General features: G+C 44.2%; 3 protein-coding genes across 4 annotated transcripts; 2 read left to right on the top strand and 1 right to left on the bottom strand.

Moving 5' to 3' along the window:
- Window positions 1-209: 209 nt before the first annotated feature.
- Window positions 210-48156, top strand: KCNK18 (potassium two pore domain channel subfamily K member 18). Of its 2 annotated transcripts, XM_025994122.2 has the most exons (6): window positions 210-336; window positions 21825-22054; window positions 30410-30579; window positions 33989-35264; window positions 37906-38034; window positions 46192-48156. In XM_025994122.2, the coding sequence occupies exons 4-6, from the start codon at window positions 35045-35047 to the stop codon at window positions 46986-46988; spliced, it is 1146 nt and encodes a 381-aa protein (XP_025849907.1). In that variant the 5' UTR covers window positions 210-336; window positions 21825-22054; window positions 30410-30579; window positions 33989-35044; the 3' UTR covers window positions 46989-48156. The 2 variants fall into 2 exon arrangements, with proteins under 2 accessions (XP_025849907.1, XP_072596301.1); XM_072740200.1 differs by lacking the exon at window positions 21825-22054 and having other exon boundaries at window positions 30410-35264.
- Window positions 48157-72312: 24156 nt separating this feature from the next.
- Window positions 72313-110653, top strand: SLC18A2 (solute carrier family 18 member A2). The gene is made up of 16 exons (XM_072740201.1): window positions 72313-72426; window positions 72729-72863; window positions 74388-74784; window positions 84381-84439; window positions 84711-84794; window positions 85135-85227; window positions 86014-86103; window positions 86230-86273; window positions 86345-86405; window positions 88848-88943; window positions 98888-98966; window positions 99182-99233; window positions 99888-99951; window positions 101717-101836; window positions 101973-102106; window positions 108419-110653. The coding sequence occupies exons 2-16, from the start codon at window positions 72743-72745 to the stop codon at window positions 108521-108523; spliced, it is 1599 nt and encodes a 532-aa protein (XP_072596302.1). The 5' UTR covers window positions 72313-72426; window positions 72729-72742; the 3' UTR covers window positions 108524-110653.
- A 470-nt stretch (window positions 110654-111123) lies between these two features.
- PDZD8 (PDZ domain containing 8) lies at window positions 111124-197301 on the bottom strand. The gene is made up of 5 exons (XM_025994144.2): window positions 196248-197301; window positions 171604-171729; window positions 152719-152821; window positions 120173-120335; window positions 111124-116293 (listed from the first exon to the last, which is right to left on the bottom strand). Exons 1-5 carry the CDS (start codon window positions 197150-197152, stop codon window positions 114090-114092), a joined length of 3501 nt encoding a protein of 1166 aa, XP_025849929.2. The 5' UTR covers window positions 197153-197301; the 3' UTR covers window positions 111124-114089.
- Between the last annotated feature and the right edge of the window lie 91057 nt (window positions 197302-288358).

A 288358-nucleotide genomic window follows, 5' to 3' on the forward strand; every position in this document is an offset into this window, starting at 1 on the left:
GTCTGCGCACTGCGGCTGCCGATTTTAAAGCCGGATACAACCTCCTCTAGGTCAGAAGGAAAGGCGTTTCCCTAACACATCACCGATTCCAGGGGCTGGGCCTGGGGCTGGGTGCAGGCGCGAAAGGTCAAACCTCCCACCCCGCCTCTCTGGGACACTCCAATCCGGCGGAGGGTGGGCCTGCGCCTTACAGCCCACCCTCCCCGGGACCGGTTTCCACGTAAATCCCAAAGGCTGTCGAATGCAGACGACCCAACCCGCGCGCTTTCTTTCGCTTTCAAAGGCGCGTCTGCATTTTCGCGGGCTGAGCAAGTCCCCTCCAACCCGCTTTTCCAGGTAACCCCACCCTCGCGCCACTGCCTGCAAAACCCGACGGTGCACCCCGCCGCCCCAGCTGGCACTTCCGGAGGGCCGAGGCTGGGGGGTGGGGGCAAGGGGGTGTCAAAAGCCCACCGGTGGCTGCTGTGAGGCCGGAGCACAGACGTCCGGGCTGGCCGCGCTGACTGCGGCGCGCGGAGCCAGAGGAGTGCGCCCCCTTTAGCGCGTTATGGGGCGAGAGGATTGCTGGGGTCAGGAGCGCCCCGGGAGCAACTCTGCGCGGTGGGAGAGGGGAGGGTGCCAGTGCCCGCCGGTCCCGGCTGCAAGCTGCGGCTCGGCCGCATTCGCTGCGCAGCACTGCCCCCTGGTATCCGCTGTTGAAACTGACCGGCTCCGCGGCGCCGGCTCTTTCTCCAGCGCGCCTGGGACAGATCTGTTCTCCCCTCCAGGCCACAACCACCCCGCACCCCTAGTCTGTCCCCAGGAGGCCTCGAAAGAGCCCTCCGGCCAGCTCAAAGCCCTCCAACTCCCTCCTCAAGCACGCAACCACCCCCAAAGAGACCCAGGGAGCCGCTGCCTGAACCAGGCCACCTGCATGGCCCACACCCCTTGTTGACTCTGGCTGATGTCTATTGGGGGCTAGAGATGTGCCATACCTCCCCCCACCACCACCACCACTACAGGCCTGGGAGAGGAGATGCCTGGGAGGCTTGTCCACATAGAGACTCATATGAGGCTGGGAATGTTCATTCTTTAATAAACACCAGCTCCTCCAGCATCTTTGGTTGGCACCTGGGCTTTCCAGCGGAGCAAGGAAGGCTGGCAGGGCCTGGGCTCCTCCTCACACCCTGATCTGGGAGAGGTGGGCAAAGCACCTGGTGACAGGTGTGTGATTTGGAGGGTGCTACCGGGAGGGGCCCAGAGCCTCTGGCCCAGCCCACTCCTTCCCTTCCCACCGGTGCAGTCTGGTCTTCCCTTCCTGAAGGCTCCAGGAGGAAGACTGCCCCCCTTTCCACCCTCTCTGGGCACCAGATGCCAGGGTGGTCAGAGGGGCCCAGGCCTCAGGACTCATCATACTCTTCACTCCCAATTGGCTGGTTGGCCCCAGGCTTTGGGGCTGAGCCGAAGGGGAGGTAGGTGTTTAGACCACTAAATTTCAAGAAGGAGCTCAGGCTCTGGAATTGGAGTTGGGGTTCCGACTTGGTCATATACTTGGCTGTGTGACCTTGTGTGAGTTACTTGGCCTCTCGGTGCCTCAGTTCCCTTGTTTGTTTTCCAGAGATGTTGTGAGGATTGATTGAGACGATGTCTTTGGGCGCCAGCATGTGCTCAGTTACTGCCTATTACTGCAGGTGATCCACAGCAGGAAACATTTTCCAGCAAGCATCCCGGAGGGTGGGCTCCAGCAGCAGTGTGCTGGGGTATCTCCATCTCTGGCTCCAGGAGGGATGGATACAGAGCAGTGTTGTGCCGGACGCTTCCCCTTCCTGGCCTCAGAGTGTACCCGCGGGAGCACTTGCATACTTCTCTCGGCTCTAGGAAGCCACCCATCCTCCCTTGTGATTACATCTGGCCATGAAGGTCGGGGATGAGAACTCTGGGCCTAACAGCTGCCACATATCCAGCCGGAGGACAGAAGTTGTTTGTTTTTGACTCTCCACTTTACAGAGCAGGAAACCCAGGCTCAGAGAGATTAAGCAATTTGCCCAAGATCACACAGCTGATAAGGGGTAGAGTCTGGGTTGGAAGTGAGGTCAAGCTCTGAACCCCTGCCTGGTGTGACATTAGAAAGAAGGAGTTTTTGCTCTTGGGTTTCCACCCACTCTCTAAGCTGCACTCTCCCCTGCGTTGGCGCTGGCAGAGGGGGAGAAACCCTCCCAGGAATCCAGGGCCGCAGGGCGCATTTCCACTCGCCCAGTTAGTGCCAGGGGCGTCCCTAGACTTTCTGACTCTCTGGCGCTGGGACAAAGGTCCTGGGGAAGGGGGAGGGGGGGGAGGGGGGAATCTTTCCTCTCCCCTCCTTGGAGGCTCAGCGCAGGGGTCGGGTAGGAACCGTTTAAGATCTAAGATCGCAGTTGAGGCCACCTGTGCAGAGTCCTGGGGAGGCGGGAAGGGACGTGGAGCCCGGATACTTCGGGCCCCCTCCAGGTGGTGCTCAGGCCGCGCAGGGGCCCCACGCTCCGCTCCCCTAAACGGAAGCTCACAGGCACTGGAATCAGGGTCCTGTACCGGGTTCGAGCTCGCGGTGAGGGCACATCACCAGGGGCCTGGCAGCTGCCCAGACCCCAGGGAGGCACTTGCACTCACTAGGGCTGTCCCGGAGATGCCCAGGCAGCAGATTCTTAACCCGCGCCTCCTGGGCGCCAGTCCGTGCCTCCAGCCTTCTCCCGCAGTCACTGTCGGTTTCCAGGCCAACCCCAGGGGCCCCACTCTGTGCCCCTGCCCCGGCCCTCCCCTGGGACCCCCCAGTGCTGGCGGGACTGAGCCTTGGGGAGGGATCGCCCCTCCCTTCGCCCTGCGCAGCCTACCCCGCCCGCGGGCCTCTGGGCTGGGCGCCCCCTGGCGGCGGGAAGCAGAGTGTACCCCGGGTCGAGGGGGTCCCTGCCCAGCTCCAGGCGCCAGCGCACACCCGGGCGTCCTCCCTCCCACGGGGTGGCCAGCTGGTCCCCAGAGACGGGCCGAGGGTCGCGCAAGGCTTTCCAGGACTGGGGGGGGGCCGCGCGGCTGCTCCAGGCCTGCTGTTTTCCAGCAGCGGCCTGGCCTGGGCCTCCCGGTTAGAGACCACAGATGTCAGACTGGTTCTGGTTTAGAGGTGAAGAACTAACTATATACACCCGGATTTTTATTTTTATTTATTTTATTTTTAAAAAGATTTTATTTATTTATTCATGAGATACACACACACAGAGAGAGAGAGGCAGAGACACAGGCAGAGGGAGAAGCAGGCTCCATGCACCAGGAGCCCGACGTGGGACTCGATCCCGGGACTCCAGGATCAGGCCCTGGGCTAAAGGCAGGCACTAAACTGCTGAGCCACCAGGGCTGTCCTACACCCGGATTTTAAAAGAAACCCCTGTAACACACATGCACACTGCCCCTGCCCCTTGCCCTTATCTTTTTTTTTTACATTTGTTTTTATTTAAATTCTATTTGCCAACATATAGTATCCCATCAAGTGCCCTCAGTGCCCATCACCCAGTTACCCCATCCCTCCTCCCCTTCCACGACGCTTTGTTTCCCAGAGTTAGGAGTCTCTTGTGGTTTGTCTCCCTCTCTATTTTTTCCCACTTGGATCCCCTCCTTTCCCCTATAATCCCTTTCACTATTTCTTATATTCCCAGTATGAGTGAAACCATATAATGTTTCACTATAATGAAGAATAGTCCTTCTCCAATTGACTTATTTCACTCAGCATAATACCCTCCAGTTCCATCCACATCAAAGTAAATGGTAGATATTCTTCCTTCCTTCCTTCCTTCCTTTCTTTCTTTCTTTCTTTCTTTCTTTCTTTCTTTCTTTCTTTCTTTCTTTCTTTCTTTTCTCTTTCTTTTTTCTTTTTTTTTTTTAAAGATTTTACTTATTTATTCATGAGAGACGCAGAGAGAAAGAGAGGCCTCTGAGACACAAGCAGAGGGAGAAGCAGGCTTCTCACCGGGAGCCCGATCTGGGACTCGATCCCTAGTCTCCAGGGTCATGCCCTGGGCTGAAGGTGGCGCTAAACCGCTGAGCCACCCGGGCTGCCCTATTCATCCTTTCTGAGTAATATTCCTTTGTATACATAGACCACATCTTCTTTATCCCTTCATCTGTTGATGGACACCGAGGCTCCTTCCACAGTTTGGCTATTGTGGACATTGCTGCTAGAAACATCGGGGTGCAGGTGTCCTGCCATTTCACTGCATCTGTATCTTTGGGGTAAATCCCCAGTAGTGCAATTGCTGGGTCTAGGGTAGCTCTTTTTTTAACTCTTTGAGGAACCTCCATACAGTTTTCCAAAGTGGCTGTACCAGTTCAGATTCCCACCAACAGTGCAAGAGGGTTCCCCTCTCTCCACATCCTCTCCAACATTTGTTGTTTCCTGTCTTGTTAATTTTCCCCATTCTCACCGGTGTGAGGTGGTATCTCATTGTGGTTTTTATTTATATTTCCCTGATGGCAAGGGATGTGGAGCATTTTTTCATGTGCTTGTTGGTCATGTGTAGGTCTTCTTTAGAGAAATATCTGTTCATGTCTTCTGCCCATTTCATGACCAGATTGTTTGTCTCATGACAGTTGAGTTCAATAAGTCCTTTATAGATCTTGGATACTAGCCCTTTATCTGAAACGTCATTTGCAAATATCTTCTCTCATTCTGTGGGTTGTCTTTTAGTTTTGTTGATTGTTTCCTTTGCTGTGCAGAAGCTTTTTATCTTGATGAAGTCCCAATAGTTCATTTTTGCTTTTGTTTCCCTTGCCTTCATAGATGTGTCTTGCAAGAAGTTGCTGTGGCCAAGTTTGAAAAGGTTGTTGCCTGTGTTCTCCTCTAGGATTTTGATGAATTCTTGTCTTAGGTTCTTTTTAAAAAGAGTTTGTTTGTTTGTTTATTTATTTATTTATTTATTTATGACAGAGGGTGTGTGTCTGTGGGGAGGGGTAGAGGGAGGAAGTCTCAAGCAGACCTCCCCATGAGTGGGGTAGGAGGAGGGGTTGGATCTCAAGACCCTGAGATTGTGACTTCCATGGAAACCAAGAGTTGGTCGCTTAACCCACTGGGCCACCCAGGGGCCCCTTCCTGGTGATTCAGATTCTTGAACCAGCTCCATACTATCTCTGATTCCCAAGGAAAATAAAATTGTGAAATTCTGTGGGGTGGGATATGGAGATGAGGATTGGGCATTGGAACATACCCCTGAACTTGTTTTGTAAAAAAGTTTTATGGAAAATTTCAAAAGCACACAAAAGAAGAGACAGTTTTATAATGACCTCTCCACCATGTACCCATCCCCAATCTACAAGTAATCAACTCTTGGCCAATCTGTTTCCTTCTCCTTTCTAGCCAACTCTACCCTGCCCCTCACCCACATTCAGAGACATTATTTGGAAGCAAAACCTAGACATCACAGTATTTAGTCTGCAAACATTTTAGCATGTGCTGCGAGAAGACCGTCACATTTCCCAAACCACAGTACCATCAACACAACAATACCAAAATACTCCCAGCAAATGCACATTCCTTTTTTTTTTTAAAAATATTTTATTTATTTATTTGTTCATGAGAGAGAGAGAGGCAGAGAAGCAGGCTCCATGCAGGGAGCCTGACGTGGGACTCAATCCTGGGTCTCCAGGCTCAAGGTGGCGGCGCTAAGCCCCTGAGCCACCCAGGCTGCCCAGCAAATGCACATTCCTAGACATGGCACATCCAGTCATTTGGAACTTCATTCCTGGAGAGAGTTTCCACATGTTCATATTGGTTTCATCTTGAAGGTCAGAATAACCTGGATTTGAATCTCGATTTTGTCACTTAATAGCTGAATGGTTTGGGCTTCGTTTCTCTCTGAGCATCAGTTTTCTCTGCTAGTGCAATGATGTTACCTGAGATGCTGCTGTAAAGATAAAATGTAATGCATGTAAGGTTAGCATAGCAGGGAATGGTAGCTTGATTATTTCTCCTAGAGCTGGAGGTCAGTGATGTTTTAGTGAATGAAGATTTGACAACTGGGTTTGATTTGGAGCATCAAAAGTTTTCAAATAGCTGGAGGATGCCACTGTAGCCAGATATGTTATTTTGAGGACAGGTTTTATTTAGTCCTGGGAGGGCTGAACCTACAAGGAGTCTTAGGTGTGGCGGAAACCAGTGTCACTGAGAGGAAGTACTTACATAAAAGTGCTGGGAGTTAGGACACCAAGGCCCTCCAAGGACCCTTCCAGGCCTAACATTTTTCTTGAACTCATCTTGGTTCAAGTTCTATGGTCTATCATCCCCTCCTTATTCTCAAACCCAACATGGGGCCAGGCCCTGGGGTCAGTGCAGCCTGCTGAATAAAGTATTGATTTGATTATCCCATCATGTGACCTTACACAGGTTGTTCCCTCTCCTGGGACATTTCTACTTTTCCCTTTGCTTCATGAACTCCCAGCCTCTCTGAATGGGTCAAATTTCCCTGTCATATGTTCTCAGAGGACCATGCAGCTTCTCTTCACAGGACTTACCACTGTTAAAACTGCATTTATTCACTTGATCATCAAATGGCATTTCTCTGCTTTAAGCTCCAAAAAGGTAGGGACCCTGGCTGTTTTCTTATCAGTGTATCCTCAGAACTTACACAGTGGGTACTTGTTGAATGGCTATGAAACGGTGGGGTTTTTTTTTTTTTTTTAAGATTTTACTTATTTATTTGAGAGAGTGAGAGATTGAGAGATTGAGAGAGAGAGCACAGAGGGAGAGGGAGAAGCAGACTCCCTGCTGAGCAGAGAGGCCTATGCAGGATTCAATCCCAGAACCCCGAGATCATGACCTGAGCCGAAGGCAGACACTTAAGTGACTGAGCCACCCAGACACCCCTGAAGTGGTTTTTTTGTAGATAGACTTAAAAACTAGTTTAACTCTACCCATTGCCCTAATTAGCAGTCTTAGTAGGTAATTCACAGTGTACTATTTCAGTACATTGTAAAGGAAATTTAGCCTCCCCAAATCACTGCCATGCAAGCTATTCTAGAGGTGACAGATGGGAAAGGCTCCTAGACCAAGTGAAGATGCATGAATCTCACAGATTACTGAATGCACTGAGGGCACACAGCAAGAAGAAAGAGGAAGGACTCAGGGAAGGTTAGCACAAATACGATGGGGTGGAAGCAGGTGGGAGGACCACTCCTGAATCCTGGCTTATGTAATATGCATTGTTCACAGCTCTCTCTCTCTCTCTCTCTCTCTCTCTCTTTCTGTCTCCATATTAACCTTCCCTCTCACTGATGTGGTTACAAGGACCAGAAATGAGAGTGAGTAACAGGACCCAGTAGACAGAAGGTGCCCGAGGCCATGACCTGCACTTTCACTACTGGGAGGCTGCCTTGGCAAGTCTATCTGGCCCCAGCAGGAGCTCATCCATTAGCCTGCTGAACAGCTCTGGTTTTAGCGATGCTTCTTAGGCAGAACACAACTAGGATCATAATGGATGTCACCAGTGGGTGTCTGATTTAAGGGATAACATCGCTGCCAGCCCTGAGGTGGCAGGATTGTCCCTTATTAACTTGGTCCCCTTTATCTATTTCTATCCATACTTAGCACTCCGGTTTGTTCTATCCTATGTTCCATTCATTCTAACCATCTTTAACATATCATGCAGGTTACTGATTTACTCACAATTCGTGTGAATTCTGTCTCTGTCCCACAAGCTACCAGTGACTCATCCTCTGTACTGAACACATCCTATGGATTCTGCTTCTTTTTTTTTTTTTAATTTTTATTTATTTATGATAGTCACACACAGAGAGAGAGAGGCAGAGACACAGGCAGAGGGAGAAGCAGGCTCCATGCACCAGGAGCCCGACGTGGGACCCGATCCCGGGTCTCCAGGATCACGCCCTGGGCCAAAGGCAGGCGCTAAACCGCTGCGCCACCCAGGGATCCCCCGTGGATTCTGCTTCTATTTCATAATCTACTGACTTGCTTACTGTCTATACCTCATACTCCTCATGAGTTTAATCCATCTTGTTTGTTTTTCTTGTCTTCTGTAGCACGATTGAATATTCTCGAATAATGCTGCACACACACATTACGCAACACATTTACGGAATGCCCACTATGTGCACAGCATCATGCTAGGCAGCCTTCCATCTTGTGGAAAGACACGATCAAATACTCCTCACAGTCATGTGAAATGTGATAAATGCCAGAAAGTGGGGGCAGGGGAAACTGCTCTCCCAAGAATGCGGGGTGGGCATTCAGGGAGGGCTTCCCAGAGGAAGGGGGCACTTGAGAGGAGATCTGAAAGGAGAGCTCCCTGGTCTTGGGGTTTCAGAAATTCCTAATGAATAAACATCAAGGTCTCTTGCTCCCGCCCCTTCCGTTTTTGAATCATTTAGCCTAATTTCCATCTGACTTTCCCAGGGAACACGAACCTGTTCTAGTCCCCCAAATGTGCAAATGTTATGTTTTACACAACAATAACAACGAAACACACCTATTGGCAAGACACTGCAGAATAGTGTTTAGGCTTATAAATGGTTCTAACTGGGATCAACAGCCTATAATTAGACTTTAACAATCCAAGAGAGGAGTAATATGCACCCTGCAGTACAGATTGGCGTCTTTTTCTTTAGTTCTGCAGGTTTGGTGGGTAGATTGGCCTCCAACTTGCCTCCTACAATAACTGTCCTACCGAGGTAAACATGTCACAAACAAGAACAATGAGATCACCAATAATATAACACTAATACTATAAACAAAAGAAACGCCACCTCGGCTCTGGTGGAATGAAAAACACAATGTGGACCAACTAACAGAGCTATTTAAAAAACAAATTACTCACGGCCAAGCCGCTTAGCTCTCCAGACGCGATTTTCCCAGAGCCTCCGTGTGACTAGAAGTTTTTCCTGGAAGGGGCCCGCCTCTGCTTGCTTTTTGGATGGCGCTTGCTTACAGATCTGAGACCTTGGACAAAGAAGAGAATGCCCCACGCAGACCCACCTCGGTGCTTAGTCTCAATTATTCCTCTGATTTTCTCTCCAAATCGAGACATTTTTAGGGTTACAGGTTACTGTAAGTGGAGATGTGCTTGCAATGACATTTCTCTGAAACCTCTTGCTTTTCCCAAATGCCAGATCCCTTGGATCACAGGCCATGCTTCTTGGGTAAGGCCATTTTCCTTTATTTTCTTTATGAATGTTGTAACAGGATGATAGAATTGTAGAGGATTTTTAGAGATTGCCTGGTCCCTCTCTTTCATTTTGTGGAGGAGGATACAGGCTCCGGGGGCAGACTAGAAGTCACCAAAGGCATTGCTGGGGTGAAAGTACCATATACCCTGATGCAAATGAATGAAAAAGACAGACTCAGTATCAAACAAGATGCTTGGCTGCTTTCTTCTGGGCTTTGGTAATGTGCCCTTGTTCCATGAATGAACTCATCTGACCAGGGGATGAATCACCAGAATCTTCAATTAGCTTCCATGTTGCTTGGCAAGAGGGACAGAGACAAGGATTAAGTCCACTGGCTAGAAATGTAGTGAATGTGTTTATGGAAATGGAATGACTGGTTTTTCTGCTGGAAGAGATGTTACATCGGGTAGGACCTTTGAGCCAACTCAAACTGGCCCAAGAAATAAAGGCCTTTATTGGATCACATACCAAAAAAGTCCAGATGAATACTGATTTCAGAAATCAGTATTATATCCAGAGACCAATGATATCACCAGCTAGCCACATGCTGTCTCTCAGGTTCCTCATGGTGACAAGATTGCTGCCAGATGCTCCAGGCCTGCATCCTCCCAGATTTATGTTCTGTGAAAGAGTGTGCCTATCTCTTAATGATCATAGTGGGAGTCTCGGTGCTTCTAAATTGGGCCATGTATTGGGCCTCAGACAAGCACTGTGGCCAAGAGAAAACAGTGCTCCAAATGGTCAAGTGTGGATTACATGTCCATTTCTGACGCAGGTGAAACACGCAGAATGGTTTATGTTAGGAAAATTGAGGTATCAGGAGAAAGCAGACTGGGGGTTGGGGGGGCAAAAACAAAGGCATCCAATAGATGTGAAGTTGGACACAAGATTTTATTTTAATCTATTCTATTTTGTACCAGGTATTATTTAGAGCATCAATCATCCAGGGGCAGCACCAGGTCATCTAAATTCTGGAATCCAGGTGGTTATACAAAGATCCCTCCAGTTCAAGCACAGCTACTTGATCAATATGAAGTGCCTTGGACTAGCATGGTCTCTTTCATGAACTATATACGATCGATAGTTTGATTTCAGGACTATCAATTCTGCAGATTTATAATGTGGTTCCCACTTCACCGTGGACTTTTGGAAGCTGGCAAGCCTCCCCTATCTCATCTGTCTAGTGGGGATAATACAATGAAAGTGAAAGATTTTGCAAAACAAAGACTACCACTCAGAGGACTGAAATGGCTAAGGAAGCTGGGGAGGGCCTGCTGGGTCCATGGCCACAGAGCCAACAGCATGGAGGTGCTAAACCATTTCAGATGAAGCGTCAGCTGTTATGTGGGTAAAAACCACAGTTGAAGGGGTCTTCTCATCTCTGAACCCAAATCCTGTATGTGTACCACCTCAGAGAAAGTCTGAGTTTTTGACCAAGCGGGAGATGAAAGTCAAGTGCATACTTCATTTGCGGAGCTAGAACCCAGATGCCCCAGAGGGCATCCCCCATCCATCTCAGGTGTAAGATGCGAATGTCACATGAACCCTGGGGACAGGAGATGAGATGCAAGCGGCAGCCAGCGGCCCCCCCATTGGTCCTGTCACCTGACTTGGCCAGCACTCGGGGAACACCTGTCAGTGCAGGTGTCTGCTGAAGGGGGGTCTGCTGGGGGTCTGCTGAAGGTGGACCCAGAGTGGGGTTATAGTCACCACTTCCAGGAGAAGTCCAGAGGATATGTGTCTTCGGAAGCCTTTCCAGATTTCTCTAGGAGCAGCTGCCCTTACTGAGTGCTCACAAGCTCTCCTCATGTCTTCTGAGGCCGTGTGACGAGCCCACCTCCCGACCAGCCTGCTGGCCTCATTCCAATCCAGAGCCCACAGCAGTGATTTGTGCTGAACCCTGGAACCTGGAATCCAGGAGCCATTCCCACCCAAGACTGCCTTCTGAGTTCTCCCTGAAAACCAAAGGCCTGTCGGCCCAGCGGTGATCCCTATGTACAGCTCTGTCTCCAAATGCAAAAAAAAAAAAAAAAAGGAAATTTCTGCAGGAGCAAAATAACCCTGAGAAGAGGGGAAAAGCGATCGTGACAGCTTCACGTGGTATTGAGGATGAGACCATGCTTCCACTTGAGACGGGATCCCGCCTTGTCCGGGCCTGATGCACAGCCCCGGGAATCGTTCTTCCAGCTTGAAACCCAGGCTCTGTCTCCAGCTGTTGCAGGAGTGCCAGCCCCACCGTCCTCAGGCTCCTTCCTCTTTTCCACGCGGCCCTCTGAACAGGTGACAACATGGATGTGACAGACTGGGATCAAGGTGGAAATCACTTCTGGCTACGAGATTCCACGTGCACCTGTTGACTGCCCCTCGTCTTAGTTTGGGAGGGGGATGCATTGGTTGGTGTTCCAGTGCTGAGACTTTCCCGGGAAAAGATGCAGCACCTGAATCCGAGAGCATGACAGGTCCCACCTTAGATGGCCTGTCGATTAGGATAGTTCAAGTTCACAAGGTCTCGTCCTATTGTGGAGGGCAGCTATCCTGGACACGTGCAGGCCCAGCATCGTTCTGTCATACGTACTGTTCACAAATTAGGAGTGAAGTTGAAGTGTCAGGGTTTTTTTTTTTTTTTCTTTAAACCTGATCTTTGGATTTGCATCCTGCAGAAACTCCAAGGAAGCAAAATCCAGACTTATTCATCGAGCTCCCTCTGCTGACAACTCTCCCAAATAATCCAGCTCTATGGGATTTGCAGTAGGTTAGTGATATTGGGGGCCTCCTGGGGGTTCAGTGAGAAGCAGTAGGAGGAGAGATCCTCTACCCTTTCTGTGGCAGGGCTAAGGATCCGTAGGCCCCCTCTGCAAGGTGGCCGCGGTGAGGACTCTGAGGAGTTGGAGTTCCTGTGGGTGGCCGGCCCTGCCTGCCAGGACCTGGGCGTCCTGGGGCGAGTGATCTGTGCAGAGGACTCGCAAGTCTGCTCTGTGCCACCTGGGCGCTCATGCCCTAGAATAGCCTTTCTTAGACTGGTCCCAGCTTCCCCACCAGCTGGCAGCTTCTCCAGCACCGAGACGGCATCTGAATTGTCTTTGAAGGATGTCTCCCTCCCTCTGCCTCTCCCAGGGGGCTGTGCTGACTGAAGTGCTTCCCCGAGGAAGCCTGGGCCCGGGCAGGTTACAGGGTGAACTGCAGTGTGCCTCTGAAGCTGATGCTGGGTGACCGACCACATCAGCTGCCTCGCCTACCCCATGGCCTGTGAGTTCCCATAGGTCTTGACAGATGGTGGCGGTTTTGACAGCTTGTCAGCCCCACGTGGACACTTGTCCCTAGTCACTGCTCTCTGACTACCAACCCTGATTCCAAGTCCTGGGTTTTTCTGCTAATGCCTGTGGCTTGGGAGATGGAGCGGGAGCAGCGGGGTGGGAGTTTGAATGCTCGGCAGGGAGATCTGCCACAGGAATAAGAGTGAGAGAAGTGCTCATGTCCATAGGCAGACGTGACGTGCACTGAACGCCCAGGAAAAGCTCCAGAGAGGAGGAGGCTGTGGCACCAAGAGCCCCAGACAGGAAAACACTGGACCTGGTTCCAGGCCCGGCTCTGTGGTGCTGGGCTGGTCACTGAACTTCTCTGAACGCAGCACCTGTATTTGTGTAATGACCTTCCTGAACATATTTTCCAAAGATTCTTTTCCAGATACACTGTTCTCTTCAATATACGTATGTATTTATGGCTGATGATGTGCTTAGTGACCCGTGGATATTTGCTACCCCCTTCAAGGATGAAAACTCAACAATCCACCACTCAGGATTTCTCATTTCCTCCTTAGCTGGTGAGGCCATTACCTGGACACTACTGCCCCCTTGTGGCAGCAAATCTCATTTCGAAGGGTGGCGATGATGTCAACAGTTGATGAGGTTTCCGCGCACCTGGGTGGCTCAGTCCTTTGGGTGTCTGCCTTTGGTTCAGGTCATAATCCCGGGATCTTGGGATGGAGCCCCGTATCAGGCTCCCTGCTCTGTGGGGAGTCTACTTCTCCCTCTGCCCCTCTCCTGCTCCCTGCTTGTGCTCTCTCTCAAATAGATAAAATCTAAAAAAAACCCCAAAAAACAAAAAAAAAAACCTTGGATTTATAAAGGGGTTGGATAATGAATGTCCACAAGGCTTTATTCATGCCTGGAAGGAATGCATCCCTATAACTAGATCAGATCCATTAGTCATTCACCCCCCTTACTGCCTTTCCCTTACCTCAAAACAGTTACTTATTTTTAAAATATATGTATTTTTCTTTTTATTTTTCTCCTTCCAAAATTTTCTTTAAATTCTAGTTAGTTAACATACAGTGCAGTATTGGCTTCAGGAGTAGAATTTAGTGATGAATTCTTTGTACACCCAGTACTCATCATAACAGATGCCCTCCTTAAGACCCATCACCTATCCCGCCCACCTCCCAACCCCCTCTACTCCATCAACCCTCAGTTTGTTCTCTATCTTTAAGAGTCTTCTATGGCTCATGTCCCCATCTCTCTTTTCCCTCATATTCTCATATTTTCATCTGTTTTGTTTCTTAAATTCCACAGATGAGTGAAATCATATGGTATTTGTCTTTTTCTTACTAACTCATTTCACTTAGCATAATATCCTCTAGTTCCACGCATGTCATTGCAAATGGCAAGATTTCATTCTCTTTGATAGCTGAGTAATATTGCGTTATATATCATATATATATATATATGCCATATCTTCTTTATCCATTCATCAGTCGATGGACATTTGGGCTCTCTCCATAGATTGGCTGTTATTGATAATACTGCTATAGACATTGGGGTGCATGTATCCGTTCAAATGTGTATATTTGTATCCTGTGGGTAAATACCTAGGACTGCAATTGCTGGATTGTAGGGTAGTTTTATTTTCAACTTTTTGAGGAACCTCCATATTGTTCAAAACAGTAATTTAGAGGCAATCTTTAAATGGATTTACAGCTAGATAAATTTACAGCCAGAAGAAAATTGACTCATAGATTAAAATTTGCAAGCTTCTGAGAGGGTATGTTCCTACCTCAGAGTAGATTCGTTAAAAGGGGAAATGACACTATACCCAGATGGCATTTATAGGTATTAAACATCCGTTTGTGCGAATATTTTTTTCCTTCTTATTGAGGTAAGATCTACAGAACATAAAATCAACGACTTAAAAATGAACAATTCAGTTCATTTTAGTACATGCATGATGGCCTCTTAACCATCCTTGAAGGATGCCTCCTTCCCTCCAGCATCTAGCAGGGGGCACTGCCGATTGGAGTACTGCCTGGAGGAATTTACGAAAACATCTAGTTCCAAAACACTTTGATAATCCTAAAAGAAACCTCCCGTACCCATGTAGTTCGTCTCCAATCCCCATTCCCCCCAGCACCTGGAAACCATGAAGTTGTTTTCTGTCTCTACAAATTTACTTATTCTAGATATTTCATAGGGATGGAATCATACAACATCTGCCATTTTGTGTCTGGCTTCCTTTACTTACCATAACGTTTTGGGGGTTCATACATGTACGTACCAGTACTTCCTTCCTTCTTGCTGCTCAATAATATTCTGTTGTACACATGCCACGTTTTGTTTATCTATTCATCCATTGATGGGCATTTGGGTTGTTTCCACCTTTGGGTGATTGTGAATAATGCTGCTGTGAGTAAACAGTATTTGTTTGAGACCCTGTTTTCAATTCTTTTGAGCATATATCTAGGAGCGGAATTTCTGGGACATATAGTAACTCTGTGTTTAACTTTTTGCCGAACTGAATCTTTAGAATGATGTGTCATTAGGAGGGAAGATGACACTCTCCAGGATGGGCACCTCCTTGTTTATAATCCGGGATCTGTCTCAGGTTTGAGGCTGGTTGGTAGGGGTTCACTCAGGGTGGGGGATTCTGGTCTGCTCTGGGGTGAACAGCTCCCAGAGAATGCTCTTCTTAAGATGCATAGCAGGAGACCAAACCAATCCATGCAAACACATTAAAAAGCCTCTCCGGGTATCCCATCGGCCACCATTTTAGTGGCCAAAGATCACAGGGCCAAGCCCAGCTTTAATGGAGAGGCGAATGTAATGCTTGCTGGGTCTATCAGAAAGCATGACAAGGTCTCAGGGCTGAGGGTGTGGGTGCACCGGGACATCACAGGCAAGGAGCAGTTATATTTACCATCGCTTTGGTAAGAGGCTGGGGTCCTATGAAATACTTAGTTTACTTTTCTGTGTCATGTTTACATCATCTCAAAGACATCTATGATCTTGATGCAAATGTGTTTGCACAGTGGGATGTTTGTTGGTAGAGAACCCTCGAACTGCAGCGCTGGGCAGCAAGCATCCTGCCTGCTGGACAGGCCTCTGGGGAAGCAGGGCTTACACTTGGTGGAAAACTTGAGGCTCCCTTAACCCAGGCCTCTTAAGAAATGGGAATCGATAAGTGGCATAAATTATTCACCTCCAGGAACATTCTCAGAAATGAACAATAGGGTATTCATCTTTTTCAGTATTTGGACCTTTCCTCACCTTCTGAACGGCTGGGCCTTTCTAACCATTAAAAATTTAGATCTCAGAGAAGAATGAATCTAAGTTGTGCGGAGATTTCTATACAACTCTGGAGTTTCCAAGGGTCGGGCGAGTGAGCCAGAGGGCTCGGTTTTGTGGGGTGACTTCAGGGCTGTCGAAAGGGCCTCGGCTCTGTTCACTCTGTTCAAAAAGATCTCTTCTACCTGTCGGCTGAGATATTAGAAATTCCTTCCATCTCTGAAATCCATTCTGAGGGCTTTGTCTCTTTGGAATGGCAGACCTCTTTCAGAAGGCAGAAACTCGGGAGGGGAAGTAGACGAACATTTATCAGACACCCATTACATGGGTGCATCATCATCGCAAGGTTAATAATGTTTTACAAGCCTGCTTTATTGGATTTTCCCTTTAAGTAACTAACAAGTCACCGAAATATATAACATTAGAAAGTAAAAGTTAAAAAAAAAGTGTAAGAGTGCCTTGCATCGCAGCCATCAGAGATAACCCTCTGGTACGGGTGTGGTGGTAAATCCTGCAGACTTTTCCCTGTACTGATTCACATGTGTTAGCATCTGAGTTGACCTATAAGCAGCATTTGACTGGGTTGGCTACTCTGGGTTGTCCTTCTGGCTTCTGAGATGGCTTCCCCATGATTTTCAGCCTCCTGCTCTGGTTGCCCTGCCTCAGTGGCTCCTGCAGGTACCTGGGTGATCTTCTCTGCTCGTTCTGTACAGGTCAGGAAGTCTTGTTCCGTCCTTTACCATCTTCATGTACCTTCCAGCCAACTGTGGAACTCCAGCCTCTGCCTCTCTTCTGAGCTCCAAACTAAATACCCAACTGTCTCTTGACATCCTCACTTGAATGACTTACAGGAACCCCAAACCTAACTTTGAACAAAACCCAGATGTTGATCTCTCTCTTTCAAAAGCCACTACTCTTCCATCTCAGAATTAGGACCTCCAAGTCCTGAATTGTGACTTGATTTCTTCCTTGTCCTTTCTTCCCTTATTCAATCCATCATTAAGTCCCGTCAACCCTGCCTGCAAATATATCACATGGTATGATATGCATATTTTATCAAATCTGAGATGTGTTGCTGTGGTACTTTTTAGTTTAGTTTAGTTTAGGTTTTTTTTTTTTTTTTTTGAGAGAGAGAGAGAACAAGCAGGGGGAGGGGCAGAGGTAGAGAGAGAATCTCAAGCAGGCTCCATGCTGAGTACTCGTCTGATTTAGGGCTCTATCTCCCGACCCTGAAATCATGACCTGAGCCAAAATCAAGAGTCAGATTTACTCAACTGACCGAGCACCCCCAGGCACCCCACTACTTTTTAAATCTTTGCAAGAAGTGTCAATGGAATGTTTTCATCACACAATTGCCTTATAATTGTTTCATGGTTGACAGCAATCGAAAGATACTATCTGTTGGAGGATACATCTCGATTTCAGAGAAGCACAAATGTGAGAACAAATGTGGGTCGACTCAACAAAATACAGAACCTTGAGTCCATCTTGGTCACCCCTGTTCTAGTATAAATCTTCTTCCATCTGAACTTCCTGTGTGCTCTCTGAGACCTCACAGTTACTCTTCCTCAAGACTTCTCTTCTGTTAATCCCCTGGCAACTCCTGTTCACCTCCAAAATATATCTGGATTCCAATGATGTCCCAATACTTCTTTTCTGTGACCCTCGTCCAGGCCCTACCATCTCTTGCCTGGACAACTGGTCTCCTTGCTTCCTCCAGCAAGCCAGAGGGATCTTTCTAAAGATCATCATCCCTCATGTCAAAACTCTCCAGAGATTTTCAGCTATACCTGGAATACATTTAATGGCCAGGCTACCTGCTCATCCTCTGTCTGTTGCTCACTGTTCATTGTTCTCCACTTGTCACCTTGCTTGCTGAACCTTAGCTCCTGCCATGTTTTTCCCTGCCTCAGACACGCCAAGGTCATTCCCATCTCAGGGCTTTTGCATTTGCCATCATGTTTGCTTCAAAAACTCTTGTACTGGACCTTTGCACAGATTCCCATCAATAAAGGGTAAGCTCAAATGTCACTTCTGCGGAGGGGCCTTTCCCAGACCAGCCTTCCTAAAGCTGCCTCTACACCCCTATATCCCCCTTTCATCGACCCGTCACTGTCAGCTAATACCTAACAGTATCTGATTTATGAATTTATTTCTCTTTCTCCCCTCACTGGAATGTAAGCTTCTTGAGGGCAGGGACTCTCTTCCCTGCTACAACGTCAGCACCTTCAGGCTTAGCACAGAGTAGGCAGTCAATAAATCCTGGTGAATCACTTGATTCCCTTCTCCCTAGTTTCTCTTTTATCCTTCTAAACTTGGTTTCTAGACTGATCATTTAAAAATGAAAATCCTGAACCACAGCTCCTCTACTTAAAGCCCATAGCTGCTCATTACAGCACTCATGGAATGCTTTAGCAGCATCCTGCTATCTCTGATCTGTTGTATTTTTGTTTTCATTCAGTTCAAAATGCTTTCTAATTTCCCTCATGATTTCTTCTTTGAAAGAAGGATTGGTTAGGAGTGTGTTATTGAGTTCCCAAATATTTGGGGATTTCCAGGTATCTTTTTGTTACTGATTTTTAATTCAACTTCACAGTGCCCGAAGAACACACTTTGTATGACTTGGAACCTTTGACATCTATTGAGACCTGATTTATGACCTCAGATATGATTGATTTCCATAAGCATTCCATGTGCATCTGAAAAGAATGTTCTACAGACTACATTCTGCAGTCGTGCAGAGGAATGTTCTATAAATGTCAGTTACGCAATTTTGGTTGATAGTATCATTCAAGTCTACTATATTCTTGCTGATTTTTTGCCTACTTGTATCAGTTCTTTGGAGAGGGGTATTGAAATTTCCAACAGTGCTTGTGGATTTGTTCATTTCTCCTTGAATTTTATTGGTTTTATTTCATGTATTTTGAAGCTCTATTACTAGGAGCAAACTATTTAAGATTGTTATGTCTTTTTCATTAATTGACTCATTTTTCACTATAAAATGACCTGCATTATCTCCAGTAGTATTCTTTGCTCTGAAATCTATTTTATCTGATATTAACATAGCCATCACAGCCTTTTCTTCTTCTTCTCCTTTTTTTTAAAAAAAGATTATTTATTTATTTAGTTGACAGAGAGAAAGAGCAGAAGCAGAGGGGAGGTGCAGAGGGAGAGGGAGAAGCAGGCTCCCTGCTGAGCAGGAAGCCTGATGTAGGACTTGATCCGAGGATCCTGGGGTCACAACCCCGAGCCAAAGGCAGACGCCTAACTAACTGAGCCACCCAGGCGCCCCTCTTCTTTTTTCTTTTTCAAAGATTTACTTATTTTATTTTTAAAGATTTTATTTATTTGTTCATGAGAGAGAGGGGGGTGGGCAGAGACACAGGCAGAGGGAGAAACAGGCTCCATTCAGGGAGCCTGATGCGGGACTCGATCCCGGGACTCCAGGATCACACCCTGAGCCAAAGGCAGGCACTAAACCGCTGAGCCACCCAGGGATCCCCAGATTTACTTATTTTAGAGAGAGAAAGAGCACAAGTGGGAGGGGCAGAGAGAGAGAGAATCCCAAGCAGGTTCCCCACTGAGTGTGAAGCCCCATTTTGGGGCTCAATCCCAGGGCCCTGAGACGAGAACCTGAGCTGAAACCAAGAGTGGACACTTAACCCACTGTGCCACTCAGGCTCTCTACAGCCTTTTCTTCTGACCAGTTTTAACATGGTGTATCTTTCTCCATTCTCCTAACCTACTTGTATCTTTATGCTCAAAGTGTGTTTCCTGTAGATGGCAACTAATTAGGCTTTGCTTTTGTAATCCAGCCTGACAATCTGTGCCATTCAGTTGGGAAGTTAAAACCATATGCATTTAGTGTGATTATTGTTACGGTTAGGTTTCAGTCTATCATCTTATTTATTTATTTACTAATTTAAGATTTTATTTACTCAAAAGAGATAGAAAGAGAGGGAGGCAGAGGCAGAGGGAGAGGCAGGTAGCTACCCACGGAGCAGGGAGCCTGATGTGGGACTTGATCCCAAGATGCTGGGATCACGATCTGAGCCGAAGGCAGACGATCAACTGACTGACCCACCCAGGTTCCCCACTACTTATTTTTCATTTGTCTCATTTGTTCTTTTCTTTATGGATCACTATCCTTTGTTGTCTGATACCCAATTTTTAAAAACATTGTTTTATATAACTTGGGTTTTTTTCTTCTGGTAAGAGGGTAAATCTTCTATCGGTTATTCCATCTAGACTGGACCTATTGGTTATCTTTGAGTTCATTAATTCTATCTTCTGTTCTATCCAAGTCTTTAGTTAAACCTATTCAGTACATTTTTAAAAATAGGCTTTATTCTTTAGAGCAGTTTTATATTCATAGCGAAATCGAGTAGAAAGCACAGAGAGTTCCCAGATGCCCCTGCCCAGATTCATATACAACCTTCCCTACTTTCAACATCCTGCTCCAGAGTGGTACATTTGTTACAATCAATGACCCTACACTGACATATTGTTATCACCCAAAGTCCTTAGTTTACATTAGAGGTCACTCTTAATGTTGTACACTCTATGGATCTTGATAAATATATAATGACATGTATCCACCAATATAGTATCATGCAGAATAATTTCATTGCCCTAAAAATTGCCTGTGCTCCTCATATTGATCCCTCCCTGCCTCCTAGCCCCTGGCAACCACTGATCTTTTTACTGTCCCCATTGTTTTGCCTTTTCCAGAATGTCATATAATTGGCTTCGTACAAATTGGCTTCGTTCACTTAGTACTGTGCATTTAAAGCTCTTCCATGTGTTTTCATGGCTTGATAGCTCATTTTTTAAATCACCAAATAATATTCCATTGTCTGGATGTGCCAGTTTATTTATCCATTCACTTACTGAAAGATGTCTTGGTTGCTCCCAAGTTTTGAAAATTATAAATAAAGCTGCTATAAACACCCACATGTAGGTTTTATGTAGACACAAGTTTTCAACTTCTTTGGGTAAATACCAAGGAGTGCAATTGATAGATTGTGTATTAAGAGCATGTTTAGTTTTATAAGAAAGCACTAAGTTGCCTTCCAAAGTGGCTCTACCATTTTGCATTTCCACCGGCAGCGAATGAGAGTTCCTGTTGCTCTACACCCTCACCCGGATTTGGTGTTTTCAGTGTTTCACATTTTGGCCATTGTAACAGGTGTGTATTGGTATCTTGTGGTTTTGATGTGCAATTCCCTGATGTCATATGAGGCTGAGCACCGTTTCCTGTGCCTATTTGTCACTGGTGTGTATTCTCTGAAGTGTCTGTACAGATCTTTTGCCCATTTTTAATTCAAGTTGTACTTTTCTTTTAAAAAATATTTCTTAAGAGTTTATTTTATTTCATTTCCCAGCTTTGAACCCAGGTATATGCTTCTTTATTCATGTGAACTTTTGCTAGGCTTTTTCTCCATTATAACCTCATATGCTGCTCATAGGCACATTCCTCCCCAGCCTGGCAAGAATTATCCTCATTCTTTGCTCATCTTTCCCTAGTTACTAGCTACAGGAACCAAGGAGAGAGGCTTTTTGATAATCTTTGGGTTTTTTTTTCCTTTGTTTTTTTTTTTTTTTTTTAATTTATGATAGTCACAGAGAGAGAGAGAGAGAGAGAGGCAGAGACACAGGCAGAGGGAGAAGCAGGCTCCATGCACCGGGAGCCCAACATGGGATTCGATCCCGGGTCTCCAGGATCGCGCCCCGGGCCAAAGGCAGGCACTAAACCGCTGCGCCACCCAGGGATCCCCGATAATCTTTGTTTTACAGACACATGGACAACATATGACATACTGGATGGAGCCCAGATGACCAAAACAATGCACAATCTCAAAAGTTTCCAGCCTCCTCTTGAAAGGTTTCAAGACCCATCTAGTTTCTGCCCTAACCACCACATACCTTGCTAACCCCTATAAACTGTCCCTAGGTTCAACAAACACAAGGCAGATCTGGGACTGATCCCCTGCCTTCCCAGTGGGCTACCCTTCTGATATTAAAGCTTTCTCTGCTTCAAACCCTGTGACTCAGAGATTGGCTTCCAGCAAATCAAACACACTCATCTTATTTCAGGGTTTGGCAACAATTTGGTGAGCCAGTCAGAAGGCATTGTGCTAGGGGTGGGCCACTCTGAGTGGTGAGGTGACTTGGGAGACTCCCTGAAGCTGCTTGGACCACATGTTGAGCCCACGGGAGTCCTCCTGGCTGGCTCTCCGAGCAGCATCAGCTGCATTCAGCATCAAACCACAGCTGGAGTAGAACAACCTCTATTTGGCCAATGGGAGGAATTCAGCAACTGAAGGGTAAGTTTCTGTTGTTCATGACCAGTGCCTGTTCCTCTCATTTGCTTTTGGTCTTTTTGGGGAGTTTTCTTGCTGGGGCATTTGTAAGAGGGACCTTCACAGTCTGTGAGATAGAAAAAGTCATATGATTACCTCTATTCAAGAGGTTCCTGGGTGGCTCAGTGGTTGAGCATCTGCCTTTGGCTCAGAGTGTGATTCCGGGGTCCTGGGATCGCGTCCTGCATTGAACTCCCCACAGGGAGCCTGCTTCTCCCTCTGCCTATGTCTCTGCCTCTCTTTCTCTGTCTCTCATGAGTAAATAAATAAAATCTTTAAAAAAAATTACCTGTATTCAATTATGTTTCCTCCCACAATAACTTAATTGTTGTCTTTGGGTGTTGTACGTTTGTCTTGCTTGTAACACGTGAAATACCAATTTGGTTCTAAACTGTAGCCCTTGGGCTGCATATTCCAAAACTGGTTTTAGTTATGAACTTCTGAAAAAAGAAAAAGATGATTTTTTTTTAACCAACGCTGCTTGGCCATAATATTTATTACACTCAAGAAAAATGACCAATTAATGGATCCACAAATTATAATACTATCTTGCAATTACACTTCTTCTATCAAAGGGAGATATTTGGAAATTGGGCCTTTAATATCTTCTCACAAATATTAGTAAAACAAAGGCTAGATTTTGTTTGCATCTTGTTTGTGTATATATGTCCATATGTGTTAAAAATATGAGATATTTTCTCTATCTCTGGAGGTATTGCTAAAATTAATTTTTTAAGGATTTTATTTATTTATTCATGAGAGACACAGAAAGAGAGGCAGAGACATAGCAAAAGGAGAGGCAGGCTCCCTGTAAGAAGCTCGATGCAGGACTCGATCCCAGGATCCTGGATCACGCCCTGAGCTGAAGGTAGATGCTCAACCACTGCTAAAATTGTCTCTGCTAAAATTAATTTGTAAAGGACCTCTGTTTAATTGGTTTAAAGTCGGGTAACTAGTCTGGGTCAAACAAAAACTGGGTATTCTAAAACTCTGATAATAACTAACCCAAATGTTTTTCAAGTTCACATGGTCTGAAAAAAATTGATATTAAAATTCAAGATTGTTGATTTAATTAAAAATAGACACGTATTTGGAGTTATCAGCATCAAACATAAAACTTTTATTCTACTAAGGTTTACCAAAGGTCAAGTGAGCTCATACTATTCTGTTATAGAATTTGTCAACAAAAAAGATAAAAATAATGATTAGCTGTTTAATGTCATAAAATTGTCATGACTGATCTCTACAAAATTGTTGAGTATAAACAGATGAACTTTCAAGTTTTGTTGAGTTAAATGATGAGTAAAGTTAAATCCATTAAATGTCTAAATCATTTCCAAATAAAATAAAGTCTGGAAACATAATTACTAAACATATGTTTATCTGCTTTGGCTTCCTATTTCAGAGAAACTAGATACTTGGGTCTGTTAGTAAACATGTTTTATGCTTTATTTAAAAAGTTGTACTGTGAAAGAACACATGTTTCTAGAACTCATGAAATGTATGCATACATTTGTCAGGCTAAAGAATTCTGGTATAACAGACACTTCACAGTTGGTGACTACTTAGTTTTCTCTGGAGACTGAGGTTTCTAAGAGTTAAAAATTCCAATAAATGTTGGTGAGATTGCTGGAAATTATGAGGAAATCAGCTCTGTGTGTAGGCAATGTAGGATATGTGTTTTTGGTAAGAAAGGTAGGAGGAATGGAGAGGTATTTTCATTTAGGGAAAAGAAAATAATTTTGTCCTAAAATGAGACTGGTTATTTAAAGGAGGTAAGCTTAGGACAATATCTAAATGTAAAAAGAAGGTTGTGGAAGGCTTATGAGCAGGAAATCTTTGGAAAAGAATTTTACATGTGGCCAGGATGCATGATAAGTCATTTTTGAATGTATTAGAATTTATGAGTTTTAATATCAAATTAGAATTTCTGAGTTAGATTAGAATGATTAGAATTTATGAGTTTTCATATCAAAAGCACACCAGTATAAAATTGAGATTTGGTCTTTTTCTCTGCTAAAATGACAGCGTTTTCTTAGGTCCTTGGTCTACTCTTCATAGACGTATGGGTGCTGACAACACTGACTCCATCTTTGGCTCTCTGTCTTGTCTGTGCTTGTGCAATGGTCTCCCTCAGGACTATGCATTCCAGGCCCCATGGAGGTTAACATACGCCCTGACTAGGATGCCCTTGTTCTGACCTTCCCTAAAGTGTTACACAGAAGGCTCCACTTTGGGTAACTGGTAGAGATCCTCTGGTGAGCAGAAGGCAGCTCTTTAGATAACTACTCTGTGACCTCACCACCATGCCCCTTGCTCTATAAAAGCTGGGGAATAAGGCCCAGCTGGGAGGGAGAATAGGGATGGGTGGTAACTGCATGCAGCCTGGGTCGCCGGCTCCTGTCAGTAAGCTACCTTGAATAGATTCTGTGTAAATGGTATGGATTGGCTTGCTTCATTTCTCGGTGTTAAGCCTCCTTCTCAATCTGGAGGATACTTTAGCGACCCTCCTCCACCTTCTAGGAAAAAGAAATTGTAAACAAAGGTTTTTCTTTACCTAAAGATATCTGCCTAGAAAAACAAAATTTCTATGTTTCTATCAGGTCTCTGATTACTTAAAAAAGGTGAATCCTCTCAATATCAAAAGAGCTAGTTTTGCCTACAGCTATATCCCTCTGTATCTGCCTTTGGAATCTCTGGTTACCACCTTGACTAAATAGATAATTGAGTTGTATGATGATCTGTGATCCTATTTTGGCATGGGCTTTGTAATCTTCTGATATTTTTAACAACGTTCCCCAAATTCAAATTCTAAATGTAGTCTCTGTGACTAATGAGGCTTCTTTATTTGGTATGTCAAATTACACGGGAAGCGTTGTCAGATGAGTGATGATAAACCTTCTTTGGTTAGACTGTTTGAGTGAATGCTACAATTGTTCCAGAAATTACATAAAATTCCTAAGCTTTTGATATGTCCTAATATAATGTCATCACTCGTAATTCTGATTATTAAAATGTTGTGTGTCACAGAAATCACCGAATCCCCTTGTCGCCTACATTATAATGAACTCTCATCAGATCTTTCACCATGGCCATTTTTGAGTCCTTTATTATTTATACTTACCATTTTATTCTGATGCCCTTGAAAATGTGTTTCAGCTTCAAAGAGGTTCACAGAAAGGACTATTTAAAAAAAATATTTAAAGTCAGCTAATTAACATATATTATTAGTTTCAGAGATGGAAAGGACTTTGACAAATACAGGTTTCTTACATCTGTAAGATCATAAAACTAAACTAAGAATTTCTGGAACTGGGCACCTGGGTGGCTCAGTGGTTGAGCATCTGCCTTCAGCTCAGGTCGCAATCCCGGGGTCCTGGGATCGAGTCCCACCTTGGGCTCCCCTGCAGGGAGCCTGCTTCTCCCTCTGCCTATGTCTCTGCCTCTCTCTGTGTGTCTCTCATAAATAAATAAATAAAATCTTAAAAAAAAAAGAATTTGTGGAACTAATAGGAAAGCTGCAAACAGAGCAAGAATTAGTAATGTGGGACTAGATAGAGGAAGGTGATTATAGTTTTTGTGACTCTTGTTTAAAACATTGCTGGTTTTCCAATGCTTGCTCTTCCAGATTTAAGGAAACTCTCTCTCAAGATACCTATGACTTACAGAAATTTGGTAAAATTTTCCTTTGTAAACAAATGGAGACATTTATCTTTTCTCCCTACATGAACCCCCCAGAATTCAGAAACTCTCAGTGAGTATTCTTTCATGGCAATTATAGTTGTTTGCACAAATTCATAAGAATCTGTTCCCCTTGTAAACAGGACACCACTGAAACATTGGTCGTATTATCAGGGCTTTGAGTGAAAGGTCGTATTTGAGAGACACACACATAGACTCCAATATGACCAGATAGCTTTAAGGAACTAAAGTTGACTTTATGAAGTCGGTAGAGCCCTTGGAAATGTTGCATTCCCAGGAGCCTTACCAGGTTAGTAAAGAATTCTTTACTGAATAGAGTATATAGAATATAGTATATAGTATATAGTATAGTATATATAGTATATAGTATAGTATATAGTATTTACTGAATAGAGTATAGGAACCTCAGGATATTTGGGGGATCTTGGGAAGAGAGGAATTCACCCAAATCAGCAAGTATTACAGAAGAATCTGATGGTTAAGTATTTGGTTTATCTTCTAGCCTCAAGAGGCTGTTAAAAGTTTAATCTGAAATTCCTTATGAAAGATTCCAGCAAAGCAAGGGTTTTTTTTTTTTATTATTTTCTTTTTTTTAAATTCAATCTACCAACATATAGTATAACACCTAGTGCTCATCTCACTGTGTGTCCTCAGTGCCCGTCACCCAGTCAAATATTCTGATGCCCTTGCAAATGTGTTTCAACTTCAAAGAGGTTCACAGTCCCATCCCTCCACTCTCCGCCCCTTCTGTAACCCTTTGTTTGTTTCCCAGAGTTATGAGTCTCTCATGGTTTGTCTTCTCCCATTTTTTGCCACTCAGTTCCCCCCCATTCCCTTATAGTCCCTTGCACTATTTCTTATATTCCACATATGAGTGAAACCATATGATGATTGTCCTTCTCCGATGGACTTATTTCACTCCGCATAATACCCTCTAGTTCCATCCACATCAATGTAATGTCAGGTATTCATCCTTTTTTTTTTGAAAAGATGTTATTTATTTATTCATGAGAGACACAGAGAGAGGCAGAGACAGAGGCAGAGGAAGAAGCAGGCTCCCTGTGGGGAGCCTGATGTGGGACCCGATCCCAGGACGCCAGAATCAGGACCTGAGTCAAAGGCAGATGCTCAACCCGCTGAGCCACCCAGGCATCCCTGAACTGACCCATTCTTAAGACTAAGACTGGTTCATGAGATTTAGAACAGGGTTTTTTACCTAAGGTCTTGAATAGAACAGTTAAACTCCAAATTGTTGATTGGTAATGTTTTCCTAAGGAAAAAAAATCATGTCAAAATGGGACCATGCTGATTCCTGACCACACCACAAGGACTTTTGATACAAATTTATTTCAGATATAAGTCAGGTTTTTTTTTTTTTTAAGATTCTATTTATTTATTTGACAGAAAGAGAGAGCACAAGCAGAGGGGAGGAGCAGAGGGAGAGGGAGAAGCGACTCCCTGCACAGCAGGGGGCCTGATGTGGGGCTCCATCCCAGTACCCTGAGATCATGACCTGACTAAAGACAGCCGCTTAACCCCAGATATGAGACAGATTCTTATACATGCCTAATTATGATAAATTAAGTCAGAGGGCTCCACTATGCTGAAAACAAGCTGATCATAATACATACTGGACTCTTTTTCTGGATTCCCTAAGGAATTAAGTCAATGTTACAGGGACTATTAATATTTGGATTTATGTAATAATTAAATGTGGTTTCTGAATATTTGGTCGTGCAAAATATACACATTGAGCCAAGTATCAGAGAATATTTCCAATAAGGTGAGAAGCTGTTTCCTTCCTCAAACCCAACCTCTGCCCTCTTCAGCAGGAAGTAGCTGAGAAGGTCGTCACTCTATTCCCCATACTGAGGACTTAGAAACAGGAGTGGGGACTTGAACCCAACATGTGCTTCTTTATTCATGTAAACCTTTGCTAGATAGGCTTTTCCTCCATTATAACCTCACATGCTGCTCCTAGGCGCATTCCTCCACAGCCTTGCAAGAATTATTAAACTTGTAATTTGTTTTTGTTTTTTTCCCCTAGTCCTAGCTATAGAATCGAGGAGGGAGACCACTTGATAATGTCTGTTTTGCAGACCCAAGGTCAACATGTAATACCAGGATCCCTGGATGGAGCCCAGGTCACCAAAACAACACACAATCTCAAACGTTTCCAGTCTCCCCTCGCAAGGTTTCAAGACCCACCCAGTTTCTGCTCTATCCCCCACGGACCCTGCTAGCCCGATAGAAAATGTCCCTAGGTTCAACAAAGACAAGGCAGATTAAATTGGGAGCTGATTCCCAGTCTTCTCATTGGGCTCCTCCTCCTCCTCGTCCTCCTCCTCCTTCTTCCTTAAAGATTTATTTATTTTAGAGAGAGAGAGTGAGAGAGCACGGGAGCAGGGGTAGATCCAGAGGAATTGAGAGAGAAGCAGGCTCCCCACTGAGTGGGGAGCCCGACCAGCCTGAGCCAAAACCAGGAGTGAGATGCTCAATCGACTGAGCCACCCAGGCACCCCTGGGCTACTCTTCTTATAGTAAAGCTTTCTCTGTGTCCAACCTGATGACTCAGACAATGGCTTATAGTGCATTAGACACATGAATGTGATTTCAGGGTCTGGTAACAACTTTATTGAGTTGTAACTGATACACAACATTGTGTAAATTTAAGGTGTACAATGTGTGATTTGATAATGTTAAGTATTGCAAAATGAGGTTGCTTTTATGGAGTTTAAAACTTCTTTGTAGATTTTGGATAATAATCCTTTATCAGATATGTCTTTTGAAAATATTTTCTTTTGGTCTGTGGCTTGTCTTCTCATTCTTTGGACATCCAGTAAGTTTTACATTCCATATATTTTAGGTTTTTTTTCATATATTTTAGTTTTAAATTTAGAATATCATTTTGTCTTTTTTTAAGATTTTATTTATTTATTAGAGAGTGAGAAAGCATGAGCAGGAGAGGGGGAGAGGGAGAGGGAGAAGCAGACTCCCCACTGAGCAGAGGATTCCCCTGCTCCCCACTGATGTGGGGCTCTATTTCAGGACTCCAGCAGACGCTTAACCAACTGAGCCACCCGGGGACCCCTTGATTATCTTTTATAACTTTAGATACTGTTAAAATTTTTTATTCATCAATTTGTCAACCTTTTCTTCCATTTTCTTTAACATATTAAGCTATGTTAAACTAATTGTCTGCTAATGCTAACTCTCATCTGGATCATCTATGGGTCTACTTTTTGTTTCTTTCCCTACTTGATTATGGTCACATTTTCCTCTCAGTATGTCTCTTGGTATTTAATTGTGTGCTGAATCTGCATGATAGAAAGTGTGGGAAATTCCAGACCCCAACATTCTCAAATAATAAAAATAACCATACTTCAAAGTTGTCAAAGCACTTTGCCATGTATTGTATCTTTTGACTTTCTTCATTCTACCACCAACCATGATAACTAATTGCAGGCTGTAATAAGTCATTTCTGCCAAGAGATTTTATGAGGGCCCTGGACAGAGATTTGGAAACGTGAGTCTTTCATCCAGTGTCCTTGAAGGTGGTGTCTCAGGCTACAGCCTCAGGATGCCCTCTGGTGGGGGCATGGTCAGTTATGTCCTCACAGTCAATTAACCCTTCTTCCTGGGCCATGGCCACTTGCCGGAGGCTACATTTTCTAGCCAACCTTATGGCTGAGTGTAGCTGTGACAAAGTTCTCATCAACTGAATGTGAATAGAAGTGGGGACACCTGAGTGGCTTGGTTGATTGGGTGTCCGACTCTTAGTTTTAGCTCTGGTCATGAACTCAGGGTCATGGGATCAGGCTTTGAGCTCAGCACAGAATCTGCTTGTCCCTCTCCCTCCCTCTCTGTTGCTCTTGCTCTCAAATAAATAAATAAATAAATAAATAAATAATATATATATGTTATATATATGAATATAAATGTTATATATATGAACTAAATATATATATTTAAAGTGAATATATATTTATATATATAAATAAATATATATATTTAAAGTGATGTGTGTAATTTCCACTCCACTGGCTTAAAAGAAAATTGATTGCCCTGACTTCCTCTTTCCCTTCCCTTGACTAAAACAGAGGTAAGCCTCAGAGGCCAGTTTTAAGTATGCAGGTGAAGACAGTGCCCTAGGGTAGTGCTTCTCAGACTTCAGTGTGCTTCAGAATTGCCTGGGGTGTTGGCCAAACTGCTGGGTCCCACCCCCAGAATTTTGAAATCTATAGATTTGGGGTAGGGCCCAAGAGCTTCCATTTCTAACAAGTTCCCAGACAATGGTCATGTTGTTGGTCTAGGGGCCACACTTTGAAAACTGCTGCCCTAGGATAAAGTAGAGCAAGCAAATGGAAAGATCCTGGGTACTCTGTGTCTGGATGGAGCAGGGCTGCCCCAGTGACATGCAACTCTTGCTTTTGGACTATTATGTAAGAGATCAATAAACCTCCATTTAAAAAAAACACAACACTGTATGTAGTTAAAGCAATTTTGCAGTCACCCCCATCAAGGACACAGGTGATTGTCAAGTAGGGAGTGGTGATCTCTAGGCAGGTTTTTGGTAAGCGATAGCCCTGACATCCAATCTTCCTCTTTGGTTTGTAGGTCCACCTCTCTCTGAAGGAATCATCCCTTCCCCAGAGGTGGATGGCAGGCCAACATGGCCCTGGGCTCAGAGCAAAGCCAACTGGACCAGAGGTGGAGACCTAACCTGAGAGGTGCCCACCTAGGCTGCGTATGTGGGCTGCATCAAGCCAACAAGCTTTGGAAGCCAGGTTTGTACACCCCACCCCACCTCCCTGCCTTCTCTTCACCCACCTTTTTGTATTAAGACTTTCTTTCTTCAGTTCCCTAAGTGGTTAAGCCTGTAAGTCTTAAGTATAAAGTGGGCTGTAGAACTTGATTGTAGCACAGCAATTTTATTTTAGGAACCGATGCCATGTTTAACGTAGGAGTGTAATTGGCTCCTCATTATTTTTAAAAGAATAGGTCCATTGTGACTGAGAGGCCCACCCCTCAAATGCTTGTCCTCTTTCAAGAGAGAAAAACAGAAACACATACATACACATACACCCATGTGGAGAGAGCATGGCACCATGTCTCCCTCCCGGGCTGGCTATGGAGGAAAAATTCACACGGGCCAGTGTTGCTACTGAATCTGAGGAAGCCAGCCTGGGTGATGCTCTTTCTCCTCTGCCTGCATTAGAAGGACTCCTCCTTGGTTGCTGGAATAACACCATGCCCCTTCTCCACCGTCTGTGTACATCGTACCTGCCTGAGGTGAGGTGCCCTACTGGGTCTCAGGAGACCAGGAGATGACCATAAAGCTTGATTTTGTTTTATCTGCACCTGTTTTCCCATGTTCTCTGCAAAAACACCACTCATTTAGAGGAACAAAAACCCTTGCTGTTATTTCCACTCACCTCCATCTCCAGAACTAGAAAATTTTACCTCAGTCACACCTATTGCTATTGATCTGCTCTCAGCTGGCCATTATTTTCCTTCTCCTTGGACATCTTTTGAGCCCTTCTCTTCCACAAGGCTGCCCTAGGCTGCTTGGGCTCACAGCATCACTCTTTCTTCTGCCTCCATAAGCCATATAGTGTTTGTATCTCACTTCCTAATTCATCCCTTATATGTTGAAGTGTATGAATCTATATATCTACATCCTCTCTCTCCACGGATGGTGGGGACCTTTATTGGCCTCACATCATCTGGCCTTTAGTGAGCCCCAAGGAAGTGCATTTTTGGCTGGTTGATCCATGTCCATCTGATGCCTTGTTAGGAGAGGGAATTAGACTTCAGCAAGAGGAGGTCTCTCAATAACCTGTGTCCCTTCCTCCCTAGGAAAGGGAACTAGATAATGTATAGGAAGTAGAAAAATCCCTCTCTCCTAAAAATGACAGAAACTTAGATCATCTCTGAGGTGGGGAGGGTTGGCTGGATCTCATGGCCCTCACATTATCTGCAAGAGTCCCTTCTTCTGTGGGTTTCCACCGATTCCTGCCACCACTGGCCCAATGGCCCAAATGGGGATGACTGGCTCTTATACACTATAAAACTGTAACACTGGATTGCATACAACTAGATTGTGTGGCTAATGGGCTGGAGCTCACTTGTCTTCAGTTTGTGTTCTATCACAGGGTCTTTCTCTACTCTGCTCCCTGCCTTCCTCCAGATGGTGGTGAATGGCATCAGTGGTACACGGCACTTGCTATGTTATTTTCTAAAGTATTCTATATTTTTAAAATATGTTTTTTTTAAAAAAAAGACTTTAAAAAGATGATGCAAATACACTTTCTGACCTTCACCATCTAACACTTTCATTAGCTATACTGACCCCAAGCACAGTAAATAGCTTAATAACAAATGACTCATGCATTCTTATCTTAAAATGTTGATTCTTGGCTTGAGTAAAGAACAATGGGAGCACACTAAGGTGTTGTTCAAAAGTAATAGCCAGGGAGAGACATATCACCTTCGAGGACTGGAAGGCTTAACACAGTAATGATCTCAAGTGTCCTCCCATTGGTCTATGGGTTTAATGCAGCTCCTATCAAAATCCCAACTAGGTTTTATGTAGACATAGATAAGATTATTTTAAAACTTATACAGAGGGACGCCTGGGGTCCCGGGATCAAGTCCCACATTGGACTTCCTGCATGGGGCCTGCTTCTCCCTCTGCCTATGTCTCTGCCTCTCTCTCTCTCTCTATCATGAATAAATAAATAAATTCTTAAAAATTAAAACATATATAAAGGCCTTTAAATAGCTCAAGCAGTCTTGAAAAAGAAGAATAAGGTAGAAGGAATCATTATACCTGATATTAAGACCTACTACATTGCTATAGTAATCAGATAGTGTGGTATTAGTGGAAGGATAGACACATTGATCAATGGACCAGAATAAGGAACCCAGAAGCAGATTTACATAAATTTGCTCAACAGATTTCTCATAAAGGTGAAAAAATAATCCAATGGAGTGAAGATAGACTTCCCAATAAGTGGCACTGGAGCAATTGGATATATGTAGGGGAAAAAAATGACCTAAATGTCACACCTTACTGCAATAATTAACTCAAATGGATCACAGGGTTAAATATAAAAACTGTAAAACTTTTAGAAGAAAATCAAAGAGAATCTTGGGGATCTAGGGCTAGGAAAAGAGTTCTTAAACTTGCCCACATCTAGATACATATGTAAAGGTAGGTGTGGGGATACAGAACAGTCAGCTTGTTCTTGGCTTGGAGATTTTCTCATTCTTCAGGGAAGTAAAGAAACAGTGAAGCATTGGTTGCTTTTTGTTTCAAACTGAAAATTGCATGATCATATTCATTTACTCTCTCCCATTCCCATAAGTCTGGCCTCTGTAGAGGTCCTGATCCCCAAGGGGAACACATTCACAGAAATCCTAGTAAGGGTCCCCTTGTACTACACCCTATGGTTGTTCCCTGGGTACTTTAGGATCTTCATATTCAGGAGCCAGAAAGCAAGAAAAGGGGTGATCATCTTGTCGGGGAATTACCTTATCAACAGAAGGAGGTAGGGCTGCTTTCACACATGGGGGCTGGAGGAAATAAGAGTGGAACTCAGGCGACCCACTTGGGCACTTCTTGGTACTTCTTACTCAACTGTGTCTATGAATGAAAAAAACATAGGCAACTCCGACCTGAAAAAGATCAGGTCACCATGGACTCAGACTGCGCCCCTCCCCCACCCCGCCAGGAATGAGGATTTGGGTCATGCCATTGGGTAAGCTATTTATTAAGAGAATAAAAGGGTTGGCAGAGGGGAAGGGGAATTTAGAATGGGTAGTGAAGGAAGGGGATGATCAATATCCCCTTCAACCCCTCAGGGCTGCGATCTCAGTTGCAGCCCTGAGACCAACTGTAGCAGAGGCTGTCCCCTGTCCCCTAACCTCCTTCTTCTAAGTTTGCTTTCAGAGGATCGATGTAACCTCATGATAACCATCCAAACTTCTTGTCTTTACGTTTATTATTCCTCCAATGTTTTAAATGCCTGAACTGTTGCACTAGTCAACACCTTCGACCTGCACACCATTCCAGCTCACCACTGGGGGAGGTTTAACAACTGGGGAGGCTTCCACCTTCAGGAAAGAGCTGTCTGTACACCATCTCCCCACCATTTGGGTATTGGTCAACCCAGTCCCAAATCTCCATTGTAGGGAGTGCTCTCTCAGGACATTTTTGGTACCAACTACCTATAGGTTGGATCCTCTGCGAAACAGACATGGAGATATAAGGTAAGAACTGAAAAACCTTTACTGGGATGCAGGATGGGGCAGAGAAAGTCTTCAGTCCATGGTGCAGAGATGACAAAATCTCTGGCAGGCCAATGGGGAGTTCTAGAACAAAGATTGCAGGTTGGAGGAGTCCCTCGGGGTGGCGGCAGATATGGGGAAGCTCTTGTACCCCCACCTTGCTCAGTCATTGCAGAGGGCTTCCCAGAGAAGAGGGCCTGAAAGTTGAGGCCCACCCTGAAGAAATGAATAGCTAGAGGCTATCGTGAACCGTGTTCCTTGAACACAGAGAATCCTTTTATGAAGGGAGATCTGAATGTGCACACAACCTCATGTCTGTCGCTGGGCATGTTTTTCTCATGGCAGAAACAGAGTCCAGGGGACAGTTTTTGTCACATCTGCTAATAGCTGATTGGTTAGAGCAAATCACGTGGTCTATCTCTGCCCACCTTAAGGCCATGGCAAGTGGGGGCAAGATGCTACAGGGGAGTGAGGAATTCGGACCAATAATTAGATCCATATAGGATAAAGGATGTAGACGGTAGGGCTCTGGCCCTTACTATTGTTACTACCAGTCCAAGAAACCAGATTTCACAAGCGACTCTTGGGAAGGACAATCGCTTGCCTAAAAACCAAAAATCAGATTTGGTACCTGGAAATCAAAATTGCAGCTTCCTGATGGGAAAGGCCAAAGCACAAAGCAACCATCACGGCGTCTACCCAAAGCCCCTGCAGGGCAGCTCCCAGGCTGGCAGATCAATAGCAATTTGGGGTGCTGGGGGGCGCCATCTAAGTAACTGAACATGATGAGAACCGGCTGCTTCCCAGTCCTTGGGGAAGCACACGCACCATCCACTTAGTGCTGGAGCCTGGCCATTCTCTGGGCACTCCCATTCCTCCCCCTGTCCCTCCTCCTCCTGCTGCTGGGGCCCGCTCCTGCCTCTTCCACCAGTTCCTCCTGTGCTGAGCGCTCCTGGGAGGATGGAGGCTGAGGGGCCACCCCCGGCCAGGAGGTGCTTTCAGGAGGCCCTGGAGAAGCTTTTCCCTCGCCTCTGCTTCCTCTGCTCCCTGGTGACCTATGCGCTGCTGGGTGCTGCCCTCTTCTCGGCCATCGAGGGTGGCCAGAAATTGGGGCCAAACGACCCAGATTTTGAGGAGTTCTTGGAGGAGCTCTGTGGCATCTTGAAATGCAACAGAACAGGTAGGTGGCTCACCTGGGCGGGGCGGGCCCTTTCTCTGTGGGTGGAGGCAGCCCCCAGGGAGCAGAGGGCCATCTTGCAGGAGGCTGGTGAGGTTTGGGGGGTGTCTGGGAGCCTTCAGCTTGTATCCTCCTCATTCCTATGTGGGACCTTAGGCAAACAACTTCTCTCTGAGCCTCAGCCTTCTCCGTAAAATAGGGAGAACAACAGCCTGCTAGTGTTGCTATGAAGAATGTAGGGAAAGCACTGAGCACCCAGTAAGTGCTCTGGAAGGACCAGAGCACTTTCCCTTCCCTTTGCCTCAGCTCCCAGCCTCACCCAGACCAGCAGTCTCTGAGGAGGTTGGATTGCCGGAGATTTGGTGATGATGACTGGGGGACGTGGGTGACCAGATTCGGGATTGGGGGTTCCTAGGCTGGTCCTCTGGATTAGGCCTGCCTGGCCTCATGACTCATTTTATAGGAACTAGGATTCAAGGAACAATCAAACTGGGCTTGGACCTTTGCTCCCCCAATGGGCTGTGTGATCTGAGGCAGAGCTGTTACCCTCCCTGGGCCTCAGTGTGCTGGATGGCCGGGGCCCGCAGTCTCAGGCCTGCCAATCATAGGGACTTGTGGGAAGCAGATAAAGGACATGAAGCCTCTTGAAAGGCACAAGCACTTTACCTAGGTCCTTACCACGTTTCATGTGTCTTTAGTCACTTATTTCTGTCCCAAGGCTCACAAATCTGTACTTAACAGAGCAAAATAAAAATATAGAGAGTTAATAGAAGACAAAGGAAAAACAGACTCTACAAGTGAGGGGAAGGATGCCCCTGGTGTGACAGGTCCTCAACTGGGCTGCTCACTGCTCCTCCCATGGGCCCAACCTTGCTTCTCAGGCAGGTTCTTTCAGTTGAGGCTGGCTGGTCACAGGAGGCCACTTATCTCCTCCTTGGAAGGTCCTACTCCTTCTCTCTGCATCTGTACCAGACAAACGCCTCCTTGGAGCCGACCCAGGAGAAGCCCTCTGCCATCACCACCACCACCACCGCCAGGACTCTGAGCCATCCCGGCTCTGATGGCAACAAGTTCAGAGCTTCCCAAACCTGGCCACACATCAGAATCCTCCAGGGAGCTTGTCTGAAATACACATTTCCAGGCTCTTCTCCAAACCCTCTTAATCGAGATTTCTGGGGCTGTGTTAGGAATCTTATTTTTAAAGTTCCCCAGTAGATTCTGATGCACAGAACACTATGAGAATGCAGAGCTGATCCAAACCCATTTTTTTAAAAAGATTTCATTTATTTATTCATGATAGACACACACACACAGAGAAGCAGAGACACAGGCAGAGGGAGAAGCAGGCTCCCTGTAGGGAGCCTGATGCGGAATTTGATCCCAGGACTCCAGGATCATGCCCTGGGCCAAAGGCAGGCACTAAACCACTGAGCCACCCAGGGATCCCTCCAACCCCATTTTGATTTTGTTTTTGTTTTTAAATAATATCTACGCCCCACGTGGGGCTCAAACTCACAACCCTGAGATCAAGAGTTGCATGCTCTTCGGAATGAGCCGGTCAGGTACCTCTCCAACCCCATTTTCTACTGATTTTTTTTGGAGATTAAGATGCTCAGTAGGTGCCAGGTCAGTAAGGGCAGACCCTGGGCCGAACAAGTTCATGCAATATCTCACTTAATCCTCACACCAACCAAAAGGGCCAGTATGAATTGACGCCTTTCACAGGTTAGGAAACAGAGGCTCCGGGAGTTAAGCAACTGGCCAAGGTCACAAACTACAAAGTGGAGCCAAGGATTCCACCCCAGGCTTTTGAACTCCAGAGCCCACTTTTCACCACCATGTCACGCTGCCTCCCTGATGGGGAAACAGGCTCAGAAAGAAGCATCTTGTCTATGGCTGCGGGAGCTACCCAGGGTCAGAGCTGGGTCTAGACTGAACTCCCAGGTCGGTGCCCATTCACATGAGCAGTGACCTCCCGCTGTGTGCCAGAGTCTCAGGATGGCTTCTGAGGTCCCAAAGCCCACTGGCCACCCAGGCCAACAGAATTATTTGGGACCTGCCCTGAGGAACCAGAGCCCCGATCCTGCTCTGTTGGCCCGGGGTCAGATGTTTTGAAAGCCAAGGCTTCCCAGAAATCCTCAGGCGCCTCGGTGCTCACATATCCCAGTATGAGTACCAAATTCCATCAGGCTTAATGACCTCCGGGAGTGGGCATGGTTTGTAACTATATAAGAGCTTACATTTCTTAAGGACCCATTTTGCTTTCAATTCTCAAGAACCCCAGTGGGGATGAGAGAGACTGAGCAAAAGTTAGAATGCTCCTTTGCAAAGTGAAAGACACAGAGGCCCAGAAATTTCAGAATGCTCCCCCTCCTAAGGCCGCACAGAGATTTTGTGGCTGAGCTTGAGGGGACCCCCGTGGGCCTCTCCCTTAGGTGCTCATCTCATGGGGGATATGGCCTTATAATCCCTGCAGGCACCAAAGGCAGGACCTAAGGGCAGAGACATGCAAAAGCAGAGCCAGGTTTTGGCGTTGAGGGACACAAGGCAGGGGACGTGCTGGTCTCTGGGGAAGACCCTTGCACGCGGTGGGACCTGCCTTCAGCAAAGCCCTCTCCTTCACACTGGTCCTCTCTTTCCCCAGTTGAGGAAGGCAGGAAACAGGACCTCGGGACGCTGCTGCAGAAGGTGAAGCCCCACTGGGTTAGCAGTTTTTCAGACTGGTCCTTCCTGAGCTCGCTCTTTTTCTGCTGCACAGTGATCAGCACGGTGGGTAAGTCCAAGGGCAAGGGCGGGCCTGGGAGAGAGACCTGCAGGAGAGAGAGGGAGGAGGGGGAGGCCGGGGCCCCTTGGTGGGGATGTGGAACGTTCGATTCACTTGGTCAGGCAATGGTGATGAAGTGCTGACCCTGCGCTGGGTCTGCTGTGCCGAGTGGTAGCTGCTCCCTCCTAGGGGGATATGGCAGGGAGCAGGACTGCTGCTGGCTCCTAAGGGGGGAGCTCCTGCTGCTGGGAATTTGGGAAGCGTGCCGTCCTGAGGTGGGTGCAGCCCCTTGCCCGGGTGTAGACCCCATTGAGCAAGGGGTAGGCTGCATTTCAGCCCCCTCTTGCCCCTTGGCTGAATGCTCTTGTACGAAACACCTCTTGCCAATGGCACCTGCCAGCACAGGCTCTTGTGCAAGAGAGAAGTAGTCAGGAAACCGAATGTGGTCAGCCTGTGATGTATCCCAGAGTATTGTGGGAGCACAGAGTAGGGGCAGCTGCCCCCGGCGTGGGGTGGTTCTTAAGTGGTAAGAACGTTGCAAGGGCTCCCTGGAGGGGTTGACAGCCATGCTGAGTCAGACAGGGAGAGCAGGAGTCACCGTGGGGGCCGGTGGGCATGAAGGGGACCCTCCAGGCCAAGAAGCCAGCATGGACAAAGGCCCAGCAGCAAAAGGAATGGCAGGCATTGTAAGGAGGTTAATTAGGGGTGAAGAGAGGTGGGGGGGAGTGGAGGGCCCAGTCCTGGGGAGGCCTGCAAGCCGGGCTAAGGAGGCTGGTCTCATCCTGATGGCAGCGGGGAGTGTCTGGAGGGTTGTAAGCAAGGGAAGAACACGGTAGCGCAGCGTTCCAGAAAGATCACCCCAGCTGTAGCGTGGAGGTGGACCAGACAGGGAGAGACTGGCAGCACGGAGAGCAGTAGGGGGGGTTTGTGTGGCAGTCGACATGAGCACTGATGGCCATGGCCTCACCCAGGACAACGGTCATGAGGACGGAGAAGAGGGCTGGACTGGAGGGAAGATTTGCAGGAAAGTCTGCAGTGGTTGGGCACCCGGGAGATGAGGAAAACACCACAGTCTTTGCTGGGTGGGCTCGGCAGGCCGCAGGGAGGGTGGTGGCGATGCTGGGCCTGGGGATGGAAGTGATGCTTCAGGGCCAGTCGAGGTCAAGGCTCCCATGGAGCTTCCAACCGGAGACGCCCAGCACTGCTGGAAGTGGGGGTCAGGGCTCAGGGCCATGGGCAGGGTTGGGGCGGTGGGTTTCAGAGTCACCAGCATATAGATGGCAAGAGACTCCCAGGGAGTGGAGGTGAGCCGGGGGGGGGGGGCATGGTGTGGAGAGGGAGCACCGTGTGCCAGAGCAGGCCTGGGAGCACCAACAGTGATGTGAGGGAGGAGGAAGGGCTGCGGTGGTAACGGGAACTAACAGTTACTCCAGGGCTGTACCAAGCTGCCTCCTTTATTTTTTTATTTTAAAGATTTTTAATTTATTTATTCGTGAGAGACACGGGGACGGGGGGCGGCGGGGAGAGACAGAGACACAGGCGGAGGGAGAAGCAGACTCCAAGCAGGGAGCCCGACGTGGGACTCGATCCCAGGACTCCAGGATCACGCCCCGGGCTGAAGGCGGTGCTAAACTGCCCCGAGCCACCCGGGCTGCCCAAGCTGCCTCCCTGAAAGCTCACAGAGGTCTTATGAATCAGGTGGGGAGCCTGAGCCCAGAGAGGCTCTGCCGGGGGCCAAGGACATGCAGTGAGTAGAGCTGGTGCCCACCTGAGACTCTGGATCCAGTGCTCTTTCCCCAAAGTAACCTACCAGCCTTGCAGGTCTGGGTCTCCCTGCCTGGTCCTGTGCAGGGAGCCCCAGGGAGAGCCTGGCTGAGCCTGGGGGCAGGGGGTGCTCAGATTCCCAGGGAGTCCTTTGGGGAGTTGATGCCACTGCCTGGAAGGAAAGGCACCTGGGGAGGAGGAGCCAGCTGTACTCCACTCCCTGCACTTCCTACATGTGTCTTCAACCCCCAAACAAAGGAAAGATTCCCTATGTGCAAGTCATTGGCCCAGGGCATCCTTCCAGAGCCCAGGGTAGAGGGGACGGTGTGGGGCAGAGCTGTCCCCTACAGTGACCGATTGCTCATGTAAAGGGGGCCACAGACCCTCTTCTCAGTGGCCACACAAACCGTGGGCTCCTGGGTGACAGAGCAGAGAACAGATAGGAGAGAGGAGGGATGTGGTGTGAGCAACAGCCTCTAGAGCTATGGGGATGGGGCCGTCCTTGCCCTTGGGCACCGTGTCCCTGGGCCAGCATCTGAGGATGCTCTAGTAACTATCAGCCCCTGGCTTCCCTCTGCGATGGTACAGCAGGTGGGGCCAGGTTGGAGGGGCCATGCCAGGGCTGACAGGAGTCTCCCCTGCTGGGGACAGGGTCACAGGAGTGGAGGTGGCCACAGCTCAGGAGCTCCTGAGTCAGCATCCCCACCAGGAGCATGGCCCATGGCTTAGCCGCTGCCTCTCTGGGCCAGTGAAAAGGCCTGGATCCCCATCTTCATTCAAGAGAGCACCAATTCCTGAGGCAGACGGGCCTACAAGGGTCACAGAGCTCCGGCTGTGGCTTGGATGCTCATCCTGAGATTCCCTCACACTGTGTGTGTGTGTGTGTGTGTGTGTGTGTGTGTGTGTGTGTGTGCGCGCACTGGCCAGCTGTGGACTCTGGAGGCTGGCCACCTTGGGTCGGCTGTGTGACCGCCACGGAGCTATGTGGCCTGTCTGAGCCTCGCTCCTCATCTGTAACACCTCCCCGGCCTTCAGATCAGTGTGAGGGTAGATGTAAGAGGCAACCAGGATCCTCGTCGCTGCCGCTAGTAGAAAATCCAACCCAAGTGGCCCAAACTGTAGGGAAAACGTGTTCCTTCCCGGGTAAGAAATCCAGTGGGGACAGCTCTAGGGCTGGTCAATGTGCAGCTCAGCCGTGGCACTGAGCATCAGGTTCCCTCCGTCCTGCTCAGCAGGGCACCCGTCCACTCCCATCTGGGCAGAACTGCATCTCATAGAGAGAGGCGGGGGGGGGGGGGGGCGGGGGCTGGCCATCACCATCAGCAAAGAAACCCTTCCTAGAAACCTCCACCCCTAAGCCAGTCCTGGCAAGGGGATTAGATCGCCAGGATGACTTAGACCAATTGGATCCCTCTCTAAACCAGGTGGGGGAGCAATGGTACCCCAGGAAAGATGAAGGGAATGGTTGCTGGGGGTGCAACCAGTGTCTGTTGCAACAGGCTTCACAAATGGGCACATGTTTGTGCCCCTACGTGGCTTCTTTCAGAGCCGGTCTCTCCCCCTACCTTGCCTCTCCAGCAGGGACTGGTAACGGGCAGGCAGCAAGATGTCTTACTAGCTACTGGAGAACTGAGCGCTTGCCAGCATTGGGCATGGTGTCCACAAGCCTTATGTGCATTATTTTACCTAATCCTCATGACACGACAACCCTACAGGGTAGGTGCTGTGACATTTAGCAGCAAGCTGAGGCTTCTGGAGAAGGAAGTCACTGCCAGCAAGGCAGAGGCAGGGCACAGCTGCCCTTTTCAGGGATACCCACACTCAGTGGGACAATAGTCACGGGGAAGCGGCAGCCCCAAGGAAGATAGTGGAGGTGAGCAAAGGGGTTCAGTCTGTTTTCCTTTTCCTCAAGAACTTCAGGGGACTGATCTAATGCAGGTTTTCTCAGCTGCCACTGTGGGCATCTTGAGCCAGATGACTCTCCCCGGTGGGGGCCGTCCTGTGCATCGTAGGATGAGTAGCAGCATCCCTGGCCTCTACCCCTCAGAGCCTCCCACCTCTTCCCCCGCTGTCTCCACATTGCTAAATGTCCCCTGGGGGGCAAACATTGCCCCCGTTGAAAACTGATCGAATGCTGTGGTCCCTCGACCCGTGGCACGAGCACCACCCGAGAACTTGTTAGAAATGAGAGTTAATTCTCAGGCCCCATCCTAGACCCACCGAGTCAGAAACTATGGATGTGGGGCCCGGGAATCTGTATTTAGCAAGTGCTCCAGGCGATGCTGGTGCAGGCTAATGTCTACGAAGCACTGACCCGACGCGAGGGTTCTCAGCCCTGGCTGCACATTGCAATCATCTGGCTATTTTTTAAAAGCTCCCAAGCCTGGACCCTGTGGCAATCAAGTCAGAATCTCCAGGGACAGACCCAGGCCTCAGCATTTTTCAGAGCCCTCCAGGTGATTCTAATGGGAGTCCGGGCTGTGAACCACTGATCTAATGGAAACCCATTATCTTGGTTTAAATCCCAAGAAAACGATGCTACTATCAAATCAATTAGGACATCATGCCGTCCAGTAATTACAATGGAAGAGGATGTTGGGGAGGTTCTCCACTCTCTGTAATCAATAATAGTGTTTAAAGTGCTTCCTGCCCTAATCTCTGGGTCACCCTTAATGCGCCTGGTCTTGATGCTGATAAAGGGACACCTGGCAGGCATGAGGTTGGTCAATCCCCAGTCATTTCCAACTGGGTCAATCTCTTTGGATTAGAAGGTAAAGGGCAAGGGGGCACCTGGGTGTGGTTCAGTCCATTAAAGCTTTGGACTCTTGATCTCAGCTCGGGTCTTGATCTCAGGGTCATGAGTTCAAGCCCCACACTGAGCTCCATGCTGGGCGTGGAGCCTACTTAAAAGAAAGGAAGTAAAGTGCATGGGCTATTAAATACAGCCTGAGTGGAGTGGACCATATTGGAATGTAAGAATACATTATAAGCAATGATAGGATTTTCCGTTATGCATTTCAGCGTTCAGTAATTAGTACAGTTAATACAATTTCCTTCATAGGGGCCATGTGCTCTCTGAGATTTGCTTCCTCGATGCATTTTCTGGACTATAGCAAATCTCCTGGACTCTAAACATGTTCCACCTGGAGGCAGCCACGTCTAGTTTAAATCCACTAAACTCACCTTTGCCAAGGAGGACACTGGGGTGGAACATGTATGGGGCAAGTCCTTTTTTTTTCTTTAAGATTTTATTTATTTATTTCATGAGAGACACACATGGGGGGTGGGCGGGGGGAGGCAGATAGAGGCAGAGGGAGAAGCAGGCTCCATGCAGGTAGCCTGATGTGGGACTCGATCCTGGGTCTCCAGGATCACGCCCTGGGCTGAAGGTGGTGCTAAACCACTGAGCCACCTGGGCTGCCCAGGGCAAGTCTTTATTAAGGGGTGCACACCCTTGTCAGGGTGTGTTTGGGCTCTGTTATGCCAGATGGGTCACCTGACTTCTTGTTCCTTGTCCATTAAACATGGTAACAATGGTGGTTGCCGGCATTGGGATTTCACTAGGAAGGGGATTTTCACCCTACAAGGCACTTTATTCTAGAAATGTGATGTTCTTTTCCTTAAAATAGGTCTGACCCCAGGACCCAGTCCTGGAAGCTGAACAGTTTCTACTGTGGAGCCTCTCCTGACTGTCCTGGGGGTACATAAGAATCAGGGGGCTTATCCACCATCTAGAAAATAAGGTGGTCCCCATCTATGAGCTCTTGTGGCTGCTGCTGACATCTAAGGACCGATGGCTCTGTGAGGCCCATGACAAACTTTGGCACAGGAACCTTTGCTGACACCCAGGGCCCGGGCTCCACCAGGACTCTGTGGCCAGGCCTCTCTGCGCTCCTGTCTCCCCAGGAGAGGCTCCAGGTGCCCTCCTCCCTCATCTCCCCGGCTCCAGAGAATCTTCCCACACCTTCCTTCATGGCCGCAGTGCCCACCTGCCCCGTTTGCCTGGGACTGCCAGTTTTAGCACAGAAAGTCGAGTGATCTGGGAAGCACGTCAGCTCCAGGCAAACTGGGTGGATGGTTATTCTCCCCCATGGCCCAGCTCTGTTGTTCTCTTCTCCACCTTTCCTGAAAGTCCCCACCCCGGCCTTCATCTCCTCAGTGCCTCTGGGCTCTCTCTGAGGCCTGGACAAGGCGCTGAGGCCTCCTTGGCAACCTCCTCTCCTTGAGGGGAGGGCTAGAGCTGCTGGAGGCCCTCAGGGAACAGGGAAGGGAAACAGAGGCATTTGGAATCCTTGGCACTGTCTCAGCAAGTCCTGCCCCATGAAACAAACCTGGCTCTCTGATGGGAGGATTAGCCAATGTGGCCCCTATTCCTGACCCCTGGTGCATACACCTGTTGGATCCTCGCCACATCCTGCTGATGGTGGAAAGCTAAGGTCAAGGCCTTGCTTCCCTCTCAACTAGGAGTCCTAGAAGGCAGGACCTCTGCCTGTTTCTTGTTGTACCCCCAACCCCACCCACGAGTGCCTGGCATACAGCAGGTGCTCAATAATTGCGAATCCAGGACGGGTACCTTTGTTCTAGGAGCTCCAAGAACAGTCTGCTCCTTTATGTCCTGTTATTGGTCCCTGTCTGCCATAGCATAGTCGCTGGGGTGGTTATTTGATTCACATCTGCCTCTCCCACTACACCAGAAGCTCGGCGAGATGGGATAAGATACCACATCTGCTTCCCTCACCACTGTGTCCCCAGCGCATGCAGTAAGCGCTCAATATGCACATGCGCTGTGAATGCACATTCTGCCACAGTATGGCGCCACGTGGGATCAGCCAAGGGTGGCGTGGAGTGCTCTGGGATGGATGCCAACTGATGAGACCCTTCGAGGTCCACAGCCCTCTCCCAGGACTCCGGTGAGGGTGGGCAACCTAGACACCTGCGTGCTCCTGGGACGCAGGGCCTGAGGCCAGAGTCTGCACAGGGAATTAGCCGTGGAGGAGGCTGGGGCTTAGCCAGCCTAGCAAGTGCCTTCAAATCAATTTACATAATTGGCCTAGGGGTTTCCGTATTAATCATCTTGTATGACATCAAAAATTAAACACAGGCATTTAATACAAAAGCCTTTCCCTCATTTAGTTGAAGTGATGGAGCTCAGTCTCTCCAGAAGGTCCAGCTACCTGGGCTGCAGGGGTTGACGTCTCTCTGCCCCTGCCCTGCTGCTGACAGGAGGGACAGGGATGGGGAGATGGAAGGACGGAACCCCTGAAAAGCACAGAAGCCTCAGCCCAGCCCTCTGTTTGCTTGGCTGAGTGGTTCTTAAGGATTGCAACCTTCCAGCCCCGTGGGTGCTCCTGGCCCCGTGGGGATCAATGCTGGCGTGGCCGCTGGGTGGTTCTCGGGGTTTGACTGCCAACTTCACTCTTTATCACTGAGTGCTCTTGGCCGGGTTGCTTCATTTCTCCGAGCCTCAGGTTCCCCACCTGTGAATGGTGGTAACCATGCCTGCCTATGCACGTTGGTTGATGCCAGCCCATGGTAAGTGCTACCGGCAGCTGCTTTCAGCTCCTGAGGGCAGGGACGCCAACACTCATCAGCTGCCCACTCTGGGTCAGGCCCGGGTCTCATGTCGTCCTTCCAGCTGGTCAATATACAAAGCAGGGATTGCCATCCCTATTTTACAGACAAGAAACTTGAAAATGTGAGCCAAAGTCAGGTAACGTTCTAGTAAATGGCAGAGCTGGGATTCGAACTCAGGTCCGTAAGATTGCAGATGCTGGGATCCCGACCACTTCACTAGCATTTGAGAACGTTTTCATCCAATCTCAGCCGCAGTGGCTCTGAGGGCAGCAATTGTGTTTCATTCCTTCCATCCTTCTACAATCCCTCACGCTATGCACACTGCTGTCCACTGTTGCCACATACTGATAGCCTGTTCCGTAGGAACCAATAAACCAAGGAGGCCAGACGTCCCGGGGAGGACAAGGGTGGCTTAAAAACAGGTGCCTTCGTGGAGGATGGAGGCGGACGTGGGTACAATGGCAAAGCCGTCCACAGCCTCTCCCCTATAGCCATCCTGTCATGTGGATGCTTAGAAATTTTTCAGCAAAATGAAAAGCGATCAGCTCACTCCCAGCCATGCTCGTCCCCTGCCAAGGACATCTTGGGTCAAAGATCTGGCTATGAGCTGCTCCTTATCCTAAAGAGAAGCCGAGTTTCGCCTCCCACTCCCCCCACCAAAGCGAGCGCAATGCCAGATGGCAGATGAATGCTTTAAGATGAGTATTTTCAAACACATTGTGTAAACCATCCTACCAAGGAGGCGAAATGCCAGAAGGTCTCTTTCCAGCTTCTGGGGGGAAGGGGAAGAGCAGACACCACAATCCTGGGCTCTGTCCTCTTTTGCAGGTTACGGCCACATCTATCCTGTCACCAGGCTCGGCAAATACTTGTGCATGCTCTACGCCCTCTTCGGCATCCCCCTGATGTTCCTAGTCCTCACGGACATGGGTGACATCCTGGCCACCATCCTGTCCACGTCTTACAATCGGTTCCAGAAGCTGCCATTCTTCCCGCCTCACCTTCGCGAGTGGTGCTGTCGCTTGCTCTGCAGAAGGCCGGCCACCAAGCCCGCGGCCACAGCTGTCCCGAGGATCGTCATAGATGCCCAAGAGCTCCCGGACGTCAAACCCGGCAGGTGTCCCTCGGCCCCGGGTGGCAACGCGGATCTGTTCGAGAGACTCCTTGCACGGGAGAAGCAGAACACGCTGCAACCGCCCCCGCAGGCCGTGCAGAGGAGTAACTCGTGTCCCGAGCTCGTGTCGGGGAGACTCTCCTACTCGATCATCAGCAACCTGGACGAGGTGGGACGGCAGGTGGAGAAGCTGGACGTCCCCCTCCCGGTCATCACCCTCCTTGTGTTCGCCTACATTTCCTGTGCAGCGGCCATCCTCCCCATCTGGGAGACGCAGCTGAACTTCGAGAACGCCTTCTATTTCTGCTTTGTCACACTGACCACCATTGGGTTCGGGGATACCGTTCTCAAACACCCCCACTTCTTCTTGTTCTTCTCCATTTACATCATCATTGGGATGGAGATCGTGTGCATCGCTTTCAAGCTGGTGCAGAACAGGCTGCTTCACCTCTACAAAAATCTCATGCTGTTCTTTGCAAAGGGGCTATTTTACCACCCTGTTAAAAAGTGAAATCTCCACCCTCTCCTGAGTGGCAGATGCCAGCTGAGCTGGTTTCCTCGCCTCGTCTTTTGGGGGCCAGGGTCTTTGGAACTGGTGACCCCGCCACCTGTCCCCTGAGACCTTGGGGCTTAGAGATAAATCCTGCATGAAGGCTAATTTGGGTCTCGAGGCCCTGCAGAAACGTGGCCAATGCCTTTCGTATCAAGACATGAGACAAAAACTATCACCATCCTCCAAAGTCCCATTAATTGCCCTGTCTTCATTTTTGAAAAGCCCACCTTATGTCGATGAAGCCACCCTATGGATGTCACAGCTTTTCTTGAGTTACGAGAAAAAAAAAATTACCTTTGCTCTTGCGATGTGCACTTGCAGCTGGATTAAAATCTTCCCGAGAGGCTCCCTGTTCACCCCGGATGAAGCAGAGCTAGTCTGAACAACCTCTTTTCTTGAATGACTTCATGAACTTCTGCAAGGTCGGCCCAGGCCCAGGCCACGCTAAATACAAGGAGGCCACGGTGGGATTGTCACCTGTGTTCACAGGGGCCTGGGGCATCTCGACCCCCGATTCTGTGTAGACCAGTGTTCTCGCTAAAGTGGCCCAGGACTGGCACCTCCCGAATGAGTAGGCATGTGCAAATGTTGATGCCTGGGTAGGTGGTGGGTACGGGAAAGGGTTGGCGCTCAGTGGGGGGATGTGTTCCTCGGCTGTTTCTGACCGAGTCGGCAAGTGAATGAGCTGGTCTGTGTGGCGGATGCTGTCCATGCCCCACTCCCAGGCCCTGGGGCTCCAGCCTGCCTTGCCCGAGGGCTGTCCTCAGTCACTAAAGCATGGGCATGTGCAGAGCAGGCTAGAAGTGCCAAGGGGTTAGCGCTCCTGGGAGCACCCCTCCATCAACAACTGACAGGACAAAGTGGATGGATGGTGCCCAACTGCTGGCCCCTCCCATGGGCTGACTCTGGGTCATGTTCAGCGCTGTCTCCCGAGGTCCCCAGTGGAAGAGAGCCTCAGTTGCTCATCAGCATCCCCTGTCTTGGCCTCCTTCATCTTGGTTTCATTTCCCCATTTCTCTTGAGATCACCCCCAAATGACCCACTAGCACACAAATCCTTGTCTCGGAGTCACTCCTAGGAACCCCAGCCGGGGAGAGGATGTAACAAGTCAGTGTGTGAACATGCACGGAGTGGTCCAAGAGTCTTCCTATTTCTTCGGTCGGTTATAAGAAATGTCTTATTGGAGAGAATCAAAGTTTCTGGAAAGCTTCTTTGAGGGAATCTCGGAAATGGTGAACTTTACTCCAGGGTATAGCACAAAAAAAATCGCAAAAACCAATAAAAAGTGTTGGGAGGTTCCAATTAGAAAGGAAAGTAAGCAACTATCCTTTGAAGCTTCTGTTCTGCCTTAGGTTCAGGTCACCGCCAAGGGCCAGCTCTCACAGGGGGTCTGGGGTCTTCCTTTCTGGATCTTTCCTCCTCCTCCTCACAACTCTTAGGCTCCTGCCCCTTCAACTCTTTAAGACCTACCTCAGGAAAGAGGATTGACCAGGTGTAAGCAAGAACCACTGAGAGGCACAAAGTGGGATTTCAGCCAGCAGCCACCAGGACTAGGGGTTTTGTGGGGTTTCTTGGCATCCCTGAGATCACAGCAGCCCAGGTGCAGCAAAGCCCCTTGAACCCAAAGGTCAATCCAGTGAGAACCACTCAAGAGCTCACAACGGGACCTCAGGGCTATTCAAGGTTCATTCAATTCTACAAACATTTATGGAGTGATTGCTGCTTTCCTCTCAAAGAGGATTCCAAAGATGAATCAGGTACATGCTCAGAAGCACGGAGGTAATCACAGGTGGTTTCGAATCTCTCCGCGTGTTATGCAAATTAAGTGTCATGATCATTTGCATATTGCACTTGCTCCAGGGTATTCTGTAGTTCTAGGGAAATGGCCCAGCATGCCTCCCTGCTCCTCATCTCTTGAACGTATGCACCCCATATTCCAGCCACTTTGGGCTATTAACTTCTGCGTCCCCACGTAGAAATGTGAATCTATTCCCCTAAAGCTTTGCTTGGGGGTTCTCAACCTCACCTGTACACTACTACCCAAGGGGCTTTGAAGAATTTACATGTCTCTCTCCCCTCTCCAGGGCATTCAGTCATGGGTCTGGGTGCTGGCTGGGTGGGTATTGGGTATTGGGGTGATCCAGGCGTGTGGTCAAAGTTGAGAACCAAGGCACTTCTCTCTTGGCCTGAATGCCCTTCTCCCTTCTAGGATAGATGACGACTTATCTTCACGGTTCAGCCCACATTGGTACCTCCTCTGGGTTGTGACCCTTGACTCCTGGGAGTGGTCACCACTGTCTCCCCCATGCTCCCGCTGCACCCACTGTCCTCCCTTCCTTTGTTACAGTGCTGTAGTTGGGCCCTCTCCAAACTCGGGTCTGCCCTGCTAAATGATTGTGTCTTTTTCCATCAACGTTGTTCTTTAGATTTTGTTTTGTTTTGCTTTGTTATCTTACTTTTGAAGTAGGCTCCATGCCTAATGTGGAGCCCAGTGCAGGACCTGAACTCAAGACCCTGAGATCAAGACCTGAGCTGAGATCAAAAGTCAGATGCTTAACTGGCTGAGCCCCCACGGTACCCCTCATCATCACTGTTCTAGCTCCTTTGTAGTCCCCCCAGCCTCAACCTGCAGCATCTGCCAGGGTAGGACTTAGGTGCACACAAATGCCAAGGAGGGCAGCCACCACTTCCTGCACACCTACCATATCCAGGCCCTGAGCTGAGTCCTCAGGTGCACCATCTTATCTAATGCTGCCTGTAGCGCTGAGAGAATGGTGCCCATTTTACAGGTGAGGAAGCTGAGGCCCACTAACTAGAGTGTAACTAGCTTAGAGACTCACCGGTAGTAAGTGGCAAAGCCTGGATTTGTCTGGCTCTAAGTGGTTCTCAGTGGACCACCTGCATCAGCATCCCCCGGGAACTTGTTGGAAATTCAGATTCTCAGGCTCCATCCACGACCTCCTGGATCAAAATGCTGGAAAGCCAGCTCAGCGATGTTTTAACAAGCCCTCCAGAGGATTCCGATGTTGGATTCTCGAGCTCGAAAGCCACGACTCTAACTGCTGTATCTGCAGCCTCCCTGAGAGTCACCAGTCAGTGGAGACAATCACCTGGAAGGAGGCAGGACACTGAAGGAGTAGACCCTCTGGCCAGGAAGGCCTCCTGCAGACTGGAACGGACCCTGTCCCCAAAAGAGCTAACACTGTCTTCTCCAAACTTAGAGTGTATGCCCTGGGGATGAGGGAGGCGCTTCCTGCCTGGCCCCCGGGGCCTGGCCTGGGGGCTCATGATCAAACTGCCCCCCCAGCACTCGAATCTCTAAAGAGGTCTGCAGGGTCTCAGCTTGGCCAGGTTGGCCTGGGGCATGAGGGGACTTGGAACTGGCCCAGAAGCTCGAGGGTTGGAGGCAGAAGGGCCTATTCCGGGGATCACCTGCTGCTGCATCCCCCCCGCAGGGGACAGTACCTCCGGTGCAGAACATGGCTTGTCTCTGACCTCCTGGTCCCCCCTCCTGGGGACCACAGCCTTTGGTGGGCGGGGCTGGCCCAGCGGCTGGGGAGGTCGCCTTGTGCAGGTTAGATTCCCCTCCCCTCCTTTTTTTTTTTTTTTTTTTTAACAGAGGGAGAACCTAAAGTTCTGTGCTAGCACGTTGAGCAGTTCTCTCGAGGTGACCAGCCACAGGTCAAGGATGGGCCAAGGTCAAGGATGAAGGAGGCGCTCGACGAGGCCCAAGCCCCGCGGAGAGAGCGAGCGCTGCCCAGGGAAGGGCAAGCGTCCTGGCCGGTGCTGCCAGCTGGGGCCGGACTCCGGAGCTCCCCGGGGTGGGCTGCGGGGACCCAACGGGGACACGAGGTCCGAGTCGGGCCGGGCCCGCGCTCCCCAGAGAGGCCAGCAGGTGGCGCCACCAGACCGCTCGGGCCCCGCGCGGGAGGCCGGCAGGTGGCGCGGCCGCGGCTCCGCGGCTCCCGGAGGGACTGGCGCGCCCCGGGCTCCCTTCCTGGGCCTGTCTTGGGCCGCGACCCCCCTTCTGGCGTCGCCGCGGTCCCCGAGGAGGAGGCTCCTCGCCTCGCCCGCCGCCTTGTCCTGGGAGCAGCCGTCCAGACCGGTTGCTCTGGACTCTGTCCTGGCCATGACCCCCGGGAGGGGCGCAAGGGCCACGGTCCCTGTCCCCTGCTCCAAGCTCAGGGCAGGGCCGGAAATGTCAGCACTGGAGTCCTGGCCACTTGGCAGGTGGTATCCTGTCCATAATCCACCACTAGCCCCTTCACCCCCACCTTCTTCCCCATCCACCAGCCTCACCCCGGAGAGCAGGGCCCTCCAGCTGACCCTCCCAAGCTGCGGGAAAGGCCCTTGGAGGCGTCCACAGTGTGCAGACGCCCTGTCCCACCCGAAGTCCTCCAGGTTGGAGGCTCTGTGAGTGGTGCCCAAGAATGGCTGCGTTGTTGGCCTTGCGGGTTTTCTGTTTCAAGCTCCGCTGTCCGGTAATTCTCCCCTGGTGGCCTTGAGAATACTGTCCTTAGGGAGGGGGGCCAGGGCCAGGCAAGCCTCCATTGGAAGAGGCTTGGGGAGGGCCTCTGGATGGGCCCCTGGGAAAGGTCAGGAGACCTGCCCTGGTGCTGGTTCCGGCTGTTACTCTGCTCTGCTGAGTGGTCCAGACGACTGAGGCCTGCTTCTGGGTCCCTTGGAAGAGATAAGTGGTCAGGATAGCTCCCGCGGTCCTGCTTCCAGGTGTCTGTCCAGGTGTCTGCTTCCAGGACAAGACTGTCCTGCCTTGTCACCAAAAGAGAAGCTGTTGCTTTGATGGGCGGGAAGTGGGAGTGAGCTGGTGTCCTGGGACATGGACTGGCTTGTGGCCTGCTGGATGCGTTGTTCTGACCTGGGCCTCAGCTGCTGCTGCTGCTTCATCTTCTTTTTTAAGATTTTATTTATTTATTCATGAGAGACACAGAGAGAGGCAGAAGCAGGCAGAGGGAGAAGCAGGCTCCCTGCAGAGAACCCGATGTGGGGCTTGATCCCAGGACTTTGGGATTATGCCCTGAGCTAAAGGCAGAAGCTCAAATGGTGAGTCACCCAGGCATCCCTGGGCCTCAGCTTCTGAGGGCACTTGGCAGATGGGAAGAAGGGAAGAAAACCAACATTTAATGAGCGACTAATATGTGCCAGGCTCTCTGCCCACGTTACAAGTCTAAACCTGTTTAGCTGTGTGGTTCATCACGGTGATGTACCCCAGGCCCTCGTGCAATGCTGACTCGTACTAGGTACTTGGCCAACATATGTTGGGTGGATAAATCCCTGTGGGTAGTCTATAGGGGAGAGGAAAGTTTGGATCAGAGCCTTTGCTCCTGAATGCTTGAGTCAAACCACTGGAGTGGGTCCAGCTCAGAACTATTGGAACCTTCTCTAATACTGCCCTTTCCCCAGTTTGGGTGGGCTGCACCCCGCCCCAGAAGGCAGTGCTTGAAACTAAGATCAGAGACATCCACTGACTCCCATCAAGGTCAGTGCGTGAGGGGCAGAGGGGATCAACCTGGGAGCTGTGGAAACAGCAGCTCGGGGACCTCTGGTGGTTGGACAATGTGGTCACGCAGGTGCATGTTTTTGTATTTGTCAGCACGGGTAATTTTTATTTGTTCTCATTCTAAAGAAATATTTGTGTTCACACCTGGTTTGGATTGGGTAATTTTGTACTCTGCTTAGGAGGGCCCCTTACGTTGAATAAACATCCGTAAAACCTGATTCCCTCTCACCCCAACTGAGAAGGAAACCATGTCCTAAGGGATGGACAGCCCCATAAGCCAGCCTCCTGCTGACTTTTCCGACATCCTCTCCAGGCAGAGGTCCAGCCTCAGCTCCATGGGGCATCGGGTCCCTTCCTGCCACATCAGCCTGTGCACACGGTAAAGTAACCTTAAAATAACCTTAAAATGACCTGACAAGATCCGAGCTCTAGTTTCTGCCAGGTGGTAGGAGCGCTCGCCATCCAGAGACACCCAGATAGAAGGTGACTAATAGAAGGGGTGAAGAGGAAGGCAATCAGATGGCCAGCCCAGAAACTTCCTCCAGGGCAGCCCTCAGTGCAACGCTGACCAGGAAGGAGCAGTGCGGCTCAGCGGTTAAGACCTCTGCCTGTGGCGACAGGCTCCCTGGCCAGCCCGGAATCTTGGTAGGTTTCGAACTCACATAAAATCAGTCCCTATTTCAGAGGGTTGTGAGGATCAAACAAGATAATCCATGGGAAGTGTCCAGCCCCGTGTCCAGCTCTGCAAGCTCTTAAATCCTAACTGTCCCCATTACTCTGATGAGGAGGAGAAAACTGGCACCTTTCTCCAGCAATTCCTAACCCCCACCCCCGGCCCCCACCTGCGAGGTGGAAAGCGTGTGTTTAGCATCAGTTTGCAGGACACTCTCCGTGAATCCCCCAGTGGTGCTGGGACGGTCTGGTTGGTGGGGGCTCAGGCGGTATGTGCACCCTCACCCAGGTGGGCACAGTCCGCGGCTAACACCACAGCACGCAGGGAGTGGGGACATTCTTTCCTAGCTCCCCTCTTCAGGCACCACTGTGTCCTCCTTCCCCAGCTGCACTTGCACTTTCTCTTGGCTTCCACTGCCCCGCGCTCTTTGACGCTCCCTCTCATGGCCTTTGCTGTTGCCCTGCGCCCCAGAGACCTGAGACCCTTCGCTGTCCCTGGTGCCACTCCCACCCTTGTGGTCTCCTGTGGATATGCAAACCGCCTCCAGTCCCTCACCGCAGAACTCCAGATTCACATCGGCTTCCCCAGCAGCTCTACTTGCCATGTCCAAGATGGGCCCTTGGCATGACCTTGGGCCCGCTCTGCCCCGTCCAGAGAGGGGCAGCCCTACCCTTCCAGTTGCTCAAGACGGAAGCTTGGGAGGCTCTCTTGACTTGGCCTTCCCCTCTTCCACTGGGACTTGAGAGGCACATGTGCAGCGTTGAAGAAGCACCCCCACCCCCTCCACTTTGAGGATAGCTCCCAGAGATTGTTTTTTTTAAAGATTTTATTTATTTACTCATGAGACACACAGAGAGAGGCAGAGACATAGGTAGAGGGAGAAGTAGGCTCCCTGCGGGGAGCCCGATGTGGGACTTGATCCCAGGACCCAGGGATCACGACCTGAGCCAAAGACAGATGCTCAACCGCTGAGCCACCCAGGCGCCCCCCTCCCAGAGATTCTGAGGCAGCCAGCTGCAGGCAAGGCTCCCCCTGAGTATATTGGAGAAGCTCCCAGCTGACTCTGGTTGCCTACTCCTTCACCTACCCGTGACCACTGTGCTGTGTGCAGGGCGCTAGAGGTACAGCCCCCCAAGAAGAGCATCTCTGACGTGCGGGCACATAGTGGGTAGAGATGAGTCTAATGGAAGTGGCGACCCAGGCCAGTCCCTTCCTCCCAACAAAGAGCCAGTGAGACAGCTGGATGAGACAGGGGCCAGGCCGAGCAGGTCCTCAGCTCCCCACGCAGCTCCCCGGAAGGCAGGCACACAGTGTGGCAGGCAGGGGGCTGGCCAGGGTTGGGAGGCCTCGCTAGGTTGTTGCCATGGTGATGGACGTGCATCTGTTCTGCAGAGAACTTTGGAGTAGCTTGGAGGCCAGACGACAAAAGGCACCTCCAACTTGGATACAAATTGTGGCTTCTTTTCATCCTCTTTGGCCCTTTTATGCTCTGCTTTTGTTCTTGCCATTTAGATCAGAGACTAAAACCCTTTCAAATGCTATAAATTCAGAACATAGGCAATTAGGGGACCTCTCTGAGGTTGCAGCGCCCTTGTAGTCTCTTTACAAAGCCGGTGCTTGTGTAGTAGAACAGAGATGACCGAGCAGAGGCGGTCAGCGTCTATCCAGCCAGTACTTACTGAGCACCCACTGTGTGCCAGGACCCAGGCCGGCGCTGGAGCCTCAGTGCGGTACAAGACCAACAGATCGCTGCTCCGTGCCTCCGTTTCCCCAGTGTCAAACAAGGGGGCTGACTTGGCGCAGGGGTTTTCATGTGGAAAGATCTCGGTCACTGATGGTGACCAAGTAGCTTCGCTTCGCTCTGTTTTATGGGCTCTACTCCCCTCCAACATTTGGTTTAAAGAAAGAAATTCGTAACCAAAAGGGGGGGGGGGGAGGAATGGTGGGCCAGGAATGAAAACCACTAGCCAAGGGTCTCTAAGGCTTTTTCCAGAAGGAATGTTCTGTGCTGTTACAGCTAAGGAGACTGGATTCCCCAGGCTGTTAGGACACACAGGGCCTGATGCACTGAAGAAGCTAGTTTACATTTAGGATGTTTATCTACCTGGATGAGCAATATCCTGCCTTCATTTGAAATAAAGTCAGGAACCTCCTGGAACTCTGTAAAGAGAACAGCCCCAGGGTGTTAGGCACCTGCCCTTCTCAGACTTGGGATCTCACCCTGGCCTCAAGGCCCCGTCCTCACCCTTTCCTTGTGGGACTTCACTGGGCCGGCAGCCTTCAGGGACACGTGCTCCTCAGAGGTCCCCCGGCCTCCCCTGGCCTCCATGCACCTGCCCCGGGGTGATTTGGGGTCTGCAGTCTCAGAACACGGTGTGAGTTGAGGAACTCATGTATTAGGTGAGGTGCTGGGAGCCCTGTTGGTGCTACTTATTCTCTAGGCCCTGCCTCTCACCCTGTGCTCTTCCTGGGTTTTCTCCTGAAATGCAGGGGAGCCCAGTGGGCAGCTTCGCAGAGCAAGCCCTCTGCCACCTACTTTCTCTCCCCAACAGGCGCCTGAAGGACACCAGGCCTGCATTACAGAGGCGACCTGAGTTTTTCCCAAAAGCCATTTACACTGTCTGGGCAGGGAAGCGGGAAATAGGCCGGGGACAGGGTGTTTTATTGACTGTGTCTTGTCTTGAGGAGCTGCAGGAAAGCTTTATTAATACAGCAAAACCAAACAATCTCATTGAGGGCCCTGCGCCACCTGGGCATGTTGGAGGTTCAAGCTAATATTTCTACCCCAAGGCCCAGTCCCCTTGTACTAATTTCTTTAGCATGGACATTACCTTTTCCCCTGAAGGCCAAATGATGCAAGACACAAAGAGATTCTGGATTAGAGAACAGCTTCTATTTAAAACATCCTGAACTTGGCAAAGTTACCCCTCTCCGTGGGGGCTGTTGAAATTCTGCCCTCTTGTTTTTTTTTTTTTTTTTTTTTTTTTATTTATTTATTTTTTAATTAATTTTTATTGGTGTTCAATTTACCAACATACAGAAAAACACCCAGTGCTCATCCCGTCAAGTGTCCACCTCAGTGCCCGTCACCCATTCCCCTCCAACACCCGCCCTCCTCCCCCTCCACCACCCCTAGTTCGTTTCCCCGAGTTAGGAGTCTTTATGTTCTGTCTCCCTTCCTGATATTTCCCAACATTTCTTCTCCCTTCCTTTATATTCCCTTTCACTATTATTCATATTCCCCAAATGAATGAGAACATACACTGTTTGTCCTTCTCCGACTGACTTATTTCACTCAGCATAATACCCTCCAGTTCCATCCACGTTGAAGCAAATGGTGGGTATGCCCTCTTGTTTTATTATATTGGGGTCCATCCAGAGATCAGAGGATCCCAGGGAGCCGAGGCCACATCCCCACCTGGCACTGCATGGTCCCGGGTGCAGGGTCCCTCCTTGCTGCCACCGGTGTGTAGAATGAGTGACCTCTTGGCTTCGACACCTTGGGGGACCCCTTCTTCTGGGGATATGTGGGGTTGAGGGTTCCCAGCACTCCAGCCCTGCCACCCCACCCCGCTTTCATCCTTTGGGAAGATGTGGGGAGCAGAGGGAAGGTGTCCTGTAGGACCTGAAACCGGCAGGTGGGTGGGTGATGTGCTTCACCTTCTCATGTGGTGGCATGATGAGCCCCAGTGTGGGAACTGGTGGCCACACCTCTGGAGAAATGGCACCTTCCCTTGTGAATCCCAACACTGATGGTTTCACCCGGGCCTCTCTGGCCCCCACGAAGTCCTCAAATGCCCAGCACACCTCACGGCCTTTGCCGATGTCGCTGCCTCGAGCTCTCCTGTGACTCCCCAACTGCAGAGGGGGCGATTACCATGCATTACCAGTGCGGGGGGCCCAGCGGATGCCGATGACCACCCTCAGATGGGCTCCCAGGGCAGGGCTCTGGGCAAGGGGGATGGTTCCTGCCCTTCTGGGTGGCTGGACATTGGTCTCCCGGGCTTTTGGGTGGCTCAGTTCCAAATCCTGCAAAGGCAGCTGGGGACGGACAGCCAAGGAGCAAAGCGAGGGGGTCAGGGCACAAAAACTCTCTGGGAGCAGACAGCAAGAGTAGAGGGGTCCTTGCCCAACCTCCTCAACATGATTTTAGAGGAAGGCCGACCTCAAGAGTGAGGGGTGTGGAGCTGGATCGGATATGGAGGGTGATTGGGTATCAAGGAGGCAAGTGGTTCTTGCTAAACCGATTTATAAGATTCTTGGTACAGCTGAGCTAGACTGGCTGCAGACAGGCCCGAGAGCAAGGAAAGAAGAGTTGGAAAGAAGGCTCAGAGGAGCGTGCCTGAGGTTTGCCTGGGGAGAAGCTTGGCCCGGACATTCGGACTGATGGGCCACGCTGGGTGCCCCCCATTCTCAACAACCTCATCCTCGTCTTCTTCATTTCTTCAAAGGTTTCCTTCCTTTGGTCTCTCGTAGAGAATCTTCTAGTGCAACGCTGGCAACTGCTTAATTGGAGCAGAGTTCAATGGACAACAGAAGATGAAAACAGATTTCTCCTTGAGAAAACAATAAGACTTTGGATTTTTAAAAGAACAAAAGTGATTTTCTAGGGAGACTGGGGGTGTTTGGGGCCAAGAGCTGAGTCTGTGAGGCACAGCACCAGCCCAGCATGGGACTGGAGGCAGGAGCGGTGCGGTGGGCTCTGGAAGAGAACCATGGGTGATTACACATCTATGGTTTCTATTTACCCAGTGTCTTTCCAGAACCTTCACGCTATGCTGACTAAGGCTCTGTGACATGGACAGCTGGCCGGGACACACCCCAGGTGGGAACCACCCCTACTGCTGTGAGGCTCCCAGCACCTTCTGGACATTGTGTCACTTGAGGCAGGATAGTGGGAATTATCATCTTCTTTTTAGGGGAGGAAACATAGAGGCTCAGGGGAGAGGAGGGAGGTGACCAGGGTCTTAGAAGCGACAAATGGAAGAGAGGATGCCAGCCAGTGCCTCTGTAAACCCTCCTAACCACTGCGCTCTGCAAAGAACAGCTGTGGAGGGTGGAAATGGGCTTTGCCCACATTGGGAAATTTCCTGTACTTTGATCTCATATGCTTCCCCATATGCCATTCGCAGGGGTTTTCCTGAAGGTGATAATTGCACAGATATGAAAAGGTGTGATCATAGGGATTATTCACTGTGGCATTATTTGTCACTGACCAACAATGCAAATGTCCATCAAAAGAGAGCAATTAGGTGAATCCTTGTGCATTTATGCACTGGACTCCCTCGAACCACTAAAATTGAAACCTTTTGCAATCAGCTTTTTGCAATCGATGTATTACTTGTGTAGGAAGACAAAAGCACATTAACAATCTTTTAAAAAAAGAACTATGGGGATGGTTTGCCACAAAAGGATATCATTCCCCAAATTAGACTCACTGGGCAATAATTGTGCACAGTTCAGTGTGCAAAGCCTTGTGCTAAGCTCTGTGGGGAGTCATGACATTCAGTGACAGCCAGCCTGGTCCTCTGGGGGTTCACAGACGGAGATGGTGGAGCGGGCTCTGACAAATGGCTGAGAGTGTCAGGTGATGAGGCAGCCGAGGAGAGGCCGTGAAGCCTCCCAGGGAAGACTTGGGTTCAAGTTCTTGGGGTGGAGGGTGTGGGAGATCCAGGTACAGACAGAGGGCACATGGCATCATAGGTGCTGGGATATAGGAGTGCAAGCAGCGGAAGTAGTCAGCAGCAGTGGGGTTACTTTGAGGAAGGCTTTTTACTTCTCTCTCTCCCTTTTTTCCTTTCATTTACACGAAGACCTTAAAAATCCTTCGAAATTAGCAATCTGTGTTCATGTAACTATTTTAGAAAGCATTTGGCATCGCCTGGGAAGGGTGAAGCTGTGCATATCCCACAATCCAGCAGTTTCTTTCACATACAGACCCTGGAGAAACACATGCATAGGTGGGCACCAGGGTGTAGGACAGGTGTCGCCACCACAGCACATCCCACAAGAGCCCTACATTGGGGAGGCCCCAGCGTCCACTCCCAGAATGAACAAAGAAAATGTGATATAATCACCCCAGGGAATACTATACAATAATGAATGTGGATGAACTTCAGTTATACAGGATACGGCAGCCGAATCATCAGCGATATTGTACAAAAGGAACCAGAAGAGGAACCAGGAAGATGTCATCAAATAAGTCAGGAGAGTGCTCACTTTTGGGGGAAGGGAGGTGATTGTGATGGAGGAGAGGCCCCTAGGGGTTCCCGGGCATCTACAACTTAACCTGGATGGGGGTCACGTGGGACTCACTGAATATTCTTTACACTGTAAATACATGATTTATGCCTCTTCTGTGTGTACACATCATAATAAAAAGTATGAGACAGAAGCAATAAAAGATTGTGGTAAATAACCCTTCAAAAAATATAGAAGGGCATAAAATTACAAGTGGAAAATAAAGATCTTTACCCTCCTACTTGCCTCCCCCCATCTCACTCCCTGGAACTGGTGAGCACCTTCCAGGGTTGACCAACCCCCACTCAGAACCGATCTGTGTGCATTTTGCACCAGCACAAGCACGTACAGCCTCTTTAATGAATGTGCTTGTTTCCCTAAATTGGATTGTAACAGGCATGCTGCCCTGTGAGCTTTGATTGCACTGAAGAATAATATCTCTTGGATATTTTTCTATGGTAAACACTGCGCTACCTAATTTTCTTAAGTGGCCACTTGGTATTTCACTCTAAGAGTGACCACCTCTTATTTCATAGGCCCCAATGAGCTGACGCACAGGAGGTTTCCAGATTCTTCCTATTGCGATTCTGAAGTCACACGAGAGACCTGACATACACACACCTTAACTAATTCTTTTTTTGAAGTTTCTAGTTGTTTGTTTGTTTGTTTGTTTGTTTGTTTATTTATTTATGAGAGAGAGAGAGAGGCAGAGACACAGGCAGAGGGAGAAGCAGGCTTCATGCAGGGAGCCCGACGCAGGACTCGATCCCGGGTCTCCAGGATCATGTCCTGGGTCAAAGGCGGCGCTAAACCGCTGGGTCACTGGGGCTGCCCCATCTTAACTAATTCTTGAAAGCTTTCTCATCCTTTAAGTATTTTCTCCCATTTAGGGGGTTTGGTGAATGTTTGGGCTGTTAGAAGGCCCTCTCTCCATGCTACCATTTTTAAAGGGATATTTTCTGCTCCCCTCGGAGGAATCAGGGCTGCAAAATCTGGAACGTCAAAAACAAAACCCAGAAAATCACTCTGGTAGTGGCAGCTCAGGCCACCTGTGCAGAAAGGGTGGACCAGAACCTTCCCCAAAGGCTCCTGGAAAAGAGAAAGCTCTGCGTGTGTGTGTGTGCGTACGTGCGTGTTTCCCTGCGGCACTCAGCACTGGTGTTGTGGGGAGACAACATCTTCTGCAACAAGACAACAGTCAATATAAATCCAATTGGACATAATGACTGGATTTCTCTTCCCCCACAGAGATGGTGACAGTGATTTCTCAGATGCCTTTTAGTTACAGACAAGTTTCTGAACAAAATAATTAGGTTTGGGTCTTTGCAGCCTGCCCTATTGGACTATTGATTATCCACTAAAATCTCCTGCCCTGCGGATGTCTGGGTGTGCAGTCCGCATAGCAAGTGGGCAAAGACAGCTCTGAGCGGGGTGGGGAGGTGGGGGTGGTAGGGGTGAACCTCCACAGAGCTGCATCCCAAGCCCTGGAGTCCTCTGCTGCTGGGGACCACCTGTGGGCACCTACTTATTTACACCCCCACTGCCCCCAAACCGTAAAGGTCTAGGAAGAAGAGTTTGAGTCCCCACTGCCTGGCCTCACACCCATGTGACATCAGGCAAGGCTGTGTGTGTCCCTGGGTGCTTCCTTGTGTCAAAAGGCAGCCTTTAGACTCCGTAGCCTCCAAGTCCCCTTCCAGGCCTGATGTTCTGTTCCAGCGCTGCCCAGCAGAAATTGGGTGCAAGCCACAAACTTGGGCCAGGTGAGTAATTTAAAACTTTGTAGCAGCCTCGTTAAAAGAAGAATAAACAGGTGAAATGAGTTTTAATAAGATCTTTTATTTACCCTCACGTGTCTGAAATAGTATCATTTCAGCATGTAAACTAGACCACTCTCTTACACCAGACACAAAGATAAACTCAAAATGGATGAAAGATCTAAATGTGAGACAAGATTCCATCAAAATCCTGGAGGAGAACACAGGCAACACCCTTTTTGAACTTGGCCACAGCAACTTCTTGCAAGATACATCTATGAAGGCAAAGGAAACAAAAGCAAAAAATGAACTATTGGGACTTCCAAGATAAAAAGCTCCGGCACAGCAAAACAATAGAAAAGTTATTAATACTTTACATCTTTTGTGCTAAGTCTTTGCAATTCAGTGTGTATTAACATATGAAATAAATGCTGACAGCGCATCTCAAGGCTGGTTGCATTTCAAGCACTGCAAGGCCACGCGTGGAGAGTGGCTACTGGAGTGGACAGTGCAGGTCTACCTGGTTCATCTGCTGTCTAGCAGATGGGGAAACCGAGGCCCAGCTGGCTGGGGCAGAACTGGCTCTGGCCCCAGGGCTCCTCACCGTACATCTGACGCTCTGTGGTCCTGCTCTGTGAGTGGCTCCGTGCAAGCTTCCTTGGGGAGACTGAAGAGGAAGAGGTCATTTCCTTTGCTGTCAAGGAGTTAAAGGTCCAGTTGGAAAAGAAAAAATAAAAAAAGAACGAGCCCAGGGGGATCCCTGGGTGGCTCAGCGGTTTAGCCCCTGCCTTAGGCCCAGGACGTGATCCTGGGATCCTGGGATCAAGTCCGATGTCGGGCTCCCTGCATGGAGCCTGCTTCTCCCTCTGCCTGTGTCTCTGCCTCTCTCTCTCTGTCTCTCATGAATAAATAAATAAAATATTAAAAAAAAAAAGAACGAGCCCAGATGAACCTGTTGGGGCACACCACACTCTGGCAATGCTTTGGTGGGGAGCAGACTAACAGGGCTGTAAGCATTCTTAGAGGCAGAAACCCAGAGAAGGTGGCAGCGGTCACTCCAGGCTTACTGCCTTATGCAGAGAGGACTTCAGCTGGGCTCTGGGGCCGAGAATATTTGGGAAGGGGCGTGAGGAAAATGTGAATCATGTCTGTGGCTTGGAGGGGCCCAGTCTGATGAGGGCAGAGGGTGGGAGCTGGGGGTGCGGTGAGGGAATTGCTGCCGACCTGAAGAGCGAGGCTGAAGGGTTTATTTATTTATTTATTTGTTTGTTTGTTTATTTTAAATATTTTATTTATTTATTTATTCATGAGAGACACACAGAGAGAGGCAGAGACACAGGCAGAGGGAGAAGCAGGCTCCCTGCAGGGAGCCCCATGTGGGACTCGATCCTGGGACTGAGCCAAAGGCAGATGCTGAACCGCTGAGCGGTTTAGATTTGAGTGTCCCAGGCAGAGAAGGTGTCCCAGGCAGAGAAGGGTTTAGATTTGAGTATCAGGGAGCCACCTTGGGCTCTTGAGCGGGGGCGGGACTCGCGGGAAGCCGTGGTCCATGGCTTCTGCTGGGTTCCTGATGGAACCTGGTCAGGAGGCTGCTGGAGCAGGAGCTGGTGATGGGGATTGGGCGTTAAGAGGAAGGAGGAGCCATTCCACGGAATTGGAGGAAGCCTGCCCCGTGGCCCTGCTTCGATGGTGAAAATGTGCCCAGGTGATGATATCTGGGCATTTTGCTTCTCGCTGGGCTCCCTTGTCCAAGAGCAGGAAGGTCATTTGAAGTGAGCGGATCTGCCCAAGCAAAGTTCGGAGAGAGGAAGGAGCAGAGGTTGGGGTGTCCGGGGTCCCGGATGACTGCAGGGGAGAGGGCACGAATGATTCGATTACTTGAGATTTAACAAGCAGAGACAGCCATCCCTCATGGCATCATAAACGGAATGGGCTTTTGGTGAGTCAGTGGAATGGTGGGAAAAAGGTTTTTCATGCCAAACCAGGTAGGAGGAGACAGGGCTTGGCTAGGTGGAAGGGGGTACACGCTGCAGGTGCAGGGAATCGCTTTTGCAAAGGCAGGGGACCAGATAGGCCTATCACGTCACTGGGCGGGAGGGGAGACACCTGTTAAGGCACGGGTCCCTTCAGTTGGTTACCCTCAGATGGCACTTCTTAGGTTATCTGGGACTGTGAGCCAAACCCAGCGTTTTCTGTGCCAGGCAGTGTGAGGCTCTGGGGGCGATGATGTGGTGAGACACCAGAGGACCTGGCCTCAGCTTGCATGGAGAAGGATGCAAAAGTCAGACTTTAATCACAATCGCAGTGAAATTGTGATTATACTAAGTGCCAGGAATAACAGGGTTAGGGACCTATCAATATAGCTCGGGGGACATAGGCGTAAGGGTCCGTGAGGACTTCCCCAAGAGGAAATACTTTGCCATCCACTTGCTCTCTTTTCTTTCAAAAGAGTTTATTTAATACCAAGCCAGAGGAGACTTTGCTTAACAGAACATTTCAAGCCTTGAGTTACAAAAGAAGACCACGTTATTCGCACTTGTAATTGGCTTCCCTTTTTATGCTTGTTGTTGGCAGGCAGGGAAAAAATTAGCATATGGCTGAAAGATAAAATAACTACATTTCTATGGAAACCTTTAAAATGAAAGGTGAGGCTTATGTTAAAAGTCCATCCATTTACTTTTAACTCACTTGTGTCTTGACCTGAGGCATAAAGGCTAAGGGGGAATTAAGTAGATCAAGGGGAGGAAGGGAGGACATTCTGGGCAGCAGAAATGGCCTGAGGGAGGGCTCTGGGGTGAGAAGGAGCGCAGAGTGCATAGACAGATGGGAGACTGGAATGAGAAAGATAATCAGGCAAAGAGGAAGAGGAAGAACTTCGCAGGCAGAAGCAGAGTGCAAAGGCCCTGAGGCGGGGAGCCCAGCTTCCAAGGAGCCCTTTGTGGCTGGAGGGGGACAGCAAGGCAGAGTGGCATCAGAGAGGTGTGGAGGCTGCATGAGCCAGGCTGGTGAGGGCCTTTCAGGCCAAGAGCTCTTCAGGCTGCAATGTTGGGACCCTCGGGACCCACAAAGACATCTGAAGCCTTGTGAGAGCCCAGGTAATCAATCATAAGGGAATCCAGTGTTAGATCAGAGGCAAGGGCAATGTGGCAAATAGAAATGGACGTGGTGGTTGAGGCTGGACAGGGTCCCATGAGCCACAGTGAAGACCTTATCCCAAGTGAAGGCCACTGCCTTAGAGCAGGGAAGAGCATGACCTCACTGGTGTCTGGGAGCTCTCTCCAGCTGGTGGTGAGGAGGGTGGACTGTGGGAGGCCTGGGTGGCCGTTGGGGTAGCCACTGGGGATGACGGCAGTGGTCCAAGTGAGGGTGGAAATTCAAGGCATGAAGGTAATGAAACACTGCTCTTCACAGCTGGCTGGCTCCTTGCCGCCCTCAATTACAGCGAATGTCCTCAGACAGGTTGGTGATTCTATTAAAGTGGCCAAACCTGGAGACCTGCGTTTTACAGATAATGCCGCATGAAGCCAGTTAATTCAGTGATTGGATTATTAAGTCAGAGCATCTATGACTTAATTTTATCGGCAGTCGGCAAGGCGTCCTTCAAGTGAATTGACATTTGCTTTGCCGTTCCCTCTTCAACCACAACAGATTTGGTTCAATTTTAAACAGAAAATAAATGTTCTTTTGCAGTATGCAGAAGAGCTCAGAAACGAATGGAAATGAAATGCGCCTGTTCCCCCCACCGATTGTAGCCTCATTATTTATATGTATGCTCAGCAACTGATCGAGCTGGCTTCAAGGGAAAAAAACCCAAAACCCAACAACCAACCAAACAAAAAAACCCTCTGAATGTGATGAAGCCTGGCTGAGACCTTCCACGATCACCGGAAAAGAATGCAGCCCGCTATGGTTCAGGGTAAATAAATATCAATTAGGCCAATGTGGTTGTTGGTATTGTTTTGATCTCAAATATCCGCTGATTCTTTTGGTCCAGGTGTTCCATCAGTTGAGGGGAAAGAAGTGTTAAATCCCTCAATTAGGGGTGTCTGGGTGGCTCAGCAGTTTAGCACCGCCTTCAGCCCAGGGTGTGATCCTGGAGACCCGGGATCGAGTCCCATGCCGGGCTCCCTGCATGGAGCCTGCTTCTCCTTCAGCCTGTTTCTCTCATGAATAAATAAATAAAATCTTAAAAAAAAAAAATCCTTCAATTAGGATTGTGAAATTGTCTTTTTTCTCCTTTTCTGGCTTCGTTTCATATGTTTTGAAGCTCTATTATGACGAACATACCCACTATGATGACTGTGTCTTCCTACGGCATTGATCACTTTAATCATGACGAGAGGACCTTCTTTTTATCTCTGTTTAAAATTTTGTTTGGGAATCAATGTGATCTGACATTAATAGAATTATTCTACCCTTTTATGGTGACGGTTTGCCTGGTATATTTTTCCCACCCATTGACTTTCAGCCCGTCTGTGTCTTTATACGTAAAGAGTGTCTCTTATACGCAGCATAGAGGTCAGACGATTTTTTAAAATCCATTCGGACAATTTCTGTCTTTCAATAATAGTGTCCATTACCACTTAATGTAATTTGGGGTATAGCTGGATTTTATCTATCATGTTATTGACTCCTCTGTGTTTTTGCTCATCTGTTCCTCCTTCTCCACCTTCTAAAATTATCCGAACACTTTATAGAATTCCATTTAATTTTCATTTCCTGTTTAGCTGTTTTGCTATTCTTTGCATTATTTTTTACAGGTGCCTGAGAGATTACAATACACATCTTTAATTTTTTCAGTCCATTTATCGTTAGCAATATACCACTGCACACAAAACACAGAAGTCTGGTCACTTTATAACATCTTCACCACCCTCACCCCTATAGTTATCGTTGTTATAAGTAATACAGCCACACAGGTCAGGAATCCATCAAAACGGTGTTGTACTTTTTTTTTTTTTTTTGACAGTGTTATATTTTTAAAGAGTTAAAAGTTTATAAAGTAAATGGAAAAGGTTAAAATAAGAGAGAGGGGAAAAAGCAGAAAACATCTGAGTCTTTTCCATCTCGCCAGATATTTATTTACCTTTTCTGCAGCTCTTCGTTCTTTCCTGAGGATCTGGGTTTCCATCTGCTGTCATTTCCCTTCAGTCGGGCTCGAGACACAGCGCAGCCCTGCCCGTCCCTGGGAGACAGGGTCCACGTGGGGCCCATATGCCAACTCTGCACGGAAAGCCTTTGTCTTTTCCAGGCTTCCCTGGCTGACAGCGTCTTTGGGAGGGAACCTTGTGTACAGAGAGCTGATCATCTGTGCACACTATGGTCACTGGTCCTTGCAAGGCCCATTTCTTGGTTTATCCCCACTTCTTTCCACTTTCCCACCTCACCCCAGATCCCCCCATTCCTGGGCCCCTCCCCGACAAAGGCATCCGCTCCTGTGCACTCAGTACACAGCCTTGGATATGTATGGGGTGCTCTGCGCGCTTTTGATGAACCAACATGCAATCATGCCGTAGAACTTGCTCTTCCCCACCCCCTCCTCCTTTCCTACTCAACGTTTTGTGAAATCTGTGCCACTTCTAAGGGCTCCAGGATGCTCCTCCTAGTTTCACTTCTTTATTCTCTAGTGATGGAAACCAGGCTTGCCTCCAGCTGCCCACTGCTGCCGAGGGCACTACAAGGTCTACCCGTTTTTGGCCCTCGTAGGGATTTCCCTGAGACACAGGCAGGGGGAGACATAGGCTGGATCGGAGGGGTCCTGTTCACTTCATTCCCCCAAGTGGTCCTGATGGCTCTCCAGAAAGCCTGCACCAGTCCCCACCCCACCCCAAGATCAGGATCCCCATTTCCTTACATCTTCACCAACAAATGGCATTTACCCAACTTCCTAACTGTTGCCGGGCCAATGCATGTCTCATTGTTTCTCATGGTCTTTGGCATTTCTCTGATCACTAGCATACCTGAGTGGCATGAGCTTGGTAGCCATTCAGGCTTCCCCTTGGGTGACGTGCCTGGTGCCCTGTGCCTGGTTCTCCAGGGGGGCACACCGGTTCCCCCCCCCCCCCCCACCATCGGGCTTCAATAGGCTCAGAACTATGCTGTCTTTTGAAGATGCCTCCGAACACTATTTGCCTTCCCCAGTTCAATGCCTGGGAGCGAAATCCTTTCCTTAATTCAAAGTTCTCTTATACGGCGAGTACCTGAAAAATTTCCCCATGGACCACCTACACCTTCCAGGTACTCAGCACATTCACTTTTCCAATGCCAGGGAACACTTTTTAAATTTTTGATTTCATTTTGTTTTAATTCCAGTATAGTTAGTGGTGTTATTTATATTTAGTTTCAAGTGAATAATATAGTGAAGCAACACTTCCATACATCACCCAGGGCTTGTCACAACAGGTGCACGCCTTCATCCCCAACACCTGTTCCCCCCACCCCCTCACCCATCTCCCCTTTGGTCCACAGCAGTGTGTTCTCTAGAGTGAAGACTCTGTTTCTTGATTTGCCTCTCTTCTCTCCCCCTTTGTTCATTTGTTTTGTTTCTTAAATTCCACATACGGGGTGAAATCATATGGTATTCGTCTTTCTCTGACTGACTTATTTCACTCAGCATTATACTCTACAGCTCCAGCCATGTTGTTGCAAAATGGCAAGATCCCATTCTTTTTTATGGCTGAATAATATTCCACTATACACATATCCACATTCAATCTTCTTTATCAATTTGTCTATCCACGGGCTCTTGGGCTGCTTTCATAGTTTGGCTACTGTAAATAGTGCTGTTACAAATATAGGGATGCATGTATCCCTTTGAATTAATCTTTTTTTTTTTTTTAATTTTCTGGGTAAATACCCAGTAGTATGATTCCTGGATTATACAGTAGTTCCATTTTTAACTTTTTGAGGAACATCCACGCTGTTTTCAACAGTGGCTGCACCAGTTTGCCTTCCCATCAACAGTGCAGTTGAGTCCTTTTTCTACACATCCTCGCCAACACGCTACTTAGTGTTTTTGATTTTAGCCATTCTGACAGGTGTGAGGCGATAGCTCATTGTAGTTTTGATTTACATTTCCCTGATGATGAACGATGTTAAACATCTTTTCATGTGTCTTTTTCCAATGCCAGACAATATTTTATGAGTGTGAACATCTGCTGTGTGCCTGGCACTAGGCAAGCATCATCTCCTTGAATCCCCATAACAGCTCTGGGAGGGGGCCTCTTATCATGCTTGAATGACAGATGAGGAATAAGGCACAAAGGAGCTTAGTAAAAGCCCAAAGTCATATAACTTGTAAAAGTGACCCAGGCAGGATGCTATTTATAGCTTAGATTCATTCTAGTTTATCTCGAATAACGCCTATTTCAAATAGCTGCTATGTTCGAAGCAGCTCCCTATCATTCATGCCTTATCGTTCCTAAATATTGAAATTTACTGCAAAAAGTCAACCCTGGTGGCACCTTTGTACCTTTCCAGTCCCTACTGTTTGAAAAGGATGGGAGCGGGTGGAGGCAGGGGGGTCAGTGGCTGAGCTCACTGATCCTAGTTCCCAGTAAGAACAAATGTGTTACTAGGAGTCTTTCTCAGAGCCTGGTCTTCAAGGGGTGGCCTCCAGCAGGGGAGAGAGAAAGAAAAATAGAATCTTCCTTTTTGAGCAAAGGTAGAAATCACTCTGGTTCCCATGGCTCTGCATCAGAAGGGAACCCTACCTGCCCAGTGCACATACTCTTTACAGGCACTTAATAAGCATCGACTGTGTTCAGCAATCTTGGTGATGATCAAAAAGAGTGCCCCTTGTCCTATAACCTAGAGAGACAGAGATAATTGATCACACTCATGGGAATATTATTCCTCATGGGCAGACAAGTTCTGGAGGAAGTAACTGTTCCGTGAGGGTTTAAAAGAGAAGGCCCTGTCTGATAATGGAGGGGGGTTTCCACGAAAGGATGGCTTCTCCTAAGAAGTGACATTAGGGCTGATAAAGAAGAATGAGAAGGTGATAGCTAGGAGAAGAAGGGGAAGAACTTCTCAGGCAAAGGGAACAGTGCAAAGGCCCTGAGGCAGAGAAACACTGAGAGGAACCAGGGTGGCTGAAGGGGAAGGCAGGGGCTAAGTGGGGTAAGAGAAGGTTATGGAGTCCCAAAGATCCAGACCAGACTGGGCATCCCAGGCTGGATCTTCAACCTGGAATGCCAGGACGCTGGGTATATGTGAAGGCTTCCCAAGCCATGGGAGACCCTCGATTTACACATGTCCTCTATTTTAAAGGATTGACATGGATCCGGGTAGAGACATGAGGTTGCTCCTATATCACCTCCCCGTTCACTAAATCTCCCGTCTCCCACTGGTCGGAGAAGAGGCTCAACTCTCATCCAACCTGATTCTTACTACCTTACTGTGTTATATTGTCCAGAGGCACAAAACCATCCAGAGGCAATGTTAGTGTCTGTTTTGTCAAGGCTCAAAAAATCCTTCCCCGATCCATCTCACTGAGTCATGCACTTCTAATACAATTTCTCTTTCTTTCTTTCTTTTTTTTTTTTTTTAAGATTTTATATATTTGAGAGAAAGAGAGCATGAGCTGGGTGAGGGGCAGAGGGAGAAGCAGACTCCCTGCTGAGCGGGCGCGCAATGTGGGGCTCAATCCTGAGACGCTGGGATCATGACCTGAGCCGCAGGCAGATGCTTAGCTGACAGCCACCCAGGCACCCCTACAATTTTTCTTACTATGTTTAATATTCATTTATCAAAATTCTTATGTGTGTATGATGCCTTAACGATTGTTCCAATAACGCGATTGTAAAGGGAATTTTAAAACTTAGAACATACAGCCAAAAAAAAAAAACTTTTTTAAAAGCTGATGCATATTCATAATTTGTTGCAGTTTATGTAATAGATAAGGTGGTAAATAAAGAAGTTAAGTGATAAAAACATTACAGTTGGATCAAATTCTGTTGGAAGTGCAGTGAAAATATACTTTGAAGGCATAAAGAATATAATGTAAAATTTTTGGCTTAAAGAAAAACTTCATTGTATTTTTTTTAGTATAAAGAAAAACTTCATTGTATTTTTTTTAGTATAATACGGTGGTTTTACGTTCTTGTACTATTTATATTCCATTGGATGCGCTTAAGTGAGAGTTAGGCTGGTTTACATATAAGGGTCACATATACACTATACCCCAAAGCATTTAAATTTATTAAAAAAAATTTTAGATGCCAACTCAAATATGTGTGGGGCATACAGATTTTTAGAGCATTCTTTTGTGGGTATCAGTGAAAAGTGTGAAGACACTGTTGTGGCCACGATGCTCCAGGGGTGGTGGCGGAAATCAGAGGGAGGGAGCATGGAGAGTGGCTTTTTTCGTGGGCTCCAGATTCCTCCCACTGGCTGGGCTGGAGCTGGAGCTGGTGTGGCTTCCTGTGTTCACCTGTATGGCACTGCTACCAGAATGTGTAGGCACCCCAAGAATGGTGATTTTTGCCTGCTTGGGCCATTACTGTCTCCCCAGCATCAACCATAGTGCCTGGCACACAGTACGCACTCAATAAATATTTATTGGAGGAATGGATGGCGGATACACCAAGCTTTTGCTTTGTGCGGGGCACTGTGTTAAGGGATTCCCATTTCACCTTTACCACGACCCCACAGTTGTCGCAGTTAGTATCCCCATTTCAGAGACGGGGAAACTAAGGCACAGAGAGGCTACATAATTTGCCCAACCAAGGTCACCTATCAAGGAAGCAGCAGAACGGGACCCAGGCAGGCATCCTGACAAGAGCGCTTATGACACCTCTCTGCCCAAGGAAGCATGGAGCAGAGCCTGTGTCTTTGGGTTCTGGAACTCTGGGCTCTTGGGGGCACTCCGTGAGGGTGATACCCTCCACAGCCATCTACACGACTTCCTGCCATCTGCCCTCTCCTCCTAAGTGGTTTTCCTTCTCTCCCTGTTTAATATTTAAGTTGACACATCCTGGGACATCCCGGAGTCCCCATGTCACTGACCTACTTACTTATCCAACCATTTTTCTCACACATTAGGGGGAGCATGGGGGTGTATGGAAGGAAGGAGGTGAGAGGGTGGGGGGGCACCATGCCCCCCCCCCCCCCCCCCCCGGGTAGGCAGCGTCCAGCTGACAATTAGCCAACATTAATAAAACAAGGCTGGGCTCCAGGTTAGGAGACTGTAGCAGAGTAACATTTATTCTAAGTGGCTTTCCAAGAAAATAGCTCCAGTTCTTTCCACCCCCTAGAAGGGTCTCTAAGCTCCAGCTGTGTCAGGGTGACATCGGTTTGTTTCTCTGCTGCTTATAAAATGGAGGGACCTTGGAAATCAAGAGTGGGCCCTTACCCCTTGGTAGTGAGGATTACAGCTCCTGAGCACCCACAGACGGGCACTGTGTCTGTGGTAACCTGACCCCCCCCCCCCAGGTTCCCTCCCCACCTCCCCACCTGGCACAGCACCCAGCAGAGGACTACAGACAGCATCCAGAGTCTGGGCCAGCTGCCTCTTCAGTCCTTTTGCTAACGTGCCAGGTACTTGCCTGGTCTCTAGTGTCCCCTGTCCAGGGTGACCTATCCTGGGGGCTCCAGAGGCCCAGGCCCCTGCTCCTACTTTCCGAGTCCTAGGCTCCAGGGCCTGGGGTCCTCACGCCCCCTCTCCCACTAGAGGGTGACGCTAGCTAAGCCGTGTCCCCTTTCCCTGTGAGGGTACCCAAGGACCTGCTGGTCAAAGACCCCAAGGGCACCCCGCATCACGCTCCAGAGGGGCGACAGGAGAGGAGCGGTGGGGCGCGGCGCGCCTTCCCCGGGAAAGAGACCCGTCCCTGTCTCCCAACACGCTGCGACCCCCCACCCAGCAGCCTCCCTGTCCTCACGGCTGGTGTCAGGGGGCAGCGAGGCTCGGGGAGCAGCTGGCCAGGTGGAAGCCTCCCTCGTGGGGCCCCTGACCTAACCCAGGGCCCTTGACCTCTCCATCCCTTGGGTCGCCGTCGTCGCGGGGGCGCGGCGGAGGGCGGGGAGGCGGGCACAGGTCCGGGCAGGGGTGCCCCGAGGCCGGGACTGGGGGTGGCGCCCTCCCGCCCCGCCGGCCGTGACGTCAGAGCCGGACCGGGTAAAGCGCGCGGCGGCGGCGGCGGGGCGCTGGGGTGGAGCCGCGCGGACCACGGAGCCCGGGGCGCGGGGCAGGCAGCCGCAGGCGACCTCGAGGTAACGGGGGGCCCGGCGGGGGCGGCGGGGAGGGCGCCCGGGCCGCGCGGGGGTCTCGGGGCGAGCGGGGCCGCAGGACGCACGGGGCGCGGGGGCCCGGGGCGGGAGGAGCGGGACGGCCCCCCGCGGGGCCCCGGGTTCGCGCCCCGACGCCGCGGGCGCGCGTCTCGGAGCCGGAGCGCAGGTGCCCCGCGGGCGCAGCCGCCGCAGGTGAGCAGAGCGGGGGACGCGGGGACCCGGCCGGGGTGTGGGGGCGCGGGGAGCCCCCGGGCCGCCGCCCCTCAGCGCGCCCCCGCCCGCAGCCCAGCCGCCGAGCATGGCCCTGAGCGCGCCGGCGCTGCTCCGCTGGCTGCTGGAGAGCCGCCACTCCAGGAAGCTCATCCTGTTCATCGTGTTCCTGGCGCTGCTGCTGGACAACATGCTGCTCACCGTCGTGGGTACGCAGGGACCCCTTCCCCGGCCGCCCCACCTCCCCTGCCTGAGCGCGCCCCGGGAAGCTTGGGGCTTTGCAAAAGCATCTCTTGGGGCTTTGCAAAAGCTTGGGGCTTTGCAAAAGCATCTCCTTCCTCCCCGCCCCCCCCCCCCATCCCCATCCCCACGTCTGCCCACTGGGCTGGTTGCAGCCGCGTTTTGTGGCTTCGTTTTTCTGGTGGTCAGGTCAAAAAATGTGACATCTGTTAAGAACCAGAACTTGTGTTTCCTCCTGATAATTTCCTGCTTCCCCCTGCCTGCTTTGACCGCGATGAAAAGATTTCTACTAAGAACCGGCAGGCAGTCCCTCGGGGTTCAAAATAACGTTACAATAATTATTATGCAAAAAAAAATTATGCTAACCTTATTATTATTACAATAATTATCATGCAAAAATGATGATTATTATTATGCTAACCTGGAATTATGTTAATAGTTATTAACAATTTGGCTTATCATTTAAAGGAAAGGGTCAGCAGCATCCCTCCCTCCCAAAAGGGAAGTGACCTGGAAATATGTTGTATCAGTGTGCAAGGCTCCAGGTGGAAATGTTTTGGGACCTTTTCAAGAGCAGTTTGAACAGTGTTGGATTTTAGTCTTTTCTCTACAATGGAGTTTTAAAGAACTAAATAATTAAAATCCAGGTCTTCTAGTAAGCCCTATTAAGAGCAAAGTATTTGGTGTACTTTTCTTAAAAATCTCCAAAATTTTAATGAATAGCTTTTTAAAAGAAATTGGATTCTCAGGGATGGGTTATTCCCCTCCTCTGCATTTGTGGGTTCTCACCTCCAGGATTACCTGGGTAGGGATCTCATCAGAGTTCAGTAACAAGGACCATGCTTCTCCTTTGTGTTGAATGCTTTGTTGTCACACACAGGCCCAGAGCTGCTTTTACATGAGTTTTTCTTTGCCTTTGTAGAAGTCTCAGGAGTTTTTACATTTTCCAGGTTGCATGAAACATTGGGGGGACTTCCGACTCAAGTAATGGAAAGATGAAGTGGGCCTGTTGCAGGATTTCCGAGTTATTATTTCCTGTGGGTTTATTTTTCCCCTAAGACCTGTAATGAAATTAAGATCCCTCTTTCCTGGATTCATTCACTTAAAGGTCTTTCTGAGTTTCTCTCTGGGGAGCTCCTGTTGACCCCAGGTCAGCACTGAACAGACTTCAGACCACATTTTGCTCTCCTAATGTATTCCTGTGAGGGAACCCTGAAGGAGCAACCCCACAGAGGCCCAGAACCCCAGGAAGGTGCCTCCTGCACAGTAGCTGGCTCTGAGGGCAGCTGGAGCTCTCCTGGCCTCCTGGGGCTTTGTTCTCTCCAGTAGCTCTGCCCTGTGAGGCCCTTCCAGTGTGGGCCCAGGGGTCCCATTCCAGGGGCAGACCACTCTGGGCCCTGGGTGGCATCTGACACAACCGTCATTTTGCTGCCGTTGGCCCCGGGGTGGGCTCCCATACAGCCACAGCCTCCCTGTTGTGTTTTTGCCTGCAGTCCCTATCATCCCAAGCTACTTGTACAGCATTAATCATGAGAAGAATGCCACGGAAATCCAGACTCCCAAGCCAGTGCTCACCACCTCTACCTCAGACAGCTTCCAGAGAATCTTCTCTTATTATGACAACTCCACCATAATCACGGGGACTAGCAGCCCCAGAGGACCCCCCGAGGGGCTGCTGCAGCCGGCCACCACGCAGCACCAGCCGGCCACCACGCAGCACCAGCCGGCCACCACGCAGCACCCGGTGACTAACACATCCGCTGCGCCTCCTGACTGTCCCAGAGAAGACAAAGCTCTCCTGAATGAAAATGTGCAAGTTGGCCTGCTTTTTGCCTCTAAAGCCACCATCCAGCTCCTGACCAACCCCTTCATAGGGTTGTTGACCAACAGGTGGGTAGGTGCTGAAATTTTGGCCAAGGAGGGGTTTTTTTTTGGTTGGTGTCTTTTTAAAAGAGTTTATTTATTTATTTATTTATTTGAGAGAGAGAGAGAGAGAGAGAGAGAGATTGAGATAAAGTGAGTGCACATGGGGAGGGGCAGAGGGGGACCTGGGAGAAGGAATCTGAAGCCAACTCTGCACTGAGTATGGAGCCCAATGCCGGGCTCAATCCCTCAACCCTGAGATCGTGACCTGAGCTGAAACCAAGAGTTGGAGGCTCAACCTACTGAGCCATCCAGGTGCCATCTGGCCTAGGAATTTTATATTTATATTGTTGCAAGGTCTTTTCTCCCTAGAATTCTGTTTCTTGTTCATTTATCAGAATGTGGAAATCTAGTGGTGGGTGAGGTGGGGAGAACCCTGCACCCCCACCCTCCTCCTCCTCATGTTTCTCTCCTTAATTGTGATTTCCTATTTGTTCAACCTTTTGGTTGCCCCTTTTATCACTTAGAAAATAAGAAACTATTGAAACAGAGTAAAGGGTCCCTCCCTGAGTGGGAGAACTCAGGTTCTGTCTAAATGCCAGATTTCAATAGTACATTTGTCAGAATCACCCTTGGGTAGCAAGACCTCTGCAGCCACCATGGCACCAGCATTGGATTCTCTATGTCACACAGCTCTGTCTTTTCTTCTACCCTGGGTCATCCACTTTCCTATAGAAAGCCAGGGTGGTTTGCTTTCAAGCTGGCGTGGTAAAGGCTCAAGATGGCAGTTGGAATGTGGAGAAAGACCAGTAGTCCTGCTGCGTAGATGGACCTCTTAGCTGGCTCTGAGGCCCTGGGCAATGTAAACAGCTCCCTGGGCAGCTACTGAACTGCGTCCCAGTACACAAATAAAAAGTGAGGCTGTTTTCTGGAGAAGTCAAACCAGTGGATTATGCCCCAAGCTAGCTTTATGTTAATCTGGATATTCTAGGTGATTTTTTTTTGGACCCCTCCAAATTTTGAATAATTGTTCACATCTCTGCTATCAGTGGCCATCCGGCAAGTATTCTACAGCTGAGGTGGCCCAGCTCTGCTTGGTACCTTGGTACCTTCTACAGCTGAGGTGGCCCAGCTCTGCTTGGTACCTTGGGGCTCAAAGTATAGGACAGGAGGCTTGCAGAGAAAAGGAAGAGGCAGTCCCTGAAGGTAGTGGCTGCAAAGAGGGGGAGCTGGGGCAGTGTCAGTAGTGGGGTGGGTTGCCCTACAAACGCGGTAGCTCTAAAGGCAGAAAAAAATGGTAGAGGGGAGTGCCCAGAGTCCTACTTGTGAACCAGCCCCAGACACATGGGCAGAGACAAAGATTACAGTAGGCAAGGAGCCCATGCGTGGAGTGAGTCCGAATAAGGAAGTCAAGGTGACAAGGAGGGTCCAAGACAAGGCTGTAAGTGGCCCCAAGTGTCAGGTTGGGAGAGGAGGGGGGTTTTGTTGGTGTGAGCGGGGTGCTTGGGAGCCACTAGAGGTTCTAGAGCCAAGTTGAAGAGGTGGGAGCCAAGCACGATTTTTAGTAGGTCAGCCTGGCACCCCATGTAGCCTGGGGAACAGGGACATCTTTGCTTCTACCCAGGCTTTGGCCTATGGTAGGGGAAGCAGGCCCAGCTATGTCATTTGCAGGGTCCTTTGTTCAAACATCATTGAGCATTTCAAGACCGTAACAGCAGAGCATTCAAGCAAGCACAGGGCTCTTGTGAGACTGGGGCCAGCTCTGGGGCAGAGAAGAGGAGGTCTGTTGAGTGAGGGGGCCCGGGGTGGTGGCAGAAGCTCAGAGAGGCAGATCTGGTCTGCCCACCTCACAGGCTGCCCAGAGACACACATGGGTTACTGGTCACGTACCTGTGGCCAGTTGGATGGAAGCATGTTTTTAAACTTCTGCAGTTTGACTCTCTGGACCGGGTAGTGGGGCCACCAAAGACATTTTAACAATCCCAAGCCACGTTCAGCCCCCCAGTATTGTGTCAAGCAATATTATGAAGCTTCCGGGTAAAGTGTGCTAAGTGCAAATGAACCTCATGAGGACAGGGTGAATGGGATCCCCACCTCGAAGCATCGTTACTGAGGTGCCATTTGCAGGTTCCTCTCTTCTTCAGCAAGAAAACCAAACCGTAGTTGTAGGGTTGTTCTCAGCCTCCAAGAGTGCTTCTCTAAATGCATCTGGTGTAATTACAGAAGACGTCTCTGGGTTTTGTATTCTGAGAAAGCAAACAGCTCAAACGCTACATGAGGAAAATTGGCAAGGCGTTACAACAGTAATGTCTTCAATCACTTGGGCACGAATGTTCCTAACCGAGATGCTTAACACAGCACTTAGGGACTTGGCCAAAATGGTGTGAGTATTCCAATCTTCCAAATGCAAATGGCAAATGAAAAGCTTTTTTAAAAACCTCATTCTCGTTTTCAATGCTTTGCTCACACCATGGGGAAGAAGCTTGTTTAAAGCCAGTGGGACCTTTTATCCTATGAAATACTCCAAAGAGTTTACCGTTTGTAGCCACCCAACACTATTTGGGGCACAAAAAAGGGGAATCTTCCAAGAGAAACCTAATTTTGTTTTGTGACCTGTGAAAGTCAATCTTTTCTTATGAGTAATCCGCTTTGCAATTTAGAACAAAACTGGCATCCCTAACTGGTTCCCCCAGGTACCCAGCAAATTTCAAAAGCCTCTCCAGTGGTACCTTGTAATATGGAAATGCAAACAAATTTTAATACTGATGTAGCATAAACTCTGTCATCCCTCCAAAACGCTCATAATTTTTTTGTATATTTTAAAATATTTTCCAAGTCCAATAGACATGAATTCGGGGGGACTGGCAGCATTTCTGGGCGCCGCATGGCTCTGCTTAGAGAAGGGCTACATTCGACTTTCCTTGACAGGACTTTCCTTGTGAGCTGCTGTATATAGTCTTTTGATATAATTTGTGCCAATCGCATCCTCAATTATGAACAAGATGTGTGACTCACATTGTCAGTGTTGTAAACAAGTGTGTTGAAAACAGCATTTTGCGGTTGGATAATAGTTTCTGATTAAAGAAGGGCGGTGAAAAGCATGGAGCATCAGAGCTCGAAGAGGCTTCAGCAAGGGCTTTGGGGCCAGTCCTGCCGTTTTGTAGGGAAAGAAGTTTTCATTTCTTCTTCAGGGGCTATATTTTTACTGCAGATCGGGTGCCCACTCAGTTCTCTTCCCGAGTGGAAGAGAAAGCACCCACCCCAGGGCAGCGGCAGGACCAGAGCCAGTGTCCAGACTCTGTCTGGGTGTCTCCCTCCCTTCCTGTGCTTTCCACCTGCTTAGTGTTTTACAGTTTTTACATTTAGCTACTTAGAATCAATGGCGCAGGTCAAAATCTGTCCTTCTTGCATCTGTTTGGGCTCTCTCTCATTGTACCAGGCTGAACTAGTGGAGTGAAAGCCCAAACGGTGAGTTATTGATTGCTATTTTTTTTTAGAGATTTATTTATTAGAGAGAGCGCATGCATAAGGAGGGGAAGGGGGAGAGGGAGAGAGAATCTCAAGCAGATTCCCTCCCGAGCATGGAGCCCTCCTGTGGGGCTTGATCTCATGACCCTAAGATCAGGACCTGAGCTGAAATCAAGGGGCAGACAATTAACCAAACAGAGCCATGCAGGCGCCCCCCCAATTGCTATGTATAATCATTGAGCAGGGAGTTTAGAAAAAACTAGTGTGTTTTTTTTGGACACACCCTCCCTCACCTCCCCAGCCCCCTGGAAAATATCTTTCTCTAGCCCCTGGTGTGATCTGGCCCTGCTTGCCAGGATCTATCTCTGCAGCGCTTGGGGAGGAAAAGCCTTCTCCATCCCCCCCAGGAGGCTGGTCGGAGCCACTCCTTTCAAGAACCATTTGCGGCAAGTGGGACCCACTCATCATCACATGCGTCGCAGCCCAGACCCTCCTGTTCATGGTCAAGTTGCGGCTGCGAGTGGCTCTTTCAGGCCGGTGATACAAGAGGTGGGCTGCCTGTCTGCTGTTCTAAATACCGGATAAGAGCCCTCATTCCAGACCCTGAGTATAAAGTGGCAATTCCCTAGGAATGTTTAAGTGCCCACAGGGCGGCTAATATGATATGAGTTTTATTCCTGTTTTATTTCCGTTTTCATTTCTTCTTCAGGGGCTATATTTTTACTGCAAAGGGGTGCCCAGAGAGGAGGGAGCGAAGAGCCTTTGATTTTGGCAAGTGCAGTGATCACATAAACAACAACACACTTTCCAAAGCCCGCAGGTGCCTTGGTTGGCTTGTCTTTTATCTTGGAGGCTCCTGTGACTTAGAATCCCAGTTTATTCATTTCACGACTGCAGCTGTGTGTCGGAGGGAGGGGAGGAGGCATTAGACCAGCAGCGTCTGTTACCACCTGCCCCGTACGTGAATTTGAGGCCTATGTACACCTGACGGGAGGGTTCCCAGGCAGGCAGACGATGGAAGGGCACCTTTAGGTTTCTCTCCAGGAATCAGGTTAAGGACGTGGCATCATGGTCTTCACTTGCTCACCGCAGGGCTTCCGTAGCGGTTGTATCTGGAGAACCAGGAGCTATTCCAGACTATTCCAAATGCCCTTGGATGGCCGGGGAACGAGTTCACTTGGGGTGCTGGGGGACCGCTCCCTCGGCCCCCTCCTTCGCTCATCCTCTTGGTCTCCTAGGTCTGCGTTTTATCAAGCCAGCATCAGTGGCTTAATTTATTTCCATAGTTACCCCTATATTTGAAAGCGGTTATTTGTCCTCACAAATCTTAGCCCACATCTGAATGACAAGGAGGAAGCCGCAGGGCATGGATCTCTACAGAATGGGCTGCCGTGATTTTTTTTTTTTTCCTCTAGCTTCAGCCAGTTGGTCTGAAGTAGGCTTTGTGGGAAGAAGCAGTGACCTTTTCAGTTTTTCTGCGGACAGGGAAGCCAGCCCCTCCTGAAAGGGATCTCCCGTCCTAGATGTCATTAGGATGGTGTGACACAGTCTCACTTGTGCAGTGAAGAGAAGCTGGCAGTGGGATGGGGCGCTTCTCGGGGGAGCAAAGCCCCCACCCGAGCTGCGTGTCAGGGAGCAGGGGTCGCCCCCACACACTGAGATGTCCAGGGCTCCGCAACCCCCTGCAGGCAGCTACCAGCCAAAAAAGACAGACCTGAGCAAGCACTAAACCGAAGAATTTTGTTTTACATACGAAACGATGGACCATCAACTCCTTGGTACATCTTAGCAATGTAAGGCGTCATCCCATTTCCCGATGTTCACTTGCTGTACCACCTTCTAGAAAATAACTGAGAAGGGTGATGTCACCCTTGACGTCTTGTCTCCTCTGATGATAGCTTTGTACCCTTCCAGATCCTCTACTGTGTGTCCTTGCTGTTGTCATGTCCCAGGGCAGAGGGAGCCTGAGTTTTATTTTATTTTTTGTTACTGATTATTTTCAAAAAGATATTATTTATTTATTCATGAGAGACAGAGGGAGAGAGGCGGAGACTTAGGCAGAGGGAGAAGCAGGCTTCCTGCAGGGAACCCCATGTGGGACTCCATCCCAGAACCCCGGGATCACGCCCTGAGGCAAAGGCAAACGCTAGCCTCTGAGCCGCCCAGGTGCCCTGAGGGAGCCTGAGTTTTAACAGGCCTGAGAAGGGAGCTTGCATTGGTCTCTATGGCAAAGATAAGCTAGTTATTAAAGGAAAAAAAAGTATCGATTTTCAGTGATGAGTTAGGGAATACGGAGTTTCTCCACTGGTGTGTAGGTATATATAATGAACATAACTTTTATTGCTTTGTACTTTTTTCCTGGGGATTCAATATATGACTTTTAGTCTATTTTCAATTGGATTAACTGCTCCCTGATGCTCTTAAAGAGGATGATCGTGGGCTGGGATGATGCCTAAGGGGATAGAAATGGGACATTTCGCTAAAGGCTGCATCAGATCTAGCTCTGCTTAGCACTGAGACAAGAGGCTGACTCACATGTTCATGATTAATGTCACTTGAGCCTCTGTCCATTTAGGAGATACTGTGAGGAAGGAGAAAGGGCACTGGTGATCTGCCCATCTCCCGGTGACCCTGGGGCATTGGACATCTTTCCTTTGGAGGTGCGTTTTCGGTGGGGGAGGGGGAACAGAAGAATTTGAGGGTGGAGAGCTCCAGGATCTGCCCCTTGTGCCCTGTTGCCTTAGGGCTGAGCCCTGGGGGAAAGATGCTGCCCAGCACTTTCCACCGGGCAGCCCGGGCAGCAGCTTGGCCAGCGCTGAAAGTCCAGAGTACGTGCGTGTCCAGTAACAGGAAGAAGGGGTGTGAGCCCGTGGTACCCAGAGTGGTGGGCTTGCTCTGGCACCATGGGGGAGCCGCTCTGTGTTTGAACCTCCACGTTCTCATCCAGCATGAAGGTTTAGACTGGCCAGCCTTTGAGTTTCCTTCGTGTTTGGCCCCGTGGTTATTCCATACATGCTTTATTAAAATCCCAAAGAGATTTAAAGACAGTAGCTGCAGTGGTTTTAAAGCAAACACAGCACCTGGGCTTGATAACAAGAATCCTATATAAGTACACATCCCTGCATGGAGCCATCTGGCGTTAAGCCATAGAGCATTCATTCCACTCACCCGGTGTGATCCCCCACCAAAATGTATGCCAGCAGGACCTGGCATGCCCTAGGCACTCAAGATAGGTCCATTATCCTGAATTTGGGGCAGGTTACTTAATTTCCCTGGCCCTCAATATAGTCATCTGAAAAATGAGGATCATGCCAGCTGCCTCACGGAGCGGGGGTGAGAATCACGAGTGGTCCCCTTCCTAGTTTCCTAATAACGTTCTTGTGGAATGCTAGAGCCTCCTGGTAAGAGGAAGTTACTCTGGATGTGTCCTGCCAGGTGGCCCGCACCACTTATCCGGCTGCAGACTGAGCATCACTGCACTGGTATTTCCAACAGCTTTGACAAATAGATCGTTTTCCAAGGAGTATGTTGAAAGGGGGTGAGAAGCCGAGGTTTATTGCAGGGCAGCTACAGGCATTGCCACAATTCCTTCTTCCCCCAAGATGTGAAGGGGTTGCTGAGAAGCAATGAATTGCCTATGAATTCGCTCTCAGCCTCCTGGTAGTTTCTTCCCTCAGTATCCTGCAATGCTGTGTAGGGCCTGGTGTTGTGAGTGGGGCTCTTTTGCCCAAGTGAATTAAGAGTATGGAGCAGTCAGCTCCAGGCTAGCTGAGGTTAGAGAAGCTGTCATTTGACAGCCATCTGAAGTGCTGTTTTGAACCCTGGCATCCTGCTCTGACTGGCCTGGTTGGCTCTGAGCCCCACCTGGTGCAGTGCAAGCTCACCTTGGGTCACAGTAGGGGGACTTTTTCATGGGATGGTGGGAGGAGGGCTGTCTGAAATGATGCTATTTTGAGATGTTATCTGTATTTTTGCTAGTTTCTGGAGCACATGAAGCAGTTAAAGAAAAAAAGAGGAGGGGGAGTATGATGAGGACCTTGTGGAAAGATTCTGTGTAAAGCCACATATGTCTTTTGGCTTCCTGGGGAGGTGGTGAAGTTTGCAGGGAAAAGCCCTGGACTGGACAGGATGGCCCTGAGTGAAATTAGCCCGAGGGCATTTGACAGGTCACTTTGGTGGCCTCTGTTTCCTCATGTGAGATGGGGAGGTGGTCATCTGCCTTTGTCAAATCGTTGAGCTGATGGCTGTAAGTGCTTAGAGAATTGAGTAGAACTTTATTTATTCATTTTTAAATTTTATTTATTTTTTTAAAGATTTTATTTATTTATTCATGAGAGACAGACAGAGAGAGAGAGAGGCAGAGACACAGGCAGAGGGAGAAGCAGGCTCCATGCAGGGAGCCTGACGTGGGACTTGATCCCAAGTCTCCAGGATCATAACCTGGGCCGGAGGTGGCAGCTAAATCACTGAGCCACCCGGGTTGCCCTTATTTATTTTTTTAAAAAGATTTTATTGGGGATCCCTAGGGGGCTCAGCGGTTTGGCGCCTGCCTTTGCCCAGAGCGTGATCCTGGAGTCCCGGCATCGAGTCCCATGTTGGGCTCCCAGCATGGAGCCTGCTTCTCTCTCCTGTACCTGTACCTGTGGCTCTCTCTTTCTCTCTCTACATCTATCATGAATAAATATATATATCTTAAAAAAATAAAAATATTTTATTTATTAGAGAGACAGAGATAGCAACAGAGAACATGAGTGGGGAGGAAAAAGGAGAAGCGGACTCCTCACTGAGCAGGGAGCCCAATGCAGGGCTTGATCCCAGGACCCTGGATCATGACCTGAGCTGTCACAGCCGCTTAACCCACCGAGCCACCCAGGTGCCCCTGCATGAAACTTTAAGTGAAGGTATTGTTATCGTGATTTTTTAAAATATTTTATTTATTTATTCAAGAGAGACACACAGAGAGAGGCAGAGACGCAGGCAGAGGGAGAAGCAGGCTCCATGCAGGGAGCCCGATGTGGGACTTGATCCCAGGATCCCGGGATCACGCCCTGGGCTGAAGACAGAGTCTTAACCGCTGAGCCACCCAGGTGTCCCGTTATCGTGATTTTTTAGTCAAGCCTAGACTAGAAGTCCCAGTCACTCACTTCCAGGCTGAGTGACTGGGACTCAGGACTCCTTGGTCCTCACTTGGTTCCTATCCTGGAGCCCGAGGGTCTAGGGTTGGAGGGAAACAAAGCCTGGAGATGTTCTGGGCTGTTCTGCTAGAGGATGGTCAGTCACTCAGCCAGCATTGGCCTCCCACCCAGGGCGGCAGGGGCCAGGAAGCTGCTTTCACTCTCCTGTCCCATCCATCCGTAGAGCAGGAGTCAAGCAGTCTGCATACTCTGCAGGCACAGAGAGGAAAGAAAAGAGGATGAGGGAGGAGACCCTTTCTGAAGCACCTTCTATGTCCCAGGTGCCTGGTAGCAGTTTATCACCCACATCTCCTGTCTTCCCTCCAGCGTTGGGAGGTGGCCAGTGGCTTACTTGGCTCACACGGTAGGGCCGGGTGCGATTCCAGGAGGCCGGGGTCTTCCCACTGCCCCTGTCCACCCGGGGGGGCAGAGCCCTGTAGGTCTTTCAGAGCAAGTAGGATGTTGAAGTTTTGCACCAAAATCAAGGCCTAGTTCTCTAGGCTGGCCTCATCGAGGTCAACGCGCAGGGAGACTTGAATATCCCCTTGTATCCTGATGCCTCTCAGATGTAGTGCCGTTGTCTCTGCTGCCGCACTGATGACTCACCTGATGACCTTTTACTGGACTCATTGGCTTGCCATCGTCCCTTTGGAGAAGCTCTAGCAAAGACAGTAATTAAAGAATAATAATAAAAAGATGGAAACCGGGGTGTTGTGTATTTTAGACATGCCCTGGGTTACTTGCCAATATTGTGTTAACATTTATTCCGGAGAAATTTCTGTCCAGGGTGGCAATCCTTAAATGTATTCACGTTCCAAGGCAGTCAAACACGAAAAGGTCACATAGGAAGCACCAACTATATGAATTTTTAGAAAAGTCGACCAAACCCTCATCCATCTGATCCCAAAGGTAAGGCTCCATACAAAGCCTTAGGGAAATACGGAGCAGTCACCAGACGTTCCCCGTGGCTCTCTTTTGCAGAATTGGCTACCCAATTCCAATGTTTGCGGGATTCTGCATCATGTTTGTGTCCACGATCAGTAAGTGTCTGCTGTTTCCGGCTGCGTGTGGGCCCCCGAGTGGGCTCTGAGGACCACACGCTGGGCGTTGAGCCTGGGTCCCCCGGGGTGGGGGGCGGGCCGGGTGCTGGCAGCGGTTGCAGAAGGGGGGTCGGTGGAGCTGTACAGGAGCACAGCGCGGTTAGTAGGGAAATGCGCCGTCGGGGTGAGGGATGGCCTCAAAGCGCCCCTGGGAGCCGGTGGCCCCACGTCAGGCTGGCACTGATGCGCGGCGCGGCCGCCCCCTCCGCAGTGTTCGCCTTCTCCAGCAGCTACGCCTTCCTGCTCATCGCCAGGTCGCTGCAGGGCATTGGCTCCTCCTGCTCGTCTGTGGCTGGTAGGTGCCCCGAAACCCCAATCAGTCAGCGCCTGGGGCTGGTGGGGGGCCGGGGGAACAGCTTCGGTCTGTTGCAGGGGTCCCCAGGCTCGCCTTGGCTGGCGGCCCTTGCAGAGTCAGTTGGAACAGTGCAGGGACTCCCGGGGTCAGTGGTGGTATTGGGGGGGGGGGTTCCGTCGGGAGGGTACTGCTCCCTTGGATTCGGCTTGGCCTTACATTTCTGCGAATGTGACAGGTTTGGGAGCTCACAGGTCCGGGCCAGAGTTGGGCAAGCGAGTCACTGATGATTCTCTTGGTGCTCCCTTGAAGCTGGGCTGTTGACCATTTCTTCTCTGTTTAGGGATGGGCATGCTGGCCAGCGTGTACACGGATGACGAAGAGAGAGGCAACGCCATGGGCATCGCCCTGGGAGGCCTGGCCATGGGGGTGCTAGGTGGGTGAGGGCCTCCGGGAGCAGGCTGCGGGGAGGGCCTGTCTGCTGTTGGAGGCCACAGCCTGCCCTCAGCCCACTCTGAGTCTGTTCCCTTTTTATTCCCCGCCGCCCACCTCCCAGCACCGGAGGGAGGACAGGAGATGCGGTGATAACTGCTCCCTTGGAAAACCGGTGGGACCTTCCTGACCTGGGAGGATGTGGGCTCCCCTGCCGCCTCCTCCCAGGCTGCCGGGTGACCTTGGGCAAAACAAACCAACCCAGGCCTTCCCGGGTCCAGATGTAAAAGGAAGGCCTGAACTTGGACATTCTCCGGGTTACCATCCCACCCGCGGACCTCCCCCCCTCCCCCTGGCTGACCTCCCCTGCCCCCGAGGACAGATCCCTTCCTTGAGAGGACGTGTGGGTCCTCTCCTTTCCCTGTTGCATCCCCAGCCTTCACTGGGGAGCCCAGAGTTCTCTCCAAGCTGGTTTAGAAGGAACAAGATCCGCACTGACCCATTTTCCTGTGCTCCCTGAGTAGCTCGGTTGTGTGGCCTGGGTCTGGTTGCTCTCTGGTCTTTACTTTTGGGGTGACCCTCATATGCTCTTGCCCATGCCTTGTGTAGAAAACTGCTTGGAGGGAGTTGCCGGGGCACCTTGGGCTGAGTAGAATGTAGGGTGGCCACCCCCAAATAGTTTTGGGAACAAAGTACAAACTCGAGGAACAAATGGACGGACCTAGTGGAGTTGGGGGTGGGGGCACCAGTCCCAGGCCCTGGCACCAGCTCCTCTTTCTCTTCCTTGCAGTGGGCCCCCCCTTTGGGAGCGTGCTCTATGAGTTTGTGGGGAAGACAGCTCCGTTCCTGGTGCTGGCTGCCCTGGTGCTCTTGGATGGAGGTGAGTCCATGTGGGGACCTTGGCCATGCTCTTGGTGGCTGTGACCTGTGTCAGCAGGTGATCCGTGTCAGCAGGTGTTTGCAGCAGGTGCTTGGGGCACCTTTTTTCCCTTCCTTTTTCTTGTAGCTATTCAGCTCTGTGTGCTCCAGCCGTCCCGGGTCCAGCCAGAGGTAAGCCCCTGGGGAAGGAGGGGGCCACGGTGGCCCCGTCAACCTTCTTAACCCCTGATTTTTGCTGACAGAGCCAGAAGGGGACACCGCTAACCACGCTGCTGAAGGACCCGTACATCCTCATCGCTGCAGGTGGGGCCCTCCTCAGTCTCCCCGCTCCTTCTCAGCCAAAGAGTGGGGGGTGGGTGGCAAGAACCAGTGCTCGCTGGGCTGCTGGAAACGTTGGGCAGTAGAGAAACACGAATAGCAGAGGGGTTACGAATGCACCACAGGGACTGGCTTTCTTCCATCATTAATTTCTGACACTCAGCCAAGTTCCTTTGTCGGTTTTCATTTGGGGCAGAGATGTCCAGGTCACGGAGATGCCCTGACACAGAGGTTTATTTGTGTCGGTGGCCATCGCTGTGTGGCCGTGAACTTCTGGAAGGAGTCCGTGGCCTCACTGCAGGCATCGTAGGTGGGTGGTCTGAGTCACCTGGGCATGCATGAATTAAGGCTGACAGTGCAGCCCCAGAGGACAGCTCCCTCCCGTGGAGAGGTCACTCTGTGCAGTACCCCAGAGGCTGCTGGGAAACCGCCCTTGTCTACAGAAGGTCCCATCTTTGGGTTCTTGGTCTAGATGGACTCAGAGGAAGCCCTGGTTCTATGGCTTGTGGGAGGGTAATGGGCGTCATTCATCCAAGAGACTGTCTCTCCAAGACCAGCTTGGTGATGTAGGCCTGGGGCTGCCGAACAGGAGACCGGTTATGCTGCCTGGGTCTGGACACTGGTCAACACCGGGCCTGGGGTCAGGTCAGGAGAGGGCAGCCCTGAAGTGTGGCATCAGATGCAGTTAGGGGTAGATTTGTCTAAGCAGTGGTCATGAACGCTGGCCACCCGCTGCTGGATTTCGGGGGGCACCTGTGTAGCCCTGGTCTAGACCCTCTCCATCATGCCTGGCAGCCAAGGTGTTGCAAACCTGGTGTGGTGACCTGATGCAGGGGGACCTCTCTGTGCCCCCAGCAAGACGCAGGGACAATTCCAACACCCAGGTGCCCATGGAGCCCGGGTTGTCTGAGGGGGAGTGAGGAGGTGTGTGGTGAGAGTGGGACTCCCTGAAGCCCAGCACCCCCTGCCTCGGGCTTTCTTTGACCCTCATCGTCTCACCCTGACTCAGGGAGGAAAGATCCACCAGCCCTGACTATCAGGCTGTCACACTTCCAGGCAGCCTTGGCTGAGGGATTTGGGGGGCAGGCGATGTGTCTTATTTGTTGTGGTGGGATTTTAACTTGTGAAGGTGACTGAGTGATGATGCAGAGAGGTCAGTGCTATTGAAAGGAGATTTTATTGCTTACATTTCCTGTGAAAAGGAGGCATGCTACGCCACTCAGGGCCTCCTGAGGAAGCAGCAAGTTTCCTAGGTCAGAGGTTTGCATGGGGAAGGCAAGGCAGGGCTGGGGAGCACCTTAGGATGGGCAGGCTTTGGGGCCTGGGGGCTGTCCCTGCATGCCTGGTGCCTGGTCCTGGGGTGGATTCAGGGCAGGGGTGTCGGTTTGCTCTGCGAAAGAGTTGGACCAGGAGGGGTTCAGAGTGTGGGCCTTGGGTCACAGGGGAGATAGAACAACTGTGTCAGTGTGGCCCTAGTTAGTAGATGGCAAATAGACAAACACCGAATCTGGGAAAACAGCAGGCAGGTGAGGGGAGCCAGTCACGTCAGCATCCTTTTTCTGTTCCACCTGTAATGTCACAAAGCATGAAAAAAAAAAAAAAGCATGGAGAAGACCTTTCTTCATCATGTGACCACCTTACTCACCATTGCACAATGTCGTTTGAATCAGGATTTAGGCAAATTAGAGGTTCTTGGGGACACAGCACAGGAAGCTCCCAGCATGGTGGGGAACAGCTCTGTGCATCTTCTTTCCCGGTGGCTCTACCTTCTGGTTAACAGGGTGGTAATGGATATTTGCAGAAATACTCTATGTGTATAGTGGATTAAAAAAATATCCCTCAACAGCACACCTGAACCGAATGCACTGAGTTTTGGGGCATCCCAGGGCATCTTTAGAAATGTCTGCGTTCCTTGCACAGTAAAACTTGGACGCAGGAGCCTCCAGTTTCTGGGGTCTGTGTGTGGCCTGGAAGTGGCCTACACTGGTGGGTGGCCTCAGGCAAGTTACTTTGTTAATAAATTGGAACTCCTTCACTAATAGGTTGGGATGGGTCATCCAATAACGTCTACAGCTCCCTCCAGTTCCTTTATGACTCTGGGATTCTAGTTTGAAAAAAGTTTTTCTTAATGCTTTGTTTGAATTTAATATTTAATTTTAATCATTAGTATTTCATTTTAACGGATTTAACATAATATTTAATTGTTCTTTGATAAAAATAACAATGATGATGATAGTAATAATAAACCCAGCCTCCTCACTATCCCCTTGACCTATAAATAACAGCTTTCCCTCACAAAAGGAGAAGTTCTGAGCACCCAAGTGGAATGTTCTGGCTGTGGGCATGCGGGTTTAACTGTGTTTGGAATCAGGAGGGGATGCTCAAGATGCAAAACAGAAGCACACTAACCGTCCTCCTCCCTTGAAGGGTCCATCTGCTTTGCAAACATGGGGATTGCCATGCTGGAGCCAGCCCTGCCCATCTGGATGATGGAGACCATGTGTTCCCGAAAGTGGCAGCTGGGTAAGGACTAGGGCAGCTTCTGATTCCAGAACTTTTGTCCTTGGGGTGAATCCTGTCATTGTTGCCCGGCCAATCTGCAAGTACCAGGATTATAAAATGATTGTTTCTGTTTGACACTTAGTGGGGTCAGTGCTTAGGGTAGCAATGAGCTTTGGGGTCTGTTTCGGCCCCAGTTTTTTTTTTTTAATTATCCTTGATGGGATACAGAATTAACATAGAGGCATCACACCTGGGCAGAAATGAGAGAGCAAAAATATATTCAGTGTCTTCCCATGTTTCTGAATTAGACTAGTTATGTTAAATGTATGTGGACAGCAATAAAATTTATGTGAAAGAGGCTAACAACAAACAGGATTTAAGAGGGTGAATTTTAACATTTTTAATTTACAAGTAATACATGCTTTATTATTAAAAAAACAGTTGGGGTGCCTGGGAGGCTCAGTTGGTTAAGTATCTGCCTTTGGCTCAGGTCATGATCCTGGGGTCCTGAGATCGAGCGCCAGGTCAGCTCCCTGCTCAGCGAAGAGCTTGCTTCTCCCTCTCCCTCTGGTGCTTTCCCTGCTTGGGCTCACTCTCTCCCTCCCTCCCTGTGTCAAATAAATAAATAAAATATTTTTTAAAAAGTCAGAAGTACACAAATCAAGAAAGTAAATCTTAAAAAATCTCGTGTTCACCTTTTTCCTCCCAGCCCAGTCCTCTATGAGATTCATTGTTATTAGTTCTGTCTTTTTCTAGATGGTTCTGCATTTATTGCCATGCTTAAAAGTTGAAGCCAGGTGGAATCTTGCCAGTTGTATCACTGTGTGACCTTTTGTTTGTTCATGTGTCCATGTCAGAATGGGTAGATTTAATTTTCAAAATTAATTAAATTAGAATTTTAATCAATTACACATGTACTTAATGTTTAAGTTAAATACTAGAATTATAATGAGAAAGCCAACACTCCCTATCCCATGTCTCCCCATCGCCAACCCCCTTCCTCAGATTTGATCCTCTTTAATGCCTTTAGTTGTTTCTTCTGCTAATTTATGTCTCTAAATAATATGTGTAACTTCTGTTTTTTCTTTAAAGTTCTCCAATTTCTCACATTTTCTATCAGCTCCCTAATATGGTAGATGGAGATTAATTCCATTATTATTCCACCTGAAAATATCTACCAACTCACCTGTTTTCTCAACTTCTGTTTTCCTAAAACAGTTATGTTTGCTGGTTACACTGGTATTCAGATTGACATTGTGACTATGCAAATATTGTTCAAAGAAGAGCTACATATAGAGTTTTGTGATTACTTCTTTTTACGGACTTCTATTTTTCCTAAAGTTAGTCATTGCCATGTTTTTCCATTTTCTTAGTTTTCAAGGTAGCATTTATGAACATATTCTCAAATTCTCTGGCAGAGGTGAAAGGCCCTCTAAATGTGGCCAAGTACACGGGCAAGCCTAACCTATTTGTCTTTTTGCTTGTTTGTGGACATTAGTCCCACATTACTTTGTCTTGCTCCCGTCTAGGCTTATTCACTAGGTCATCCTAGGACTTTCTTCTTCCATTGTCTGGACATCTTTGCCTCTTTTCCGTTTCCTGTATCCTTTCTCTTGGTTTACTCTGTCATTATGATGGAACACATCCTCTAGCCGCTTTCTGAGAGATGGTGCGTGGCAGGTAAAGTTTTCAGAGATCCTGCATATCTACAAACATATCTATTCTCTATTTTTGGTTGATTTAGTCTATTTGAGTATATGAGTCTTGGATTGGAAATTATTTTTCTTCTGTTTTAAGGCCTCTGTCCTGTTGTGCTCTAGTGTTCAGGATTGCCGTTGAGGAGGCTAGTGTCCTTCTCATTCCCCATCCTCTGTAAGAGCTGGAAAGATCTCTTCCTCTCTAGGTTATGAGCATCCATGATGGTTTTTGCAGTGAGGTCTGTTTTCTTCTACTGTACTGGGCACGTGTTTGGTTAGCCTGCTCACGTGGGAACCTGTTCCTTTTAGTCCTGGGAAACCATTTTGTATTCTTTCTTTAATGAATCCTCTCCTGTACTCCATTTTCTTTTATTATTACTCTTGGTTCAATGTTGGACCCTCTGTGTTTTATCCTTTTGATTTCTTATCTTGCCTTTTCTTATCTCCACTGATTTCTTCATTTTCTAAACTGCCTATTGGATTTTTATAATTGGTGTCCTCATAAATTTGAAGAGCCCTTTCATATTTACTGAGTGGTTTTGTATGTGTGGAAGGGTTGTGGAAATAACAACCTCTTCCCGTTTAGTAGGAAGACTTCCACTCACTTCCCAACTCAGCCTCTTGTGTTATCTCTGGTCTCTGTGCTGCCTGGGGTCCCTGGGCCAATTCAGTTAGTTTCTTTAAAGAAGCTGCCTCCTGCCAGGGTGAGTGATTGAGAGCTGGAGAGTCCATGTACTTTTAAAACAGCCTTTCAAAAAATAAAAATAAAATAAAATAAATAAAAAATAAAACAGCCTTTCAGCTCTCTTTTCAGTTGATAGCCTCAGCCTTACATTCACAGTACCCGGAGCCTTCCGTTCCTGAATGTTCTAGGTTTGGAGGTACAAAAGCTGTTGCTTCCTGTTGGCTGCTCCATGTGCAGGTGGAAGGTTCCAGTGTTCTCTGTTGTGTCCCTCACTGTTCTCCCTCTGCTTATTTTTCCTTCTCATTGCCTTTTCTCTTTTTATATTTTGTCTGTTTTTGGACTTCGAGGGGAAGGTATAGAGTTTTTTGTTGTTGTTCCTTTACTAAATTTTAAACAGAATTTGCAATGGGAATGGAGAAAAACCTCTAGATTCCATCTGCCCTGTTTAGCTGGAAGCCCATCATTCATTTTAATACTCGGATATTGTTCTATTTTAAGGTTATACCATAAATTTTCTGCCAAGTCCTATTGTTGGACATTTGGGTTAGTTCCAGTTTTTGCCATTTAGAAACCATACTGTAGCAAGATATTCTTACACATATTCCCGTTCGTGTTTAGAAGTGTATCTGTGTGCAAATCCTGAAAGTTCAATGGGTGTTTGGTAATTGGTAATATTGCACTAACACCAGTACTGTCAGTTTTTTCCAGTTGCATATGAGGTGGGGTGTGTGTGTCTCATTTTGATTCATTTTTACAAATTCTTCGAGTACAATTGAGCATCTTTTCATGTTTTAGCCATTTCTATTTCCTGTATTGTGGATTTCTTAATATTTTTTGCCTGCTTTTTTTCTGTGGAGTTATGTGTCCTTACTGATTTTAAATATTCTTTGTATATTGATATTCTTTATCAGACGTTTTACAAATTGGGCCGTCATTTTGTTGTATGTCTTTTGAGTTTACGAATGGGTTCCCCCCGCCACACACATACTCAGAACATTTAAGATGCCACTAGTCAGGGTTAGCAATTTGCCCCTTCATGTCCTTGTCATCGGAGTGAAGCTCTGGTGAGATCTTTCCCATGTAGAGATTATTTTTTTCATCCATGTTTTCCCCTAGTTTATGATCTGTTTTATACATAAACATCTTGGATTTACATAGACTTAACTTAGGTACGGGGTTGTGTTAAGGATTTGGTGTTAACATTTTTCTGTATGGCCAGCCAGTTGTCCTAGGAGCCCACATGATTTTTCCCACCTTTATCATACTTGACTGTGTGTTCTTGGGTCTGTTCTTGGGTTCTCTTTTCTGTTCCATGTGTGGAGATGAATTCCTCTGTCAGTACCCTCCTATTTGATTCCTGGAATTTTAGAACATTGTTTAATGTCTGACAGCTTGTCCCTGCACACATACCTTTTTCTTTTTCTTTTTCCTTTTTTTTTTTTCTTCCACATACCTTTTTCTTTAAGAATTTATTGATGATCCTTCCTGGGGACTTATTTTCTTTTCATAGCTCTCTTGGCTTATAAATTGCCATCTTTGGTTGGCAAGTGAAGCTGCGATTTTTGGTGTCCCCCGCCTTCCCTCACAAACAACTTTCTATCCCCTCTGCAGTGGTGTCTTACCAGATCCTGCTTCCTCCTTCAGACTTGTCCCTACCCCAGTCCTTATGGGGCGCTGCACTGAATCACTGTTTTCTTTCACCAAATAATCCTTCATTAAAAAGTCCCAGATTGCTTGGGGTTGAGCAGGATGAGACTGGGACTGCCAATGGGTGGGTTTCTCTTTGGGGTGATAAAGTATTTTGGAATCAAACAGTGGTGATGGTTGCAACACCTTGTGACTCTGCTAAAAACCACTGAACTGTATGCTTGAGCAGGGTGAGTTTTAGGGTATAGAAGTCATGTCACAAAGCAGAATCCAAAACAAGCCCCAACAGCTAGAGTCTCTCCATGAAGGAGAAAGAATTCTTGGAACAAAACTAGGGCTAGTTCTTAGAAATCAAAACTCAGAACCTCCTGGCAGGGGAGACAAAGAAGAAACCCCAAAGACTGGAAGCTGCCAGAGAAAGCACATCACTTTGCGGAGGGAAAGACTCTTTTTCTTTCTTTCTTTCTTTCTTTCTTTCTTTCTTTCTTTCTTTCTTTCTTTCTTTCTTTCTTTCTCTTTCTTTCTTTCTTTCTTTCTTTCTTTCTTTCTTTCTTTCTTTTCTTCTTTCTTTCTTTCTTTCTTTTAAATATTTGATTTGTTTATTCATAAGAGATACAGAGAGAGACACAGAGACACAGGCAGAGGGAGAAGCAGGCTCCCTGCAGAGAGCCCATGTGGGACTCGATCCCAGGACCCCACAATCACACCCTGAGCTGAAGGCAAACAATCCACCACTGAGCCCCCGGGCGTCCCCGGAAGATCTTTTTCTAACTGGAGTTAATGAAAAGCAGTTTTGCAAGAGATGAGGAGCCGCTCTTCACATCCCGTTGCTGCTGCGGGCCGTAACCCCGAGGCGCTGCTTCTCCCCCTGGTGGTCTGGGGCCTCTGACCCCGGGCCATGAGATGCCCGCACCTGCCGCGTCCCCGGAGCTCCTGCATTCGCTTTGCAAGCGCTCTTAGGCCGAGCCACTCTTGCAGTGTTTCCGATGCCCCCACCTGACTTCCTCTCCTGCTTGGTGCATCTGGGCCATGAGCCAGGCACCTCCGCCCCAATGCCCTCTCCCTCTCCAGACGCAGCCCGAGGCTTGCTTTCTAAAGTCCTCAAAGTCCATCAGTCCCTGGGCCTTCCGGGTAGATGGCAGGCCCAGGCCACCTCGATGTTATCAGGAGATCCTCTCCTCGGGCTTATCTCCGAGGCCAGATGTCCCCCCCCCCCCCCCCCCCGCTGGCCACGCCTCTCACCATGAGATCACTCCCTTCCTGCCACAGAGACACAAGAGATTCCCGTATCTCTGCCTCTTTTGCCATGTTGTCCCTAGTGTGAAGGGAACACGCCCCTCATCCTTTCTGGGAAAAAAAAAACTGTAAGATTTGAAGTCAAAGCAAAACAGTCTTACCAGCTGCATGGGTGACACATGATTGCTTTTGTTGAACGCTGCGTTTTGGGCCATAGTTTTTCGAGGAGGTAGGTGGTAGCCCGTTGACACTCCAGAGGGCTCCCTTGTGAGTCTGTTCTCCAGACACCCCTGCCCCTTGGGGGTGGCTCTGACTTTGGGGTTGGCGGGGAGAGAATTATTTCATGGCATCTTTCTTTCAACTCCAGTCTGGGGTCAGATGACCTTTCCTCGACACCAGGAGGCTTAGGAACTCAGTTCATGGTAAGGCCTCCAAACCCCAAAATGGAACTTAAGGTCTGGGGAATGGGCCCCAGAGAAGAGTAGAGCTGAACTCTTTCTTCTGGCTCCTTAAGGAGATGTGCTGGTACAGCTGGTGGGGATAGGATACTTGCCTGCTCGGCAGGGGGACCACTCAGTTCCCAGCCAGCCATGACCTTGGGGCACATGCTGTGCCAGCCTGGCTGGGTCCCCAAGAGCAAGATGATTGCTGAATGCTGTGGCTCTGGGATGTGAGGACTTCAGCCTCCTGCGTCTCCCTTAGGATAGGGCAAACTAGTACCATGCCCCATTCTGGTTCCTGACCAAGTCCTTGGGGACCTAAGGAATGAGTCATCCAGAGCTCAGAAGAAGACCATGGATACATCCCACCATCACTTCTGGGGCTACATGTCCAATGTCGGCTCTTTGTGGGCTTCATTGGGGTTCGAGCCCTCTTGTGCCCGTCAAGCCAGTGACTGAGGCCAGGCTTACCATGAAAGCACAGGGATGGGCAGACGATCCCTGTGGGTGAACTTTCTCATATGTGCAGAGGTGCGTGAAGGGGTGCAGGCGCCCCTGGAAGGAGACAGCAGCCCAGCAGAGGGAGAGGCTCACACGTGTGGCCGCAGGCACTGTGTGCAGGCCATCCTGTCCATACTGTTCCTGTCGTGTCGGGCCAAGGTGGACAAGACTTCCTGTTGCACTTGCAGGTGATACAGGTTTTGGAGGGACAAAGTTGGCCAGTTGGTAACAGATTCCCAAAGGTCTCCCTAGATTCCAATGAAGGTCTGAAAGGGACATGGAGGGATCCCTATGGTGAGAACGTAGGGTCCTGCCCTAGGGTTGCAGACGCCCCATGACAGCAGGCGGGGACCTGGAGGGAGCGCAGGTCGCAGTGACATGAGCCACATGAAGCTGTGTGAGCCGGGACCCCAGGGGTGCAGAATGGATGCGACTACCTCCAGAGCCAGGAGTGATCCAGGGGCCAGATGGGCCGGCCCTGTGATTCACTTGGTCCTTCTTCCCTGAGGTGCCAGGGGTCATGTGTTGGGCACCCAGCATGGAGCTGGGCTGGGTGGGTTCTGGGCGCCGTGTTTCAAGGTGAGGTACTTTGGAGCTTGTACAGAAGAGTGGCAGTAGATATCCAGTCACTAGGAGCGCCCCAAAGCCCTGGTGGTGGTTCACCGGGAAGCCAAACTGTGGCTGGGATGCATTCTCTTGAGCTGGTGGCTGGAATGGGGAAGGAGGGGGAAGGCGGCTTCTCTTGGCTCTGGAATGCACAGCAGGACCAGTGAGGGGAAGTGGTGGGAAGCTTTAGGCCTTGGTGTTTAGACACCTGCCCCTAGTAGCAGCCGTCCTTTAAAGAGCTGCCTGGAAGAGCAGTGGGTCTCTGAGCAAAGCTAGCTGGGCTCCTCTTGGGACACCAGGCAGGCTGCTGCAAGAGGCACATTGAAGTTTCTCTGAGTGCCTAGAACAGGTTCTGGGGGGTGTGTACTGCAGCGGGGGCCCTGGCGATGCAGAGGATGCTGACGCTGTGTCACAACAGCAGTCGGGAGCCTGAGGTCCAAAGACCACGTGGGCCTGACCTCAAGCAACAGCGGCCTCCTTCAACATGTTTGCTTCTGTGATGTGCATGTCCTCACCCAGGATGTTTTCTCTAAGTGCTCAGCCGTGTCCTGAGCACCTTCCATGTGCCACCCTGGAGCTGGGCCGTGGGAACAGGTGAAGTGGTCCCTGCCCCTGGGGGCCCAGTGCAGCCTGGGGAAGGGCCAGGGCGAGATGTGAGTAAGCTGGAGCTCACGCAGAGGCCCAGGCAGGGGAGTCAGCCCGGGAGGGCTGTTTGTCACTTGAACCTCCGAGCCTTCCTACGCGACGTGCGCGGCGTCCCGGGCTCTAAGAGGTTACAGTGACCCACTGTCACGCCTTGCACCCCGTGCTGGAGGATCGTGAAACTGGATTTGCTGAGAGAGCGTTTGCTGTCTGTGGAACACAAGGTGCGCCCCCCCGCAGGTCCCACGTGTGAGCTCCGCGCCCCACCTGTAGGTCAGGAAGCTGTAGCTGGTCTGCGGCTTCCCCTGGAGCACGCTGGCAACCCCGCGCCGACCCTCTGCCTTCATCCTGTGCTGAGATTCACCAGGAAGCGGGGCTCCTGGCCAGGTTCTTGGCAATCACTTTCTTTGGCCCCAGTTGACAGCGGTGGCTGTGGACCGGGCTCAGCCCATACGTAGGTTTTGGGTGTCAGCCTGCGAGAGCTTTATGTTTTTAAAAATTAGTTGTCAGCATTTACAAATCCCAAGAGGTTTCATGTAGGAACCTGGAGGTCAAGCTTTTCTGGGAAAACTGGATCTTCCAATCTGGGACTTCCATCCTCAAGAGCAGTAATTGTCCGGGAGGAATAGCAGGTGCCTTCCTAGATGGGGTCTAGGCCCTCCCCCTCCATTTTCGTTTTGTTTCTCTGACACTGAGGCCCAGTGTTGGTGGCTCTTTATCACGGTACCTGTGCTGGTTTTGATCTTACACTTTGCCTCCTCCTTTCATGTACCCCCTCCCTAAACCCCAGAGATACTCATCCTGGGACAAAGGCCTTCATGATTTCTTAGGTCTCCAGACTCTACTATGTTGCATCTGAGATGAGGCTTAATTACCAGCTGCTTTGGGGAGCTCCTGGGTTCCCAGAGCACTGCCTTCGTACATTTGTTAACGTCCCTAATGTAGCCACGTCCCAGTGCAGACGTCATCTGATTCCTTCCTTTGAAGACGCTCTCATGGTGACCAAAGCCACGTTGTGGTCATTGTCTTCTTTTTTTTTTTTTTTTTTTTTTGGTCATTGTCTTCTGCCGTAGCAGTGAGCCGGGGCTGCGCTATCAGTACTGTTTGCTGAATCTGATTACACCCAACAATTATTTGGCCACCCAGATTGCCAAGTGTGATGGAAACGGTTTCCTGGAACATGAGATGAGATTGCTCTTTATTATTATTTCCCAGATCACTAAGCCTAGGATGATTTGGTTTTGCATTTAGCTCCTGGACCTAATCAGTTTGAAGTCCTTCCCGTGCTGGAAGGCTCGACCTCTCAGGAGGGCTTGATGGCTTGCATTAGTGCGTACGGAGGTACAGGGAGGCTGCTGGATCCTTGAAGGGGCAAAATCACCCTTAGCTGCATGCTGGTGGGCAGCAGGGACAGGCAGGGCCTCAGGCCCTGTGCACTTTGAGTAGCCCTGACCCTCTAGTAGCTAGCGTGCATGTCTAGCTTACGCAATCCTATGATCGCAGACAAAGCAGCGTTCACCATTTGTGGGCAAGGCTTAGAATCAAATCTGGTACAAGAAGAACACTAAAAGTATGAAGTTTGAAAAGCCGTCTTTCGAAGAGATTGTCCTACTGTCCTGATAGCAGATGGGGACACAGGGAGCTGATAGGGACAGGTCCCTATCAGGGGCAGCTGGGCTGGTCTGACTCAAAGAGGGCTTTCTGTTCAATGCAGAGACGACTTTCAAGGCAGCCACTCCACCAGCTGCTGGAAATTGCCCCAGGCTTGGCCCAGGGGTGCCAGGTCTCTGGGAGAGCATAGAACCTTGGACATGACAATGCCAGTCATGTGACTTGGCCACCCCAAAAATGACCACATAGACATTTATTATTTCTTTTAGGCATGGAAAGATGCTCATAAAGCTAGTTGAAAGAAGCAGGATGTAGAACAATAGTATAAACCCATGTTTTGTTTTGTTTTCTTAAAATCTCAGGCACGTGCATTGATCTGTGTGTGTGTGTAAACTTGTGTGTATAAACTTACGGGAGGAGGTCACCATGGTCATTTTCTGAGTGTTGGGGTTGGGAATAATTTCAATTTTGTTCTATGTCCTTCATGTTCCCCATTTTTTTTTCAATGCTCGTGTCTTACCTCTGTGGTAAAGCAACACGGGGGTGAGGCCGGGGGCGGGTGGCACCCTGCTCATGGCCCATGGGGGCTCTCAGTGACCAGCACCCACGGCGCAGTGTGCCCGCACCAGGCCGTGTGTGAAGCTGCCACCAGGCAAGATGGAGCTGCTGATAGAGGAATGAATTTCATTTCTGGAGCGTCTCAGCAGCTTTGTGAGGCCGGATAAAGCAGGTGGGGTCCAGTCTGGACCCGTCGGCCGCCGGATATTAGCTGCTTGGGTGCAGGCCCCAGGGCTTCTCTCATCGGCTCTAATCACCATCGTGGTGTCTGACAATTATTACTTTTTCTAACACTTGACTGATAATCAATACTGATAAGGTGTCCTTTTCATAAATTTACAGGCATTGCTTTCTTGCCAGCTAGTATCTCTTATCTCATTGGAACCAATATTTTTGGGATGCTCGCACACAAAATGGGGAGGTAAGATGAAATGCGGACAACGCTCACTCCGTCATAATAATGTAGCTTTAAAAAAAAATAATGTAGCTTTTTAAAGCAAATTCTAGATGTTTCTACCTTAGTTATCAGAAGCAATTGTTTTGATTTCTGTTGAAAATTTGGCCTGGGGAAAAAAAACCTAGAGTGGTCATTTATTAAAGGCACTGTTTTTTGTTTGTTTGTTTTGTTTTTGATAGGTGGCTTTGTGCTCTTCTAGGAATGATAATTGTTGGAATCAGCATTTTATGTGTGAGTAAAAGATGGTATTTGACAAGCGGTAATGATCTGTAAATAAAACTTTTGCTTTGGGCAAGAATCCCCAGGAAACCTTTTATAGCTGTTTGAAATTTGACATTTGTTTTTATTACGTCTTCCATTTTCCTCAACTTTTTTTTTTATCGTCTGACACATTTTGGACAAGATTCTCCAAGGGATATTTACATTTTATGTCAGCTGGAGGTTATTTAGTATGTTTTGTTGGATAGTGTACATGTCACTACCTACTCCACCCCCATCATCTTAAACATTACAGTGCCTTAAAACACTTTCAGATAACTAGCCGGAAACAATAGCAAGATGTTTTTCTAGAATAAAACACCTTCTACCAATGGCCAGTATCTACCCTAAGTGAGGCCTTCTGGTCCTTGTCAGAAATGGAGTGTGGTCAAGGCCAACCTCAACTATAGCAGTTAGCGAGTTTTTCTTGGTGGTCACAAAATCCATTTCAGCTTCAACTCAAAGACTTGGAGAACCTGATTCTCCCCAAACTCCATCCACCTCCTTCCCCCCATTTCCTTCAGAAGGGAATACACACACCAGGCTAGAGAAATTATGTCTTTTATATTTTCCCAGATTTACCATTGGATGTCATGATTCTAGTGTAATGTTTATTTCCTCTCACAGATTCCTTTTGCCAAAAACATCTATGGACTCATAGCTCCCAACTTTGGAGTTGGTTTTGCAATTGGTAAGTCATGTAACCTTAGGCCTAAATTTAAAACTTCGTTTCCCCCGTTACTAGGAAGGATTTCCTCTTATTTGGGCAGACTGTCGTTCCTCAACCTAAAATTTCTGGAAGCTTGAGCAGAGGCTGTGGGCAGCCAAGCTCAAGTACAGCCTGGTGATTGTCTACAGACAGATCCTTGCTTCTCCGTACTAGTCATTTATTTCCTGAAAACCAGTATTTTTAAAAGCCTGATATTTACAGAAGCAAACGGATACTCCGTTGCTGCCCTTGGGCAAACAAGAGAATCCCTCAACCAGAGCACGTGTGTTTGGGCTCAGATCTGTGCACAGACCTGCTCCAGTGAATCTGGGGGACAGAGACTGCACATGTAGTTTTTTATAAGGTTTGGTATAGAAGAGGTGGGCTGATGTATTCATGATTACGTGTGCTGCGGAATCACTGGCAAAGGGGATGAGTGTTTGAAATGCGAGGAACAAGAACATGTTAAGAACAGACTTGTGAATATTTTGGGTAAAGAGTCTACGTTTGTTTCTCTTTTGTAATATACAGATGGGTCATACTAGAAATCAATGCTAAATCTATCACAGGCTAAAGGCAAGAATTGAATCTTTGAGTGGGTACTGTGGAAAGAGAGAAAGGAGCCCCAGGTGGGCTTAGGTTTATCCTCCCCACAGCACCTACCTACTCCAGTGGTGTCAGTGACAGCCGTAATTTATTTTTCAACTCTTTGGGGCCCCTCCAACTCTTCTGTCCATTTTATTCACCCCATGTCCCCAGCACCTTCCACATATTAGGGGATCACCAAATATGAATTGAATGAAAGAAACTTCCTTCCTCTTCTTGCCTCTAGTACCATCTGGCACTAGAAACTTCCCTCCTCTTCTTGCCATCTAGTTGGTGGAGAAGAGGGGACTAAAGATTTGAGTACTCTGCTGGAGGTGTTGTCCACAGAGACAGTCTTGTCTTAGCCCATCATTATCTGCACCATTTTAGGGATGGGTAAGCCAGTGTTCAGAGAGATGAGGAATGGCCATGCTCACCCTGCCAGGGACTTGAGCCCAGGACTCTGAACACACATACTCTTTCTTTGTGCTGCCTGTCCCTGACTGTTGAAGGAACAAGAGATTCTAATGTGGCCTTGGTGGTGTGTGTGTGTGTATGTGTGTGTGTGTGTGAGCCCCAAATTAGTAGACCTCTTTATCTGTTCCTGAGCAGGCTAGGGTCACCGCCCCCCCGCAAGGCCCCTACATATTCTAATTCCTTCCTGTCTTCCCTGATACTTTCCAGCTTCTTATGGTCCACATGTGAGGCCAGGGCGTGTGGATGGGGAGGGGGGTGTATGAGGCTTATAGGTGTGCCCTCTGGGTGAAGGTAAGGGACCTATCGACTAGAAGAGAGTTAATCTGGATAGCAGCAGCTCGAAGTGAGTGAGGGTGCCACACAGCCAGTAGCCAGTGCTCCACTCAATGTGAAGCATGGTCTGTGAGTCACCAGAGGGCTGGGTGCCCTCCTCAGGAAGATGAGCCCTTCAGACAGTGGAGGCCAGATGGGGTAAGGTGGCCTGGGTTCTAGTCCCAGCTCAGTGACCTGCAGTCTGTCTTTAGTGAAGGGTATACCTCAGGCAGCCTGCCTCGAGACTCACAGGTGGTGATGACAATTGGGGAAGAGCTGGTGGGCTTGTGAGGTTAGGACACAGTCCCTGGTATTCCCCGCATTTTCGGGTTACATCCGTTTTCCACAGACCATGTTCCCTAACTGTCCACAGGGATGGTGGATTCGTCAATGATGCCCATCATGGGCTACCTGGTCGACCTGCGGCATGTGTCTGTCTACGGCAGTGTGTATGCCATTGCAGATGTGGCGTTCTGTATGGGATATGCCATAGGTAAGGATGCGGGCTTTCAAAACAACTGTTTAGCTTAATGGATGGTAATGCTGATTGAAAATTATTTAACTTTTTGTATCTTTCTATCTATGAGACATCTGGAGAGAGCTTGATCTAATTCTCTGTTTCCTGAAAGGTCCTTCTGCTGGTGGGGCTATCGCAAAGGCAATTGGATTTCCATGGCTCATGACCATTATTGGAATAATTGATATTCTTTTTGCTCCTCTCTGCTTTTTTCTTCGAAGTCCACCTGCCAAGGAAGAAAAGATGGTAAGAAAATTTTAGGATGCAGTCAAGTGTTTCTTGGTCTTCTGGATAGTTTCTCCATGACTTAGTTATAAAATATATTCTGCTCCTTTTGGGCAGAACTCCCTAAACATAAATGGTAACAGTTCCTTTTGAGTTTATACCACTTAGGCCATACTTCCTTTACTAATCAAGCATTATGTTTATAAATATGAAGAATGAAATGACTTTTGTTTGTAGGTTGGCAGTCTGTACAGCTCTTTTGTCAGCCAGACATGGGGTAGTTCGATGTAATTTTCTTTAGTTCTTAAAAATCTTGATTTTTTTTTCCCACCTGCACCAAGATTAGCCATTTTTGATGCTATGTGTTTTTCTCCTAAGCCTTACTGCTTTTAGTAATGGTGTTTTAGTCCCTGCTACATAAGCTTCTGGAGATGGTTTTGGTGTAGATAACAGAGCATTTTGGAAAACTATTGTATATGTATCTTTGGGCACACGTGAGCATAGGTAACCTTTAACAATTTCATAACCAGAATCATAACTAGATGAAAGATACACTATTGAGTAGAAGGCGTTCCTCTTCTGAACAGATTTACTTACTGATTCTAAGTATTGATACCTTGTAGTGAAGTTTTTAAAACCTCACATGGTGATGGGTACTCATCTAGCTGGAAGAAGAGTGATTTAGATTAATAATGAATGAGATAACCAGGCGAGGAGAGACAGTATTTTGTGATTATGAGTGGCTATGTAATGTTGTAATGTTCTCTTGGGGGTACATCAGAAGTTCTGATGGTTGAACTGAAATGGGTCTTGGTGCTTTGGCATTTCTTGAACTGCCCTTTTATGATTTTCCCCCAAAAGTGGGTTCAAAAACAATCACAGACTGTAAAGTTTAGGTTATGTGCAGCCATTTATTTATTTGGTGCATTCTTTGTTATTCATCAATTCCTTCAATATATTTTAAGAATATATTCAGCATGGAGCACTGGTCTTATGCCCTTTATTATATAGGGTGTAACTAGGTAATTTTGAATTACTTATGATCCATTCAACTGAAAGAAAAGGAGTGGAAGGTGTTGTGGAAATGTTCCAATGAAAACGGGACAGATGTGGAGGTATACACATTATACCTTTTTTCCTTTTTCCTCCTTTTTTCCTTTTTCCTTCCTTTTTTTCCTTCCTCTTGCTTAAATGCCTCTAGTTCTGAGCAACCATAGTGCTTTTATTGTTCATCTGACTTGTCTTTCAGCCTGACCCCCACAGGGTACCTTGCCCAAATCAGAGTCAGAAAATTCTCAGTGCAGTGACTAAAAACTGTCATTCCTTGCCATCATATCAATTTGATTAAGGCCAAATGAAGGTTACTCCCAACTCTCTCTACCAAAAAAAGATAAATCATCTACAGATGCTCCTGCCACCCAGGAGACTGTTTAAGATTCTTGGGAGATAGTGAAGGGCTAGCATGGCCTTGGCACCAAACTGTCAGCTGGGGAAATGAGAGCACCTGCCTCATTGGGTTGCTCGGTGGACTCAGCGGAGAATCCCAGAGTGCTTAGCCCCGTGCTTAGCACACAGTAAATGCTCAGTAAAAGTGTTACTATTTCTACTACCACCCCACACTTGTTTCTAGCTTTTACCTAATACTCTGATTTACTGTCAGCCCAGAGGTCCCCTGTATCCACCCAAGGCCCCTCTGTGAGGCGAGAGCTTCCTTTTGCTCCTGAGACCCCAGAACTGCCGAACGGGCTTCCGTAGCCAAGCAGCAGACGTTAGCAGCTGTTGTGTTATCTGTGTGTCAGCAACAGCATGATGGCTTATCTGAGGTGTTGGAGGAAATGAGTGAGGGCTGAGGATGAGCAGGGGGGGTCCCCCCTGGCAGGGGCAGGAGGCAGGCCCTGGTGTGTCTTCTCTTCCCTCTTGTAAATCAGGGCTTTAGTTCACTTAAAAATGCCAAAGGAAGTGGAAGAGACAATGTAAAGCCAAAGCAACAATTGCAGGCTTCCAGAAAGCCACTTTCACTATAAAATGTCAAAATCCTTAATAAATGCCTAGCAAGAGGAATCATTAAAAACTTGAGAAAATGTGCATCTCGCCGCCCATAATTGCTGCCCATGATTGCAGGTATCTCACTGGGTTCCATTTGCCCAGTGTAATGGTAACGTCTGAGGATGGCCAGCGGCTGCTGCCTTCTCGTGGAGCAAGCGGAGCAGGAAGGAACCTAATGATCAAGGAGTGTGAGGCGGGGACAGCAGTGCCATGGAGGAGAGAATTGATTACTGCCCACTTGAGAAAATCCAATACTGACTGGTGCTGGCCTTCAGGATGAGCAGTTACCAAATGCAGGGGGACAGGAAAGCTGGAATAAGGCCTATAAACCATAAAAAACAATTCTTTCATTAAACAGCATTCTGAAAATGCCGTGTTTGGACTTAAGCTCTTTTATATTAAAGATCGAATACTGTTTTCATGGGGCCGCAATTGTAGAAGCATGAACTGGTGTGGCAGCACTTGAGCTTTTCTTCTATTTGGTACTTTTTTCTTTTTTAAGATTTTATCCATTCATCAGAGTGAGAGAGAACACACATGTGCAGGGGGAGGGGCGGAGGGAGAGGGAGAAGCAGACTCCCCGCAGCAGGGAGCCTGATATGGGGCTCGGTCCCAGGAACCCCGAGATCATGACGAACTGAAGGCAGACACTTAACCGACTGAGCCTCCCAGGCGCCCCTGTATGTTTATTTTGAAATAATCAGTACGGGTGGAGGAAAACGCCTGTTTGTTACTCAGGTCCCTCTGCAAGTTAAGAAATGCCCATTCTGCCATTTGAGGCCAGCTGTGGTTTAGTTGCACATGACAAGCAGCCCATGACTCTCAGAACATCCAGTTGAGAATTAGCTGTGTGCTGATAGGGATATTTTTTTTTTCAGATTTGAAGAATTATTTTTGAAGATAGGGCACATTTTTTTATATCTTACTCCTGAAGTTTCTAGTTGTGGCCCAGACAGGAAAGTCGGTGTTTGAGATTGCAGCGTGGTTTTCCTGGGTGACTCTGGGCTCTCTCAATAGCTGTTCCAGAGAATCTTTTCTGAATGCAGGGAGCCAGGCAAGGACCTGCATGTTATAATCTATTTATAGAAATATGTCCCTTTGTAGGGCATTTACACAGTAGATATGTAAAAAGATCACTAATTTTTTTTTTAGATATGGTAAATAAAACTTTCAAGCATTCAAACTGGCATCTCAAAATCTTGAAGTCTGGAGGGCTTACTCAGTGCTTGTACTGTATCCCGGCTGTGTGTTTGCCTAATTTGTATACTTCATTTAGTCCAACAACGGTTTTACCACTTTGGAGATCCTCACTCTGCTCGGTGTCTGATAGGAAGTCAAGCATTTGGCAGGGGTTCAACTCTCAGTAACTGGACTCTGAATTCAACACTCTCCTACTTTACTTTCTCTCTGGTCTTCAGTAGAGTCAGTCGTGCCTTGTTTCCCCAGCAGAGGGCTGGCTTCAATTACCTGGCGGCTCCCTGAACCGGGTTCTTCCTGGCCCTTGTGCACTTGACTTACCCACTTGACCTTCACCCCTCTTTGTTCCTGGCACTTTGGGAATATTACATCTGCTGTCTGGCTTATAACTTGTTATAAAAAGCAGAGCTGTCACACAATCTTTCAAAAGAGGTTCAGGAGCCAGTAAACTAGGTTTTAAAAGCTACAAAACAGTATTTCAAAAAAAAAAAAAAACTTATTTATCTGAGATAGGCTTTGTGTACAAATGTGGTTTGGCTGCATTGATAACTTCTGACCACTGAAGTCTGTTTGATGCCATCACCAGTCTGATTGAACTTCTTCCCTTGCGACACAGCTTTTTGAATCCATACTACGTGCCTGCCCAGTGTTAAGTTTCGGGGTCCTTAAGAAGTCTACATGTTATGCAGAGTTAGGTCTGAGGGCGAGAGAAGGCAGTTATGAGTAGGGTAGACTGATGGCTATCCCTCCCAAGGCTGTATTGCTGTGCATGGGCCAGTGATCAAGGCCCCTTACTTGGCCCTGCAGTCTGGCTCTGGTTGGGCTTTCTAATAGTATCTCACTGTGTGCCTCATCATCACCACATCTGTGGCGGCCAGGCTGGCTTAGTGTGCCTGTTTTTATTTTATATTTGTTTTTTAGAGAGAGACTGAGAGTGAGCAAGTGTGCTAGCGGGTGAGAGGAGGGGTCAGAGGCTGAGGGAGAGAGAATTCCAGGCAGACTCCCTGGTGAGCATGGAGCCCAATGTGGGGCTCTGTCTCATAACTCTGAGATCATGACCTGAACTGAAATCAAGTCAGCCACTTAACTGATGGAACCACCGCAGCGCCCGTGTCCCTGTTCTACATAGTGGTTCACTGGATGATTCTTGCTGTGGACATCCTTCCCATCCTTCAAGGTTCAGCCTATGATCCTATCTCCTCCGTACAGCTGTCCTTGAGCACTTCACCCACAGTGAGCATTCCACCTGTAAGTGCTGTGGCACCTGTCCTCCTCTCGCCATGAAGTCACTGAGTTGCTCGTATAGGAGCTTAGGGGCATGGGAGCAGGTGCCCAGCAAGCTGTTGGCAGCCACACCGCTCTGCTATACTTCTAGATAATACCATCACTGAGGCAGTGCTTCTCATGGTATGTAGACAGACACACACCACTGGCATGAAAGGTTAGGGGCCTGGGATTTCATGTTTAACTTCCCCTCCCCGCCAAGTGATTCCTATGTTTCTTTGAGGATCACTACCCTGGGGAGGTAAGACGTTGAGCTCTTTGGGGGTTAAACCTTTTGTGTAACAAGGACACATCCATATGGGGAGAATGGTCCTGGTGTACAGCATCTGTTGCCTCAGTTATTGAGTTTTAGAAATTGAGCTCTTTATTAAATACATATATTAATTCACTTGGCACGAAGCATTTAAAAAAAAAAAGTTAAATTTGCAGCTGACAAGCTGAGCTGACAGCCTGACTTAGAGAGTCAAGGAAGTCGTTATCTTAACATATCACCCAAGCAGATTTTAGAATTTCTCGGTAAGCGATAAATGGGTTAGCACTGAGTGGAGTCAGAGAAGTTATCAAATGTGTGGGACAAGACCTGGGCGGGGAGTAACTGACAAACACCAAGATAGGTTGTAAGAGGTTAACATAAGATAAATTTTAACAGATAAAGGTTTCCATGTAGATTTTCACACTGCACTAAAAGGTATCGGGGGAATAGTTTATGTAGCGGAAACTCCAAAAGACACACCTCATAGGAGAATCTCCTTTAATTGTACCAGTGTCCTGTTGTATGGTGTTTTGTATCCCTCTGCCTCTACCACGGAGCAGTGTGGGAACCAACTTTGGCATAAGGCTGGCTGGCACATCTCTGCCCCATTTTAGCTATATGCCCATTGCCATGTTGTTTAACCTCTGTGCCTACACAGTTATCAGCCTCCCACATAGAGTTCTCATGAAGCTGGGGTATTGCAGCAAGAACCCTCTGCGTGGTCCTGGCATGATAAGGGGCTGCTGTGTTTGCAGACAGCATGCTTGGTCTGCACGTTTTTCAAGAGGAGTAATGATTACAAGTATTTTTTGAGTATGTTTATCAATTGAGGATCAATGGACTGTTTTCAGTAATGAGAAGACACAAGATTTTATGTTCCTAGGAGTTGGTTGGTTTTAAATTCTACATTTGAGCTAGGGGAAGACATTCAGGATTTAGGGAGAGGTGCTGTGGAAATGCCACTTATGAAGACGTGACGTTTAGTGTAGGAAAACTTAAGGGGCAGTGGCAATGGTCTTTGTGAAAATGCCTGGAATTGGAACTGGCTCCAGATATAGAAACAATGGAGGGAGTTACCCTCAGGTCCATTTCCAACAGAAGTTCATCTCGTTAAGGGTGTAGTTCATCTTATTAAGGGTGTTGCTACCGTGAAATCCGTGAGCAGCAGTTGGACTGGGTGACCTCCAGGACCCCCTCCTCCATCCCAATTCCAAAATGCTAAATAGAACTCTTCCTAAATGTAGCCTGCATAGGCCTCGCCTCATAGCTTACAAGTTGCCCTAACTGGACTACATGATGTAGCCCCTGGCAGAGACCCCCTTCTGTACTACCTTCTGTTATCTGGAATCCTCACAGACTGTGGAATGTGGAACTCCAGGGCTTCTGGGACAGACACCTGGCAGTTGCACCGCAGGCACCTGGCAGTTGCACCGGACTGGTCGACAGTGGGTGGCATTATCTATAGCTTTCCAACTCTAGTAATCCTTGAAAATAGTAGGTTATTTTATCTTTGTGAAACAGGGTTAATATATCTGCACTTTGTTCTCTTCCAGGCTATTCTCATGGATCACAACTGCCCCATTAAGACCAAAATGTACACCCAGAATAATATCCAGTCGTATCCGATCGGCGATGATGAAGAATCTGAAAGTGACTGAGATCCTCAAAAGTCATCAAAGTATTTAATTGTATAAAACCGTGTTTCCGGTGAAATGACTCCTCCAGAACTGTCTTAGTCATACCATTCACCCCTGGTGAAAGCAAAACAACCAGAGGTTATTCAGTCTTCTCCGTGTTGTGATTGATTGCCAACAGCCTTATAAAGAAAAAGCAGCTTTTCTAGGGGTTTGTATAAATAGTGTTGAAAACTTTATTTTATGTATTTGATTTTATTAAATATTATACAATATATTTTGACGAAATAGATATAGTGTAAATCTATAAATATTTGAATCCAAATCAAATATAATTTTTAAAAAACTTACATTCATGAACACTTGGGCAAAAAAATCTTATATTTTTTTCTGAATACTGGTAATGAGTGTTTAAAATTAAAGCACACATTATCTCCGAGACACTTCCAACGCTGAGAAACTAGAAGGAAGTCTGAAAAATAGAATTAAATAAGACAGCATATGATGTAGTGACATTGAGTGGGGTTAACTTGTAATTACTATCAATATATTTATGAGCTAAAGGCTAGTTATCTCAAAGGCAGAGAACAGGAACTTGAGCCGTCATTTTTTGGACTTACCCATAAATCGTAGCTGGCATTAATTTTCTACGGAATCATCTACCTGGAAACAGATGGTTGTAAATTATATGTTTACAGGTCATGTGGCTGGCAGCAGACACTAAAGCCAACAGGAAAAAATAGTAAATGTTCTGAAAGCAGAGAAAAGCACCCAAAAGTATGTTATGAACTAGTGTTCCCTTTAAAATATATACTTGTCTTAGAATGAAAGAAAATTGAGGGTAGATAACACTTTATACTATCAACTTTTAGAAATTTAAAAGGCTAATAGCTGCTATGTCAAAAAAATTAGACTACATTCTTGACCTGTTATGAGGTCATCCAAGTGTTTTCTAGGAACCTATTACATTTTGAATTGCAATTATTGTTTTTTAGACTTCTGAAGGTTGTTCACATCAATGTGAAAACAAATTTTAAGTAAAGATGGAGGAGGAATGAAATTATCTTGAATTACGTTAGGAAAACAGGTAAAAATAATAGGTCAGGACACATTCCCTTTCAGAAAAATCCTAGAAACATCTAGAACTATTATATCATCTAGTGCTGTGTAATGTGGTTTTTCTAAGCATGACAACATTGACGTGCCTTTTCAATTTAACAGCAAATACTGTGTTAGCACTGTCTGTTGACATCAGGTTTTGTATGAGATGTGATTGGAGTGTGCAGATAGTGTAGAATGTCTCAGATATTTGTTAATATTTGTTAATTCTGTAGCTTTGCAGTCGACAAAAATTACCTAATGTCTGTACTTTGTTAAGTTAAAATTGTGTTTCTGTTAACCTGGACAAGGAGCAATGAACTTTAGACTAGCTAGTACTTTGTTTCCATTTGCTTTATGAAATTTTATGTGGGGCTTTGAAGGATTTGAAATCTGGCTTTCAAGTGCAGCCTGGTGGAAGAAAGGACGTTTCCTACTCACATATTTGCACTGGGCAATTTACACAAATCTGTGACTTTGTAAGATGTCTCTAGAAGCACTCTCATATGGCTAATGTATGACGGCAGGACTGTTTTCTATTCCCACTGGGGAGACCCTTAAAGAACGTGCTACAAATCAATTCTCTTAGAGCGTTCATGGCTCCCCCTGACCAGTATACAATACTGAATGATTTATTCCAATTTCATTCTTGCCTTTAAGGCTTCAGTTCTTCAAGAATGACTGGTAGAGGCATGCCCACTGTTGATCTTTAGAGAGAACATAAAAGACATGTGAGTTTTTCAGAACTGTTTTGGGAGCAAAAGTATTTTTATTTGAGAGGGAAAAAATTTGCAAGTTCTTTTATATGACTAATATTCTGAGGTTAGCAAGATTGTAAAGTGAGGCTTTTTTTTTTTTTCTTTTAATGTGTGTATCAGAACTGTGAACATACAGCTCCCTGAATGTTTTCTTGAGCAGCGGTGGGTTATGTTTGTACCTACCAAAATAGATACAAAAACATTAATGAGGTAGCAAATGATATTCAATTCTTTCAACTGCTAAGTGTATGTGCATACATGTTTTAGCTAGTTTCCTTAATAAATCTTCTGAACACTACTGTGCCTGTTTGTATTCCTTTATAAGCTAGACATGATCATTGGAATAACATGCATGAGGTTTTGTTTTGACTGTGAATATCTAATTAAAAACTATTCTTCTCTGCTTGCAGGCATCAGGTAAAATTCAGGTTAGTCTGAACCCTACTTTTTGGCTTTAAATTGAATCTGTAACTAGTCCCATGGTGTCAATGTGGAAAAGCCCAGTAAGTTATTCTTGCATTTCTAAAGTTAAACTGTTTTCCTGACTGTTGTGAACAAATAACTCTATCTGACAGAAGTAACTAAGCTCTTCCACAAGGTGAGCCCACAGGGCCCTGGAATCTACACAATTCAGGGTGTGTACTTTCAGGCATGAGATTCACAGGTGTGAGAAAGAATGGCAGTTTTACTCAGAGGGGCTCTAAACCTTCCCCAACCCTTTTAATTAAAGGAAAGCTATTATCTCAATTTAGAAAGAAAGACAATACATTTTTAAATTAAAGTGATTTTAAATTTATTCACTTTTAGGGAAATTAAGATCTTATCTTTATAAGCAATAGCCAAGTTATTTTCAAACTGCCTTTCAAAAAATCCAGATAAATTTAGAACTTGACAGTACCCTCCAATTTTCAGCTTTTTTTTCTCTCTCAAAATCATAGGCCAATAGGATCTCAGATACTCTGATACTCAAGAGTACAGGGCTTGATATTAGGAAATGTAGCATATTAATTCTGCTATCAAAATAATGCCAAAATGTTGTTCAGCTTGATTGTCTAACCTAGTTCTTCACCTAAATACCAGAAATACAGAAAGCAGTCTAATTCCTAATAAATAGCAGGGCCAATCCATACATCTGATATTTCACAGCTTACAAAAACAACCATAAAACCAGAACTTAATGCTTTTAGGCAAATTTCAAAATAGCAATTTTGCTTAGCAAAAGGGCATTTTGTGAAGAGCTTGATTGCCAAATTCAACCAGGCAGTAATTCCAGAGAGATGCAGCAATCACCTCTTTCAGATGTCAGCAAATGAAGATATTCTTGTTTTCTGTGGTAGTTTTTTTTATTATTTTTTAGCTATTGATAACATAGCATGGCAGCAAGATTACATCAGGAATGTAATAGAATACAACTGTTTTCATGGAAGCCTTACACCTCACTATCCCCTAGGCTGTTTGGAGTGATTTTCCCCCCCTCCCCTGCACTAAAGCACAACTGTGATGCCTCTACTGCCTGTCCCAGTAGATATAAAAATATTGCACTACATTAAAGGTAGATTTTACAAATATCATTAGCAGCATTACTGAGCTTTTCATAATTGTGGTTCTACAGAGTTAAATACTTTTAAAACAGGAGTAGATTTTTATGAAACCAAAATTTTGCGTTATTTCTGCAGCTCTTTCAAATGCATCGGTTTCAGCAGCATGCTTGGATGTCACTAAAACTTCTGTGGTGTCATCCATCCATACACACCAGCCACTTACAGACACTGGCCTTCCAGGTCATCATTGGTAAGTTATTTTTCATAAGATAAAAGTTGGTTATTCCATTGGGCAGATTGTTTCAAGCACGTTACAGAACTTTTTTTTTTAGCTTTCAGAGAAGTTGGTATATAAAGACTTCTACAGCAGTGTTCTTTTAAAATGCAAGCATGCTTAGCAACAAAAAAAGGGGATACACAGATATAGTTTTGTTATCAACTTGGCCAATAAAGGTTCTTCCTAATATTTCACTCAATAAAACAGCAAGAATGAGAACTGGCTATTGATTTTAAAAGTGGAATAACTTTTCTGCCCTCAAAATTGTTTTTGTCCCCCGCCCCCACCACCATATGAGTCATACCTTTTTTTGAATAGCTTTTGACTGTTTAGAGCACTTTCACAGTTCTGTTTTCTCCTCACAACAATCCTGTGAGGTAGTTAAAGTATTGTTTATTCCTACTTTGGAGCTGGGGAGACTGCCGCACGGAACCCTCTTGTGGTTACAGAGTTCATTAATGGCCAGTGGAAGAGCTTGATCTTAAGCTCTTGTCTGGAGTCCTGGGCTGGAACCCTTACTCTTCTACTATGCTTCTTTCTGCTGTCCATCAAAACTGTCCCACCTAGCTTTAAATTCATGTCAGTCTTTACTATATGTCAATTATCATAGTAGTTACCTACAAAAGGAAAATAGACATGTAAAAGGCCAAAACTTGTATGGTATACCAACACAGAGGTCATGCTCTCATGTTTTCCCTCAGTCATGTGTTCCTGGCGTCCATACAATGGACGGAGTATCAGAACAGATCTTCATTATCAAAGAACTGATCCCAATTCCTATGTATCTATACTGTTAATTTTTATTTTCTTTTTTTAAACAAAAGACCATCTGAACTACAGAAGTGTTCAGAATGACCACCATTCCTTCAACGGGCAGCATGTCAGGAAAGCAATAAATCTATCCTGCATGATTCCTTTCTTTCATAACACCCTCCTGCATGAATATGTTCCTAAAACAAAAGAGCCAAACCCAGTTATCAACATGGTCATTTTAAGAACAGTTCTCTGAAACTATCCTTGACATGCTTTATTTCCCATGGGAGAACTGAAGATGAAAATCATAAATATTCAGAACTTCCATTTAAAAGGAGAAAGCATCAACATATCGAAAGATTATATTTCAAAATCCTACTGGTTACTGTGTTTTTAGTAATCTTCTCTACAAAACTGACCAACTGCATTCTCTATTCCCTATTACATTTTTTCAATGCAACCTCTTCAAATTAATAACTGTATTCTCACTAAAACTGCACAAAAACTAGAAAAAAAATTCACAGAAGGATAGAAAGCAAGCACTATATGTAACTTTTTTTTTTTTTACTAAATCAGTGTAACTGACTAAAGCCGCAGCATCTGCTTTTATGTTACATTTGGCAAAAACAAAAAAACCGCCCCCAAACCCCAAAATAACAAAAATCTCAAGCAAGTAGAGATGACAAACTTCCTAACACAAAGACTCAAAACCTGTTCCCTCAATGATTGCTGTTGTCGATTTGGGCATGCAGCAAACGTGTTATAACCGTGATGGAAATGAAAATGTTCAAGAATTTGGACAGTATCCCATTTAACACTCATTCAAAAACTAAGATGAAGGAAAATAACACAATGAGACATCACACGTACATAAACATGAAAAGTTAGCTTACATAATTACATAATTAGAAAAAGTTAAAAATAAATTAGTAAAAATAAATTCCCAGTATAAACCCAAAAAAGCATAGCTATAAATGCAATCTGAAACAACCAATTTAGTGAGCTGGTCATGTTTTTCCTGAAAAACAACCTTTTTCACTCTTGTTCTTACACAAGCAAATTGCTGTGGAGAAGCAGGCTGAAGTGCATTAGAAGAGGGCTTACACATGGTACTTAAGATGCAACTTTCCCCCAATCACTCGAAAGTTTAAATCAGCGGTTTGTTAAACAGACTCAGATGGGCCAAACAAATCCTCTGATATGCTGCTGAACGGCTGGGAGTCTATTAGTTGGGTTATCTCATTATCAAGATCTTCTTCTGTATCATCTGTGTACTTGCTTATTTTTTTTGAGTGCTGGTCTAAAGACAGACTTTCTAAAGATTCAAGATCTTCAATGCCTGCTCTGTAGTGGATCATGAGAAGTGTTAGAGCTTGTAGTCTTTCACCTGATTTAGATAAAGCAGCAGAAAGAAGGGATTTTTTCCTTGATTCAGTTGTTTCTTTTTCTTCTCTAACAAGGGAATTATTATGTTCCAGCTCCTGGTCAATTTCATTCTGCAGTTTATCCAGCATGAACTCTAGTTTCTGGATCCTCTCCTCTGTAGGCAGGCCCCTGTACAGATCACGGCCAATTTCTTTAACTGCAATGAAAACGCTGTCGTCCAGACCACCCTCCTTTCTCACCAACTTTATTCCTGTGTTGTTTCCTCGTTTAGAAGGACTGTTTGGACCACAGACTTCTGTGTCACTGCCTTCATTATCGGATGTGTTGGGTGTGTGTTTTGGTGAAGGTTCCACTAGATCAGTTCCTGGTTCAGAAAGGCGAGTTTTAGAGACTTGGCGCAAATTTAACAAACGAGAGCTTGTGTTGATAATGTGTCTTGTCAAACCTGTTGTTTTATTGACGGACTTGCTAGCTTCGGCATCAACACGAGGAGGCAGGCCTAAGAAGGTTTCTTGTCCTTCCAGCCTGAGGTTTTTCAGGGTCCGGTCTATCCGCCTATCAGTTGCTCCACAGAGAGGAGTCTCCGCTAGACACTTTTCCTGACATTTTTTATGGCAAACATAAGCACAGAACATACACTGGGAAGCAGCTTTAGTCCACACTTTTTTCTTACAGTAATCACACCAAGTTGGGTTCTGGAACTGAGTATCCTGGAAACTATGTTTATTTTCTGTTAAACCCATCTGTCCAACAAAATGCTCCTCTTTAGGTAGGGCAGAAACCTCTTCGACCAAATGGAGTTCTTTTTCTTTCTCTACGTTAGTAACTATATGGTGGTCTGGTTCTCCTTCTTTCAAATATTTGAAGTGAATGGTAATGTCACCAAAGCAAAATTTGTCATTGAATCCCTTCTGCATACTCAGATTGCGTAGTGCGGTTCTTGTGACCATTGCCTTAGGTGATGGGGCTTCCAATCTGAATTTTGAAAAGTATTCCATGTTTGACGTAGCCAGGCATCCTAAAGCCACCTCTTCAAGTTTTAAGCTAACATGCCCCAAACAGATAAGACCCCCTAACTTGAAAGGATCTCTGCACCACAATGCAATGTTTAAGTATCTGTGGCAGGCTTCAATGTCAAAGAAACAGGTTGCTCTGGTTCTTGTCCATTTTCCTAGCTTATTACGGTAAGGAATTTCTGAGGATTCCCACGTTTGAGGGTCATCCGAACCGTCCTTAGGAGGGCAGGAACTTTCTGAAGTAAAATCTCTTGTTACTTCTTGCTTTGCTAAAAATTGCTTAGATGCAGCTACATCTTCTGTGTGATCCATAGTTTTTGCTTGCTTTTCAGCAGGTTTATCTGCAGGAGGAGGAGGCAGCACCTTTTCTGGCTTTTCAGTGAGAACATCTGGTTCTGTCTGATTTGGGGGGTCAGCAGAAGGCAAAGGAACTTTCACTTGTGGTCGTGGTGGCACGGGTGGTTTGAAAGTGGATCCTTGGGTGGGTTTTGACACTTGTGTTGGATCTGTTATCTCAGAAGCTTTTAGGGCCAAGGGTTTATTTCCCTCTTTACATGGAGGTTTTGGTGGTGGTAGGTGACTTCCTACAACTAATTTACGGTTTAAAACTGGTGATATTGTTCCAAGGGGTTTAACAGAAAGTGTTGTTGGCGTACGTTTGGGGCTGTGACTTACTGATGGAACCTCGTCTTTGAGCTCATTCTGTGTTCTTACATCACTTGCCAGGTCTTCAAATTCAGAATCCAAATCTCTATTTTCAGCATCTACTGCCAACCCAGTGCTTTCCTCTTCATAGTTTGGTTGGCATGAGCTTGATAGAAAGTTTTCTTCCAACTGTCCAAAATTATCTTGCAGTGCTGCACCTTGATTGCTCTGGCCGACAGGCCTCTCATAATACACCAGGACCCGGTCCCCGGCCTGCTTGATCAGCTTTAACACTTGTAGGGTAGATGTGATTTTCACACCTGTTGAAGGTTTTAAGAGGAAAAACATGTGAAGTACTGCCATGAAAATCACCTGAATTTGCTGAATGTAACTGCCATTAGTTCAGGATTATGGAAAAGCAATACAGAAATGTGGTGAATGATCAAATTCAGAGACTGATGCTTGAAGTAAACTTAGCAAAATACTGTATTATAAATAGTGGACTCTTTTACATATTTTTTTATTAGCCCTACTCATCAAACTAATCCTTTTATCAGGATCAGAAAGAACAAGGAAAGCATAAATTGCTTTAAACAGCAATTTAAAGCTGGTTACTATCTGCATCAATAATAACAGCTTAATTTTCATTTTATAATGTTCTAATAGGTGGCTACATTAACACAGTGTGAAATTCAAAAGGTACAGAAAAATGTAGAGTGTAAAATCTCCCTTCCACCCCTATTTCCCAACCACACAGTCCCTTCCCTGAGGCAGTCCAAGCTAGCAGTTTCTGGTGGAGTCTTCCAGAGAGACTCTAAGTGTTATCTTTATAGGCTCTATTTGTTTCCTGCCTGCTCCTCACCCCTCCCCAAATAGTCCTTACCCAAGCTATCCCTTTCTGTAGGACTTAGAAAAAGGTAAGAAAGGGTCTTTGCTTTCCAAAGGTCTAAGTCAATCAGTCAGTCAGAGAAACATCAGCCCCATCTCCCCAACTGACTTCAGAGTTCCTCAATGTGTATCTTCTGCTACCTCAGTGGTTGAGGCAAGATCATGCTTTCGACTTGGTTATCACTTAACAATTCTCTCCACCAAGGTCTTTTACTCACAATTCATCCCTGCTCATGGTCTATTTCCCACTTTGCACAATGCTTTCTGCTAACTGGTTGTTTTGTAGTAGTTTCCAGGCCCCATTATTCCTGGTCTGATATCACTTGATTTTCTCCGCAACCTTAGTCTCAAGATTTCACTGATGTTCACATCAAGATTTCAGATTCTTTTGCCCTGGCCCTTTTTCCTCATGTGTCTAACTGGCTTTCTGATCCCAGCTTGCTAGCCCCATCTCACTTTTCTGCTCCTGGGAGTACCACGGGGATCTAGTGCTGACCATCTTCAGAAAGGCATTCAATGCTGCAGGAGCATTCTTCTGAATTATTTCTGGTCTCTAAACAACTAAGTCTCCAAAACCCCAGCTTCAAAAACTCCCTGTTCCCCTGAAGCCTATCCTCCCTACTGGCTTTTATTCTGCAGGTGATATGTCCTTATTGACTGAAGAGGTCACCAAGCAGCCACCACTTTCCTCCTGGCCAACCGTTTTTAGTATGAACCTATCTCAGGACGAAGTAGCCTTTTGCTTGTATTTTGGATCCTACTCCCCATCTCCTTCAGGACTTTGCTCCATAAGCTATCCTGGCTCATATTTTTATTCTCTTCCTTCTTCCCCTTTAAAGCCTTTTTCTAGGTTTTCACAACACTGTACTAATTTGGTTCTGACCACCTCTCCTTTTTCTCTACCTATATCTGCTCCTTGTATGCAAACGTCCTCATGGTTTTGTATATCCTGTTCTTGTAATTCTCTCCCTTTTTGCTCTCTCCCTGGATCACATCCACCTCAGTGGCAGCAATGTTCAATGTTTTCTTTGGTTGGTTTCACCTCTTCTTCATCCTAGTCCTACATCCATAACTACTTCCCGAGATCAGCACTTAAGATGTTTCTTCAACCTAACAAATTCAGCGTAGTTAAGACCCATCTCTGAGCTTCACTCTCTGGCCCTCACTATGTGAATTAACTTGCCATCCTCCCAATTAGCCCAATTTGCACCCCAGAGACCGCTGACCCCCAGATCTAAGCAGCTCTTTGTTCTATCAGAGTTTTAAGTCCTTTTCCTCTCATGTTCCGATCCACCTGGTCATTGGCTTCAATTACAAGAATCAACAGCACCTTGCTGTGACCCCTCAGACCTTCCCTGTTTTAATCACCAAACATACTGCTCCCCAGTTTTCCTAAAGCTTTGACTTGAAAACCTTTAGTGTACAAACTCATTACACTGAAAGCCAGAGCTTTCTAATGTGGCTCTCTCCATGATTCATCCAGCCTGCTCTTTCCCTCTAGCCACACTATATTCCAGCAAAATTATAGTCTGACACATGTACAAATGAAAAATAAGTCCATCTACTGAGCTGTAGTAGGGAAAACTTCAACTCAATCTAAACTCATTCTTTGGGACTTAACACCTGCCCTCATCTCTTCCCTAATCACTGTCTTTCTTAGGGCTAGTTGGCCAAATGTGGATTCCTTTTCTTTGCAATGTTACAAATAAACACAAAAGTAGAGGAAATAGAAAAATTAATTCCATCATTGAGCTTCAAATATATTAAGCATTTTGTCAATCTTATTTCAGCTACCACCAATCTCATTACGGATTATTTAAAAAATTATACACCCATATAAACAAATTACAGCTATAAAAATAAATATGTATTTGTCCGTTATCTCAGTAAATATTTTGTTTTTATAAATGTTAGCCACAAAGTGGTGACCTTTACTTTTTCCACTCTGTAGACATTTATTATGCTTTTTTGGGGGGGGAATATCTATTTTTGAGAATATTTACTACACATGTAACTGAAAACAAAAAAATTCATAAAAGAACATAAAAAAGAAAAAAATTATATCCTGTAGGTGAAACCAGAACAAGAGTACGTGTAGATATAAAAAATTTATACTGAATTATAGTATTTAGTTGAGGGAGAGTAACTGCTATGTTTATGTTAAAAAACCATGTAACAGAGGTGGTCTATTTCATGGGTTTGCTATCCTAAGTATCTATGAACAGCAGCAGCATCTGGGGGCTGGTTAGAAATGCAGAATCTTGGGCCTCTGTCCAGGTCTACTGAAATAGAATCCATATTTCATCACCATGTCTGGGTGACTAGAATACATAAGAAGGTTTGAGAAGCACTATGACATATCACAGGGATTTCCATGTGAAAATAAGGACTTAGTTGGGCTTCTAAGTGTGCACTAAATTATTTTCAGTATTTTACTGTCATGAGGGTTTGAATCAAAAGTTTAACATGTAACTAAGGAAAAACTCTGTACTTTAGGAACTGATCTACCTTGTTATTTATTATCTTAGCTGTGAGAGAATATACCACATTGTCTTTGGAAGCTCAGCCATGACCAACCATGTATTCAATAAATCTCTTGACAAGTCTAGAAGGGGGCGCCAGGTACTACAAAGGTCTGCAAAGGTTTGGACTTTTTCCCCATCGGTGCTTATAGGGAGTCCTACTGCTTATTCATAAATATCCAAGCAAATAATCTGCCTAACAACAGAGTTTATGTAGTTATCAATCCAACTGATAGGAAGGCATGCAGGTGACACATTCTTCCACCAGCAATAGTGATTTGGGCTGTATCCTAATGACTGCATATTAATAAATGGCTTCTCAGGGACAATACAGAGCCATCAATATGGGGCCACAGGACAGTTCAAGTATGCCCCCTTTGACAAAAAATATTAGTCCCTCTCATGCTCATTATCTAGTCCTATGTCATAGTGCTAATACCATCAATTTTAGGGCCAGACTAGTTATGGTGGTAGTTATACAGAAGGAACTACTGACCTGCCCTTTCTTCCATACTAGAGGAAAAAAAGGTGGGACAGAAAGGAAAATTAGAGAAGTTTACCAAAGAGTGGTCTAAAGATGAAGTATTTTAAAGATTTATACATTAGGACTAAAATGGCACTGGTGTTTTAAATTAAGGGTTCCTTCAGATTTTTATTTTTAATAAAGTTATTCTCTTTTCATTATAAAAGTAACATGTGCTCACAGAAAGAATGAGATAAGGAAAACTCCCACATTTGCTCTCTAATTTTTCCATAAATGTAAAGTGTATCACGTATTAGCATAATTACCTCCAATAGCAATCAGCCGGTCTCCCCGTTGAAGATCTGCAAGTGCAGCAGGCGAGTTTGGGGCCACAGTCTCAATTATGACATGCCCAGCGTACCCGTCAGTTGACTGGACAAGACGAAGTGTAAGTCCGACACTTTGTAAATTCCCCTTTATTAATTCAACCTTTGATAAAAGAGAAAAAAATGAAAACAGTAAGTGGATTCATGATAGAGGAGTGAGAAAATATTAGTCTTCTGTAGCTGAGGCTGACTTTTGTACCAAGGCGACTATTTTTAGAGACAAATAAAAGAGGAGATCTTTATTGTGACAATATAAGTTAACATGCACAGACTGCAAATTTGTGGTTCAAAAACATTAAACACTTTATCTCCAATGTGTCTCTAGACTCACTGTAGAAAATTTGGAAAATAGGCAAAATTTTTCTTTTCCAAAATTTCCTTTTGGAAAACTTCTCCTAAGCATACCATCCAGAATTGTTGTATACTTTCTAATATATATATTGTAACACAAAATTGAGATCCCATTCTGCATATAATTCTGAATCTTGCTTTTCTGAAATATAATGGGAAATACGTTCTACGTCATTAGATGTGCTTTGGAACCTCTTTTTTTTATGATGTATTGTTAAATTATCTTTTTGGGGGGACAAAGGAAAAGAGTTTACATTTGTTTAGTAACAGGTATCTTATTAATGAGATCCTTTTCTAACTTATCAACATCATTTTTCTAAACAAATGTCACCTAATTATCAGAATATGTGTCCCAGATTCACGTCTGTGAACTAGAAAGACAATACAACATGTTATGCCCTCATTTAAATTACTGCTTAAAAAAAAAAAGGACTGAATGCTATATCCTTCTAGATGACAAGAATTCAATCCGTGTTAATTGAGTTAAATAAATTACAAATCAGTCTAATTGTATTATCATTCAGCCCATGTTTCTTAGTTCTGGTCTTCAAGAGGTCTCATGACAGACTGCCAAATAACCTGCTAATATCCAAATATATCACTGTTTGTACTGCTTTAATAAATAAACCCCATGTTAAAAACGAGAAATTCAATTCTCCAACCTAATGGTGTTGACCAGTAAAAGAGACCTAACTGGGCATTGTTTTTAAATATGTTACTAGATTTTGTAAAGTTGCTTTTAGATTAAGGAAAATCTTAATCACATTATGCTCAAGAAATGGGAAATGTAGTTAGGTTTTTGATTATCTAAAGGTTTACGAACAAAGAACCTTTCCAAAAAACATATGTGTTTAAGCCTCCAAAAAACATTTGTTTAATTCTTGCCTTATGATATGGTAAATAATCACCTTATAATGTTAATAGTGGTTCTTACTTTTAAAAAACCCCTTAAGAATACATTCTTTCAGATCCACAAACATATTCTTTCATTTTTAAAAGATTTTATTTATTTGACAGAAGAAGAGCACAAGCAGGGGAGCAGCAGGGAGAGGAAGCAGGCTCCCCACTGAGCAGGGAACCCAATGTGAGCTTGACTTTGAGATCATGACCTGAGCAGAAGGCAAACACTTAACGAACTGAGCCACCCGGGCACCCCTAAATATATTCTTAATATACAGAGTACTGAAGCTAAAGAATTTACAATGTAAAATGCTCTAATATGAGAAAGGTAATAGTACCAAATGGGCAAAAAAGCTAAATTGTAGGAGTCTGAGAACTACAAATTTTAAAAACACCTGGAATGTGTTCTTCGTGATTTACGCTTTGTTCTTAACATGGAATAGAGGTTGGATGGATGGGGTTGAGAAGGAATTGAAGCCAATATAGGTTCTGTGTAACTGACTTATTTTCTATATATCAATCATATTATTCCCTTTGCTTTTCTTATTTCAAATGATTCTTGAAGTGAACATTCCAGATGGAAAAGAATAAGGTTTTCAGGAGTAACAATAGGTGTAGATAGTATATTACTGCCTGTCCCCCTTTTTACTACTGATGCTATTGATTTCATAACTTATGAAGGGAACTGAATGAAGGATACTATTTTTTTTTTCCTCTTTTCTTGTTAAGATTGTTTTGTTTCCTTCTAAACTCACAGTGCTGACCTATCTAATTTTGGGATTATAGGTATAGCCTTCTCTGAAACAGTAACTTAAAAATTTAAGTTCTAACAGCAAGATTATAAAAACACCTCCTAATTAAAAACCTGACAAAACAAAGCATTTAAAAATGAATATCATACAAAAAATTTTTATGTGAAATTTATACTTCATAAATTTACAATTCTTTATACAAGACTATCCAAATGATATGATTTCTGGAACAAAACTGACATGTTCATTGGGATGAAACTATTTTTAAACAAAATAGCCAAAAATATATAATTGTACCCCCCCACACACATGTATCTATATTTTAAAATTAAATATACCATGTAACTGTAAAACATATATCAAAATATAATTCTTTAAATGATGAGGTAAAAATAAAATAGAAATTCTAAATATTTTCTATACATCTGCATGAATATGTCTGAAATATGTGACATCTCATTACCCTGAGAGGTTTTAGTTTTGAAATTTTTATTACGGAAAATTTAAAATATATACAAAACCATAATAGATAAAATGAACGCTGTGGTAGGTTTTAAGTATGGTCACAATTACTCCTATCCTCATATGCATGTCCCTATGCAATTATTCCCATACGGACCAGCTATCAGAGTTGTAACCTGTTTCTCCACCCTTCTCTCAGCAACCAATATAACCAGGAAAAAATAAGCAAAGACGATCTGAACATCATCCCTGATATAAGTGACATTTAAAGAACATGATACCTAATAATGACAAACACACATTCAAGTGCATGTGTTAAGTTCACCAGGATGTGCTAGGTCATAAAACAAGTGTCAATAAATTTAAAAGATTGAAATTCAAGATACGTTCTCTGAATGGAATTAAATTAGAAATCAACTAAAAATAAGATAACTAGGAAAACCCCAAATATTTGGAAAGTAAAGTAATACATTTCTAAATAATTCATGGTCAAAAAAGGAATAAAAAAAAACTTAAAAACATTTCTGAATGGAATGATGAAATTATAAATTATTAAAATCTGTAGGATGCAACTAAAGCTGTGTTTACTAGGAATTGATAGATTTCAGCTTTTCAAAAAATACAAAATTGGTGATCTTACTTCCTATCTTAAATCAGAAATCTCAAGCTAGAAGAATAAGAGCAGAAATCAATGAAATATAAAAATAGAGAAACCAATCATGAGAGCTGATTAATGAAATAATAAAACTGATAACCCTCTAGGCTAGACTCATAAAGAAAAAAAGAAAAGACATCTATTAAAATCCAATTAAGAGGGACTATCACTATAAAATCTACAGACATTAAGAGAATTAGGCCATATTTTGGACAATTTTATGCCAATACAGTTGACAACTTAGAAAGATGCAATGGAAAAATTTCCTCAAAAGATACAAATGACAAAACCTCAAGACAGAAATTTTGAAAACTGCCATATCTAACTAAATATATAAAATTCATAAATCTCCCTCCTTGCCCCTAAAAAACCCCAAACTCCCAGTCTAGACTGCTTTGTTGGTGAATTCTCAAGGAAGAAATAATACCAATCTTGCCTAGAATCTTCCCAAATCATATGTAAGGCCAATGCTATCCCAAATCCAAACAAACACAAAACAAGAAAGCAGAACTATAGATTAATATTCTAATGTTCAAACACATAAAAATTTCCTAAAAAAATTTTTAGGAAATTCAACTGAACAATATATAAAAAAGGATAATAATCAGAACCAAGTGGAGTTGATTTCCAGGAATTTAAGTTTGATTTAAGCAGCCAGGAATCAATATAATTTACCATATTAAGACAAAAACAAAAGAAAAAACCTCCAACATCGACGCATGATCAAAGTCCTTGAATAAACTAAAAATACAAGGGGACTCTTAAACCTGATTATAAGAATCTACAAAAATCTACAGGTAACATAATACTCAAATGTTTTCTACCTAAGATCAGGAACAAAGAAGGATTTCTGCTTTTACCATTTCAATTCAGTATTACACTGGAGGGTACAGTCAGGGTAATAACACAAGAAAAAAGGAAGGAATAAAGACTGGAATGAGAGGAGAAAAAAATGGTCATTTACAGACAACATAATCTTATACATGAATAATCCTATGAAATCTACAAAACAACTATTAGAACTAATAAGTGAAATTAGGTCATAGACTACAAATTCATTTACAATAGCATAAAAAATATTTAGAGTTAAATTTAATGAAAGAGAAATTGGAGGGAGGAGGGGCAAGATAGTAGAAGAGTAGGGTCTCCAAATCACCTGTCCCTACCAAATTACCTACATAACCTTCAAATTATCCTGAAAATCTATGAATTCGGCCTGAGACTTAAAGAGAGAACAGCTGGAATGCTACAGTGAGAAGAGCTCGCGCTATCAAGGTAGGAAGATGGGGAAAAAAAAAAAAAAAGAAACAAAAGGCATCCAAGGGGGAGGGGCCCCGCGAGGAGCCGGTTAAGGCCGGGGCGAGGGTCCCCAGGACAGGAGAGCTCCGTCCCGGAGAAGCAGGAGCTGCACCAATCTTCCCGGGCGGAAAGGCCGTGCAGGGAGTTGGAGCAGGACACCAGGAGGGCAGAGGTGCCCTCAGGCTCCCTGGGACACTAACAGACACCTGCTACCGGGGAGAGTGCGTCGAGCTCCCTGGAGGGCTGCAGGCAGCTCAGAGGGGCTCGGGCGGCGGCTCCGGAGGAGGCTGCACAGCCGGGAGCAGCTCAGAGGGGCTCGGTCGGAGGCTCTGAGCGAAGGAGGCTGCGCGGCCAGGAGCGCGAATCCAACAGCGCAGGCCCCGGAGCACAGGGCACCGGGACACAGCCCAGGATCCGGCCTTCCTCCGGGACAGGCAGAGGCCGGGAGGGCCCAGGACAGCAAGGACGCTCCTGCCCCGAGCTGAGCAGATCAGCAGCCCCACCCCCGGAGCCTCCAGGCCCCTGCAGGCGGAGAGCTCCTAGTTTATCCTGGGAGCTAAATCCAGGGCTCCAGAGCTGGCCACTGCCACTGCAGTTGTTCCTCCTGGGGCCTCACGGGGTAAACAACCCCCACTGAGCCCTGCACCAGGCAGGGGGGCAGAGCAGCTCCCCCAAGTGCTAACACCTGAAAATCAGCACAACAGGCCCCTCCCCCAGAAGACCAACTAGAAGGACAAGTTCCAGGGGAAGTCAAGGGACTTAAATTATACAGAATCAGAAGATTCTCCCCCGAGTTTTTGTTTTGTTTTTGCTTTTTGATTTGTTTCCTTCCCCCACCCTTTTTTTCCTTTCTTTCTTTTTTTCTTTCTTTTTCCTTTTTCTCTTTTCTTTCCTTCTTTCCTCTCTTTTTCTCCTTTTCCCAATACAACTTGCTTTTGGCCACTCTGCACTGAGCAAAATGACTAAAAGGAAAACCTCACCTCAAAAGAAAGAATCAGAAACAGTCCTCTCTCCCACAGAGTTACAAAATCTGGATTACAATTCAATGTCAGAAAGCCAATTCAGAAGCACTGTTATACAGCTACTGCTGGCTCTAGAAAAAAGCATAAAGGACTCAAGAGACTTCATGACTGCAGAATTTAGAGCTAATCAGGCAGAAATTAAAAATCAATGGAATGAGATACAATCCAAACTAGAAGTCCTAACGACGAGGGTTAACGAGGTGGAAGAATGAGTGAGTGACATAGAAGACAAGTTGATGGCAAAGAGGGAAACTGAGGAAAAAAGAGACAAACAATTAAAAGACCATGAAGATAGATTAAGGGAAATAAATGACAGCCTGAGGAAGAAAAACCTACGTTTAATTGGGGTTCCCGAGGGTGCTGAAAGGGACAGAGGGCCAGAATATGTATTTGAACAAATCCTAGCTGAAAACTTTCCTAATCTGGGAAGGGAAACAGGCATTCAGATCCAGGAAATAGAGAGACCCCCCCCCCCAATCAATAAAAACCGTTCAACACCTCAACATTTAATAGTGAAGCTTGCAAATTCCAAAGACAAAGAGAAGATCCTTAAAGCAGCAAGAGACAAGAAATCCCTGACTTTTATGGGGAGGAGTATTAGGGTAACAGCAGACCTCTCCACAGAGACTGGCAGGCCAGAAAGGGCTGGCAGGATATATTCAGGGTCTTAAATGAGAAGAACATGCAACCAAGAATACTTTATCCAGCAAGGCTCTCATTCAAAATGGAAGGAGAGATAAAAAGCTTCCAAGACAGGCAGGAACTGAAAGAATATGTGACCTCCAAACCAGCTCTGCAAGAAATTTTAAGGGGGACTCTTAAAATTCCCGTTTAAGAAGAAGTTTAGTGGAACAATCCACAAAAACAAGGACTGAAGAGATATCATGATGACACTAAACTCATATCTTTCAATAGTAACTCTGAATGTGAATAGGCTTAATGATCCCATCAAAAGGCGGAGGGTTTCAGATTGGATAAAAAAGCAGGACCCATCTATTTGCTGTCTACAAGAGACTCATTTTAGACAGAAGGACACCTACAGCCTGAAAATAAAATGTTGGAGAACCATTTACCATTCGAATGGTCCTCAAAAGAAAGCAGGGGTAGCCATCCTTATATCAGATAAACTAAAATTTACCCCGAAGACTGTAGTGAGAGATGAAGAGGGACACTATATCATACTTAAAGGATCTATCCAACAAGAGGACTTAACAATCCTCAATATATATGCCCTGAATGTGGGAGCTGCAAAATATATAAATCAATTAATAACCAAAGTGAAGAAATACTTAGATAATAATGCACTTATACTTGGTGACTTCAATCTAGCTCTTTCTATACTCGATAGGTCTTCTAAGCACAACATCTCCAAAGAAACAAAAGCTTTAAATGATACACTGGACCAGATGGATTTCACAGATATCTACAGAACTTTACATCCAAACTCAACTGAATACACATTCTTCTCAAGTGCACATGGAACTTTCTCCAGAATAGACCACATACTGGGTCACAAATCGGGTCTGAACCGATACCAAAAGATCGGGATCATCCCCTGCATATTCTCAGACCATAATGCCTTGAAATTAGAACTAAATCACAACAAGAAGTTTGGAAGGACCTCAAACACGTGGAGGTTAAGGACCATCCTGCTAAAAGATGAAAGGGTCAACCAGGAAATTAAGGAAGAATTAAAAAGATTCATGGAAACTAATGAGAATGAAGATACAACCGTTCAAAATCTTTGGGATACAGCAAAAGCAGTCCTAAGGGGGAAATACATCGCAATACAAGCATCCATTCAAAAACTGGAAAGAACTCAAATACAAAAGCTATCCTTACACATAAAGGAGCTAGAGAAAAAACAGCAAATAGATCCTACACCCAGGAGAAAAAGAGAGTTAATAAAGATTTGAGCAGAACTCAATGAAATCGAGACCAGAAGAACTGTGGAACAGATCAACAGAACCAGGAGTTGGTTCTTTGAAAGCATGAATAAGATAGATAAACCATTAGCCAGCCTTATTAAAAAGAAGAGAGAGAAGACTCAAATTAATAAAATGTTGAATGAGAAAGGAGAGATCACTACCAACACCAAGGAAACAAAAATGATTTTTAAAACATATTATGAACAGCTATATGCCAATAAATTAGGCAATCTAGAAGAAATGGATGCATTCCTGGAAAGCCACAAACTACCAAAACTGGAACAGGAAGAAATAGAAAACCTGAACAGGCCAATAACCAGTGAGGAAATTGAAGCAGTCATCAAAAACCTCCCAAGACACAAAAGTCCAGGGCCAGATGGCTTCCCAGGGGAATTCTATCAAACGTGTGAAGAAGAAACAATACCTATTCTACTAAAGCTGTTTGGAAAGATAGAAAGAGATGGAGTACTTCCAAATTCGTTCTATGAGGCCAGCATCACCTTAATTCCAAAACCAGACAAAGACCCCACCAAAAAGGAGAATTACAGACCAATATCCCTGATGAACATGGATGCAAAAATTCTCAACAAGATACTAGCCAATAGGATCCAACAGTACATTAAGAAAATTATTCACCACGACCAAGTAGGATTTATCCCCGGGACACAAGGCTGGTTCAACAATCAATGTGATTCATCATATCAGCAAGAGAAAAACCAAGAACCATATGATCCTCTCATTAGATGCAGAGAAAGCATTTGACAAAATACAGCATCCATTCCTGATCAAAACTCTTCAGAGTGTAGGGATAGAGGGAACATTCCTCAACATCTTAAAAGCCCTCTACGAAAAGCCCACAGCAAATATCATTCTCAATGGGGAAGCACTGGGAGCCTTTCCCCTAAGATCAGGAACAAGTCAGGGATGTCCACTCTCACCACTGCTATTCAACATAGTACTGGAAGTCCTCGCCTCAGCAATCAGACAACAAAAAGACGTTAAAGGCATTCAAGTTGGCAAAGAAGAAGTCAAACTCTCCCTCTTCGCCGATGACATGATACTCTACATAGAAAACCCAAAAGTCTCCACCCCAAGATTGCTAGAACTCATACAGCAATTTGGTAGCGTGGCAGGATACAAAATCAATGCCCAGAAATCAGTGGCATTTCTATACACTAACAATGAGACTGAAGAAAGAGAAATTAAGGAGTCAATCCCATTTACAATTGCACCCAAAAGCATAAGATACCTAGGAATAAACCTAACCAAAGAGGTAAAGAATCTATACCCTAAAAACTATAGAACACTTCTGAAAGAAACTGAGGAAGACACAAAGAGATGGAAAAATATTCCATGCTTATGGGTTGGCAGAATTAATATTGTGAAAATGTCAATGTTACCCAGGGCAATTTACACGTTTAATGCAATCCCTATCAAAATACCATGGACTTTCTTCAGAGAGTTAGAACAAATTATTTTAAGATTTGTGTGGAATCAGAAAAGACCCCGAATAGCCAGGGGAATTTTAAAAAAGAAAACCATAGCTGGGGGCATCACAATGCCAGATTTCAGGTTGGACTACAAAGCTGTGGTCATCAAGACAGTGTGGTACTGGCACAAAAACAGACACATAGATCAATGGAACAGAATAGAGAACCCAGAAGTGGACCCTGAACTTTATGGTCAACTAATATTCGATAAAGGAGGAAAGGCTATCCACTGGAAGAAAGTCTCTTCAATAAATGGTGCTGGGAAAATTGGACATCCACATGCAGAAGAATGAAACTGGACCACTCTCTTTCACCATACACAAAGATAAACTCAAAATGGATGAAAGATCTAAATGTGACAAGATTCCATCAAAATCCTAGAGGAGAACACAGGCAACACCCTTTTTGAACTTGGCCACAGTAACTTCTTGCAAGATATATCCACAAAGGCAAAAGAAACAAAAGCAAAAATGAACTATTGGGACTTCATCAAGATAAGAAGCTTTTGCACAGCAAAGGATACAGTCAACAAACTAAAAGACAACCTACAGAATGGGAGAAGATATTTGCAAATGACATATCAGATAAAGGGCTAGTTTCCAAAATCTATAAAGAACTTATTAAACTCAACACCAAAGAAACAAACAATCCAATCATGAAAATGGGCAAAAGACTTGAAGAGAAATCTCACAGAGGAAGACATAGACATGGCCAACATGCACATGAGAAAATGCTCTGCATCACTTGCCATCAGGGAAATACAAATCAAAACCACAATGAGATACCACCTCACACCAGTGAGAATGGGGAAAATTAACAAGGCAGGAAACTACAAATGTTGGAGAGGATGCGGAGAAAGGGGAGCCCTCTTGCACTGTTGGTGGGAATGTGAACTGGTGCAGTAACTCTGGAAAACTATGTGGAGGTTCCTCAAAGAGTTAAAAATAGACCTGCCCTACGACCCAGCAATTGCACTGTTGGGGATTTACCCCAAAGATACAGATGCAATGTAACGCCGGGACACCTGCACCCTGATGTTTATAGCAGCAATGGCCACAATAGCCAAACTGTGGAAGGAGCCTCGGTGTCCATCGAAAGATGAATGGATAAAGAAGATGTGGTTTATGTATAGAATGGAATATTCCTCAGCCATTAGAAACGACAAATACCCACCATTTGCTTCAACGTGGATGGAACTGGAGGGTATTATGCTGAGTGAAGTAAGTCAATCGGAGAAGGACAAACATTATATGGTCTCATTCATTTGGGGAATATAAATAATAGTGAAAGGGAATATAAGGGAAGGGAGAAGAAATGTGTGGGAAATATCAGAAAGGGAGACAGAACACAAAGACTCCTAACTCTGGGAAACGAACTAGGGGTGGTGGAAGGGGAGGAGGGCGGGGGGTGGGGGTGAATGGGTGACGGGCACTGGGGGGGGGCACTTGACAGGATGAGCACTGGGTGTTATTCTGTATGTTGGTAAATTGAACACCAATAAAAAATAAATTTATTAAAAAAAATTTAATGAAAGATGTGTAGGACCTGTATGCTGAAAACTATAAAACACTGCAAAGGAAAATGAAACAAAACCAAAATAAATGGAGAATGATACCATGATCACAGACTGGAAAACTCATTACTAAGATGCCAATTCTTCCCAAATTTATCTACAGATTTGAACAAAAACCTCTGCAGGCCTCTGGAGTCGCAAAGTCAAAGGCAAGTAAAGGTCCTAGAATATTCAAACCCATCCTTAAATAGAACAGGGATATAGGACTATACTCTGATGTCAAGGCTTACTATATATAGCACATACAACATAGATAAATCTCAAAGACATGTGGAATAAGAGAAGTCAAACACAAAAGACCATATACTCTATGATTCAATTCGTATGAAATTCTAGGAAATGCAAAATTAGAGTGACAGAAAACAGATTAGTACTTGTCAAGGACTGGGGTTTCAGAGACAGCAGATTGAGGGCATATAGTAGCACAAATAAAATTTTCAGGGAATGGAAATATTCTATATCATGACTGGGGTAAAGATTACATGACTGCATACAATTACCAAAATTTATCAACTGTACACTCAGCTTTATTACAGTATAATTTTAATGCAATAAATTCACTATTAAAAATAAAGCAAAAAACAAATCCTCAATGTGCCATTTTTGTTGTAAGATGCTTAAATATATATACTACTGATAATGCATTCAAATAGCCCTTAGTTTTCCAAATTGATTAATTTAATAAAAACAACTTGGGATGAATTTGGATGGTCCTTAAGTCAATCAGGAAGGAGAACAACATTTAGATAGTTTTTCCGTTTAACTTATGTCAATCAAATGTACAGATAACTGGAAATACTACACTGCGAATACAGAATTAAACTAGACATAAGAACATAAGAACAAACTATCTGAAAAAAAAAAACCCAACACTTGAAAATGTAACCCATTTTAATTTTATGTACTGTTAAATCACCAAAGAATATGAATACACTTTTAATTTTTATCAAATACTTGCATGTGGTTAAAAAAAAATCAAATACATAAAATAACATACTAAAAAGAAACAGTCCTTTCTTTTTAAGCCCCTTACTCCCACACTATAGAAACTACCCTAAAACTTTTCTAGTTGTTTAGGGATTATCTTTTCTTCCCCTAGAGAATATGTTATTGCCCAATGTATAAAATTTTAGACAATCTGCTGACTTCCCACTGTAACAGACAAGGATGTTAGCTCCACCTTTCTTTCTCAAAATTATAGTAGAGTTACATCACTATTTTTAGCTCCTCTAAATATCCTCTTTATAATTTTAATTAATACACTTATATTTCTATTTATTTCATTTTTCTTGATATTAGGACTCTAATATCACCTTCACCTCTGCTCTTTACCTTCTAAACTCTATCATCAGAGGTGTTAACTATTAATTTTCTAACTCAAATTAAGGTATCAAGTTTGATTCTAAAAGCTACCGAGCAGTACTGCTTACAATTATTGTAACTAAATAAATGTTTATTGTAAAGCTGAGCATTTATTACTACATTTTTTGTCTTGTAGAGCTTTTCTTTTTTAAAGATTTTTTTTATTTATGAGAGAGAGAGAGAGAGGGGTAGAGACAGGCAGAGAAAGAAGTAAGCTCCATGCAGGGAGCCCAATGTGGGACTCAATCCTGGGACTCCAGGATCATGCCCTGGGCTGAAGGCAGGCAGACGCTCAACCGCTGAGCCACCCAGGCATCTCGAGCCTTTTGATTTTCTTGGGAGTTTTTTTTTTTCAACAACATAGCTTTCACTGTAAATGCAGAATTTATGTAAGTATGGCTTGGGCGGCTAGCTCTTAAATTCATCTATTCATTTGTTTACATATTATTTAGTACCCAGCTGAAGAATACCCACCCTTTGCCTTCTGCCAAAAAGAAGCCAGTTAATAAATGCAGAAGAAATGATAATACTAGAGAAATCAACTTCTTGCAACACTGTCCCCCCCTCAAAGGTAGAGACTGTTTTAGTTTTAGATTAAAACAAAACAGGACACAGGAACTAAAGATGCAACAACCCAATATTATCTATAAATCCTGATCAGATACCAGTTTCGAAAGAAAAAAAGGCTATAAAAATATTTATGGGACATTGGGGGCACTTTAATATAGATTATTAGGTAAAATTAAAGAATTAATTTTCTTATGTGTGATAGTGGTTATTATGGTTATATAAAATGCTCTATTTTTAGAGGACTCATACTAAAATATTTAGGGATGAAATATCTACATGTTGATGTCTACAATAATCCTCGACCATGATTTGAGGCAAATGTAACTGATACAGTTACAAAAATAAATAAATAAATAAATAAATAATAACCACTGAGCCTGGGTGGCTCAGTGGTTGAGCGTTTGCCTTTGGCTCACATCATGATCCCGGAGTCCCAAGATCGAGTGCCACATCGGGCTCCCTGCACAAAGCCTGCTTCTCCTTTTTCTGCCTGTCTCTGCCTCTCTCTCTCATGAATAAATAAATAAAATGTTTTTTTTTTTTTTTTTAAAAAAAAGAATGCTAGAAACAACCAAAATGTAACTGAATGTCATTGGTAAAATGAAATCTCTGTCTCAAATGTGGGGCTCTGAAAAGGTTCAGTTATTATTATTGTTATTAGCAAAACTTAGTACTGCTAGTTAAAAATGGGAGTACAAAAGGAAATTTTTAAAAAACCATTCTGTTGTGAATGAATTCAATATTGTAGCTAAGGAAACAAGGGCAAACTATTATGACACAAACACCAATTCAGGACATTAGAATATGAAACTATCTTATATTGGGCAAACATTAATTTAGTTTTATAGGATCAAGACTGCGAAGCTAAGTTTATAATAATTTAAAAAACTGTCTTATTAAAAAAGACGAAGATGGTGACTGGTGTCAACAGTTAGTAAAAGAACAATAGCCAGTTCAAACCCATTAGAAATACAATGGCTAGAGGCACCTGGGTGGCTCAGTGGTTGAGCATCAGCCTTTGTCTCAGGTCATGATCCTGCGGTCCTGGGACTGAGTCCCACATTGCTCCACACAGGGAGCCTGCTTCTCCCTCTATGTCTGCCTCTCTCTCTGTGTCTCTCATGAAGAAATAAATTTAAAAAAATACAATGGGCTCAAGCAGTGGGCTTACTTCCAAAAAGGTAGGAACTATGGCGTAAATGGTAGTATTTATCTACTTTTTCACAAAATTGTAAGTTTTCATCTTATAGGGAGAGAAAAACTGTATTTCTTATGGCCAAATAAAGTATTACGGAGAAAAAATGAACATGGAACAGTATTATATTGTCCTTTGGGCTGCTGAGCATGAAATCCGTTTTAGGAGGGGGGGTAGAGGGAGAGAGAGAATCTTAAGCAGGCTCCACACTCAGCATGGAGTCCAATATGGGACTTAATCTCAGGATAAGCCAAAACCAAGAGTCAGATGCTTAACTGACTGAACCACCCAGGTACCCTTGGTCAGGAAATCTTTATTAAAAAAAGAAAAGGGGGATGAAAGTAGAGGGGAAATGTCTGTGGTAACAAATCTAGGTATACATTAAGGTGGGGGGACTCCAGGATCATGCCCTCAGCTGAAGGCAAATGCTTAACTGCTGAGACACCTAGGCATCCCTATTTTATTATTTGTTATAAATATGTTCATTAGGGGATCCCTGGGTGGCTCAGAGGTTTAGTGCCTGCCTTTGGCCTAGGGCATGGTCCTGGAGTCCCGGGATCGAGTCTCACATCGGGCTCCCTGCATGGAGTCTGCTTCTCCCTCTGCCTATGTCTCTGCGCCTCTCTCTCTCACATGAATAAATTAAAAAAAAAATCTTTAAAATAAATAAATATGTCCCTTAAACCTGTATTTTGTGGCATGACTGATATTTTACAAGAGAAGTAAGAATTAGTAAGTTAGTACAAATTAAATGCTTACTATGTGCTTAGCAGACACTAATGTTTGTCATGTTCTCCCTTGCTCTGGGTCTATCTCTGCAATTCTCTAATTCCCAGTATGGTTATGGTGGGAAACGGCCATGCTTATATAATATGGTTCTACTGCTCTGTCTCATTATATGGGCCAGGGCACATACTTGACCCAAGTTGGACCAATCAGAGTTCCTTCCTGGATGGTGGGAATGCAGATTCAGAGATTCCTTGAATGGGACAAACATAAGTGTTGCTATAGGCCATCTGTGAATCTTCTTATGAACTGAGAAACAAATCTAGTCTGCAGAGTGAATAAGGTATATAAACAACCAGAAGCAGAGAGGAAAGACAGGCCTGACAGTGGTTTAGTTTCTGGTTCCAGTTTGTTTGTTAGGCCTACCTGCACTCCTGCTAAGAGCTAAGCCAAATCTAACCCACAAACCATGAACAGTGGCCCTTATATCCACCTGTGGCATCTATGCAACACCAAAAATGTACCCCTTTTTTACTTTAGCTAATTTTAGTAGGTATCTGTTTCAAACAAGTTCTAACTTAACAAACACTGTGTTATACACAATATCTTATTAAGCTCAAAGTGCTGTATTTACTAAACTGGAAAGCTACAAATACATCATAAAAGTTAGAAAACCTTCCTCTGTGGCTTAGCCTGTGTCAACTGGCCTGAATTTCGTTAAAACCAAAAAGATTTTAACTGGAGTAGAAATATTATTTCTAGTATTTTCTGAATTACATACAAAAAAAGTTTATCAATTGTCAAGAACTGCTGACACATACTAACTAAACAGCAATTACATGCAGTGAATCACAAGTCAATATATACAAGATTGCAGAGAGCCTGCATTTAACTTCACCAATAATGTCAGACACAGGTTAAAAAATTCTAGCTGTATGTGCATCTATCTTGTGGAGAGCAATTTAGTAAAAACACCAAGATAACCTTTAAGAGCTCTCATACTCTGACATCCTTTTAGCCTTTCTTGGACTCAGCTGGGATGCTGTATTTTCACCTGGGGGGAAAACAACATATTGATTTTAAATTTCTTCCTTATATGCACATAATTTTATACAATGGATAAGAAAAGGATATATTTTAATAACACATCAATACAGCTCTTTTACAAACTAGAAGTTCTGTTTTTTACAAGCTTTTAACATTGAGGGGGAAAAAACCCCCAGAAGTGCAAGAAAAAGGATCACTAAGTCAAAGACCCTAATTTACTGTGACCAGGTATACTTTGGAGTATTCTTTCATCAAATATGTTTCTGAAAAAGACATCTGAGAATTATTTCCCAGCTTTTTCTAGTAGAGTAGTGGGGCAGGGATAGGAGAAATGACACAACAATCTGTACACATATGTCACAACGCCAGTATATAATGGAACTTTTATCAGCAGGCTTTTCAATGCAAATAATCATTCCGTTTTTAAAAAGATTTTATTCATTCATTCATGAGAGACACACACAGAGAGGCAGAGACATAGGCAGAAGGAGAAGCAGGCTCCCCATGGGGAGTTTGATGTGGGACTCGATCTCAGGACTCTGGGATCACACCCGGAGCCCAAGGCAGATGCTCAACCACTGAGCCACTCAGGTGTCCTGCAAATAATCGTTCCTAGTCTGCCTGGTCCATAATGTAAACCAATACCTTTTCTACAAGAGTTCTCATTATATTACAATTTAAAAAGATGCTCATGGTCTTCAGAGCATGTATTCTGCAACTCCTTCCCAAAATGAAATGGTGGTAACATTTTCAGAAAAAAATCAATGGTGATCTAAGAAACAGACATTTAACAAAACTTACCGCAAAGCTACCAAGGAAGAAAGTAACGGGGACAAAAGACAAATTTAATTTGGCACTTGAAGGAGCAGTAAGTTTATCAGGAAGCCAGGTCAGGAGTAGAGGCAATGTGTCTAACAATGAGAGCAGTGGGTCTGAAGGGAGGAGATGAAAGCTAGCATGGCATATTTGAAGAAATGAAGGAAGTTTAGTATTACAGCTCTTTGACAAGTTCAGTCCATGTGAAGAGGGAGGAAACCTTGTTTCATTCAACTAATGATCTTTCGAAAGGAAGAAGAGAATCAATTCCACCACCAATGTTATACCCAAGATATTCAAACGTTAATAAATAATAACTATGGTATAAGAAGCATTTGGATGTGCTAATCAACACTATAATGTGACTGCAAACTTGAATAATATTTAATCCACACTGATCATTCACGGACCTTGAAAAAACGCCCAATTTTACAAATACTAGAACAAAGGGGAAGGTTTATCTAAAAAAAAAAAATCTAAAAAGTCAAATGTTCAAAAGAGGTTTCAAATTGTTTCAAAGTTTGATTATTTGCTATAAGATATACTATTCACAAAAATGTTTTATAAAGATACATATATTTGTAAACCATTAAGAGCTTCTTCTATCGGTCACTGATGTAGATTATCCAAATTTCCAAATTATCCAAATTTTGAATTCTGAACTCAGGTACTCTAAACTTAAAGCTCAAGGCCATAAAACACAAACCAAAGTAGTTTGAAAATAGAATTCTTCCATGGACACACTTTATTTACTTAACCAAAATGTGAATGCTGAGAAAGAGGCACTTCATAAATTACTAAATGAAGACTGAGGCTCTAAAAAAAATCATACAGTTCTTGCTTTTCTCAGGGCAATCTGCCATTGAGATGAGGAACTTGTGACTTAGAGCGATTGTTCTGACAGACTCCCTAGTGGGTAGTTAGGAAAGAGAATGTCTACATGTGATGGACAAAATGGTGAGAAGCACAAAAACAGGTCGGACTTGGGTGACACAACCGTTAGCTCTAAGTTTCCAGGTGAGCTCAGCCTAGCGGTGTTGCCTGCCTGGCTGCAGGGCCAGCATCCAAGTGAAAAGGTCTATGAACTACTTCTTTCCCACCTATCTGGGTGGTTTGAAACTTAATTCCCCTTTCTCCCTTTCTTTCCTTTTCTGTACGGGGTGGGGGTGGTTAAGGACCCTGAGCCAGCCACCAAAGACCCAGGACAACAAGATTAAACAAGGAAGACAAACTACACTTAATTAGGCTTTTCCCAGGTGGCCAGAGTGGATTATGTCAGGGCAGTGATGGTCTGGAACAGGAAGAGCTTCCTATAGGATTTTTTTTTTTTTTTTTTTAAATTTTAGAAGCATGTTGATGGGAGACAGCTAAGTGACAAGCATCTGGCTCTACAAGAGGAGGCCTCTGAAGAAGGAGCCGTCTACATTAAACATTTTTTGGATGGGAATTTCCTACTTACTGCAGTATTCAACTATTGCTGTACTGATTTGCAGTGGTTTTGTTGCCTACTGTTTTTTAAAACTGAAAACATGAGTTTCTGAAGACTGGCTAAGAGCCTCTACAGCACAAATTGATGTGGGATACTCATGTTTCTGGCAACACCTCTACTCTCCTCCAGGACTCTTTTCCGTACCATCCCAGTTCTCTAAGCTTCACCTACTTCCTCACAGATCATAGAGATTTGACCTGTTTTCCTCTCCTTTAAAAATCTGCCATCACCTAGGGTTCAGCCTGGCTTCCTAATTCCTATTACCCCAGAAAAGTGCACTATTCTTATTGAAGTGCCCTCTGGTTTGGGTACACATCCTAAGCAGGGATAAAATTAGAATAACAAGTGCAGAGATTCTAAAAACAATTAGCTTATAAATTTTATAAGTTTTTGAAAATACATGCCTGAAAGTAGAACTATTTTGTTTATGCCAATTGAATACCCTGGATCTTCTGCAATCATTCAAATTCGAAAACTTTTCTTCAGAAACTCTTCTACTAATACAGCAAACATTTCTGTCAGAAAGTCACTTGAGTTTAAAAATCTGGTCCCCATGTTCATGAAAATATAATACAGATCCTTTGGTCAAAGTAGCCCAAACTCTGATGTGAAGATTTTCAGAAGGTAACTAAAAATCTCCATTTTTAATGGGCCGTTATCTATTTAGGTGGCTTGCTTATGGCTCTGGCAATTAAATTCTGAGTATCAGAGATCTAGGAAATTATGATTACAGTACTGAAGATTTATTCCCTAAACTCTGAATTACAATTGAGAAGTCAGGATTTCTAAAACTAGAACTTTTATATTAAATTGTATGCAAGGGTAACGTTATGTACTACATACTCAGCACAGAATGTGGCAGAGGTGTAACATTCTGGTCATTTCTTTGAATACCAGATGTCAGACCAATCTGCTTATGGTTACAGGGCACAAATTCCTGCCAGGCTAGAAACCAACAGCTTAGCGTCCATCTCAATTAGAAGTAGCAACAACATGCTGTGGAAGATTTTGGGCCAGATTTCATATTTTACCACCCATCACTTTTAAAAATCACAACAATAAGTGACGATCCTACCACAAGGAGAAGCATATGCTCATATTCACAGCCATTTTCTCTCTTTGAGTTAAGTAACACAAGTAACATTTAGCTCAATTCTGAAGTGACAGAGCTAGAACTAGAGTACTATTACTCGACAGCTGCTTATAAAGCACATTTTGATAAATTAGAATTCTGAGAAGTTAATAAAACAATTTCTAGGTTCTAGAATGAAAATGGACACATACGGGAAGAAAGAAAATAGAAAGTTCCTAAAGGGTCATTCTATATCAATCCAACCTACTTAAAAAAAAAAAAAAAGATTTTATTTATTCATGAGACAGACAGACCAAGAGACAGAGACGGAGACACAGGCAGAGGGAGAAGCAGGCTCCATACAGGGAACCCGACGTGGGACTTGATCCTGGGTCTCCAGGACCACGCCCTGGACTGAAGGTGGCGTCAAACCGCTGAGCCAGCTGGGCTGCCCAATCCAACCTACTTTTAAGCACAAACAGGTTTGACAACACAGAAGATGCAAATTGAAATACTGCATGGGACCCTCAACTACTGGGTAATTGTGTGCTGCTCCTGAGAACTCAACTACATTCTCAGCCACCTTCTATTCAGGTCCACCCTCATCTAACAGGAAAGAGCAGGCACCATATCTATCAGCAGTCTTTTCTGAAACTGTCTCGTATGAGTAAAGAGGATTCACAATTTGTACATAATCATACTATCTTTTTCAAAGAAGGTATATAACTCTGGAAACAAACACGGCAAATATCTTGTTTTTATCTCTTGGCATTAAAATTACTATCAACTCCCAAAGAACTTTTCAAAGACGTGTAGTTAAAATTTACTTCATAAAGATTTAAATTAGAACAGTTCTTAAACTTATAAGCCAGATAAATGAAAAAGAATCTGTCAGGTAAAGAAGTGCTACTGCAGAACTAAATTTTCATGCCCCTGTTCCAAATGAGAACAAAAATTATTTTAAAAAATGAATTCTTAAAGGGGCATATTTGAATAGTACAGTGAATAAATCCTAAATTCTCTCACTTTGATTTTTACATGTGAACAGTTTCTTTGTCAGTAGAATGCCTCAATTTTTAGTAATCAGCTCTTAATGGATAGTTAACAAAGCAACACTGGAATCAGCCCCTCCTTAGCATTCGGGTGGTTTCAAAAGTCCTTTTTGAAGAAAAACTGCAATGTCTGGGATGGCATGTATTCAGTGCTGGGTTTCTAATGTGCATTAGTTTGGAGATCTCAGATGAGTGACTTAGCCTCTGTGGGTCTTATGTGTATACTGTGAATACTAACATCTATCACACTAGTTGTCAAAATTAAAGAAACTATAGGAATAAATGACTAGTATAATCTAGGCACTTCCATGGTCTCTCCTCAGCTAGAACAGGCTTTTGGGAGTGAAAATAAAAATAAAACGAGGCCCCTCAATCTTTAAAACAGAATGCCAGCTTGGAAACTTCTCTGATAACCTGGTCTCAAGCAACTGGATGGTAAATTAGAACTGCATCCTTTGGTCATCTCATCTAAGAGACAACAAAGATATAGAAAATGTACTGAAAAAGTCCATTATACAAAAACAGAGATCTAAGAACAAAAATTAAAAATGATCCTCTAAGTTCAAAGGCTGTTAGGAAAGAAATCATATCAAAATAACTACCTGCAATGTACTTAGGTTTCTTCTCTCTTTTTAAATCTGATTGAAGTCTCCATTAATGCTATGATTTGGAACTAATTTAAATTTTATATAACCATTCCGGTGAAATAAAAACCTCTGAGAAGTAAGCAGAGTCTGAGTTATTATGGAAACAACAGAGTGGAACATTGTTGCCATTTAAATTTCTTTGTCAGATAGCTCCAATTCAGATCACCAAGTCTACCCTCAGCTTCATATACTATCACTGTACTTCTGCAGGGGGATTTACATCTTACTAAGCAACTATTAAAGAGTCAGATTTTTTTTTAAACTTTTATCTTGAAATAATATCCAACTTGAGGAAAGATGCAAAAATAGTACAAAAGATTTCCACTTTATCCTGAATCCAGACTTCCCAGTTGTTAACATTTTGCCACATTTGGTTCTCTCTGCATATTTTTTTTTCTGAGCCATCTGAAAATAAGATGCAGACATAATGCCTCCTTTGCCCCTAAATATTTGAGTGTGTTTCCTAACAAGGACACTTTCTTATAACCACAGTACAGAGATAAAAGTCAGAAAAATTAACACATACAATCTACAGACTATATTCTAGCTGGACTGCAACTGTGAACCAATAGCCTTTTTTTTTTTTTTTTTTTTTTGGTAGTCTGACCAAAGAATCACTTAGATCAAGGGCCATCAAACTGTAACCTGGGGACTGTTTTTAAAGAAGTTTTACTAAAAAACAGCCATATTATTTATTTATTGTCTGTAGCTGCTTTCAGGTTAGAACAGCAGAGTTGAGTAGTTGTGACTGTAACTATCTGACTTGCAAAGTCTAAAATATTTACTGTCTGGCTTTTTATAGAAAAAGTATGCCAAATCATGGCTTAAAGAATGGATGTGCATGGATATACTCACAATGTCATTACAGATTTCTTTACAACATCAAAAAATTGGAAAAGTCCACACGTTCATCAATAAATGACACCGGTTAGATAAACACACATAGTGGTGTATCAGGCAGAAATAAAAACAGTAAGACATGTATATGGAAATAAAAATAGGCTCTCAGCATACCATTATTAAGCAGGAAAAAAAGGCGATTATGAAAGACATGATTTCATTTTTTAAAAAAGATTTTATTTATTCATGAGAGACAAACAGAGAGAGGCAGAGACTTAGGCAGAGGGAGAAGCAGGCTCCCTGTGCGGATCCTGATGTAAGATTTGATCCCAGGATACCGGGATCATGACCTGAGCTAAAGGCAGATGCTCAACCACTGAGCCAGCCAGGCACCACCTGATCTCATTTTTAAGGAACCATAAACATAACCTGTGAATAGTGTGTATATGCTTGTGTTTATAAAGTTCTTCTAAAAAGTTAACAGTGGTCTTCTTGGGTAATGGGATTACGGTTGGCTTTCGTTGTTTTCTTTATAGCCTTCTGATTTTTTTATATGGGTAAGAAATATAGCTCATACCAATTTCCAAAGATATCAATTTTATCTTACAGAAACTGTTGATTTTATTCTTAAATATGTATTTCCTCAAATTTCACACATAATGTATTACACAGGAATTAAAATTCTGCTTCATGATACCTACACTTCCTTATGCTCAATGGCTTCCCACTCAGACTTCTAACAACATTCTCAGTATTGACGAATTTACGAAAGATAATTCACACATCATTCATTTAGAAAACGAGCCATCTGTCCATAGTCTACAAGTCACTTGATAACCTTTAAAGAAATATAACGAATTACCCAGAGGTAGTCTTATTTACAATGATTAGTAAAACATTCTTATCTTTTCTAGTATAGAGCATACTGTTTATATATAAGCAGCTTTTAAATATAACCACTTATTTGTCTAGTATGATTCAATGTCCATGTAAATTAACATGCTTACAAATGAGAAACACAGCTGTCCCAAACCCACTTTGAACTAGTCATGTTCAGTATTTATATGGAGAAATACATAGCACCTTATGGAAATACTTAAAAAAAAGACTGACTTAACAGGACAAAGGAGTTAAGTGTGATCATTGTTGCCCTTTGCCCTTGCCCCTTTGAAGAACAAAAACTTCAACCTAGTTTTACTTTTAGCCTACTCATTTTAAATTAGTAAACGATAGAACTTCACATTTACAGTAAAATGTAAAAAATGAGTGCTAGAGATCTATTTAGTCCCAGATATTACTACTTTCTAAATGTTCTAAAACTATGCTGTTAATTACAGATACCTAGACTTTTTCCTATGCTATGACATTAACGCTGTTTATTCCTTACAAGTTCTTGGTTTATCTTAAACCTTCCTGAAATTTAAATGCTTGTCCATGTTTTATCTTCACGTGAGATGGGCAGCAGCTGGCTGATCTCTTAGAAGAGCCCTTCTTAGACACATTTTTTTTTTAAACTTGCTAATGTTCTTAAAAGTCATTGTTTGGCCCTTAAGTCTTAAAAAATAAACAAAAAACACTATCCCACAACTGAAGAAGCGATTCCCCTGTCCTTTTCCATGTTGTTATAGGAAGGATTTAAAAGAATACATAAAATGTCAGCATTAAAAACGTAGGAGCAAAAGAGTTGGCATTTTAGGTCCAGTTTGATAATAGTTACTAGTATAGTTATTATGGGCTGGATACTGTGCCAAATGTTTTACAGATATTTAAACCTTGTACTATTACTATTTTAAATCTATTTTAGAGACGAGGGAATAACTTGTTCCAAAGGCAGAGAACTAGAGTCAAAGAGGCCAGATCTGAACCCACCAGTGGTGAGAATGGTACAGTAATTAAGAACACCAACTCTGGAGCCTCACTGCCTGGGGTGTGCAGACTGTCTTCACCACCTGCTGCTACCTGGGGGATCTGGGTAAGTTATTTTCTCTCTGTGTCTGTTTCCTCCTATATAAAATGCAGATGACAGCCTATTCTTATGGAGCTGCTACGAAATTTAAATAGTTGTTGCATACAGAGTCTTACAATCATGACTGGCACAAGAAATTGCTCCTAATGACCATGAGACTGAACACATGTGGGCAGGGAGGTATATGCTACTGCAGGATCTCTGGTAACACCCAACGCTTTTCTAATTGTTTATTTCCTAGCTCTGCATCCTGAACCCAGGGCTATGACTCAGGAAATGAGCTACTTGGCTAAGTGGGCTTCTGTGGGCAGATGCTACTGTGTCTAGAATGGGATGCTTTAGTTCATGACAAAGTATGGACTGAGTAAATGAGTGTTACTTGGACCACAGTAAACTAGAGGATCTTGAGAAACAATTCAAAAACAGTGTTAAAAGTTTTATTAATATTATTTTAACTTATTCTCAAAAACTCTTTTAAAAAATAGATTCTTACTTCTTTGTGAAACCATTCTGCTTCTCTTTATCCTATTTGAAAAAGAGGTCTAAAAACAGAGCATAGTACTTAGTTCTGAAACTCTCTTAGAGCATTCAAATGCTGTTAGTACTGATGTTCACCATACTGTTGATCTTATTTCCTCACTGTTTATCTTCCTTTAAAGAGAAGACCATATTCTCATTGCTTACGCCTCATATTCAGCTTCTATTTCATATTCACATGGTACCTTATACTGATTTGGAGAGTTGATGTTTCTATATTTTAACCTAAGTTCCTACTCTTTTCACAGTATTTCACAATCATATTAAACACACTAAGAAAATATGAAACAGATAACTGCATCCCTCATTTTTAACCAAAATGAACTTTAAGAGTGGAAATGCTCCATAGGATTTACTCCTAAAGCTTAAAAGGCATCTAGTTTACTTAAGAAGCCAAATTATAGAACATTACATATGGTTAAAATTCCACTGAGTCTCTCCTGTATTCACAGATATTATCAAATTGAACTAAACCAGAGGTTTCATAAAAACTGGCATTTTCAAAAAAGCTTTATTTGCTCTAATCTTTTTCTTCCTTTTGATAAGATTAAGACTGTAAATGGCAAATGGTTAAACAGGAACACCAAAATGCTATCTGCAAGGCATCTGGCCTTAAGCAAACAAACCAAAATGCCAACTCTGAAGCATCTCGTCTAATGTATTTATACATTTGTCTGTCTCAGTTCCGACTTGAAATCACAGTTCTTTGGGTAACTCTTTTTGACTCTTTGTGTGTGTATATTCAACAACTTGCAGATAGATCTGGATAGCTATCATTCAGCAAGACTTCTAAAACTCTCCAAAACCAAAAAGGAAGTAGGACAAATAAATTGTAAGATCACAGTTATTTTATTTAGGCTACACTGAACTATACATATACACTTAGAATAAGAAATTCTTTTAATGCTTTTAATAATGCCATTAAACCATTATGTACCACATTTGTAAACTAAAACTCTTACTGTAAATACCAGGCTTTTAACAGAAGGAATACTGAGCAGTAAATCTCATTTTGTGACTAAGTTATGCTGAAATCTACAAGTCTAGAAGCAAAAAGGTTGAGGGTAAATAGAAGCTCCCAGCTAGTCAGTCATCTTTAGTATTCCTGGAAACATTTACTGAATACCCACTAAATGCCAAGTGCTAAAAGCAAAAACAATCACAGTGTCTGCTGTAAAGAAAGACACTGGTGAAGTTAAGACCAATAAAATTGTCACACAAATATAAATATGAATTCCCAACTATGAGAAATATTCCCAAGGCATTTCATGCTCATTAGGCAAAGTTTTTTTAGAGGAATGATGATTGGTTGATATACCAGTCACAGTCTGATAAGGAAACAGAAAACATCTAAGTATTTGAAGCAGACACACTTCAAAAATGGGGAATGGCTACTCAATGATAGAACTGAAAATCAAACAGGGAGACAGTGGAGCAACTTAAATACTAGCAAAAGTCACAAGTCACCATCAACCTTAGGCTGGAAGGACAAGGGAGGAATTCATATTTGTAGGCCAGGGGCTACAGCATCCAGTATAAGCAGGAAATATAGTGGGCCTATCCCAGATTTGTATTTCAAAATGATCACTTATCCTCCTTCACCCTCCTAGGACACTAACTGCACAACTGGAACATACCAGGGTTTCTACTAGGTACAGTACACATAAGCACAAAAAGAATACAGCATATTTATCTATGAAGTATATTAGCAAGTATGTAGTATGCAGAATTGTCAAACACCTTTTAAGTATCTTTCTTTTAGCATTTATGTCATCTGATCATCAATCATCAGGGACATACGATTTATCTTCATTGCCCCTCAGACTTAGTTCCTTGTTCAGTATATTTGTTGATCATTCTGCTGTTTACTTTTTGTATTTATATGCTTCCATTAATCATTTACCCATCTTTGTATTTTGAGCTGAAGATCACTTTTTCCCATTCATTTACCATATATCACTATCTCGCTGCCATTTTAATTTTACTTTTCTCCAGACGTTATCTAGTTTATCCAGCTCTCATAAATTTCTTGTATTATAGAAACCAGAAATGCACAAATAATTCTGTGAGAATTTCATGGTTTTTAAATAAGTGTATTCATTTAGTGACATTACTCTCATGAAAAGCTGAAATTTCTTGCTTTACAGGCACAAAGATGTATTTATTTCTATAACGATCCTAGATCTCAATTATTTTAAACATAGTTTTGAATTCTTATGTAATTGTCCTAAGAGCCTTTTCTTCATTTTGTTCCTCTTGGAGCATCTTAGAAAAGTTTAGTGCCATGTGCAAATCTGATTCTGTTGTCCATCCTTCTTGATCTGTGCTGTCCAATATAGTAGCTACTAGCACATGTGGCTACTGAGCACTTGAAATGTGGTTAGGATGAATTGTAATGTGCTATAATTGTAAAATACGCACCAGATTTCAAAGACTTTAAAGGAAAAAAACACCCTCATTTTTAATATTGATCACATGTTGAAATAACGATGTTTTGGGTACATGGCTCAAATAAAACATTACTAAAAATAAGTTCACTTGTTTAGCTTTTTAAAATGTGGCTACAAGAAAAATTTAAAATCACCTAAATGGCATACATTTGATTTCTATTGAACAGTGTGGTTTCAGATCATTTGTAGAAACTGATCCAAGTCCTGGACTCAATCATTCATGATATTATGCCTGGTTATCTTTTTTTTTTTTTTTTTTAAAGATTATTTATTTATTTATTTATTTGTGATAGACAGAGAGAGAGAGAGAGAGAGAGAGGCAGAAACACAGGCAGAGGAAGAAGCAGGCTCCATGCCGGGAGCCTGACGTGGGACTCGATCCCGGGACTCCAGGATTGCGCCCTGGGCCAAAGGCAGGCGCCAAACCGCTGAGCCACCCAGGGATCCCCCTATGCCTGGTTATCTTTATCCTTAAGGCAGTTCTATGACAAAATATTATCCTGCTAATGAAATGATTTGGGAACCTTTGGTATGGTTCTTCATCAAAAACTCTGGGGCAGCCCAGGTGGCTCAGAGGTTTAGCGCTACCTTCGGTCCAGGGCGTGATCCTGGGGACCTGGGATCGAGTCCCATGTCGGGCTCCCACATGGAGCCTGCTTCTTCCTCTGCCTGTGTCTCTGCCTCTCTCTCTCTCTCTCTCTTTCTCTCATGAATAAATAAAATCTTAAAAAAAAAAAAAAACTCTGAAAGTTGACTGTTTCCATTTCTTCTATATGCTTGTTTAGCACTGCAATATTAGATAGGGAATGAGTTCTCTATATATTGTACTTTCTTCCAACGTTATCTGCCCTCCACCAAGTGTTTCCTGCATTCAGTTGCCCCAACCTTTACTCTGAAAGTGTAGGGAGACTCACTAGGTTCTGTAATAAGGCACACTGCCTCTGAATCAGGCTCAATTTTAGACAGTTGAGCATGGCTGATCTTATTATGAAGGTCATCCTTCCATTCAGATCCCATATCCCTATAGTTTCAGAGCTATCCTTGCCTCTGCTCTAAACTGATTCCAGTACCACTACTCTCAAATTGTCTTCTAATTATTAGAATACCACTCGGTCCAGTATTTGTTGGAGTAGTGGGATTTAATGGAACAAGTATAGATCCTATATGCAAAAGGCTTTGGCTCTCCGTGTATGAGCAAAGTATTTCATAGACTCGTGTTACACATTTTGGTTTCCATGCCTCTTTTCTTATACTGACAGTTCTTTGAAAATAGGGTTATTTTATTTTCAAAGTGCCTCTTTAATTTTAAGGGTATGTTTAAAAAGAAAATTGAGGAAGCCTGATACAAATTATTTATCTTTCAGAAAATGAGGTTTTGACTGGGAAGTAGCAGTGAAGAGAAAGAAAAGTACCACTCAAGTCAAAACAGAGAGATAAAGTCTAGAATCCAGGAGGTGAATTCTTCATAATCTGTGGTATGGCTGACCCTATCTAAAGCCTTTCTTACAGCAGCTGCCAATTGCAAGTTGCCAGTTGACACCACATAACCTTCTGATAGGAATATACTCATTCTGATTAAGAGTTCCAAATGATCATTTATGGATTCTTTCCAACCATTAGCTGAACGCTCTTCAGGGATTTGTTATTTCTTATCTTTCAGGCAAATCTGAAATACTATGACATCTCCTAATGCCTTGAACCATAGTTCCCTCAGATACCTGCATATTGGGCTCTGTAAGACATGAAGTGCTTCTATTTATACTGAACATATGACTGCTCCAGTATCTCCCTTCTGTCCACCTACTATAAATTCAGGGACCCAGAAGATTCCTTTCTATTTCCTTGTCCGTTTCAAATAGGAGGAAATCCATATTCTTTTCAATTACTTGCTTATATCCCAATATAAGAAACATTTCCTTAAAAATAAGTCCTCAGGCAGACTGGAATATTTCCTTATCATAAGACTATGGATTAGGCACCTAAAATGCATTCATAACCCTTCACCCTTGCCTTCTACTCTACAAAGGCTGAAAAACTAAAATGATTCACCATAGTTCCTTGCTGTTGGAAACACCGAGTGACTCAGTTCTATCCAAATGATGTAAGTGGAAATCCATGGGAGGAGATTCCAGGAAAGCAATTAAAAAGGACAAAACCTGGCTGACACGTGCTTATGGCATGCTTTAGACCTCACCTTTTTTTTTTTTAAGACCTCACTCTTTTTCTTGAAAGGTGGATACTCGGGGTGGGGGGGGGGGGCATTAGACATCTTGCAGCCATGAGGATAAAAATCTCACACTAAGGATGATGGAGGAGAAGCCAGTCAAGAGCCAGGCTCTGTACTTAACAGTATCACTGAGCTGCCATACTGACCCACAGCTTTTCACACAAGGCAAGTCTTTTTCTTGCTTAAACCATTATTCATTTTATTTTGCTAATATGGAACTAATGCATTATGACTGCTCCAGTTCCACCTCCCAACACTTGTGCAAACACTACAAATCTAGAGCTTTTCGTCTATCATTATTATTTTTAACGGTTCTATTTATTTATTTGAAAGAGAGAGGGAATGAGCCAGGGGAGGGACAGAGGGAGAGGGAAAGGGAGAAGCAGGCTCCCCATTGAGCAAGGAGCCAAATTAGGGACTTGATCCCAGGATCCTGGGACCATGACTTGAGGCAAAGGCAGACACTTAACTGAGTGAGCCACCCAGGTGCCCCATTATTATTATTATCATCATTATTATTACTAATGATCTTCCACTATCAGCAAGATGATAAGGTACATTATAATGCTTTAAAGACACAAAGACACATTTAAATTATGGAAAGAAACAAGTTTCTTTTATTCTACATATTCACTGAAACAAGTGGCTCTCTTCATTGAATAAATTTCAACATTTAAAAAACTAATTTAAACCTGAAAACTGTATTTATACAAAGATAGCTTCTAAACTCATCAAGTACTTTTACATATTTTTAAATGATATTCATTTTTTTAATCCCAATTTGCAATATATTGCAAATGATCAAATCCAATTCTGTAATCTTTTATGTAGTCCTAAAGAACAATAAATTCTCCTCTCTAGTTATTAAATTCAGTCATATGTAATTTAATGCCTGGAGACACTTAACTGCTGCTGACATTTTTGATACCTGATGCAATTAAGTAACCCAGAAATCTTTCTCCAAAACTACCTATGGCATATGTGAAGACCTAAAATTGTAACTCAAGATTAAGGTCTTATTAACCTTTGCTGTAAAATATTAAAGCTGTCTAATCTCATATTTTTGCAAATATAATAAAAGAAACTGAAAATGCCATTAGCAATGGCAAATTATGACCATTTTATATCCAGATAAAACAATAATGCTTTTTCATGTATTCATGTAATTCAGAACAAACTGGTTATTTTATTCCTCTGAGGAGTTGCTTCAAATTGTTTAAAACATAACTTAAAAGAAAGCTGGGGTATGAACAACCACCAAAGAAATGGGACCTTCCTAGAAACCACTATTTTGACCATGTCATTCAGGTGCTCAAAATCTTTTTTTTTTTTTTTTTAATTTTATTTATTTATGATAGTCATACAGAGAGAAAGAGAGAGGCAGAGACACAGGCAGAGGGAGAAGCAGGCTCCATGCGCCGGGAGCCTGATGTGGGATTCGATCCCGGGTCTCCAGGATCGCGCCCTGGGCCAAAGGCAGGCGCCAAACCGCTGCGCCACCCAGGGATCCCAGGTGCTCAAAATCTTCAATAGTTCCCTACTACTTTCCAAATTAAAACCCTGTGGCCCATCCTCCCTTTCCAGCTTTACTCCTATTTTCCCACTCGGGTCAAAATTATTCTATTTATTCCAAAAAATTTCACATATTCAATCTTTATGTAAGGATATTCACAACACTTATTACATAAAGAAATTATGTAATTTAGAAATAATTTGGGGTCAAAAGAATGTCTAAAGCATACCATATTTCCATTAAAAAAAAGTCATGTTCTCAAGAGCATGGAGATATGCTTATAGATCTTTTATAAAAATTGAGAACTGTGACTATTTTTTAAAATGTTACAAAGAATAACAGTTTACTCTAGAAATACCAAAAGCACATCATTACTACTATAAAATAGCTAAGTAGCATAGTGCAGAAGTACTTATTCACCATAATGAAGACGTAACAGGGAAATTGTTTTCCTAAATACTGGCTACAAATAATAATCACAGGATTGGCTATATTGCCACCAAGAATTAAATGTATTAGAAACAGCTAAATATCTAAGTTATTAAGTATTACATTTTTAAAGAATACAACTATAACTTATTCTTGCAAAAAACTTTTGACATGCTAAATGGATCTTATCTTTCAAAAGACTAAAAGTAACTCCAGAGAGGTTTAGGTGTTCCAAAAAGCACTCTTGGAATTTTATTACTATCAAACCCATAATATTTCAGTATACACTTAGTAAATGAAGTAAATTGTCTCTAAAAGAAGGGCAATGGTTCCTTTGAGGCATAGACTCCCTCCTCCATTTCAGCCATAAAATTCTGGAATTCTGTTTCTATTGTGAAATTTCATGGGCTTAATACAGAAATTCTATGGATAATTTGGATAAACGCTCTAAATCTTAAAGAGACTACTAGATTTATGCAAAATGCAAGAAGCACATAATAACTGCTATTAAAACTGCTACTCAGAATATTCAGAAAATACCAACTCACTTTGGAAACAAATTAACCAATAACTAGTGACAATTTTTATTCATTTAAGAACACAAAGAATCCAACAAGTCCAATTAAATATGTTGAAAGGAAAGCACTACTTTTGTTTATTTTTAATTCTAGCATTTAAAATATTTTAAAAGCAGGGACTCCTGACTGGCTCGGTGGTTGAGTGTCTGCCTTCGACTCAGGGCATGATCCCTGAGTCCCGGGATCTAGTCCCACATCAGGATCCCTGCACGAAGCCTGCTTCTCCTCCATCTCCATCTGCCTGTGTCTCTGCCTTTCTCTGTCTCTTGTGAATAAATAAATAAAATCTTTAAAAAAATATTTTAAAAACCTTTATAATTTTTTCAGTCTTGCAATTTAGGTAATAGTAGTGTGGGGTTTTTTTAATCAAAAAAGAAAACAGAACTCTAAGTCCTTCATACATCAAAAGTACAGCCCAAATCCACTCTCTTTTTTTTTTTCTATTTCCTCAGGTAGTAGCTAAAGTAACCAACGTTTCCCCTAACTGCCTCCTAACCAATCTCTCAGGTTTACTCTTGCCCTCCTACAATCCTTTGTCCACAGAAGCAGAAAGTTTTGTGCAAAATATACAAAAGATCATGTCACTTGTCATTTTAAAACTCTCCCACCACAAATAATGAAATTCAAATTCTGTATGAGATTAAGCGTGACTCTTTAGCTTTCATTCCATGCTCTAGCTATACTAGCCTTCTTTTTGTTCTTCAAACCCACCCACCCTCACACAGGTGCTGCTCCCTTTGCAGGAAATGCCTTCCACTCCCTCATTCCCCCAGACTCTCCAGGTGGCTTGCTCCTTTTCAGGATTCAAGTCTCCAGTGTAGCGTTGTCAGAGTTAGCATATAAAAATTGGGTAAATACTTATAATAACAAAAAAATTAGTTTATCTGAAATTCTAACTGAATTGGGCATCTTGCTCAAGTGCCATCTCTCTAAGAGGTTTTCCCTATTATCATCAGATCTAAAGAATCTCCTCTGTCATAATCCTATTTTCTTCATAGTAGCTGTCAATCTCTGGAAATTTATCATGTTTACTTCTTTTGTTTACCCATTTATTGTCATGTTCTACCACCATCCTGTAAGGTAGTTTACCTCTCCCATCTCTCTTCTAACCCTCACACCGAACTTCTACCCCCATGTTAGCACCACAAAAAAAGGTCCTTTTTTGTTCTGAACAGTTTCCTGCATCTAACACAATGCCTGGTACAAAGCAAGCACTCACTCATAAAACATCTACTGAATGAAAGAATTTACTTGCTTTCTAAGGTATTTAGAATGATTTCTAATTCCATCCTCATGAAATAATTTTCAAGTTCTAGAAGGAAAATTAGACTAGGTTTCTTATGCAAGCAAGTAATCTGAGTATCACAGTTTTATGTGATTCATTTTATTACTGATGTTGTGCTGCAACAGAATAACAGTTGTTCATAATTATGTGTACAGGATCAAAAATAACTCTATAAATATAAAAATATTATTAAAGGTATGCTTATAGAATATAAACTTTATAAAGAGTAAAACACTATGTAAATCCACTGTACCGTCTTAATAGAACTCCTTTGTTTTTCTTCCCAAACACCACTGCTCAACTCGAGTGTACAATGAATATTTGCCTCTCTGTCATAGGATCCAAAAATGAGTAACCTGCAGTATAAAAATAAAACAAGGAGACTATTATACCAGTTATACACAATGAAATTTTTCTTTCTGATTATACTAAGAAGTAATAAATTACTCTATTACTATTTATAACTTTGGTAACAGAAAAAAAAATTAAGTCAAATACTTAGTACACCCTCTAGTGGAAAAGTGAAGTAAAGCTAAAATTAGGTGAAATTCAAGGACAAGCTGTTTCTTAGCAGATAAATAGAAAGTAGTATATATTCCTAAGTGTTCTGTAGTTTTTAGAATACAAATACTTCACATCTTTGGTTAGGTCTATTCTTAGGTATATGATGGTTTTTGGTGCAATTATAAATAGGATCAATTCCTTAATTTCTTTAAAGATTTTACTTATTTATTTATTCATGAGCTACACAGAGAGAGAGGCAGAGACACAGAGGGAGAAGCAGGCTCCATGCAGGGAGCCCGATGTGGGACTCGATCCCCAGACTCCAGGGTCACACCCTGAGCCGAAGGCAGATGCCCAACTGCTGAGCCACCAGGAGTCCCTTAATTTCTCTTTCTTCTGTCTCATTGTTAATGTATAGAAATGCAACTGATATCTGTGCGTTCATTTTATATCCTGCTGTGCTGAATTGCTGTATGGGTTCTAGCAATTTTGGGTGGAGTCTTTTTTGAGTTTTCCATATAAAGTATCATGTCATCTGTGAACAATGAGAGTTGACTTTTTTTTTGCCAATTTGAATGCCTTTTATTTCTTTTTGTTATCTGACTGCTGAGGCAAGGACTTCTAGTACTATGTTGAACAACAGTGGTGAGAGTTGACATCCCTGACATGTTCCTGACCCTAGGAGAAAAGCACTGGGTGTTACATACAACTAGTGAATTATTGAATTCTACATCTAAAACTAACGGGCTTGGGGGATCCCTGGGTGGTGCAGCGGTTTAGTGCCTGCCTTTGGCCCAGGGCGCGATCCTGGAGACCCGGGATCGAATCCCACGTCAGGCTCCCGGTGCATGGAGCCTGCTTCTCCCTCTGCCTATGTCTCTGCGCCTCTCTCTCTCTCTCTCTCTCTCTCTCTGTGACTATTATAAATAAATAAAAAATTTAAAAAAATAAATAAATAAAAATAAAACTAACGGACTTGGGACGCCTGGGTGGCTCAGTGGTTAAGCGTCTGCCTTCTGGCCCAGCACGTATTCCTGGAGTCCCGGGATCGAGTCCCACATCGGGCTCCCTGCATGGAGCCTGCTTCTCCCTCTGTCTGTGTCTCTCATAATAAATAAATACAATCTTAAAAAAAATAAAAATAAAAAAATAAAGCTAATGTGCTATATTTTGGCTAATTGATTTTAAATTTAAAACAATTAACTATACTAAATGGGAAAAAATATATATTCATGAGGGAAACACACTGATCAGATATCTTCAAATTAGACTGAATTTAAAAAATAAGTTGCAGAGTGATACATAGAATAGGATACCACCTCTGTGAAAATTACACACAAATAAAATAGTACAATATAGTTGCTTATGAACACACCCACACACTTCACCATCTAACAGTGTGACTTTAGGCAAAATATTTAACTTCTCAAAACCCATCTGTGTCTCTAAAATTTAGAGCAAAAATAATACCACTTAGACTGTTGTGAAAACAAAAGAAGACAATGCATCCAAGGCATTTAGTATAGCACCTAGCAAACACTAAGTGTCCTGTTGTTTATTTCTATTATTTTAAAAACAGCTGTCAAGGATTAACTATCATCTAATTTTACTGTTTAATATTCAGATCTGAAAAGGAAATCTCAGGCCCAATCTTGAGATGATATAAGGCAGTTTTACTCTTGAAGGAAAAGAATATTACCCACATGTCTAGCTTCCATATTACCTGTCTTCTAAATCAGAGCATAAGCCTACCAGTGTATTTCAGGAATAAGTTTGGGAAAAGCTTTAGCGTTAATTAGCGTTTTGTCTGCTACTCTTATTACTTTATGTCTACACAAAGATCATGGGGGTAGAAGTGAGATTTAAAAAGAAAAGGTGGATATAACATATTAGAGTAATATGAGAAAACTGTGTCCTAAGGTTGGAGATCTCAAGCAAATTATGTCCATACTTCACAAACTGGTTTCATAAACCAAAAAGCCTGAATAAACTCATGACAAAACAAAAACGATCCTATATTTATTTTTTAATCTTAAAAGTAAATTTAAACTTTGTGCTTAACAGCCTACTGACAAAAAATTAAGAAGATTCATAATTATTCATAAAATACTAAGTTTAGAAAAAATGAAAATTTTCATCAAAGCTCTGCTGCCACCATCTGCTCAAAAGAGTAAACTACTACCTGCAGGACTTTACTGTCACGCGCAGGCTATGCACCAGCTAATGCTCCCAAATTCTCAGGAGATATTAATCTTCAGGATTGAAGCACAATTCTCAAGAATCCTTCCTCTTTTTTTTTTAAGATTTTTATTTTATTTATTCATAGAGACAGAGAGAGAGAGAAAGAGAGAGGCAGAGACACAGGCAGAGGAGGGAGAAGCAGGCACCACACAGAGCCTGACGTGGGTCTCAATCCTGGGTCTCCAGGATCACGCCCTGGGCTGCAGGCGGCGCTAAACTGCTGTGCCACCGGGGCTGCCCTCAAGAATCCTTCCTTGAAAGCATAACACTTTAATCATATTTTTATATTTTTCATAACCTCTTTTTAATGTTTTTGAAGAGAATCACACAAAGCTTAACAATGATTAACTTAAAATTTGAGTCACAGACCTAAAGGTAAGAAAAGAAAACATAAAAGCAAATCTTTGTAACTTTGATTTACGCAATGATTTTCTTAAGACAGGACAGCAAAAGTGTAAATACCAAAGGAAAAAGAAAAATGAGACTTCAACGAAATTAAAATTTTTGTGTTTCAAAGGACATCACCAAGTAAGTAAAAAAATTCACAGAATGGGAGAAAATATTTTCAATTAGGACTTGGACATTTCTCCATAGAAGATAGGCAAATAGCCAATAAGCACATAAAAACAGGCTCAACACCATTAGCCATCAGGGAAATGCCAATCAAAATCACAATGAGATGCCACTTCACACTCACTAGAGATCAAAAAAGGAAACACATACTAGTGAGGATGTAGAGAAACAAATCTTTGTACTTTGCTGGAAGGAAGTAAAATGGTGCAGCCACTTTGAAAATTAGTTTGGCAGTTCCTTAAAAAGTTAACATATCACACAGCTCTTCCACTCCTGGGTATATAACCAAGAGGAATGAAAGCATACATTCACACAAAATCTTAATACGCATGTTCAAAGCAGCATTATTCTTAATAGCCAAAACATAAAAACAACCTATATACCCAACAACTGATGAAGAGGTAAATAGAATGTGGCAAATACACAAAATGGAATATTATTTGGCAATAAGAGGAAATGAAGTAATAATACATGCAACAATATGAATGAACCTCAAAAAGATGCTCAGTGAAAAAAGCCGGTCACAAAAGACCACGTACTATATGAATCCACCTTTATATGAAAGGCTTGGAGTAGGTAAATTTAGAGACAGAAAGTATATCAGTGGTTACTCTGGGCCAGGGAGGAGGGTTAGGGGGACTAGGGATTGAATACTAATGGGTATAGTTTCTTTAGGAGGGACAAAAATATTCTAAAATTAGATTGTGATGATGGTTGCACAACCCTGTGAATGTACTCAAACACAATGAATCCTATACTTTACATGGATGAATTGTATGGTTTGTGAGTTATATCTCAATAAAGCTGATTAAAGAAAAAAAGAATAATGAATGATCATAACAAAGAGTAAAATCATTAAGGTTACACTAAAACTTTTAAACATTTGCTACAAAAAGATATGATAATAAATCCTTGATTTATCATTACTATGAATCAATATACTGTGAAAAGATGCACATTTCAATAAAACATAAGCATGATTTTTATCTGGTATTTGATAACAGAAAACATTAAAAAACAGAAAACCTTTTGAAACAAAATAAATTCCAAATGAAAATTGTTTAAAATATTGAAATACCACAAATATTTAACATTCAATAGTTTTTCTTAACAATGAAATTTTAAAGTACACAAAGCATTAGTTGCTCTAATAATCTTGATCTTTGTTTTGTGACAAATATTCCAGACATAGAAAATTTTCATTTTGCACTGCTAATTGGTCCAACTGTTAAAAGTACTTCCAAAAACACCTCCAGACTGGATGTTAGGGTTCATTATGTCTCAGATAACTTAATTTCTTTTTTTAATAATAAAAATATTTTGCTGGATTGTCCAGAACAGGTTTTGCTATTGAAATAGATACTGCTTTTATTCATTCTGATTTTTAATTTTTATTTATTTATTTAAGTAACAGAGAGAAAGAGCATAAGCAGGCAAGAGGGGTAGAGGGGGAAACAGTCTCCCCACTGAGCAGGGAGCCCAACTCAGGGCTTCATCCCAGGACCCTGCACCACCTGAGCTGAAGGCAGACTTAAGCTTAACCAACTGAGCTAACCAGGTGCCTCTATTAATTCTGATTTTAGATCAATTTCTGATTCTACCTCAGAGCATACCACAACATTGACATATTCTCTTTACGGTTCTTCCATTAAAGCACTTACAAAGAACTGTATCCATAGTGAATATTCAATTATTAGAAAAAGCCAGCAAACATTATTAGTACTCTAACAAAGTAACTTTAGTTTCTCCCAGAAAAGTTAACACAGAAGCATGTATCATACTGCTATTTTAAGGATTTATTTTGCTTGGAAAACTTCTCTTTTGAAAAAAATAAAGTATTATTTCTTAGGGTTTGTATACACTATGCATATAAATTTATTAATATTTATTTAGTTTGTAAGAATGACTCCCATTAGCAGACAGGGCAAAAGTTACACTCAAGACTGATTGTTGGGATTCCTGGGTGGTTTGGTGGTTTAGGGCCTAGCTTCGGCCCAGGGCATGATCCTGGAGTTCCAGGATTGAGTCCCGCATCGGGCTCCCTGCATGGAGCCTGCATCTCCCTCTGCCTGTGTTTTTGCCTCTCTCTGTGTGTCTCTCATGAATGAATGAATAAAATCTTTTTTTTTTTTTTTTAAAAAAAAGACTGACTGTTGAGACCATGACTGTTCCTCTCTACAAGTCCCATATCTGATCCCCAAGACATACTTCCTATGTCAGTGTTTCCTGTGCCTGCTTTTGACGTGTAGTCAGTGGATTTCTTCACCCAATAATGACTCTATGTTGAATGTTAAACTTTAACTCTCAAAGAAGAATTATAATATTTCCTTCCACTTTTTGACTGGTATCTCCTAACATGTAAATTTTTGGAGAGATACCAGGAAGAATTTCCTACTGGAAACACAAGTACCAGTCAGGTGAATTTAGAAAGCATTTGCTTTAGCTTAGGCAGAACATTTGAAACAAGAATCCATTTTTCATCCTACATGCCTATGTACTTACAATTCAATCTTGAATTAAAGGCTTTCCATTTAAATTATATAATCACCATAAATAGGTGGTAACAATCACTGGCTCATACATATTTTGAGTCAAATGAACACTCAGTATATGCTGAATGACCAAGAAATGGTACGAAAAATTTTTTACTATACTACTTTGAAAGGGGGAAGAGTCCATACTACTGAACAAAATGGCAAAGGAAACTGCCTTTAGACCCCTCTGTCTCCTGAAAGAGCTATTGTTAGTTCTATGAAAGTTCTAAGTTCAAAAGGTTAATTTTCTTAATGGCAAAAGTATATTAAAACCTCATGTTAACAACACAAACACTACCTATCAAGAAGAGACAATTTATAAGACTCAAGGCCAAACCACTGAGAACAGGAAATTCCCAATGTGCCCTTTTAGTAGAAGCTCATTTTATACCTAAAGTGAAAAACAAAAATCCTCTTAAAAAAAAAAAAAGATTAAAGTTAATTTCAAAGGAGTCTTACACCTGTAGGGAGTCAAATATCAACTCATGGGTTGTGAAAAGAATCGAACGTAGCTGACCTCCTCCTATACATGCTTAGGGCCTATACCATCCCTTCCCTTCCCCTGGAAACCATCCCACTCAGAATTTAACTCTCTTGTCTATGACAAAGACTTCCAAACCTAATGTCTAGTTCTGTTCCTGCTTTGCTCCTTCTTTTTTTTTTTTTTTTTAAGATTTACTTATTTTGAGAAGGGGAGAGCAAGCACACAAGTGAGTGGGAGGAGGGGCAGATAGAAGAGAGAATCCCAAGCAGACTCCCCACTGAGTGAGGAGCCCAACACAGGGTTTGATCCCAAGACCCCAGGACTACGACCCAGGCTAAAATCAAGAGTTGGAGGCTCAACCAACTGAGCCACCCAGGTGCCCCTCTCCTGTTTTGTTTCGAAAAGCCCAAGTTTACAGAATATCTGTAGAGGGAAATCTAACCATGCCCTACTACTAAAGAATATATAAAATCACATTTACCTCCCTCTGAAATAAAGCACCTCTATTTCTCTTACTAGTGATGAAAGGCAGAAACTGTGTCTTGCTTTTTATAACAACTATTATCTGGAAAAATAATATCTGATGACCAAATCAAAGTCAATTTGCCATAATTCTACTCAACTCAAATCCTTAATAGTCATTTGCCTCTTCCACCTATACCCATCACATATTCAACCACTCAAGAAATCTTGTCCTAGTTATCTTATTTGTCCCCTTCTTTCTGTTCCTATTGATTCCAAGTATCTTTCAAGTGCTTACCTTTTCACCTTTAACCTGTAACACCTCTTAATTAGTCTCTGGGGCTTTACCTCTCTATGCAATCTACCTTATAAATAGCAATCGTCTTAAAACAAGTGTTTCTTAATGTCATCTTCAGACACTTTCAATAACTTACCTCTGATTAAAGGATAACTATCTTGGACTTCTGCTAGCAAATTTGGCCCTGACCTTTCATCTAAACATCGATAGTTCAGACAGGTCTCTGAAAATACTTCAAAAATTCTCACTTTTGTCTTTTTTTTTTTTTTTAAGATTTTATTTATTCATGAGAATACATGGGGGGGGGGCGGCAGAGACACAGGCAGAGGGAGAAGCAGGCTCCATGCAGGGAGCTTGACGTGGGACTTGATCCCCAGTCTCCAGGATCACACCCTGGGCCGAAGGCGGCGCTAACCCCCCGAGCCACCTCAGGCTGCCCTTACTTTTGTCTTATTGGCTCTTTTCCCAATCATCTACATTATGTATTTTTATTTAATTGTTTAAATTTTTTATTTAAATTCTAGTTAACATATAGTGTAATACTGGTTTCAGGAGTAGAATTTAGTAATTCATCACTTACATATAATACCCAGTGGTCATCATAACAAGTGCCCTCCTCAATTCTCATCCCCCAGTTAGCCCATCCCTCACCTACCTACCTCCATCAACCTCAGTTTGTTTTCTACAGTTAAGAGTCTCTTATGGTCTGCTTCCCTCCTTTTGTTCCCACATCTATAGGTTCATTAGTTTTGTTTCTTAAACTCTACATATGGGTGAAATCATATGGTATTTGTCTTTCTCTGACTTATTTCACTTAGCATAATACACCCTAGCTCCATCCATATCATTGCAAATGGCAAGATTTCAATCCCTTTTGATGGTTGAGTATTATTCCATTGTATATACATATACCACATCTTCTTTATCCATTCATTAGGCAATGGACATTTGAGCTATATCCACAGTTTGGCTATTGTTGATAATGTTGCTATAAATATTGGGGTGCAGGTACCTCTTAGAATCTGCATTTTTGTATCCTTTGGCTAAATACCCAGTAGTGCAATTGCTGGGTCATAGGGTAGTTCTATTTTTAACTTTTTGAGAAACCTCCATACTGTTTTCCAGAGTGGCTGCACTAGTTTGTATTCCCACCAATAGTGTAAGGGGGTTCTCCTCTTTCTCTGCATCTTCACCAACATCTGTTGTTTCCTATGTTAATTTTAGCCATTCTGACAGGTGTGAGGTGGTATCTCATCATGGTTTTGATTTGTATTTCCCTGATGATGAATGATGTTGAGTATCTTTTCATGTGTCTGCTAGCCATCTGGATGTTTTCTTTGGAAAAATGTCTATTCGTGTCTTCTGCCTAATTCTAAATTGGATTATTTGTTTCTTTGGTGTTGAGTTTGATAAGTTCTTTATAGATTTTGGATACTAACCAAATAGTATTAGATATGTCATCTGCAAATATCTTCTCTCTTTCTGTAGGCTGTCTTTTAGTTTTGTCGACTGTTTCCTTCGCTGTGAAGCTTTTTATCTTGATCAAGTCCCAATAGTTCAATTTTGCTTGTTTCCTTTGCCTCTAGAGATATTTCTGGTAAGAAGTTGCTAAGGTCAAGGTCAAAAAGGTTGCTGCCGACATTTTAACCATGTTTGTTATTCTAACCTATTAGCAAGGAATGTTTTCCCATTTCTTTGTGTCTTCTTCAATTTTTTTCAAAATTGTTCTGCAGTTTTCAGAGCACAGATTTCTTATCTCTTTGCTTAGGGTTATTCCTAGGTATCTCTGTTTTTGGTGCCATTGTAAATGGGATCGATTCCTTGATTTCTTTTTCTGCTGTTTCATTACTGGTGTACAGAAATGCAACACATTTCTATACACTGATTTTATATCCTGTGACTTTGTGGAATTCACGTATTAGTTCTAGCAATTTTTTGTGTGTAATCTTTCCGGTTTTCTACATAGAGTATCAGGCCATCTGCAAATAGTGAAAGTTTGACTTCTTCCTTGCTGATTTTGGATGTCTTCCATTTCTTTTTATTGTCTGATTGCTGACACTAAAGATTTCTAGCGCTATGTTAAATAAATATGGAATCACCTACATTATCTTTTGGCTCTTTTTCTAAAATCTACCACCCAACTGTTTGCTTGTCTTGAAAGATACACCTCTTATCCATAAGGTTTTCCATAGCAGCTTCAAAAACAAAATATTTTTCCTTGCACTAAATTTCTATAGTACTTATTCTCTAAGCCTCATTTCAAATCAAGACAGCCTTGTGTAGCTGGCTTGTTTATGTATTTGTTAGCCCCAACTACATTTTAAGTTTCTAGAGCACAGGCACTAGCTTCCCACTTTTCTGTATTTACTGCACTATTTACAATATAATAGTAGTAGGAGCGATAGAGAAACTGGGAGCAGTGGTGGCAGCTAACAATTACTGTAGGACAGTTCTAAGAGCTTCAGTTTATCATCTCACACAATTTTCATAATTACTCTATGAGACAGATACTAATATTACCTTAATTTACAGATTAAAACACTGAGGCATGGAAGGTTGGGTAATTTACCCAAGATCACACAGGGAGTGAATGAAGGTCAGGGCTACATAAATTGAGATGAATGAATTCAAGAAATTTTGACAGAAACGGGGGGGGGGGGGGGGGGGGGGGAGGGGGGCGGGGGGCGGCAGTTATCTTTTGGTCTAAATCATCGATCTTATCTACAAATAAAAAATATTAGAAGTACTGAATGACAGTTATGGCATAATGGTGCAAAGAGAGGGAAAAATCAAAGACATAATATTCTCTTGAATTTTATGTTCTGGCCACAGTTCATTTTACAGTTCAGTTTTTTAAAAGATATTATATATAAGTAAACAGCATACTAACATCACATTTAAAACATTTCGGAGTTTGGCATTTTAAAACAGAGCTTTGGGGATCCCTGGGTGGCTCCAAGGTTTGGTGCCTGCCTTCAGCCCAGGGCGCAATCCTGGAGTCCCGGGATTGAGTCCCACATCAGGCTCCCTACATGGAGCCTGCTTCTCCCTCTGCCTGTGTCTCTGCCTTTCTCTCTCTCTCTCTCTCTCTGTGTCTCTCATGAATAAATAAAATCTTAAAAAAAAATAAAAATAAAACAGCTTTGCTTTTATGTCAGCTAGTTACTATTTAAGTTTCTTAAATTCGTTTACAATTCAGACATCAGAGGAATTAAAACAATTGTTTTGCTATATGAAACAGCATTGCATATATACAACTATAAAAGAAACAATATTCTTTTAGAACACAAGAACCTTAGAGAAGGTGGGGGAAGAAAGGAGAACCCCAGGATAGATGAATTTCAAATTTGGAATCTTCTGAAAAGTCTGCTTCTAGTCAAAAGCAACCTAATTACAGGGAGGATTATTATTTAACTATTCCCTAGAGAAATGTATAGAAACTAAGAAAATATATATATATTTTTTTTACTCAGAGGAACTTCAGCAGCTAATAAATACAGATGTAGTCTCAAGATCTCTATAGGAATTCAGTTCATTTGGTGGGGTTATGTCAAATTCACAGTGTTACAGACCTTTACAGTTATAGACATAGCTTTAAAGACCTTTAGGAATAATATTCAGCAACAGTTCCAAGTAATTCCTCACATTTTTCAACAGCAGTAAAATTTAAAAGTCTCATATTTCATCTAATTTATTCTGATCTCTCCTTCCATGAAGGAAAGGCTTCAGCCTTCATTTAAATGATACTTCATTATTAGTACACAAGATCTGTCCCAAGATCTTGCTGAAAAGGTAATATTTTAAAAATAGTGACTTGCTCTCAAATAGGCAGAACACTTTCAAAATTCATATACTTCTGACATAATATGAAAAATTTCAGGACCAGATTTTCCTTGTTAAGATTTTTTCAAAGGATATGAAGATAATAGAATGAGGGAATTTAGAGTCAGACAAACCTAGATTCAAATTGTAGTTAGGATGTGTTGGGCAAGTAACCTATAGATCTCAATTCATCATCTATAAAATACATACATCACTAATCTTGTAAAGATATTCTGAGAGCTGGAAATAATGAATGCAAAGTGCCTACGACATATTATACATTGCAGGTAATAAATGCTATTAATAACAATATAAGTATTTGCAGAGTAATGATCCCAAATATCTTCAACTTTAGCTAGATTTTTCCCTTTTTAATAAAGATAAAATATCAAACACTAAAGTAAATGCAGATAATAAGAATACCCATTTATCAACTACTTAGGAAAAAAGGAAGTTAAGATTTAGCCTTATTTGCTTCAGAAAGATTTTTTAAAAGATTTCCACTAGAATAAAAAAATAACTAAGTGAATAGAATCAAACAATACTATAACCTAAATGAGAGCTTTACAAACCAATGCAAGCTAAAAATTATTTTGTGGTTGTAACTTCTAAAAGAGCTCATCTTGTAAATGAATTTCAAAATCCATACTGTTAATAGGCTTCTCTCTACAGAAGAATTAAATATTTTGCTATATAATATGGACACAGTGCTAGTGAAGGATTAATTCCTTCTATCAAAATGTGACCTTGAAGTTGTCTCCCTTAATACAGGCGTATCTCCTATTGTGCTTCACTTTATCATGCCTCAGAGATACTGTGTTTTTTACAAATAGAAGGTCTGCATCAAGTCTAATTTCTAAAAATATATGATTCACAAACAGGAAGAACAGAAAGAAGGGAGAAGCAAAAAAACCAAACCGAACCAAACAGATGAGACAAAAAATAAATGGCAAAATGACAGACCTAAATACAACTTAATCATTACATTAAATGTAAATGAACTAAACACTCCAATGAAAAGGCAGATTGTCAGACTACACGTAAAAGAATCATCTGTTTGTAATGTATATTTAAACAAGAAAACACAAAAAGTCTGAAAGTGAAAGACTGTAGAAAAAACATAGAAACGATATAAATAAACATAAGAAAACTGTAGCAGCTTTATCAATACTACACAAAATAAATATCAATACAAGAAATATTATGAGACAAAAAAGGGACCCTTTGTAATGGTAAAAGGGCCAATATATCACGAAGAAATATGCACCTAATAACAAAACTACAAAAAAAGAGATAAATTCATAGTCATGCTTGAAGATTTAAACACACTTTCATTCAGCAATTGACAGAACTAGACTAAAAACATCAGTAAGTACACAGAAGATCTGAATCACTTTACAGGCAGTCCTTACTTTGAGTTACTGCAAATGAGAACTCTGTCCCTGCTTTATACTGTTCTGATATGCAAGGTTTTGGTTAACATAGTTCCATGCTGAATGAGGACTATTTGTATATGTTTTTATATAGTTTTGGGTTTTGGAAGTATGTTAATGTTCTACATATTAAAATAAGAATCAATAAGGATAGAAAGGCAGAGGTGGGAGGGAGGAAAACCAAAACTGAAAGCAAACAGAAAAAAAAAAAAAACCAGCTATATTTCAAATGAATAACATAACACACTGAAGGGGGAAAATTAATCTAATTTATGAATACAGTACTTGACCATATGACCCTTATCTTGGGTAGAGTGGGGGTGGGGGGAACTACAAATAAATCCTGAATTCCTTTTTGTAAGTACATTTTCTCTACTTCTAGGGACAAAGCAATTCTGAAACTATTTGAGATGTATTACAGGATTAAGCAAATAAGTAAATTGCTGATGTTATTGGGAACCAGGATTTAAGGTACAAAAATATGAAAGGGCAAAGAACCAAGGCAAAGAACAACGCTAAGAGAATGAACTGAAATTGGGAGAACTAGGTAAATTAATGATTTCTAAATTATGTATATTTTATATGTATTATATACCTATAACTGTCTATACATGTATGTATTTGCTAACCATCCCCTAATGGGGCCTATGATTATATATGAGCAGCAATGAATATAATACCCAAAACCAGATATTGATTTTAATATCATTTTCAACTAAAAGGAACCATGGCTCTGGAAAAATAACTGATTATAGGACTGTGACAGAGAAGATACAAAATGAACCCAGAATAGCTGTTACACCACAAAATGATAAAGACCTTAAAAAAAAAAAAAAGGATTATGTCAGATGCAGCATACATGAGCCAGTTTGAAGGGGCTCCTAGAGGCCAAATATGGGACAATTTAGGTACCAAAATATTAAAAATAGTAAAGAAAAATAAAACAGAAATCCATGAATCCGTGCAGATAATAGGAATAAGGGAAGACTTGTGGTAACTGAGTAAAATGTTAACTGCTGTAGTTTTCTGTTTTTGTGCTAACATTTGAAAATTTTTTAAATGATGTTATTTTTGGAATCCAGTAAAACAAAACACTTTAGAAGCTACTGACAAAATAGTCTTCAGAACAGTGTGACTCAGTGAAGAATTGACCTTAATTAGAATCTCCCATCTATAATTAGTACAGGTTATCCTAAATATACTGCTTTAGAGTACAGAACTCTCACACAACAAAATTTCATCAGAGTCTCTGCCTTTACAAACTATAATCTTAGTTTGTTTAAAACATAACTGGTTGATAAAACCAGACAAACAAAAGAAAATATATCTATTACATCAATGTCTTTAAAAATATAAAGATGTATATGACAAATTCCTCCTAGAATTTGGTGCCAGAATTTCTTTTCCCCTGAAGAACACTCACAGTATACCAGAAAAATAAAAGCTACGTAATCCATCAAGTTTCCTTTGTTGCCAGAAAACTGATCTTTTCTTCTCTATATGGTTGTTTTTTTTATATACTTTATCTTCTATTTAACTGCACATGGGCAAATATTTTCTCTGCAAAATACCCCAAATCCTAAAATGAAATATAATTTATGAGAAAATTTATAAATCAAAAAATAATCTTAACAATATAACTGCAATACTAATGTGAAATAATTTAGTTTTCTAATAGCAGTTCTACGAATACAGCAATTGAGTTCATCTGTGGTTTAAAAAGTCAGCTTTAGGGCAGCTCGGGTGGCTCAGCGGTTTAGCGCTGTCTTTAGCCCAGGGCGTGGTCCTGGAGACCTGGGATCAAGTCCCACGTTGGGCTCCCTGCATTGGAGCCTGTTTCTCCTTCTGCCTGTGTCTCTGCCTCTCTCTCTGTCTCTCTCTCTCGTGAATAAATAAATAAAATCTTTAAAAAAAATTTTTAAAAAAGCTTTAGTCAATGCCAAAAAAAAAAAAAACCAGAATGATGTTTTTTTAAAAAATTTGACACAAAGTATTAGAACCAATTTTACAAGCAAACTTGTGTTTCTACACGCAAGTTAATTGGGGATTTCAAAACTGTATTGCAGACAATTAGAAAATAACTTCCTTTTACACTGTGAGACCCTTTTAAAGTAATAAAATTCAAATTCCAGTTCTTACAACCAAATATGTAAAGAAGAACATATTTTTGTTTCAAGATTTGTTTTCTTCTTAATACTATGATTATTACACTAAGGCATAATAAGAGAGATTACTGGGGCACCTGGTTTGAGCATCCAACTCTTGATTTTGGCTCAGAGCATGATCTCAGGGTCATGGGATAGAGCCATGCGCTGGGCTCTTCACTCAGCATGGAGTCCCTCTTCCTCTGTTTCTCCCCCCCCTCCCCACCCCGCTTGCACAATCTTTCTCAAATAAAATTTTTTAAATCTTAAAAAAAAGGGGGGGGGGGCTATATCTACTAAAGGCTTGCCATGCAGCAAGCACTTGAGGGTTATGTATCTATCTCTTATCACAATTACCAGCAAGGCAGCAAGCATCCTTGCCCATTCTACGGATATGGAACTTGTTTAAAGACATATAATAGTAAGAGCACATGGCTAGGATATGAACACGGCACTCTGTAACTCAAATGCCAGTATTACTACCACTTCATGTTGCCTTTGAAGCATAAAGTTTCAGTTGTACAACTCCAATAGTTTCAGTAAAGTTTGTTTTCTATGAATACTTGGGATTTGTTTCCTCACTGGCAAAAATGCACTCTGAAAGACTTACAACAGATAAATCTGAAAAAAATCTTCACACAGATTTGTGTGAAACTATATCAAAATAAACTTTAAACAAAAGTCCTCACAACACAGCCATTATTTCAAATTAAATAGTTTAAGAAATAAAAAGAAATCTTCATACAGAACTATAGTTTTCTGGGGGATAATGAATTTGATGTTCTGTTTATGGACCTGGGAAAGAATTAACTAAAGTTCATTATTTTTACCAGATTCAAGGTCAAGTCCTAAAAAGCCTAAGAAATAATTCTTAGTATTCCTAAGAATGTTAATCTAAAACTATTAACAATAGTAAATGATACAAATGACATTATACTAACTAGAATCTGTAGGTCTCTTTTGAGCAAGATAAACGTGAATATGCATGTCTAAATGCTAAAATAACTCATGACAGCATGCTAATTCAAACAATTTTAGCCACATACAAATGGTCAGTCCACAGATATGTTTTAATTTTAAATCTTATGTTCTTGGGGCAGGGGCAGCTGGGTGGCTCGGTTGAGCCTCAGGCCATGATCTCATGGGTCATGGGACAGAATCCTGTGTTGGGCTCGACACTCAGCTGGGAGTCCACTTGAAGATTCTCTCCCTATGCACCCCCCCACATGCTCTGCTTCTAAATTAAATAAATAAATCTTTAAAAAATGTTTACGTTCTCTTAAAAATTTGTTCAGTAATTTTATTCTATTTGCTCAAACCTTTATATCATTAAATGAAGTCGTCGTGGCAAAAAAAATCTCTCAAGAAAACCTTTAAGTTTCCAAAATTGAAGTAAGCATTCCTCCTTCCTCCAAAATAGGGCACTTATTTTTCTTCCATTTTTTTCTTTCTTTCAGCTTTAGAGTTTACAGTATATCACAGGACATGAGTTTATTCAGGATCAGGAAAAATTATTAAAATATAAATGCCTAGATTACAGTAATATATATATCCTCTTTAGTCTGAATCCTACAAACTTGGAATCTATCTTACCTGAGAGTTCTAATTTTTATACTAAGAAAAAAGTTTAGAAGAAAAGTAATGTAAGATTTTAATGAAAAAATATGAAAAGAATGTTTTGAAGACAAAAGACAAATTTGAAGACAAAAAGACAAGGATGAATAGAAATGTAATTTATTCTTTACTTCATAAACAATTTTAAGTAATCCTTAACTTATGTGAAAATAGTTAGCACCACAACACTAGGTAACTTTAATATGGTTGGGTTTAGGGCAGCCCGGGTGGCTCAGCGGTTTAGCGCCGCCTTCCGCCCAGGGTGTGATCCTGGAGACCCGGGATCGAGTCCTGCGTTGGGCTCCTGGCATGGAGCCTGCTTCTCCCTCTACCTGTGTCTCTGCCTCTTTCTCTCTGTGTCTCTCATGAATAAATAAATAAAATCTTTTTAAAAAAATATGGTTGGGTTTATAAAGATAGTGACTAGAAAATGCTCTAGACAGGTGTGTGCTTTCTCCCAAGAAGAAGCTGTCACCTGGAGGAAGGTGATGGCCACATAACCCAAGTTTACAGGCTATTGTCTCTACTTTCCTCTTCAACTTATAAAAATGTGAGTTAACAAAGAACTACTGTCTATGCTTTCCATATCAAATCCCTAGAAATGCTGATCCTTATTTTTTAATTTTTTTGACCAGTGATACAGTAACAAAAATCAAACATAGTGAAAAGTTTGCCTCTCACCTTTACCCCCAGTCCATCATCAACCCAGGTCCCTCTCCTATACCCCTTAAGAAAGTTTTCTTTCAAGTTCTTTCAGAGATTCATTATATAGTTCTTTATTAAAATAAAGTAGGACAGACACACTTATCTCAATCCAATGTGACCTAAATAATGCCTGACTATACTTGCTCAGTGCCTTCATAAAGTCTTTGATTCATGGCTGACAGCAAGGCTTTAACAAGCAGTACCTCAGATAAAGCAAAAGAATGGTGAGCACCGGTGACACCAACAGCTAGTAGTTGAACAGCCACAACCAATATAATCAATCTATAATGCCACCAGCAACATTAAGGCAAAAGAACTAGTTTTTATAAATTCCTATAACAGTATCTCCTTATTACACATCACCTACATCATAGTAAACAAATGTATGTTGAATAAATGAATAATAAATCTCCTTCAAGGCTGTCTTTGTAGGTTTGGGAAAGGGTAGATGTGCAGCCAAATACAGGAAAGGCAAGAAATTTTGTCCAAAACTGCCTACCCTTCTAATGTCTTAAAGTTGCTATACTATTTTGGAAAAGTTAATCCAATGGTATGATTCTGAATCTACAAGAAACGTGAATCTACAAGAAAATTCAGTAGAACAAAAAAAAAAAAAAAAGAAACATCTGGTCAAAATTTCCTTAGTCATAGGTCACTTAAAAAATGTCCTTCCAAAAAAAACAACAACAAAAAAATGTCCTTCCTAATCTTAATATGACAAGCCCAAATTAAAATTAGGTATCTAATACTCATGCTTACCATATCATATTTAGTTTAGTCATTTCAAAAAGCTGGGTTTTTACTGTATATGTCTTTTACTGTACACTGTGGTCCCTTTTACAAAATCTACACTATATTTAGTCTTTCCTTGATAAAAGAATTCCTTTTCAACCAGTCTTTCTGATATAATGATGTACAGTACTGAATCACTCCAAGACAAAACAAAAAAAATGTTTAGCACATTATTAGTATACTCAAAATTAACATATTAGCAAGGACACAAATACATTAGGTACGAAATATAACTCTGTATCCAGGCACTTGTTTTTTTTTTTATGAGCTAGAAATAAAAATAGAAGTGATAAGTACCAAGTAAGGGTACAAATAAGTGTCATAGAAATGTAGCATAAGGACAGTATTCTTGTACTTGAACAGAACAATTAAAGAGGCAGTTGCTGAAGTGGATCAAGGAAGTTTGGTTTCAAGGAGCAGAAAACAGGGTAAGGCCTTCAGTGGAGAATCAACACAAGAAGCATAGTACTTTAAAATATCTAAGGCAGGGATAGTGAACTATGTCCATGGGCCAAATCCAGTCCCCTGCTTGTTTTTGTGTAGCCTATAAACTACCAAAGGATTTTACATTTTTAAATGATAGAAAAAAATTAAGAGTATTTCATGACACATGAAAATTATGAAATTCATACGTAGAGTTTTATGGGCACACAGCCATACTATGCCCATTTGTTTACCTGCTGTCTGTGACTGCTTTCATCCTATAAGGCTGAGCTGAGTAATGGCAACAGAGACCATGTGAATCACGAAGCCTAAAATATTTACTATCTGGCCCTTGAGAGAGAAAGTTTGCCAACCTCCTGCTTTAAGAAAGAAAGCCTATGTGGCTGAGACATTATGAGTGAGGAGCTAAGAAGTGAAAGAAGCTAGAGAAGCAAGAGACGCATGTAGGCCACAGCAAGGATTTGGGTCTATATTCTAGTAACAGGGAAGCCATTAAAGAATTTTAAGTAGGAAAGAGACAAGAAGATTTGCATTTTAAAAAGCTCATTCTGGTGGTTACATCTGTAATCAGTATTAGGAGAAAAGTAAGGAGGTTAGTGTAGTAGTTTAAGCAAGATATGAACACAGTTTAGACCATGGGGCATGCAAAGTAAAATAAGGAGGCTGGACAAGATTATTTTGGAGATCCCTTTTCAGCTCTAAAATGTTAAGAATTGCAGGGCTTTCTAAATCTGGATTTGCAACTTTCCAGGGTATTTATGATTATCACATATAAGTCTCGAGAATGTTGTACCAAAACAGCTCTCCAAAAGTCAGTAAATTAGAAATATGCCAAAAGAGCATCAAGCATCTAAAAAGTTTGGGAATTACTGAAGAATAAATGATCCTCTCCATTAGAATACTTCCTAAAATATGGTATATATTTTTTGCAAGCTGGAAAGGATTAGTTTTATGAAATTTATGATTAAAGATTTACAGATCATAAAATATAAATTAACCCAAAGGGGGAACAAACACAAATATGGTTAAGTATATTTTCACTGCACTTTCTTTCCCATAATGTAGCAAAGATGAAACAAAGAACATACCTGCTACACTCTAACAATGTAACTTTAAGGCGGCCTTCAGTAAGTGCCCATTGTTGTATATGGATATGCTCTTCTTCATCTTCTTCAAATCCTTGCGAAGTTTGGAATGGAAAAAACGGCTTAAACCTGAGAAAAGTAAAGATAAGACTAAATTTTGGGGCAATAAACACCACAGTTTGAAGAGTAATAACAAAACTTACCTATAGGAAAACAACACAAAACACCTAATACTGCATGTGCCCTAAAAACCCAAAGCTTATCATTTACTCTCCTACAACTGGCAGCAGATGGTGCCTTCTCTGTGGCACCCAGAACTCCTATTTTCTTTTTTTCTTTCTTTCTTTTTTTTTTTGGCATGCCCTCATTGATAAGGTAGACACTTAAAAAGGAAACAAAAATCTAAAGACCACCATTAGGCCCTGAAACTTGGGTGGGGCAGGATAGATATTCTTTCTGGACCAGATGGGAAGAGTGTTCCTATTGTACAAGATCAAAATTCAGAATGCACTGTTCCTGGAAACAATATAATTGATAGTAATTAGTACATGGTAATGATTAATAATAACAATTAATGGTGGTAAAGGTATTCATTAGAATTGTTTACTATTTGCCAGGCAGTATGCTAAGAGCTTTCCAAGCTTTCTCTCATGTAATGCTCACAATGCTTGAAAGGATGCTATAACTAGCTTCCCTTTCCAGATGAGAATAGTGAGTCTTAGAGGTTAAAGGATTTGCTCAATGTTACATGGTGGGTGGCAAAACCAGAATTCAAGGTAGTCTGACTGCATCAAAATCCAAACACTTCAGTTACCCATGAATAATTCAGGCCTCTATGTGCATATTCTTTAATACTCTGGTTTTCATGGAGAAACTTATGCTGTGTTATGAACTGTAGGCTTTAAAAACTTTAATTTGAAACACAATTCATATGTCTTCATTAAAGCAAAAGAAAATGACAAAGAAAATGAAGAGAAAATTGGGCTCAGAGACCTAAAGTTCTCAATTCACTTTATACACTGCCACTAGACATGGCATTTGTCTGCTTGAAGCTTCAATGGCTTCTTATTAACCACACACAAAAAGATAGTCAAAAGTTCTTGATTTCACATCCAAGGTCCACCACAATTAATCTTTCCAATGACATTTTTTCTTATTAGTAACCTTCCTATCTAGAAAGTGTAGTCACCTCACGTACCCAGAAGATACCATACACATTCCTGTTTTCAGGCTTTTTGAACTAACTGGATGTTTCCCCTACATCTCAAAGCCTAGCCAAATCCTAAACACTTTCTAAAATCAGCTTTAGGTCCTAGATCACAGCAGAGCACACACACTGCTTTCACTCTTCTTTATTTTGAGTCACTTAAATTGCCATGCATTTATGCCTATATGTGACCTGGTCTCACACTGTTTGTACCCCTCATGCACACAATCAGGGCTCAAGTATGTGTTGAGCTGATTTATGGAAATCCCACATTAAAAATGAAATAAACATTTAGAAAATATTAATAGCCCACTATAGCTAATATTGAAAGATACTGATAGAGGGAGAGAAATACTGTTTTATGGTTTTCCCAATGAACAGGATCAAAGGAAAAACTTTTTAGGGAAAGATACGTAGGTATACAAATAATGCTCAGTGCTTTTCTCCTGCTTCTGAACTAGGAGGGAGGCAGAGTCCTCTCAGTTCCTTAATTTGCATTTGAAGTAATTTAATTCAAACTGGCACCACATTTGTGAAAAGAAAAAAAATTAGGAACTAAGTCTTATTATGTTAATACATTAATGTAATTGAGTGCTTTTAACATGCAAGCCTTATGGTTCCTGTAGGACACACCACTGTCTTTATCTTTACAAAGATCACTATACTGGTACACAATCAACTTTGAATATAACAATCCAGCTAAGTCACAGCTGCTCTATGAATAAACTTTTCTTGCCATGTATAAACTTAAAATTCAATAAAAACATTTCCCATAGGTGTGTGACTTCAATGTTCTATGAAACAAAATCTTATTTGGTTTATTAATGCTGCTAGCAGAGTTTGCTAAGGTGTTTATGCACAAAAATACACTAAAATCACAAAACTGAATTCCATTTAAATATAGCACACTGAACAGTGGGGTAAAGCTATTTGTTCACCAAGCTAATAAACAGAATCCACACATTCATATCCTCTAAGGACATCTGGTTTTCTAAGGTTTTATGTGCAAGGCTTTAAGTATCCCAAACTCATAAAAAAATCTAAACTATGAAGCAGGCTACTTCTGCCCCTCCGTTTTACCTTCCTATCCTACATTATCCTTCTTAAGAATTTGTGAGCCTTTTTCTTCTGTTAACCAATCACCCTAAAAATGTTACTGTTTTGTCTTTCAAGTGAACAAACTACCTGCACTTCTTCCTGCAGAAGCCTTAAAAAGCAACCCAAAGATTAACTTCTGAAATGACAGCAGGAAAAGCTCCACTGACCCTCTCCACAATAAAACTGGTAGAAATTATTAAAACAAAAATAACAGAAACAAAATAATTAAAGCCTCTGAAATGCCCTAAGGGTAAACAGCAATGAAGAAACTTATATTCAAGAAAATCTACAAAAATTTGGTAAGAAAGGTGAGAGTCTGTGGTGCCTAAACCAAGACTACTTCCCTCCAACAAGGTCAGCAAGAGATTCCACTCTAGATTGCCACAGCCAAGAACACAAGTGGTCTCACTTCCAGCTCACAAAGGGCTTTCTTCCTGAGAGGAGCAGGATGGCAGTGTTTCTCATTCAGCCCTTTACTACCTAGGACTCGGGCTAAATTCCAGGCAGGTGTAGTCAAAGAGATGGGAGCTCCCTTTCTTGACCCCGCCCCCATCTGTGGAATGGAGGTTTCACCTTGGGTACAGTGCCCTGATCCTCTTTGCTCTGGCTCATGATGCAATGGCTCTATGCCAAGAGAGGCTAGCCTAAAGGACCTCAGGCTTCTGCCTCCCCTACCCCACCTCACACCTAGCTTGGGGAGTTGGGGGTGTCACTCACAGAGAAGCCTGCCATTGTTCCCACCCCCAGCTCCAGAGCCCTGGCTCAAAATTTTTGCTAAGTTGGTTGGAAAAGGAAAGGCAGGCCATAAAAAAAATTCCCAGTCTCTTCCCAAAAGAACTAATTTCATTTACCATAAAATATGGAGAAGCTCAAACGTAAGTGTGCTCTCAAGAACAATGGAGGTTGTGATGTAAGGCAATTGGGAGGAGATTCATGGATTTAATGAAGATATAGCTTATAAAAAAGACTGCCTAATAGTTTACAGGAAATAAGACAGCTGGGGGAATCTCTCCCAGGTCAGGACAAATATCAAACACTGACCTCAGAAATTATTCCTTCAAAGAAGCCACAATTTGACTGGATTAGTTGGTAGAACAATGTATGCCTCAGGGTACTGGTGAAAACAATAGGCACAATGGGGGTAGAGGGTAGACTTCACTAAAATAACCCACCAATCACTAAAAGCCAAACAAAAAATAAGCCCTGGGAGAGGGGGACCAGGGCTCAAAGCTGCTACAATATATTACCTAAAATGTTTAACTTCCAACAAAAATTGTGAAGCATGCAAAGAAAGAATCAGGAAAGCAGATTTACTTGTGACCCATAAAGCAGAAAGCAGGCAACACAAACCACCACTGAGAATCAGCAGGTGTTGGATTTAACAGGGAAGGTTTCAAAATAGCCATTACAAATATGTTCACAAAAAATTTTTTTAAAGCATGATTACAGAGGTAAAAGTAGGTATTATGACAATGTCACATCAGACAGAATATTAATAAAATATAGGAATTGTGCATATTAAAAAAAATCAAATGGGAATTCCAGAGTTGAAAACTGATAATTGAAATAAAAAATTCACCAAAAGGGCTCTCAACCATAAATATGAACTGGCAGAAGAAAAGAAGTAGTGAATTTGAAGACAGAGCAACAGAGGTTACACAAGCCAAAGAACAGAGAGAAAAAAGAATAAAGAAAAATTAACTGAACCTTAGAGAAATGTGGGAAACCATTAAGAACACCAACACACACATAATGGGGAGTGCCAAAGGGAAGGATGAGGAGGAGAGGAGAGAGGGGAGCAGAAAAAACAGTGAAAGAAATAACCAAGGCAGCCAGTAAGCCCTAAATGATTCCATTCATATGAAAATCCAGAATAGAGAAATCTATAGAGACAGAAAGTACATTTGTACTTAGGGTTGGGGTGGTAGGAGGATCAGGAGAAAGACAGCTGAAGGGTAGGGGGTTTTTCTTTTTGAGGTGGTAAAACTGTACTGTGATGATGATGGTACATATCTGTGAATATACTAAAATTTGTTGAATTGTAAGCTTTAAGTAAGTGAATTTTATGGAACATGAATTATATCTGAATAAAACTTTTAAGAAAAATCCCAACCCAGTTTACCTGGAAATAATTCTCTTGTTGTTTTGATACATAAATGTTGGGTTAGAATTATCTGATTTGGGCAGCCCGGGTGGCTCAAGGGTTTAGCACCGCCTTCAGTCCAGGGCGTGATCCTGGAGACCCAGGATCAAGTCCCACATCAAGCTCCCTGCATGGAGCCTGCTTCTCCCTCTGCCTGTGTCTCTGCCTCTCTGTCTCTCTCTGTGTCTCTCATGAATAAATAAATAAAATCTTAAAAAAAAATTATCTGACTAAATGAGAAACAAAACCATAAATGACAGCTCCATAAAAATAACCTATAGTAAAAAAAAATAATAATAACCTATAGTCTCCTTTAAGGCTTATGAAAAACAAAGACTTATTAAACAGTTACCAAACCAGGTACTGACTAAAAACCACTTATTTGCTCACTTAATCCTTACAACTACCCTGAAACTGGGCTTTCGCTGGTCTAACCAGATCTTAGAAGTCTTACAGATACTATGCACTTAGAAGTTGTCCAGATACTGAATTCAATACCAGAACTTATATTAGTCTGCTAGGCCTGCTGAAACAGAATATCACAAACTGTGTGGCTTAAAAAACAGAAATGTATCTTTCATGGTTCTGGGGGCTACAAGTCCAACATTAAAGTATCAAGAGGTTTGGTTTCTGGTAAGACCTCTCGGCTTGGCTTGCAGACAGGCACCTTCTTGCTGTATCCTCTCAGGACTTTATCTATCTGCACACATACTCATGCTTCTTTCTCTTCTTGTAAGAACATTGATTCCTACTGGATTAAGCCTCCATCCTTCTGACCTCACTTAACCTTAATTACTTCATAAAAGGCCCTATCTCAAACACCATTACACTGAGAGTTAGGGCTTCAACATATGAATTCTGGGGTATACAACTCAGTCCACAACAAAACTCAAATGTAACTCGAGAGCCTGGTCAATAGTCCCTGAGACTGATTTGATTGCCACACAGTTTTCTGCAGGAATAATGCACTAAACCTGGCCTGAAGGTACCCAGCAAGGATGCTCATGGTTTCACATATATTATTGTTTTTGATCCATAAAGTAACATGGTGAAGTACAGTTGCAAATCATTTCTTCATTTCACGTAGATAAGGAAACAGGTTCAGAAGAAAACAGACTGCTGGAGACTAAATCTTTTATTACGAAGTTACATGGAAATAGGGCAGCCCGGGTGGTTCGGCGGTTTAGCACTGCCTTCAGCCCAGGGCCTGATCCTGGAGACCCGGGATCAAGTCCCACATCAGGCTCCCTGCATGGAGCCTGCTTCTCCCTCTGCCTGTGTCTCTGCCTCTCTCTCTCTGTGTCTCTCATAAATAAATAAAATCTTAAAAAAAAAAAAAGTTACATGAAAATAAATGCCAGCAAAATGAGGGCATAAAGCAAGAAAGAAGAAAATGGTCCAGAAAACAGTGATTCCAAGTCCAAAAAGCAATGATACCCTACACCCAGATGACAGGTATGTCAAGCCAAGAGAGAAGCCTAGTATGGAACATGTGAAGAAGGCTCCTTTTTTTTTTTTTTTAAACTTCATCTACAGAGGATTCTAGCAGTGTCCTGTCCTAGTGAGCACACAGTTATGATGTAGAAGGGCAAGGCCCACACTGCAGGCCCAGAAGGGGGACTGGTCAGGTTCCCAAGTGAAAGATGGCTCTCAGTTCCATCTCCTCGATCTTCGGAATGCTGTCATATTTGATTGTACCAGGAGACACTGGGCATTTGTGCCCAGAGTTCTTGTTCCCTGATGATACATTGTGAGGCCCTTTGTTTGGAGTTGAGGTCCATGCTGGTGTTCTAGAACAAGAAGAAATAAGGTAATGGGACAAGAACTTGTTCTAGAACAAGTAGGAAATAAGGGCAATGAATAAGATAAGCAGAAGGAATGAGAAGGGAGAGGTTAATTTTTCATTTAAATCTTGAAAATCTGGCTAAGGCAATTAGGTAAGAAATAAAGAATTCAAACTTGATCATAGGGACACACTGCCTTGAATGGTACAAAGATTCTGAAATTGGAATAGAGAAGGAAACATAAACTTGCATATTAGGTAGATCTGCAATAAAGAAAAATTATACAGACATAGTAACAATGTAAACACATAGACCAGTCAAGGAAGACAACTCTGAACAAAACATAAGTGCTATCAGTTATATATAAATAAGGACATAGTTCAATGAATGAAGAAAGTGATATAACAAGACCTGAAGAAGGCAGAGGGAAGGTGAGAGAGGGTTATCACCTAGCTAAATCCTACCTACCTCAGAAAGAAGTCAATCAATAGACAATGTCCAAAATTATTAAAGTATCACGATATGACATTGTTGAGCACCACAGAAGTAACACTGCAATTAATTAGCAAAGCTAATTTTACTAAGTACTTACTGTATAAAAAGCATGACATTTATCAATTCTCACAACAGTTTTAGAAGATGAGTACTACAATTTCCATTTTGTAGATGAGGAAACAGACACAGAAGTTACACAGTTTGCTCAAGGTTATACAGCTAGTAAGCAGTGTGGCCAAGATAAAAATCTAAGCAGTCAGGCTCCCAAATCTATGTTCTTAATCAGTGCCTCTTAAAAACCTGTTAAAAACAGAAACAGTTACAAATGGTTGCTTCTGAAGAGTATGTCTTACAGGTGATGAAGGCAGAGGATTTAGGGAAGTGATTGCTGACTTTCATTATAAGTCCTTCTGTTATATTTGATTTTTTATTTGATTTTTAAATTATGTACATTAACTAAAGTGAAAAGACAATACCAAATGCTAGAGATGTGAAACTACTAATGCAGACTATTAGAACTACTTTGAAAACCCAGCGGCAGTATTTACTAAACCTGAAGAGATGCATAACCTGTGACCCAGCAAATCTACTCCTAGATATACACAACAGAAATGGGTAAAAATGCTCCCCAAAAGACATGTATAAGAATATTCACAACAGTGCTATCCAATGGTCTATCAACAAAAGAAGGGATAAATTGACATACAATCACACAGTGGAATACTCCACAGCAAATACAATGAACTATATCCATATACAATAACATGGATTAATTTTACAAACATACTGCTGAGCTACATAAAGAATCTAGAAAAACAATGAGTGGTACAATATGACTTGATTTATATGAAGTTCAAAAACAGATAAAATAATAAAGACCAACCCCAAAGCAATGGTGGTAGAAATCAGGCAGAGCAGGGAGGGCAGTGCCTGCCTGGGGGGCATACACGGGAGTTCCTGGCTGCTGGTAATAGTCTACTGCTTGTTCTGAATGCTCTTCTGTTCACTTTGCAAAAATGCATTAAACTGAATTTTATAATTAGTGCACATTTTAAGTGAGGAGTTGTATTTTAGTAAAAGTTTAAAAGAAAAACCATGTTTAATTTAAAAATGTACATTACTTTGGTAACATTTTAAAAATACATAGTATTTAAATTTTAGACGTACAAGTGAAGCCAAGCCTTCTTCTTGTATGTGGATCTGAATCTTTTTTTAATGTCTAAAATATGTTTTTTCTCTAAGATGCTTCTTCAAGAATGCTCTTATAGAGCACCCTGAATGCCAGCTGGTGACATCTCCATCACATGGCAGCAGTAAAACTGTTTGCAAACACTGTGATCTTTAGAGAAAGAGGGTTTACTACAAACCCGATATAAAAATAGTCTGAGGTCTAAATCTACTCTTGACTTCAGCATGGGCTTGTATGTCTTTGCCAAAGTAATAAATCTGCTCAAGTTTTCAGCTCAATAAAAGGGAAAACATACTAACAATTGGAGCAAGTCAAAAAAAGACAGCTATCTCCATGCACTGTATCTCTAGAAATAGGCAGAAGTTGGACGAGACTTTGTCAAGGAGGGAGGGTGTCATGAAAAGAACACCAAAGTTAGAATCCTACAATCCCAACTCCTAGAGATTTGTTTCAAAATAATCTGGGGAGGGGAGTGTGGGGGGACAGGGAATCAAAAGTGGCCACAAATTAATGACGGTCTGCTATGGATTATGGGGGTTTACTGGACTATTCTTTTAACTTCTAAGCAAGTTTGAAATTTTCCATAATGAAGAACTAGAAGAGGTTTGTTCTGTACACTAAAACAAATTCAGTTCTCCCTTCGTTTCTCCCTTCTCTCTATACTTTCTTTAGCAACATCATTTGCTCTCACTGCTTTTACAAGTTCTATATATTGATGCCTAAAAGTAAATTAGACACCTTTTCTTCAAACTTGCTCCTCTTCTCCTATTTTCTTACTGGCACTGAAGATTAAATACACACTTCAGAACCTGTAGTTACCTTTTACTCTTTCTCTTCTCACAACTAATCAGTTTCACCTCCAATCCCCTCTATTTTATTGCTAAAAATGTCTCTTCCACTGTTGTTTTATGTTGCCCACCAGCCTGCTTTAGATTTTCACTACTTAAAAGGTTATGATTTCTGAAATTTGGTTTCTTCTTCTTAATAAGAGTATTTTAAAAAAAAGTATTTTTAAATCCAAAACACAAGCCTGCTATTTCTTTAAATAAAAAGCTACCTCACACGATTATTTACAAAGACTTAAGAGAGTTCACACATGTGAAACACCTAGTGGAGGAGTTCCTGGTATGTAACAGACACACACACTCTGGTTTTCTTCCTTCGCTATGCTAGAGTCTTATCAAACTGGCTTCCCCCTTGCCTCACGAATCCCTAAAGATAACCACAGAATGTTCTGATTCAGTTCCTTTGTTATTTCTCCCACCAACACTATACTCTCCAGCCCATCTCCCTGTGTCTAAAGATAAAACTATCCTTTAACTGGTCAGCTCAAATGTCATCTCATCCCTTTCCACAAATGGGCTTACTTGAGGACACAGAAACCAAAGTTAGACATGCAGAAACTTTAGTTTTATTTCAGGCTGAGGAATACAAACAACACTACATCCTGCCTAAGAAAGAGAGTAGAAGAAGCAATTGGAGTTCTGTGTGGTTTTTGCCTTTCAGGCTGACAGTCTTGGCTCTCTCACATTAGGAACTAGAAAATCTAAATCTAAGTGTGCTCCAAATTCTTCCAAACCAAATACATAAACTAGATAAAGGAGGGGTAATCATTTCAAGCTGTTTTTTCATTTATCATTCTTCAGAGGTACCTTAGTATTCCTTTAAATGGTGAGTTCCCTGCTGCATTTAAGTATCATTACAAAACCTCAACTGGCCATAACTTTTCTGGCACACATTATTATACAAAGCATGGCACACTAATGTATAACTACGTACAAGCAAGAGAGAAAACAAAGCACAAGCGGTTCAAAATACTCTTAATTTTCCATATTAGTAAACCACGAACCTAAATTGTAAATTTTCTATTTTACTTGGATAACTTGATTGATACTACATTTAAGAGACAATTCATCCACCAAACTCCTCCATGCTTACCAAGGTTAGTACTGCCATATTACTTTTCCTCAGAGACTGTCTACTAACCACTGTGATTCCATAACTAGTCCCACATGGTAAGCTCCTTTCCACCCTTCAAATTCTACTTCAAAGTCACCTCCTCTCTGTAAAGTGCCCCTCTCCACTTGGTATTGCTTCCTTGCCTGTATTCTAAAAGCACTTTACACACTTCTATTATGAACTAATCATCCTGTTTACATGTTTCTAGCTCTCCCTCACTCCATCCCCTCCTCCCAATAAACTGTGAGTTGCCGGAAGAAAAGAAACATACATGACAGCTATTACAGAACAGGGTAAGAGCAGACCCTGGAGCTTGAGGAGCTTCGCTTGGAATCCTGTTCCGCCACTTTCTAGCAACATAACCTTGGGCATACTCTGACTTTAAGCCTCAGTTTCCTCATGAAAAAGGAGGATGATAATTACATAAAATAATAAAAAGCACTGAGCATGCCTCACACAGCTTCTTTTTGACAAAGCAATTTAAAGCAGTATAAGCACACAAGTTTTAGAGTCAGTGCTTGGTTTTGAATTTTGGTTCTTACATCTGCTAGCTTGAAGACTTGACAAACTACTTCAACTTTGAGAACCACAGTTCTTCATCTGTAAAAGATAATTAATATTACGTATCTTATAGGGTTATCGTAAGGATTACATGAGAAGGTTCACATAAAGCATTAGGCACAAGGAAGTGCTCTAGAAGTTATTTCCCAAAACTTTCTATTATTATTTTAAGGCTGGTCTCCTAGAGACATACTACAGAGCAAAGTCCTTCCCCTCCACAAACAACCACTAAAGGAGTCAGTATTCACACCAAGTATGATGTTCAAGGTCATAGCTTTTGGTCTTTCTTGGATTTTAGATTCCATGTGACCATGATTTCAGTCACTACACTGACTGATTTTTTAAAAATTGTGTTTTTTGTGAGTATATCAACTTGCAATTGCAGGGAAAATAATAATAATCAGTATGCCTCCCTACCTTAGGTGTTGCTTTTCTACCTCTGCATCACTAAGCTTTATAACTAAAGCATGTATTAAAACTGAATATATGAAGCCACTGACTTATGGAAACCTATGGAGAATTGTTCTATTTATGAGTTCCTGGGTGTGTACCATGCTAACAGAGTCTATACTTGGGAAAATGATTTTAATTCCTCTACTCATAAGGAGAAAAAAAGTATCCATGAATAGTTATGAAACTAGTAAGGACAACAAACACCATTATAAAAACTTCTCCCCCATCACCTACATGCCCACTACGAAATATGAAATATTCACTTTTATTCAATATCCTAATTCTGCATAAAAGAATCAAGATCTAAAATGCTTTACAATATTCTGACTTGGTTTTATATATACACTGTATACACCAAACAAAAGAGTGATCACAGAGGCTGCAGGTCCCTCATAATAGAACTCACCTCTGAGTCAATGTTAACAGATATCCTATGCACCAGAGATACAGTATCAAATGAGATGAACACTCAGGGAACCAAGTAACCCTCAACCATGTCTTTTTATGTTCATCACAACTCACATGTGGGGGTCTCTGACGAAAGCCTAGCATCAATAAAATTGAAATTCTCAGCTTCCACAAAGCTGGGGGGGCAGGGTGGGGGAAGGCAAGAACCATGAGAACTGTCCTCAAATCCAAATTCCTCCTCCTCTCTACCAGCTCCCCCAATATATACCTTTGAATAAGAGAATACAACAATTATTACTTTATTGATTTCTAGCACATCTGCAAATGATATAATACTTTCACACATATCCTTGATTCTCATAACAATGGTATTGTAAGTCTTACTTAACAATGGTATTGTAAGTTTCTTACGATGGTATTGTAAGAAACTAAGGATGAGGAAGTTCAAGTGGTTTTCATAATCATATCTGCAACAAATCCACTCAAACCTATCCTCCTTACAACAAACACCAAGATGTAAATACTATAAATCAACTGAAAATAATGCATGCGTGTAACGTTCGCTAAAGCTGACTCAGAAAGTGAGGCAACAGGGGTACCTCCCTTCCATATGGTGAAAATAAACGAGATTAGATCAGCAGTTCTCAAATATTTTGTTCACAGGACCCCTACACGTTTCTAAAAATTAAGGAGTCCAAAGACCCATTGTTTATGTGGTTTATAGATACATTTACCACATTAGAAATTAAAAATAACACTTTTAGGGGTGCCTTGGTGGCTTAATTGGTTAAGCATCTGCCTTTGGCTCATGATCCTGGGACTCATGATCCCAGAGCCCCGTGTCAGGTTTTCTGCTCATCAGGGAGACTGCTTCTCTTTTCCCTTGCCCTCTACCCCCCGACCAACCGTCCCTTTCAATCCTCTCTCTCTCAAGTAAATAAATAAAATCTTTTTAAAAATAACACTTTTAAACACAAGAATATATAAAGCTCACAATCCATTAACTGTCAGGGTGATGAGATGTCACCACACATCATGTAATTCCTAGAAAATACCACTGTACACTTGTGAAAGAGTGAGACTGAAAAACGCACATAGCATTTTGGTAGAATTATGAGAATGGTTAGAATGGTTTTGAAATGGTGGACTCCTGTAAGGGTGTTGGAGATCCAAAGTGGTCCCCAAACCACACTCTGAAAACCACTCGAGTAAGAAGGTTAAGAGCTATCATGGCAATTCTTAAATTCTAAGTTCTAACCCATTATCCTACTCTAAGTACACTGTTTCAGGGCACCTGGATGACTCTGTAGGTCACCTGGCTTTGGCTCAGGTCATGATCCCAGGGTCTGGGGCTCCAGTCCTGAGTTGGGCTCTCTGCTCAGTGGGGAGTCTGCTTCTCCCTCTCTCTCCCTCTTGCTCATGCATTCTCAAATAAATATTTTTTTTAAAAAAATAAGTAAACTGTTTCTCAGTGCTAGATTTAAAAAAAAAAAAATCTCAAAGGAAGAGCTGTTTTATTTATCCCCTCTTAGCACTAATTCTCTTTACAGTATATAGTGCCCTGCACAAAGATGATACCAAACACTTATGGAGTAAACGATCTCTTAAGTCTATTATACTTAAGTCTAGTGGTTGGGGAAAGAGAAAACATCTTAAAGCAAAATTATCACTTCCCTACTATGGTAAAGACATAAGCAGTGAAGTATATAATACAGATGTCTGATATTAAGCCTGTTAGATGTATTCAAGACAAAACTCCATTCAAGACACAAAGGAACAGCAAATTTTCTGAACAAGAGAAATGAGGAGAAAGTCAATACTTTAAGATTATAACTGTCTAGCTTTCTCCTAATTTTTCCACCATCCAAATAAAAGTAGTAAAGTATATTCTGAAACATAAATGGCTTTAATATTATCTGTATCTCTGCTTCTCTTACCTAAAGTTGGAACTTATTAAATTTTTACTTATTATTTTTAAGATGATTTGTTCCTGCATATTTAAGAGAAGTCCTTACATGAGACCTCTGCAGAAGTAACAGGTGAATAACAATGCTACCTCATAATTACATAATTCTTTTTTTGAAGAATTTTTAAAACCTTAGTTTTTATTTCACTCAGTTTTAAAAATAACAAGTTGCAGGACTTGCCTAAAGATACATTAAATCAACAAATCAATAGTAATTCCAGAAGTAAAACAGAAATTCCCAGTCATCTAATCCTATTGTTTCAGGACAAAGAGGCGGAGTTACTTTCAAGAGAGAAACCTTAAGAGCACAGATTATCCCCAAGGCCCCAACAATTATTACCAGAGTCTGGTCTAATAAATGCTTGTTGACTGGGATGATTCTCAGAATAACAATTCCAAATCCTAAATCTAGAACACTAAAAATTCCAAACATTTTGAATAATTTATTCAAATATTTTAAATAAACTATTTATTTAAAAAAAAAAAAAAGGCCTCTAATTTAGATAAATTGTATCTGTGGGCTTTATTACAGACTAAGACTCTCGGGAATTTTTTCCTTACACTTGACTAATTTCAAAACACCTGAACTAAATTCAATCTGTACTATCTACCACTCCAGTATTAGAAAACGAAGCACATGGGGATCCCTGGGTGGCGCAGCGGTTTGGCGCCTGGCTTTGGCCCGGGGCGCGATCCTGGAGACCCGGGATCGAATCCCACGTCGGGTTCCCGGTGCGTGGAGCCTGCTTCTCCCTCTGTCTGTGTCTCTGCCTTTCTCTCTCTCTCTCTCCCTCACTGTGTGCCTATCATAAATAAATAAAAAAAATAAAAATAAAAATAAAAAAAAAAAAAAAAAAAAAAAAAGAAAACGAAGCACATGTTGTTTGCTACAAGCATTTAAATTCTTCCATGTCAAAAGTTTGCACTTTAGTCCCATTTAAAACCCAAAGTTAAATGTTGAGAACTAATGACTTTCCAAATATTAAAACAGACCAGACATCACCTGTCCTAAATCTTACAGAATATTATAAAGAACAAAATGAGGTTTTCAATACATTATAAAAATGATTACCATACAGTGAAATTAGCTATAATAGAATAGTCTCTTACTTCAGCCACAGAACTTTTTTACTTGCTTGACCAAATAACTAAGGTAGCAAGGCTATACAATCAGCAACCACAATCATCCTTAGTAATGAGGAGTATAATCCAGTTTACATGAAAGACTATTGTGTGAAGAGGACAATAAGCATACAACAAACACTAGATGCGCTACTTAGTAGATATTGATGTCTAAATGAAATAGCTATATTTAAAAACAGAACATAGTTATTTTTTAAAATACAGATTTTTGTAGCCAGCTACAAAATACAAATATGTCCTCATCATTATTAAAGATTTTACAGTAAAAAACAATAGTTGCTTATAATTGCAGATTATACAAGGTAGGATATGGGAGTGGATCCTATAAGAAACTATAAGAAACACTGTTTCTAAACATACAGAGGTCACAGATACCTGTTTAACTGGCATGTACCTTACCAATGAACCAAGTATACAGGTACTTAATACAAAGGAAAAAACCCAACCAAAACATTTTTACTGTGCTAATCATAGTATTCTTGTCTGATTGTTTTTTCAGTAAAACGGGGCTTAGAGTCAGGACCCTGAGATCAAGACCTGAGCTGAGATTCAGAGTCAGATGGGTTAACCAACTAAGCTACTCACCCGCCCCCACAGTATTCTTGTTTTTAAGTACACACCAACAAGAACTAATTATGCTGTGCATTGGGACATTTTCTAGCTCTTTTCTCAAAGCTATGCAAACCAAAACACAGACATCTCAGTACTCCAACCACCATATCACCACCTCCATTCTCCCAAAAGTACGTGAAGAATTCATGAGCATAAATACCCAATGTGTAAAGAGAAATATATGTACTAAAGCGTTCTGCTGATTTCATGAAAATTGGTAATTATGCACCAGACCAATGAAAATTAGTTTTACTGTTATTCTGTATCAGTCCAAGGAAAGGATCATCTACAGTTTCTCTATAGTGACCTTTTCTAAGAATGTGAAATTAAAAGCCACAGCTTCTGAAGTGTCAGAGAAGGTTGCAAACACATTTGCGTTTTGTTTTTATGGAAATGAGAGGAGAGCTGACCTTACCTCAGCACTGTGAACTGCTGGAGACTTCAATCAACACAATGTATGTGTGTGTGTGTGTGTGTGTGTGTGTGTGTGTGTGTGTAAAGAGAGGAGGCAATCAATCTTTAATACTGATTTTATAATCAGAATTAGGTTACACAGCAGCAAACTGTATTTATAATAATGACCTCCAGCATTAAAAAAAAGTTAATATATGTTCTTATTTACATCTGGTTATGAAATTCAAATACAGAGTTCTTTAGACTGAATTCAAAATTCCAGCAGTTCAGTTACATAGCTGAGTTCACTTTGTGAAAATTTATCAAGCATACACTCAGGATTTGGGCAGTTTCTATTTACCAGGCCGACACACACAGAGACACACACACAAATGCATATATATGCCAATAAGAAGTTTGTACCAAGAAAATGTTCTGGCATTTAAAGGACTAATGTGCTTTTTCATACAAAATAGTCAAAAGATGGTAGTTCAGCAGGGATGTGAAAAATGATGGTGTGAGCTCTCTGGCTATCTGTGGGAAAAACATTCCTAAAGACTAGGAAAGTCCTAGTGATGGGCTCATGGTTGGAGTGTGAGAAGAGCCAGGAGGTCCAAATAGACTAAGTGAAAGGAAGAGTTATAGAAGATAAGGTCAGAGCCGGAGACATGGTCAGAAGTGAAGTAAAGTGGTGAAGGAGTTAGATCCATACGTACCGCCTAGAGGGACAGCCATGCTATACTTACAAACCAATTTGCAGGGTCACATTTATATACTCTCCCATTTTATTGTTAAGGAAAAAGGGAGGGGAAGATAGATGGGAGAGGAAGAAAAGGGGAGAGAGGAACCTCCCCAGAATGCAAGAGGTTTGAATATGTGTCTGAGTATAGTTAGGTATACACTTCAAACTTAACACTGGATACATTGGGGGATGAAATTAAAAGGGAGAGGAGTACATTTTCAACTTGTGTTCCTAAATACTATCTGAGCATTTGCAAAAGTTATGGCTAACAAAAAACAACAACAACAACAACAACAACAAACCTGAAGAAACATCAGGAAAAAACCCCACTAAGATCTACAAAGATATAGGTAGCAGGATGTTCATGGCATCATTATTTATATTAGTTAGAAAAATGAAAAAAATCAATAAGGAATTGCTTATAGTAATTCTGATCAATATAATTCTAAGAACCTATTAAAACAAATGAAGTAGGTATATTTAGGAAAACTGAGGTATAACTTAAAAAAGAAAAAAGCAAAATGGTAAGAGTGGGGTGATTCTGTTTTTATTAATTAATAATAAATTAGAATACATTTAGGAAAAAGTATGGAAGAATAGTCCCCAAATTTAACCATTTTAGGATATTGCAGGAGGTTTTTCACTTTGATATTTCATATTTTCTGTCTGAATTTTTATAATGAGCTTATCATTCCTTTGAAAAGGGAAACAAGTTTAATGTGTCACCTAGTGAAGGTCTTACATATCTCGAATATAATGTCTGACAGATGTAGGATAATCAATAAATGTGTATATTCAATTAGTTACTAAAGGGAAGTTACGTGTTTATTCAGTAGATACGACATGTGATTTTTAATGTCTATAATTGGACAGATATTACTTCCATTTCCATTTTACAGATACGGAAATTGAGACTAGGGAAGATAAGGCCTCTTGTTCAAGGACTCTCGTTTGAGAGAGTGCTGAAGTCAGGTACGTATTACCCTAAAGCTCTATCGACTGGAAAAGATAATTTAAGTACTTCTCTAGAGCCTCAAACCAACAGAATAAAATAATTCCAATAAGTAGTGACAGTCTCTACTTAGCACCTGCAGTTCTACTCAATCTGAAGATAAATAATTAACAACTATTCCTCCATTTTTCCTTGGTGGAAGAATAGTCAGTATGTGGTTTTACGTAAGTCTTAGCAATTTGGCAAGACACATTTTCAAACCAAACTTTTGTAAACCTTCTACTAAAAACTAGGTGGTTGTTTATGACTTTCTAGTGAAGTTATGATGTGCTCCAATGCCATGCCAAAAGTGTCGGCAGGTCCTATGACTCTAGAAAGGGAACAAAAGGATTTAATAGCACTTGTTTCCTGGTGACAGTGTTCTAAGAAAATGGAGAATGTGATAGGAAGGAATGTTAGGTCAATATTTAACTTCTAAACATGGTATTGAGTGGTAGAAACTCTAACTTTAAATTTCAGATATTCTTTTTTTTTTTTTAATTTCAGATATTCTTACTGAACAAGTGATTCAAAAAGCCTCACTCTGCTATCGGCAATCTTACTAAGAGGGAAAAGAAGAGAGAGGCTGGTTACACTGCCTTGGATACAGATTTTTGAAATACCTGAGCCATATAAGTCCTATATACCTTCTAAGGCGGCCAACAAAATTATTAAAGTGCTTAATAATTAACCACTTTAATTTTAGTTATACTTATGGCAACAAAGTTGTATCCCTCAGTCTTGCTTACTGCTCAACCTGGAGTCTAAGCATCCTAGACAGGTTTTGATGGGACCATAAATTTCATGAAAATTTGTTTATGCATTTTTCTGCAGAGAGCCAAAGTTCTCATTAGCTTTCCAAAATCAAAAAAGATGAAACCCTCAAAAAAAAAGGCTTAAAGATACCTTTCAACATGCATGTACATCTGCTCTGTTTTTGTAGGCATTTAAGCATAGTTTTTGTCTTGTTTTTTAGGGGTTTTTGTTTAAACGTTTAGAACAATTTTTTAAATAAAGAACCAGATAGTAAATATTTTAGAATCTGTGGGTGTATATGATCTGTCTCATATTCTTCTTCTTCAAGCAACTTTAAATGTAAAGTTTAAAAATGTAAAAACCATTTTTAACTCAAGGGCCAAACACCAGCTTGTTTTAGAGTAACAGCTGGTTTAGCCCTCTACAGAAATAACACAGCATGAGTTTTGGGAATCCAGACTCTTTTTTTGGGAAAGTCAGTAGCTCCCTCTAAGTCTGAAGTTTCCACATCTGTAAAAATGAGACATTAAACTCTCCCACACAGTAGTTTTAACTACTGAGGCAGCAAGTGTTTAGAACTTCCCACACAATGCCTGGCATATAGTTAGCAAACTGATTTTATTATCCTTGCCTTTGCCTCATATGATAGATTAGTAATATTTATAAATCAATATTAAGTGTTCGATCAGCAGGTATGCTACTCCTATACAATCTACTTTATAATGATCTGCTTCAGCTATTGCCAGGAACTAACTGGAGTTTTCCTGGACAGCTAGCATACATGCATGTTAGTCATGTTACAGTCTTCTTCCTCATAATTACTTCTTTCCATTTAATGTAGGAGTCAAATTTCTAGAGTGAAGATTTAATTTATCAATATATTATTTTCCATCTAACGTGTTATAAAGCCCAAATCACAATAATTCAAAAAATCTTAAGAAAATCCAACTTGCAAAAAGTAAAACCAGCATTAATGGCTGTATACTTCGTTGAACCAAGGACCTAAGGTCACAAAATATTATACCACACAAAGTCATCAGCAGAGATAATGATCTATCCTCTTCCTATTCCTCACAAAATGGAAGGTCTCAAATATATCCAAGATATCATTATAATGAGATTCAATTGTTCTGTTTTCTCCAGAAAGATGAACTACTCTTTCTCTCCCGAAGACTAATCATTTTTACCTTTTACTATACTCACCACAGCACTAGGTATGGTAGTCTTTAGGAAACTGTTACTGAAAATAAGTATTTAAAAAATGATTTTATTTATCTAAGACAATGATCTTTCAATTCTATTTCTATATTCACCTGAACAGCAGGAAAAGCGAAAGCACAACAAATAAAAAATTAGCTATTACTACATCATTACTCCAGAATAGCTACAATGATACAATAATGTCCTTATCCATACTCTCCCAAAGTATCGAAGATTCTATTTCCTACCATCCTTAGTAAGTAAAACTATGACTCCTACAAATACTAGGGAATTTCTCAAGCTACCGTAATTAGTATTATCCAGCCTGAGACACCTTTTAAAAGTTGTCCATATAAAGTATATGAAAGAGTAAGTGAATAAATACATGACACTTTACAAATCATTTTGTCAGCTTTCAGTAAATTTACTTTGAAAGTTTTTAAGGCATGATTACTCAAACCATCTTTATCAGGTGCCTGGGTGGTGCAGACAGTTAAGCATCCAACTCTTGGTTTTGACTCAGGTCATGATCTCAGGTTCACAAGACCAAGCCCTGCGTTAGGCTTGCACTCACTGCTGGGTCTGCTTGAGATTCTGTGCTCCCCCATCCCTCCCACCCGTGTACTCCCTCTTTAAATCTTTAAAAAAACATTTTTACCCTGAATAGTCAGTAAAATGAAAAAGCTGTAATTAACGGGAAGAGTAAATGTTTTTCTTCTCCTCTCAGAAGACAAAGAAAAAATAATTCAATTACAAACCACATTATAGAGTAAGAGGCTTTCCAGACCAAGTCTAATTTAGTTCTCTAAAATTTATGGTATACTTAGAGAAGATACAGGTAAATAAAAATATGCCAAAAAGCTCTACTTAAGTAAATGCTGCACAGTTCTTGCCTTTGGTGGAACAGTGGTCCTCCCTGATCTCTAGTCAGTAGGAATATGTGAAAAATTTTCCACAAATGTATATAGCAGAATTCTTTTCAGGAGTAAAAGTCAGAACAGTTATTACAAAAATAGTCCTATTCAGAAGCTACTTCATGTTATTTGTAGATCAGAGAAGTATATGCTTATAGTTAATGACCCACTTCACACTCAAGCAAAAACCCACCACACTCCAGTGAAAAGCAGCTACTATGTACTTACTATCATTGTACTGCAGAGAATGGAAAGTGTTTCAAGGGATTTTTTAAAAAATTCTGGTAGAATGATTTTTTTAATTCAACATTATGACATCTTTTACAAAATAAAATTGGTCAATGAAAGTCCCTTGAAAGATAATAATGTTTAAAGAAGGATAGTAATTATCACCCTTTACTATCCAGCTATTAACTCTCCCCATTTTCACTGATTAGCAACAGTATTACTCCTTGTTTAGGAAGGATCTCAAATTCATATGATGACAGGCCAGACAAGGACCATTAGCAAGTAGGGGGACTATAATCTATGCATAAGAACTTCCTGCAGCTGCTACCAGATCCATCTCTCCATCCTGTTATTGCTGTGAGAAAAGCAGGCCTGGTGCAACAAGATCTTCCAATGTTTCCTAAGAGAAGTCAGAAATCCAAATTATGCAAAATCTTCCATTTTTAAATATCGGCAATTAAAAAAAATACCGTGAGGCTGAATAAAAAGTACCTACAAACAGAATTTGGCCTTTCAGTATGTAACCACTGCTAAAATACAACAGTAATAGTCTAGGAAAAGAAGCCAGTAAGAATCTCAAGTATTTAACTTTCAAATTCTAAACTCCCCAGATTATTACTCAGACTTCACGTTGAAGATGGATTCTCCATGTAGTCAAAAATCTTAGTGGTAATCTTTCTCTCCTGAAGACTAATTTTGGGGTTAATTAAAAAAAATACTTGGCACTCTCCCCACCCCCAAATACTAGAACTTTAATTAACTATTTTATTCTTTTTTTAAGATTTTATTATTTGACAGAGAGAGAGAGAAAGAGATGGAGAACAAGCAGGGGAAGCTGTAGGCAGAGGGAGAGGGAAAAGCAGACTCCCCATTGAGCAGGAAACCTAATGCAGGGCTGGATCCCAGGGTCCTGGGATCATAACCTGAGCCTAAGGCAGACATTTAATGGACTGAGCTACTCATTAAAGGTGTCCCTTTAATTTACTGTTTTAAGGCATACATTTTAGGAAAAATATTCAAAACATTTGAGGGAGATGAACTTAGAATTAATATTAGTAAAACTAGAATATGTAAAAAACGTATACATATTATAACTCATTTTTTGAAAATATTATGTTTTATAAACTGTGTTAATTGGGTAAAATGAAGTGTTAATAAGGGCAATCCTTAGAAAGCAACCACGTGAACTTCAAATCTCTAGATTGAGAGACAGCAGGAACTGGCATTCCTGACAAGCCACCTTCACTTTAGCAACATGAAATGGAAAAACAAATAAAGGGTGGGAGAAGTGACAACAATGTTAATTGGCAAGGTATTTCTGTTATATAATAATTAAAGAGCCAAAGGATCCTAAGACTCAATACAATTTTCTTTACTGCTTTAGCTCTAAGTAGATTAGATGGCTAAAAAGGATAAACTAGCAGACCTTCTATTTGGAAACAAAATCTGCTGGATTAAAAAAGAAATACAATGTGGGGCAGCACCCAAAGACTTCACCTTTAAAGGACCCACTCTCAAAATTTTCAATTTAAGAAAAAAAAATCTTTAGTTAAACACTTTTCTCAGAGTTCTCAGTTGATTTTTATAACGATATCGCCATATATATGTCATATTGATAGCATACTTAAACAAAAAAAACAAAACTTTAAGAATAAGGTGACAGAGTTGAAGAAAAAAAGGCAGCTCTGGCTTTATCAGGGCTGGATTTCACTACATAACAGTTGTGTGGGGATCCCTGGGTGGCTCAGCGGTTTAGCGCCTGCCTTTGGACCAGGGCGCGATCCTGGAGTCCCACATCGGGCTCCTGGCATGGAGCCTGCTTCTCCCTCCTCCTGTGTCTCTGCCTCTCTCTCTCTCTCTCTCTCTCTCTCTCTCTATCATAAATAAATAAATAAATCTTAAAAAAAAAAAAAACAGTTGTGTGACATTAAGCAAGTTTTTTAACTACTACTCCCTCATCTATATAAAAGGGTAAACACTAGGTACTCTAATTCTCACCATGAGAATCGTGATACATCTTAAATATATTTTACTTCATTCTTTTCACTGAAATCTGAATCCGCTCAACAACATCAGTAGTTTAAAATATTCTGGCATGAGAGCTACATAGACAAGAGAACTCAACACTTCTGGAGCTGCCTGTTTCATCCTCACATTTCTATTATTTCTTTTACAAAACTACAATCAGCTGCCTACTTACTTCAACTCTCCATCAATCACGTTCTAGCTAAATCATATTAAGTACTGCTAATTCAGTTCTCATTAAACTTTAAGATCTACAATGTTTGAGGCTGTTCAGTATTGAAGCACCAACCCTCAAACAATGATAAGCACATAGCCCATGTACAACAAACATTTGCAGACTGAGTGATAAGTTCTGTTAGTATTTACTGATTGACCACTGAAATGCCTTCTAATATAAAGAGTACAAATAAAAATGTGTACATTTCTGGAGGCGATCACTTAATGTGTAAAGTTTAAAATTTGAATTATCATACATAATCAAACACGTGCTTTGTTTAAAAAAATCCCTTTGGATATAGTGGATGAGAGCAATTTTGCTGTACTTTAAACAGTGATGCTATTCAATGATACGGATGATAAAGGTCCTTCAAAGCAATAAAAGCTACTAATGCCGCCATTACTGCTATTCATAATTTCCTTCAGATTCAACTGAATTCCAAGTCTACATTAAAAAACAAAAAACTGTCAAAATGATATCCAACCTCATTGCCACTAGCTATTCTGCAAGCAACCCCCAGATAATAACTTAGTCAAATTTTATTATCTGAAAGTTACTCCGAAAACATAAGAATCGAAGTTGAGATAGAATACCAAAATCTGTAACTTTTTCTCATTATTTTCTTAGCAACACACTGCTATAAATAAACATGTCATTGGTTAAACACTAGAATTTAGTCACTTTCATTCCAAAACTTAAAGAGTAGATTTCATAAAGTATGTTCTACTTCACAGAATAGGAAATCAAACACAGTGAACAACAAACGGTTCACCACCCTCTGCAAATCTATGGAAACATACCCATTATGAAGTAAATTTCTCCTGCCACCCAACAGTTTGAAGCTGTCACTCTATGCTATTCCCTTAAATAAAACATAATTAGTAAGGCATATCTGCCACCTACACAAGTCAATAATCCAACAACACCCAAACAAAATATCTCTGGATTACCTGGATTACTGGTTCGCTGGACACTTTGGTAGAAAATTAGTGATCTAGAAATATGCAACTCAAAGGCACTGGTAAGGCAAATACCAGACTGACACCGTTTTACAAGGAAGGACAAAATCCAAGAGTCAAACATTTTAATGAACAGAAATTTAGAGGACAGAAAGTGACATTAAACAAATCAGCTAATTATAGCCATGTGTGACCCTTTCCACTCCAACAAGTCAGGCCTAAGTAGATGAAGCCCCCCATCCCTACAAAACTTCCTTTCGCCTTCCATTTCTTCTATGGCATTAGAAAACAAAAAAACCCTCGTCCATTAATCAAAAAAAAAAAAAAAAAAAAAGTATACTACACAAAATTAAGCCACCACATACAGGAGAGCTTTGAAAGGTTAAAATCACTCCCTATCATTAAAATCCCATCTGCAGGATGATCTCAGGTACTGCGTGAGAAACTTAGAGCCACAGTTGACACAGGAGGAGCAAAGTCTAGGTCTGGGCTACAGAACCTACCCCAAAGGAAGACATGACCTTAACACAAAATCTACAGAGAACTACAGTATGTAGAGGCTCCCAACGGGCTTCCAATGTGCCGTGGGAGTGTATTTATTCCTCTACAACACATATTACACTTCTGCCCTTAAAGTTGCCAAAGCGCCATTGCAAAAGTGGCCGGCAGTTGCAAAACAGACCAGCCTCGGGCTGTCGGCACGCTTCTTTCTCATGCCTTGTGCTTCCTGTCCAGGAACAATTTCCCAACGTGGTCAAGGTGATGCTGCAAAACTGCCCTCCATGCAGCAAGCGCGTAGGGGAACAGTTGCTCACCGTTCCCCGAAGCCTACACCTGGGGGATCAGGGAGGGTGACCGACTGCCCTGTCATTTTCAACATGCTGCTCCTAGCCACGATGGCAGCACCTTGCGTGCCCACCAACCCGCGAGGAGGCTTCTGGCTCACGCCGATGCCCTCTGGAAGCAGAGACGTGTGTGCACTTCCTGCCTTCCTCCAGGGTGCTGTCCAGCCAAGGGTTGGGGAGGGAGAAGCAGGGGCTGGAAAAGCAGGGGCTGGGAAGGAGCCTCTGCCCTTCCCATTCCACGCAGGCAGCAGCGTCCCGCCCAGGCCCGGATTCCCCGCAGCTTAGGCCCCCGCGCCTGCGGGGGGGATCTTCCCCACACTCCCCCCCCCCACACACACCCCCACCTCCCTCCCTCTCACCTGATCTTGTAACTCGGGAGAGTGTGCTTGCGCTTGATGATTTTCTTGAGCTGGTTGACGATGATGGAGGTGAGCTGGGGCATAGGCCGCCCTTCGAACTGGGAGCGCACCTCGAAGTCGATCAGCGGGTCCTCCACGAAGGAGAAGAACCAGTGGGTGAAGGGCACGCGAGTGAAGACGAAGCGCAGCCTGCCCACCACCCGGGACAGCTTGACGAACAGGTAGGCGGACTTGCCGAAGACCAAGTCCACGTCGATGGCCAGGTGGAAGCCCCCGCTGTACTCCACCTCCGCCTCGAAGGCCAGCTCCTCGGGGGAGGTGGCGGGCAGCGTCTCCCCCTCGGGGCCGTCCGACTCCCCGCCGGCCGAGGGCGCCACGGGCCGGAGGAGCCGTATGGTCTTGATGAAGGGCACGGTCTCGCCCAGGAACACGTCCCGCAGGCTCAGCCCCTCCAGCAGGCGCCCGGCCGTCTTGGTCTGCAGCAGCTCCTCGAACTCCACCTTGATCTTCTTGGTGACCCAGCGGCGGGCCAGCGCGGTGTCCCGCAGCTCCCGGAACAGGAACAGGATGGTGGCGTTGAGGAAGTAGCAGGTCTCCCGCGTCGGCGGGGCGGGGGTCTCGGGGCCCGGGGCCGGGGCTGGGGCCGGGGCCGGGGCCGCGCCGCCGTCGGGGGCCCCGCCGGAGGGCTCCTCAGCCCCGCCGCCGCCGCCGCCGCCGCCGCCATAAAGGTACTCCCTCAGGGCCAGGCCCGGCACCGGCTTGATGTAGCGGAAGCCGTCGCCCGCGCGGGCCGCCTCGTCCGGCGGCGGCTCGGGCTGCCTGCGGTACAGCAGCAGGAACTGGGTGAGGAGCGTGAGGAAGGAGCCCAGCACGGCCGACGCCAGAATCATGAGCAGCAGCCCCATCCCGGCGCCGCCTCCGCCCGGGCCGCCCGCGCCGCGGCTCCCGCGCCCACAGCGCCGCGCTCTTCACGTCGCCGCCCCCGCTGCCTCCATCTTGAGGACATCGGGCGGCGGGGTCGGGGCGAGCGGCTCCCTGGGCCTCGTCCGGCGGCTCCGGCAGGCGCGGTGCGGCGGCGCCCGAGCCTGCGGCGGCCCGCGCGGCTCCTCAGACGCTCCCGGAGGCGGCTGCTGTGGCGGCGGCGGCCGCGGCGGCGGCGGCGGCGCGGAGGGGGCGGGGCGGCACTCCCTCCGGCCCGCGGTCATTGGACGAGCGGCGTGTGACGTCAGGGGCGTGCTCGCTCCCGACGGCGTCGCCTGGCAGCCGGCGCCCGGGCGCGCGCACGCGGGTCCCTCTTCACCTCCCGGGCGCCCTTCCAGCCCCGCCCCCCTCGCCAACATTCCATTCCCGCGTGGTCCACGTGGCTGTCACTTCTGGAGCCGCGGGCGCGATCCGGGGAGATAACTGGGGCCACCGGTGCGGCGTAAGCAGGCCGGGCGGAGGTGGCGTGGCGCGTTCTTGATCCCGGTCCTCCCGTTACCCTCTGATGCGCCCAGCCCCTCCTCCCCCTTTGGCCGCGGTCCCTGCCTGTTACCTCTGCTGCAGTGTGCTGCTTCCACTTGCGCCCCTGACACCCCGGCTGGCGCGGCTTTCCCTGCGGGGGCAGCGCCGCAGAGGATCCGAGCTGGCCGTTCCGAGACTTCCCAAGCCCGGGAACAAGACAGGGCTGAACTGCCTCAGTCACCGCCGTCGCTGACCGTCAATCCAACCAGCAGACGCTCTGCGTCTGCGAAGGGTGGGCCTGGAAAGGAGGGACGGAGAGAAACGCGGAAGATGCAAACGAACTTTACCACCAAGGTGAAGATTCGGGATTTAAATGAGAAGGACGTAGAAGAGCCAGGATGAGCCGGGATGATGGTGATGGTGATGGTGATGGTGATGGTGATGGTGATGATGAATTTGCAAGAGGATCAGATGATGAAGAGTGGCTCACTGTCAAGCTCTTGTCGTGTGTTAAGCTCCGTGTGTGTTACCACATTTAGCCCACGGAAGAAGTTATTGTTAGCTCCCACCCATTTCACAGGTGTAAACGCTGGCGCAGAGAGGCAAAGGAACTTGGCCTAGGGTCACGCAGGGAGGCTGGTTTGGCTAAAACTAACTCTGGAGCCCTTGGTCACTGATCTGTACCATGATAACCAAATTGCTAGGGTTGGAACCGGGTTTACGGGTTCCCTCCCTGCTGCACAGAAAGGGGGAGTTGGGGAGGAGGGTCAGGAAGGACTTGGAATTTTGCACAGGGTAGCACCTTGACCGAAGCCCTAGAGTTTTAAGGAAGCCAGGTTGCCCAGAACAGTGTTACTCATCATGTCCTCTGGCTACTTGGTTGTTACATCATAAATGCTTATGTGGCTCCTGCAACATTGACACCACACCAGTTCTACCCCTAGTCCTACAGGGGTCAGATATTCCATACTCTAAAGTCAGGACAGCTCTGGATGGCTCTAGGGGTCAGGGCATGGCCCCTCTCTCTAGCCCTGGAAGATCTTCAAGCTAGTGATTGTCTCGAATCTGGGTGATGCTAAAACAAAAAACCAGAGTTCCGCTTCATTTCGACCCAGCTGGAGCAAGTACAGAGCTTTGGAACCAGGCCTGTCTTAACTTACTCAAGTCCAGGTGTGAGACCAGAATGGCTCCCGTAAGGTAGGTGCTTGCTGAGGAGCCAGACTTAAACCCCATATTCCACATATATGGAAGCCCAAAGTCCTGTCAGGATTTCTGAGAACTCTGGCAACTTCTTTTCTCGTGGTCACCTTGAGCTCCTGGCCTCTGCTTCAGGACTGCTGTCTCAGACCTACATAGTTTCAATCCAAATGGGAAGTGTAGGCTCTTCCTCAATTTCAGCCGAAAACCTGATCCTTAACTCATGCGCCACTGTAAGAAATGTCCGAGAAGCTGGAAGTGGGGATGGACGAAAGTAGTGGTTCTTATCTATTACTGAGATCCAAAATCCTCAAAGTGTACATTGACCCGTCCAGCATCTTAAAGTATTCCTTAGCCACCTCCACAAGGAAAGTTGGTGATCTTCCTGGGAGTGAGTCCACAGTGTGGCACTCCATCTCACAGGCTCCTCTCTCCTCTCCTTTCCTCCTTTGTCCTGTCTCACTCCTCAGATTGCCTCTGGGAATCCTGAATCTTCTCAATCCGTTATACAGATTTACTCCCTTCCCCCAGCAAAACTTGTCACTCCAAATCCATGAAGGAGCTCAGCACACCTTTTGGGAAGATTAGAAAAAAAAATTTCCCTGGTGTTAAAAATGGCTGACATTTATTATACACATATGATTTTAGTAATTATAATATTATTGTAAATAACAGTATTTATAGAGAATTGACTATATTCCAGGCACAGTGTTAAACATCTTATGTGCCTTATTCCCTTTAAAACTATCAAAATGTCTGGGATGCCTAGGTGACTCAGTTGTTAAGCATCCAGTTCTTGATTTCTGCTCAGGTCATATCTCAGCATCCTGAGATCAGGGGTCTCTGGACTGGGTGTGGAGCCTGCTTAAGCATCTCTCTCTCCCTCTGTCTCTGACCCTCCCCCCACTGTGTATGCTCACTCTCATGCTCTTTCTTAAAAAAAAAAAAAATCAAAATGCTTATAAGTGTTGGCCCCATTCAGGCCTCAGGTAATGAGTCCAGCCCCTGACTGGCTGACCTCATCACAACCCACCTGGCCAACCCATTCCATATTGCTACTTGCAAACATTCACCAACTTGGGACCTTTGTTTCTTTTGCCTTTTACTATGTCATTCAGCCAACCCAAGTTTTCTTAAACTCTGCACTATTGCCATTTGGAGCGAGACAGTTCTCTGTTATAGGGGCTGTCCTGTGCCTTGCAGGAGGTGATGTTATGTTTATAGAAGCTTATTATTCTTCCATTCCCTGGAAGAATATAAATTCAGCGACCTTTTTTTTAAAAAAAAAAAAATCAATCCTAGTTCATAGAAACTCAAAAGTCTAAAAACCTTTGGCCCCAGCTCTGAAAATCTATGATTCTAAGTAGGTTTTCGAAGGAAGAAGTTGCATTTAGCCTGCCTGCTGACTTTTTAATGAGTTTTAAATGACATCATTGAAATTAAGCTGCCCCAACACCCTTCATGGGAAGTATCTATTTCATGGGTAAAGGCGGTTGAATAATGCAAGATGGGATGCTTATAAAGACTAGCATCCTCACCAACTAGAGACAGGCATGGACCACTTTTGCTGTTAAAGTCTAAATCGTTTCTCCCGACCACTACCTAGGACGAGAAAGCCAAACATGTGAATATAGAGAGTTTGTGAGTAGCATGAAAACCAATTTGATAAAAATGATATAAAATGACACAAATATCACAAAATATGGGGCAAAGCCCAGAGAAATTTAGAATGATAACAAATCTAACAAATGATACATCGCACCATTTTGTGAACCGTGAGAATTCAAATTCAATGAGTATTTTTCAGCATCCAGTGTGTGCCAGGCTCGGGGATGTGGAATGAATAGGACACAGTCCCTGCCCTCCAGGGCTGCCAAGGTGTGGCAGACACACACCTACATAACTGATGTTAAGAGATAGCACCCAGTGTACTGTTAGAACAGAGTCTTGCTGGTTCAGGGATAGGGACAGTACATGGCAAGGAACACAAACTGCTTCAAGCTCACTTAACTGAAGTTGGATTCATGTTAAAGATACTGGGGTCTTTCCAGGAACTCAGCTGCAAGATATTCAGCTGGGGCTCTCAGAAACTTAGCACTGAGAGGGCTGTTGCTCTCGCTTGTTTCCTCTGGCCCCATCCTGACCTAGTATCTTGTTGCTACACCTTTTTGCCAGTCTGTGCCATTTTTTCTGCCTAAGGTTCCTACTGCCTCATGGCCTCAGCAAATAGACAGCTTTAGAAGGCACCAGCTCTGCACCAAAATCTAGAGGGTCCTGTGTTCTTGGTGCCTAATGGGGCCTGCTATTTCAATTTCAAGTGCTGGGAGAGAAACCCAGGGTGGGCTCTACTAATCCAATCATTTATGCTCAAGGAACTTGTCTCTTCTGGTTGCTGGTGTATGGAGCAACTTTGCCAAGGATGGGGAGAGGGTTGAGAAAGAGCGTAAGTGGGCAATTCTAGTCCCATAGTGGACAAAGAGTTAATTCTGGCTGAGGAAGTTGAGGAAATTCTTGGGGTGAATGGAATTTCTGTTGGCCTTCGATGACTAGAAGGGCATTTTAATCAGAAGGAGGCCAAAGTCCAGAAGTTGGAAATCCAGCAGTTTAGAGAAATTGTGACCAGGATGAATGGAGGGTGGTATATTTATACCAATTTATACCAATAAATAACTTTGGTGTAGGGAGGAAGGAGGAGAGATGGAGGTAAGATTAGGTAAAGTGGGCTTGAGCTGAATTAGGGAGAGTTTGTCAAGGCAAGTTTAGATTCTGTTTTATAGTCTTTGTAAAGTCTCCAGAGATTTTCATGCCAAGGCCATGGTCTTATCTCTTTTCCTTCCATTATCTCTACCTGCAAAACTTCACCCAATTCAACTATTTACTTCCTCCCCTCTGCATCTATACATTCATGCTCTTCGTTCTCATTTGGACCCTCAAAGCAACCAGGCATTTTTCTCCATCACCCTAGCCAGTATCTACTTGATGCCAATATTCATTTTCAGTTGGCTCAGAACTCAGGTAAAGAAGAAGAGTGGGGCAGCTCAGGTGGCTCAGCGGTTTAGTGCTGCCTTTGGCCTAGGGTGTGGTCTTGGAGACCCCGGGATCCAATCTCATGTTGGGCTTGCTACATGGAGCCTGCTTTCTCCCTCTGCCTGCGTCTGTACCTCTTCTCTCTCTCTGTGTTTCTCATGAATAAATAAATAAAATCTTTAAAAAAGAAGAAGAAGAAGAAGAAGAAGAAGAAGAAGAAGAAGAATGTTGTTGATTGATCTCTAAAAATCTCTACATTATTTTGGACCCCAAGTGATTCAACAATACTGAAATTAATCCTTCTTGTGCTTCCCTTTCTCTGTTTTTGTCGTTTTGGGTTTGATTTTTAAGGCTTCTCCTCCTCCACTAGCCCATACAATTTTGAATGATTCCACTATTCTTGACCTGGCCTTCTTTTTTTTCCTCCAGATCTTTTACCTGGATAATGACTGATTCTGGAGGTTTCAACTCACACCTCTCCAGCTACATTTCTGACTATTCTGAAGACATCTTCAACTCAATCTGACCTACACTGAACGTCTCCCTTTTGACAGACCCTGTTGGTTGCCTGCCTCTGGGCTATTCTCCCGTTCTTTCTCAATAAGAGAACTCTCATTTTATCACAAATGGCAATGCACCTAGATAAAAGATTCATATTCCCCAGTCTCCTTTATCCTTATATCCTCGTGACTGGCTTCTGATCTGTGTGAAGAATTGTGTAGAACCTTCTGGAAGTGTCTCAAAGGGAATTGACCCAGCTGTAAGCCATACCATTTTGCTCTCCTCTTTTGGTCCTTCTTCCAGCTGTCTGAAATAAAATCAGGATTTTTAGAGCTCCAGTAGTTATTTTGGACTTTGAGGTAAGTTTGATGATGGAAGCCATATGCTCAAGATGGCAAAGCAGACAGACACCTGGATCCTTGATGACTTGTTAGAGCTACTGTAGTGGCCCTGGATTTTCTGTTACATTCAGTCAAATTACATTCAATAATCTAATTGTTTCACCTTACAACCAGCCTTTTCAAGCTGGCTCATCCTCTGTGTTTCCTACCAGTCATCCACCTGTCCAAACTTTGCTTGCCCTTCTTACTCCCCCACATTCTTTATACTCCTCAGTATATCTCAAATGTGTCTCCACTTCTGTCTCCCTATCACTAGAGCCTATTTCAGGGCCTCTTCATCTCACTTGCAACGACTTGACTTCTTCAATTACATCCTACCTAATCACTCTGCCCATTGTGTCTCCTATAACCATTCTACACATTGTTGCTAGAGTAATCTTTTCCAGGACAAATCCGATCCTGTCATTTGCTGCTAAAATTTCTCCAATGGCTCTCCACAGCCATATTAATAATTATATATCTCAAACATCAGGAACATTATAACTGGGAAGCATTGTGCTAAGTACTTGAGAAGCATTTACATTCTCTCAATTGCCCTTTGGGGTAGGTACTATCATCTCCAATTTATGGGTGAGAAAACAGATGCTTAATGCAGATAATGTACCAAGGATTACTAGGTTAATAAGTAGAGGAGCAGAGATTTGGACAAGCTGTTTAACCCACAGCCTTTCATTTTAGGGCAGCATCCCTTTAGGATGCCATCCAGACTCATTAGCAAGGCAAACAATGGCTTTTGTGATATGGCCTTTGCTTACACTTCAGCTTCTTTTTTTCACTACTTCAGAAGTGATTTTGAAGATGTTATCGACAAATTTGGTTCTATTAAAGCCAGGAAAGTAAGATTATAATAAACTCTATTTGGGGCACAAATTATTTAGACCTAATATGAACTTCAATGTACCTACCTTTCAAACTTTTGATATATTTTCAACTAGTTTAATGTTCTGGAATAAATTAGCCACTAAAAATATGTGAAAATGGGAGCAACTGGGTGGCTCAGTTGGTTAAGCGTCTGACTCTTGATCTCAGCTCAGGTCTTGATCTCATGGTTGTGACTTCAAGCCCAGCGTTGGGCTCCATGCTGGGCATAGAACCTACTTAAAAAACAAAAGACATAAAAATGTATATATAGGGATTCACATTTTTCCTTTCGTCCTAAGCTCCAATATTTCTTGGCATGGCACTATCAGAAGCTGTCTTTATTTAAAATCTTGATATTTTGCTAATCATAGATTTCATATTAATTTTAACTTTTAGATGTTGTATTAAATGTTATTTATCTTGATGACTGGGCTTTTGACACCCCCTTAAATTTTGTGCTCAAGGCAAGTGCCTCACTCAGGTCATCCTAATCCTGGCTCTGCTCATTAACCATATGGAATCCCATTTACAGGCTCCTGAATGCACAATGATCTTAATTCCCTTAGTTTTGTCATTCTTGCCTAGCACATAGTAGGTACTCAGTAAATATTTATGGATAGGTGAATTAATGCTTTTCCTTCACGTCCTTTGATCTGCCTGCGCTTTGCTTGAATAACTTGGGCTCTTTTTAGACTGAACTAGAGTATTACCTCTACCAGGAAGCTTTCTCTTACTGTCCATGCCCCTTTCCCTCCTGACCTCCTTTAAATCTGGTTAGGAGCTTCTCCACGGCCCTCAGTGCACTTGGAGGTCAGCATGGAAATAGCATTTCTTACCATGTTGTGAGTTACTTGCTTGGAATCAAAGGCCACTAGTGAGCTTTTGAGAGTAAAGACCATGGCTTTTTTTTTGTCTCTGTATCCTCAGTCCCCAAAGCACCTATGAGAGAACATGCTCATAGGTGAGGGCAGGAGGAATAGAAGAATGGTTGAATGAATGCAATCCTTTTTAAGACATTACTGGTAACAGACTGCAAGGGGGTTTATATTGAAAGAGTGCAAGACTTATGAGGAACTTTTGCCTGAATCCAGGTAAGAGTTGAACAGGGACTAAACTAAGGCCATCACAATACATTGGATTTAAGAGACATTTTTAGATGAAGAGTCAATGCAATTTGGTTGGAAATTAAGTGAATGGGGAAGTACTCAAAAGCAAATGACGTTTTACAGTTGAGTAAGGAGATGTGGATTCCGGGAATGGACAGGTAATGTAGGAGGAGTAAACTGGAGGTCTGTCACTCCTCTAGGACATTGGCCCAGAGAATGGAGAGATTGCCTATTATTAGATTCTTATTAGATAGATGAGGACTTCATCAGCATTTATACCCTACTAAATTGTTCTCTAACCCATTCCACTTCTATCACCTGACACTTCTCCAGTCTGGGCCGCTGTCATCTCTCACCTAAATTCCTGCCACTGCCTCCTAATTGGTCTACCCACCTTCAACTTTACTCATCTTACTTCATTTACCACTGCAGCCAAGCCAAATTAAGCTACTCCCTGCTTAAAATCTTTCAACAGCTCCCCATGGGCTTCTGGATGAAGTGCTAATTCCTGAGTGCAATCCCACAAGCCTGTCTCAATCTAGCCTTTGCCTTGAGATTCCACACCATCCCTAACACTCTCTCTGCTCATGGCTGTGCCCCAGGCTTCCCACACTTGCTGTGATTTGTTCTTGCGCCTTGTTCTTTCTCTTATCTCTTGGCCTTTGCACATGCTAGTTTTTCTACCTGAAGCTCTCTCCCTCTTCTCTTTGTGTGCCACCAGTACCTTTCACGTCTAGACTTTAACATTCCTCTCTAGGAAACTTTCTCTGGCCCTAGCCTAGGCTTGGCACCCTGCTGTATGCTCCTATAACACCCTGTTCTTGCCTTATGCTGATGCTTGTGGCAAAAACTGCTTGCTGCCTCTCCAGGGTCCACTCATTCTGCCTTTCATTCCAAAGAATTTGAGGGGTACCTAGCTGGCCCAGTCCAAAGAGCATGCAAGTCTTGATCTTGGGGTTGTGAGTTTGAGCCCCACATTGAGTGCAGAGATTACTTACATAAATAAATACTTTTTAAAAAATCCAGAAGATTCAAGAGCAGCAAACTGTTCAGCCTGAAAAAATGACATTTCCCAACCTGCCTTGCAAATAGGAGCTGTTGGCTGTGCTCCTTTGGCAAAACAGGAGAAGGGAACCGTGGGAGAAAATAACAGGTAGTAGCACCAATAGGCTTAATGATGGTAAATTCTTGAGATCTGCCAGTAGAGCCAGATTGACTGGAGATCACTGTAACTGCTGAGGCCCCCAGGCTCATTCGCCTCTTCTCTGTTTACATTCATTCCTTAGGTGATTTAATCAGCCTCATGGATTTTAATATTATCCATATGCTTATGCTTCCAGATGTATTGATTCAATCTGTACCTCTCCACTGAACTACTTTAGGAAAGCCATATGTCCAACAGCCTAGCAGATACCTCCACTTGGGCGTGGCTGTGGATAACTCACTGTGTGTAAAACTGAGCTGATGCTCACTCTACACTAGTTCCTTGGGCAGTCCTCACTATTTTAGTTAATGGCACCTCTGTTCTTCCAGTTGCTCAGGCAAAAACCTTATGTTGTTCTCGACACCTTTCCTTTGTATCTACATGTGCTCTGTTAACAAAATCTCTTGGTTCTACCTTCAAAATATATTTGGAACTTAACCACTTCTTTTTTTTAAAGATATTTATTTATTTTAGAAATAGAGTGTGTGTGTGAGCAGGGGAAAGGACAGAGGGAGACGGGGAGAAGCCGTGGCAGACTCGCCACTGAGCACAGAGCCCCACACAGGGCTGGATCTCAGGACCCTGAGATCATAACCTGAGCTGAAATCAAGAGCTGATGCTTCTAACTGACCCACCCAAGTGCCCCAGAACCTAACCACTTCTTAATACATTTGCCATCCTGGTTCAATCATTATCTGGGGCCTGGATTACTGGAGTGTTCTCTTAACTACCTGTTTGCTTCTGCCCTTGGCACCTCAATGTCTGTGCAAACACTGGAGCCAAAGGGACTATGGTAAAGCACCAGTCTGATTGTGCCACTAATATGTTCAAAAGCACCAGTGCTTCCGGTGTTGGCAGAATAATGGCCTCCCCAAAGATGTAACACAACCTGTATGTTGTGTTACATGGCAAAGGAGAATTCATGTTGTAGCTGAAATTAAGATTGCTAACCAGCTGACCTTCAAACAGGGAGATTATTCTGGATTATTCACTTGTGCTGAATGTAATCACAAGAGTTTTTCAAAGTGAAAGAGGGAGGCAGAAGGGAAATCGAAGTGATGTGATATGACAAAGACTCAGCCACCATTACTGGCTTGGAAAATGGAATTGGGCTAGGAGCAAGGGATGCGGACAGCCTCTAGAAGCTAGAAAAGACAAAAAAAAAAAAAAAAAAAAAGTTTATCCCATAGAGTTTCCAGAAAGAAACAACCCTGCCAACACCTTCATCTCAGTCCAGTGAGATCTGCTGGAAGTCAGGCTTTTGACCTCCGGAACTCTAAGATAATAAATTTGTGTTGTTTTGATCCATACATTCATGGTAATTTGTTATAGCAGCCATAAGAAACGAATTCAGTTTCCTCTCTCACACAAGGTAAATAAAGCCTTAGTCCAAGGTTTCTAATGACCTGGTCTCTGTTACCTCTCAGGCCTCGTCTCCCACTTTCTACCTTACTCACTGTTCAGCCACACTTCCTTCTTGCACAGGTTTGTAGAACGAATGAATGATTTTGAAATTCCTCGTTTTCCAGAAGAAAGAGAAGAGAGGCAGCTTGCTCACGGTGCCCCAGCAGGGACTTGAACCCAGGACACCAGCCCAACTACCAGCAGGGTACTATTTCTGTAGTGCTTAGCTTTTACTTTGGCTTCCTCCCCAAGAAAGTCTTGTGGTTAAATCTCCTCTGGCCACCTACCAAAGTGTTTAAATCCCTTCCAACGAGAGAAGCTTTATGCTGGCCATATTGTTCCTTTGCCAGAAGAGTAGCTCATTTTTTGCTGTGTGAAATTTGGCAACAAAAACATTTTCCCTTTAAAAGGCAGAAAAAGAAATGCCCAGGACATCAGATTGTACTGATCAATATAGCCAATTTTCTAAGGAGAAAACAACAGTCCTGGTTTTCCTTCAGCTAACTAGGTTTACTATGTGGAGTCCTGTTTATGCCCGGGGATGCAGAGGAGCTTCATGGAAATCTGGACAAATTGCTAAGTGTTGTTGGCAATCTCAATCTGAGAGCGAAATGGCCTTCCTTTTTTGCCAGCCTGGCATTTATAGTTCCAAGTGAGGAAGTTTGATTGGTTAGCCTGTAGCCACCTAGTGAAGGGCCTCCACTGGTCAGCTGTGCTGAGTCACCTCAGAGCTTATCTGTTTCCTCATGTCCAGGCAATACATATTGCAGGCTGCTGCTCTGGGGCTGATCTCTGGTCGAGTCAGCTTTGGCCACAAGAGGGGAGGCAACTTCCCTACAAAGTTGTGGGTACTACCTAGGCAGATATAACAGGCCTATTATGCTGTTTGGGGTATTGTTTTTGTTTGCCCAGCATTCTTTTCTTTTGGGAACTCCTACTTTTGTGTTGTTCTCCTGGAGTTCTCAATTCCTAACCACCAGTCTCAAGACTAGGCACATGACCCATGTCTGGCCCATTTGTAGTAGTCAATCCCTCTGACAACAGCAATTGTTCTAGAAAGGGTGGGCATGGATTTAAGCAGAGCCCATTAGAACCTGACTCCAAGAAGAATATATAGACTATAGGAGTAGACCCTTTTTTTGTTGTTGGATGGCTAACCTTGGGAGAACATGAATCTGGAGTTGCCCAGTAGAGAATACTTGTTTGTGCAAGAAGCTAAGTATAATCAAGCAAAGATGAGAAGCAAATGAAGGGATGGTTCTTGAGATGATGATGAGTCCCAGGTCAAGTGCTGCAGAAGCTTCGAATATGCAGGGATCAGGGCTAGAGTACAAATGGCCTAAATGTTTAAAAGTTATAAATGAAGCTGTTAAGTAGAATTTATCTTCTTCCTCCACATGAACAAATCTAGCCTCATTTTGGCAATTTTTTTAAATTGGAAAACTATAGTTTTTATATGATTAAAAACTGGCAAAATAATAAGATAACTGAATTTAATTATTATTATGTATGTGCTATTGATAGCCCAGAAATATCTGGATAAGCAATAAAATAAAGTCCTAGTTTAGGAATTATCATGTATTCTATAAAACCTGTTTTTTGTGCTTTCATGATAGGAAAAAATCTCTAGTTATGTAATTATATCAAAATATACACATAATTTATGTGCCATTGACAATAATGATCTAAAGGATTAAAAAGAACATGAAATTATATTCAGAGTATCAAATTGAATACATTTCTATCAAAAATGTAAATGAAGGTAAATGTAAAAATAAGAATCGAATATTTTAAAATAAAATTTATCTCTTTTCCATCAAAAATGTAAATGAAGGTAAATGTAAAAATAAGAATTGAATATTTTAAAAGAAAATTTATTTCTTTTCCATCAAAAATGTAAATGAAGATAAATGTAAAAATAAGAATTGAATATTTTAAAAGACAATTTATTTCTTTTTTTTAAGATTTATTTATTTATTTATTTATGATAGACATAGAGAGAGAGAGAGAGAGAGAGAGAGAGAGAGGCAGAGACACAGGAGGAGGAAGAAGCAGGCTCCATGCCAGGAGCCCGACGTGGGACTGGATCCCGGGACTCCAGGATCACGCCCTGGGCCAAAGGCAGGTGCTAAACCACTGGGCCACCCAGGGATCCCTGACAATTTATTTCTTAAAGCACAAAAATAGTAACATTAAAAGGCAAAGTAGAAATTATAATAATGAACAAGAATTGTGAATAAAATTGTTTAAAGTTGCAGTTTTTATGTGATGTTTCAAAAAAGGAATAACATCTCAGTATTTTTACAAAAATAAAACTAATCACAATTCTAATTTCCATTCTCTTAGTTGATGATCTAAATAATTGGTATCATCCTTCTCTCATGTTGACGCCTAGACTTACAAATATGTTTGAATAATATAAATTGTTTAATATGATAGTATGTTTCTCCACTGCCCATGCACACTTTTGTTGTGATTTTGCTAATTCTTGAGTTCTCTAGGAACTGCAAATAAGACACAGCTAAAAGAAAAAAAAAAAAAAGATGGGCACCTGAGTGGCTCAGTCGGTTAAGTGGCCGGCTCTTAGTTTCGGCTCAGGTCACTGTCTCAGGGCTGCAATCTGTGCGAAGTTGGCTTGTGCCTTTCCCTTTGCCATCCTCCTCCTCTCCCTCTTTCCCTCTCTTCAGTCTCTCTCTCTCTAAAATAAGTAAGTAAAATCTTTTTAAAAAAAGAAAGAAAGATACTCATTGTTAAAGGAATGACTCTGTACTATACAAAAATCTACTTAATTCATGCTAATAGGAAGAAATCGACAAGTTAATTAATCTGCCTTTCTGTTGCTGAGGGCTCCTACCACTTCAGTCCTCTCCTCTGGCTGAAGCAGTATCCATTTCTGCTGCTGGCAGCAGCAACTTAAAACCTTCATGGTATTTGGACCCAGTTGCCTTTGTTTTGAGGACAAAGGCAAAATTGTAAAAAAAAAACTTTCCCACAGACCTGTACAGTATTGATCCTGAGGATGGATGTCTACAATTAGGGATAGTGATATACTTGTGTTGAGCACCAGGCCCCAAGTGACAGAGTCACATATATGCTCGTGTGTGTGTGTGTGTGTGTGTGTGTGTGTGCGTGTGCGTGTGTGTGTGAAACAATGTGGGGTCCTCTGGGGCAGAGGCCTCTTCTCCTGCCCAGGTCTAAAAATGGTATGAAAAGGAATTCCTTGGATGGTTGACTGATAGGTCATTTGGGGTTCCCAAAGAATCCCTGGGATGAATGGAGCCTTAGAAGGCGACCTTGAGCCAAGGACAGGTATAGCACCTCTTGCCTATCCTGGCCCTTCTTGCCCACCACACCTGAGAAGAGTGGGGCTCTTCAGTTAGGCATTTCCAATCTGACTTGGCACTCCATGTGCTCTTGCTAGGCAGCAGTACAGCCTCAATTGTTGAGTAACAAAATACTTAGGAATCAAATGTTTTGGGGTGCTTGGGTGGCTCAGTCGGTTGAGCATCCAACTCTTGGTTTTGGCTCAGATGATGATCTCAGGGTTGTGAGATGGAGCCCTGTATCTGGCTCCATGCTCAGCAGGGAGTCTGCTTGGGATTCTCTTTCTCTCTCTTTCTAAAATAAATAAATAAATCATAAAAAAAAATAAAATGTTTTAATTATTTCCTGATTGATAGCTGAGTTTCACACAAGAACTTTGACAAGTAACTATAGGGGACAAGGGCATGGTGACCCAAAATGTGATACTTTTGCATACTGACTATTTTTTAAAAAATTTTTATTAAAGACTTATTTGAGAGAGAGAGAAAGAGAGAGCACGCACAACATGAACAGGCGCTGGGGTGGTGTTGGGCAGAGGGAGAAGCAGACTCCTGGCTGAATGGGAGCCCAATTCTGGGCTCCATCCCAGGACCCCAAGATCACTACCTGAGCCCAAGGCAGACGGTTAACCAACTGAACCACCCAGGCGCCCCATATACTGATTATTTTACATAAAAGTTACTTAAGAGGCAGCCTGTGTAAGGACACTCAGACCCACCTCTATCCCACTGAAAGCAGGAAATAAATTTCCCCTGTGAAAGGTCCCCTCCCTGCAAATGGGAAGTAAAGAGCCATCCTGATCACCAGAGATAGGGAATTTAGAGCTGAGAAGACTATATAAATAAACTTTGTTACTTTTCACTAATTTACTCCCCAGCCCAAATTCCATTTAAAATTCCTTACTAATTGCAGCTCCGGAAGTATTCTTTGTCCTGTCAATTCCTCACAGAGATATTATCTCTTTGTCTGAAAAATGAAAAAATACTGCCTTGTGTCGGTCATTTCTTTAGGTCTCAATTTTGTTATTGGGCCTCCATGCACTTGGAATGAAGTGCATGAAATTTTTTTTTCTCCTGTTAATGTTTAATGTAAATTTAATCCTTAGTTGGGCTGGAAGAGCATGAAGGGCAGAAGAATTTTTCTTCCTCTATCAAATCAAAATAAAACAGAACTAATGAGTGGGTAAGATACTGATCTACAAAACATGACATCACTATTTTTTTTCAAGTCAGGAAAATATTGCCAAGAGGTATTGCTCGTAAGTGCCCATTAAGAGTCTTTTAAAATAAAGATACTATTTCTTAGTAGGCACCCTACTCTAGAATAAGCTTTCAAATAAAAACAGAAGTAAGCATAGAATTCCCATTTTACAGGAAGGAAATGGAGGCCCAGAAAGGCTAAGCATCTTGCACAAAGTCACACAGCTACTAAGTGGCAGCGGTAGTATTCCAAGCCAGGTTCATCCGTGTCCAGATTCTGACCTGGTGACCACCATGCCATATTGGTCACCTCACACCCAGAAGAACCAAATAATCAACATCAGCAAGAGAAATTCAGGAGGGCCCCTCCTGACCAAGCACCATTCTTCAGCTTACTCTTCAGGTTCCTCCCAAAGACAAGTTTTATTATGACTGCCCAACAGTTAAGGATGTGTTAGAGTTTTAGGTTGTAAGATGTGAAGCAACACCTGCTGACTTATATTTTCCTATTGGGTAACACCTGACCACTGAACTCTGAAGTACCTTTTCCCTCCAATTACAGAATGTTGACTTATCTTACTTTGGAAGACCAACAAAATTTATAAGGTCACTACAAGTTGAAAAAGTGCCAATGGGGCCTTGTGTAGTAAGATGAGTAAACATATTATAGTGCTATGAAGATGTTTACAATACGTTTGTGTTTTGCCAATATCATTATGATTAATGAGATTTTAATGGCTTGGTGGAGATATTTTCCACATACCCTAAAATTCACCTGTCGAAAGTGTATGGCTGATTAGTTTTAATATATTCAAAGTTGGGTTACCATTGCAGCAATATTATTTTAGGACATTCCAATACCCTAAAACGAAACCCTATACCCATTACCAATTATTCCCCATTTCCTCCCATCTCTGCCCTACACAAGGATTAATTAATCCCTTTCTGTTTTTACGTATTTGCTTAATCTCAGTATTTCATGCAAAATGAATCATATGTGGTTTTTGTTGTTGTTGTTACTGGCTTCTTGCACTTGGCATGATGTTTTCCAGGTTCGCCTATGTTATGGCTCAGTATTCTTTTTTTATGGTCAAATAATATCCTGTTATGTGGATATACACTTTGTTTTGTGCATTTATCCACTGTTAGACCTTTAGTTCTATTTCGCTTTTTGGTATGATGAATAATGCTGCTATGAACATTTGTGTACAAGTTTTTGTGTGAACATATGCTTCCATTTCTCTTAGATATATGCCTAAGAGTTCAATAGCTGGGTCATATTCTATGTTTAACCTTTTGAGGAATGGCTAGACTCTTTGTAAAGCAATTGCACCATTTTACATTCCCAACAGCAGTGTATGAGGGTTCCAATATCTCTACCTGTTCGCCATTACTTGTCTTGATTTTAGTCATCCTAATGGGCGTGAAGTAGTATGTCATTATGGTTCTTTTTTTTTTAAAGATTTATTTATTTATTTATTTATTTATTTATTTATTTATTTATTCATGATAGACATAGAGAGAGAGAGAGGCAGAGACACAGGAGGAGGGAGAAGCAGGCTCCATGCTGGGAGCCAGACGCGGGACTCGATCCCGGGACTCCAGGATCGCGCCCTGGGCCAAAGGCAGGCGCTAAACCGCTGAGCAACCTCATTATGGTTCTTATGTGCATTTCCTTAATGTCTAATGATGATCTTCTTTGGAGAAATGTCAATTCAATTTTTTTTGCCTATTTTTAAATTGGGCTACTTATCTTTTTTTTTTTTTTAAATTAAGTTGTAAGAGTTCTTTATATATTCTGGATACCAGTCTTTTCCCCAGATATATGATTTGCAAATATTTTTTCTCTCATTCTCTGAGTTTTCTTTTCACTTTCTTGATGGTGTCCTTTGAACCACAAAAGCTTCTAATTCTGGTGAAGTTGAATTTGTCCATTTTTTGTTGTTGCTTATGCTTTTGATATCATATTTAAAAAATCATTGCCTAACCCAAGGTCATGAAGATTTAGTCCTATGTTTTCTTCTAGGAATTTTGTAATTTTAACTCTTATATTTAGGTCTACAATCTATCTTGAGTTAATTTTTGGAGAAGGTGTGAGGTAGTTGTCCAATTTCATTCTTTTGCATGTAGATATGAGTTGTCCCAGACCATTTGTTGAAAAGACTATCCTTTCCCCACAGAACTGTCCTGTATTCTTTTTAAAAAAATCAATTGACCATAAATGTGGAAGTTTATTTCTGGATGTTAAATTCTATTCTATTGATCTATATGTCTATCCTTATGCAAGTACCACCCTGTCTTGATTGCTGTAGTTTTGCTGATTTTGAAATCGGGAAGTGTGAGTCCTCCAGTTAACTGATCTCTTTCAAGATCATTTTGACTATTCTGGGTCCCTTGTATTTTCATGTGAATTTTAGGATCAGCTTGTCAATTTCTGCCAAGAAGGCAACTGGGATTTTGATAGGGATTGCATTTTGGGAGAATTGCCATCTTAACAGTGTTAAATGGATATGGTACATCTTCCCATTTATTTTGATTTTCTTTGATTTCTTTCAATAATGCTCTGTTTTCCAATGTGCCTATATTGTACTTTTCTGTTCAATTTATTCCTAAGCATTTCATTCTTTTTGTGTTATTATAAATGGGATTGTTTTCTTTATTTCATTTTCAGTTTGTTCTTGCTAGTGTATAGAGATACAACTAATTTTTCTATATTGATCTTGTATCCTACCATATTGCTGAATTTGATCATTAATTCAAATGTGGTCTTTAGTGGATTCCTTCTTCTTTTCTTTTCTTTCTTTATTTTATTTTATTTTTTTAAAGATTTGATTATTTGACAGAGAGAGAGAGAGCACAAGCAGGGAGAGGAGCAGAGGGAGAGTGAGAAATAGACTCTTCATTGAGCAGGGAGAGCCTAATGTGGGACTTGATCCCAGGACTCTGGGATCATGACCTGAGCTGAGAGCAGATGCTTAACCGACTGAGCCACCCATGTGCCCTGTATTCCTTCTCATTTTGTATGTACACAATCATGCCATCTGCAGATATATTTTACTTCTTTTCTATCTCAATTCCTTTTTTGTTTTCGTTTTTGTTGTCTAATTGGCTAAGCTGGAATATCTAGTACTGTGTTGAATAGACATGGCAAGGGCAGACACCTTTTTCTTCTCCCTAATCTTAGGAGGAAAGCATTTAGTCTTTCCTCATGAAGTATGACATTACTTGTGGGTCTTTGGTAGATGCCCTTTATCTGACTAAGAAAGTTATTTTCTATTCCTAGTAGTATGTTGATACTTTTAGTATTTACTTCCATATTTCTAAGAATATGCTTATATTGCTACTTTAATTTTTTTTCAGTTTTAGGCATTATCTATTAAGGTCTTCATATAGAAGAAGATTTCACACTTTTCTTCTCCCACAGTCCTATTCACACACTAAAATTATAATCTACTTTGGTTAGGTCAATATTCAGCTTTAATATTAATGAGATCATATATAATTCTTTTGAGTGGACTCATACAGTAAAATAAATATTTTTCCTTTTCCTTGGAACTTTTTATATTCATTAGGAGTAACTCTTTTGTTTTACCATTTCCTTAGTTTCCTACGTATTTAATACTCATTCAACCCATATCTCTCTGCCAGTTATGTCCACTGCCTCTCAGTACATTCATTCAAATCACCTTCTTGAAAATATCCCATCAGAGCCTTCTGAAGGGCTCTGATCAGAACTAGTCATCCTCTACATCCAGTCCATAGTGTCACCCAGGGTCTCCCTCAACCACCATCTTGGATTGCCTTCACCTTTCTCCTACTTTGGATCTCCTTTTTCTTATCTTTTAGGTCTTCCTCTCTACTCCCTCATTTTGATGAAGCACATTTTCTAGGACCTTCCAAAGAAATGTGTGGGTTATAAAATTTTGAGAATTCCCATATATGAAAATGTCTATATTTTTGTCCTCATATTTGATTAATATTTTGACTGAATAGAGAAATAATTTTCCTTCAGAATCTTGAAGACGTTGCTCCACCACTTTATAGCGTTGTTATTGGGAAGTTTGAAGCTATTTTTATTGTTTCTTTGTGTGTGACCTGTTTTTGCCCCTGGGAGCCTATAGGATCTTCTCTGTTCCTGGAGTTCTGAAATGTTACACTAATGTGCTCAGTAAGAGTCATTTTCACCCTTTGTGCTCAGTATTCATAGGCTTTCAACCAAAAGCATATCTTATGTATGATTGCTTCCTTCCCTTAAGTTTCTTGGTTTCTCTTCCTGAAACTCTTGTTATTCAGAAATTGGAGTTCCTTGTGTGCTCTACTGATTTTCTCCCCCTTTCTCTGTAACTTTTTAGTTCTTTTTGCTTTTTCCCCATAGGAGTGATTCTCAACTTTATCTTCCAACCTTTCTGCTGAGTTTTTAATTTCTGACTCAATGCTCTTAATTTCTCAGAGATATTTTCCCCCCGTTCTTTGAATGCTTCTTCTCCCCCATTTTAATAGAATCCAGATTTTATATCACAGATGCAGTGTTTTCTTGCTCTCTGAGATAGGGTCATTTTTGAAGTTGTCTTCTCTTTTCATAGTTTCCTCTAGGTTGTTTTTTTTTTTTTTTTAAGTTCTTTGTTTTAGGTCCTACTTTTATATTAAAGCCTTTTTTCAGCAGTGGTTAATCCTTGGTTGTCTGCACATATTTAAGAGAGGTGGGGAAAAAAAGTTAATGAGATCTTTGAGTGTGCTGGGGGCCTTGTAGATTTTGAGCTATGCTATAGGATTATCTGAATCAGCCATTCTTAGGGTAATTGCTTATGTTGTTTCTTTTTGTTTTCATTTCTTTCTTTTTCTTTTTTTTTGTATATTTTTTTATTGGAGTTCGATTTGCCAACATATAGCATAACACCCAGTGCTCATCCTGTCAAGGGCCCCCATCAGTGCCTGTCACCCAGTCACCCCAACCCTCTGCCCACCTCTCCTTCCACTACTCCATGTTCATTTCCCAGAGTTAGTAGTCTCTCATGTTCTATCTCCCTCTCTGATATTTACCACTAATTTTCTCTCCTTTCCCCTTTAATCCCTTTCACGATTTTTTATATTCCCCATATGAGTTAAACCATGTGATGATTGTCCTTCTCTGATTGACTTATTTCACTCAGCATAATACCCTCCAGTTCCATCCACGTCGAAGCAAATGGTGGGTATTCGTCATTTCTGATGGCTGAGTCATATTCCGTTGTATATATAGACCACATCTTCTTTATCCCTTCATCTTTCGATGGACAGCGAGACTCCTTCCAAAGTTTGGCTACTGTGGACATTGCTGCTCTGGAAAACTGTGTCCTCAAAGAGTTGGATGTTTGGATGTTCTTCAAAGAGTTAAAAATAGAGCTACCCTACAACTGAGCAATTGCACTGCTGGGGATTTACCCCAAAGATACAGATGCAGTGAAATGGCAGGACACCTGCAATCCAATGTTCATTTCTTTCTTTTTCTGAGAGAGAGAGAGCGAGCACATGAACGGGGGCTGGGAACAGGAGCAGAGAGAAAGCGAGAGAGAGAATCCTAAGCAGGTTCCATGCCCAGCACAGAGCCTGACATGGGGCTTGATCTCACAACCCTGAGATCATGACCTGAGCTGAAACCAAGAGTCAGATACCCAATGAACTGAGTCACTCAGGTGCCCCGCTTATGCTGTTTCCTTAGACATTTTGTCTGGGGTGAGTCAGATTCCTCAGAGAATACTCTGATTTTCCTGCCTTGGAGGTAAAGACCAGAATGTCAGGGTTCTGGGAGCTGAATGAGGGCAGAAATCAGGGGGAATCTCATAAATTGGTATGCACACATTTATTAGTATTCTGTGTTTTTACTACAGCACTCCTGCCCTCTGCTATGTTTTACTTTTTCAAGTACTATACCTCCAGCCTTTTGCCAGCATGGATTGGGAGGCAGTTGGCAGTAACGTGGAGTGGTAGCAGAATCTAACTCTCTCTCAAACAGCTTTCAACTAGTCCCTCTCATGTCTTAAAAAAATATTTTATTTATATTTATTTGTGAGAGACACAGACTGAGAGGCAGAGACACAGGCAGAGGGAGAAGCAGGCTCCTTACAGGGAGCCTGATGCAGGACTTGATCCCAGGACCTGGGGATCATGACCTGAGCCAAAGGTGGATGCTCAACCATTGATTGAGCATTAATTTCCCACCTTCAGTCTCATTTCTGGTGCCATTGGTGCCACCATTTGCTGAGTCTTTTGAATTTTGTACATATATTCCATTCTATCAGGTTGGCTCATAGCTTTTCCCACTGCCAGTTTGGGACTTGGCACAGTCTGTTAAGTCAGCTGACACTCATCTGTCTGCTTTCCAGAATTTTTATGTTGTCTCCCAGCCTACTCTCCCTGTCCTTGTGGGTTTAGGTCTTACAAATTAATTCCCTTAACACAGTTTTAAATGAGGTTTGGAAAGGAAGCAAATTAGATGCTTGGGGGTAAGTCCACTATCTTTGGATCTGGGAATCTGACAACTATTTATTTTTCAAACACCGAATGAAAAGTGAATAAGTGTAATGGAGGCTTATCTTCTCGTCATACTCCTTCTTTTCTTCAGATTTCATTACTCTGCTGTCTCCCAACTTATGTCTTAAATCTTTATTCTTGGTTTTCTTTGCTGCCTCCTCTTCCTCTCTCTGTGTCCTCTAAATAACAGGGACCTTCAGATTTTGGTCCTCAGTACTCATCTCTGGTCTTTCCATCCTTCAGGGCTTCCAAAGCTATCATCTCTAGCTAGTCTTCCAACACCATGCTTTCTGAGCTGCTCCCTGACCCCGTCACTGTGTCTCATCTCCCTGATTGTTTCCTTCATGGCCCTCATCAGTTTCTGAAATGATTTATCAACTTATTTATTCTCCATGTCTTCTACCAGAATGCAAACTTAGTCCATGAGGGCAGGAACTGCTTCTGTCTTGTTCACTGCTGCAAAAAGCAGTATCTACCAGATATATAATAGGTACTCAATAACATTATCTGAATCAATGAGTGAAAGATCTGGGCTCTCCCTATATTTCTTCACCTTCATCTTTACATGTCTTCCCTCTCTGTTCCTATACTCATCATGCCTAACCATTAGCAGTCTCCTGAACACTAAGACTTTATATTACAGGGCCTTTGCATAAGCAATTCTCTCATAATTGAGTGCCCTTGTCTTCCTGCTAGACTCGTCCTTTATTTCTGAAGACTCTCTATCTCCCCCCTAGGCATTCTGACATCCTGTCCTTTGGACCTCACTGTTCTTAGTACTTACTTCTGTCCTTGACTCTGTCACTCCACAGTGTCAATTAGCCAATATGCCTGTCACTCCAACTAGACTATGCTTCTCGAGGGCAGGGACTCTATCTTAGTTTTTGTTTGGTTTTTAAAACTCCAGGCACAGGAATTCAAAGTGTGTTGAATGACTGATTTACATGCATTTGGTATATGTGAACTCCCGTGGGTAGAAAGGCACACTCCAAATCTTACAACTGTTAACCCTGAAAGGTACACCTGCAGGCATATTTTTCCTAACTAAACAGGAGCTTTGACAGTTATTGGATTCATTGACAAGTATTGGCTTATTAAGAGCCTTGCCAGGTTTATACAGACATATTTAAAAGAAATCCATTTGAGGGCCTGAATGCATTGATCAAATAAACTGATGGTTGTCAAAACTTCTCTTTTCCTGGAACTCTATAGGAATTGACCTAGACGCTCATGCAGCCCCCAGGAAATTCTGTTCTCATTTGTGCTAAAGCCTTTTTCCTCAAACCACACTTGGACTCATTACATCCTCTAATACCTTTAGATCAATAGGTAGAAGATGCTCATATGTTTCAGATGTTTTTACCCTCACTGTCTCATTTCCTGTCTCAGACCAAAATACCTTTGGACTGAAGACAATTCATGAGCTGGCTGAAAACATCAATCCTGCCCTGTTTAGACCACGTGTCTTTTTACAGTTGTTCCCCTCAGAGTGAGAGTAATTAAGACTCTAGACTGATGAGTATATGGTTCTTGCCACAGAATTGCTTAGCTAGGCTGACCTTTCTTTTTCCATGTTCTTCAGTTACCTCAAAGGTTTATGGGGGTGGGGGTCTGGGTGGATCCCTTTCTTAAAGCAGAGAAGGCAAATTGTGCATGACCAAGACCAGTTTCCCACCACAACATTTCATACTCCATTCACGTATTCTTTTTTTAATTTATTTTTTATTTTTATTTATTTATTTATTTTCCATTCACGTATTCTAATGAACAAAACCAACATATACTTAGAAAGTAATGTGAATGTTAGGAATCCTCTACTTTGAAACTGTTCCACATGCCTCTGCTTTGCAGAGGAGTCTTCAAAGGATTTCATATTTCTTTTAACCGCAAAGCCACTCCAAATGGTTGTGCAGAGCCCCCTTTGTTTCACAGTTCAGAGGTCATAAGAAAGCTTGAACAAACTGCACTCAGTTTGTGAAATGGAGAATTCTCATACTCTCTGCTTCAGTCATAAACATTTTAATGAAAGCATCCTTAACTGTTCATTCTGTCAAAACCACAAGGTTTCAGAAGACTTTAGAAGCAACAAAAATGAACAAAAAGGTTCACTGTGGAAAACCCTACTTGAAGAGAGGAGGAGAAAGACCTGAGTTGCAACTCCATCCTGCTCTATTCTCCAACCAGTCACCTCTTCCTCCTCCCAAGGGGGCAGAGAGAAGCCAGCAGCCTTACTCTGATGAACTTTCTTTCACATGGAAATATAGAGTCACCATTTCCAAAGGGCTTTATCATCAGATAATTTCAGGAAACAATGGGCTGACCTCTGATGAAGAAAATCAGTCTAATTTCCTCACTGTAGACCTGGAAACCTCTAATATACTCACGTGTGCTGCGATGCTCAATGGAAAATGTGGTGCGCAGACTTTTCTAAAGGCATTTGATCATGGAACACTTTCTAGACCCTCTTTTTTTTTTTAAGATTTTATTTATTTATTCATGAGACACACACACACACACAAAGAGAGAGAGAGAGAGAGAGAGAGGGAGAGAGAGAGGCAGAGACACAGGCAGAAGGAGAAGCAGGCTCCATGCAGGGAGCCCAATGCGGAACTCGATCCTGGGACTCCAGGATCACACCCTAGGCTGAAGGCAGGCACTAAACCACTGAGTCACCCAGGGATCCCCTTTCCAGACCCTCTCTTTTCCTGGTTAGTGTTCCATGGGCACGCTTTGTAAAACTGCCTGACCGCTTTTACAAGAGTCTAATTCTGGGTTCGCACATTAGCTCATATTCCCTTATCCATACACGGGAACTCTCCTCTCAGAGAACAATCACTCCACAAGAAGGAGGGATGTTTGTGCTGCTCAGGGCATCTGGGGTTTCATTCAGGGAAGTGTTGCCATGCTGTTTGGCCAGACCTAAGCCATATCCTTCAATGTAGCTTTACTAGGTAATATAGGTGATGTTTTCTTCCTTTTTTTTTTTAAAAAAAGATTTTATCTGAGAGAGAGAGAGAGAGAGAGAGAGTAAGCATGAGTGGTAGAAGCAGGCTCCCTACTGAGCAGGGAGCCCGATGTGAGACTTGATCCCAGGACCCTGGATCATTGACTTGAGCCAAAGGCAGATGTTTAACTGACTGAACCACCCAGGTTCCCATAAAGGTGATATTTTCATTTCTATCTGTTGGAATCCTGTATCTCTCAATGTGTTCAAGACTCAGACAGAATTTCATTTTCTGGATTCATTAAAACCCTAACAAGACTCATTAAACTGGGGTCCCTCCACACACAGTTTGAAAAACACTGCTGTAGGTTAACGGGGGACCATCACAGAGATGAAAGCAAAAGAAGAGTAAGATTAAATCAAGAGCTGATGGAGGCAGGGAAACCTGATGAGCCCAGGAAGACATGCTGGGGACCTGACCCAGGGTAGTGATGATTAGGGGAGAGAGGAAGTCATGGAGGGTGTAGAAAGATGGGCAGGACTTGATGGCTGATCGCCCTGGGCAGAGGGGAGCTGAGGATGACATCTTCGTGGCCGCCTTAGGTGACCGTGTAGATGGAGCTGAATGAAGAGCTGAATGAAGGGGGTGGGGAGTGGGGAGGAGGTCAATTGTGATCTTTAGCTGAGTTGCCTGTCCTCAACTTAGAGGAGAAGAGGAGGTATAAGAAGGAGGTCAACTCTGAGTCTACAGTGAGGCTTTGGAAAGGAAATCCTTTCCTGGGATTGGGGCAGAAAAGTGTGAAGACAAAACATGTGCCAAGAGAAGCCTCCTTTCTGGGCCTTGCCCTTGGATGCTTCTTCATTTCAGTTCCCACCCAGGCCCATAGCTGGGGAGGTGCTATTAGCAGCTTCACAAGCAAGAAGAGATTCTAAGGGTGCCTGGGTGGCTCGATAGGTTAAATACCTGCCTTCAGCTTAGGTCATGATCTTGGGGTCCTGGGTTCGAGCTGTGCATCAGGCCCTCTCTGTTTAGCAGGGACCCTGCTGCTCTCTCTCCCTCAGCCCCTCCCCCCAGTTTGTGTTGCCTCTCTCTCTCTCTCTCTCTCTTTCTCTCTCTCTCTTAAATGTAGGAATAAAATCTTTGAAAAATAAAAAAAGATAATTCTAATTCAGGAAGTACTTTCTGATGTTATGTTTGCACCTGCCCCTCCAGTGTCTACCTGTGTCCTCTTTCCTGAAGTTATTAGGAGCAGATCTGTAGGGGCTGATGCCTCTTGGTCCTGACAGGCAGGAACATCTGGGAACATGCTGTTCCACTGACTCAGCAGGTTATGTCCACAGGAAGCCCCAGCTAAGTGTGAGTAGCCTTCTTCTCATGTCTGCACTCTGTCTCTCACCGAGGAGCTATAAAAATCAAATGAGATGACAAATGTGAAGCAGTAAACACACTGCTTGGTAGAGAGTAGGTGATGCCTATGTTAAGTCCTCCTCTTCCTTCTGATACACACAGCCCTCAAGTGCTCCAGGTCACCACAAGTGTCATCTTAATGGTGAAAAACATTGACTTGGTACCAGACCAACTCGGGTATGACTCCTGGGGTCTGCCTTCAGAGCACTGTTGTGAAGATTCAGTGTGATTCCCTATAAAGAACCAAGGACAGTGCCTGGTACCTAACAAGTGCTCAATAGATGACAGTAATCGTTTATGTTATCATTATTTATATTAACTATGTTATCATTATTAAAGTCCAAAAAAGGCTAGAGAAGACAGTGACTTCAGAAGTGATGGACTAAGCTTAACTCCAAATATTCAAAACCAAAATGCTGTGAAACATTTTTCGCACACAAAAAAAAATGTAAATTGCTTTTCCTTCACGTATCTATCCTTTAGGCTCTATAAATAGTTTGTGTTGTGGGCTCTACATCAGCTGGTCACTCACAATTTGCAAGGCTAATCAGGAATAGCTGGCAAACTTATCTTAGAGCTTAGCAAGCCACAGCTAGAGTGAGGTGAACCGTGGCCCCCTCAAAAGATATGTCCAAGTCCTAACTCCTGGTGCCTACAAATGTGACCACATTTAGAAAAAGGGTCTTTGCAGGTGGAATTAAGTTAAGGATCTTGGGATGAGATCCTCCTGGATTAAACAAGTGTACCCCAAATCCAACGACAATTGTCCTTAGGAGAAATGGAAGAGGAAAAGACACAGGGAGAAAGGAAGAAAATCGGGGAAAAGTGGAGGCAGAGGTTAGGAGGATTCAGCTACAAGCCAAGGAATGTCAGGGGCCACCAGAAGCTGGAGGAAGCAAAGATGCTTCCCTCTGGGCTTGGAGGGATTGGGGCCCTGCTGACACCTTAGTTTTAGACTTTGGCTCCCAGGATTGTGTGAGAATAAATTTCTGTTGCTCTAAGCCACCCAGTTAGTGGTAATTTGTTCCAGCAGCCACAGAAGACGAACACAGAGAACAGAAATGCACTCAGGCTAACTTTGGCAACAGGAAAGAGGAGAGAGGGCATATTCCAGGGGGACACAAGTGCTATCGTGGGTCCCGAGGACATCAAGTTCAGGCTGGCCTCATGAGGAACAAGGACCAGAACGCAGAAAGTTGGGAGTGGGGTGGCTGTCTTGTTTGTGGTCCTTGACCTCTCCTCTCCTGTCACTCTTGGCTCTCCACCTGCAGGCTGCCTCTCTCTGGTTCTTCCGGCACATGGCCAAAATTGTCACTGTTAACCTGACCTGTCCTCACGTCACATTTGAAGCACCTAATGGACCAATGGGTGGTTTTGTGGCTTGATTCTAAATTCCAGGGGGCAAGATCTCTCAGCCTGGGTCCAATCAGCTTTTGCCCAGGAGTGAGCTCTTATGTCTGAGGGCCTTTGTTTGAGGGTAAGGGAGCTGCTAGCAGATATCCTGGAAGGTTTTTGTTTGAATGCCAAAGTTAGTTTGAAGGTCACACAGCCTCCATCCATCCGCCACCTTGATAGATCAGGGAGGTTCTGACCTTTCCAGATCTTCCTTTCTGCATTAGACAATGTCCTGAGCCTTTTAACCTTCTGTCTCCTCAGACCCCTCTCTCTGGTGTAACCACATCATATTACAGAAGGGAGAAAAGCAGGGGAAAAGCTGTCCATTAGATCCCCTTCCTGCTCGAAACATGAGGTTAATCTTCTGGAACAAAAGCATTATTGATTTTTATCTATTGTAGTCTTCTCCTGACACAATGAATGTGTGTTACTACTGGTGAAATATTTGGCTTGTTTTGGACTCAAATATCCAGTTTTAAAAATTCCTGTTTATTATTTTTCTCATGTTGCCTTCAAAAGCCTCCTCTAGGCTAAGTGGCACCGGAGACATTGGGAGGTTGAAGGACTTGGCCTAGAATGCTTTTGATCACCAAAGCAAAGCTTCAAACCAATCAGAACTCCGAGCCAGGCCGAAGTAAGGCATAACAGGAGAAACGGGTTCTGGGGAGAGTCCCATTCCTTGAACTTCATTCACTAATCAAAGGGAATTCGGTGAGTGCATACTAGGTGCTGGACGTTGAGCCAGAGCTAGGATTACAGAGGGGAGTGCACTGGACGTTGTGCTTCTCACAGGGAGCCCATGGCCATGGGTAGACAGAGATAAAAGGAAGTGATACAGATGAGTGCATAATTGCAAACCATCCAAAGGTCACGGAGGAGAGGTACCTGGCTCAGGAGAGTGAATAACTCAGGCAATTAGCCCAAGGAGTCAGGAAAGGCTTCTCTGGGGGAGGCACATTTCCTGAGATCTGAAGGGTGAGTAGGTGGTTAACTAGATGAAGCTGATGGGGGTGGGGAGGCAGGCGATATTCCAGGAGAGAGAACACTGCATGCAGATATTTATTATGCCATCCAGGTAGAAACCCATAAAATGTAAATTAGAGATCTGTGTACACACGCGGACACAGACTCCTGAGGAAGGAGACGTCAGGCAGTTATGCTCTAGTTCTTTGCCACCTGCAGGTGCCAGAGGCTGCACGAGGTTTTCTCTCACGTCTCTGACCCCATGCAGATCTCCCTCGGGTGGTGTGAGTGCCCTCGGGGCTCTCTGTGTCCACATGATCTTGAGTGTGGCAAGGAGCTCGCAGTGTAAAGGAGCCTAGACACACAAAACAGGAGGTTTTGTAAGAAAGAACATACTGAAAAGAGGAGCTATTTTGTTTTCCTCTGTCTTGTCTCTAGAGGGAGAAGCTGGGAATCTGGGGGCATGGGGAGATGCCTGCCTGGGATTTTCTCATCTCAATTCCACCAGTTGTCCCGAGCAGGCCACCTGGAGGAGTGAGTCTAGCACCCCAGGAGCAGGAAGTACGTGGGCAAAAGCAGAGGACAAGAGTAGGGAGCCCTTGGCTTCTCCCCAGGATACTGTCTTGACCGCTCCTCATGGACCACTTACTCCTGTGTGTCCAGGGAGCCTGGGGTGTTTCTTTCCCTCATGGCCTGCTTCAGAGGGCTTCACTGCTTGTCTGTCTGCCCAGTAGTTGCTGGGCTTCTCGAGGGCCCGGGTCTTTTCAGTGTTTGTTCTGTGCCTAGCACCTGGCATTTACATGCTAAATATTCAAAAAATATTTATTAAAAAAATGAATACATGGACCTTATTAATTTACACTCAACTTTAGTCCGGAATCATGTTGCTTAGAAATAGATGGAGGTGGCAGTGGGGAGCCGGGCAGCGCCTGAGTGGCTCAGTTGGTGAAGCATCCAACTCTTGATTTTGGCTCAGGTCATGATCTCAGTGTTGTGGGATCCTGCTCAGCACGGAGTCTGCTTGGGATTCTGTCCCTTTCCCTCTTCCTTCCCTCTGTTCCTTGCTACCCCCAGCTCATGCACACACCCTTGTGCTCACTCTCTCTCTCTCTCTCAAATGAATAAATAAAAATCTTAAAAGAAACAGATGAGTGGGGTTCAGTGAGAGGTAATGTTCACACTGCCTTGGACTTGGTAGGTGCTCAGGAGCTCAATGGTGACTTACCAGGTAGGTGGTTATAAACAGCCCTGCATTAGTGCTCTGGGACTTACAGGTAGCATAGCTTATTTCTTAACGGCATTGGTTTTGTGACAAAGCAACCCTCGGGGGTAGCATTCACATGTCCCTGAACTAGTTCTTTCAATGAGGTCCAGATCTTCCAATTGCCATTTGCTTTATACGGAGGAGTATATTCTTCTGCCCTTCAATTAAAGGTAGAACATAAGTTTTTTTGGTCCCATTCCTAACACTTATAGGTTGAGACAACTGGTTTCTCTACATGTGCATATGCATGCATGCGTGCATGTGTGTGTGTGTGTGTGTGTGTTCAGGAAACAAAGGCTGAAAGTCATTCAATGAAGGCCGTTGGGGTTCCTATATCTCCTTCTTGCATAATAAGTGCTGACAGTTACGGCTGCATAGGGTGGGAGAGGGTGGCAGCTTGCCAAGATGGTCTGTGACATTTGGATAAACAAACATCAATATTTATCAGAGCTGCTCTGGTGTGCTTCCTCAGCTGCCGGAACAGGGAGCCCTCCTTGTGCTTGTATATAGCTTTCTCTATGAGATAAATGTTTGGGGCCATTAAGGGGAAAAAATATTTGTACTCCGCTCCCTAGTTACCTAGGCTAATTTACCACACAAGGAGGCCTTGTAGTTCATTAATAATATACAAATACAATCCAAGGGAAGAAATTGCCTTCTTAATTGACTTTTGAGATGCTAATCTAAGACTCCTTGGCTTAAATATTACCCAGCAGTAGTGCTTGTACTGCACACTTTGGAGAAAGCAGAAAGCCACCCAATGCAATGTCTGAAATCATTGCCCCTGGAATTTATCAACAAGACACTCAATTCCACTGGTTCTCTTGAGGAATCTGGGGGTTCGGGACAAAAAGGAAAGAGACAAAGAGATGGGGAGAGACTCAGCCATCCTAGATTCAACAGCCCAGAGGTGCTGCAGGTGAAGCAAGGCCAGGCTGTGCAGAGCCATGCTGGGCTAGGCCAGGCTGGGCAGGGTTTTGCTGGCCTTCCTGCCCCAGCCCAGATCGCTGCAAAGCTTGAACAGAAAAAATAGTATTAGGCTTGGCTGACTGGTCTAGACGGGAGCCAAGTTCATCAGCCTTAAAAAACTAAATCTCTGGTGCACCTCAGTGGCTTAGTAGGTTAAGTGTCTGACTTTAGCTCAGGTCATGATCTTTGGATCCTGGGGATTGAGCTCCGCATTGGATTCCCTGTTCAGCGAGGAGTCTGCTTCTCCCTTTCCCTCTGCCCCTCCCCCGACTTGTGTGTGCATTCTCAAGTAAATAAATTAAATCTTAAAAAAAAAAAAAAAAGAAAAGAAACTAAATCTCCCCCACTGACATCCCTAGGCTACACTTCTGTCTCTTGTCCTCTCTAACCCTTGCCTATGGAGAAAGCATGGAACTTTTGTCAGTTTATTCATATGAACTGGGAGATGGGTCGAGTTGAGTGGTAAGGTTTCCCAGGCAGCCTTGGTGGTCACATGGATCTGGATTTGAATGCTACTCATACTCTCTCCCACTGTAGCTACCAATCACCTGCCCTTACAAGTCTGGAGATGGAATTTCAAGTGCATTTATGTGACCTAGGCATTAGCAACCTTGTCACCCCACCCCCTTAAATCTGCAGGAGCCACCCGGATGACCAACCCGGCTTCTCCTTGAAGAAGCCACTTACCCATGGCTCAAGGAGCCATGCATATTTTCCTGTGGATTCCATAGTATAGACAAAAGAGAGCCTATAAATTGCATGCCCCACCATGTACAGGTTTCATCCTTCTGCTTTACTTTTCTGTTCTCCTCAAGGTCCTCCTGGATTGCTGTGCCTCTGAACTTTTCCTTTCTGACCTTACCCTTTGGAGTCCTCCAATTCATCTCATTCTTGCCTTTCTCGATTAATTGAGGAAAGAAAATTACATCTGCTGTGTGAAACTCGAGATTCATTTTTCCATTCCGTAAAATGGATGTAATAATAATTCCTATAATTCCTACCTCATAAGGTAAGAAAGAGAATTAAATGAGAATTAGTAAACATGGAGCCTAAAGCAGTGTTTTCCCAACAAGACCCATGAGGTCAGTTGAATGGGTTCCCACCAAAGTGTTCAAAAATGGAATAGAAACTATCAGAGGGCATTGCTTGTAGTAGGGGTAAATTTTATTTTGTAAATCTTTTCTTTTGGTTTTATGTATGCCTGTGCACATATACAACCACCGGTAGATATAACAAATATTTTACAATAAGTTATGGTTAAAAAATGCTGGAAATATTTGTCATTAACAATTACCTTCAGCCTTGAGGAGGTGAGCTCTGAGACTTAGGGAGCCATGAGACCCTAATGTTGAAAGATTGGAGACGGAGATCTAGCCAGGAGGCTATGACATCACACCGAAGGCCCATTCTGCTGACCAGGGACTTAATGCCGTTTACAAATAAATTTTTTTAATTTTGAATTAATTGCTATCACTTGAAAATCAGGAGATAGGACATAAAAATCCAGATTTTCAGTGTCTCTGAAAACTTGGGGAGATTTGGCCACACCCCGTATCTTTCCTACAGTCTCTGTCCCACCTGTGTCCTTACATGTCTCCTACCTGGAAGCAATGCAAAGCTTGTTCCCTGACCTGGAGTCCTCCACCTCAGGCTCACTGTTTGTTTTAAAGAATCACAAAGCTGGAACATATCCAAGGGCTCCTTAGGTTCAAACCCTCCTTTGTGGAGGGAGGAAAGCAGCCCATGAAAGAGGTGGTGACTCACCGAGGGTCACATGGATCATCAGTGAGACAGCTGGGAGCAGTCCCCCCCACTCCCCCGCTCCCCTCTCCATCCTCCTGGGTCAGTGCTCTTGCTCAGCCCCGTGGGAACAAGCAACCACCACCCTCATAAAAATGAAGGCTTTCTTAAGAGATGTGTTTGATTCACTTCAAAGGTCACTGGTCCTCACTTTTCCCCTCTGATTTGGCCACAGCCAATGCTTACCCTGCAAAAGTGAAATTAGATCCAGAGTGGTTCCTGCTTGTCTTACAAGGTCTACACGTCTTCAGCTTTGGCCTCTGTGACTTCCTCTTGGCTTGGCCCTCACTGGGGCTACTTTGAGCACAGCTTCTGTGTGGGGAGGAAGACCCTTGTGTTGAGGGGTTCACATTGAATGGGAGCTTGGGAAAGGCGTGTATCTCCAATACTGTCTGGCTATTTGTTTCACCTCATTTCAGTTGAAGGACAGAGAAAATCAGTTTAAAGTGCGCATCTTGTCAAGCACGCTCACAGGCAAGGCCAGCATCTGTTTATGACATAATGTAATTCCCACATCACCCAGGAAGGAGGGCTCAGGGTGGCTCTGATGGGGCCGTTCTCAGAGGGGGAGGCCACCCCGTGCTGGGCACAGGACCAGGAACTTGACAGCTATTTTGGTTGTGTGTATGTGTGTGTGTGTGTGTCTGTGTTTTAAGATTTTATTTATTTATTCATGGGAGACACAGAGAGAGGCAGTGACATAAGCAGAGAGAAGCAGGCTCCCTGTGGAAAGCCTGATGCGGGACTCAATCCCAGGAATCCCAGGATCATGCCCTGAGCCAACGGCAGATGCTCAAACACTGAGCCACCAAGGTGCCCCTATTTTGTTTTTTTTTTTTTTTTTTTGGTTGTTTTTAATGTTTAATTTTCTTTTGCATTACAAAAATAGTCAAACATACACAAAGTAGAAAGAATAGTATAACGAACCTCCATACACCTCACTTGGATTCAACGTTTATAAAGATCTTGCTAAATATGATTTTTAACTTTTATTTGGTGTATAATGTATATAGAGAACCATTGGTAGGTCGATGAGTTTTGCCAAAAATTACACCCATGGAATCGTCACTCAAATCAAGTTACAGAACATTTTCAGTACTCTCGAAAGTTTCCTGGTGCTCTTTTCCACTTGTCATTTTTCACTTCTTTTTATTCATTTCAATTTCCATTCTTATTTTTATCACCACACATTAGTTTTGCCTGTTCTTGAAACTGATGCCCATGGACTCCTCCCCCCACTCTATTTTTGCTGAATTATTTAAAAGCAAACCCCAGATCTTATGTTACTTCGTCTCTACATGATTTGTAAGTATCTCTGAAAGCATTTTCTTACATAATCACAAAGCCAATGAGATTATGTAAAAAGTCTTCATAATAAGCGGCTGTGATTATCTCGGTTTCACAGGTGAGTGCTTAGACTCAAGGAGGTGGGAAAATTTGCCTAAGGTCAGTCACCACCCAGGAAGTAGCTGGTGGAGGGGGCAGTCTGGTGGCCCAGTATAGGACCTCAGCAGAGGAACTTACTGCCTCTGGGGAACAAGGAAGCCTGGACCCTTTCTTTCGGGCCCCCCCAGCACATGGCTGTCCAGAAAAGCACACCCAGTGACCCTTTGAGCACACCTACCCGCATACAAACTCACACCAGTGTGTTTTACAAAGGCTGCCTGTAGCCTCTGGCTTCCCCTCTTTAGAGACAGAGGGAAGGGACCGCTCAGGCCTCCAGTGGCTACACATACTCAGAGGCAGAAGTGTTCAAAAGCCACTGAGAGCTTCCCATTCGCCAGGATCTAGACCTCAGAAAGGGGCTACATTAAGCTAAATAATCAAAATGCAGAAAAGACCCCTGCCTTTAAGATTTCAGATCATATTTGCAAACAAGTTCTCGTAATTCACAAACTCACATGGATAAAACAGCAACAACAACAACAACAACAACAATAACAACTAGAACCCACAGCAATCTGTTCCTTCAGGAGGCAAATCTCAGAGTATTTCCACATACCTCCTCCCTTCCCCGCCCTGAAACCAAGCAAAGAACTCACCAGGAGCAAACAACTTACTGTAAGCCTGAATCAACTCCTAGTAATTAGGATTTTATTCAATCTCATAAACTGTAGGGTCCACGTAGCAACTAGGCAAGCCAGACTTCAATGTTCTCACAACTCAAACCCTATGCCCTTCCCAGAGGACATATTGGTAAAAACAGCCTTATTGTTTGTTCCTAAAACAGAGCTGTATTGAGCTATTTAAATGGATATGAATTTTCCACAAAAATGCATTTATCAGTTACTTAGAATCCTCAACTCAATCCTCCCATCATGATCTTATCTGTTCTCCACATTATGGGCCAGTGAAGTACAAGGTTTTCTAACTGTGTTTCTTTTCTAGATACAGAGTTCAAAAGAAGGACTGAGGGATGGGATGTGGGGAGGGGGGCTATAGGGGATGATTGAAACTCAGCATCCCTTCCTCACAAGAAGCTTCCTGGCTCCTTCATAACTTGTTTTACACACTAAACTTCTATATAAGATTGCTTTTGGAAAACCACTGGCCTCATGGGTCCTCTCTTTTTCTGGCACGTGAGGTGCTAAGGAAATCACCACAAGGATGTTTCGTTACCTACATTGTCAGCACCCTGTAGGCCTGGGAAGGGGCCCTGGGTCCTACAATTGTAGATTGGGGTCTGACGCTCATGCATGTGTCACCTGGTGCCGTTTTCTCCCTTCCCCATTCCCCGTGACTTCTTGAGTATCCTGAGAGGGAAAGTGCAATTTTAAATGGGAACTAGCAATACATGGAGGCTTGAGAGGCCATAAAAGGTTCTTTAACTCCTCCAACTACTTCCCCTTGTCCTCATTATTATTACAAAATACATGCTGTTTGAAAAATTAGTAAAATACAGAAAAGTGGGAAGGAGACCAAAAAAGCTTTCATCACCCACTGCCTAAAGGTAAGGAGGTGTATTTTCATCTTCAAAATTTAAAAATGCATTTTGACATAGCTTAGGTCACACAGTATGTACACCTTTGTACTCTGCTCTTTTCAAATATGAGCATTTTTACTGACTGTGTAATATTCCATTGTTGGATAGTGTCAAGATTTCCACCCAAGTGGGACTTTGTAGGAAGATTTCCTTTCCTATAAAAAAGTCTTTCAACTATTCCTAACCTTTCACCAGAGAACTCACTCCTCTCTCTCTCTCTCTCTGACAGGAATCAAGGAGTGCTTACATTTTAGACATAGCCCATGCTCACCATGATGGAGGAGCCAGCCACAAAAAATACCAGCTAAGAATGGACTTATTATAAATTCTAACACAAGGACTATTCACGCAGAGTGCAGCAAGTGGAAGGCTGAGCTCTGTGACCCAGAGATGTACTCTTGAGCTCTCCCCATTTAGTGGTGCAGAAATATCTCTTCCTCTTGCTTCTCTACAATACATCACCTCCTGGGAGCAGGTTCGGGAGGCTTACTGCCCTCTCCCCTCATTAGTCATCTGTGTGCTATGAGCTCTCGAGCCTTTCCCAAACCTTTCTTATCCCACCCTTCCTCAAAAGGGTTCCTGCCTCTCCCTGAGCCACCAGAATCCATGTTCTAATATACAGCACTATGGAATGTAATGCCAAAAAAGGAATGACCGAAATAGTTGTTGGACACCGTCCCTGCACAAGGTATCGTGCCAAGACATTATACATATGAGATTTTATTTAATCCTCCTGGCCACCTTATGAGGCAGGAATTGTTCTGTCCACTTTGCAAATGAGGAAAGTGAGCCTTAGAGGGAGCTTGAATTACTTGCTCAAGAGCTAGGAACCCACCTTCCTGCTTTGGGGCCCCTGGCTCGCACGCCAGCCTCTTGGCCCTGATTTCAGCTGCATGACTTCTTTGCTTTGGCCTGTCCCTCCCCCCTCACCATGATTCTGTGTGCAGCAAAGGCAGGCAGGACTTCGATCCACCTGCCCCTGGCTGGACCAGCGATACCTCCTCCCAGGCCTTCTCGGCACCAAGGTCGAGAAGCATCATTGCCCCCCACTTCCCAAGAAGACCTCATGATCTCCCCCAGAAACTGATGGCGTGCAGAGAAATGGGGCATGAAGAATTCTCTGGATATAGGGCCTTTTATTTTATTTCATTTCACAAACACAATGAAAAAAAAATCTTGCTAATAGGATTGCCAACTCAGCAGGCCTAGGCAAGCTATTCCAAGTAAATATAAAGCATCCCGGCACACCTTGAGATTGATGACAAGTCAGGAACAATGACAGGAAACCAGAAATTAATCAGAAGAGTTGCCTTTCATGAGAGGGCGGGGGTGGGGAGAAAGTGCAAGAGCCAGGGTACAACCACCATGACCAGCGCCTGTTGATTTTGAGCTGTGGCTCTTGGGCCCCCACAGCTCCCAGGAGCAAAGGAAGCGGCCACGTGGCTCCCCAGGCTGCCTGCGTGCTTGTAGCTCTGACCACACTGACCTCTCCTCCCCACCGGGGAAGTGCACACCCTGTAGACAAGGAACTTCCTCTGGTCCAGGTGTGATAAACCTTCTGTGGTCCTGGGCCTGGCCCTGGAGGCCTCACTGGGCCAAAAGGGGCCCGTCTTTTCTAATCTCGGCCTAGCACCAGCAGCTCTGACTTGGGGCTGATGGACCCCAGCCAGCTTCTGAGATGCTAGCTGCCATCTCCTGGGTTGGGCTGATCTCGTGTTCATGTTCCACATGTCAAAGTCTAATCTCTCACCTTGCCAGGCAGCTGGCTTCTGTGAGGGCCCTGGTGAGTGAGTGGGTTGGAGTCAGAGGACAGTGGCCCAGAAGCACAGTGGGTCCCTCTCCCAGTGGCCCCGAGAACCACAGCGGGCTGCATCTGCAGGCGGTGGTTTCCTTGCACGGCACACTCTGCACCCGAGCCCATCCTCTGCAGCCAAGTGTACAAGTGTATTCTCCAGCCATTGGGCCCCCCAGATGGAAAGAGTGAGCAGAGGGATGCTCAGGTCAGGAAGATTGTTGGGACTGGAGAGAGATTGCCATCGGGAAACCACGGGCAGACTGTCGGCAGGGACTTATAGGGTCAATCAGCCCCATCGCTGTCGTGTCACTTAGTAACTGAAAGCTGGATGGTTTGGTTTTAAATTTTTTTTAAAGATTTTATTTATTCATGAGAGACACACAGAAAGAGAGGCAGAGACAGAGGCAGAGGGAGAAGCAGATCCCAGCACCCTGGGATCACGCCCTGAGCTGAAGACAGATTGCTCTACTGCTGAGCCACCCAGGAGTCCCTGAAAGTTGGATGTTTTTGTTTTAATTTAAGAAGAGTATGAACCTCATAGCATTTAACTGAAGAGACAATGTAGAAATCAACAGGACCAGATGCCAGACCAGAGCGGATGCCGATTGGGTGCATTACAATGGCTTGACCAGGAAAAAGTGCCCACCCGAGCTCACATTTCCTTCGCTTCCTTCCTTTGGCATTTCTTTGTTATGGATTAGATCTTGAAACCTTTTCAGGTCAAGGCTGATTTGCCATCAGTTTGTTTTTTTTCCTTGGATGTTGGGGCCCCACTCGGTCTGGGGCCCAACATTTTGAAGTTTCCTGCTACTGACATCTTTAGAAAAAGACTTTCACAGTTGGGCTTCCATGATGATTCTAAATGCTAGGAGGAAGGTACTAAAGCCTTAGACATTGTGCGAGGCACATGACATCATTTAATCCTTCTAGGACTGAGCTTGGCCACATTGCGTGACTTGCCATAGGTCGCAATACTAGTTGCAAACCATCAGGCCTGCCTTCACATCCTGGCTCGGTCACCCCACCTCCTGGCCTCTCAGCTCTACGGGTGATTCTGTCCACAAATGACCACCAGCTTTAAACAAAGCCCATTTTACAAAAGCTCTTTTGCACCCATTTCCAGTGGATCAGCACAAAAACTCTAGGGTTTTGTGAACATTTTTATCATGACTTGTCAGCATCCTTCAACCTCTTTCTCAGCTTTGCTCCCTTTTTTTCAAGGAACCATACCTTCCTCTATACAGTGAATGGAGTCTAGGGTCAGGCCAGTAGACCCTACCCCCAACCAAAAACCCAAATCAAACAAACAAATGAGAAAGCTGGGCCAGTCATTGTACTTCATTCCGCTGGCTGCACTTGATTGGCCCGAGGATGGCCATGTGACCCCAGCTGGGCTAGTTCGAGCTCTTCAGGATTTTTATGCTTTCAGCTGGAGGAGTAAACCTTTCCCTCTTGGGTGGTAACTATGTATGTCTAAGCCTAGAGCTGAGGGTATCCACGTTCTAACCTCTTAGAGAAAACAGATTTGAGGAATGATCCCGGAGGCCAAGGAGAGATATTGAATCTTGAAGTCTTGAAGGTCCTTGTTTTGATTCTTCCTCCTTTCTCTGCCAAAATGATTCTTTTTCATCTAAGCCAGTTTGAGTTAAGTTTCTAGGACATGGATTCAAAGAGCTCTCACTGAGAGGCCAGCAGGAGAGGTTTCTGGGGCAGCAACTGGGTGCAGTGATAGAGATTGCACATAGGTTGTTTTTAGAGGCCATGTAAAGGAAATGCCCCTGTGGGTGATATGTAAAAAAGTGTCTATCTCTGGATGATGCAAATGACAGAAAATTCCAACCTAAACTGGTTCAGATAATAAAGTAGATATACTAGCTAATGTAATTTAGAAGTCTAAAGAAAATCCTGCCTTCAGGTGATGCTTGATCCAGGCTCTAATGAAGTCTCTGAAATCATTTCTTTACTTCTCTAATCTGCCTTCCTCGGGTTTCACAGAATGGCTTCTGGACATTCAAGCCTTAGCTTTTCCCTTGTAGTAGCAACAAGCCTCAGTTTCAGACCTTCTGAGAAAGATAGGATATTTTTTGGCACAGATTTTTTTTTTCCACAGATTTTGTACAAGTGCTGGGATTTGCTCTTCCTTGATGACTCAGGCTGCATCAGATCCTTAAAATCAGCCACTGGTCTTGGAAGGGGGACATCTGTGGAGAGGGTAGGAAACAATTATGTCCAGATTCCAGGGCAGAGAATGGAGGAGAACACATTCTCTAATCTGTCGGGGAGAGAAGCAGGGATGGATGTGATGGACAGAGCAGCACATGCTCACCGTGACCCTTATCACTGAGGCCACTGTGTTATACAGGCTTAGACTGTGGTTGGCTGAGATGCTGGGGGAAGCCTAGCTCATGTATAGACAAGGGGAAGTGAAGGTTTTAAGAACAAATGCAGGGGAAACACATTTTGGGGTGATCTGTAGCAGCTGGTGCCCAGTTTGCCAAGCAATGTCACATGTCATGGTTGGCCATCTGGGGACTCAGCAGATGATGCATGACCCAGCCTTCCTTCTGACCCCTTGATACTCATGTGGTGGAAGATTCCTTTTTTTTTTTTTTTAATTTATTTATGATAGTCACACACACACACAGAGAGAGAGAGAGAGAGAGAGAGAGAGAGAGAGAGGCAGAGACACAGGCAGAGGGAGAAGCAGGCTCCATGCAGGGAGCCCGACGTGGGACTCGATCCTGGGTCTCTAGGATCACGCCCTGGGCCGAAGGCAGCACTAAATCGCTGAGCCACCTGGGCTGCCCATGGTAGAGGATTCTTAATCTTAGCTTTCTGGCACTTTCAACAACTATCCATCAAGGTCAATACCATGTCCTCGCTCCTGCTCTCCCAGCCCTCTGCGTCTCACCCCCTGGGCCAGGTACCCACCAGCTGTGCATAGACCTGTGTGTTCCTGGCAGAGGGCAGGCACCTTGGAAATAAGAAGGGGGGCATGTTTGTGAACCCCTCATGCTTACCTCTGAGGTTCCAGCAATATCTGCTGAGTCAAAAATTTTCAGGGCTTAAGCTAAAATTTTTGAGTCTTAAATTCTGGCTGGCTGAACTAAATCTCCTGACTGTGTGGTGATTAGGAAGACACAGCTTCAAAATATGGTACAGGTTTATCACTTCTGGAAAACTGACCTTTCCAAATGCTTGAACAGCTGTTCCTTTTGAATTATGTATAATAGGGAATAATTAGTGACGACTTTAATGTCCATCTGTAGCAAACTTCTCTGATGGGATGCTCGGTGTCTCTTTTTAAAGCATGAGTTAGAATCACATGTCCTTTCATGGTCAAGATGTCCAGGATATGCGTTCAAGTGACAAAGCAAATTACAGAGCAGTATGTGGTACAACTCCCACCCCCCAACGTATAGAAGCCAAACTGTGAACAGTGATTGCCTTTGGAAAATGGGGTTCGGGCAGGGCACTTTTTTACTTCATTTCTATATTGTTTGTTATCTTTGGCGGTAGAGCATATAGTACTGTTGTAATTTAAAAAAGATTAGTATAAAAAAGAAAATAACTCTAAAAGAAAATAAAAATAAGCCATTATGGTGTGCACAGTGGGTTGGTGCTCACCATTTATTCTGCTCTCCTGGTATCATGCAGAAACCAGAAACGGTAAAACAGCATCTCCCAGAATCCCTTGTAGCTAGGATTCTGGGTGTGACTTCTATTTAGCCAGTCAGAGAGATTTGGGAAGTGGACATGAAGTAGAGGCTGCTCTGATGCTGCTGGCTCTGACAAGGACTGACGAGGAGGGACAGGGCTCTATTGAGGCAGTGTTAGAGGAAATCTTAATGTCCAATCCCCTGCTCACTTTGTGGGGGACAGGTGTGGGGCACTACTTGCTGGCCTGGGTTGGAGCAACTGTGGCATGTCTCTGCAGCTCAGGATGGAAGCCTCCCAGTTCAGCAGGTAGCTTCCTCGTGTTAGAAGAGTCAGCTGCTCCCCTGTGGCCTGATTTTGCTGTGTAACTGGAACTGTATTTTTTTTTCAACCCTTCCTATAATTCTATAAATTGTGAAAAACACCATTCTAGGGGCTAGAATGGATTTTCTTTTTCCTCTACAGATACACTTATATGGAAATCTGGAAAAGGCAGCATGATATTTCTTTGGGTTCAAAGCCCTCTGATAACTTAAGGAAGAATGAGAGAATTGGTTGTTTCTTTTAAATAAAGCTCAGTAGGAAGACTCAACTTCTTCAAGTTACATTCTAATAAGTTATGAAATTTGATGGCACAAACTGAGTAAGGAATGTGGTCTTTGAGTCTCAAAAATCACCTCTTTACATTTTCTCTTACGTACACATTATTTCTCTATTGCTGGTCATCTCATAATTTCATTTAGAGCTACTTTGAGAGACTAGTCTCCCTAGGCAAAGCCCTAGGCCAAAGACAAATGGAGACACAAGAAAAAAATGATAAGGAAATGAACAAGGGTGTGGTCTACTAGTCCAGCTGATATTAATGGGAGCTCCCTCTGACGTAAGTCTAAGTAGTGCCTCAAAGTTTTCATTTGAGTTATGTCTTGATGTTATAAAATCTTTTTAAGATGTAATTGTTGAAGGTACGTGGTTCTTAAAGTTACTCACCAATGCTTATCTCAATGCTTGAGTCCAGAGGAAAACTTAGAGGAAATGCTTTTCTGATGAGGTCACGCTGGCAGTCCAAGGCTGAGTCTCCAGAGCTTCAGTGACATTGGAAATTGGAAGAGTTGTCATGTGGCCACGCCCCCAGAGTCCTAGTCCTTCCTGGTACCTCCTTACCAGCTCCCCTTTGTCCTCTCCATCATCACCTTCATCTTGGTGGTCCAGCCACGCAGTGCTTGCAATTTACAAACCACTCTGCATACATTCCCATTGGACATTTACCACAACCCTGTGAGGCTGGCTCAGTGGGCGGCATCAGCCTCACTTCAAAGATGAGGCAGATGGGGATCCCTGGGTGGCGCAGTGGTTTGGGCCTGCCTTTGGCCCAGGGCGCGATCCTGGAGACCCGGGATCGAATCCCACATCGGGCTCCCGGTGCATGGAGCCTGCTTCTCCCTCTGCCTATGTCTCTGCCTCTCTCTCTCTCTCTCTCTCTCTCTCTCTCTCTCTCTGTGACTATCATAAATAAATAAAGATTAAAAAAAAGAATTAAAAAAAAAAGATGAGGCAGATGATCAGGGGACTACAAAACCACAAGGAGATACCCCCTCACACCAGTGAGAATGGGGAAAATGAACAAGACAGGAAACAACAAATGTTGGAGAGGATGTGGAGGAAGGGGAACCCTCTTGCACTGTTGGTGGGGATGAGAACTGGTGCAGCCACTCTGGAAAACTGTGTGGAGGTTCCTCAAAGAGTTAAAAATAGAGCTACCCTTTGACACAGCAATTGCACTGCTGGGGATTTACTCCAAAGATACAGATGCAGTGAAACGCCGGGACACCTGCACCCCGATGTTTCTAGCAGCAATGTCCACAATAGCCAAACTGTGGAAGGAGCCTCGGTGTCCATTGAAAGATGAAGGGATACAGAAGCTGTGGTCTATGTATCCAATGGAATATTCCTCAGCCATTAGAAACGACAAATACCCATCATTTGCTTGACGTGGATGGAACTGGAGGGTATTATGCTGAGTGAAGTAAGTCAATCGGAGAAGAACAAACATTATATGGTTTCACTGATATGGGAAATATAAAAAATAGTGAAAGGGATTATAGGGGAAAGAAGAGAAAATGAGTGGAAAATATCAGAGAGGATGACAAAACATGAAAGACTTCTAACTCTGGGAAACGAACAAGAGGTAGTAGAAGGGGAGGTGGGGGGCAATGGGGTGACTGAGTGACGGGTACTGAGAGGGGCACTTGATGGGATGAGCACTGGGTGTTATACTATATGTTGGCAAATTGAACTTCAATCATGAGGCAGCTGATGAACAGAGAGTTTAAGGGACTTGCCCAAGGTGACAGAGAAACAGCAGGTCTTAAACCAAGGTTTTTAACTTAAAAGCCTGTGTAGCCACTGACATTTTATTTTTTATGGTCTTAACCACATTGCCAGTGATGGTCCCCATTTGTCCCTGTGATTCTGGGATCAGTATTCAAATATCCCATGGGCTTCTTGCAAACTGCCAAGGTCTTGGCGGGGATTACATGGCCTCCGACTGCAAATCACAGGGTTCTCCCAAGTTAACAGCACCCACTGATAGCCGACATCCTCTATCACTCCTCCCTGTGAACACCCACTGGATTCTGGACAGAGAGAGATGGAGAGCTTCAGGCAGACAATTTTCTGTGACCACTGGATGTCAGTACTGATCTATGCCTGATAACCGAATCTTTTCCCAGGCCAGGGAGAGCCACCAGCACCAGGATTTAAAATGGAACAGGAGGAAGTATGTCCATTAAAAGCAAAGTGTACGGTGACCATGTTATTTTAACCAAACGGTTGGGTTTCTGAGGCCCCATCGCTGACAGGCTGCTGTCCTTGGATCCCTCGTCTATGCTGTTTGAGCTTAGCTCTTCTGGATCTGATCTAGCAAGAGCGAGAGAACAATCAGCCTTCTAAGCAGGGGCTTAGAACATCTCTGTTGGCTGATTCACTCCCTTCTCAAGGACAGTACAACTCCAGGTGTGTCAAAAGTATTATAACGCAAACGACTGAAGTGGATGTCTTTGAGATGAGAAAAACTGAGATGGGGAGAGCCTCAAAAAACTATGACTCTTTATGCAAGTGAGTAGCTTGAATAACAATAGAAACAAGAAAGTGTTATGGAGCAGCCACTAAATGAGGAGGAAGGGGAGAGAAGAAAATGTGCGATCGGCTTAGGACCTGGCCCCAGTGGTATTAGGTGCTACAGTCTCAGTGACCCTGGACCAAGTGCTCTCCCTGTATGAACTCAGTCACTTCTCTTTGGGCCCTAGAGCAACGCTACAAGGTACTAGCCGGTGAGGAAATGGAGGTTTACAGAGGCAAAATAAGGTGTCTGAGGAGCCAGTGGTAGAATTAGACTTCAAACCCAGGCCTGATGGGTTCTAGAACTCATGCTCTTAACTGTTCTGTTAGCACCTTCTGTTACTATCACCCAGCAGCTCTGTGTGATTTGTCCAAGATCGCACAATGTTTGGAGCTAGGGAACGTGGAGTGGGCCTTTCTACTCCAGAATATTGGGGTTTCCTTACTGTCTCTAATATTTTTCCATGGTCCCTCTGGGGCTTACCCAAATGTCTGTGTCTAGGGGAAGGGGAGGCCCAGGAGCTTTGCATCTTGGGGACTGGCACAGATGGCCTTGGAGTGGGAAGGCAGATTCAACAGCCCACAAGAGCACAGCTCTGAGCTAGCCCAACAGATAGCTCACATTTCCTGGGACCCTCCCTGCCTTTCCTGGGGCAGCCTGTACACCTGACTTATTTTGCTCTCTCCAAACTGACAGATGACCCTGATCTCCCCCATCCCTCTTACTCCCAGCCCCTGGGAGCTGTTTTTAGTTCAAAGTGGCCTTCCAGTCCTCTCAATCTGGTGCACATATTGTCAGGGCCTTTTCTCATACATGGAAACCTAGCAACAGTGTCTACACATCAAGGGTGGATCTCGGTGATTAGTGGTCAAGTACATTCTGACCTGGCCACCCAGGGCACGGACTGACATGACTTAAAATCAAATTTGGGTGGACATGTGAGGTTCTGGGGCCCAGAAACCCTTGCTGTGGGTCATCTGTAGAATGAAAATAACCCAGAGAGAGTGTGTTTTTCTCTCTTATTTCATTAGGCATATTGTGTGGGTTTCTACCCTTGCTAGAGACAGTTTGAACCTCAGAGAGGCACCCTCAGAGGGTCTGTCACAAGGCTGTATAGTCCTGGACTCTGAGGCAAGCTTAGCAGGCTGATTCATGGGTACATTTAGGCACCTTTGTGAACCTTGGAATTATGAGGAAAAATGGAAATATTGATTCTAAATGTATTTTTAATAGAATTTATTTTTTAGAGCAATTTTAGGTTCACCGAAAAATTGAGTGTAAGTACAGCGAGTTCTCATTTCCCTCCTGCCCCTAGACATGCACAGCCTCCCCTACTAACAATCTTCCACACCACAGTAGTACCTTTGTTACATTCAACGAACCTACACTGACACGATTGTCACTCAAAGTCCGTAGTTTAGAGATCACTCTTGGTGGTGTGCATTCTATGGACAAATGTATAATGACGTGTATCTATCATTACAATATCACACGGAGTAGTTTTACTGCCCTAAAAATAGCCTCTGTGCTCTACCTATCCATCCTGCCTCCCTCTTAACTCCTGGCAACTACTGATCTTTTTACTGTCTTCAGTAAACAGCAATAGTTTTGTTGTTTCTGGAACATCGTATAGTTGGAATCATACAGCATGTAGCTTCTTAAAATTGGCTTCCTTTACTTAGTAAAATACATTTAAGTTTCCTACATGCCTTTTCATGGTGCGATAGCTCTTTTCTTTTTAGGGCTTAATAATATTTCATTGTTTGGATGTACTATAGTGTACGCTATAGTGTACTATGGTGAGTGTACCCATTCACCTACTGAGAAATGTCTTGATTGCTTCCAAGTCTTGGCAATTATGAATTAAGCTGCTATAAGCGTACACGTGCAGCTTTTGTGTGCAGACGTAAGTTTTCAGCTCATTCGGATAAACACCAAGGAATGTGATTGCTAGATGAGAATAAACTGAGCTCTGTAAGAAATTTCCCAACTATCTTGCAAAGTGGCTGTACCATTTTGCATTCTCATCAACAATGATTGAGAGTTCCTGTTGCTCCACATCCTTGCCAGCATTTGGTGGTGTCAGTTTTTTGTCCATCTCAATAGGTGCATAATGGTATCTCACTGTTGTTGTAATTTGCATTGCCCTGATGACATATAACACAGGGCATAGTTTTATAAGCTTTTTTTTGTTACCTGATCATCAACTTTGGTGAGTTCTTTTTAGGTCTTTTGCCAATTTAAAAATCAGCTTGTCTTCTTATTAAGCTTTAAGAGTTCTTTTTATATCTTTGATAACAGTCTTTTATCAAATGTGTTGTTTGCAAAAGTTTTATGCTAGTCTGTGGCTTGTCTTCTCATTCTCTTGACATTGTCTTTTACAGAACAGAAGTTTTAATTTTAATGAAGTCCAGTTGCAATTTTTCTTTTTTCTTTTTGGTGGATTGTGCCTTTGGTGTTGTATTTAAAAAGATGATGCCAACCTGAGGTCATCTATGTTTTTTTCTCTGTTATCTTCTAGCAGTTTTATAGTTTACATTTATATTTAGATCTATGACCCATCTTGGGTTAATTTTGCATAAGATCTGTGTCTAGATCCTTTTTTTGTATGTGGATGTCCAGTTGTTCCAGCACCATTTGTTGAAGTCGATCTTTTCTCCATCATCTCCATATGTCTTTGCTCCATTGTCATAAAATTTATTTTTTGAACTGCTCTTATCTAGGTTCTGGGGAAAAAGCAAAGAAGACAGAGTTGGTCCCTGCCCTTTGGAGTTGATATTGTGCACAGTATCAAGAAAGTAAGAAAGTTTTCTTTCTTATTTTATGTTTTTAAGATTTTATAGCATGAGAGATGCAGAGAGAGGCAGAAACAGGCAGAGGCAGAAGCAGGCTTCCTGCAGGGAGCCTAATGTGGGACTCGATCCCAGGACCCCAGGATCATGCCCTGAGCTGAAGGCAGACACTCAACCACTGAGTCATCCAGGTATCCCTCTTTTTTTTTTTTTTTTTTTTTATTGGAGAGAGAAAGAAAATGTGTGTGAGCAGGGGAGGGGAGGGGCAGAGGAAGAGAGAGAGAATAATTTTTCTTTAAAGATTTAATTTATTTGAGAGAGAGAGAGCAAGTAAGTGAAGGAGGCAGTGAGTGAGAGCTCACAGGAGCTGAGGGAGCCGCAGAGGGAGAGGGAGAAGCACACTCCCCACTGAGCAAGGAGCCCGATGCAAGGCTTGATCCTTGAACCCTGGGATCATAACCTGAGCCAAAATCAAGAGTCAGATGCCCCATGTGCACATGACTTTCTTAAGCCAGGCAGAAAGGTGCCAGGAGCAGTGACACTGCTCCAGTGTTGTTCCTGTTGTGTACATTCCTATTACCACTTCTGTATCTTCAGGCTGGTGAGGTTGGGGTTACGCCATAAGAAAGCAGAGACACAGATTCAGTTTTAGGTAGGGATGATTTGCTGGGGTCCTCAGCTGATATTTGACCCCAGATCCCAGCGGCTGCTGGGTGAGCGTGACTTTCACAGAGTCTGTATGGGAAGGTCTGTGTTTCAGAAAGAAGGGACACCGAGGAGAAAAGCCTCTTCAAGAACTCTTGCCCATTCTCCTGGGGAGGGGAAGAAGACACACTGACTTGTTCCCCACATGTCAGGGGTGGAATGTCAGGTCAGGCTGGTTCAGTGGTGAAACTCAGAGGGAGGGGAAGCCCCTCTGCCTCCTCCAGTGAGTGATAGGTGGAGGGCCCCAGGGTCCTCCCCTGTCAAATGGCCAAGTGGGGCTGGAGGACCTTTCAGGTCCATCTGCCTCTAACGTTCTGTGTTTCTTAGGGTAGTTGGGTTGGGGGCATGGCCTGAGTCATCTCACCTGGCTGACTTCATTCACGATGAGCCGGGTGGACAGACTCTCAGCTCACCCTTGGGAGTGGATAAGAGTGATTTAATGAAGTCCCAGATGGCCGATGGGTGAGGTCCTGGGGGAAGGGCAAGATTACTTTTATCTTCAGCCAAACAAAAATCCCTGCCCAAATTATAGCTTTGGTTTTAGGAGGTGAGAAAACGTTGTTGAGGTAACTGACAAGATTCATAGGGAGGCTGCACACTGTTGTAAGCTCACTCCCATCTCAAAGGAAATTCTAGAACCTGGCAGAGAGCATTTTATAGGAAGGCAGTCATGGTGGATATTGATGTGGTTGAGCGTGTGGTGTGGGACACAGGTGGACTGGTAGGAGAGATACAGGGATGAGCCCAGTGAGTCGAGAAAGACACAAAAGGACATGTAACTCTAGTGTGTGCATGTGTGTATATGCCTGTGCATTCACGTGCATGTGTGCGTGGATGTGTGTGCGTGTGCACGTGCGTTAAATGAGGTAATATCTTGCTGCAGCAAAGACACTGTCCCCCAGCTCACATACGGGATTGCCTCAAGGGTCCCCTGACTGGTCTCTCGGCCTCCACTGACTCACTGTCCTTTCAGTATAGACTGATCAGCCTAAAGTAAAGCACCATTTCCACCTCACTACTCCCAGATCTCCCGGGACAAGCTTCCTCCTGTGTGGGCCTCAGGCCTTCCCTATGTGGCCAAAGCCTCCCGACTGTCTTTATTGTTTTCTACTTCCCGTCTCACCTGCACACACCCACACACTCAGGTTGCCACACCTTTGCTCACATGGTGGCTGGCCCATGTGCAGTTCTCTCAGCTTCCTGCCAACCCATGCACATTGTCTTTTTTTTTTTGAGAGAGAGAGAGAGAGTAGGGGGAGGGGCAGAGGGAGTGAAAATCTTAAGCAGACTCCCCCCTGAGTGTGCAGCCCGACGCAGGGCTTGATCTCACGACCCTGAGATCATGACCTGAGCAGAAATCAAGAATTGGACACTTAACCGATTGAGCCAACCAGATCCCCCTCCCCTGTCTTTTTTCTTTTTAACAGCTTTATTGAGATACAATTCACACACCGCACAAGTCATCTGTTTAAAGTGTAAGATTCAATGGTTTTTAGTACATTCACAGATATGTGCAACCTTTCCAGTTAATTTTAGAACATTTTCATCACCTCAAAATGAAACCCCACATCCCTTAGCTCTCACCTCCCAGTCCCCAGCCCCGGCTATCAGACCCAGGGAAACAGCAATCTGCTTTCTTTCTGTATAGATTTCCCTGCTCTGGATGTTTCACATGAGTGGAATTGCACATGTGGTCTTTTGTGTCTGGCTTCTTCCACTTAGCAGAGTATTTTCAAGTTTCATCCATGTTGTAGTGTGCATCAGTACTTCATGCCTTCTGACAGTCAAATAATAGTCTAATTTTCCCCATCTTTCAAGGTTCAGGTTGGTCCCCACCTCCTGTAGGAAGTTGTCTGTAAACTCCTTGGGCTCTCCTGACCTTTCTCTGGGATATTCACGGTGTAGCCTGGGATCATTCCAGTGTCTTATGTGACAGCCATCCTTCCCCCATGGGACCGTAGCAGGCCAGTTCCCTGGAAAGCAGGTTCTGAGATGGAGATTTGTGTGCATGACAGTAACTGGGGGATGCTCTTGGGGTTAAACTCATGGGGGAGTGATGGCTGCAGGAGCGGGCAGAGGGAGAAGTGGAGCTGCAGTGCAGTCAGAGCTGAGGTCCTCACCCCCAGGAGCTCCAAACTGGGAGGCCCTTCTGAGTTGGCCAAAGGCTGGCCTTTATAATCCCAAGTCAACAGGCATAGGAAGCTGCTGCTCCAGGAAGAGGGTGAAACTTTGGATTTTCTTCAGCCAAGGGTAAGTCCTAGGGAGAGACTCAGCTGAGAGCTCAGCTAGCAGCACTCCCAGCAGCTGGAAGAATGAGGGCACAAGCCATCCACGGTGGAGCAGAGGCCCCTCGAGGTCAGGGCCGTGTCATCCTTCCCGTTGTCTCGCTCCTCCCCTGGCACCTGACTTTTGCTCAAATTTAGGCCCTGTGGTCTGACCCACACAGATTCAAATCCCATCTCTGCCACATAGTAGCTGAGGAACCACAGAAAGTCCCCAGCTCCTTTCAACCTGAGTTCCTGCATCTGCAAAAAGGAGCTAACAGTCCCCACCTTAGAGTTCCTTTGAATTTAAGTGAGTTGGTGTTTTTATATAGGTGCTGGTTCATATAAGCTCCCCCAGAATGTGAGCTGTTAATATTACACTGGCATTATTAGAAGAACTCAGGCCATCTGATAATTAATGTAAAGAGGTAGAAGCAGATATAAACTAAAGGGCAACAGATGAACGGGATGTCCACATTGATGTCAGTATTCTAAGGTAGAAAAAAATTTTTGTTTAAATCAGGGAATATTTCAGACATCCAGAAAGGCACAGAAGTTTACTGGACATTCATGCTCCCACCATCGAACTCAATTTTCAAAATAGCAGATATATGTGAAAGCTTTTGGGTATCGACCCAGGAGGCACCTGTCCCCAAGGTGAATCTTGAAAGCAAGGTTTCTCATTCCAGGGAATGTCTTGGTGCGGTTGCTGTATATGTACAAATCTCTACATCATATCTCATCTCCAGATAATATGTCACCTTCTGTATATTTTAAAACTTTATATAAATGAAATCATAGTGTATCATCCTTCTGCTTTTTTTTTTTTTTGCTTAACACAATGCTTGACACCAAACATGAGAATTGCCCACGTTTTTACACGCAGCTCTGGTTTGTTTATTTGCCTTGTGGTGTAAAGCTGAAAATGCTACTTGTGAGGCATAAGAAGTGGAAGGAGAAACTCTTTCCAGCTGACCTGCTTGGCCCTATCTTCTTTCCAAACATCTGCATCTTCTGGAAAGCTGGCATAGCCTAGAGGTTAAAGCTACTGGAGCCAGACTTTGCCATTTACTAGCTGGGAAATGCTGAGTGAGCTACTTACCACTCTGTGCCCCCATTTGCTCATCTGTAACATGAGAACAATAACACCTACTTCACAGACTTGCTTGTAAACACTGGGTGTAGGAGCTGGTGTATAGCACAGTACTCGTAGGGTTTGCTATTACTCTACTTGGGTTGTTTCTAAGAAGACAGTATAGAACATGGCTCCATGAAGCAATGCCCCAGTCAGTAGGGCCTGATTCCTGCCACCTGGAAGGATAGCTACAATCCTGGAATTGCCCACATTTGAGGAAGCTGGGAAGCTGACATTTGGAAAGCTAACTGTCTGATTGTTCTGTTCCATATTTTGCTGGTAGTTCCTGGCATAGCTGAAAAGAGAACCCCCAGGTTCCCATCCACCACTGCCTTTGAACTCTCTTGGTCTCTCAAGGCTGCTTTGATTGTTCCTTTTATACAGGTAAGTAAATGGGCTCAGAGTCCTGAGACACGTAGGTGGCCCTCCAACTTCTCTTACTTGTTTTCAGCCTGTTTTCTTGTCTGAGGACAGTGGTGGGAGCCTAGAGGCTGAGAAAGGAAGAGAAAGATTTCAGGGCTATGCACCCTGTCAAAGGTATGATTAAATGGCAGAAAGTCACACTAGAGCTAGAGGTTGTATGGTGTTGTTTTCTCGGTTTCCCTTAAGGCCTTTAGTTGAAGAGTCAAACATATTTTCCAAATTCCCTAAACAGCTGAGTAGTCAGCAGAGTGGGTGTTAGGGGAATCTGGGTGGGTGAGGAGGATGGAAGCAGATGGTGGCCAGCCAGCAAGGCTTGCTTTCATCTAGATATACAAGTTTTGGCTTGCCTCACCTTAAAATGGAGTTTTCACAGAGGAAAATATGTCAAGGTAAACAGATTTTCTCCTTTATGAGATGTCATATGACTATTCTTGCATACAGTTATTTTTAAAAAATAATTTGTAATGGCATAGCTCAGTACCATAATCAGTTTGTATTTCCATTATAAATCCAATTTTGGAGGGTGACGGTGTTTGTCATTTCATCTTCCTCAGGGTTCAAACTTTATATTTTTCTCTTTTAAAAAAATAAGGAAGCAATTTGTGTATATGGTTTAAGAAACTAAGGACCTGGGTTTTGGGTGATGGCTTAGCAATACGAATTTAGGCAAGAGAGCAAAGAGGTTTTTGATGTCTACGTCAATTCTGACCAATTTGTGCTGGATGACAGGAGTGCTGTGTGGAGAATGATTCTGAGACCATGTGCAATGCCAGCAAAAAAGAACAGAGATTGATTAGTAATGGCCACCATGAATCTCTGCAATGAAAGAAAAGAGAGCCCAGAGGGAACCCCGCAAACATCCACTTAAAAACTGGACTGAGCTTGGCACTATTTCTCCCAACAGGAATCCCCTTCATCTTGATAGCACTTGATAGTTTCAAAAGCATTTTTCATTTGCTTTGTTTTCACTTAACCATTCTATCAACTGTGTGAACTCAGGAGGGTTAATCTATCTTCACATTGATTAATTTACCCATTAAACGCTTATTGAGCCATTACCGGTGTAGACTGTGGTAGATGATCTGCAAGGATGACGACCACTAGTTCCTTCCCTTTCTGTTCTGGCATGTTGTCCCTCATCCAGAAGTGGAATCCATTTCTCTTCCCTTTGAATCTGGGCAGTTCTTAGTGACTTGCTTGGCTCAGAGGACCCAGCTGAATGATGTTCTGGGATTTCTAATGATAGGTCTTAAGAGCCATTCAGTTTCAGCCTACATCTTCTTGAAATATTTGCTTTTTGAGCCCTGGTCTGCCACATAAGAATAATGTGGCTACCCTGGGCTGCCTTGGTGGCTCAGTCAGTTAAGCAGCCGACTCTTGGCTTCAGCTCAGATCATGGTCTCAGGGGCATGAGATTGAGCCCAGACAAAGGCTGAACCCAGCTTTCCAGCTGTCCTACTAAGGTACCAATTATACAAGGAGCCATCTTGGACTCCTCTAGACTAGCCCAGTGCCCAGCTGGATACTCCTGATTACCCCATTTGAGCTTGTGTGCAACAGAAGAATCACTAAACTGAGCCCTGCCTAAATTCTTGACTCACAAAATCATGAGGTGAAATGGTTGTTAAGTGACTAAGGTAGTTAGCACCAGCCCTGGCTCCATCCAGTAGATGCCTCTAACACCCCATATCCCAGTCATGACAAACAAAAACATCCCCAGACATTGCCAAATGTCCCCTGGGGGGCAAAAATCACTCCCAATTGAGAACCACTTCTTTAGAGTGACACTCCTCGATTCATGAGCTTTTTTATCACTGTCCATATTGAAATATGGTAGTTAAACTCTCTCTTTTTTTTTTTAAATCTGCAAGGCATCCCAGAGCCTTCTAATCATTCAGTGTCAGTTTTCATATCCTACAACCCAAGGGATTTAGTTCCTACAGTATAGAAGGTTGGAATAGAGTTTGCTACGCAAATAAGTCTTGGGAAGGCATTTTAAATAGAGGTACTCTTTGCATGGAGGCATGGAACAGTACCATGGAAGCGTTGAGTATGGCTAGAGCTGTTCATAGAAGGTGAGGCGGGGCTGAAGAGGCATAAGGGTCAGCCCATACTTTGCAGGCCACGCTTTAGCTTACAGATCAGATGACTGTGGCCCTGGGAACCTCCATAATTTACCTATGGTCAGTGCTTTCCACTGAACCAAAGGCCTCCCACCATTTCCATTGTTTCTAGATGGCTAATGGCTATTAAAGGCTAGATCTTGGGGTTTTAGAGGATTATGTTCCACTGAGAATATTTCTCCTTGTTAAGGAACCAATTGCTCCTAGATTTTAACCCTGTCCATGTTTCACTAACAAACTAAGATTAGGACTGAAGTCATTTTTAAAACTTGGCTGAATCCCACATGTCTTCTCAGTGTGAGGCAAAAGTGGACTCCTTTAGGCTTGAGTCAGTTGGATAAAAATGTTTCATTGTCCACTTGGCTATGTGACCATGTGTTTGGGTGTGTGAATGAGGATCTTTTGGGTCACAGAGATCTGGAATTCCGATGATCTCAAATCACAGGGCATATTGTTCTCTGCATTCTTTCAAGCAGCCACGCTGCAAGAGCTTTCCTCTTTCCCTCAGAGACTCAGTGTTTCTGAGCTTCAAGTTCTACTGTTCTTGCTAATAGTTAGTAACAAATTCTTTGTAAGTCTCGAGTTCAAGTTCCCCAGGAGAGAGTCTGGTTGGTTAGGTTCTGCTCTAGGACAAAGCTTTGGCTCCTGGCCAACCATAAACTCTCCTTTGGGGGCTGTGTCCATGCCCAAGTAAGCTAAGGTACAAAGCATGGTGGACCCCTGCGGAAAAAAGGGTCTCAGAAGAGGCTTGTAAGAAAGCAGGACCCATAAGCTCCTAGGGAAGGGTTAAGTGTCCTTGTTGGGCACAATTATGAGTGCTGGAGTCAGGGCTGAGCTGTGCTACTGATCTTCCCTCACAAAACTTCCATGGTGGCTCTGGCCCCAGAATTCCTGTTTCTAACCAATTGGCCAAATCCAGTAGCCCCGGACCCAGGTGCACCCAGAGGAGGCCACTTTTGAGAAGTTAGCTTCCAGGAATAAATTCCCTTGGGAAACTCTGCAGGAAGCTCTCATCTCAGGAACAGTGCTCATTAGGAACTTGGGGAGCTGTTAATTGCCCTGTCCAACCAAGATGCAGTGCTGCCACTTGATGAAAAATAATGAAGTCACTGGAAGTGCCAGCTTCCTCCCTGTCTGTCTTTCCTCTTCCTCCTCTCACCGCCGGCACTATGCATCCTGTTGTCCTGCTTCCCAGAGGCCCTTGCTGTGGTGTTTAGGAACTTGTCCCTGGAGCAATCATTTTCTCAGAAGAAATATACAGAAGCATGCAGAAACCGGAAATGTGGTGTTTCACTGAATTGTAAATGCATTCACCTGAAAGTTGTGTTTACAAAGTTAAGATTAAACTATATAGAGCTACTGCTCATCCCTTCTTAAAGAGTTAGGACCCCTCAAGAACTTAATCCAAGCTTGGAAGAGCTGTGACCTCCTGTCGCCATGGCAATGCCCACCTTCTGGACTAGACCAGTGGCGGGCTGGAGGAGAGTGCAGTGGGGCAGAAAGACCACTTGGAGTTGGGGGGGCTGGGAGGTCAGTGTTCTAGTCCCAGCTCTGATGCTAAGCAGCCACTTGAGTTTCTGAAACAGGAGTTGAACTGCTGACATCAAGTCTTTACTAGCAGGAACCTTCCATGGTAAATTATCTGAATGCAGAAGGTTTTACTCCCTTTGAAGGAGATTTAGTAGGTGAAACTGCTTGGTACTAGGGGCATTCTTCCAGAGTGTGGGGTAAGTTGGGAGGCAGGGCCCCCAAATCCTTGGGCCGAGGCCTTCCCTCTGTTCTAACCTACCGGAGGCAGCACCTAACCTGTGCTCAAGCAACTGGCTTTCTCCCCTGGGACTTGGGACCTGGAGCGTGATCCAAAGACATGGGCTCAGGTAGAGGTTATCGAGGCTGGCAGCAGAGTTGCCAAACAGTGGCCATGGTGAGGAATGCCCAATGGCACCAACTGTGCTGGTAGCGCCTCAATCAAGCTTCTGTGGCACAAATAGGACTATGTTCTCACGTTAATGTCTGTGGTCTCGCCTCTTTTCTCTGCCTCTTGTTCAATTTTGCGAACAACCCAGTACCTTCAGATTTGGTGTTTTCTCTTTAGTTGGCCAGAGCTGATTTTTATTGCTTGCCACCAGGAATCTTAATCAGAATCTTGATGAACTAATTACCCTGCAGGTTGCTGTTTATGATTTGAAGCCATTTTAAGGTCTTATCTAATCCCAAAAAGGTTTCCACGTTTTCAAAAAGGATGCTAGCCTCAGCGATGCCTCAACCCAAGGCCACCATACACTTATCACCTCACCTGCCAGCTCTGCTCAATTGGTAGTGGCAACATGAGGCACTGTGTTGAGGAGGATTCTGAGGCGCAAACTCGTTAGTGGGGTCTGCCAATGGGGAGAGGGTAGAGAGTGGTACTGCTCTTACCAAGTAGTTGTTTCCCATGCCTAAACTCAAAGGGGGAGTTTCAAGGGCTTGGGGGGATATATTTTGTGGTGCTGGTGGTGGAGTGTCCCAGATCCCCTCAACTCTCCTGCTTTGGTGGAAGGCAGCTGAACTTCCTTTGTCACCATCCTTTGGCAGGACAGCCTTCCTGACAAACCACAGTGTAAAACCAAAGATAAGATCAGTCTCCCTTATGAGACCCAGGGCAGAGAGACACGGTGTGAGCTGCCCAGTGACTGCAGCTGCAAAGCCCAGGGCCCTGCCTCTGGAGTCAGAGTATCAGGGGCCATCCACTCCAATAGTCTCATTTCACAGATGGGAAAACTGAGGCCTAGGAAGAAAAATAATGATTTGTCCCTGGCTCTGCAGTCCATTTAGTGGCAGTTTGTGGTTTCACATACTAGTTGGTTCTTGGCCAGCGTTCCTCTTATCTCCCTACCATCTCACATCTACTCAGTTCCCTCTCCACTTTTAGTCACCCCACCTTTAGAATACCCCCAATGGCTGTTGTAACAAATTACCAAAAACTCCATAGCTTATAAGAACAAAAATTTATTCTAGAATTCTATAGGTCAAAAGTCCAACATAGGTCCCACTGGGCCAAAGTCAAGGTGTCAGCTGGTGGCTTTCCCTTCTGGAGGCGAAAATAATTTCCTTGTCTTCTCTGGCTTCTAGAGGCTGCTCCCATTCCTTGGTTTATGGCTTCCTTTGTTCATCATTATCCTAAAAAGCAATGGCCAGCAATGGCCAGTTGAGTCCTCACATCACTGTGACACTGTTCTGCTTCCCTTTACTTTTAAGTACCCTTGGGGTTACATCGAACCCACCAGATAATCCAGGATAATCTCACTATTTTAACGTCAGCTGACTGACAGCCTTAATTCTGTCTTTAACCTTAATTCCCCTTTGCCATGTAAGGGGGCAGTCAGAGTTTCCAGGGATTTAGGACAGAAACATCTTTGGGGGCCATTATTTTGCTCTTCACACCCATGTTCTAAGGTCAGGGTTTCTCATCCTAAAAAATCATTTCATTGAACTTGTCACTTGCCTCCAAGTGCTACCCAGTCCTCCTGTTGGAGTCCATGCTAAACTCCTCAGAGGAGGGTCTATTCTCATTACTTCCTGTCCCTCATTCGCTGCTCTTTTAAAAAAATTTGATGTATTATTCACTTACCATAATATTCACTCTTTTAAAGTATATAATTTAGAGCACCTGGGTGGCTCAGTTGGTTAGGCATCCACCTCTTGATATTGGCTCAGGTCATGATCTCAGGGCTGTGAGATTGAACCCCATGTCAGGCTCTGTGCTGGGCGTGGAGCCTACCTAGGATTCTCTCCCTTCCTGCCTCTGCCTATCTCTGCACTGCTCATACACTCTCATTCTCTCTAAAACATAAATAAGAGTATAATTGAGCAGGTTTTTCGTGTATTCATTAGATATGCAACCAGCAACACTATACAATTCCAGAACACTGTCATTATCCTAAAAAGGAAGCCTATACCAATTAGCAGTCACACCCCATTTCCCCCATTCTTCAGGCTCTGTCAACCACAAAACTACTTTCTATCTATATGGATTTACTGATTCTACCCTGGACATTTCATGTAGATGTAATCACAGGATATGTGACCTTTTGTGTCTGGCTTCTTTCACTCAGGATCATATTTTCAAGGTTCACTCACACTTAAACACCTGGTGGCCTGGCTTCCATGGACCTGCCCCATGCTTCACTTGTGGAGCTCCCCCAGGCTTCCATGATGCAGCCCCCAAAATTCCACAGCCTTTCTTGACCCTCAGTGAGTCACTGGTGGTATCTGTCTTCAGGGCATTTCATCCTTGGCTTCCATCACGATACTCCTTCTCGGTTCTCCTTCTGCCTCTGTGCACTTGCTTCTTTTCCTCTGGCCCTAGTCTCTCCTTGTCTTCTGAAAGGATCTGCTCTCCAGTGTTCAGTCCTAGGCTCTCTGCTGTTTCCTCCATCCTAGGGGTTCTAGTAGTTCTGGGCAGGCTCCTGGATGGGCCCTCCCTAAGACCATAGACAACACTTTATACACATCATATCTTTCGTCAGCTTCGCAAATGGGTCTATGAGTGGTAAAGTGTTAAAAGACACAGCTATGTGGTCTTTCTGTCTTTGAGAGCCAAATTAACCAAGGCTCTTCGGGTTGCAAGAGACAGAAACCTAGCTTAAGGTGAGTTGAATGAACAGGGAATTGCACAACTTCCATGCCTGGAGTAACTCAAAGAACTGAAGGAAGCACAGCAGCTCTGGAGGTTTTGGGGGCTGGAATCAGGAACACATTGTGGTCAGGATTTTCCCTCTCTCAATTCCTCGATTCTGCTGGCTTCTGCTTGGCTTATTCTCTCCAGCACATTAGCTGTCTTCACATACCACAGAAGATGGCACCTGGCAGCTCTCAACTTCTTCCTACTTGGGACCCAAAGACAAAGCTCTTCTCTAATTCCAAATTAAAAGTCCTGAGGAAGGACTCTGAGCACCCTGTGTTGGGTTGAACACTCAACATGGGCACAGTCATGCAGCTGTGTGCCAGGATCAAGTAGACCCAGGCCTGTTGTCTACTCTTGTCCATGGTGGCGCAGAGCGCAGTGATGGTGGTCCTTGCCAGATGCCCATGATGGGAGAGGAGGAGGAGCAGTTCTTCAAAGTGATGTGTGTGTGTATATGCTGGATAGTGAAAAATGGGAGATGTCTCCTACAAGAGATCACCCACACCCACTGCTTCGACTCCACCACCACGTGGATAATTTCTACCGTCCCCAGTAGCCAGATGCCTACCGATGTCTACCTAGTTGGCCCACCGGCACCCCCGAGCTAAGCCTCTCTGGTGTCCCAGGCTTTATTAATGGCACCACCCCAGCAAGTCTCCCAAGCTTTTCCTAGTTCCTTCCCCTTGTGATGGTTGTTTCTGCTCTATCTGGGTATTTGGCCAAGTCCCACCAATCTTAGCACTTCACTGTCTTTCACAGCCCTTGTTTCCATCCTTAGTGCCTACCCTCGGGGCAGACCCTCAGTGCCTCTGGCCTAAGCCACCGGGCCCCAAGGCAGATTCAGTCATTGTCGGTGGAGCCCCTGCTCTATGCCAGAAATGTGCTGAGCATCCGGATTGTTTTTTTTGTTTTGTTTTGTTTTTTTGTTTTTTTAATCCTCCTAACAATTCCATGAGTGGAATAGTGTTATCACTAGGAAAATGAAGCTCAGTAAGTGAAGGGCTTTGCGAAGGGAGGCAGGGATAGTTGAAGGAGTATTTGAATTTAGGTCTCTAATTCTAAGGAGAGTGTCAATTCTGGTTCCCCTCCACTGTCTTTTAGAATAGTTGCCAAATGAGTTTATGAAAGATCGAATCGTGCTGATTTCTTTTGGCTCTACAGTTGTTCTGAAATCTTCCCAGTTTATAAATAAGAGTCTTTAAGCAGCCTTGGGTCTTGCCCAGGGAAGTGCTGCTGAGCTCTCTCTGATAATGGGGATTTCCCTGAGAGCTTGTGGGGCTCCTCTCTGCCACTGGGTGCCTGGAACTTGAGGGACAGAAGAAAGCTTGTTTCCAAAAAGAGTTAAGCAAGAGAATCCAGTGTTGAGCACTGAACACTGGGCACTTAATAACAAGCAAACATCCGATAAATTGGGGCTGGGGGTGGGGCTGCATTGTCCTGTCTACCCCTGGAGGCCATGCAGGGGGCCTCCTCCGGGCTGCTCCAGGGGCTCTTTGTATACTTGTTTATATACTTGGCTAATTTTCAGTCACCGCCCTGTTTTCCTCTGAACCGGTGCTAGATGCATGAGGAGGTGCTCAATAAATATTTCTTGGGTGGGTAGATGGAAGGAGAGATCAGATGAAAGGATGAGAAGAAGAGTTTCTAGTTCAAGTCCTAGAATGAGATCTTTTGAATTGTTTTTACATCTGGTTATTCCACTCAAGTGTGCCCAAATGGCAAACCAAATGATGGGGCCTCTAAACACTTATTTTATGGGCTCCATGATAAATGCTCTCTCTCCCCGCCCTCCCACAGTTAACCCAGCTGTAGAACTGGGTTGACCTTGAATGAGGAGGTGGTTCCAGCTGCAACTTCACAGCCATTGATCTGGAGTTGATTAAGCTAGCATTGTGAAAAGGAAAACTGCAAGAATGGGACGAAGAACCCCAAGTCCTGAGAATTTCACACCATCCATTCACCCCCTTTGCTCCACATGTCTAGTGTGGGGGTGCTTTTAGGAAAATAAACAAACTTCTGTGGAGAGAGAAGAGGAACTAGGTCCAATTTTGTCTCAGCAGGAGGGCGGACTGGCTGTCCAAGGCCCTGAAAGGGCTTTCCCAGCCTTGACCAGTTTTAACTGGCTGGTCTGTCCATTCCCCCCAGAGTGGGCAGCCCATCAGGGCTCAGGCAATGGGGACTTTGTGAGTGGTTGTAAACTCTTCGAATCTGCCTTTTGTTTTGTTTTGGGTTTTTTATGGCAGGTCCAGCCCTTGGCAGGGGCCCCGGAAAGAGCAGAAAACTTAGGTTCTCCTCTTGGCTTTGCTTGGCTGAGCTTGACTGGGCAAATGACCTCACTTTTGGAGCCTCAGATCACTCATCTGTAAAATGAAGGGGTTGGATGGGAACAGAGGTTTCCAAACTTTTTATTATTATTATTACCTTTTGCCCTGGAATTGTACTTTACACAAAAATGAACTAGGCTGCTTCTCTCCCTATATAATATATTAAAAGAAAGTTGGAAAAAAAGATGGGGTAGGGAGAAGCAGTATGGTACCATACTGCCCCCCACCCCCTGCCCAGTCTTGGGTCTGAGAGGGCGTCACTCTGTAGAACCCCTGGCTTCTGCAGCACACAGTTGACAACTACCCATCAGGCTCTAACTGGAATTACCCCTCATCTGAAGGAGCTTAACGCTTGCAGCAGCTAGGAATAGTGTATGGCTGCTAGTAATGAGAACCTGACAAATAAGGGCTTAAGGAGATTGGGGGTTATTTATTTATTCATTGATTTGGTAACAAAGTCCATAGGCAGGCACTGCAGGGCTAATGTGGCCGCTCCGTGGCATTATCTGGGAGAAGAGACCCAGGCTCCTTTCCTCTTTCTATTCTATCATTCCAAACTCATGGTTGCCATTCTCAAATTTGGCTCCTAGTCAAAACATGGCTGCTGAAGCGCCAGACATCACATTTGTACTCTAAACAAGAAAAAGAAGGAAAGGGAGAAAGGCAGATAGGCACACACCAATTCTATCTGTTCCCTTTAAAAACCTTTCCTGGGAGCACCAGCTGGGATTCCAGTGGCTGTCTCCCTGGCAAGAACCACATCATGTGGAGCACCTGGGTGACTCAGTGATTGAGCGTCTGCCTTTGGCTCAGGGCGTGATCCTGGGGTCCTGGGATTGAGTTACACATTGGGTTTCCCGCAGGGAGCCTCCTTGTCCCTCTGCCTGTGTCTCTGCCTCTCTCTGTGTCTCTCATGAATAAATAAATAAAATCTTAAAAAAAAAAAAAAAAAAAAGAACCAAGTCACATGACTATCTGGCTTCAAAGGAAGCCAGAAAAAGCTAGCATCAGTATTTTTTAAATTGAGGTGTATTGGCACCTGGCATAAAACCAGGGCTCTGCTAATAATGACAACAAAAAGAATGGATACGGGGTAGGCCGCAGGAAATACAGCCACCGCAGCTCACGTCTACCGAGCACTTACCAAGTACCAGGCACCATGCTGAGAACTGCGTAGGCTTTAGCCCTTTTACTTCTCATAACTGCCCAGGGAGGTCAATCAATGCTCATCATCCCCATTTTGTAGCTGAGGATGTGGAGGCTCAGAAAATTAAGTGACTTGGCCAAGATCCCAAGGCAGAGACATGATGAAGCTGCCGGGATATGAACCCAGGCTCTCAGATGCTACAGTCCAAACCCTTCATCACCAGATTATACTGCTACGGTGAACACGCTAGGCCTTCAATGCTGTGTCAGCATCTTTAGAAAAAGAAGCTGGGCAGGGGGCCGGGAGGACACAGAGGACTCTACACAGAGTGCCCGGGCCCTGCCTTTTCTGCTCCTCGCAGTGTCCCTACTGTCTTCCTCCTGGTAATGGAGGCAGCCGGGACACCCTGGATGATACATTTACTGCAAGGTAAGTATTTTAGATACAGTTTGGAAGGAATTCAGGGGAAACATTTTCAGGGACTCGACTTGCACCAATGATTAATGGAGCAGGGTTAAAAGAGCTAAATATATATGGGCAGGCACAGTACGAGGAGGGAGAACAGGAGGGAGAAAGGCTGCACAAAAGTGAAAGATGGAATCAAGCCCGAGTGTTCCAGAAATCCGGGGGAGGGCTGCTGCAACACGGGCCGAAGGGGTCAGGACTCAGATCCAGTTGAGAATGGGAAAATAACAAGCCCTTGGCTCCATCAACCGGCTGTTTCTTCAGCTCTGCGATGGGGGGTGGCGGTGTCTCCTCCTTCCTGGGAGTCCGGGGTACCAACAGAGATGGAGCACTTGTGGGGGGATGGCCATAGAGGCAGAACTCAGAGAGGAATGGGCAATGTCTTTCCGTAGAACTTTGTGTTTACAGACCACCTTGGCCACATCTTCCTCTTTGGTCACGGCAACAATATTATCCTCATTTTGCGGACGAGAAACCTAAAGCAGAGCTGGTTCAAGGGCCACGTTCAGGTGTTATCACACGCCTCCCATCAGGGGCAGATCCAGGCATGGGGAGGACAGCACCAGTGGCTTTGTGACTCGGCTTTGTCACCATGCGTGCTATGTGCCATGTATCTAACATGCTTGTTGTAACCAAACCCATGGACACATTCTAGTCAGGATCTCTCTTAGGGGAAGTTCAACTTCTGTTTCTGTTCATTCAACAGGAGAAATACTTACTGATGAGAAAGTGGAACACAGGCCTCTGAGACTGAGGGGTAATGCAGACTCATTGCTCACGAGCCAGCACTGAATGAGAGAGCTTCTAACCTGGGATTTTATTTAATAATGGGCTTTACGTTTTTGTTATGGGGGGGGGCTACCTGGGGTGTCGGTAACATTCTACATCTGGATCCACTTGTGAAATTCATTGAGCTTACCTGTTTGCATACTTTAAAAAACTTATTTATTTGAGAGAGACAGAAAGAGAGAGAGAGAGAGAGAGAGAGAGGGAGAGAGTACGAGTGGCCAGGGGAGGGGTGGGCAGAGGAGGGCGACAGGCAGAAAATCTCAAGCAGACTCCACGTTCAGTGCGGAGCCCAATGTGGGACTTGATCTCACAAACCTGAAACCATGACCTGAGCCCAAACCAAGAGTCAGACACTAAGCTGGCTGAGCCACCCAAGTGCCTCTTATTTGCATACTTTTAATTGAAGTACACTAAAGATATAGAAGAGTTCTTCTTCTTCTTTTTTTTTAAGGCATCTTCAATAATTTAAGGTCCTTAGCTGGCATGTGGATAAGGCCATGATGAGGCAGGGACCCCTAGGTATCTCCTAATTTCACTGTTTCCCTTTTAGAAGGAGACTTTTGACATTTGTTTGGGCACAGGACCAGCTAGAATAAAAACTACAGCTTCCAGCTTCTTTTGTGCGTATGGTTTCATGACTAAGCCCGGCCAGGGGGATGTAAAGGAACGATAGCCTGCAAACTTCCAAGAAGCTGCTTCAGGCAGGTGACATGCCCTTCTTTCCTTCTCTCCTTCCAACTGGATCAGTAGACAAGACGGCTGGAGCTTGGCAGCTATCTTGGTCTGGGAGGAAGAAGCCGCGCTGCAAGCCGTGGCACTTAGGCTGGCTGCTTCTTGAACTTCACGGAGCTCCCACAGCAGCCGTGGGCTGATTCCCTCCAGATCTTTTTACAAAGGTAAATACACTTCTCCCTCCCTTCAGCCCCTGTTTCATGGTTTCTGTTATTTGTAGTCAGGTTTAATCTCAATTGATGTATGGGGGGCACCAAATTCAGGTTATTTTGAGGAGGAGGAGGGGGAGAGAGTGTGATCATCTTCAATATTATTGGTTAAACCTTAGTTTCTTAAGCTGAGTGGTGGGCATACAGGTGTTTAATAATGATATCTTATCATTCGGGGGGTTTATTGGAATGTCATAAGCGCAATCTTTTTATTTTATTTTATTTATTTTATTTTATTTTATTTTATTTTATTTTATTTTGTTTTATTTTATTTTATTTTATTTTATTTTATTTTATTTTATTTTATTTTATTTTATTTTACTTTACTTTTTTTAAGTGCAATCTTCTTTAAAAGGCGCTGGCAGGAATGGTGTTGAAGCAAGGCCAGGAGACACGTAGGAAAGAGAATCAACTGGTGACAACTTTTGGCTTCATCCAGCTGCTATGTCTGGATTAGCTTTGGTGTCAGGGTCTGAGTGTAGCCTCAGAACAAGTCTCATAGAATAAACAAGACTTGTAAGGGCAAAGGTGAGTTCAGCCTGTGGGTACAGATCCAGTGTCTGGAAGCAAGAGGAAGGAGAAGAAGGCGACTGGGTACCACTCCCTCCCCCAAGCTGCCAAGTGCCCGTCTGAGTTAGGTCAACAGGAAACTCTCATTGAGGACAAGGCATGGAAGGGTCCCTTGGCCCCACCTACCTTCATTTTAAGAAAAGAAGTATTTCACAGACATCTTTTCTTCTTTTTTTTCTTTTCTTTTCTTTTCTTTTCTTTTCTTTTCTTTTCTTTTCTTTTCTTTTCTTTTCTTTCTTTTCTTTTCTTTTCTTTTCTTTTCTTCTTTCTTTTCTTTTCTTTTCTTTTCTTTTCTTTTCTTTTCTTTTCTTTTCTTTTTTCTTTTTTTCCAAGTAAGCTCTACACCCAACATGGGGCTCGAACTCACAATCCTGAGATCAAGAATCATACACTTTAGCGACTAAGCCAGCCAGACGCCCCCACAGAACACATTTTCACCGCAAGAAATTCGACCAGATGTGATTAAAGTAAAACATGCACATACTCACCTGCCTCCTCAGATCTCATCTTACCCCTCAGAACCAGCCATGCTGAACAGTGTAGTGAGCATGTGGTTGTTGGCAAGGCCAACGTAAAGGCTGGAGCCCCAGGGAGCCCAGGCGGATATCTTCAGCACCCGGGGGGCCCTCTGCCTGGATACTGCTTACACATACCGCAGGCGATGGGGGCTGGGGAAAGGGCTCTGCTCCTGAGGGGGTAGGGTAGGCCTAGGAACTCCTTGAATGTGTAACTCGGGTGCATGCCTGGGATCAGGATGTTCCAGAAGAGGAAGACCTACTTCTTGCCTTGACTGGTCCTAAGCCTATCAGCCACACGTTACCAGGAGAGGCCCCCGAGCCCAGGAAGCCACTTTCTCCCACATTTGAAAAAATGGCAGCAGCTCCAAGCATTCCTGAGTACCATGGTGACAGACATCACAGACACACATGGATAGACAGGCATCTTTGTGGGATATCTTGAGCCTGATGAATCATGTGTCAGGAAACAGGCACCCTAGACCTCTGAGTATTCAAGTTTGCAGCAGCAAGAACGGCTTGTGATGACACGAATATGGATGCTGTGCCCAGGTAACTGTACCATGGATCATCCCTCATCTCTGTTTTGTTAGAGGATGTAGCAAATTATGCTCATTCCGTTCCCTGGAAGAGCCATGGAGACCACATTGCTTGAGATTGCTTTAACAATTATATATTTTTTTAATTTTTATTTATTTATGATAGTCACAGAGAGAGAGAGAGAGGCAGAGACACAGGCAGAGGGAGAAGCAGGCTCCATGCACCGGGAGCCTGACGTGGGATTCGATCCCAGGTCTCCAGGATCGCGCCCTGGGCCAAAGGCAGGCGCCAAACCGCTGTGCCACCCAGGGATCCCAACAATTATAAACATACAAAGGCAGTTAGTTTTACTACTGAGTTATCTTTACAGAGAAGGCAGGAGTGTTCTCATAATTCAGACTCCCTGTGTCTGACTCAATACTGAGTAGTAACACTTATAGGCACCAATATTGTTGTTAAATGGATTTTTGCATTTTATTTTGCAATATTATCTCATTAAATCCATATGTCAAATCCGAAAAAGGTAATAGGCAAAATGATCCCCAAATTACAGATGAGCAAACTGAGGCTGAGGAAGCTTACATAATTTCAGAAGTCACGTAGCTGATTAATGATGGAGCACATACCTGAACGCAGGCTGACTTCAGGGCCAGACCCCATAGGCTTAATCAACAAGATGTTGGGTTCTCTCTGGAATGCTAAGGAAGCCAAATTCAGTGTAGATGCTGCGGGAAGGCCATTTGGATATTCATCACCAAAAGATCAGAAAGGCATCATTGTAAGGGCAATCGGAACCAAGAACATCTTGGTCTTTTTGTGTCATCTAAAGACTATTTTGTCAGGACACCTGGTGGCTCAATTGGTTGAACGTTGACTCTTGGTTGCAGCTTAGGTCATGAGCTCAGGGTTGTGGGATCAAGTCCCTTGCTGGGCTCTGCACTGCATGTAGAGTCTGCTAAAGATTTCTGACTGTCCCTTTCCCTCTCCCTCCGCCTCTGCCCCTCTTCCCACTCTTGGGCGTGTGTGCTCTCTCTCCCTCAAATAAATACAACCTTTAAAAAAAAACAAAACAAAAAGAAAATCTTGTCTTTTTTGTGTCATCTAAAACGCTATTTGCTAGCAAAACAACAAAACAAAACAATGAAAAAAACCAACAACAGAATGACCTAGCCAGTGATTTAACCAATAAGGAATATTAACTCTCTCACATAACCCGAGGTCCAGAGATGGAGCAGCTCCAGGGCTGGTTGACTTCACAGTTCAATATCAAATGCAATGCTTCAATGGCAAATGCAAGACCTAGGTTCTCACCATATTTTTGCTAATCCATTCTCAGTGTACCGTGGCCCCACTTTGCCCATGGGGGATAATTGCAAGGCCTCAGTGGATCCCTGAAATCACAGATGGTCCTGAACACTATATATAATGAGGTTTTTCCCTATCAGCTTATGATAAGGCTCACAAACTCAGCACAGTAAGAGAATAACACGACTAATAATAAAATAGAATTATAACAATACGCTGTAATAAAAGCTATGTGAGTGTAGCCTGTCCCTCTCAAAGTATCTTATTGAACTACCACCACCTTCTTCTTGCGATGGTTTGAGATGATAAAATGCCCATGTGATGAGATGGAGTGAGGTGAGCGACACAGACATTGGAACGGTGTCAGGCTACTGTGGACCTGCTGACAATATGTCAGGAGGAGGATCATCTGCCTCCAGACTGTGGTTAACTGTGGGTAACCGAAGCCACAGAAGGTACAAATGCAGATAAAGCGGAACTACAGTATTGACCTTTGCAAGCTTGTCCCTCGCGGTCACAAGATGGTTGCCATCAATCTACACAACCATGTCCAAAGGCCACGAGGTCAGAAGACATACCTTTTCCTCACATCCCTTTTGAAGAATATGGAGCCGACTTCCTTCCACGTCTCCTTTTATGCCATAACTGTGCCATGTGTGCATTCTTAAGTCAATCACCAGCAGGGAGAATGGAATTGCTACTGTGATTGGTTTGGTGGTTAACAAAGGCTGCACATTAGAATCACCTGGAGAGTTAAAAATAAAAAAAAAAAAAAGTACCTATATCCAGGTCCCAGTTCTAGAGACTCTTGTTTTACCTGATCTCAGATCCACCCAGGGGTACCTTTAAAATCTCCCCAGGCACTCTACTGCACAGTCAGGGTTGAAAACCCTTCATGTAGACCAACCAGGTTTCTTCTCTGGGGCTCTGGAGCTAGAGCAGGAAGGGGGTGGCCTGCCATGAAACACATGGTTGCCTGGTTCCTGAACAGAGCTGGGCTTCTAGGTAGCAAGAAAGAAGATGGGGTGGTGGACCAGGGATGGGGATGGCTGTTGAAGAGGCGGCCATAATCGGCCCCGCCCCCCCTTGTTGGGATTCTGGCAGAGTTAAGGCACACTCAGAGTTCTTCTCTTCTGGCCATCAGATGCTTTCACTGATACAATCGGGTTTCCCGAAGTGTGGTCTTTGACCCCAGGACAACTTAAAATGCAGTCTGGGCTCCACTCCAGACTGGCGGAACTAGGATATCTGAAGGTAGGACCTGGGGACTGGCATTGCAACACCCCCCACCCCCAATAGCGGTCTTCTGTATGCTCTCATGCTGAAGAACCGCTGAATTAGATGCAGCAGAAACAAAGTACAAGGGGTCCAGGTTTTCCCTTTCTCCAGGAAGATGCCACTTGAGTATTAGTTTTCTTATTATTCTCTTTTGGGCCGCAGTGATTTGGGAAGATGACAAATGTGAACCTGAAAGTTGGCTCTTGGGGCCAAGTGCTGAAGAGGAAGGTGGGGAGGGTTGCTGAGCTGCAATCTCAGCAGCTCAGAGGTGGCCTCAGTGACAGGCCCATTTTCCAGCTGGGGAAGCCACTCTGTGCTGGAAAGAGGAGCAGCAAGGCAGGCCCCCCAGAGGAGGCTACACAGCTGTTCTCTGGGGGTGCTATTGGCAGTTTTGAATAGGCTGTGCACATGTGTACGTAAGGAGATTGGTCCTTCAAGGTTCTCGTGAAATACTGGAAGTAATATTAATTAGTCCTATTCCTTGATGAGTGGATTCTTAGCTTGGAACCAGTGAAATGGGAACCAGCATGACTTTCCCGGGCAGGCCTTCCCAGCTGTGGCTCCCAGGCTTCAAGATCTCCAGCCTCCCTCCTGGTCTTTGGTGCACGAGGGATGAATCTCACCATGCCACGTCCCCATGTCTTGGCTCCCCACCCCCCAGAACAGCCACAGATCCTTCGGTATCTGTCTCCTTCTACCTCTCTAGCCAGTTGCCTCTCTGCTTGCTCCTTTGCTTCCTCACACTGAACACCTGGGGGTTCCCCCCGCCCCTTGCAAAGCCCCCACTGGCAAACTCAGATTTGTTCTCTAATTCATACATTGAGGAGCCGGTTCAGGAAGCCAGTCCTGATCTCCCTCCTCCCTCCTGCCAAAGCAGAACTCCCTCTCCTATGTTGGCACCCCGACGGCACCTCACGAAGACGTCCCTGGAAGTGCTTGCAGCCCTTTTTTTTGCGTGCAGAGGAGCACGTGTCTCTTTTGGAGCCCCTTGGGCAAGGAAGCCTTCACTCTATAACCTGAGCCTTCGGAGCAGCAGGGGCCCATCAGGTGCTTGTTGATGGAATGAACGATGTTTGGCCTGGAGATCCATGTGGAGCCGTATCTAAGATACCTCAAGTTTCAGGAGTCTCTCCACCTTCCTGGCAGCCAAAGCCCAGGGGAAATGAGTCTTGCTCCATCACCACTATGTTTTGACTCTAACAAGTACAAAAAGCTAGCCTCTGCTGAGCTGAGCCCTCTAAGAAGCAGGAGAAGCTTCCAGAGCAGGAGCTTGGTGTGCTGGGAAGGCTGAGCGCAGCCTCTTCCTTGAGGGCCTGGAAACCAGTGGAGGAGAGAAAGGAGGGTGGAGAAGGGGAAGACCAGCTGGTGAGGGTTTTCCAGAAGCCATGTGCTTCATAAGGCAGCAGTCTTCTCTTTCCTCCATGAAAGCACCTCAACGTGGGTGTCACTATTCTCCCAGAGGCCACTAGAGTGTGGTCAAGAGCGTGAACTTGCTCCAGATCCCATAGCAAGAAAAGGAGGCCAGTCTGTTTGTTTTTAAATACAGAGCAGGTTGGGCCAGGCTGTGCTGTGACCTCCACTTCTGGCAACCAACATGACAGGGAGGCTGCTCACGCATCTGTGAGATGGGTCCCACCTGGGCAGGAGAGCAGGTGAGGACACACTTCCAGAACCAGGGCTCTCTGTAGACCCTTATAGACCTGCTCCCTCCATGTACGAATATAATAGAGCACAAAGCTCTTTAGTTCTGCTGCAAAAGGCTGCAAACGGAAACACTAGGTAAGGGGCGCCTGGGTGGCTCAGCGGTTGAGCATCTGCCTTAGGCTCAGGGTGTGATCCCGGGGTCCTGGGATCGAGTCCCACATCGGGTTCCTTGTGGGGAGCCTCCTTCTCCCTCTGCCTCTCTCTGTGTGGGACTCTCATGAATAAATAAATAAAACCTAAGAAGAAGCAGAAGCAGCAGCAGCACTAGGTAAAACGTGTGTGCTAGAAAGGTGTACCCCCCGGAGAGGAACGATTTTGAAATCAGACAACTCTTAGCTGAGTGAGCTTGGGCAAATGACTTCACCCCACCTGACCTCACCAGCAATTTCCTCACCTGCAAAATGAAAATAACGATGCGTGTCCTGCGTAACTCTTCAAGGATGAGATGTGGATGAGGGAGTCAGCTCAAGCCGGGGCCACGGTGAGCACGCACTGATGAGCTATATTATTACTGTGCTGCTACTAGAGTACATTTTTGTTGCCTCCGAGCTTCCCCCGAGTGCTAGGCTGGAGGAGGGCAGGAACCAGAGCTGTCCCTCGTCTCTGCCTCTCCAGGGCCCAGACGTTGTCTGGCATGAAGCTGACACTTGGTAAAGGTCTGATGGGTTGAATTCAGAGATTTTTCCTTACTGTTCTGTGGCACTTTGTCCTTCTTCGAATCCTCTGAATATTTTCTGCCACTGGAGCCTGGCAGATGCCTGTGGGGCAGGCAGGGCTTGGTGGTACTATCATTCCCATTTTACAGCTGCCCAAAATTGAGGCTTACGGAGGTGATGCTTCCTGCCCCAGTCACACGGCTGAACTGAGCTGAGGTCAGGCTCTTCAGACTGTGGGTTTCACGGCCACTGTTTGTGAAAACCATGACAGGGAACAGAAGGTGTTGCAACAAGCTGAGTTGGAAATCCCCAGGGAGACACCTCCTTCCTCAATTCCCAGGGCTTCTTGCCCATAGATTCAGACAGGGCTTCAGAGGATGCTCGAGCCCAGGTCATCCGGTCACACTGATCTTGGCCCTTCTTCCTGTCCGGGCTCAGCCCTGCCCTCTATCCAAGGTGGACCCCAGCTGGATGATCCTGGCCCACCAGAAAGGACCTGGCAAGCTCTGTGGGTTTCAGCACATTTGAGGCCGGGACTGCCTGGGGGCCTTGCCCAGCTGCAAAGACACCCGAGGTCCGCATCCTGGCCTGGCCCACAGCCTCACTGACAGGTTTATTACCAGCTTTTATGACTCCCAAGCTTAGTCACTGCTTAAGTCAGCCTGTTCAGAAACAAACACTTAACAAAGCTGTGACCCAGATGGTTGGGCAGGGAGAGGCACGCCCCACCCCTGGTGGAACTGGCCTCCGGAGCCAAGTCTGGGGACGCGAGAGGCAATGAGCCTGGGGTCCTGGTGTGTTTCGGTGACCTGCATGGTTGTCCTTTATTTTTCCCAAGTGTCCATTCCTGAGTTTTCAGGGGGTAGGAAGCAGATGCTGCTGCCATCAGTGACAGCTTGACACTTGTCAAGGGCACCTGATCCTGTCCTCAGGCCTTCCTTGGGAGCTGAGCCTGAAGGGATGAAGGGGACAGAGTTGGTACATCCCCTGGCAGACAAATCAACCCCTCTCTTGGCTTTCAGTTTACATGCTGAAGATGGGAGCCCAAACTCTGACCCAAATCAATCCTACCCTGGATTCCTATTCCTGATGTTTCTCCACCCCCATCACCAACCCAGCGTGGCCTCTATTAAAACCAGAAGCCTCTCCAGATTCTCTTTAAGCTCGTCCCAGGTCTGCAGCCCTTCATCTACCCGGAGCTGGTCCAGACCCAGGTGGAGGGGAGTACACCTGGGCCCAGCTTGCATGGAGAGCCCCAGGGGGACTGAGGAGCCCTAACCTTGGAGCCTCCCTTCCTGCTGTAAGGACACAGGCCTCTGCTGGTGACCCTCCCTCCAGCTCAGTTAGGGCCGTCTCCCCAGGCAAGAAAAGAGGTGAGGTGCCAAGTTAACTACAAACTGACTCAGATCCAGAGCTTGTGGCTCAGAGATTTGGATGAGAGGAAAGAATTTGGAGGAATCCACCGGACTTGAGTTGGCTTACTTGTCTATCTTCTTTGCAGCGTGGCTTTAGGGCACTTGGGTCATAGCATCTGCTCTCATTCTCCTGCTGCTCATTTAACTCTTATACCCCTGGATCAAGTCACCATTGCCACTTGCCTGATTATAACTGCTGGACTGGTTGGAATGATGTCCTGGTTGGAATGACAGCTCCATTCCAGCTCTTGTAATGAATAATAGTTATCATTTTTATTCTCTTCCCCCCTGGAATTTTTATCTTCTTAATTACAATCCATTTCCCTCACTTCTCTTTCTTTCTTTCTTTCCCACATATGCACTGGAGTTTTATTTTAAAAATTGCTCTTGGGCGTCTGGGTGGCTCGGTCAGTTAAGCGTCCGACTCTTGGTGTCTGTGCAGGACATGATCTCAGGGTCAAGACTGAGCCCCACGTCCAGCTCCGTGCTGGGTGTGGAGCCTGCTTAAGATTCTCTCTCCCTCTCCCTTTGCCCCTCCACTTTCCTGTTCACATGCACTCTCTCTCTTAAAAAACAGTAAAGTATAAAATAAAAAATAGACATTGCTCCTGATCTCTAGCTAATTATAATACTGTGAGACCCACCATAATGCTGTTAAAGGAGGAAAAACTCACACACACGAAATGCAGGGCAAACAGATAAGTTTATAAAACGACTGGGATAAGCTTGTGCCCTGGGCAGCTCCAGGCTGTATTGGCCAAGCTCTATTATCAGTTATACTATATCCGAATCTGTCATCACAGGAGCGCATCCCTGCAGGGTTCTACTGCACAGGTACCAATACCTACATTTTGGACTTTAGCTCCAGAAAGTCCAAGGTTTAAATCTGAGCTCTGCCACTTGCTGATTTTATGACACAGGCCAATGTAGAAGCCTCAATGCCAGTTTTTTCATTTATAAAGTGGTAGAGAATCATACTTATTTCATAGAGTTGCGGTGAGATTGAAGTGCTGTATCAGCTAGCCACTGCTGTGTAACAATCAACCACCATATTTCAGTGACATACACAATAAATGTTTCCGAGGGCTGGCCAGGCCAATCATTGTAGCTGGGTGCACTGGGCAGCTCAGCTTCAAGTGGCAGGTCTGGCTGACTCAAGTCTACTCTGTGGATCTCGCTGTGGACCCAGCTAAAGTGGCAGCAGCCGTCTGGGGGAAATCTCTTCTCATAACAATGGCAGAGCACAGGACAAGACTGCTCAAGCACATTTCAGGCCCTGCTTGCATCTCATCTACAAACATCCAGTGACTAAAGTAAGTCACAGGCTGAGCCCAGTGACAGGGGTAGGAAACAGTCTGCCCACAATTAGTCCACGGCAAGAGCGTGGGAGTGAGGAGGAGTGAAGAACAGGGCTTGTCATTCAATCAACCACAGATGACAATGCTCCTTCAGTGCAGCTATTTAGCTCCTGACATGTGGTAGGTGCTTAGTAAATGGCAACAATGATCTTGCATGACTCCTTATAGTTCACTTAAAGCAAAATGTCTCAGTCTCATCCTTGGCTGGTAGCAAAGTCAGGAATGGAATCTGGGCCTTGAACCATCTTGCTACCATTCAGCATTTTCCAGATGGTCCCATCACCAGCCTCCCATGACCTAGCCTGACCCTTTACACTGAAGAGGGGAGGTAGGATAAGAAGTATGAATCTAAAAGTGGCAACCTCGGGCCTCAGTGGCCCCAGATATGTCCCAGACATGTGGACTGACATCAAAGGAACAGTTGATGCTCTCTCTGTTCCCATTTGCTTAGTGATAGGGAACTGGTGGGGGAGAACATGGCTTTAGGTTAGAATCCTGGTTCTGCTACTGGCTGGGTGACTATAGGTTCCAGAAGGCTGCTTTCCCTGGGTGGTTGTTCTATATTAGGTCTCCCATGTTGTCCTTTCATGGCCCTCTTGGCCCTTCCTTGATTGTATTTTACGGTGACATGCAATTGTATATTTATATGTGGGCTCATTTCTTTAATGCCCCCCAGACTGTAAAGTCCATGAAGGCTGTTGGGGTCTGTTGAGGTTGATTACTACCTAGGGCTTGGCACAGTACTTGGTATGTTTATCTATGGGATAAATGAGTAAGTGAATTCAAACTCCTGGAGTTTTATCACCCTCTTGTGAAATATGAGCTAATAATATGTTCTTTAAAGAGTTGTTTTTTTTTTTTTTGAGAATTGTAGAGGAAACTATTGGAAGAATGCCTTCCCTGGGTGCTAGCGTGGTATGGGTGCATGGTACATGGTATATATGTCCAGTGCTCTATCCTTAATTCTTACCATTTGGTGGCTAAGTGCACAGAGTCTAGAAGATTTTCAAAGCAGACCTGTACTTCTAGATTCTCTTTCCAGTTTGTTCCTCAACTCCACAGTGGAGATTGGGGAGTGTTTGTTCTAGATTCCTGGGCTGCCCCACTCCGCTGCTCTTGTCTAGTCGGTAGGGAAACCCTTCCTATTTGGTCCCATTCTATTACACCCACTTCTTTAAGCTCTCCAGGTCCTTCTGACTTAGGGTTGTGATTTACTGAGGACTTACTGGTGAGGTCTCATTGTGGTTAAAATATTGAAATACTCTCATACAGGATGATAAAAAATACTAGTTGATGAGATTATAAACCAACAGATAACCTTGGCCCTGGCAGTCCAGAGGAGGTTACCAGGACTAAGGGGGATGCTGGAGAGGATGCTAGAAGCCATTGGTAGCATCAAGTAAATAGGGGCAGTGAGGGTTAGTACCATGCCTGCCACCACTGTAGAGCAGCCAGCTTTGGTAACGCAACAAAGTAGGGGGCAGGCCAGGCAGCCACGTGACAGGTGCTGTCTACATCCAGGCCATGTGGTAGGTGTGTTCCTGGCCATGATGTGTGGGTAGGACACCTTACAGCCCTGGCTGTAATAGAACACTGGGTGCCAGAGACCCTAGTGACCATCATTCTACTGGGGATGCCCTTGGAAGAGTTTGAGGCAGACCCTGTAGGCAACCATGGCTCAGACAGGGGTTTTCTATCTGGTGGCACCAACAAAGGGGAAAAAATATCATCCCACAAATGAATTGGAATTATTGAATGATGTATAATCCAATGTCTGTCCCTAAAGAGAAATTTCAGTATAGTTTTTAAAGAATAGAAGGTAATCGAATTTACATATTAATTATTTAGTTGATTGATTATGGTCCAGGTTGTACATAGTTTGTACATCCCCTCACCTGGTCCCTCCCCAGGCTCCTCTTCACTTCTGCAGTCATTTGGCGCTACTTGGCTTTACACCTGCTCTGACCTCAGGCTGAAGCAGCTGCAAGATAAGTAGGCCTTTTCCTGGGTCAGAGGTACCAGCATAATATTTCCTAATAGCATAAAATAGAAACCAGTTAATTACATGATCCAGTTTAGGAATATATATTTTACATAATTTATAATCCTTTACAAATAGAAAATCTCAATAATACAATATGCTGAATTTATACTGATCCAATTTGAGGAATCTGGAGTATAAACAATTTCAACAAAGTCCTTTAGATGCAATTTGTTTTGGGTTTACTGCAACACTTTTTGTTATATTGTATGTCTTGTATATTCCAATAAGTCTGTCTGAAATCTCAAACATATTATTTCGAAGAGAAATTATTATGAACTGGGCATTTTTTGTTTGTTCATATATATAAAATGCAACAATGGACACATTTTTAAAATCAAGGGCTGCATCGATCTCATCCATGAAGTACAGAGGTGACTTCTCTTGCTTAGCACTTGGGTGTTTATACTATGTTTCCTCTTTTTTTTTTTTTTTTTTTACCTTGAGCCCTATGATGGTGAATTTTATGTGTAGACTTGAGTGGGCTCAGATATTTGGTCAAACATTATTCTGGGTGTGTCTGTGAATAGGATTTTGGATGAAATAACATTTGAATCTACAGACTGTGGAAAGCAGATTGCCCTCCCTAAGGTGGGTGGGCCTCATCCAATCAGTTGAAGGCCCAAATAGACAAAATGCTCATCCTCCTGCAAGAAAGAAAAAATTCCTTCTGCCTTTTTTTGACCCAAACTGAAACATTAGGGATGCCTGGGTGGCTCAGTGGTTAAACATCTGCCTTAGGCTCAGGGCATGATCCTGGAGTCCCAGGATCAAGTCCTACATTGGGTTCCCTGCATGGAGCCTGCTTCTCCCTCTACCTATGTCTCCATCTCTCTCTCTCTCTCTGTCTCCCATGAATAAATAAATAAAATCTTTAAAAAACAAACAAACAAATGGAAACATTAGCTCTTCTTGGGCATCAAGCCTGCTGGCTTTTGCCCTGGAACTTACACCATCAGCTCACCTGGTTCTCAGACCTTGGTTCTGTTTTTTCCAGAGAACCCTGACTAACACAAGCCCCAATTCCTCAGACTCTCTTTACTCTTCACTTTGGGCATATGCTGGGGCCTAGCAAACGCCCTGAGGAGAAAAACTTCCCACTTTAGGAATCTGTGGTAATTGGTATTAAACCTCTTATTTCTGCTGTGTCCTTCCTCTCTGGCTGCCTCCCCATCATGTTGCTGAGTCCTGCTCCTGGCGGGGAGGGCAGGGAGCAGGGGGGAGGCAAAGTGATCTGCAAAATACATTAAACTGGCCCAGAGGGGTCATTCCCTAAAAGCATTACCTGAGTCATAGGGAGTCCTCCACAGGGGCCAGGCTTAGTGATTTATGTCACTTTTCCCAAAGGCTGAATGTCAGGGCTACTAATCCGCCTCCGAATGGCTCCTGGCTCAATCCACATGGAATTAAATCCAGAATTAAAATTCAGCACTTGTTCTGGACTTGAAGGGAAGACTTAGCTATTTTCCTCGGGGAAAAAGCTGGCTTGAGGAGCATCACTGTGGCGGTTTGGAGCACAGGGCCGCTGCTTGGTGGCCTGCTATGTGTTGAGACAGGACAGAGTCCCTGTCACCACAGTGTTTAAGATGTAATAGGGGAGTCTGGAGTGGGACACAAGAGGCCAACGGACCCTTAGACAGGAAACAGCCTCCTGCCCACCTGTTCTGCATGGCAACTCTCCCTGCAGGCGGGGGCACCCATACTCCTGCCCTCAGGGCTGCCGCTGTCCCCTAGGCCTAGCTTGAGGGGCTGTTTTCCCCCTCAGCTTCTAGTAATCCTCTTCCAGAGGCTGCCTGTGGCCATAGCAAGAGGAAGGTGGGAGCCAGCGAGGTCCAGGCTGGAAGGCTGCTCTGCTTCTCCTTATCCCGCAGGAAGGCTGTTTTTCACTCCACTCAGCTGTGCTCTCAGGCCAGCCCCCAGCCATGTTCCCTAGGTGCCCAGTGTATAATTCAAACCTAGGGGATCCCATATGGGGGCCCCACTTATAGGAGGAGGGGGCATAGTGAAGTGGTTAATTCTGGAGGGACCATTTGGACTCGAATCCCAGCTCCACCTCTCTGTAGCTGTATGACCCCATGTCCGTTCATGCCTATGAGCCTCATTTACTTCAACTGTAGAATGGGAAGGATATGGTTCCTACCTTCGGGTTATTCTAATTAATGTTATTAATGGATTAAATGAGTTAAGACTATAGAGCACAGGGTCAGGCTTATCATAGTCCCCAGTAATGTTGATTAACCATTAATCCTAGCTAATTACAGGAGGGCCGCCATGGGCTTCTCCATCTGTTAAATGAGATACTTGCAGAGTGTTTCCTGGAACCCGGTTCCTAGCAGGTTCTCTGAATTCTCATTCCTTTCTTTTCTTCTCGGTGAATGTTCTTACTCTCGTTGTTGTCTGGAGACTCAGCGTTAATCAATAAAGCCACAGAGATGTAATCCGGAGTGGAGACGCTTTGCTCTAAAATGTTGCCTTGTATGAAAAGCTTCTGCACAGCAAAAGAAACAGTCAACAAAACTACAAGACACCCTACAGAATGGGAGAAGATATTTGCAAATGACGTATCAGATAAAGGGCTGGTATCCAAGATCTATAAAGAACTTCTTAAACTCAACAGCAAAGAAACAAGCAATCCAATCATGAAATGGGCAAAAGACATGAACAGAAATCTCACAGAGGAAGACCTAGACATGGCCAACACGCACATGAGAAAATGCTGGCCATCAGAGAAAAACAAATCAAAACCACAATGAGATCCGCATCACTGGCCATCAGAGAAAAACAAAAACAAATCAAAACCACAACAAGATACCACCTCACAGTGGTGAGAATGGGGGAAAATAAACAAAACAGGAAACAACAAATGTTGGAGAGAATGCGGAGAGAGGGGAACCCTCTTGCACTGTTGGTGGGAATGGGAACTGGTGCAGCCACTCTGGAAAACTGTGGAGGTTCCTCAAAGAGTTAAAAATAGACCTGCCCCATGACCCAGCAATTGCACTGCTGGGGATTTACCCCAAAGATACAGATGTAGCGAAACGCCGGGACACCTGCACCCCGATGTTTCTAGCAGCAATGTCCACAATGGCCAAACTGTGGAAGGAGCCTCGGTGTCCATCGAAAGATGAATGGATAAAGAAGATGTGGTCTATATACAATGGAATATTACTCAGTCATTAGAAACTACAAATACCCACCATTTGCTTGGATGGAACTGGAACTGGAGGGTATTATGCTGAGTGAAGTAAGTCAATCAGAAAAGGACAAACATTATATGGTCTCATTCATTTGGGGAATATAAAAATTAGTGAAAGGGAATAAAGGGAAAGGAGAGAAAATGAGTGAAAATATCAGTGAGGGAGACAGAACATGAGAGACTCCTAACTCTGGGAAACGAACATGGGGTAGTGGAAGGGGAGGTGGGCGGGGGGGATGAGGTGACTGGGTGATGGGCACTGAGGTGGGCACTTGGCGGGATGAGCACTGGGTGTTATGCTAAATGTTGGCAAATTGAACTCCAATTAAAAAAAAAATGTTGCCTTGTCTTGAAAGGCCTGGCAGCTGGGGACAGATCCTCCTTGATCCCAGCGTTGGGAGTGGTGATTGTTGCCCAGAGGAACAATGGTCCTCTAATGGTCTTCTAATGGTTCAGGCCCTGTAGATGCTACAAAGTTAGCTCATCTTCATATCATGCCCCCCCCAGGCTGCAGCACTTGACAGAGTCCCAGCCTCAGAAACACCACCGTTCGGAGATAGAGCACCCAGTTTTCAGCTCTCCTGTGCTTCCGAGAGAGCACCACCCTATCCCTCAGGATTCAGAGATAATCCTTGTCTCTTTCTTTGAGTGCCTGTGATTGTTAATTTATGTATCAAATAGACTGGGCCACAGAGTGCCCAGATATTTAGTCAAATACAATTCTGGGTATTTCTGTGAGGATGTGTTTGGATGAGATTAACATATTTAAATCAGTAGCCTAAAGAAAGCAAAGATGGTTCTCCTTAATGTGGGTGAGCCTTATCCAATCAGTTGAAGGGCTGAGTAGAACAAAAGGTTGACCCTCCTCTGAGCAAGAGAGAATCCCTCCTGCCTGACTGCCATCAAACTGGGACAGCAGTGTCTGTCTGTCTTCAGACTCCAACTGAAACACTGGCTCTTCCTGGGTCGTGAGCCTGCCAGCCTTTGGATTGGAACTTACATCATTGGTTCTGAGGCCTTCCAACTTGGACTGGAACTCCACATTTGGCTTTCTTTGGTCTCTAGCTTGCCCATGCAATGTGCAGGTCTTGGGACTTGTTAGCCTCCATCATCCTGTGAGCCAATTCCTTATCATAACAAATCTTTCTCTATAGGTACTTCCTATTGGTTCTGTTTCTGGAGAACCCTAGCACAGCGCCCACTCTGCAGTGTAGGGCTCCTCCTCTCATGCTCCACGGCCCTTCCACCATCTCCCCCATATGGTCCTGGACCCCCCTAGCATTCCCAAAGGGGCATGTCTTTGATTTCCGCATGCCTGTGACCCCCTCCCGACCCATAAATGCTTGGTTGTGCAGGGAGCTCCACTTGGCATCAGTGGGGGCACCCTGCCAGTGCCTTCCCTGCCCTGACTTCACTTACCAGAAGGCGACCAGAAAGTCTGATGAATAAAACCCAACAGAGAGCCTCGACCTGGGGCTTGGTCAGAAGCTGGTGTAGGACAGAGCAATGTTACAATTAAGTAAATGGATGACCTCAATTCGGAGACAGTGTTTGTTGAATTGAATCTTCAGCGAGTTAACTTTCCTCATATGAGTAAAAATGATATTTGGGATTAAGTCTTCACTGCACTGAATGCATTACTGGATTTCTGCTTCTCGTCATTAAAAAGAGGACGTAACCTTCACTAAGGCGGTCTGCGGGGACCGGGACAGCTGGTGTAGCCTCTGAGTGCCGGCTGACCACAGGGGATTAAGGCCGAACACAACTCATTTCACACTGACAATAAGCTGATTTGTTTTTGTTTTTAAATCAGGCTTATTAAACTGGCTGCGGCTCGTGTGGGATCTGCAGGAGCATCGCAGGGCAAGGCTTTGCAAAGCCACTTTCAGACAACTGCTCCTTCCTGCTGCAACTATGGGAGTAAGCTGGGGAGATTGCCAGCTGCCCAGAGGCCTGGGTAGGATCCAGAAGGTGTGTGTCCTCCCAGGAAGCACCTGAGTGTGGGCAGCCTGCATCCAGCTGCTGAGCGACAGGGGACGCGGTGCACCAGTCACATGGGCATGGCTGAGCCTCGCCAGCATTTCTCTGCATCCACCAGCCTCCCTGGAGCTCCTCAGGGGTCCTTCCTGACTGTGCATTGGGATAACCTCACCGCCCCGTTTCCCGTCCTCTCCACGGCCCCACTGAGGACCCTACCTTAGTTCTAGAAGAGATCATAAATCCTCCAAGCGGGTCCTGGGAATGTTTGCAAATCTGCTGGACCCTCTCAGGAGATCTGCAAGGTCAAAACTATTTGCATACTAGAATATTGTGACACTGTTGGCCTTTTCCCCTTTCGTTCTCTCACTAGTGTGTCGTGGACTTTTTCAGAAGCTTTATGACATGTGATGACATCATCACCCTGATGGCTGGTGAATGTGTGCTTGTGCCTGCTAGTTTGTTAAATATTTCTCCGTTTTGATTTTGGATGCAGAAAATAAAAGGCATATGAATGCAAGTTCTTTGGAGTTCCTACTGCTTTAAGAGTATAAAGGGATCTTGAAACCAAGAAGTTTGAGCACCTCCATTCTGGATCTTTCTTTTTCTCCTTCAAAGTGAGGTTATCTATATATCTATATCTATATCTATATCTATATCTATATCTATGTCTATGTCTATGTCTATGTCTATGTCTATCTATATCTAATTTATTTATCCATGAGAGACACACAGAGAGAGGCAGAGACACAGGCAGAGGGAGAAGCAGGCTCCTCGCAGGGACCCAATGCGGGACTCGATCCCGGATCCCTGGATCACGCCCTGAGCTGAAGGCAGGTACTCAACCGCTGAGCCACCCAGGCATCCCCAAAGTGAGGTTCTGTATTTATTTAGTATTTGTGTATTTTTAACCATCACCGTGTAAGACCATGCTATCATTTTTCTTAGGTTCCTATCTCTCTTTTAAATGCATAATTGACCAAATTTCTGAGTGTTAGGCCCCAACTTTACTTTTTCCTACGAACTTGGTAACTTTTATTATGTAATTAATTGTTTAAAAATTGTGGTAAAATACACATCACGAAATTTAGCATCGTAATGATTTCTAGGCTTACGATTCAGTGGTGTCCAGTGTGTTCACGTTGTTGCACAGCCATCACCCACTCACCACACATCTCCAGAACTCCTTCTGTCTTGCAAAACTGAAGCTCTCACCTATGAAACGCTAAACGTTACCCCCCTCACTCCCCACCCCCGACCCCTGGCAACATCCATTCTTTCTGTCTCTGAATTTGATTCCTCTAGGGACCTCATATAAGTGGAATCCTACAGTATTTGTCTTTATTTTTTTTTTAAGATTTTCTTTATTTATTCATGAGAGACAGAGAGAGAGAGAGAGAGAGAGAGAGAGAGAGAAAGGCAGAGACACAGGCAGAGGGAGAAGCAGGCTTCCTGCAGGGAGCAGGATGTGGGACTTGATCTCAGATCTCCAGGATCACGCCCTGGGCTGGAGGCAGCACTAAAGGGCTGAACCACCCAGGCTGCCCCAGTATTTGTCTTTCTAGATCCTTCTTGATTCTTTCCCATGAGAAAAACTACCTGGCATCAGGGTTCTGTAAGGTGGTGCAATAATTGGATAAGTCGTTCCTGTGCTGAGTATCATATGTTCACATCATGTTGAGACTGCCAGCCCTGGTGACAGTCGTCTCTGGATGGGGCACAGACATCAGAGAGGCTTAGTTTTAAAAACCTGGCTCCTCTGCTTTGAAAGCCATGTGGTCTTGGTAGGGGACTTCAGGGCTCCAAGACTCAGTCTCCTCTCTGAAACTAGGATAAAGATGCCCTCCTCCCAGGGTAGTTGTGAGGATTAGAAAGAGATCATGGGGGAAAAGGCAGGGAGTTCAGTGGGTCTATGGTTGTGCAAAGGCCCAGTGGTGAGGGAGCAGCTGGCACAGGGAGGGCTAGAGAGGTCGGAAAGGGTGGCAGCTCACTTCTCCAAGTGTAGGGTAGAAGGTGAGCAGAGAGAGAGAGAGGCCCTGAGTTGCCACACCATGAAGGGTCTCATGGCTACTTGGAAAGATTGGGCTTTGTTATGAGGGCAGTGGGGGGTCATGGAAGGCTTCAGACAGAAAAGGGACAATCAGAGTTGCATTTCAGATTGGTCACTGTCAGTGTGTGGGGAGAAGGCACTGGAGGGGCTCAGGGGGAGGCCAGTGAGGACACAGCCCCAGTAGCGTAGAAAGAAGCTGAGATGTCATGATGCAGCAAAATGCTATAGAAATCCCCTTGAAATATCTTTGCTCTTTCCTTGAAGTTTCTCTTCCCTGCTTCATATTTCCTCTTTTATCTAATCTACAGTCTCCAAAAACATCTTCCTTATCTTGAGCAATCCCGCATCTGCCCTCCATGCTTGCACCTGTCTCAACGCAGGTCAAGTGGTTAGCCGGCTAGAAACTGCCCTCGCCCCTCTGGCGTGCCCCTTGGACCACCCCCTCCTCACCCCTCCATGTGCAAGAACTGAACAGTGTTCTCTGGAAAGAAGCTGCTGTCTTGTGAGAGCATCTCTGCTAAGAGAATATGAGCTGATGTCTTCATTAAAATGTGTGGTTCTCCTGGTTTCTGTCGATCTGTGTCCCTCTTTGGGCCGTGGGACCCTTGTCACCTCAAGAGAAGACCGTTGCAGGGGCGCCTGGGTGGCTCAGTCAGGTGAGCGTCTGCCTTTGGGTCAGGTCAGGTCCCGGGGTCCTGGGATCGAGTCCCGCATGGGGCCCCCTGCTCCGTGGGGAGCCTGCTCTCCCTCTGCCTGTGGCTCCCCCTGCCTGTGCACATGCTCACTGTCTCTCAAATAAAACAAAAAATCTAAAAGGGGGGGGGGGGAAGGGGAGAGAGAGAGAGAGAGAGGGAGGGAGAGAGCCATTGCAGCACAATGCACAGACCAAGAGTTCAGGGTTTGAAAACCGGGGTTCGAGTCTGGATCAAAAGATCTAGAAACCGTGACTGATGATCGGAGCCAGTTCCCTGCCCCGGGAGGCTGTCCCGGGGGCCCCAGCAGGTCGGCCCAGGGGCTGGCGGCACCAGAGGCCTTACTCCTGTGGGCTCCTCCTAACCCCATGGACTTCCAGTCTGTTAAAGGGGGGGGGGACGGGGGGAAGAGGGAAGGGGATACAGCAGAACCTTAAAATAAGCTTGGAGAGCTGAGTGCAGGACACAGACGCAGGAAAGGGTGCCCAGGAGAGCCTTCCCATTCTACTCTAATGGCGCTGGGGGGCTGGCGGGGAAGGGGGGAGGCTGGCGGGGATGGAGGGAGGCTGGCGGGGATGGAGGGGGCTGGCTGGTGGGGAAGGGGGGAGACTGGCAGGGATGGAGGGAGGCTGGTGGAGATGGAGGGGGCTGGCTGGTGGGGAAGGGGGGAGGCTGGCGGGGAAGGGGAGAGGCTGGCGGGGAAGGGGGGAGGCTGGCGGGGATGGGGGAGTCTGGCAGGGAAGGGGGGAGGCTGGCGGGGAAAGGGAAAGGCTGGTGGGGAAGGGGGGAGACTGGCAGGGATGGGGGAGTCTGGCGGGGAAGGGGAGAGGCTGGTGGGGAAGGGGAGAGGCTGGTGGGGAAGGGGGGAGACTGGTGGGGATGGAGGGAGGCTGGTGGGGATGGAGGGGGCTGCTGGTGGGGAAGTGTGGAGGCTGGGGGCGATGGAGCAGGGCTCTGAGATAATCTGACTTAGGTTTTTTTTAAAGAACTCTCGGCTCAGGGTGAAGAATGGATTAAAGGAGTGAATGGAAGTGCTTGGTGTGGAAAAGGGTGAAAACCCTTAGCGGCTCACAGGCCCCCTTTGTAAGGAGGGTGGGTCCCCTGGTCTGAAAGGCCCCTTCCGCGCGTCCTGTCCTCCTGCCCAACACGAGGAGCAGAGCTGCGGAGACCTGAATTTTGGTGTATCCAAAAAGGGAAGGATTTATTATTATTATTATTATTATTATTATTATTATTATTATTTGGGCAGTTGTTTTTCTTAGAGCGAGCAGAAATACAGGGATAGTGAGAGATGGATCAAGTAAAAAATCCGAAGGACCAGAGCCCCCATTTTGAAAAAGTTTGGGGGAAGTTTTATAGTAATGGGCGTATCGAACTTTGAAATGTTATTTCAATGTATCCAAAGATGTAAATCCTTCCGGTTCTCCTAAGGTTCCCGGAGTCTGTGGCACATGAATAAGCGTGTGTGAGGGGTGTGTGGGGGTGCATGTGAGGGCGTGTGTGAGTGTGTGTGTGTGTGTGTGTGTGTGTGTGTGTGAGGCGGTGTGAGGGGTGCATGTGCTACAGAAAAGGGCTCAGTCCCAATGTGACTGAATGAGGCGTGGGACAGCACAGCACGCATGGGATTACAAAATGATCCCAAATAAAATGATTTCAGGGTTGCTCAGAGTGAGGAATTGGAGGGAACCCTAAAATTGCCAACTCCTCCCCCCACTCCAAGAACTCCCGGGAAACCTGGCTGGGCCCTGATTTGGGAAAATCTGCGGGAGGGGATGGGAAGCACCATTATTGAGACTACAGGGAGCACGTCAGCACTAGCTGGCATCTGAGCTGCGAAGACCGTAGAGCGTACAAAGGAATCTCACATGTTTTATCTAAAAGTGAAATGGAATAGAAAAAAAAAAGCCTTTCCCCAAGAAATGATCTCCCTTTGGTTTGGGGGTTGAAGATGATTAGAAGAGCATGAACTGCAAGGTCTTTTTGAGATGCCGGCTGGCGGGGCCTCCTCTAATTGAAACGCACATTTCCTCTGGCTCAGCAAGCCACCCCAGACCCTTGGCTGCCGTCAGACCCCAGGGGAGGGCCACCGTGATCATCTCTAATCTATAATAATAGACTAATCATCTATAATAATAGACTAATAGGTATTAGTCTCTAATAATAGCAACATCAAACCAAACTGCGCCAACAACAAGACCAAGTGAAGCCTGCTTGGAAATGACCTCAATGTCCATCAACTGGAGGCTGGTGAATAGCATCGCGGTTACTACAGAGTGAACTGGTGTGTCCCCCAAATTCACTTGTTGATAACTAACCTTCAATGTAATGGCATTTGGGGGTAGGGCCTTTGACAGGTGATTGCAGACAGACAGTGGGGCCTTCCCCACCAATGACATCATGATGTAACAAGTACTAATATGGGGCTCCCCTGTATTAGTACTAACGGTATTCGTGTTCTTATCAAAGAGACCACACGGAGCTCCATTGCCCCTTCTACCACGTGAGGACACAGTGAGAAGACAGGCACCTTTTTTTTTTTTCTTTTTAATATTTGATTTATTTGTTCGTGAGAGACACAAGAGAGAGAGGCAGAGACACAGGCAGAGGGAGAAGCAGGCTCCATGCAGGGAGCCCGATGTGGGACTCAATCCTGGGTCTCCAGGATCACGCCCTGGGCCGAAGGGCAGGTGCTAAACCACTGAGCCACCCAGGCATCCCGAAGACAGGCACCCTTGAACGTAGAAGCACGGGTTCACCAGATACTGCACCTGCCAGCATCTTGATCTTGAACTTCCCAGCCTCCAGGACTGTGAGAAATAAATCCCTATTGTTTTTTTTTTTTAATCCCTATTGTTTATAAGCTACTGAGTCTATGCTATTTTTGCTGGAGCAGCCTGCACGGATTAAGACAATGGTACATCCGACAATGGGATACAATGCGGTGGTTAAAACATAAGGAGTCAGTCCCATATCTCATGAGCTGGAACAATACTTTGGTGTAGCACTAAATTCTTTTTTTAAAAACAAGTTTAGAAATATGTGTCCTAGTTTTTGTCTGGGGAGGAAAAAGCCAGTAGGTCATTATGTTTTTATAGGCATAAAAAAAAAAATCAATGATACCCATCTAAATAGTAATCCCCAGAAGAGAGGGGTTGGAAGGAGAGAACATAAATATATGTTTACCTACAGTACTTTATATATTGTGTAATCTGGTTCTATATTTACCCAATAAAATAAATAAATTTTTCTTCCCAGGGAAGAAAAATCCTGACCTACTCCTCGGAGGAACTGCCACTCCAAGCAGTGGGGAGCGTGTCCTCTCTGGATGCCTGGTGTTTCTCTGGGGGGGGGGGGGGGGAGAGGGGGTCAAAGCAGGACATCCCAGTTCCTGATTCTCTGCCTCTACTCCAAGAAGTGCCTCCTGCACAAGCGTGTGTGTACGTGGGGAGGGGGCCTTGAGGGGAGGCAGGGGAGAGGCCTATAGGGCTAGCCAGTTCCTATAAACTCCTTATCCCCCACATCTTCATCCATAAACCCTTCTGAATAACCTAAAAAGTTAAAAAAAAAAAAAGGCCCAAAAGCCCGTGTTGAGGATGGGGTTTCTAAGGTGGAGGCTGGGCTTCCACAGCAAAGGGAGTAGGTGGAAATTTTGACAAAACCCTGGAGATGGCTGGCAAAGTCCCAGGAAAGCTTAAATTATCTCCAGGCTTGAATTTTTCCTGGTTGAGACTTCAGTCCTCCCGTCTCCTTGCAGGGAGAGTCCAGCTGGCAAAGGAGGGCTGAGCAACGTTGGCCCCTGCAGGCCACAGCCGCGTCCACCGGCCAAGTCTCTCCACCTCCCGTCTCTCTGGCTCTGCTCTCTCCCCGCTTCTGGTCCCCTTACTTGCTTCCTCTGTCTCCACTTCCTGGAACCTGTTGTTTCCTTACCTGTGCCTTACCCTGTCACTCAGTGCCCTGGGGCTGGCCTGGGAAGCCCACACCTTTCTTGGCCTCACCCCCGCCCCCCCAGAGCTGGCCCCCCATGGGGAGAACAGTGTCCAGGAGGAGGGTCCCCTGGGGCCCCACAGAGCTGCCCGGCCTGGAGTTGTATCAGCCGGGCTCCTTTCCTGGCTTCGTTTTCTACCCCTGCCCCTCCAACCCTTGTTTTTAGCTGCAGGGTGAGGAGAGGCTAGGAGGCTTCGAGAAGCTTCTCTGCCAGGCTGGCAAGCAAGAGGCTGAGGAGGGGGTCCAGGCTCTGCAGACTGGTGCAGAGAGCGGATATTCAAGTTTCTCCGACTTGCCCGAGCCTGAAGGTTTACCATGAGGTGACCGGCCACTGGCTCCTCCAGCGGGGCCTGCCAAGAGGCTTTCCAGAACACGCTCCCCGCGGGCCCTGGCCAGAGCCGCAGCAGCCTGGGGGTTTGGGTCACTCGGCATGAAACATATTCAGTGAACAATGACTCTCTGCACGTAAGTGGCAGCTTTCCACCGGGTAGCATTTATTTTCCACTTGAGAAGCTAATGGAAACCAGTCATGGTGAAAAACCCAGCCAAAGAACGAATTTATCTAGACTTTTCTTCAATAGGAGAATAACAGCGGGCTCTGGGCGGTTCTTCGCGGAATCGCGGCTGTGACACCTGGGGCCCCTGCGACTCCTGCCGGAGCCGGAGCCTCGGGATGGGGTGGGCAGCTGAGCGGGGTCGGCAATGGACACGGGGGCAGGAAACGGGCTCATCTTTGTGGGCGTGGGTATGTGCAGAATGCCTGAGCAGGCGGAGAATTCTGGAACATCTCAATAGAGTGGGAAAGTCCGAGCCAGGGGGCCGGAGAGAGGTAGGACCTCAGCTCAGTAAATCACACACTTTCGTAGCTGTTTCTTTAGTTCCCTGTGCTAAAGCGGGAGCGGGGAAACTCCGGGCTGATCTAACCCCCCCGCTCCAGGTTTCACGGGCTCTGCCCACGTCCTAATTTGACAACTGTTTTTCCCTCTCAACCTGCTGCCTTCACTGGGATGTTGGGCCCAGTTGGATCCTCCTCCCCAACAGAGGGCCCTACCTCCAGGAATCTATTCAGAGCACCGCACCCATGCGGTCCCCTTGGGACGCCGACAGCATGACTCACTTCTCCGGGCCTGTGGTCTTTCAGATGCTCTCTCCCCCTGCTTAGCAACCTTCAATGGCTCCCTATGGCTTCCCGAAGTTCCACCTTTTAGCTTGCCATTCAAAACTCCTTATAATCTCGCCCCTGCCTCCGTTCACAGCTGAAGGGGCCACGACCTTGAACGCCTCTTAGATTCCAGAATTCAACACCTGGCACATACCCACTAACCGTTCTCTTTCATATCCAGGTGCTTTCTGTACACGCTGTTTCTGCTCCAGGAATTCCTTTCCCTTTGGCTCTGCCTGCTGGAGATTCTCTGAGGCCTTCGAGAAGCAGCCCCGGTACTGTTCTTCCTTCACTACAGCCTGCGCTGCTCTGCAGAGGCGTCCCCAGGCTCCCAGGCTCTGGTTAGAGCACTTTGGACACTGAGTGGCCATCATGCAGACCTTGGGCATGTGAATCTTCTAGAGCCTCAGGATCGTTGTCTGTAAAATGGGGATAACAGGGCTTCCTGCATGGGGTGGGAGGATTGTGAACGAAATGAAGCATGCAAAGCCCCCGGAAGTACTCAGCTAACTGCTGGTGGGAACGATATTATCAGACGTTATTGGACATTTTGAGGATAGGCACCGTATCTTGTTCATTTTTGTGGCCTTGGCTCCTGGGACTTAAAGTTGGGGAGTTTTGCTGTGTTTGCTGAAGAGCAGATGGCTGCTTTGTGGTGCGTTATCTGCTTCTCTCTCTGAGGACGTGACCCCAGCTAAGACCACATTCTTCCTGAAATACTGTCCTCATCCCCCCACCGTGTCTGGGTTACCAGACATGCTCAATAAACATCACCCCGGCAAATAGAGGCGGGAAGGGCAAGGAGACAACGGCGCAAGCCTGCCCATGGGGTAGGCACTGTAATTGCGCCCATTTTACAGATGGGGAAACAGGCTCAAAGACGTACAGACTTGCCCAAGGCCAAACAGCTTGTGCCTGCAGGGGCTGGGGGGTGAGCAGAGGCCCCTCTGAATCCAGACCTTGGGCCCCCGGATGCCAGGTGCCGAGCAGGAGGCTGAACGAAGCATGCGTGTGCTCTGCAGGTAGTGAGCGCCCTCTCCCGAGTTAGCCCATTCCCTCGGTGGCAGCCCCAGGAAGGTTCTCTCCGAACCGGAGGTTGGCACAAGGCTAGCCCCTGCCTCCCAGCTGCCTCTAACCGCAGCGTCTCCCCCTGCTGGCCAGGCATGACCTCCCAGGCCCGTGAGCTTGCCTTTAGGAGTCTTACCCCTTCCGCGGTGCCGCTCACCCCTGGAGAGTGCTCACCTGCTCCCACCTCTCCAGGCCGAGCCCAAAGAACCAAGGCTCCTGCGCAGACAGAGGGATTTAGGAACCCCAAGGGTCCGTCAGAGCTGCCAGCCAGCAGCCTTCCAGACTGTGGCTCCCACCTGGCGGTGGACCTCAGCCACCTGACTCCTGGCATCTGCGTCCTTGCTAGGTACAAAGGCCCAGCTCCCTGAACGGGGTTCTGATCCTGAGCTGATTCTTCTTCAGGGGTCACAGCATGTGGGCCAGAGGCCCCCAGGGGAGTCCTGTCCAGTGCTGAGGACCAAGCTGAGCCCCGGCTGGGCAGGTACCACCACTTGGCCCCCTGACATGTTGTCACAATGGCTGTCCCCAGATGTGTCCTTAACATGGGGTAGGGTGTGGCTCCCCTGGGTCCTGGTGGTGGGTGGGACTCCACCTGTGGTCTCCACTTGGAGGTTGAGGTGATGGGCCAAGTTTACTACCATCAAAAATCTTTAAAAATCTGTGTACGCGTGAGACAGGGGGTGGGAGGCATCGGGGTAACAGGAGAAGGCCGGACTGTTAAAAAATGCCCAAGTCTTTGCAGAGTTCTCCGTGAACAGGAAGGACATGAAGCCAGTTCGTTGCTCTGCCCTGGCAGGGCACCGCACCTGGACTCCCAGGGCTGGGTGGGTGGGCAGAGGCCCGGCTGGGTGGGGATCCTGCTCCCGCAGCCCTCAGCCTCCATGCCCCCTGCAGAGTAACCCGGGGTTAGCTGGAAATGGCCCTGTTAGGGTTCGAACCCCAGGACACACCTCGAGGCCCCCTCGTCCCCACCCAGGGGCAGGAGCTGAGGCCCAGAGGCCCTCTCCTCTCCTCTGCTATTACCATACACATACGCTACAGTTTGGTAGCGGTCCTACAGTCCCAGGATGTTCTGTTCTGGTTTTTCCAGTCTTTGCTCTATTTGCTTTTCAGTTTTGGAGGTTTCTAGTGACCTGTCCTCAGGCTCAGAGATTCTTTCCCGGAGATGCATTATTTTTAACAGCTCTGTAAGTGACAGGAGGGGCAGGGGTAGGAATTGCTCAGATTTATTATTTTCGACAAGTGGTGGCCAGGTACCTTCTCTGTACATTGCAAATTCCTACCTGTCCTTTGGGTTGTGTTCACTTGCCAGGCTGCCGTAGCAGAAGACCCCAAGCTACGTGGCTTCAATGATGGGAATGTGTTGTCTCACAGTTCCGGAAGCTGGAAGTCTGAGATTAAGGAGTTAGCAGAGTCGGTCCCTCTTGAGGCTCTGTCCAGGCCTCTCTCCTGGCTTGTGCTGGTTTGCTGGCCATCTTCAGCTTCTAGACTCATCACTTCCATTTTGCATGGCGTTCTCGTGTGCACCTGTCTTCAGATTTCCCATCTGGGTAAGAACATCAGCTCTGTTGATTAGGGGCCTAGCCTACTCCAGTGGGACTAGTTATATCTGTAATAAGTCTATTTCCAAGTAGGGTCCCGTTCTAAGGTACCAGGGGCTAGGACTTCAACATATGAATGGGGGGGGGGGCAGCATTCAATCCATAACAAAGGCTCATCAGCAATCTCACCTCCTCCAGGAAGCCTTCTGCACCCCACAGGCTCATGCAATGCCCCTTCCTGGAATTACTGCAAACTCAGTGGCCTTGGGTGTGTCTGGCCCCCTTGGGTATTTACAGTCTGTCTAAGGCTGGACTTGACTCTGGGTTGATAACATTTTCAGTTTTTGAAAACAAGCACAGCGCAGCAGAAACTTGCTTATCTGAGGTTATTGAGACCGGTGGTTAGGTGGTAAATTGAAAAGCCGAAAAGAACGCCAGTGGAAGGCTTGCTAGCAACGCAGGCCCAGCATGCGGTGGGCAGCAGCTGTTTGCAGGAATAGAAAGCAGAGGTTAGCCACTGCGTCGGTTAAACGGAATTTGGCTAGGAGAGATTCCCGCACATAAAAAACAAACAGCAGCCCTTAAACCCAAGATGGATGGAAACTGGATGCAAAGTTGTCTGATCTCTCTTTAAGGGAGCAGTTTAAAAAAAAAAAAAAAGGAACCATCAACACTCTGGACCATTTAAGACTCCTATCTGTTCAGGATGTCAAAGGAGGAGCTGGGCAGAACCATCTGGGAGCTTTAGAAGCGGGAAGGAGTTCTGGACCATAGTGAGGGGCCCCATGGTGCCTGGATTCAGAGAAATAAAA

The sequence above is a fragment of the Vulpes vulpes genome, chromosome 15 (genome assembly GCF_048418805.1).
Source record: "Vulpes vulpes isolate BD-2025 chromosome 15, VulVul3, whole genome shotgun sequence".
Lineage (NCBI taxonomy): Eukaryota > Metazoa > Chordata > Mammalia > Carnivora > Canidae > Vulpes > Vulpes vulpes.

What these genes read in the sequence shown, in the direction of transcription:
- KCNK18 (XM_025994122.2), top strand. Translation starts at nt 35,045, where the DNA reads ATGGAGGCTGAGGGGCCACCCCCGGCCAGGAGGTGCTTTCAGGAGGCC. An exon ending in CTTGAAATGCAACAGAACAG is followed by an intron (nt 35,265 to 37,905) that starts GTAGGTGGCTCA and finishes CTCTTTCCCCAG; the next exon opens with TTGAGGAAGGCAGGAAACAG. An exon ending in CACAGTGATCAGCACGGTGG is followed by an intron (nt 38,035 to 46,191) that starts GTAAGTCCAAGG and finishes CCTCTTTTGCAG; the next exon opens with GTTACGGCCACATCTATCCT.
- SLC18A2 (XM_072740201.1), top strand. Translation starts at nt 72,743, where the DNA reads ATGGCCCTGAGCGCGCCGGCGCTGCTCCGCTGGCTGCTGGAGAGCCGC. An exon ending in CATGCTGCTCACCGTCGTGG is followed by an intron (nt 72,864 to 74,387) that starts GTACGCAGGGAC and finishes TTTTGCCTGCAG; the next exon opens with TCCCTATCATCCCAAGCTAC. An exon ending in TTCCCGAAAGTGGCAGCTGG is followed by an intron (nt 88,944 to 98,887) that starts GTAAGGACTAGG and finishes ATAAATTTACAG; the next exon opens with GCATTGCTTTCTTGCCAGCT.
- PDZD8 (XM_025994144.2), bottom strand. Translation starts at nt 197,152, where the DNA reads ATGGGGCTGCTGCTCATGATTCTGGCGTCGGCCGTGCTGGGCTCCTTC. An exon ending in ACATTGTTAGAGTGTAGCAG is followed by an intron (nt 152,822 to 171,603) that starts GTATGTTCTTTG and finishes TTTATACTGCAG; the next exon opens with GTTACTCATTTTTGGATCCT. An exon ending in CCGGCTGATTGCTATTGGAG is followed by an intron (nt 116,294 to 120,172) that starts GTAATTATGCTA and finishes AACCTTCAACAG; the next exon opens with GTGTGAAAATCACATCTACC.